The sequence below is a fragment of the Staurois parvus genome, unplaced genomic scaffold, assembly GCF_062004578.1.
Source record: "Staurois parvus isolate SC_StPar_1 unplaced genomic scaffold, SC_StPar_1.0 ptg000019l, whole genome shotgun sequence".
Lineage (NCBI taxonomy): Eukaryota > Metazoa > Chordata > Amphibia > Anura > Ranidae > Staurois > Staurois parvus.
Window position 1 is genome coordinate 31,083,415 of NW_028317815.1, and position 288,358 is coordinate 31,371,772.

Sequence of the window (288,358 nt, forward strand, 5' to 3'; positions counted from 1 at the left end):
GGTGCAAAAAAGACTCAGTGCAGCAGCCCCCCCAATACTCACCTAAGCACCCTCTCAATCCAGTGATGTGTCCCGGAGTCTCGGCTATCCTGAGGCTCCCTCTTCTCATTGGCTGAGACAGAAGTTGGAGCCATTGGCTCCCACTGCTGTCAATCACAGCCAGTGAGCCAATGAGAAGAGAGAGGGGGCGGGGCCGAGCCGTGGCTCTATGTGGGAATGGATACATGGAGCAGCTAGTGCCCCCATAGCAAGCTGCTTGCTGTGGAGGCACCCCACAGGAGGGAGGAGCGTAGGCAGGGGGACCTGAGAAGAGTAGGTTCCAGGCTGCACTGTGAAAAACCACTGCACACAGCAGGTAAATATAGACATGTTTATTATTTTTTCTATACAAAAATAAGCCTTTAGAATCACTTTAACCCCTTCCCACCACCACTGGGCTTGATACACAGAATATAACTGGATACTAACATTTATAGGTAAAATTGATCCAGGGAATATCCAATTGCCTCTCCGGGGATCAGGAAGGATTTTTTTTCCCTGCAGGAGCAAATTGGATCATGCTTTGCTGGGTTTTTGTTGCCTTCCTCTGGATCAACTGTGGGTGTAGGATTATAACTTCTTTTTTTTTAAGGGTTGAACTGGATGGAATTTTGTCTTTTTCAGCCCAACCAGCTATGTAACTATGTATTTAATTACGTAACCTCCAAGCCCTTTAAGAGGTTCTAAATTCCAGGAGCTGGAGATGGGCATTACAATCATGTGGCCGCTATGATTGGCTCTCAGTGGTCACATGATCAGAAAGCTCCTGATCATAAGTATGCATCGGGAGCTTTCCGGCACCTGCAGGTAACTGTGCTGGGAGAATGCGGGGCGCACACTCAGCACACTCTCAGCACAGAAAATGTTTACATAGGGATGCATATGTATGTATGAACAGGTTAAACTCCCCTGCATATGATTGGTTGTTTGAAGTGTTTACAGGTTCGCTTGATCTCTCTTTACTCCTTAAAATATCCCTAAAACCCCCCAAATTTTTGTTTCTTTGTTTTTATACCTCATGAAATAATCCTCTTTGTGTGTGTGGGGGGCTGTGTTCATTGAGTAGGTTAACTTTACTTCCTGTCTCAAGACACAACAGGAAATGAGAGGAGATCTCTCCGAAGTAGGTGAAATCTTCACCAGAACATTGGAAGGTTTCCCCTATTTCTGTTCCAGTGACAAGTCAGAATTTTAGATTTTCCAGTTTCCTTCATTTCCATTGACAGTGGTCACCAGGACAAATGCAAAGAGTGAACCACCCCAACAAGGATACAGACAGCCATGAAAACCTGAAAAGGGGTCTCTCAGCTGACTTCATGTGAAAGTACCAGTTGCCTGGCTGTTGTTTTCTGGCCCACTGGCTTTTGGTCTTTTGTTAGGTAATGAACTGGAACAAGCTAGCAGATCAGCAAAGTCAGAAGTCATTATCTGCAGACCTGTTTCCAGTTGCTGATAAAAGGTAAAAGGGTCCGCATGATAGAAAGGTCGCAGATACTGCACTTCAGTACCGCAGACATTGCACCCTACTGCCAGCCAGCACCCCGGACTCTGAACCTCCCTGCCTCCCAGCACTCTTGACAATGCACCCCAACATCTAAACCTTTTCCATTGCACCCCTGGCTCCCAGCACCCCTGATAGTAACCCCCAAATCCCTAGATGCTGCACCTTTCATGCAGAGTGGAGAAGAGTCCAATCCCAAAATTTCTGGGCTCTCCACCCACCCCCTCCTTCTAGAGACATTGTAGCTGAGTACCCGTTTACACCCCATGCTCAGATGCAGCTGCAGGCTCCTTTACCTGGTTTCCCACAACACTGCACGTTCCTGGTTATGTGCATGGAAGCTACATTTCTCTGCTTCCCTCCTTACCCACTTGCCCTCCTGAGGATTTACCCCCCTTTCTGATCAGGCCATTTGTTGCGTTACAGCGCTGCATTATTTTAACTGAGAATTGCGTGGTCATGCAATGCTGCACCAAAATGAAATTTACGTCCCTTTTTTCCCATGAATTGAGCTTTCTTTTGGTGGTATTTGATCGCCTGTGTGTTTTTTTATTTTTTGCACTATAAGAAAAAAAGACCAAACATTTTGAGAAAAAAAACAATATTTTTGACTTTTTGCTATTAAACATGTCCAGTAAAAAAATTTAAAAAAATCAAATTTTATCATAAATTTAGGCCAAAATGTATTCTGCTACATGTCTTTGCTAAAAAAAAAATCCCAATATGTGTAAATTAATTGGTTTACGTGAAAGTTATACCGTTTACAAATGGCAGTATATATACTGGAATTTTTTATTTTTTTTACTTTTACTAGTAATGGCGGTGATCAGTGACTTATAGCGGGACTGCAATAAGTTCCACTGGGGAGAACTGACTTGGTGTCACTGAGATCCCCAGTGACACCAATACAGTGATCAGTGCTAAAAAAAAAAAGCACTGATACCGTACTAATTGGCACTGGGCAGGAAGGCGTTAACATTAGGGGCAATCAAAGGGTGAACTGTGTGCTGGGAGTGTTTTACTAGGGGGCAGTGTGTGTGTGTGTGTGATTCACTGTAATCACACTGCTGTGGATGGCTGTGCTGAGCACAGCCACCCAGAGCAGTGTGCCCGAGCTGACAGGGAGGAGGACTGTTGACTGTTAGTAAACAAAACAGTCCTCCTCCCCTTCAGAGATCATTGAAAATCACTGGGCGCCTGCGAGTAATTACCATCCGGGGCCCGGTGATTGATAGCAGTGACCCTGAATGGTGGTGCGGGAAGGGCGCGCATGGGGCTCCTGCGTGCTCCCTGCCCGTAAATGCAAAATCACACCCCGTAGCAATATTTCTGCTATAGGGCGGTCGGCAAGTAGTTAAAGAATATGTAAACCCAACATTTCATATTCCTGATATGTGCCTGCTGTACCATGTACTTGTATGAAAAAGTATCCTGTTCTATTTGTATTGCTTCCTTTGTGTGAAATCCCTGGTATCCCTGATAGTCCCTCTGCTTTTCTATTAAAAACTGACCACACTAGACACTAGACAGGAGAACACACTGTGGTCAGTCCTCTAGCTGTGCTGCAAACTCAGCCTGTTCTCCTCCAATGACCGGACTTGTTCTGACACCCCCTCCCCTTCCCTGCACAGCATTTCACTGGGAAGATCTGTGTGCTGCTGTTTCTCGTCCCCTAACTCCTATGCAGTTGAGAATGTGATCACTTATAAAAAAGGGAAAAAAGGTATTTAAAATGTGTTTTGTACATCTATACACAAATGTTTTGGCTTTCAGTTTTTGTTTTTTAAACTGAATGGGTTGTTTTACACGGTAGGGGTTTACAATCACTTTAACTAGTCTATAGAGAGAATACACATCACCCCAGTGTTCTTGCTGTGTCTTCACATATAGACCGCCATTTTTCTATATCTCCCTATCACATTCCACCCTGGCTCTGCCTCTCCAAGGTGGACAACACGCATGTTGACTGATAAAGTCATCTGATTGAGTGTACCCCTGGGTACTGGGGATCTTATGCTTGGCCATACTTCAATATTCTGAGTGTTTGGTGCTGTGTCAGAAAAAAATGACTGTGTCTTTTTTTGTCTGTTCTTGTGCTTTGGCTACAAAGTCAAAATGAGTAGACTGCCTTAACAAAACACATATTAATTTACAAAACAACACGTTAGCACACAAACGGTCTGGTCTGAAGAAGCCCTTGAAGTATATCTAAATGCATATCTTGTTTTCTATGTTTTGACTATGGTTTTGACTATATAAATGCACCTTTACTTACCTTTCTCAATCTTTTTATCCCTGAGGAACCATTTAAACAATAATGTTCAGTTCTAGGGGAATCTCTGCTAAAATTAATTTAATCAGGGGTCTATGGAAAGAATGCCTCTCTCATTGTTGATCAGGGAATAAGGCCCCTCCAAACACTGTTGGTGAGAATATCAGCCCTACAGGTACTAAAAAAAATTAAGAGGTGTCATTCCACTGGTTGTGTCAAGTGGTGTTGGCCCTGGAACCTTCAGATGGCATGTCAATTAGTCACAGCTCAAGGAGCCACTAGTGACCTCTGGAGCAGGGGGGGACTGACAACTCATGGGGCCCCCGGGTAATAGGGGATCATGTGGCCCCTGTATCCTTGTCCAAATTCAAAAAAGCCTATGAAAAAGGTATCAGGGGCATCTCATGGGACCCCCTACTGACCCCGGGCCCTTGGGCAGTGCCCGAGTTTCCAAATGGTCAGTCCGCCCCTGCTCTGGAGCAGCCTTTTTCATCCTTTTTTAGCACGAAGGAACCCTTGAAATAACATTCTTGTCTCAGGGAACCCTTTTTCTACAGCTTAGGGTATATTGCTGTGATGGTCGATGGAAAAAACGATTTTTACAGTAATGGGAATCCACCTTTACAAATGCAGCAGCTAATAAAATCATTGGTGTCAGTGGTTACTCATCTGAAATGCAGAAATTGCTCATAGTTCATGGAACCCCTAACGGGCGTTCCTAGGGTTGGTGTCACCCGGTGCGGTAACACTTGGTGTTACCCCTCCGACGATCCGACAATCGGATCTGCGGATAGAGCACAATGTATCGGAGTCCAATCCATTATGCTCCCCAATCAGATCCGATCCATCGTGCAGGGATTGTCGGCTTGCAACCTATTAACTGGTCTTTCAACACTGGTCTGGTCTGCACATGATGGAGAAGTGGTCAGATGGAGGAGGTTCCTGCTATCACAGCCGCATTTCCTGGTTACAGACAAGTCCAGGATCTTGCAGAGCCTTACCTAGATCAGTTAACCCCTTATAGGTTGCAAGCTGACGATCCCCGCAAGATGGATTGCATCTGCAGATTGGGGAGCATAATGGATAGGACTCCGATCCATTATGCTCAATCCACAGATCCGATCCATCTTGTGGGGATCGTTGGCTTGCTTTAAAACTTACCTTTTCGTGGAGAGGGTCCGGTATCACCCCGTGCAATAGGTGTCACCCTGTGTGATGCGCACCCCCTGCAACCCGCCTAGGGACGTCACTGACCCCTAGTAACCTGTGGTGGAACCCAACAGTTCCATAGAACCCTGATTGAGAAGGGCTGATCTGGAGGAATCCTGGTTGAGAAGGCTGCTCTGTATTTTATACACCAAACCTTTGTCCTGTTCCCACTTTTGCAATGTGGGAACACGTGTGATATCATGTATCCCCTCAGTACATCAAAACATGCTATGTTCTGGCAGATGTGCTGTGGTGCCATACATTCTTAAGGGGTTAGTTCACCTGCACCAAAAAACTGCTTCTGCAGGCAAGGGATATCAGTAGATGAAAAAATAAAAATAAAAAAATAAAAAAAATTTATATATATATATTTTTTTTTTTAAATGTGTATATTTTTCAGTTTTTTTCTATGAGATATCCAGAAAACACAAAAGCCCATAGGGACAATGAGGCCTGTCAAACACCGAGGGAAATATACCCATCAAGAACATGAAAACGAGAAGGTGACATCTACAACGTGGTAACATAAGATGCATGTACAATGGCACACCTGGGTACAAGAAAAGGAAGATAAGATACAAACAAGAAAAACTAAATCATCCATACGACATATAACACACTCACACTTGATAACTGTGCAGCCTTGACCAAAGCTGAATAATGCCCTTGCTATAGGTGTAGGCCATTTATGTACCTCCTGAAGCCTGACTGGAAAACACCTGAGACGTTGCTAAGGACATTGCTAAGAGATGACTAGCTGTTTCTATGCACCTTCACATGAGCTTGCTTGCTCCTGGGATGATGAAGGTGAACAGTAACAGCTAGACACCTCTTAGCAATGTCCTTAGCAATGTCCCAGGAGTTTTCCAGTCAGGCTTCAGGAGGTACATAATTGGCTTACACCTATAGCATTCTTACACTTTGATCAAAGCTGCACAGTTTGTTTTAGCTACAGATGCTCCTGACTGCACAGTAATGGCACCCCAACTGCACAAGGCAACGCACATGTTCTGAACTGTACCACAACACATGGTAACCTATTGCCATGCATTATACTGAGATGTCATTTCAAGTAGCAGTAAACTCCACTTTGTCACTTTTACCTACAGGTATACTTATAATAAAGCTTACCTGTAGGTAAAATTAATATCTCCTAAATTTGCATCGTTTAGGGGATGTTCACGTTTTGCAGCTGGTGAGGTCACCGGCACATGCGCACTGAATGGACGGCATACTCATGTATCATCCATTGGGAGCCATGCGCCGCAACTGTGTCTTCTGTGCACATGCACAGGAGTGACATCACCATGGCTCAGCCATTCAGACAGATGAAGATGGAAGCCCTGGCAGCGGTATCTTCCACTATGTGTTGTATGTGACGTATACTAGCATATTATCACATTAGCCTCCCTAGCGGTCTGATTATGTCAGTATTTCTGTGCTCACAGCAGTACATTTTTTTCCATGGAAATATGTATTTTTTTTATTGTAGGCCTGTAATTTTTAGGAATAACTTACTGAAATCTGTCCGAACAAGAGTCTAGGAAACATCCCGGGTATGTTAAAATTTGAAACACGAAATCATAAATAATATAATAAATAATCATAAAAATAATAATATAATAATAATAAATTTAATTCAATAATATAATCAAACCAAAAACACTGAAATTTGAAATATAGCGCCAAGTTCACACATCACTGAGCAAAGTCGCAAAATCGTTTTCAGTGACTGATGACGAATTTCCCCACAAATCATTATCACTCAATTCTGCAAGTAGTTCTGATTTACTATCGCTGTTCTCTAACTGGTCTAAAACCGCTTTTGACCTATAGGGACGCTTTTTGGACGCCATGGACGTTTCTCAGTTTCCAGGCAGAAAGAACAGTAAAAATGCAGGCAGGGCACAGGACAAAGCACTAGGGACAAAATGTATGTGAAATGCTTTGATACAGTAATGTTTTACTATGTGATTTTAGTGTATTTAGTGAATGTCACTTTTTGTCATTTTCAAATTTCCCGCCGTTCCGTCCCCTGTACGTCCCGACGTCGCAGGGGATGGAACCCAGATGACAGATGCTGGCATCTGCTGGATTACATTGCAGGGGACACTGCAGGAGGGACATTGCAGGAGCGCAGGACAAGGTAGAGAAGAACAGGTCCCAGAGCAGCGCCGTATGGTAAGCCTGAGTGTAGCTCGGGGTTACCACTTGTGGTACTGAAACTTTACCCCGAGCTACACTCGGTAATACCGCAGGGAGGTTAACTTGCAGGGCACCAGATTTTCTTTTTTTTTTTTATTAGAGTTTATCACCGCTTTAAGCCCTGGTTCACACCAATGCGGCTTTGACATCATGCTACTTCAGCGCAATTTCAAAACTGCAGATCAGTGCATTTTGGATGTTCAATTATATATGAGGCTTGCAACTTCATTTAACAGAAGTCAATGCAAGCCGCAGTGAAATCGCAAAAAAGTAGTGCAGAAACCTTTTTCAAAGTCACTGCAACTTGAGTCGTGACAATTTGAACGGTTCCATTGTCGCAAATGGGATGCAACTTGCCGTGTGGTTTTGAACTGTCAAATTGCATTACAAATTGCAATTCTTGTTAAAGAAAAAGGTACCCACCCTTTTGTACAAATGTCAATCGTAGGGCATTCCATTGATATGAATCAGTTGCCCCGAACGCAGTGCAAAAAAGCGCAAGGGCACTACTGCACCTGCTTTAGGCTAGGTTCACACCTATGCAGGTTGTGTTTGAGCTGTTTCTGCATTGCATTTTGCATTGCGTTTTTGCACCTTTTTTATGCGTTTTGCGGGGGGGTGTCATTTTTTTTCTTGTTGCTAGGCAGATTTAAAATGCAAAACGCATCAAAAATGCAGCATAAATGCAGCAAAAACGCAGTACATGCTTTTCTGCAGCGTTTCCATATAGAAACAAAAACGCAACTTTTTGCGTTAAAAAAAGTCCCTGACCTTTTCCAAAAAACACACCGCTTGAAAACGTGGAGATGTGAACCTGTCCCATAGGAAATCATGTTAAATGGACTGTACTGCGTTTCTGCAAAACGCTGCAGAGAACGCTTAGGTGTGAACCTAGGGTAATACGGATCACAAACCAAAAAAAATGGGATCTAATTCGTGCATAGCAGTCAGTTATTGCACTTTATTTTGCAATGATCACATGGAATGCTCCCTGTGGTCATCATTTCTGAGTAATGGATTGTGACATTGAGAGCAGTGCTGTCTTATTATGGTGACATCCAGGAAGATCATTAAGTGGCTCCATCCACTGCATGTAGTGTAAGATCGTAGGATGACACACACACACACTTGTCACCTGCAGGAGCACTCACTGCGCATGCGTGTCTGCCAGCTGTCTGCCGGCCGCCTGTAGGCTGAGCCATCCCTCCCTCCTTCTGCTGAACACCCGGCTGTGACGACTCACCATACATCACCCTGAACACTCCTGCAATACCACTCTTCACCAGCAGGTGTCGCCCTCCCCTCCATCACTAAGTCATTCTCTCCCTTGTTTATCATTGACCCTAAAAGAAAAAAAAGGAGAAAGCAAAACACAGAGAGAGGGAGAGAGAGAGAGAGAGAGAGGGCCCTGTGTGTGGCTCTCAGTCCTCGGGGGACCTCGGATGTCTAATTGCCGGGAGCTCAGGGTGCTGTGGGGAAATGATGAGAACCTCCAGGGAGCTCCCAGGGATTGTGATCTGACAGCTCTTCATTATTCCTCCAAACATTCCCATTGGAAGCCAGGAAAAACTTTCCCATCTGGCAGCAGTTGGAAGTGAGAGCTCCCAGTGCCTGGCAGCCCCTGGTCCTGTGCACTGTGCCACTCTGGGGCTTCTATTACAAGTCTTTCCCATTTCTTCCCCCCTCCTCCTCCCCTTCCTCCTCTTCACTGTCTTCTTAATCTCCCTGATCTTCCTTCTCCCCCTCTGCTCCTTCTGATTGCCTCCAGCAACAATAGCCAGGACCACCAAACTGCTCCACAATGGAGTTCTCTGAAAGGAAGAGGAGCAGGAAATCCCAGAGCTACAAACTGGTGAAGCAAGGTAAGCTGTGGGCATTGTGCTGCTGTGTTTGGGTGACACCTGTCAGGAAAGTGACAGCTGGGGGATCAGTGACAGCAGGCAGGCAGCCTATACAATGATCAGGACAACATACCAGATTAAGGATCATAGGACACTGACTGATTGTATGAGTGTGTCTGTCTGCTGATTCCAAGAGGTTCTGCAGCAGCTGCAGCACTGATCCCCCCTGTCCTTTTATCTGTGTGATCTGGTCTGCAATGGGGTACAGTCTGCCTGCTGTATGGGCCTGTCATCGAACCCCCCCCCCCCCTCCTTCCCCAGTGACAGTTTGTTTTGCTGTCCGCAGGGAGACACAATGACAGACAAGCTGATGAATTAATAGGGCTGCAGAGGACAAAAGCTGGAAGGAGCCCACACAGAGCCAGGCGCAGGCTTCACGCCAGACCATTGCACGGCACATTTACTCATACTGTCATGTTCTAGCACATTTTATAGTCACTATTTACAAAGCAAACCTGCCCTTTCCCCTCTGGGATGGAGCTATATACTGCCTTTTTCTTGGATTATATTTATAATAATAATATAAAAGCCGGTTTGATCGCTGTATTCATCAACAAAACACAGGCACAATTATTGATGATGATGAGCCTATGTCATCCATGGCTGTAATGTGTACAGGAAAGGCCAGGAGCATGCAGGGAGGACTGTACAGTGTGTGTGCTGGATCCCTTTGGCAGCTCCTGAGACCTTGTTAAGTGGCAAAGTGTTCAGTCTGCAGAGTTCAAGGCAGGTGACACTGTCTGTCTCAGCAGTCCCCAGCTAGCTCTACATATAGCAAGCAGTGTTTAACTTATAGTAGGTGTCTGATAAGAGAAACACAATTTAAATGTTCTGATTGTAGGCAACAGGACATTTTTATAGTCTGAATTCAGAAAAATTATCCAACTTAATGAACTTTGTAACCTGCGTAAATTTACAAAACATACATTTTTAACATGGCTTAGCACTGCCTTCCTCAACTTTTCTCAACTTTTTTTCCCCAGGGGAACCCTTGAAAGCAGGAACGCCTGCTAAAATTAGTTATCTGAGGTCAGCGGGAGAAGTGACCCTTACATTGGTGGCCATTGAGAGGACCCTTACATTGGTGGTCAGCAGGAAGTCCTTTACATTGGTGGTTAGCGGGAAGACCCTTATATTGGTGGTCAGTGAGAGCAATGCCTCTTATATTGGTGGTCAGTGGGAAGACCCTTATATTGGTGGCCAGTGAAAGGACCTTTACATTGTTGGTTAGCAGGAAGACCCTTACATTGGTGGTCAGCGGGAAGACCCTTACATTGGTTGCAAGAGCAATGCTTCTTATATTGGTGGTCAATGGGAAGACCCTTATATTGGTGGCCAGTGAAAGGACCTTTACATTGGTGGTTAGCAGGAAGACCCTTACATTGGTGGTTAGTGGAAAGACCCTTACATTGGTGGTCAGCGGGAAGTCCCTTACATTGGGGATTAGAGGGAAGACCTTTACATTGGTTGCCAGTGAGAGCAATGCTTATTATATTGGTGGTCAGTGGGAAGACCCTTACATTGGTGGCCAGTGAGAGGACCTTTACATTGGTGGTCAGTGGAAAGTCCCTTACACTGGAGGTTAGCAGGAAGACCCTTACATTGGTGGTCAGTGAGAGCAATGCCTCTTATATTGGTGGTCAGTGGGAACACCCTTATATTGGTGGCCAGTGAGAGGACCGTTACATTGGTGGTTAGAGGGAAGTCCCGTATATTGGTGGTTAGCAGGAAGACCCTTACTTTGGTTGTTAGCGGGAAGACCCTTACATTGGTGGTCAGCGGGAAGTCCCTTACATTGGTGGTTAGAGGGAATACCTTTACATTGGTGGTGAGCGAGAGAAACACCTCTTATATTGGTGGTCAGTGGGAAGACCCTTACATTGGTGGTCAGTGGGAAGACCCTTACATTGGTGGCCAGTGAGAGAACCCTTACATTGGTGGCCAGTGAGAGAACCCTTACATTGGTGGCCAGTGGGAAGACCCTTACATTGGTGGTCAGTGATTGCAATTGTTATTAATATACAGAATTTGTATAACACCAACAATTTGCACAGTGCTTTACAAAATGAAGGTAGATATTACAGTTACAATACGATTTGGTACAAGAGGAAACAGAGGGCCCTGCTAGTTAGAGCTTACAATCTAGGAGATGCCGCTTATATTCTTGGTCAGTCGGAAGACCCTTACATTGGTGGCTAGTGAGAGGACCCTTACAATGCTGGTTGTTGAAGAGACCCTTACATTGATGGTTAGTGGGAAGACACTTACAATTGTGGTCGGTGGAAAAAATGGCCTTTACATTGGTGGTCAGTGAGTAGATCCTTACATTGGTAGTTAGTGGGAAGACCCTTACATTGGTGGTTGCTGGGAAGAATGTGCTTTACACTGGTGATCATTGAGAAGATCCTTACATTGGCGATCAGTGGAAATATTGCTTCTTATAGTGATGGTCAGTGGGAAAACCCTTACATTGGTCAGTGGGAAAAACATTCCCTTTGCAATGATGGTTAGAATGTCACTCTTACAGACAGCTAAACAGATCCCTGGTGTCATGCCATTGGCTCTGCCAAGTGGCATTGGACCTGAAACTATGCAGGCACCATCAGATGGGAGGTCAATCAGCCACAGCTCTAGAGGAACCCTAAGCTCCCAGAGTACCTTGGCTGAGAATGGAGGCTTTAATGTGTGTGTTAGCCTGTTGAGTTAATACTCATCAGCAGGTATTTTTCACCAATGAAGGTATATATCATATTAGCTTGATGACACCCTTGCAAATGTACTGTATAATACATGACAGCCCAACACGTTTCACAAAATTCTGCTTACATGTATTTGCCCTTACTTTATCTACACTTATGATTTCTTGGCAGCAATGATGTTCTCATCTACTTAGCTTGATATGGATTTTTTAACATTTAAAATAGAACTATAGGCAAAGCTTGTTTTCATTTTGGATTGAGTATGGGAGGGTTATTACCACTGTCAGATTTTCTTTGCCATCTGTGTCCTAATAAGAGATTTCCCTTCAATTCCTGTCCCATAGCCACACAGGAAGTGAGAGGAAATCCCTTTAAATGAAGAGAAATCCTTGGGGACCCCCAGGTCACCAGATCTAGAGTCCACATTGGAAGATTTCCCCTCTTTTACCCTCTGGGGACAACCCAAAATTTGGGATATTCTTTTACTTTCACTTTCAATGATAATAGTAAACAGGACAAATAGAGGGTGAATCTCCCTAATGGGGGCACAGGCAGCAATAAATACCTGGCAGGTGTTCTAATCCCTCTCCACTCTATCCAAAACAAAATGAATTGCCCTTAGTTATACTAAGAGTGACTTTGGTTTATGATGGAAAAGAGAAGTTAAAGGTGGCAGGAAAAGCCAGTCGGGAGGGAGCTAGGCTTACTCATTATTAATGACTTACTTGTAGGTTTGTCATTGACTTGTCAGGAATGTGTAACCATTGGTGTGAGAGCTCAGTCACATGTATGAGTCTGCTGAAGTCTGGGCTTTCCTTGTATAGTCTGTTTTAGATGCAGATTTTAAACTTATATAGTACACTGATCAGTGGTTGCAGCTCATTGGCTGCAGACGCTAAGGCCGGCCATACATGGGTCGAAAATCGCCCAATTTTTCATCCGAAAACTGGACCTAAGAATAATCGGACGATTTTCGCTCTTTTAGTGGGTTAATGGCACCGGCTGATTTTCGTGGTTCCTCCCCTTTTCGGCGATCGGGCATGTTGGAAAATTAGTGAAAAGCAACCGATTTTCGACTCAATGATGGTCAAATCATACGATCGTTTTTCCGAAAAGAATATGCGCATGAGCCGTGACCTGGAAGGAACAGAAGTTTTGCATGTTGTATGGGTTGAACTTTATGACTTGGTCGGACGATTTTCGAAATCAATGATGGCACCATCGGATTACCAAGCAAACGACGTTTCCAATTTTCGGACGAAAAATCATTCGGAATTCGAACCATGTATGGGCTGCATAAGTCCTCATGCACACTTGACGTTTTTACAGCAGCTGTTTTTGGCTTTTGACAGTTTTTTCTATAGCCAGTAAACCCCCCAACATGTTATCCTATGTGTCCATGCACACAGACTGTAATCAACGTTTTTTGGCTGGAAAAAAACCCAGGACTAGTGGGTTTCTAGAGGAGTTTTTTAGCTGTAAAAATGCTCTAACGCTGTAAAACGCGGCAAACTCCTTAAAAAGCGGTAAAACTGCAAACCAGCATCTTTGGACTTTTGTTGACCAAAAAAATATTTGTTTTGGTAAAAAAGAATGCTAAAAAAAACACAAATGCGGAAAAATGTGGGAAAACGCCGCTAATCGTGACAAAACGGTGCTAAACGCTAATGCAAAAACGCTAAAAAAAAGCTGAAAAACTCTTGTTTTTAATGTGACTTTTACACAGCTAATGTTACCAGTGTTATGAAAACGTCAAGTGTGCATGGAGCCTTATTGTCAGAAGATTTTCCAACAAGACTCTTTGACAGAAGTCAATTAAAGATTTGACTTCTATTGAATGATGGAGTCCACACACTGATTGAAATTTGGTCAGTCTCCTCTGGACCAGCCAAATTTTAACCAGCAATTAAACCCCAAAGCAAGCATTTATTATATTGTAACTTAACAATTCTTAGATGTGGGGGCTGCATTAGTTCATTAATTTTTAGCCTTTCATTTCTTTATTTTAACCTGGTGATCCAGCCAGCAAGTCTGCTTTTCAACTGAAAAAAACTGTCTTGCAGATGTAGCAGTTAAAGGGTTGAGACAAACCATTAACACTGACATGGGAGTTTGGCTTCAATTTGTTTGGTGTATCTAAATCTGCCAGTGCATCTTATGCTAGGTTCACACCTATGCATGTGTTTTTGATGTTTTTCGTGGGGTTTTTTTTCATTCTATTTCTTACTTCTTGCTGGGCAGTCTAAAATGCGAAACGCATAAAAAACGCAACATTTTTCATTTTAAAAAGTTCCTGACGCTTGATGTGAACCTGTCTCATAGGAAATCATGACAAATGGACTGCTGTGCGTTTTTGCAAATCACAGCAGAAAATGCATAGGTGTGAACCTAGTGTAACACTCCCTTCCTCCCAGACTGACAATGCTGCTGTCCAAAGATGTCTCTGCACCCTTAGGGCTCGTTCACACTTGACTGTTTTCCAGCTCTTGTCAAACGCCTCTATAGCGTTTGACAAGCGTTGGTCTGGGGTTTGCGGAGCATTTTTTAATGCTCCGCAAATGCCGCATGCGTGGTTTAGCGGTGGTTGCTAGGCATTTGCCAAGCATTACAAACGCCCCACAAACACCTATAATGAAGTTTGAATGGTGTTAACGCTCCGCAAACGCCCCGCAAACGCATTGCAGCGGCACCATAGACTTGATTAGGAGGCTTAAGCTCCTCCTGACTCGACCAGAGGCGTTCGTTTTGCCGCGACGCTAACGCTCCCATGTGAACAGCAAAATGTGCTGCAATGTGCAGAATTTTCACACGCGTTTGGGAAACGATAAAAACGCTCCCAAACGCCTGTCTGCCGCTTGCAAACAAGGCTAGTGTGAACTTAGCCTTAGACCTCATGCACATTTGACACTTTTGCAGCTGCTTCTGGGGGCATCAGGCTGTCTACGCACACACAGGCTTTTAGCAGCGTTTAGCGGCAAAGGCTTTTAGAGGCAGGAAAAAAAACACTGCCAGTGCATCCAGGAGCAGCAGAGTTTTGCCAGAAAAAATGCTTGATGCTGCCAAACACTGCTAAGCACATCTAAACACACCTAAATGCTAGGTGCAGTTAGCGCTTCAGCTTTAATTAATTTCAATGGCCAGAATAAAATTATTATTCTGGTCAATGAAATTAATTACCGTTCAAGCTCTTGACGCCTGTAATTGCCCCTAAAGCTTGTAAAAGCATCACTTTTACAAGTATCAGGCTTTGTTCTGCCAAAACGCTGCTGCCCGGAGGAAAGACTTCTAGGAGAGTTTGCATAGAGAGAGGCCATATGCAATATATTACATTTTGGTTTGGAAGTTAGTAGCTTTAATTTAAGATTGCAAACAGTCTAATTAAAATGTAATGGATCCGCCTTCCCTGGTAAACTTCCACTGTGGAGACTGAAGTATTTATTTTTTGTGTATGCCTTATTTATTGCTCTGTCTTTAGTTGTTTCCAATTAGGTTTATTATTGATCCCAGCTGAAATGTGAATGTTACAGGGGTGTTTTACTAAAGGTAGTAAATGTTATGGTAGTGTCAAAAGGAAGGTTTTTTTTAAATTTCTATTTAATAATAAAAAGTATATTTACAAAAACAGATCAGGTTGTTCACTATTTATTCTAGTTTTGTATCACTTTCCTTATAGTAAGTAATAGTATGTAGTTTGAAATCTTGTAAATAGTATTCACTCAAGCAAAAGCAACATAGATTATTTGTTGATGATAGGAACACAGTAGAAACACAGAAACAGAAAAGTGACGGCAGAAAAAGATCGAGTGCTCCATTGAGTCTGCCTGTTTTTTTTTTTGTATTGTTTGTGGGGTTTTTGTTTTTGCTTTTGTTTTTTTGTTTTTTTGGGGGGGTTGGTTTTTTTTGTTAACTTTTTTTATCTGAGTATAGATCTATGTTTGTCCTAAGCATATTTGAAGCTATTTACTGTTGACTGGCTCACTACCACTGCTGGAAGTTTATTCCAAGCATCAATTACTCTTTCAGTAAAATAGTACTTTCTGAGATTAGTTTTGGACATTCCTCCAGTTAGTTTAAGGTCATGTCCCCGTGTTCTTGATTAGTAGTAAGTAGTAAGCGCTTGTCCCATGGATATGTAAAAGTCTGGTGGGTAGTCATTGGAAGTAAGCTCCTGTTTTCTAAAATGTTATTGCTATTACTTTTGTGGGGTATTTTTACCTTAAGGTGGAATTACACTGCATCTGAGCACCACAAACCAAAAATGCTATTTAAAGGATATGTTCACCTTTGGGAACATGTTACATTTTGCACCCGTTTTTAGGGTGGAACGTGTAACAAGTTTCCATAGCAGCAGCTGAGCCCGCTGCCCCCCTCCCTCTGACAGACAGTACTGGGAGAAGTCTCCTTGTACTATCTGTGAAATTTGAAAACAGCACAGCCGTGCAGGGCTTTGCCCACACGGCCACGTCATTTATCCACGGACCTCTGTGAATGAATGAACTGCAAGTCCCGACAGCCTTAGCAGATGTGGTCTTGTAGTTTTCAATGAACCACCATGGTGCTTAGGAGCGCCTGTCAGAATATCCGCTTGCTCGTATATCCTGCACAGCAAGCAGATATTCTGACAGGTCTGCAGGAGACCTGCATGGCATCAGCAATCTACAGATCGCTGGTGCAATGCTTTCCAGGCTCCTTTGGACAAAAATGATAAATGCACATTTTTTTACCTGAAAAAAAAGTGCATTTATTATTTTTGTCCAAAAGGTGAACTTATACTTTAATTCATTGTTAATATTCAAAGCAAACTCAGCCATCCATGCATCCTTGATAGGTTGATACCTGTGCAATAAGTTCATCCGTGAAATTTCCTTGCTACTAAATATTCCACAGTCAACTGTTCGTGGTATTATAACAAAGTGGCAGCAGCTGGGAACAACAGCAACTCAGCCACGAAGTGGTAGGCCACGTAAAATGACAGAACGGGGTCAGTGCATGCTGAAGGGCACAGTGCACAGAAGTCGCCAACTGTCTGCAAAGTCAATAGCTAAAGACCTCCAAACTTTGTGTGGCCTTCAGATTAGCACAACAACAATGCGTAGAGAGCTTCATGGAATGAGTTTCCATGGCTGAGCAGCTGCATCCAAGCCTTAGATTACCAAGTGCAATGCAAAGCATCGGGTGCCGTGGTGTACAGCACACCACCACTGAACTCTAGAGCAGTGGAGATGTGTTTTCTGGAGTGACGAATCATGCTTCACTGTCTGGCAATCCGATGGAAGTGTCTGGGTTTGGCAATTTCTAGGAGAATGGTACTTGCCTGACTGAATTGTGCCAAGTAAAAAATTGGTGGAGGGGGAATTATGGTGTGGGGTTGTTTTTCAGGGGTTGGGCTTGGTCCCTTAGTTCCAGTGAAGGGAACTCTTAAGGTGTCATTATATCAAGTCATTTTGGACAATTTCATGGTCCCAACTTTGTGGGAACAGTTCGGGGATGGCTTCTTCCTGTTCCAACATGACTGCCCCAGTGCACAAAGCAAGGTCCATAAAGAAATGGATCAGTGAGTTTCGGGTGGAGGAACTTGACTGGCCTGACCTCAACCCAATAGAACACCTTTGGGATGAATTAGAGCAGAGACAGCGAGCCAGGCCTTCTTGTGCAACATCAGTGCCTGATCTCACAAATGCACTTCTGGAAGAATGGCCAAACATTCCCATAGACACACTCCTAAACCTTTTGGACAGCCTTCCCAGAAGAGTTGAAGCTGTTTTAGCTGCAAAAGTTGGGCCAACTCAATATTGAACCCTACGGACTAAGACTGGGATGCCATTAAAGTTCATGTGCGTGTATAGGAAGGTGTCCCAATACTTTTGACAATATAGTGATTTACAGTATGTACATGCTCCACATAGAAAAGTACCAAACCTTTTACATGTATCACCTCCAATTTCCTGAAACACAATATGTACCAGCCTGTCACATACAGTGAAGGAAATAAGTATTTGATCCCCTGCTGATTTTGAATGTTTGCCCACTCACAAAGAAGTGATCAGTCTAAAAATCGAATGGTAGGTGTATTGTAACATTGAGAGACAGAATAGCAACACAAAATTCAAAAGAAATGCATATCTAACAAATTATGCACTGGTTTGCATGTTCATGAGGGAAATACGTATTTGATCCCCTATCATTCAGTAGGATTTCTGGCTACCAGGTGTCTTTCATACAGGTAACAAGCTGAGATTAGAAGCAGTCTCTTAAAGGGAGTGCTAATAATCTCATTTTGTTACCTGTATAAAAGACACCTGTCCACAGGAGCAATCAAACAATCAGATTCCAAACTCTCCACCATGGCAAAGACCAAAGAGCTGTCCAAGGATGTCAGGGACAAGATTGTAGACCTACACAAGGCTGGATTGGGCTACCAAACAATCTCCAAGCAGCTTGGTGAGAAGGTGACAACAGTTGGTGCAATCATTCGCAAATGGAAGAAACACAAAACAACTGTCAGTCTCCCTAGGTCTGGTACACCATGCAAGATCTCACCTTGTGGAGTGTCAATGATCATGAAAACAGTGGGGAATCATCTCAGAACTACACGTGAGGATCTTGTCAATGATCTCCAGGCAGCTAGGACCACAGTCACCAAGAAAACAATTGGTAACACACTACGCCGACAAGGATTGAAATCCTGCAGTGCCCGCAAGGTCCCTCTGCTCAAGGAAGCACATGTCCAGGCCCGTCTGAAGTTTGCCACTGAACATCTGAATGATGCAGAGTAGGACTGGTTGAAAGTGTTCTGGTCAGATGAGACCAAATTCAAGCTCTTTGGCATCAACTCAACTTGCCATGTTTGGAGGAGGAGGAATTCTGCCTATGACCCCAAGAACACCACTCCAACTGTCAAACATGGTGATGGAAACATTCTGCTTTGGGGTGTCTTTCTGCTAAGGGGACAAGACAACTGCACCACATCAAAGGGACGATGGACAGGGCAATGTACCATCAAATCTTGGGTGAGAACCTTCTTCCCTCCGCCAAGGCATTGAAAATGGGTCGTGAATGGGTGTTCCAGCATGACAATGACCCAAAACACATGGCCAAGGCAACAAAGGAGTGGCTCAGGAAGAAGCACATTAAGGTCCTAGAGTGGTCTAGCCAGTCTCCAGACCTTAATCCGATTGAAAAGCTGTGGAGGGAGCTGAAAGTTTGAGTTGCCAAATGTCAGCCACCAATCCTTAATGACTTGGAGAGGATCTGCCAAGAGGAGTGGGCCAAAATCCCTCCTGAGATGTGTGCAAACCTAGTGGCCAACTACTGGAAACGTCTGGCCTCTGCGATTGCCAACAAGGGATTTGCCACCAAGTACTAAGTCATGTTTTGTGAAAGGGATCAAATACTTATTTCCCTCATGAACATGCAAATCAGTGCATAATTTGTTAGACATGCTTTTCTTTTGAATTTTTGTGTTGCTATTCTGTCTCTCAGTGTTACAATACACCTACCATTCGATTTTTAGGCTGATCATTTCTTTGTGAGTGGGCAAACATTCAAAATCAGCAGGGGATCAAATACTTATTTCCTTCACTGTACATGGCCCACCAAAGGATCCATGGTCAACAGGTGCCAGTACTTTTTCTATAATACACTTCACTTGCTTGTGCTGTGTAGAATATTTAGAAATAGCCCAGGTGGTGTCATCCTTTTTAACCTGACAATGGGTGAACAGAAGAACATCCGCCTCTGTTTGGAAAAGTGCACCACTGGAGCAATTTCATCTGGCCCCCAAACATTGGCTATAGGGAATAGAGGCCAAAAGGGGCTTAGGATGGAAGCTAGAGGCTTACAAAATAGAATTGCCTGCTGTTGGTTTGCAAAAAAGTTTGCTGGATAGTTTTCCATCCACACATTTTTGGATTTTGAGATCCAAGAAAATACTATCAGATTTGCTGAAGGAGATTGAAATCATTTATATTCATGGATGCTAAGTATTTCCTCACTATATCTTCTGACACATCCCACAATACAAAAACGTCATCGATATAGCGTTGCCATGCCAAAATGTGATCTGCAAATATCCAGAAGTCATCATCCATGAGCAATATACGCCCCCATTCCCCCAGGTACAGGTTGGCATAAGAGGGGGTGCAACAGGTTCCAGAGGAAATGGGAGCCATTGAATGTAAAGACATTATGCCTCAAAATGAAATCCAAGGAAAGAAGAATAAATTAATTGAACTGCTGTTCAAGTTGACAGCTCTGTGACAAAACATGACATATCACCAACAGGCCCTTGTCATGCGGTATAGGGCTTCCATGTCAGTTGTGACAAGAAGTGTGTCACCAGTGACGTTGATCCCATCTAAAATTTGCAAAAGGTGAATGGTGTCACAAACGTAGCGTAAACTGGTCAAAGGATCTAAGATGGATGTCCACAACCCAACTGAGGTTTTCAGTAAGGGTTCCTCTACCCGATATTATAGGTCTACATGGGGGATTCAGAGTATTTTTGTGTACTTTGAGAAGATCATATAAGGTAGCAACCTGTGGAAAGCTGGTTCTGATAAAGTCCCATCTGTTTTTTTAAATCATGTTTTTATAATATGTTCGATCCTCCAAGAGGTAAAATTCCTGTTGATGGTATTCACTAATGATTTTGGTATTGCGCGATATCAGTCACCATTGGCCAATTCCTGTTGCACATTTGGATATATTTGTTGTAGTCCATGTTGACAACATTGCCCTCTTTGCGGAGGTTGAGTGTAATAAAATAATTCTTGGCCAAAGATTCTAATGCTGGTGTTCGAGATCCTAAGATTCCAAATTTCCCTACAGGTCAATTTGAGGAAAGTTGCCACAGTGTGATTAGAACAAGGGGGGGAATAAATTGGACTTCTTTTTAAGCAAACCAGTTTGCATATCAAATGCATTGACTCCCAAATGCCAGTCTGGTGTTTCCAATAGTTTTTCAATATCGATTGTGTCAATCAGATCAATCATTTTGTTTTCCTCAAGCAATGAGATCAAATGATCCAGCGCTTGAAGATCATTATTAGTACGTAAAAAAAATGAGAGGATTGCTTTTTAGCATACATACGTTTGAGAAGCTGCGGGCAAACAAGTGCAGATCTTTGGTGACCTCAAACTTGTCCAGATGGTGGTCTGGACAAAATGTGAGGCCCTTAGATAATACACTTATTTCATCCTGAGACAATATGTGGGAAGAAAGATTGATTATATTAACTGCTTCCCGAGCACCCTATAGCAGAAAAACTGCTACGGGGCAGCACAGGTGCGCAAAATCATGTATATATACCTGATTTTGCATTTCCGGGTAGGGGGCGCATGCAAGCACTACCCACATTGCCATTCGGGGCCGTGGCTGTCAATCACCAAGTCCCGGCTGGTGATTACTCGCCGTCGCCCGGTGATTTCCGAGGATCTCTGACGTGGAGTAGAACTGTTTTGTTTACTAACATTTCTCCTCCCTGTCAGCTCTGGCACACTGCCTTGGATGGCTGTGCGCAGCACAGCCATCCAAAGCAGTGTGTTCACAGTGAAGCACACTGACACAGCCCCCTATTAAAACACTCCTAGCACACAGTTAATCCTTAGATCGCTCCTCATGTTAACCCCTTCCTGCCCAGTGCCATTAATACAGTGTCATTGTTTTTTTTAGCACTGATCACTGTATTGGTGTCATTGGGGATGTCAGTGACACCAAGTCTGTTCTCCCCAGTGTCAGAATGTCCGTCGCGGTCCCGCAGTCGCTGATCTCCGCCATTATTAAACATTTAAAAAAAAAATCCCAGTATATATACCGCCATTTGTAAAAGGTATAACTTTCACGTAAACCAATTAATTTACAAGTATTGGGATTTTTTTTAGCAAAGACGTAGCAGAATACATTTTGGTGTAAATTTATGATGAAATTTGATTTTTAAAAATTTTTTAGTGGACACGTTTAATAGCAAAAAGTTAAAAATATAGGTTTTTTTCTCAAAATTTTCAGTCTTTTATTTTTTTTTTATAGCGCAAAAAATTAAAAATGCACAGGCAATCAAATATCACCAAAAGAAAGCTTAATTTGTGGGGGAAAAAGGACGTAAATTTAATTTGAGTGCAGCGTTGCATTTCCGCACAATTGAAAGTTAAAGTAATGCAGTGCCATAACGCAAAAAATTGCCTGGTCAGGAAGGGGGTTAAATCCTCAGGAAGGCAAGTGGTTAAGTGAGGCATGTTTGTTTTGGATTTTGTAATCTTTTTGACAAACATTTACTTATTCATTTAATGTATTGCTGTATTGCAGAGCATCTGTCCTAAAAAAGTGGCTCCTTGAATGTGAGAGGAAGGGTGCATAACCACAGATTTAGTGTTAGATATACAGTGGATATAAAAAGTCTACACACCTCTATTAAAATGTCAGGTTTCTGTGATGTAATAAGATGAGACAAAGATAAATAATTTCAGAACTTTTTCCACCTTTATTGTGACCTATAAACTGTACAACGCAACTGAAAAACAAACTGAAATCTTTTAGGGGGGGTAAGTAAAGATAAAAAACTAAAATAATGTGTTTGCATAAGTGTGCACACCCTCTTATAACTGGGGATGTAGCTGTGCTCAGAATTAAGCAATTACATTCAAAATCATGTTAAATAGGAGTCAGTACACACCTGCCATCATTTAGTGCCTCTGATTAACTCCAAATAAAGTTCATCTGTTCTAGTAGGTCTTTCCTGACATTTTTTTAGTCATATCCTACAGCAAAAGCCATGGTCCGCAGAGAGCTTCCAAAGCATCAGAGGGATCTCATTGTTAAAAGGTATCAGTCAGGAGAAAAAACATTTCAAAGGCATTAGATATAACACAGTGAAGACACTCATCAAGTGGGGAAAATATGGTGTACCAGTGACATTACCAAGAACTGGTCGTCCCTCCAAAATTGATGAAAAGATGAGAAGAAAACTGGTCTGGGAGGCTGCCAAGAGGCCTAACACAACATTAAAGGAGCTGCAGGAATATCTGGCAAGTACTGGCTGTGTGGTACATGTGACAACAATCTCCTGTATTCTTCATATGTCTGGATTGTGGGATAGAGTGGCAAGACGGAAGCCTTTTCTTACGAAGAAAAGCATCAGAGCTCGGCTAAATTTTGCAAGAACACATCTGAAGTCTCCCAAAAGCATGTGGGAAAATGTGTTCTGGTCTGAAGAAACCAAGGTTGAACATTTTGGTCCTCAGAGGCACACTCAATGGAAGGGGCGAGATGCATCAGGCACGGACGTGGTGATACTAAGCTTAGGAGCTTTGTGGAATACTAGCGACCTACTATTGTACACTTGGAGATTCATACCTATTATATCTGGAAACATGTGAATGCAATACCAGTGTGTCTGCTTTTAATAAATGGAATTACACTATTTTGGATGCCTCTCTCCTTTCCTTACATGTATATATCTATCGGCTCTACATTTGAATCACTGAGAATGACAAGCAACATTTAATCAGGAGGGCTACAAGCTCCAGCATGACTTCCTATGCCCCAACGAAAGCGTGAAAGACTCTTATTTCCCCATAAGAGTCCATTAAAAACTGTAGCTGCTGGCTTTCAAAAAAACAGCCACTCACCTGTCCCACGATCCCGCGTTGCCCCAACCGCAGCCCGTTTCACCGGCTGTTCTGTATGCCAGGCACCGGCATCTTCAGTGTGGGCACCAGGCTGTGACAGCTTGCGGCTTCACAGCCGGGTGCACACTGCACATGCGTGAGTAGCGCTGCGCTTCCTGAATGGCCTCATTGTCTTCTGGGATCTGTCACGTTTCCCACAAGACTTTGGGGAGGGAGGGTAGGAGGACAACTTTCATTTCTGATCACCTAGGCGATCACAGCGGAAGTAGGAGCGGGTACCTGTCAAATTCGGGTATCCGTTCCCCCCCTGCTCAATAAAGGTGCCAATCCTTAATGGGGAGCGGGGGACCAATCTTTAAAGCAGAACTTCTCCTTTTGGGTGGAACTCCGCTTTAATGAACACCACTTACATTGCCTATGCTGATATTTTGTTTTCACAATGTAATTACAATCTTAGAAACTGTAGTCTTCTGTTAGAACAGAAACCGGTACCAGTAGTTATACTGTAATGTGTAAGGGCCAACATGACTGTAATCAAATGAAACTGACTTTTTGGTAGGTCCTTGCACCTCATTATTATTGGCACATTTTGCTGATCTAATACAGTAGATCTGATCTTGGAAGATCTAGGAAGAACTGATGTGTGGTCAGCTTTTGGCTATACTGTTATCAACAGCTATAATTAGAGATGAGCGAATCGAACATGACGAAGTGGAATTCGTTCCGAAGATTTGGAAAAATTCTATTCGCGACGAATCCGAAGATTAGCAAACTTCGGATGCACGAATCGAATTTTCCCAAAAATGGCGGCGACATGTGTGGCGACGGAGAAAATGGACAGAGAAGATGGGGCGGGGATCTCTGGGAAGGCGCGCAGACAAGGCGCGCTGACCCATAATGCATTCATGACATGTGATCGCATTAGCCAATCAGCAGCCAGCCAGCACTGTGTAATGGTGGAGCTATAAATCGCGGCCATCTTAGAATTCTCCATTAGCCTCCGGTCATTCAAGAGAGACAGACCTGTGTGTATTAAGGGACAGAGTTAGGGCCACAGAGACTTTAGGGCCACAGAATCGTTACTCAGGGACACAGAATCGTTACTCAGGGACACAGAATCGTTACTTAGGGCCACAGCTATCAAAGAATCGAAAATTTAAAGTGACATACACCCTTTTTTTTTTGGTGGCTGTCGTGCACAGTTGGTGCTGCAGTTTGCCGATTATGCAAAATACACTGACTTTCTGCTTCACAACCACTATTGTACGTTCAAAGAGTTAAATCCATTTACACGCCGGCTGGCGGTAATATTTTTTGGGTGATTAGTGCATTCCAGTGACACAAACGTACAGTTTCCAGCCAACGGCAAGCTGCAATTGACCGATTGTGTACAATAAACTGACTTTCTACTTCACAACCACTATTGTACGTTCAAAGAGTTAGATCCATTTACACGCCGGGTGGCGGTAATATTTTTTGGGTGATTAGTGCATTCCAGTGACATAAACGTACAGTTTCCAGCCAACGGCAAGCTGCAATTGACCAATTGTGCTAAATAAACTGACTTTCTGCTTCACAACCACTATTGTACGTTCAAAGAGTTAAATCCATTTACACGCCGGCTGGCGGTAATATTTTTTGGGTGATTAGTGCATTCCAGTGACAGAAACGTACAGTTTCCAGCCAACGGCAAGCTGCAATTGACCGATTGTGTACAATAAACTGACTTTCTGCTTCACAACCACTATTGTACGTTCAAAGAGTTAGATCCATTTACACGCCGGGTGGCGGTAATATTTTTTGGGTGATTAGTGCATTCCAGTGACATAAACGTACAGTTTCCAGCCAACGGCAAGCTGCAATTGACCGATTGTGCTAAATAAACTGACTTTCTGCTTCACAACCACTATTGTACGTTCAAAGAGTTAAATCCATATACACGCCGGGTGGCGGTAATATTTTTTGGGTGATTAGTGCATTCCAGTGACATAAACGTACAGTTTCCAGCCAACGGCAAGCTGCAATTGACCGATTGTGCTAAATAAACTGACTTTCTGCTTCACAACCACTATTGTACGTTCAAAGAGTTAGATCCATTTACACGCCGGGTGGCGGTAATATTTTTTGGGTGATTAGTGCATTCCAGTGACATAAACGTACAGTTTCCAGCCAATGGCAAGCTGCAATTGACCGATTGTGCTAAATAAACTGACTTTCTGCTTCACAACCACTATTGTACGTTCAAAGAGTTAGATCCATTTACACGCCGGGTGGCGGTAATATTTTTTGGGTGATTAGTGCATTCCAGTGACATAAACGTACAGTTTCCAGCCAACGGCAAGCTGCAATTGACCGATTGTGCTAAATAAACTGACTTTCTGCTTCACAACCACTATTGTACGTTCAAAGAGTTAGATCCATTTACACGCCGGGTGGCGGTAATATTTTTTGGGTGATTAGTGCATTCCAGTGACATAAACGTACAGTTTCCAGCCAACGGCAAGCTGCAATTGACCGATTGTGCTAAATAAACTGACTTTCTGCTTCACAACCACTATTGTACGTTCAAAGAGTTAAATCCATTTACACGCCGGCTGGCGGTAATATTTTTTGGGTGATTAGTGCATTCCAGTGACATAAATGTACAGTTTCCAGCCAACGGCAAGTTGCAATTGACCGATTGTGCTAAATAAACTGACTTTCTGCTTCACAACCACTATTGTATGTTCAAAGAGTTAAATCCATTTACACGCCGGCTGGCGGTAATATTTTTTGGGTGATTAGTGCATTCCAGTGACAGAAACGTACAGTTTCCAGCCAACGGCAAGCTGCAATTGACCGATTGTGTACAATAAACTGACTTTCTGCTTCACAACCACTATTGTACGTTCAAAGAGTTAAATCCATTTACACGCCGGCTGGCGGTAATATTTTTTGGGTGATTAGTGCATTCCAGTGACATAAACGTACAGTTTACAGCCAACGGCAAGCTGCAATTGACCGATTGTGTACAATAAACTGACTTTCTGCTTCACAACCACTATTGTACGTTCAAAGAGTTAAATCCATTTACACGCCGGCTGGCGGTAATATTTTTTGGGTGATTAGTGCATTCCAGTGACCTAAACGTACAGTTTCCAGCCAACGGCAAGCTGCAATTGACCGATTGTGTACAATAAACTGACTTTCTGCTTCACAACCACTATTGTACGTTCAAAGAGTTAAATCCATATACACGCCGGGTGGCGGTAATATTTTTTGGGTGATTAGTGCATTCCAGTGACATAAACGTACAGTTTACAGCCAACGGCAAGCTGCAATTGACCGATTGTGCTAAATAAACTGACTTTCTGCTTCACAACCACTATTGTACGTTCAAAGAGTTAAATCCGGTTTTATTTTTGGGGTGCTTATTGAATTAAAGAGTATGTCAGACAACACGCAGAGGAGTGGCAGAGGAGGCAATGTTTCAGGAGCAAGCAGACGTGGCAGCAGAGGAAGGGGTCGAGGCAGCACTAGTCGCAGCCAGAGGCCAGTGCTCCCGGTGTCATCCAGCGGTCGTGTCTCCACCGACAACCCTGCCGTCATCGATTGGTTGACTCGGTCGTCTTCCTCTTCCCAGGTCACCTCTGACACCTACAGCCAACGGTCGGTGGGTACGTCAGACACAACCGTTAGTTGGCATGGCCCGGGAGCAAGCCCACTGAAATCACGTGTCCTCGACCTGCCCCTGTCCTTTGGTGTTCCCTCACCAAGCGAAGTATCGCATGCTGTGGGCTCAGCCCCACTGTACAGTGAGGAAGAGCTAACAGAGGGCGGTCAGGAACGGGGGGAGACATCCGCCTCTTCAGCAGCCAGGCGAAGAAGTACTGGCGAGGAGAGTGGCTCGGTAGCCGGTCTAGAGACAGGTCTGTCTCCTGACCCACACGCAGCCGAGGGGGCTAGTAGTGACGCGGAGACCCTAATTGATGATGATGAGGCTGATCGCACTTGGCAGCCTCGTCGTCATCAGGCTATTGCTTCCGCATCATCAGGAGAAGAGGGTGCCAGCTTGCCAGCGAGCAAAACAGTCGGTGGGTTGCCCAGGAGGCAGCAGGGTCGCAGCAGTGTCAGTGGAGCCAAACGGCCACGGAGTAGAGCACCAGCTCCACTGCAGCCTACCACCACGGCCAGTAGTGGTGCCGGTGTGCACGTAGGAAGTAGCAGTCAGCCAGTGAGGAGTAGCGGGGGCAAAGTTTCCTACTCGGCGGTGTGGCAATTTTTCGTCAAGCCGCCCGAGGAAGTAAACGTAGCCGTATGTCGACTATGTGGCCAGAAAGTCAAGCGTGGCCAGGGGGCCAATGTTGGGACTACAGCGTTGCGTCAGCATATGCAGCGTCACCATTCGGTGGCCTGGGAAAACCGTGATAAAGATACGGCGGTTCTGCCTGCTCCAGCCCCCGCTCCATCACCCGCTCCGTTACTTGCTCCGTCACCCGACGTCAATCGCCCTCTATCAGCCAGTCAAGGCTCCAACACCTCTGCTGAGGGGAGTTGTCGCTCGTTGGCATCTTCCGCTCGTTCAGATGCTCCTTCTCCTGCTACTCCTCTTCACGGATTCCGTCAGCAGTCTTTCTTGGAATCCGTTTCCAAGAGACAACAGTTTGCGAGCACGCACCCGACGGTGCAGAAGCTGAACGTCCTCCTGTCCAAGTTGCTGGTGCTGCAGTCCCTCCCTTTCCAAGTGGTGGACTCAGCACCTTTCCGAGAAATGATGGCTTGTGCCGAGCCGCGGTGGAGAGTGCCAAGCCGGCATTTCTTCGCCAAAAAGGCAGTGCCAGCCCTGCATTCACATGTAGAAGAGATGGTGGGCCAGTCTTTGAGCATGTCGGTCTCTGCCAAAGTGCACGGCAGCGCCGACGTGTGGAGCTGTAACTACGGTCAGGGACAGTACATGTCATTTGCGGCCCACTGGGTGAACGTGGTGCCGGCACAGCCGCACCAGCAACTTGGACAGGTCACGCCGCTTTTGCCTTCACGTTTGCACGTCCTTGGTCCAGCAAAGATGTCCGCCTCTACCACCTCTTCTTCCGCCGTGTCCTCAGCCGCCACCCCCGTGCCAAGTCCCATTACCCGACCGGCATATCACATGTGCAGGGTGCAACGGTGTCACGCTGTGCTGCACCTGGTATGCCTTGGCGAACGTAGTCACACAGGGGAGGAACTTCTGAGTGTAATGAACAGAGAAATCGACAGATGGCTGTCTCCGCGCAAACTGAAAATCGGAACCATGTTGACCGACAACGGAAAGAACATGGTGTCTGCTCTGCGTCAAGGAAGGTTGTGCCATGCGCCATGCATGGCTCACGTGTTCAATCTGGTTGTCAAGCGGTTCCTAAAATCCACCATCCCACTGCAAGACATCCTTAAAATGTCACGTAAACTTTGCATGCATTTCAGCCATTCCTACACCGCAAAGCACACCCTCCTTGAGCTGCAGCGGCAGAACGGAATTCCACAGCATCGCCTGATCTGCGACGTTGCAACAAGGTGGAATTCAACCCTACATATGTTAGACCGCCTTTACGAACAGCGAAAGGCCATCACCGATTTCCTGATGTTACAAGCGGATAAAGGTACTCCCCTGTGTAACTTAGATGTCAGCCATTGGCAGCTCATGCGTGACACCTGCCGCTTGCTCAGGCCCTTTGAGGAGGCCACGCTATTCGTGAGTCGGCAGGACTATGGGATGAACGACGTCATTCCTCTGTTGCACGTCCTGGAACAAATGCTGTTAACAATGGCTGGTCAGGGTGCGGTAGACGTGGCGCACAGATCTCAACGCCACATGACCCCTGTGGGGGCAGGACAGGAAGAAGAGGAGGAGGTAGAGGAGGACATTGGTGCTCAGGAATTATTGAGTGAAATGGGTGGTTTTTCCACTCAGCGGACAGGAGTGGAGGAGCAGGAGCATCTGGTAGAGGAGGAGGAGGAGACAGAGGACCCAGACGCACCGTGGCAGTATGCTGTGGAGATGGAGGCAGGGAGTCCCTCGCATTCCTTGGCACAAATGGCCCATAGCATGCTCGGTTGCTTGCGTAGCGACAGCCGAATAATAACCATCAGACAGAGGGATGACTTTTGGCTGTCCACCTTGTTGGACCCTCGCTACCGTTCAAAAATGGTGGCCTTTTTCACACCTGCTGAGAGGGAGGCCAAAATAAAGTACTATAAAAACCACCTATGTAGTCAGTTGGTCTCTGCCTTTCTGCGCCAACGTCCATCCTCAGACACTGTGGGCCCTGTGCGCTCGCGTTCCGCTGCCATGGCAGCAGGGGAGGGGTGGGGTGGTAGGAGCAGTGGTAGCTCCACCAGCAGCGGCTGCCTCAGTCTGCAGTCGATGATGAGTAGCTTTCTTCACCAGCGCAGTGAGGAAACTACTAACCAGCCGCAGCAGCAGCAGCATCAGGTGGACCTGGAGCAGGACCTCAAACAACAGGCTTGGGCCTACTTGGACAGCACCCTGCCAACCGAGGTAGACAATCCCCTTGACTACTGGGCAACGAAACTTGACCTTTGGCCCCAACTAGCTGAATTTGCCCTTGAAAGGCTGTCATGCCCGGCCAGTAGCGTGGCATCGGAGCGCGTGTTTAGTGCGGCAGGAGGTATTGTAACTCCGCGGAGGACACGACTGTCCACCCAAAGTGTGGAGAGACTCACGTTTGTGAAAATGAATCAGGCGTGGATTAGTCTGGATTTCAAACCACCAGTTCCTGACACAACTGACTAAATCCGCCATGAATCATGCCCCAAACATGTTATTAGGGACAAATGGAAGACCTCCACCTGATCCGTACATTTGTATATATATTTTATTGAGAGGCTGCTGGTCGGCCGACTCATGTTTTGCACATTTTTAATGACTTATACTCTGCAGGTCGGGCCCCTCATGAATTGGGGTTTTTAAATTATTTATACTTCGCTGGACGACCGTCACATGAATTGAACCTTTTTAATTATTTATAGTCGACCAGTTCCAGACCGATGGAATAGCAATTTTTTTAAATATTTATTTGACACGTGTTGTCCATCTCATCAATGAGGTGGACTGTTTATTTATTGGCCACGGTTTGGCCCCCTCCTGTTTCTTACATTGTTAACTTGTTGTATCGGTCACGGTTTGGCCACATGTTTGGTTGTCTTGTTAAGATTTTCTGTAATGTACACAGTTACGCTTGACTTGTCGACTTTCCACAATCTACTAAGGTATAGCATCGCATCAAAGTTTTTTTTTTTTTTTTTGGTCTAAACCATTTCTTATAATGTCAATTTGTAGGATACGCCGCTGTAAGGCGACCTACTTTTTTGTCACTGTGTAGACATCTATTTATAGGCCGATGTTTGGCCAGAAAGATATATTTAGTAATAACCTAGCCGTTCAAGCCGCTCACTGAACACCTCGGGAATTGCTTTGTATATCTGTCGCCTTAGGGGCCGCTGTCTGGCGACATAATTTTTTGTCACTGTGTAGACATCTATTTATAGGCCGATGTTTGGCCATAAAAATATATTTAGTAATAACCTAGCCGTTCAGGCCGCTCCCTGAACACCTCGGGAATTGCTTTGTATATCTGTCGCCTTAGAGGCCGCTGTCTGAACAGCTCATGAATTGCTTTCTATATGTGTCGCCTTTGAGGCCGCTGGCTGGACAGCTGATGAATTGATTTGTATATATGTAGTTATTGTCCGCTGTCCGGACAGCTCATGAATTACTTTTTGTATATAGCCTTCCAAACCACTCTCAGAATAAGTCATGATATTCATGCTGTGTATAGCCTTATAGGCCAATGGTCAATCAAGTCATGATTGTTATAGTGTGTATAGCCTTATAGGCCGCTGTCTTTACAACTTTATAATTCCATGCAGTATATAGCCCTATCGGCCACTTTCTGGCATCCAGTTGCTGTAGCCCCCATCACCACACTGCGCCACGGGCCCCTGTACCGCCTTCTCATACTGCTGCCAGATCCATCCTCTGCCATGTGCGTCTTTGTCGTCTGCTCACGCTGCTGGGTTCCAGTTTTAAACCTAGGCCTGTGTATGGCTTCCGAATACTGCTGCCTCCACCGCCACCCTGCGCCATGTGCCACTTTCGGGTCTCCTCACACTGCTGCCAGGTCCATACTGATTCATGGCCCCCTGTACCGGCTCCTCATGAACGTGGTTCAGCGGGTTTGCATCACTTAACGGCAAATCGTTGACAAATGCTGGGACGTTCAGTGTTGTGCGCATTAAGCCAGACACCAAAGGGCAGCACAGACCTGTTATTACTCGCTCAAGCATGGCTGAACAAAACCAGTCTCTACCACAAATTGGACCCAGACCTGCCCAGGGTCTCGTAACTAGATTGCACGGAGGAGTAGAGTCCGTTATCGGAATTAAATAGACAAAACGCCACACCAAAAAGAGTGGCCATTTCCAACACTTATTCCAGAAAGAGGAACAACCCGTTTCATATACGGCCCGTAGACGTTTCTCGTCTGCCACATTCAGTCGATTTAAGACGCAAGCTCCACTTCCTGTGGTCTCTGACCGTCGATATACCTTTAAGTGTCAGCTTTGAAGCTATATTCCCTCCGGAGCACTGACACTGGTGCCCTTCCGTCAACATGCCTTTAAGTTTCAGTTTTCAACCATATTCCCCACAGAAGCCAAACTCTTGGGTATCCCAGAAGCTGCTCAGCGGGTCAGGGCAACAAAGCTCCCGGTTCGCAGGTTGTTCCGTCTTATGGATGGAAGTACGACGGTATATGATCTTCTTCGCACCCACGGCATTACCTCATAAAATTTCTGCATTGCATCTGCAATCACAACGCTGACTTCCCGGATCGCCACTCAGCCATTGGACTCTTGATAGTCGTCTCCCCACACTGCTGCTGGGGGGACTTTTTAACCTAGGCCTGTGTATGGCCTTCAATTGAAGCTGCTTCCGCTCCGCCACTCTGCCATTGGACTCTTGATAGTCGTCTCCCCACGCTGCTGCTGGGGGGACTTTTTAACATAGGCCTCTGTATGGCCTTTAATTGAAGCTGCTTACGCTCCGCCACTCTGCCATGGGCCTCTTGGGTATCCCAGAAGCTGCTCAGCGAGTCAGGGCAATAAAGCTCCCGGTTCGCAGGTTGTTCCGTCTTATGGATGGAAGTACGACGGTATATGATCTTCTTCGCACCCACGGCATTACTTCGTAGAATTTCTGCATTGCATCTGCAATCACAACGCTGACTTCCCGGATCGCCACTCAGCCATTGGACTCTTGATAGTCGTCTCCCCACACTGCTGCTGGGGGGACTTTTTAACCTAGGCTTGTGTATGGCCTTCAATTGAAGCTGCTTCCGCTCCGCCACTCTGCCATTGGACTCTTGATAGTCGTCTCCCCACGCTGCTGCTGGGGGGACTTTTTAACCTAGGCCTGTGTATGGCCTTCAATTGAAGCTGCTTCTGCTCCGCCACTCTGCCATTGGACTCTTGATTGTCGTCTCCCCACACTGCTGCTGGGGAGACTTTTTAACATAGGCCTCTGTATGGCCTTCAATTTAAGCTGCTTACGCTTCGCCACTCTGCCATGGGCCCCTGTACCGCCTCCTCTTGCTGCTGCCAGGTCCAGAGTGTGTCATGGGTCCCTGTACGGCCTCCCATTGCTGCTGACTTCATCGCCAGACTCTGCCATGTGCCACTTTCAGGTCTCCTTACACTGTTGGTGGGTTCCATTTTGTGATAGGGTGCTGTATGGCCTTCCATTGCTGCTGCCTCCACCGCCACCCTGCGCCATGTGCCTCTGTCGTCTGCTCACGCTGCTGACGGCTTCCGCTTTTTAACCGAGGCCTGTGTTTGGCTTCCGAATACTGCTGCATCCACCGCCACCCTGCGCCATGTGTCTCTGTCGTCTGCTCACGCTGCTGACGGCTTCCGCTTTTTAACCTAGGCCTGTGTATGGCTTCAGAATAATGCTGCCTACACAGCCACCATGCGCCATGTGCCTCTGTCGTCTGCTCACGCTGCTGCCAGGTCCATACTGATTCATGGCCCCCTGTACCGGCTCCTCATGAACGTGGTTCAGCGGGTTTGCATCACTTAACGGCAAATCGTTGACAAACGCTGGGACGTTCAGTGTTGTGCGCATTAAGCCAGACACCAAAGGGCAGCACAGACCTGTTATTACTCGCTCAAGCATGGCTGAACAAAACCAGTCTCTACCACAAATTGGACCCAGACCTGCCCAGGGTCTCGTAAGTAGATTGCACGGAGGAGTAGAGTTCGTTATTGGAATTAACTGTGAGGGACTTTTAAACCTAGGCCTGTGTATGGCCTTCAATTGAAGCTGCTTCTGCTCCGCCACTCTGCCATTGGACTCTTGATAGTCGTCTCCCCACGCTGCTGCTGGGGGGACTTTTTAACATAGGCCTCTGTATGGCCTTCAATTTTAGCTGCTTACGCTCCGCCACTCTGCCATGGGCCCCTGTACCGCCTCCTCATGCTGCTGCCAGGCCCGTAATCTGCCATGGGCCCCCGTACCGACTCCTCATGCTGCTGCCAGGCCCGTAATCTGTCATGGGCCCCTGTACCGCCTCCTCATGCTGCTGCCAGGTCCAGAGTGTGTCATGGGTCCCTGTAAGGCCTCCCATTGCTGCTGTCTCCATCGCCACACTCTGCCATGTGCCACTTTCAGGTCTCCTCACACTGCTGGTGGGTTCCATTTTGTCATAGGGTGCTGTATGGCCTCCCATTGCTGCTGCCTCCACCGCCACACTGTGGCTCCACACTCTGGTTTTGGCCCCGTGACTGCCCAAATGAGTGAAGTGTGCGGTGATTCTAAGATCGACAGCACTCATCTGCATGTCATACTGACTGACAGTATTATTTCTCTTCCCCAGCAGACTCCAAGGGCATTTAAATTAAAGGTACAGTGTTGTGCACTAATATAAAGGCTCTCTGAAGCCTAGAAACACCCTTTTTATAAGTTAAATTCGCAGCGAATATATTCGGCTCGAAGCGAATTTATTCGGCGAATTCGGCGAATCAGCCGAACCGAATTTTTGAATAATTCGCTCATCTCTAGCTATAATATACTGAATATATGTATGCACACATAGGGGTTGAGTTACTAAAGGCAAATAGCGTTTGCATGTTCTCCCTGTGCCTGTGTGGGTTTCCTCCGGGTACTCTGGTTTCCTCCCACACTCCAAAGACATGCTGGTAGGTGAATTGGATCCTGTCTAAATTGGCCCTAGTATGTGTCTGTATGAATGTGAGTTAGGGACCCTAGACTGTAAGCCCCTTGAGGGTTAGGGACTGATGTGAATGTATAATATATATGTAGAGCGCTGCGTAAATTGACAGCGTTATATAAGTACCTGAAATAAATAAATGGGCTGTGCACTGCAAGTGTAGTTTCTTTAGATCCAATTGGTAGCTCTGAAATTAGGTGACTCTCTGCTGATTTATTTCATTCAATCATGTGCAAGCTTATTATTTTTTTTATTTTCCTTGCATGTTCCCCTCTGATCTAGAGTAACTGTACTTTCAGTTCACTTGCAGTTCACAGCATATTTGCCTTTAGTAAATCAACCCCAATGTTTACCTACAACAAATACCTGCTCTTTGCACCAAGCTACTCCATCCATAGATGCAATTACTACAACATCCATGAATGAAACAGGACCTGTGAATGGAAGATGGGTGGATGATTGAAAGCTCTGCCCCCTCCATTCAGAGATCATGTTTAATTCATAGAAGATGTAGTACAGCTTTTATGACTGGAGGAGCTGGGTGTAAAGAGCTGGTATAGTGGGACACTTGTGATGAGTGCCTGTCACAGCCTCTTAGTTCTATTAATCCCCTCTGCAACAAAAGATGACAGGGGTGGGTGGTCATTGGAGGAGGAAGATTTCGGCAAAATGAGGACACAGCAGCACAAGGGACACATCTCACTGAAGGTAAGTACTGTGTCAGGAATGGACTCCCCAATGGTGGTAGGACTCACCTGCCTTGTGGGCTGCAGTACCAAGGCTAGCCAGCGGGTGCTCTCAGCAACCAGAAGCTCACTCCTGCAATCAGCCATCACCTGAGGCTGATTGCAGGAGGTGTATTTAAGGAATGGCCAGACCTGCAGTCAGTGCCTTGTTGTACTGTTTTGCTTGGCCCCGGTACCCTGATCCTGCTTGCTTCTATCCTGATTCTGCAAGAACTCTGCCTGTACTGACCTCTGCTAGTCCTGACCACTCTCCCGCCTGCTCCTGGTACCTTGTTTGCCCGTTTGCTACCGACCCGGCCTGCCCGACTATGTTTTGTGTTGTATGTATGGTTGTTTGTTGGAGGTTTGGTTTGTTGCACTGTTATGTTTTGCACTGCGTTTATGTATTGTTAGTCTTTAATAAATTGTAATACTGAAGCCTGCGTTTCCCTGTGTCAGTCCACACATTTCTGGTCATACCCAGATTCCTGACATAATGTCCCTTGTGCTGATTTTTTACTTTTATGTTTTCGGTAAACCTAGGCTTTGATTAAATATTTCTACACTTCCGCAACAGTGTATATATGTACAATATTTGCTCATTTTCTATACTTTGGTTTGGTTACTTGTGTGTGCATTATGTCTGCCTCCACCTAATAATGATAATACTAAATATAATTTGATAATGTTTGCGTGATGTACACAATGGGGTTGGTTTACTTAAAATGTATGTAAATCCAAAACATTTTTTTTTTAGTTTGGGATAGAGTAAGGGAGGATTAGTCTTTATTTTTTTACAAGCATTGGACACCTGGATCCTGGGGCTTGTTAACACCTGTCATATTGAATTAATAGGCTGTGTATGTCTTTTGTCTATAAAAGAGCTATGTCAGCTCTACTTTAATATGTAGGATGGTAATAAATATTATTACTCATAAAATGAATTCAGTGTGTAGCATTGTAATGTGTGTTCTTATCATCCTTAGAACCATCCACAATACTAAACATTACCTTTGGTTGTGATTAATGGGTTCTATATTGTGAGGATCAGGCATGGATTGTCAGACAAAATGAGTTGAGTTTATCATTGTATATTGCATCCAGGGGTAGGCAGGAGGGGCTGCTGCCCTGGGCACTGTGGTATCATGTGAGGTAGAGGGGCACCATGAGGAGATTGGGGGGAGGAGATTTGTGTTGGGAGGGGGAATTTGGGGGGCGGCAGGGCGTAAGAATTGTTCTACAAGGGGAAATTTTCGGAGTGGTGATGTGGGGGGATTTGTGTTGGGAGGGGGGATGGGGTAAGAAGATCTGTGCTAGGTGGGAGGATTTGGGGGATTCGTCGTGGAAAAGGAAATAGGGTAGAGGGGGGAGGGGATTTGTGCTGGGAGGGGAAATGTTTTTTGGAAGGGGGGGGGGGATTGTGCTAGGATTGGGGATTGGGGAGGGCAATTTGTGCTGGGTGGGAATTTAAAGTAGGTGGAAGAGAATTTGTGTTTGGAGGGGGAAATTTGAGGGGTAGAGGATTTGTGCTAGGAGGGGGAAATGTTTTTTTGGGAAGGATTTGTGATGGGGATATATGGGGGGAGAGGGGATATGAGCCGGGGGGAAGGGGGGGCAAAGATTTCATCAGGGGAGTAGATTTGAACTGGCAGGAAGGAGAATTTATGCTTAGTAGGTAAGATTAGTGCTCGATTTCTTTTTTGGGGGAGGGGATTTTTGCTGACACATAATGCTCATACATCCTGGAGGGGGGCAATTTGGCATGTTCGTCCTGTGCTCTAGATGACCTTGTCCCAGCACTGATTGTATCTGTGCTCCAATGCAGTTCTGGACAGGTGGAGACAAGTATGCTGCAACTGAATTGGCAAATTGATGTATGGTTCGTATTTGTTCATCTCACTATAGCCTTACTAGTTGGGCTCCCTCCATTATCTCAGCATGACTATATGCTCTTCAGAAATGCTCTCTTGCCACCTCAATCATCACCATTGTTAAATACAGTAGAGGTAACTATGAGCAGCAATACCAGCACAAGCTTTATGACGTTTGGAAATCCACATACAAAGAAAAAAATATTTTCTTTTTTAAATCCTTTTTCTATTAAATTTTAGACATGTAAAAGGGAACAGCTGCATGTATATTGTCTTAATGCGTTTTAAGAGACTGTTATTGGGGGATAGGGAGGCAAAATGCTGCAGGTAAGAGGTACACATATGAAAAATGGCCACTGCCCCAGTCTATAACTGGCTTTTACAGCAAGGAACACATGGACGGGCAACGCTGCCATTGTGGGTGGCACTGGGTGTCCAGTGTGCTCCTGTACCATTAGGAAGGGGTAGTGTCCCTCAGGATCACCTGCCCTTTGTCTATCCATTAAATACATGTGCCTCTATTATTTCTTTCCCTCTTGTATTGATTTGTATTGTTGCTGTATTGTCTCTCATATTGTAAAGTGCTGAGCAAACTGTTGGCGCTATATGAATCCTGTATAATAATAATATAATAATAATTATGGAGGCTCTCAAAATTTGTAGAGTTAGGACCACAGAATATCGGGGTGCCATGACGTGGCTCTGTGGCTTACGTATGTATTTGCAAATGTGTGCTAACTAAACCCCTGTTATTAATGCATACTGTTAGACAGGTTAATTCGGTTGATAGCAAGCTGGCTGGCAAGTTGAGCTGGGAACTTTCTTTTTTTGACAAGAGGTACACATAGCTGTAGCCTCCAATACCTGCCTACCTATCATGGCCAAAGCCCTCACCTACTGTGCAATTCTATTACCTGCCTCCTGTGTAATCCTTTTAGCCAGTGATGGGCCAGTAGGAATTTATGAAAGAACTTTACCTTCCAGAAAGGCTTAGCAGATTTTAGTAAATTGGGTACAGAAATTTACATTTTGACTTATCAAATAGAAAATCTTTGCTTTTTTATTTGTTTTTTGCTAGTCTATTGATACTCAAGATGCTACATTTGTTAGCATGGATATCACCAAGGCTGGTATAGAACACATGGGACTCAGGTTGGTTTGGAAGCTCTGGTCTTTGTTCTTTATCTTTTGAATGCTATAGTCTAATATTGCTCGTAAATTTGTTTTGCAGACTACCACCCTGAAATCTTTAAAGCTGCGGACTACAGTGATATCAATGGAGAATCTATTGACTCTCAGCATTTTTCAGGTAATTTCTTCAGTGTTTAACTTTTATCTTGAAATGGGAATTTCACGCAATTTCATGAAAAACAATGGTTTATTACTTTTGCAAGACTGTGAAATTATGGAAATAAGATTCCTAAAGTTAGAGGCAAAAGTGCCTACAATCCCTCAGGACAAAAAAAAATTGTCTATACAATTAATTAGAAACAAAGGCTTTTGTTCCATGAAGGACCAAAAGTCATATGAAGGTCTGTTTTTTCATTATTTATATTGTGGGTGTTATAGAAGCAGGGGCGGACTGACCATTCGAGAATTCGGGCACTGCCCGAGGGCCCGGGGTCAGTAGGGGGATCCATGAAATGCCCCTGGTACCTTTTATAGACTTTTTCAGTGTGGACAAGGATATAGGGGCCCCATGATCCCCTATTGCCCGGGGGCCCCATGAGTTGTCAGTCCGCCCCTGTATAGAAGTAATCAACAAGTGACGTCCTCCTAACAAATATATGTGTTTATTAATATATATAGTGTGATATGTTTGGGGGGCATTGCTCAAGTGTAGTGCTTCCTAGTGAATTCAGTCCATGCTAGAAAAATTGGAAAAACCTCACATGCTGCCAAAGGATCAGAATGGAAGAAAAGTGAACACACCAAAATGTCCTTCCACACAAAAGTGAACCAAATATTAACTAAATACAGGTGTACCTCGGTTAACGTAATTTTCGGTTTACAAATTAAAATCCATTGAAAATAATGCCTCGGTTTACAAATTGTTTACAAATTTTTTTCACAATATGAAGTGTATGCCGGTGCCGATTTTTAAATGCAATTGGCAACTTTTTTTTTTCTTCACTATAGCTCACAGAATTAGCTGTCACTTTCCCTGGAGCTAAAGGATGCTTTGTTTCTTTTAACTCAGGAAATAAACTAAAAGGAAACTTTCTTTCCTTTAGCTGGGGGGAAAGTGACAGCTGCTTCTCTGAGCTATAGTGAAGAAAAAAAAAGCCGATAACTACATTTAAAAACCGGCACTGGCCTATAGTGACAGCGACTTTTTTTTAACCTTTTTCTGACCTCCGGAACTGATTAATTGGTTTTCAATGCATTCCTATGGGAAACCGTGTTTCGCTTTACGAATTTTTCGCAGTACGAAACATCCTGGAGAACGCATTAAATTCATAAACCGAGGTACACCTGTAGATCTGTGCTGCTGTGACCAAAACAAAAAATAATCTAGAAATAATTAAGTTAGGTAAACACCTCCCAGACCTTCAAACCCAAATGAAGGAGGGGCTAGAGCAGCCAATTGGATTGAAGGCAATGTTTTTTTTTTCCATTTTGCATTAGAGTCTACTGAGCCAAGGAATTATTCAAGGGGACACATATCCTTGACCTTAGAAATGCTGAAGGACCTGGATCTTGTTAGTCAAAAGCACATTTTACCTGTAGTTCTTGGGTCATATGCATGCTAGAAGGTGGTGGACCATGGTGGTGTTTGCATTGAAGACAAACAAGGGTGTGTGGATCAGAAGGTTGGATCACCTGATTCAGGGGAACCTATTGACACTTCACCTGTTGTGCGCTATTTATTTATCATTACGGACACTGGCCACATTTAAAGTGTTACTAAACCCAGGACCCTGCATTCACTATATCTGGTCTCCCACAGTACACAGAACATGGAAGTGCAATTATTTTAGTAAATATAAACTGCTAAATACCTTTTATCATCAGCAGTTAGAGCAGTCTTGTGACTACTATCAGTGTCCAGCAAAGCACTGGTTACAGCTTGCAGGAGGAGTTTTCTTTCTGCTCTAGGAGGATGCAGAACACCGGACCTCTGTCTGGACAGTGCTGATTGGCCCTGTGCTGCTCATATGCACTCTCCCAAGAGGAAAAAAAAACTCTCTAGCAATACACACCAAACTGAGCATGTGCAAAGTGACCACACAATATGTCTTATCAGGAGCTAAAAGGGGGGCACCGGAAGAAGGGGAGGATCAGAGAAGTCAGGATCAAACAGCCTTTTTACACAATGCAGATGATTAACCCTTTAGGTTCCACAGTGTGTATAATGAGCATTTCTTTACTGCATATACAGACTGATTTTTTGTTGTGGGTTTAGTAACACTTTACCCTATACTCATTTATTGTGTGTTAACAGGGCGATAGATCATTTTATTTTAGAGTATATTTGTGTCACTTTCACATCTTTATCATCATTCATAACACTATCCCCTATTGATTGTTTACTACATAACCCCTGCTCTAGAGCACTTGTGTTAGCAGGTCAGCGGGTGTTTATTTATTTATATTCTTATACATTTTTATTCACTGCATTCAATTAGTCTGCCTATCATATATTGTGAATAATGTATTTTTTATATTGATATATTTGTGTTTGAAAGTCTGGAGGGTGTTTATTAGCATTTCTTTTTCACCTGTTTGAAGGTCTCACAATATGTGTTGTTTTACTCGTGTACATTTGGGTTTGAAGGTCTGGGAGTTGTTAACGTAATTATTTTTAGATTATTTTTTGTTTTGGTCTTAGGGGCTATTTATTTAATATGTAGTCCATGCTAGAAGTACTGTTTTAGGGCTTTTTGGCCCACGTTTATCGAAAAGAAAGAGAGTTAAAAAACAAACTGTTGCTCTCACCATAATTTCACATTATGAAAGAAAACATCCTTTGGGCTTCCTGGTTTTGTTTCGCAGCATCACTGCTCCAGCCTGAACCTTAAAGCTGGCCATACACATATAGCATTTTCGTTTCAAGAATATTCGTTTGATTTTCTAATCGTTAGTGGGGTCAAATTGATGTTTGTTTTTTACAGCATTGACAGAAAAATTCGATGGGACAGGAAGGAAAACTTTTCTCAATCAAATTATTTTTTTTGGCCAGCGTTTGTGGTTATCGTTCAGAAATTACATTCATTTTATTATTGAATGTCAAAAGCAAAAGACAATTTTCTAACAGCATTCATCGAATGTTCAAACAATTTTCATATGACTTTTCTTCTAAATATTCTCATCTGAAAACCTACATGTGTATGCCCAGCTTTAGTTATTGGTAAGGACCTGCAGACTGCCTCACACAGCACCGTTCTCTGTTCTCGTACAGCTCCTGCACCCAGAGACGTCCCTAGGGTTGGTGTCACCCGGTGCGGTAACACTTGGTGACACCCCCTCCGATGATCCACGCAGAATGGATCGGATCTGCGGATTGAGCATAATGGATCGGACTCCGATCCATTATGCTCAATCTGCAGATCCAATCCATCCTGCGGGGATCATCGGCTTGCTTTACAATTTACCTTTTTGTGGAGCGGGTCCGTTGTCACCCCATGCTGTCAGTGTAACCCGGTGCGGACCGCACCCCCCACACCTGCCTCGGGACGCCACTGCCTGCACCTTACAGTCAGCTGTCCCACTGCTTTCACTTCTTGCAGCTCCCTGCTGCTCTAGTCCTCAAGCTTAGTGCCTCTGTCTGTGCCATCACAGACTACACCTGCACCTTGCAGACATACACACTCACAGACTCCTGGGGAGGTACTACTTTCAGGTCCTACATTATAAGGGCTGTGAACACCTGCACCCACACCCTGCTGGTCTCCAGCAAGACCTGGACACAGGACTCGAGGCTTCTTCCCTCTCAAAGCTTTTTGAACCCTCAAGACTCTATGCCCTGATCCGGGAATGACAAAACCTGGAGAAAACTTTTATTGAAGCTTTTATTGAGCAGCACAGTGGCTAAATGGTTAATACTTTTGCCTGGCAGTACTAGGGTCATTGGTTTGAATCCCAACCACGGCACCATCTGCCTGGAGTTTGCATGTTCTCCCTGTGCTTGTGTGGGTTTCCTCCGGGTACTCCGGTTTCCTCCCACACTCCAAAGACATGCTGGTAGGTTAATTGGCTCCTGTCTAATTGGCCCTAGTATGTATATAAACTGACAACGCTATATAAGTACCTGTAGTGGGTAAAACCAAAAGCCCAATTTTCTCCTTTCTGGAGCCCCTCACTATGTTAGAACCCTGTGTTGTCCTCAATCCCTCTATTACAATGACAGGGCCTTGCGCTGTCACAACAGTTTTATTCAATGACAAGTCTATATTCTTATGTGCAAACACTCAACAACCAATAAGAATCCATCTTGTAATATTCTAACTCATGCAGTAAATTCCAATTGGTCAATATCATAGGCTACTGCACTTAAGAATTTAGTAGTTATGTCTTCAAGAAATAAGACCAATAAGATAATATTTGTGTACATACAAGTGAAAGTTATGTTCAATGTAGCGCAGTATGATGCTAATATTTATTTTTGGGACAGTCCATAGTTTGGTTTAAACCTTTGCAAGTAAAGCACTATTAAACCCAAAAACAAATATTTATTATATTGCAGCTTACCAATTCTTAGATGTGAGGGCAGCATTAGGTTTGTTTTTTAGGCTTTCTTTCTTCTATTTTCATCTGGTGATTCGGCCAATAAGTCTGTTGTTTTTCAAAAACAACTCCTGCAGATGTATCAGTTACAGGGATGAGACAAACCATTTACCACTGACAGGGGTACTTACAATGGTCAGCTTTTAGTTATGTAAAACCTTTATCCCAAAAGGAAAAAAAATGTTTGCTGTTACTGCTTATGAAATGTTAGCTGGAGTTTGGCTTCAATTTGCTAGTGTATCTAATTCTGCTCCTTCATCTAACACTCCCCTACCCCTAGACCAGTGTTTCCCAACCTTTTTTCAGTCAAGGCACCCTTTAAAAATTTTGGGTAATCCCGAAGTACCCTTTAAAATTATGGACAGTCTTGAGGCACCCCATTCTAAAGTATGAGAAACTATCCTAATAGTTTTTATAATGCAGCCACATCCACACTTGTAGGACACCCAGCATTAGAGGTGATTTATTAACTAAAAGGCAGGCCTGTCCACAATTTGTATACAATTTTTTGGTAATTTGTAGACATTTTGCCAAGGCACCCCTGAAGAAAACTCAAGGCACCCCGGTTGAGAAAGGCTGATCTAGACTGACAATGCTGCTGCCCAAAGGTGCCCCCTGTGCTTCTTCAACTAGGGTGGAGGCACTCTAAGTTCACACCATAAAAAACTAATGGAAAAATCATGCAGATTTCTCTTGCAAAGACATCAGTTTAAATCAGTTAACATCAGTTTTCATGCACATTTCAGTGAGTTTTATACACGTTGCAGATTCCTGCGCAGGAAAACAATCTGCATGTGATACTAATGTTATGGTGTAAATAGGGCACATGGAGAACAATTATCTTTTCTGTGCCCTTGCAGAACATGTGCATAAAAACTGCTGTCATTGCACCATGGTATGAATGAGGCCTGATACAGGATATGTTTTACTAGCCAGATCACCAGCTGAAAGCAAAGGAAAAAAAATCCCAAAAAAAGGATTACTAATGCAGTCAGCATGCCTAAAGATTTGTAAGCTGCAGTATATTACATTTCAGGTTTTGGGTTAACTACCGCTTTAAGTATGAAAGGGTAGAAAAGAAATCGAATACTTTATCCCCAATACATCTTTGACTGAGATGTGAGATGTTGTGTATTTAGTTATTTAGGCGCTTGATGGAAACCTTCTAAAGATTGTGCTGCCTAATTGTGAGTCACATCAGGTCAGATGCCTCAGTCTTATCATACATATCTGTGCAGACTATTAATTGAGAACTGTGGCAGAATTTCTGTAGATAGTGACTTTCTGTCTTATTCAGTAGGGCTGGGCAAAGGTCAGTGAGAATTGAAAATGTAAATTGATGTCTGGTTGGTTTCTATGGGATATTGTACTTTACAAATCCTCATTGCTGTTTGCACTCCTTTATAGATTAAGCCTGATTTTGTCTTCCATTGTATGCTGTGTAATTATGTAATGCTTTTGTGAAATGCTAATGATGCAGATGTAATGCTGTATTCTACCCACGACATGAACCTTCCCAATCACCAGATTATGATACTTTTTTTGGAATTTAGTTATGACTTTTCTGGAATGCCAATTTATACTGGACGAATGAAACATTTCTGATGAAGAGCTTTTGAGTTTGAGATATATGGATAGACCCACCCTGATAGTTTTTTTAGACCTTGGGTGTTAATTTCATTGGCCTGAATAATAATTTATTCTGTCCATTAAAATGAATTAACACTCAAGCAGTAGAGGCTTGGAAAGGCGTCTAAATGCTCTTAAAAGCGTAAGACACTTTGACAAGCGTCAGGCATTTTTCCTGCCAAAACACTGCTGCCAAGCATTTTTAAAACGTGTGTACATGAGGTCTAAAAAACTATCGGGGTGGATCTATCCATATACCTCAGCGGAATCTATGGGTAAAGGTGTTGAGACAACACAAACTCAAAAACTCTTCATCGGAAATGTTTCATTCACCCAGTATAAATTGGCATTCCAGAAAAGTCATAACTAAATTCCAAAAAAAAAGTTACATAGTTTGGTGATTGGGAAGGTTTATGTCGTGGGTAGAATCAGGGGTGGACTAACAACTCATGGGGCGCCCGGGCAATAGGGGATCATGGGGCCCCTGTGTCCTTGCCCAAACTCAAAAAAGCCTATGAAAAAGGTACCAGGGGCATCTCATGGGGCCCCCTACTGACCCCGGGCCCTCGGGCAGTGCCCGAGTTTCCAAATGGTCAGTCCCCCCCTGGGTAGAATACAGCATTACATCTGCATCATTAGCATTTCACAAAAGCATTACATAATTACACAGCATACAATGGAAGACGATAAAAAAATCAGGCTTAATCTATAAAGTAACGAGAATTTGTAAAGTACAGTAACCCATAGAAACCAACCAGACATGCATTTAGGCGCAATTAGACGCGTTTAAATGCATCAAGCGTTTTTTCTGCCAAAATGCTGCTGCTCGTGGACTCACTGACCCTGGGGGTTTTTTTTCCTGCTGGTAAACACTACTACTACTACTTCTAAAAGCTTCTAAAAATCTATGTGTGCATGGACACATAGGATATCATGGAGAGCCGTTTGGAAGCAGTAAAAAAAAAGGCCTGACGCCCCTAAGTCCTCATGCACACTGGACGTTTTTACAGCTGCTGTTTTTGACTTTTGACGTTTTTTGTTTTACAGACAGTAAACTCCCCAGCATGTTATCCTATGTGTCCATGCACACATAGACTGTAATCAACGTTTTTTGGCAGGGACGTTTTTGTGGCTGGAAAAAAAAACAAGACTAGTGGGTTTCTAGAGGACTTTTTTTAGCTGTAAAAACGCGGTAAGTCTTCATGCACACTGGGTGTTTTTATAACACTGGTAAGGTTAGCTATGTAAAGTCATGTTAAAAACGTGAGTTTTTCAGCTTTTTTAGCATTTTTGCATTAGTGTTTAACAGCATTTTTCCGCATTTGCGTTTTTTAGCATTTTTTCTTTACAAGAAAATTTTTTTTGTCAAAAAATGTCCAAAAACGCTGGTTTGCGGCCTTTTACCGCGGTTTGCCGCATTTTTCAGCATTAGAGTGTTTTTACAGCTAAAAAACTCTAGTTCTGGGTTTTTGTACAGCCAAAAAAATGTCCCTGCCAAAAAACTTTGATTACAGTTTATGTGTGCATGGACACATAGGATAACATGCTGGGGGGTTTACTAGCTGTAGAAAAAAATGTCAAAAGCCAAAAACAGCCGCTGTAAAAACTTAGTGTGCATAAGGACTAAATCGCAGCACTACTGCACACAAGTTTCCTCTTTTGGCTATGGGACAAGAAGTGAAGGTAAATCTCGATGAGACACAGAAGGCAAAAAACAAAAAGGCAGAGGTTATAACCCTCCCTTACTCTATCCGAAGTGAAAAAGAAAGTTTTGCCTATAGTTCTACTTTAAGAAAACAAAGTTTGTTTTACAGCTAGTTGAGTTGAGCTAGATGATAAAACGGATATTTCACTTTCGGTTTAATACTATAAATTGTATTTTTGTTCACATTTGTAGATTCACTTTGTCTGTAAACAATGTTCAGCACAGAGGGATTTGCTCTGTAGAAAATATGTTTGTGAGATTCCAGTTTCTTGGTTTATTTTAGTAGCCATTACCTGCGTTATCAGCACAGGAATATGTCAAGCATGCATTACAGCAAATGCTAGTTGTCTGACTTGCTAATTTAATATTCATAACCTGTAGCATTATGTGCTCTGCTTAATACATTTGTCCTCAGCTGGCTGAAATGAAATGTTTGTCATCCTTGTTAAAAATGAATTGTCATCAGATAATAGGCATTCGGCATGTATGAGAGAGCGAGCTAATTAAATGCCCAGAGTTAATGTGGCTGAATAGAAAATGGAAAACAAAATGCTTGCCCAACTGTTGCAAAATGTAGCTATATTGTGATTATTCAGATGCTGCGCACACACTTAATGTGGTTACAAGGCAAGGCTTTTCTGAATAAGAAATCCTTAGATGTCACTTTGGCAGCCAGTCTTGCACAGCACCCATGCCATTTTAATTGGCTTACAAACCTTTTGGGTTATATCAGTGAATATGGTTTTGCTTCTTGACTGTTATTCAATCCTATACACAAAACAGCTAGATAACTGTGCAGTGGTATATAAGGCTAGATATACTGTATTATATATATATATATATATATACACACACATACACACACACATATATATATATATATATATATATATATATGTATACAGACACAGTATGTATGTCATTATAAGGCACATAGATCAGTAAATGGAGGCACAGAGCTCAAGAATTTATTTTCTCCTATTTCAAAACACTGGTCATTCTGACCCTTATTTTATATACCCATATCCGCCTTAAAGTGGTTGTAATCCTCAGACATGCAATATGAACAAGGCATATCTTCCTACACTGTGTAATTGTCTCTATCCAAAGCACTGAGTGTGATTTCTCTATGCTGCCTTGTTCCTCTGTTATCTGCATGAGTCACTTCTGACAGCTTTTTCCAACTCCAAGAGGAGACGGTGGTGGGGAGTAGAGCTATAGCACATAGCTTGCAATTGACTGCCACAGCTGAGGAGGGGGATGTGTCCCTTCCATCCAATCAGGGCTCAGAGCTCTTCTCACTGAGCTCTGCAGTGTGGGACTTCAGATATCCACCCCCTACTTTTCATTGCTGAGAGTTACTCTGTGAAATGTATGTTTTGGAAGGCTGTAGAGAAGAGATGGCTGCAGATGAACAGGTCCAACTTATGTAGGAGGATTTGTTTCATCTCTGTTAGTCATGTCACTGGGAATATGTAAGTCCTCATACACACTGGACATTTTTACATCTGCTGTTTTTGGCTCTTGATGTATTTTTCGACAGCCTGTAAACTCCCCAGCATGTTATCCTATGTGTCCATTCTCACATAGACTGTAATCAACATTTTTTGGCAGGAAAAAAAAAACAGGACTAGTGGGTTTCTAGAGGAGTTTTTTTAGCTGTAAAAATGCTCTAATGCTGTAAAACATGGCAAAATGTGGTGAATTGCAGCAAACCAGCATTGTGGATGCTTTTTTGACTAAAAACGCTAAACCGCAAACGCGAAAACACACGTCAAAACACCGCTAAATGCTAATACAAAAAAGCTGAAAAACTCACATTTTTAACGTGACTTTACACCGCTAACATTACCAGCATTATTAAAATGCCCCGTGTGCATGGAGACTAAGGGTTTTCAACCAGTTTCATCTTATGTACCCATTTTTAGTAAATTCTACAAATATATTTGATAATTGTGGTGATAGAAAAACATTTATTATTTAGTACACTTTCAAATAAATACTGTGTAATGACCTGCATAAAACTGAATGGGCCCCATTTTTAAAACATTAAGATCTGTCTTTACTGAATCATCAGCTACATTTCATGGAACCTTTCCATTCCCTAGCCAGGTATATATAGTGGCACCTTCATATTCTGCTCAGTTGTTTACACAAGCCCCTTTTCCCCAAAATGTACGGTCTGTGTAGACTAAATTGCCCTATTAAAGATATGCAGATTTTCTCAAACCACTCCTCCTGGTAGTTGACTTTGCATAATTAAGTGACATGATTGGTTAAGGAAACGGTTGCTTTAGGTTTCCATATAGTCTGCGGGTTTTCAGATTGAGGGCCACCATAAGTATCCTGTTTTCATTTGTACAGTTTTCTTCTGGCTTTCTCATTTGTGTTGCCGGGTATTACACATTTTTTAGATTTTTTTTAAGTATATGTAAATCTAAAACATTACTTTTTTTAAAATCAGTTTTTTAAATGGAAATTTTGAAGAATTTTTATAAACCTAAAGTGACACTAAAGCTTAATTTTTGTATGTTTTTTTTTATTAAACATGTCTATACTTACCTGATCTGTGTAATGGTTTTGCACAGAGCAGCCCAGATCCTCTTCTTTTTGGGTCCCCAACAGAGCTCCTGGCTCCTCCCCCTCGAACAGTGCCTCCAGGGAAAGCCATTTGCCCAGGGGGCACTGCTGCCTGCTTGTACCCAAGCTGCTGCTCTATGCATCCATAAGACACATAGATCTGCAGCTCGGCCCTGCCCTGCTCTCTCCCCATTGGCTCCTGCTGCTGTCTCAGCCAATGAGGAGGAAGTGTCATCAGACAGCAGAGGCCGTCAAGAATGTTGCTGGATTGGAGGGGGATCAGGTATAGATTGCGGGGGGGGGGGGGGGGTGAGGGCTGGGAGTGCCACTGCACACAGAATGTTTTTTACCTTCATTCATAGAATACATGAAGGTATAAAACATTAGGTCACTTGTATATTCAACAAATGTATTTGGTCCATGTGCTAGTCCACAGTATACAGGTTAAGAAAACAGGAACATCACATCTTCTCCATATCTGCCTCAGAAAGAGGGGATTTAAAGGGTAACTCTACTTTTGTAGGGAAAATATACATTAGCAAATAAAAAAGTCATATTGTAATTAAATATTATTAAAAATGACCTAAAATTAATAATTTTCAATATGCAGCACTGTACATTTCTGTAAAATGTAATATGGCTAACTGGAGGCATTCTGAACAACATGCCCCCCCAGAAATGTGCTTGTGTGGTTAGTTTGCACCAAGATACAAGTCATATCTTGGGCATCCCCTGCAACAGAAATGTCATTTTTGGTGAGCTGCTCCCAAAGGAAAATGACATCTAAAGGGATGCAGACCTTGCAACTTTCATCATTTGAATCCTGCAATTGCAGCAGCTAATTGATAAAACCTCTACCATTAGATTCACTTTCCACATGCACATAGATAAATAAACAGCTATTTCTACAGAATAGCACAAGTGGAATTACTCTTTAAGATAATGGCCATACTTCTGGTCTCATTCAGAATCAAATTAAAGAGCTACCGTAAGTCTGTTATTATCGATGAGTCCTTCAAACATCTTCTCCAGACACCCTTTTCTAAGTTTAGTAAAGATCAGAGCTTTTTTCAGCTGGAACTTGGTGGAACTCAGTTCCAGCACCGCTGGTTCAGGTCCCCTCTGTTCCCTGCTCACCACTTCACTTGTAAACACAGAAGTCTGGCTTCTGTGTTTACAAATGTCAACATGTCTGCCAGTAGCTCTCACAGATCCGATCTCCTGAGTGACTCCCACTGATTACAGGATGGGGAGAAGAGAATTTCAGGTGCCCAGGATGCACTATGGTCATGGGCAGGAGGGGAAGCATTTTGTGGTAGGGGGCAGCCTCTTTGATCTCCATTTTTTCCCTGGTGCCCGGATGCTGATGATGGATGATCTCCCTGCAAGTGAGAGAGGTGGAGCCGCCTACAGTGTGCGGGGAGGTACTGGAGTCAGCTGGGTGCTTTAGCGGTGAACAAAAGTAAGACATGTGAAAGATGGTGGAGCTTTTAGGGAAGGGGGGGAGATGAGAGCAGTGGAGGGGGGTTGTGTGCAGAGGTCAGAGCTGAGGAGGGGTGAAAGTGAAATGGGGATGAGCATGCAGAGGTAAGCAGCTGTGGAAGATGGGTGAACACTGCACTCTGAGTGTATTGCATCCATGAACTCTGCACTCTGTACATAGGTTACTCTTGAACTCAGCCCTCTGTGTGTGGCGCACGTGCACTCCTGAACTCTGTACTCTGTACATAGCACATCCTTGAAATCTGCACTCTGTACATAGGGTACTCTTGAACTCAGCCCTCTGTGTGTGGCGTACACACACTCCTGAACTCTGCACTCTGTACATAGCACATCCTTGAAATCTGCACTCTGTACATAGGGTACTCTTGAACTCAGCCCTCTGTGTGTGGCGTGCGCACACTCCTGAACTCTGCACTCTGTACATAGCACATCCTTGAAATCTGCACTCTGTACATAGGGTACTCTTGAACTCAGCCCTCTGTGTGTGGCGTGCGCACACTCCTGAACTCTGCACTCTGTACATAGCACATCCTTGAAATCTGCACTCTGTACATAGGGTACTCTTGAACTCAGCCCTCTGTGTGTGGCGTACGCACACTTCTGAACTCTGCACTCTGTACATAGCGCATCCTTGAAATCTGCACTCTGTACATAGGGTACTCTTGAACTCAGCACTCTGTATGTGGCGCACACGCGCTCCTGAACTCTGCACTCTGTACGTAATGCACTCCTGATATTTATTGCCCCTTTAAGACCCTTCCACTGTTAAATTTGGCCACATCCATTATTTGATGTAGTTTGGAGGATGTGTGTGTGGAGGGGGTTGTGGGGGAGGCGGGGGCATGACTGAGTTCCTGAGAAAAAAAGCCCTGGTAAAGACCAATAAAGTCTCCTTCCTGCAGCACTACTTCCTCTGCTTCCCTGTCAATGCTAGCTTTCAGCTCAGACCAAAGATAGCTTTGACAGATATGCACACTACCAGCCTGACATGCCCAATGTACAGCCCTACTGGGAATGATTGACAGCTGCTGACATTACAGACAGGCCACCCACATCACAGACACTGGCCAGATGCCACATGTGGGACTAAAATATTAGCATTTGGTCAGCCAAGCCGCGTTTAACCCGAATACCTGATAAGTAAGCACTTGCCTATACTTCTGTATGTATAACAATTTGTATGAATCTTCTGTCTGATGTTTTTAGTACTTCTGAAGTAATTAGACTGCTGTGTATTTAACTCTCAGCTAGCAAACATACACAGCAGATGAAAAACTACTATTTGTCTGTATAATTTCGACTAAAGAGTGAAATAGAAAATGCATGCACATCCATCTTATTAAGACCCCCTCAACTGTTTGCTATTGCTGTCAATCCAACCATCACACAATTAAACTGAATTTATAATCTGTGCCAGTTTGATGCCAGTTATTACAATTAAACTGAATTTATAATCTGTGCCAGCTTGATGCCAGTTATTGCAAAGCTGCAGTAGAAGAACCTTGTTACAGAAGGCTCTGGTTAGTGATGGTTAATGGCCACGTCATATTTCAGTCATAGTATAAACGTAAAGGGGGCATGAAGCAATGGAGAAGACTTAAACAATATGTAAACCCCAACATTTCATATTCCTAATATGTGCCTGCTGTACCATGTACTTGTATGAAAATATATCCTGTTCTCTTTATATTGCTTCCTTTGTGTGAAATCCCTGGTGATCCTGCCAATCCCTCTGCTCTCCTATTAAAATCTGACTACACTAGGCATGAGAGCACAGCGCGGTCAGTTCTATAGCTGTGCTGAGAACTCATTTTGCTCTTCACCAATGATCAGACTTGTTCTAATACCTTCCCCCCCCCGCACAGAATTTTATTGGGAAGACCAATGTCCTGCTGTTTCAGCTCTCCGGAGCTCCTTATGCAGCTGAAAACAGGGAGTTTTTGATCATTTATATATATAAATAAGGGGAAAAAGGTATTTAATTGTTTTTTATACCTATATACAAATGTTTCATATTTCCTTTTTATTTTAAACTGAATGAGTGGGTTGTTTTTCAAGATACTTTAATGAGATTGATGCCGTAGCTAGTGACTCATATTCTCCAAGCAGAATAAGTTGAGGTTATTTGCCCATTGACTATATATCTCGTTGCATATAATGGATGAGCATTCACCTGTTCTTTGTAACCAATAAAGAACAGCAATTTCATTCTTAAAACAAAGTATATTAATATATTTGGTTTTGTAAATTAAAAAAATTACAGTAGCCCTTAAAGTGTTTAAACTTGCTGTGGAGTGCAGACTAACTGGGACAAATCAGACAAATCGGTCTTGTTCCATTGACTGGCTCAACTCTTCCTCCTACTGACCCGACCGCTTTACAATGGGTGTCTTAATTTAAATATTTAGGTGTAGTAATAAGAAATTATCTGTCTTGCTACCTGACTGGTAATTTGTACCCTGTTCTACAATACCTGATACAGAAATGCCAGGCTTGGAATACACTTCCCCTGACTTCTGTTGGCCATGTAAATTTGATTAAAAAGATTTTCCTTCTGAAATTCTTATACATTGTTCAGCACACCCCGGTCCCTATCCCTGCTTAATTTTTTACCAAGTTGGACAGGATCTTTACAGACTTCATCTGGGTTGGCTTGGTCCGTCGGATAGCAAAATCTGTCTTACAACTGCCCTTCTCGTCCCGAAGTTTAGCATTACCCTGTTTTCAGAAATAGTACTGGGTGGGAGTGTTGGTCACTGTCCAATGGAGGCTCTCGCAAACGTGATCAAATCCATCTCTTATCCTGGAGTCTGCTATCCTGGAATCGTACTGAGTAACCTGGTGTATCGTGTTGTGAAGGCTCCACCGAACATGACCCTTCCGATGCATACAACAGTTAGGGTCTGGTGGCAGATGACAGCGGCTATCAGTGAGGTGAACTCTATTTCTTCACACACCCCGCTGTGGGTAATCCTAAATTACCACACTTGGGCTCTGTCCCTGATCCTATTGTATGGACTAGGTTTGGTGTTAAGAAACTCCAAAAGATTATACCAGCTGGGCAACTCCTCCCCTTTCCTACTCTTTAGGGCACCTTTCAGCTTCCCTTGTGGATGCTCTGTCGATATCTGCAATTGAAACATGTACTGCAGGCATAGTTCCTGGTGGCAGTAACAGTAGTGCTTCAAGTGGAAAGATTTCTTATTACTCATAATGCGGATAGAATTCTCTCCTCAATCTATCTTCGCTTTAATTGTGTTGATACAGGTATAAATAATCGCCTATTACGTACCTGGCAGGCTGACATCCCCAATATAACTGAGGATGATTGGAATGAGGGACTTCAACATTGCCCTTGGTTATTTTGGCCAGAGACAGATTCACTCAGTTAAAATGTCTTCATAGGACCTACTATACCCCTCAGTGCCTTTCCCGGATTTATCCTACATGGTCCACACTCTGTCCCATATGCAATCAGGCAGTTGGGACATTTTTTCATGTAGTCTGGGAATGTCCCCCTATCCAGAATTTCTGGTAAGAAGTGGTAATGGATGTCTACGGGGTAGGTGATTTATCCATGGGGATGGACCCTAAGATCCTTCTCTTAGGCATTTGGGACTAGGAAGACTATCCTTAAGAACTGGAAACTACCTGCAACCTCTACAATTGCACAGTGGAGTTCACTGATTGATTCTGTCCTACCTCTATACATGCTCACCTATATGGGACGTAAGTGCCCTAAAAATTTTGGTAAAATTTGGGATTCCTGGGTGGCAGCTTGACCTCTATTTAAACATCTCATTTCAGAATCTGTCTTTAATGTTTTGGCATGGTGACTGATATACTGTATCTCATAAATGTATTGTTACCCCTTGATACTGTGGAACTAGGTATGTTATCCTGGGTATTTCTCCTGTTGGGGATCCTCTCCCTTTTGCCACTACTTGAGTATGTTGAAATTAGTCCTTAAGGGTTTTGATGTTTCTTATCTTCTGAATGGGCTATATTGTAACTGAATCTGATTTTCTGCATTGTGGATTGTATATTGGATATCTTTGTATCCTCAAATGTCTTCTCTTTGGCTAAGAATGTTAGTGTGTTATGTGCTTCACTCTTTACAGTACTGTCAACTACTTGTTTTTATTGATGAATAAAAACTTTTCTGGTAAAAAAAAACCTAAAAGTGGTACAAAAGGCAAAATCAAAAATGACTTGTGCCTTAATGTTAAAAAAAATGACATGTGCATCAAAATGATGCAGTCAGTCAGTAGCATTAAAAAGGCAATCTTTGGGGTTGATTCACTAAAACTGGAGAGTGCAGCTGTGCATGGTAGCCAATCAGCTTCTAATTTCAGCTTGCAGGTAAAAAAAATGTGCATTTATTATTTTTTGCTGCAGGAGCCCGCAAAGCATTGCACCAGCGATCAGTAGATTGCTTGTGCCATGCAGGTCTCCTGCAGATCTGTATATCTGCTTGCCTATATGGGATGCACAAGCAAGCAATTGTACTGGCAAGAAGACTCAGTGAACTACTATGGTGCTGTGGAGCCTTAGTGGATATCGGGACTTGTAGTTTCTCATTCACAGAGGAGTGATGCGGCTTGGCGTGTTTTTTTCGATTTGATAGCTAATGGGAAGGGGTGGGGCGGGTTGAGATCCGCCGCTAGCTGTCAATGGGGAGCGGGAGCCGGTGCTTTCATAACATTTTACACCCTGAATATGGGTGTAACATGTAACATGTTACGAAAGGTGAACCTATCCTTTAAGCTTTGACAAAACAAAACTGTAAGCTGATTGGTTTCTATGCACAGCTGCACCAGATTTTGCACTCTCCAGTTTTAGTAAATCAAACCCTTTGTTTTTCTAAGTTCCTTTATTACATTGATTTTTTTACCTGTTCATCCTGCTGTTATTTTTCAACTTTCTTTAACAGATCAAGCTGCCCAGCAAATGTTGCATATAGAAGGTTGACACAAACCATTTAAAGCGGAGCTCCACCCAAAAAGGGAAGTCCCGACTGTATTTTAAAAGTCAGCAGCTACAGTTTTTGTAGCTACTGACTTTTTTTTCTTTTTTCAGGTGGAACTCCGCTTTTACACTGATGGAGGTGATGACAATGGTCAGCTTTTATTCATTTATCTAAATCCTTTGTCCCAAAAAGAAAAAAACTATTTTTATAATTTTTATAACTGCCTAAAGAGGATTTGAATATTTTAGTCACATATGTAAAGTCCATTTAAATCTACTAGTCCATCTAACACAGCCCTCTCTAGACAGTGCTGATGTACAAGGGTGTCTGCGTTGCTCCTCTATAGATAGGGGATCCACCCTAAGATGGGTAGTCTGTTACTGGCCAGATCACCATGTGAAAATAAAGGGAAAAAAGTGACAATAAAAAACTAATGCGACCACAGCATCTAAGGATTGGTAAGCTGTAATATATTACATTCTTGTTTTTGGGTTTAATACCGCTTTAGTATATTGCAGCTTAGCAGTGTGACAATAATGAGGTCTGATAACCCCAAACTGGGTGAGATGAAGAGGGAAGTCAGGTTGTACATGGTGTCATCCTCATTTCTCTATTTCACCAGTCCATGAACAATCATTTAGATTTGAGCCTCTTGCTTGTGCCCCAGGAAGAAACAGTAATCATTTAGAGACAATTTTCTCTGTCCCTATCAAAACACAGCTATAGATACAAAGTAGATTAGGGAATGGCAAGCAGCTCCACAGCCTGTAATAAACATAAAGTTGAATAAACAAGCCCTCCAACAGTTCCTGCTTAGCCAGAATCTACACAACTCAAAGAGCCAGCCGTAAAAAAAGAAATTGGATGTCAGTAGCAGAACAGTGTTAAATACTGACCTTCAATGGAGTAGTAAATAGTTTAGCATGCCATTAAGTGAATAAACATTTTAGTCTAGCGTTTGTGTCACCGACAGAACAAAAATCTACACATAATTCATAAATCCTAATATGATCAAATTGCATTAATAAATAGCATCCACCCAAATGTATAAGGGAATTACCATAATTTTAAAACCAAATACCCCTGATTTTGGAGGTCAGGAGGCTGATGAGACACATTCCTTCTCAAGGTGATTCTGCACCAAATTCATATCATGTTCATTCAAAATGTTAATTCTGTTGCTATTATTAATAATTATAATAATATGATTGTCATCAGACTCATATGTAAATATGAGTGCATTAGAAATATGGCCTGGTGAATGGCATAAATGATTCAGCTCCAGTATCTCTCAACCCTAAGTACTTTTGATAGCTCAGTGACAACCTCTAGGGGTTCACAAAAAGGTGCTGCAATGTGCATTTGGGGCTCCCACGTTTTCATCAGAACTATGTGCAAATGCTGAGTCATCTCTAAGGGCTAGTGACTTGGTCAGATCCAGACTAATGTTACATTGAATTGGACACTGTCAGAACCACAGATCAGACAAAACTTTGTTAACACCACCTGTCATTTTACTATAGACTGGGCAGGACATTCTCCATTTTGGTGGATGTCATATAACATACTCCCCAGAATTCACCTTGCATGCACCCCCTCAGGCTGCACTGTGGCACGATCTGTCACCCGCTGTGTCCACCGAACACAGTGGGTGACAAATGAGTGTACCGCCCATTGCCGGTATCCTGTGATCGCTGTGACCAATAACCAGATCACATGACAACTGTATACAATGGATGGTGTCCATTCATACTATTCATTGTGTACTATTGTGTTGATCTCTGTGATTGGTAACACTGATCACATGGTACAGACAGGGCCAATCACAGCCCATCTGTACCATGCGATTAGTTGTGGCCAACCACAGCTAATCACAATAGTAAACACTGAATAACTAGATTTAATTCAGAAAAAAATGGTTGCTTATAACAATGAAATGCACTGTTTTAAGCAATCACAGTGTGTAAAAAAAAAATCCTGATCACCTCCACAGAATAGTACAGTATTACTATGGTAACACTGTATTGCCCTGGTCACAGTATAAAAAAAATCATGTTCTGTGAATGAATAAACTACAAGTCCCGACAACTTTAGCGACTGTCGGCTTGCAGTTCTCAATGAGCACCATGGAGTGCCGTGGTAGTTCATTGAACCTTCCTGTCAGTGTATCTCCTTGCCCTTACATCCTGTACAGGCAAGCAGATATTCTGACAGGTCTGCAGGAGACCTGCATGGCACCAGTGATCTGCTGATTTCTGGTGCAATGCTTTAAAGGCTCTTTAACGGTCTTCTTTTGCTTCCTGTCATGTAGACACACCAGGAAGTGAGGGAAAATCTTTCCAGTAAGGTAAATCCACTCTTAGTCTAGCTTCATAACTAAGCATTTTTTGTTTTGCAGAAACACACAGCAGTCCATTTACCATGATTTCCTATGGGACAAGTTCACATCTCCGTGTTTTCACCGGTGCGTATTTTGGAAAGGGTCAGGGACTTTTTTAAACACAAACTGTTGCTTTTTTGGTTCTGTAGACTTCAATGGTGACGCTGCAGAAAAGCATGTAGTGCGTTTTTGATACGTTTTTGCGCAAAACGTGTCAAAAACGCATGTGCAAAAAGCACTGCAGAAACGGATCAAATCAAACTGCATAGGTGTGGCCTTAGACAGCTGTCACCAGGTGCCCTTATTGGAAGATTTACCCTGTATTTCTGTGCTGATGACAATGCAAATTTTGGATTTTTCCTCACTTTCTGTTCTGGTGACAATGGCCACTAGGAGAGACGAAGACAGAAATAAAACATGGTTTTATGTTCACTAGTAACACTAAAGCCCAATTATTTTTCTATTGTGTATTTTGTAAGTAAGGGAGGGTTAGAACCCCTATTTTGTTTATTTGCTATCTGTGTCCCATTGGGGAGATATCAGTTCTCTTCCTGTCCCATAGCCAAAACAGGAAATTACAGGAAATCCCACCAAAATTAGGGAAATGCTGGTTGTCACTAGGGTCACCAGGACCAGTGTTCCCATTGAAAGATTTCCTTTCTATTACTGTTTTGGGGAAAACCCACATTTTGGGTTTTTATTTACTGTTGTTCTTATTCTTCTTCTTATTATAATACAGGATTTATATAGCGCCAACAGTTTGCTCAGCGCTTTACAATATAAAGAGAGATAATACAGCAACAATACAGTTCAATACAAGAGGGTTAGGAGGACCCTGCTCCTTTGAGCTTATGCAGGCCATACATGGGTCGAATTCTGAACTAATTTTCTTTCAAAAATCAGAAATTTTGTGCATTTGGTAACCCAATGGTGTCACCAGTGATTTCAAAATTCAACCAGCCACGCTTTCAATTTCTCCTCATGTTGCAACAGAAAATAATTTTCGTGGCCAAGAATATTCTTTTCTTTCCAGGTCACAGCTTTATATTTCTTGCACGATTCCCCCATCACTGATTCGAAATTCGTCCGTTTTTAAAAAAATTTCCAACATGCCTGATCACTCAAATTCGATGATCACACAAAAATCATCTGTTTCTGTGACCCACTAAAGGTGCGAAATTCGAACAAAATTCTTAGAAAAGATTTTCGAAAGAAAATTCTTTCGGAATTCACCCATGTATGGCCGGCTTTACTGTTCACTTTTCATGATAACGGTAAATAAGACAAATAGATTGAATAAATCTCCCTAATGGGGGCACAGACAGCAATAATAACAGGTGTTTCAATCCCTCTCCAAAACTAAAAAGAAACTTTAGCTATACTTTAACCTCCCTGGAGGTATTCCCGAGTGTAGCTTGGGGTAAAGTCTCAGCACCACAAGCGGTAACCCCGAGCTACACTCGGGAATACCTTGCAGCGTTGCTCCGAGATCTCTTCTTCACTTACCTTGTCCTGCGCTCCCGCGATGTCCCTCCTGCAGTGTCCCCGGCAATGTCTTCTCCGGCCGATGCTGGCATCTATCTTCTGGGTTCCGTTCCCTGCGACGTCAGGACGTACGGGGACAGAACTGGCGGGAAATTTGAAAGTTGTAAAAGTAACATTCACTAAATTCACTAAAATCATACAGTAAAACATTACTGTATCAAGCCATTTCACATACATTTTGTCCCGAGTGCTTTGTCCTGTCCCCTGCCTACATTTTTACTGTTCTTTCTGCCTGGAAACTGAGAAACGTCCATGGCGTCCAAAAAGTGTCCCTTTAGGTCAAAAGTGGTTTTAGACCGGCTAGAGAACAGCGATAGTAAATTAGAACCACTTGCAGAATTGAGAGATAATGATTCGTGGGGAAATTCGTCATCAGACACTGAAAACGATTTTGCGACTTTGCTCAGTGATGTGCGAACTTGGCGCTATATTTCAAATTTCAGTGTTTTTGGTTTGATTATAGTATTGAATTCAATTTATTATGATAATATTTTTATGATTATTTATTAAATTATAATTTATGATTTTGTGTTTCAAATTTTATCATACCCGGGATGTTTATTAGACTCTTGTTCGGACAGATTTCAGTGAGTTATTCCTAAAAATTACAGGTCTACAATAAAAAAAATACATAATTCCATGCAAAAAAATGTACCGCTTTGAGCACAGAAATATGGACATAATCAGACCGCTAGGGAGGCTACGGCTTCATGTACGCAAGCAGCTCCTAAAATCAAGTTTTGGAGCTTTTTGCATTTTTTTGCCAAAGCTCCTAAACTCAACTCCATAAAAGCCATGTACACATAGGCTTTTAGCAGAGTTTAGGAGCTGCCGTGTTTAGGTGAGGTTAAACCTCCCTCTCCTGAAAGTGGAAAAATCGCGTTCAGGATAGGAACGTTTTGATTGCCAACCGCAGGAAAACGCAAAATGCGGCAAAACTGCGGCAACCGACTTGCGTTTTTTCAGCGATCAGGGTAGGCTTGTGTTCTTGAAACCTAAGTAAAATCCTGATCACCTCCCCAGAATAGTACAGTGTTACTATGGTAACACTGTATTGCGCTGGTCACAGTATAAAAAAAATCATGTTCTGTGAATGAATGAACTACAAATCCTGACAACTTTAGCGACTGTCGGCTTGCAATTCTCAATGAGCACCATGGAGTGCCGTGGTAGTTCATTGAACCTTCCTGTCAGTGTATCTCCTTGCCCGTACATCCTGTACAGGCAAGCAGATATTTTGACAGGTCTGCAGGAGACCTGCATGGCACCAGCGATCTGCTGATTTCTGGTGCAATGCTTTACAGGCTCCTGCAACCAAAAAAATAAATGCACATTTTTTTACCTGCAAAACAATTTGCATTTAATATTTTTGGTCAAAAGGTGAACTTATCCTTTAAAGTATATCTACAACCAACCCTTGACCAACCCTGGTCTTTTATTTTGCCAGCTGTGCCGCATTTAAGGGTCTTCCTTTGCTTCCTGTCATGTAGACACACCAGGAAGTGAGGGAAATTCTTTCCAGTAAGGTAAATCCACTCTTAGTCTAGCTTCACAACTAAGCATTTTTCGTTTTGCAGAAACACACAGCAGTCCCTTTAACATGATTTCCTATGGGACAAGTTCACATCTCCGCATTTTCACCGGTGCGTATTTTGGAAAGGGTCAGGGACTATTTTAAACACAAACTGTTGCGTTTTTGGTTCTGTAGACTTCAATGGTGACGCTGCAGAAAAGCATGTAGTGCGTTTTTTATGTGTTTTTGCGCTTTATTCTGCCCAGCAACAAGTTGAAAAAAAAAAAAAACGACTTGCGTTTTTCCAGCGATCAGTATAGGCTCGTGTTCTTGAAGCCTAAGTATGGCAATTGTTCAACATAAAATGTAGAAGCATATTGTTCTGAGTACTGTCCAAATGGTAACATTGGTTGACGTTGTAAGCTCTTAAGTGTGACTGTACATCTTGAGGTGCGGCAGCCATAGCTATGTAGGACAATGAATGTTTAGTGTTCATAGGTTTGTTTGAGTTGGGTGCAAAAAGAGTAATTCCACTTTCATTAGTTGAGCGACAATGTAGATTTCTTTTATCCAAGTAAGGTCGGATGGCCACAAGCCAACTGAAATTAATCCACAACAGAAGACTTGTGAACCATTGCTCTACAAAACACCGTTGACTATTAATCTTATAATATACTGTACTGGAATAAAAATGACAGACTTACCTGCATGCTCTGGCGGTCACACAACTTCATTATAATATTTTATTCTGAATATGTAATGCATACATCATTCATAACTTGCTGTAGTACCACGATCATATAACAGTTTGATAGTCTTTAATTAACCCTACTAAATAAACCTGTATGTCCAAAGGATTAATTGCAGAACTAATTATCTTTTTGGCAAACACACTTTAGTAAATTATTTCCTTGTATTAAAAAAAAAAAAAAACTTCAAAGCTGGTTGACAAAGTGAGACAGCAATAAAAGGCGCTCATTGAAGAGCGAACTTTAAAAGAAATGCTCACTGCTGAAAACACTCCAGGGGCTTTTCATTTCTGGATCAGAATTAGTATGTGAACTGTCGCTGATTAAAAGGAAGGCAAAATTTACACTCTTTCTTATTTTAGGAGAGGTGAAGTTTGTGAAATTCCTTTGTGAATCTGTTTATAGTACTTGCAAATCAATAATGGTTAAATAACAAATAAGACATCAAATGGCAACCAATAGAGTTGGGCTTGATGTTCGAGTCGAAACATAAGTTCAACTCAACCATTGGCCGTTCGTGTGTTTTGGCGAACATCCGAAAGGTACGGGCATTTGGCAGGCTGTTCTCCCGCTGTGCCCCAAAATGCACTGCACACTGACATTTCATTGTGTTTGGCCAAAGCAATGCAACTGACCACTGGTCAGGTGCAATGCTTTGGCCAATCACAGTACATGATGATGTTACAAGGGTTCGGGGTCACCCGGTTGATGTCACCGGGTGGCCCCCACCCCGTAGATATTTAAGAACTGTCAGGCCGATGCAGCTGTTAGACGGTGGGAGCCAGCATTAAGAGCGCAGTGGGTTTTTCTCTTTGTCTTATAGGTTGGTGGTGGCGGTGGGCATCGTGATTGACGTTGGATCTACTTCAGAGAACTTTTTTTTTATTTTTATTTTTAATAAAGGACTTGTCAAAGACTGTCTACTGTCATTTTTTACACTACACCTTTTTTTGTGAATGAGCAGCGATACCATGTACCCCATACTCATTCACGTGGGGGATAGGGGCATGATCTGGGGGCTTCCAGATTCCAATAAGCCCACTGCCCTCAGAACCCCAAGACCACCAACCACAGTTGTGGGAAAGAGGCCCTTGTCCCCATCAATATAGGGACAAGGTGCTTTGGGGGGAGAAGCCCCAAAGCGACCCCCATGTTGAGGGCATGTGACCTGGTATGGTTCAGGAGGGGGGGGGTCACTCGTCCCCCCCTTTCCTGACCTGCCAGGATGCATGCTCAGGTAAGAGACTGGTATGGATTTTGGGGGGGATCCCCCACGCCGTTTTGTTTTTTTTAAATGTTTAATTGCCAGCAATTCTTTTTACATTCAGCTGTCAGCAGGGAATCCTGCTGACAGCTGAAACATTAAAGAATGTTTTCACTACTAAAATACCGCATGACTTAATAATATAACTCATGCAGTATTTTAGTAGCTGTGCAGTATCTTACTGCGTACTCAGGTGTGGTAAGATACCACTTAGTGAATTGTCCTGCCAAGGACTTCCTACGAAATTCACAGTCAAACTTTCATTAGGTTTGAATGTTTGACCATGAACCGAACAGGGGGGTGTTCGCTCATCACTAGCAACCAATTCAATTATTCTATACATGCAAGCGATGGGGTTGTCAGGAACAGCAACACACTGGGGTTGATTTACTAAAGACAAATAGTCTGTGCACTGAAATTGCACCACAAGTGCAGTTGCTTTATTTCCAAGGAGAAGCTCTGAAATGAGATGAAACTGCTGATTTCTTTCATCAAATCATGTGCAAGCAAAAATGCTGTCTTTTTTATTTTCCTTGCATGTTCCCCTCAGATCTAGAGCAACTGCACTTTCAAATGCACTTAAGGTGCGCTTGCAGTGCACAGCTTATTTGCCTTTAGTAAATCAACCCCACTGTATTACAATCAAAGCTCAACTTAAGATTCCTTAAAGTAGAACTAAAGCCCAAACTTTTTTCATTTTGAATAGAGAAAGCAACCCCCTGCCAGTTTTTTGCCATCTCTGTCCCAATGGGAGACTTCCCTTCACTTCCTATCCTATAGCCAGAGGAAGTGAGAAGAAATCCCTCAAAAGTTGAGGAAATTCCAGGTTGATGCCAGGATCATCAGAACTGTTGTCCCCATTGGAACCTTTTCTCTCTGTTCCTGTTCTGGTAACAACTCATAGTTTGTGATTTTACTCTACTTTCCCTCTTGGTGATAACAGTCACCAGAACAGATTAACAGGGTGAATCTCCCTATCAGAACACAGACAGCAATAAAAACTTGACAGGTTCTCTAATCCCTCTCTACTCTATCTAAACTGAAAAAAAAAAGTTTTAGGTATACTTTAGCCACTTCAATACCAGGCACTTTTACCCCCTTCCTGCCTAGGCCAATTTTCAGCCTTCAGCGCGGTCGCACTTTGAATGACAATTGCACGGTCATGCAACATTGTACCTAAACTACATTTTTATCATTTTGTTCACACAACTAGAGCTTTCTTTTGGTGGCAGTTAATCACCACTGGGGATTTTAGTTTTTTGCTAAATAAACAAAAAAAGACCAAACATTTTGGAAAAAAACTTTTTCTTGGTTTCTGTTATACAATTTTGCAAATAAATAAGTGTTCTTCAGAAATTTAGGCCAAAATGTATTCTGCTATATTCTATATTTCTTTGGTGATGATAACCCAAAACAATGCATATTATTTAGTCTGTAGGAAAATTGAGTCCACAAACTATGGTATATACTGTATATATGAATATCAATCATTCTGATGTATTGACGGCCTCATCTCATTTTTTGAGGCCCAAAAATGGCAAGACAGTAAGGATATCCCCCTAATTACCCCCTTTTTTGGAAAGTAGACAGTATAAGTTATTTAGTTAATGGCAGTTTTTTTAAGTTGTTATTTTTTTGTCACATTTTTTAGAAAATGAACAAAATAAAAAAACATTTTCCCAATTTTTTTTACATACTTTCACCAGTGTAGTACAGCGTCATCATATACTGTAGTGTGGAGGTGATCAGGGACACTGACTGGTGACAGTATGGAAAAAAAAATTTAAAGAAAAATCTTTATTACTTTTTTTCCTTTTTTTTATGTTTTTTTTTTACACACTGTGATCAGAGCAAAATAATGTTACCATAGTAACATTGTACTACTCTGGGAAGTAATCAGTATTTTTTTTACACATTATGATTGCTTATAGTAATGAATTTCATTGCTATAAGGAAGCATTTTACTGAATGAAATCAATTCATTCAGTTGTTTTTGTTGTGATTAGCTGTGATTGGCCATGGCTAATCACATGGCACACATGGGCTGTGATTGACTGATTGGCCCAGTCTGTACCATGGGATCACTGTGACCAATCACAGCTAGGAACACAATTGTACACAATGGATGGCATGAAAGGAAGCCATCCATTGTTTACATTTGTCATGTTACCTGTTGTGATTGTTCACGGTCACAACAGCAGGCTGGTACACTGATCAGTCATCCACAGCCAGTGACCGATCTCACCGCACAGCCTCACAGGTGAGCTCGAGGCGCGATCTGGGAGGACATCATAAGACATTCATCTGGATCTATCTAATCTTGCCCGGCTTATAGCACAACAACGGGCAGGTGGGATTTTCATAGATCTGGTTAAATATACAATTAAGCTCTTGACAGAACGAAGCACGTTAGAGGGCAGAAGAGAAGGTGGAACAGCAGTTTATGACTGTGGAGCCGGTAGGGAAACACGTGAAGCTAGCATCTATCAACTGGTGGGACAGGGGGTGGAATGCTATGAGCGGAGCAACATAGTGGGGTTGATTTACTAGAACTGGAGAGTGCAAAAGTTGGTGAAGCTCTGCATAGAAACCAATCAGCTTCCAGGTTTTATTGTCAAAGCATAATTGAACAAGCTGAAATTAGAAGCTGATTGGCTACAATGCACAGCTACACCAAATGTTGCACTCTCCAGTCTTAGGCTGGACATACACTATACAATTTTCTTTAGAAAATTGCTTTACTAAAAACCATATAATGTGAGGTCAAACCTAAACAACACTTTCAATTGTATCCCATTAGGCAGGACCTTACACTACACAGTTGAAGGTAAATCTAAAGAAAATTGGGCAGAGATTGGACAGAAAATTGTATAGTGTATGGCCAGCCTAAGTAAATCAATCCCAGTTTGTCTACTGTATGATGTTGCCATGCATTAGGATTCTCCAGCCCTGGTGCACATACTGGTTATTGAATTATTATTGCATCCAATGGGATGTGTACAGATTTATCATTGCTGCAGGAACATGGAATGCTCCCGTAGGCATTTTTTTAAAAACTGGGGGGGATCTAGCTCCATAGTTTTTCACAGCAGTAAAGAAGGTCAGAGCAGTGAAATAATATGTGTGAGAACAGTATTTAACAACAGCATTGACCCAGTATGCCTATGAAGGCTTATTAGAGATCAAAGGTCAAGCAGCACGATTACATTGAAAGTAAAGCTGCCTTTTAAATCTCCATTTTGCCTACACAAGGATAACACATTTCTTAAAGTCCTCTAACTTATTATCCATAGCTAATATCCCAGAATCTATACACCACTTTATCATGCATCCCTTATACCTTAAATGAGGCATTTCAACATTGTATACTATCCTCAGTAACAATTGCCCCTATTCACAAATTACCACACTAACAAAATGGATAGATGAGCTGAATGAGCGCTTCACACCTGATATGTGGCAGCAGGCATTTAAAGAAATTCACAAAGCCACTCATTGCTCTAATCACTGGGAATCATATAAAAAACTCTCCATCTGTGGTACTTAACTCCCTATCAGCTCTCCAAGATATACCCTGATAATTCTCCCACATGTTGGAGACAATGCGGTAACATAGGCACGATTGCCCACACATTATGGTATTGCAGATCTATTAACTCAGTGGGGGGAGATCACTCTCTAGCTGTCATTAGATGCAGCGGAGGGGGCGGCGGCTCCAGGAGTGGGAACATGTTACATGTTCCACCCTAAAAGTGAGTGGAACATGTAACATGTTCCCAAAGGTGAATATACCCTTTAAGATGAGTTTATGTTTCAACTGCCATACAGCTTTTTTTTTTATTTAGTGCATAACTGTGCTTGTTTATTTGGCCTACCTTAGGCTCAGTCCACAGTAATTTTGTCAGCAGGCGTCAGACGGGCGTTTGGGAAGCATTTTTAATGCTTCTCAAACACCCATGAAAAGTCTGCACATGGCAACACACAGTGCTGTTCACACTGAAGCGTTAGGGCTCGTTCACACTAGGCTGTTTTACCAACGCTTGCCAAACGCCCCTATAGCGTTTGGCAAGCGTTGGTCCGGCGTTTGTGGGGCGTTATTAACGCTCGGCAAACGCTCCGCAAACGCCGCATGCGCGGTTTAGTGGCGGTTGCTAGGCGTTTGCCGAGCGTTAATAACGCCCCACAAATGCCTATAATACAGTTTGAGTGGTGTTACCGCTCCGCAAACGCCCCGCAAACGCGTCGCAACCGCACCGCAAACGCCGGCCAGGCGTTTGCGGAGCGGCACCATAGACGAGAATAGGAGGCTTCAAAGCCTCCTGACTCGACCAGAGTCGTCCGTTTTGCCGCGACGCAACGTGACGCGACGCAAACGCTCCCGTTAGAACAGCACCATGTGCTGTAATGTGCAGAATTGGCAGAGGCGTTTGGGAAGCGGTAAAAACGCTTCCCAAACGCCTCTCTGCCGCCTGCACACAAGGCTAGTGTGAACGTAGCCTTAGTGTTGCGGCAAAATTGACACCTCGTGTCCAGTCAGGAGTTGAAGCCTCCCATTGAAGTCTATGGTGCCGATCCGCAAACGCCTGGCAGGCATTTGCAGGGCTTTTGCGAGACGGTTGCGGAGCCATTTAACTTCATTATAGGCGTTGGTGGTACAGTTTTAATGCTTGGCAAACGCCTATCAGCCGCCTCAAAACCACACGTAGGGCGTTTGGGGAGCATTTGAGGAGCGTTAAAACACTTCCCAAACGCCTGTCAAATGCTATAGGGGCGTTTGGCAAGAGTTAGAAATAAAGTCAAGTGTGAATGAGCCCTAAGGGTGTTCTTGCAGTATGCAAACACCAAATTGTGCTAACATAATTTTTTGCTGAAAAAGTTGCAGCTGATAGGGAATCCTCAACCCACAAATGAATGTTTCTGCTGATAAAGATCAAGTACCCAAAAACACAAGAACTGTTTTCTCGATACAGCCAAAATCCTGCAAAAATTGTATGTCTTGGCTTTATTAGGTTTCTTTTCTTTGTTTTTTTCCCTTTGTTTTCACCTGGTGATCCAGCCAGTAACACACCTCCAGTATTAGTGAGACACCACTCTGGATGAATGAGCACAGCATACAGCAGCGTTGTCAGTCTGGGGGGGAAGGGGGGCAAGTGGAGTGTTAAATGTATTGGCAGATTTAAATACACTAAGTGAAGCCAAACTTCAGTTCACACTTTAGGTTTTAAATGAATAAATAAAAACAGATAATTTTATCCAACCCTGTCAATGGTAAATGCTTTGTCTCATTCATATAAACTGATACATTCTGCTAAAGAGCTTGAGCTTTTGAAAAACAACAGGCTTGCTTGTTGGATCACCAGATGAAAAAAGAAGAAAGAAAGTCTAATAAAGAAAACAAATGCAGCCATCATATCTAAGAACTGGTAACCTGTAGAATAATAAATCCTTCCATTTGGGTTTAATACTGCTTTAAAATGATATCACTATCCAGCACAGTCCATTTACATTGAAGCACATTCGTAAAAAGGGTTATATTTATATTTTGTTCTTCCTACTAACACAGATATAATGTGATAATCTTTTGAAACCTCAGAATTTAAAACTTTTTTATAATATATTTTATAAATAGATTTACATGTTTAATTTTCTGCACTTTAGAGCTGTATGGACCTATTTAAAACTATTACTACAGATAAAGTTGTGTAATATTATAAGCTGACCTTACAAATGAATTTTATGGATTGCATTCATTCACTGGATTCCAGGAAGTGAAGGTGACAAAGCCTAATTGCTTCCAGGAATCTTGTACAGTGAAGCATTTGCCTATTAGCTCAGAATGTGAAGGTCACCCTCACCTATTAATTATGAGTGCAGTTCTTTGTGTTTGAACTGAAGATCTGCAGGTAACACCATGAACACTAAAGTACACCTGAAACAAAGTGAAAAAAATATTGTTTTCTGGTAACTGTCCGCAGTTAATATCTGTAATGATAGTTTTCAGAATATGTAAATTGCCTTTTTAGGTTACCTTTTTAGGTTACCTTTATTCATGCTTTTCTCTGCAATTACATGCAGACCAAGCTGTCCAACAATATTTGCAGGTACAGCAATTGGAAGAAACCTTATAACAGGGCAGGGTGCTTTGCAGTCAGCTTATTTTAATATGGAGAGGAGTACCAACAAAGGATGGGACATTGAAGTAAGTGACATAGAGCTTAGGGGTCAGTACTAGGTGGAGTTCAGTTGTCAATAGTAAGTGACCCTCTGTCTCACAGTACACCAGGGGTTCTCAACCTTTTGAAGAGCGAGGGCCACTTAAGTGATTTGGTAAACTGTCGCGAGCGACAATGAAATGAAATGGTTCAGAATTTCAAATGTTTTTAATTTGAATAGCATAATGAACGTTTTCCCTCTGCTGCCGTGGAATGCCAGCCGGAGGGAGAGGAGAAGAAGCTGCCTTTTAGCAGTTGCAGGAGAAAAATGGAGAGGATTGGTTCCTGCGTATGCTGCCCCTACTGCTACTCCTGTGTAAAACAGAAGAGGCTGCATGGGCCCCCTGAAGCATGGGGCAGGGTCACCATTGCAACCCCTGATGCTACACTAGTGGTTGGGGTGTGTGTGGTAAAAACATGTCTCAAGTATAGGGTTTTACCACCCCCCCCAAACTGCAATTGCGAACAATCCCTTACTATCCCGAGCCCCCTATAAGGCTGCTTTCACACTGAACACTGCGGTTTATCCGCTTCGTGGGTGCAGCACAGTGCGCCTGCGGCTTTCCTATGAGTTAGCTGCTCTTTGTCATTGACTGCTATTATATCTTGCAGGTGTGGTGCACTTTCAGAAAGAGCACCAAACCCACAAGATATATTTTATAAGTGCACTTGAGGTCGAGGGCCACAGGTTGAATACTACTGCAGTACACCCAGACAGCCCTCCCCTGTACAGCTTACCATTTTTCTCTCTGGACTCATGAAGGTTTTTGCTGTCCCCACATGAACTCTTTCCTTCCTTTCCCTAGGTCTGGTAGGGAGGCCAAAGCAGCAGCTAATCACAGTCTTGCTACCCCGGGAAATTGGGACTTGCCCCTAGCATTGCATCAGCATCTGGCTATAGCACAGATACAAAGTCCACACTTTTTTTGGCACTGTGTGAGAGCACAGTGGACCCCACCCCCTTCGGGGCCCATGTGCCCAGCAAGCATTGCGCCCATGGAGAAAACCCTACTGGATCTCACCTAAGTATAGAGTGCAATGAAAACTTTACCAGTACCCCCAACAAAGAGGGTTGGAAATTGTGTGGCAGTCCAAGTCTGCTAATCTTGGAATTACCAAACTGCTGACAACTGACAAGCAGGCAACAGGTGAACAAGGGATCAAATTCTAAGATGTATGTGTAGTCAAAGTCAGGCAATAGGTCATAAGACAGACCAATGTAATAAGAAATCAATGAAAGGCCAGGGAAGGCAGCAGATAGATAAACATATAGAAAAGTTAAATCTGAACAGCAATCAGGATTAATCAGAATGCTGAAATTCATAAGGGACTAGTAAATGCTTCTGCTTATGCACTGATACAATGCACTGAGCTGATTTTAAACAGAGAGCCAAGGAGATGTCATAAGCACACAGGTCAGGTTTCTGCATCTGGTTTCGAACAAAAGAAGAAGGGACAGTGAAAAGCATGCTCATCTCAAGAAAGAAGACCTTAAAATGAAGGGTGGGGTGAGCTCCCAAAAGTGGTGAGTTGTATCTAATGCATCGTTAAACAAATAGCATGGTCATTTTGAGGATCAAAATAACAGAAATACTTAAAGAAAGACACTTAGCCATCTGTAGTGGAAAAAAATCATATCACTAGGCTCTTTTGTCTATTAAATTTTCGTTAAAATTAGTAATTGAATAGTTTGTCATGAAAGGTGGAACTGAAAAAGTACTACACACTGCTATTTATTGTAACACACTGCATTAATACTGGTTGCAGGATGTTATTTAAGCACAAGATTGCAGTATTCTGTGGTTCAGTTATCCAGACTCTAATAAAGCAAAGCCCTGTTGAACTTGTATGGTGGCAGCAGGACTTCTGCACTCAGACAAGGAATGAACAGACTACATTTCCCAGAAGAGCTATATATTGAGAAGCCCAGGAACTTTACAGGAAGGACTCCAGGGATCCAGACTGGATCGGGCTGCTTGGTGAGGAAGGAAAGGACTGCAGACCATTGGAATGGCTGACAAGCAGGGCAGTCAATTGCCGAATCGGGGTGCTGTCATCTGCATTGCTTTTTAACAGAGGAACCAAGAGAACATGGGAGCTCCCAACAGAGAGACTACGTCTTACACTGCAAAGGCTACAAACCAGTTGAGAGGGTTCCATAACCCAGATCATCACAAGCTGCAAGTGACTGTTTATTTCAGTTCATTTCAGTACACCTTACACCACAGGTTGTCACATTGAGACCAGGGGCGGACTGACCATTTGGAAACTCGGGCACTGCCCGAGGGCCCGAGGTCAGTAGGGGGCCCCATGAGATGCCCCTGGTACCTTTTTCATAGGCTTTTTTGAGTTTGGGCAAGGACACAGGGGCCCCATGATCCCCTATTGCCCAGGGGCCCCATGAGTTGTCAGTCCACCCCTGATTGAGACCCAAACTGCCTAGCCCACTCAGTATTACGGCCTACTGCTTTAGTGTCTTACTAAAAGCTTGAAACCGCAGGACTCTGGCAGACAGGATTACACTAGTATTTCATATCAAGTCCCTTCCTGCCCCAAAGGAACTTACTTCACCAGACCAGTTCACCATCCTTAGGGGTTCAGTCTCTGCTGAAGTCTGCTTCTGCCCCTTTATCAGTTTTAACCAATTCTTGCCTTCATCCTTTGTGTTAAAGAGACCTTACCCAGTTTCAACATCACTCAAAGGGGGAATCTTTCTGTGGCTATACCATCTTGAGGAAATCTTGCTTTTACACAAGAAGGGCTCTGAACTTTAATGTGCACAAACTGGACCCCATCAAGTGCACAGAAGATTTGTCACCATTCTTTAATGAAATTCAAATGGGGATATTACTGTTTATAACAAAGTTTTAATCTCAAGAGTTAAACCCAGCTACCAGAAACTGAGAACTCAAATGTGAGTTAGCCTGACTTCTTGATAGTCCACTTCCACACAATTGGGGAGAGATATCTCAGAAGCTAGAATTGATGTTTAAAGTGTTACTAATCCCAGGACTCTTTGGGTTTGCTTAAAGTATAGTAAAAAGTGCATATACGTTGCGTACAGAGGTGAATTCCAATTCACGCATGTAGAGCTCCTAGGTGGGTGGAACGTAGGTGGCCTGGTCAAAGTTTCATGGTGGTGTCAGCAGGGGCTGTACTTCCAAAGCAGGCTCAGAACAAACAGGGAAACCAAAAATACTCTGCGGCTCTTAAGGGAGTAGCGCTACATTATAATCATATTGTGTTAGTATGTGTAGTAGGATTTCACTTTCACAAGGTTTGTAGTAAGGTAACTGGCTTCATAACAGCCATGTTTCCATTCTTTAGAGGCTGTAAAGGACCAGAACCAGACAATAATGCTCTCTAGTAAAAGCTATTCATCAGTTTTTTTTTATTATTTTTAACACTGTACACTTTTAGAGCTTTTTAATATTAGAATTTAATTCATGAATATTCATTACAACAGATACATGGGGAAGGAAATGCAGAATTTATTATGGAAGAAGCTTATCTTAATGGAAATATTATCACATAAAACAATATTTTCTTCTTTTGGATGTCATTTCACAGCTGTTTTTATTAACAAGTTATTTTTGTATGACTTTACCATACCGCATACAACATAATACAGAACCATTACTGATTAAGTATATATTGTATAATCAGTTCACCAGTACTAGCTTTCAGAAACCAAGTGGAAGGGCAGGGAAGGCAGAAGACAGACAAACATATCTGTGGCTCAAACCTAAATAGCAACCAGAATAAATAGAATGCTGAAACTCACAAGAGACTAAGAAAAGCCTCTGTTCATGCAATGATACAGTATATTTAGCAGATTTTAAATATATATTAATATACAGTATAATCAGTTCATCAGTGCTGGTTTTACAGTATGTTATACAATTACTTTATAAACAACCCTGGGAGTTGAGAACTCACCGATGATGTACAGCGACACTGTAGCAACCAGTCATTCAGCATAATCAATTAGGACATGATTTATAATTGAATACGTATTTATGTTTTATAGAATTTCATCTGTTTATTAGGGCCCTTTCACATGGGCAGACCCCATTGGTCCGTTTTTCAGACGGACCTGATCGGACCACCCATTGTTCTCTATGGGTAGGCAGATGTAAACGGGCTTGTATCTGGTTAAACCTGCCTGCATCTGATCCAGTCCACTAAAAACAGACAGATGGGGATCCGATCCTCATCGATCTGTCGGATCTGATGACAGTCAGATGTAAATGGACAGGCAGTCCAATTATCATCCAAACGCCCCATAGAGAAAAGCAGGCTGTGTCTGTGTCCGCCTGCTCAGGGCGGACAGATCCCCGCTGAGCAAGCGTATTCACTTGACGGAGTCTGCCTGTGTGAAAGGGCCCTTAAAAAGCAGAATTGTTTTTTTTTACTCAACTCAACATATATTTCTTTAAGGTCAGCTATCTCAAAAAAAATTATATCAGTAGTTAGTCTAAAATGTGTACAGACACATTCATGTTAAAAAAATTACTGAGCTGGCAATATTAGTATGTATTATTTTTTGTTGTGGTGCTTGATTAGTTACATTTTAGCTGACGTGTATTTTGTATGTACTTCTGTATTGTATGGTCAGTTTACTCTGTAGGTAGGGACTCCCTTGAAGTTAATAGATGAGCACATAGTTAACAATCTGAAAGTTTTAAATATTACCTTTCATTGCCCCTCACTATCCTTGCTTGCCCTTTCTCCTCTTTTCTTCTCTATTTTTTCTTCGATTGCAGAGGGTGCATTGTGGATGCATTCTCGCTTTACCAGTTATTATTATAACTGAAAATAATGGTATAATTGAAAACCTACCAAAGGTAGAAGGCATCAGTATTATCAAAATTTGACTCTCTGTAACTTTGTAATAAAAAGAAACAAAACATTGAGGCTACCCACATGGAAGAAAAATATACTTAAAATATATTTTAAAAATAATCTTTTGAAATATATTGAATATGTCCAAAATTGTAGCATTTCAAATAAGTGGCAATATCTTTGGGAAGAATATTTTTTAAATATATTTCAGATATATTTTTCTTCCATATGTGTAAGTTCATACTGCTGTGATGCTATTTTATTCCAACTTTCAGCCGGGTTCACACTGATGTGATGTGAAATTCCCCTTGTCATGCGATTCTGTGAGACTCAAGTCGCATCTGAAATCATACTAGTGTGAACCAGGCCCAAAAATGAATAGGAATTGAATAACATCTCTATTATTCTTCAAATTAAAAAGTAAAAATGGTAAGTTGATGACTGCTTTAAGACAAGGCAATGTGTTTAAAATAGGTCTACTGTAAAGGTGATGTTTAATTTATAGGCTGAGCCTGATGGGCTGTGTCAGGCCTTTGCTTCTTATGTGTTTGGGTATTCCCTGCTATAATTCCCTACTGTGCTACTGTCCACATAAAATGTTCTGTGAGAAAAAGATGATCCTGACAGAGGATGGTTGGTTTGGGTGCCAAAGCATGTCTAATCTTTCTTGTTATTTGCACAGGGGATGAAGGTATGGAAATCAAGAAACAGATCACTGGAATGAGGAGACTGCTGAATGACAGCACTGTGCGGGTTTACCAGCGTGTCAGCAAAGAAGGGGAGAAACTTAAGGAGGAGCGTCATGACTTGGATATGAGTTGGACTGGTAGTCTGAGCCCTCCATGTGCTGCTGATGATCCCATTCACCCAGCACAGGCTCCATGGAATAACATGCCAATTCAAGCCAGTGAGTTTTCAGGGCAATATGGAACTCGCTCTAAGACTGTACAGAATCATGTGAAAAGTCCTGTATCCAATGGTATGTAATGCTTTAGTGGATCCAAAATGGATGTATGGTCAGACATTGTGAGCATGTTATATTCATTTGTGTTTTTCCTCAGTGCATGCAAACATATATAAATCCACAGTGAAATATAGGATTACTGTCATCACTGCAACCTGGAGAACCTGGTTGGTGCAGTTTAATGTGTGTTATTTATATTGAGCAAATGGGATAATCTCAGATTGCAGTAAACCCTTTGGTGCCATGTATGTTCTAGAAGGCATTATAGAGTTAAGAGGCAGCTACCCATTGCGTACCCTAGATGCAGATACACGTTAGACGATAATTATTTCATACTAGAGTGTTTATTACACATTTGCATAGCAGTGAATGGAATATTAACAAATGACAGTTAAGTGACACCAGAATCAAAGAACATGCCTATAGGATGGTGTAGACTTATCTGCAGTATGCATTATAAACCTTGTACAATTCTATCTATTTTGATTGTTTAGTATAGAATCGTACATATTGTACAAGTGTTCTATTTTCATGGTACTAAAACAGTCATTTTGGCATGTGCTAGGAATCCAAATACATGAAGGTTATAGAGAAACTCTATAAAATGCATTTTATTGGGCAGGTCATTATGTTGTCTATCTTCAGTGCAGCATTTGTTACGCACTATATGGAAATCAAGTTGACATGTTTGCATGATGGAAAAATGCATAGACATAGATTACCTTGAATGAAGGGTACATGTCAAAACTAATCTCTGCATAGGCAGAAAATACCTCAAATGAAATGCACTTGACAAAACTATTAAATGTGGAGATATATGCAGCTGAAACTATAAGTCTTATAAGTTTTACTATACTGTAATAATGTCTTCAATGACCAACAGGTAGATTCAGAAGGTGGGAAAGAATAGGTGTAAGGTACTTACCTCTCTCCTCTCGCTCCTGGCTGTGTGGGGTGACTTATACCCTCACTTCTACCTTAAACATAGGTCCAAGCCTATGGCAGAGAATAGTGCTAGTGCTCACAGCACTGATAGGTCTTTCACTCTATATATGGGGTCTATGTCCTTTAACAAGCATTCATAATCAGGGGCGGACTGACAACTCATGGGGCCCCTGGGCAATAGGGGATCATGGGGCCCCTGTATCCTTGCCCAAACTCAAAAAAGCCTATGAAAAAGGTACCAGGGGCATCTCATGGGGCCCCCTACTGACCCCGGGCCCTCAGGCAGTGCCCGAGTTTCCAAATGGTCAGTCCGCCCCTGTTCATAATTCATCTTTTTTAAATATAAATGTCTTTCTCTCTATAGTTCTTCACTCCTTGTTCCCAACCTTACAAGACACGTGATCATCTTCTGCTCATCCTAACTTCTGCTACATCTGACTATACCTCCTGCTTTTCTTTGGATTCCAACACTCTGTTTCTGACCCTCCAAGACTTTACCTCTGGCCAGTCTCTGCCTATCCTCCTGCTTTATCCTTCTGTACTCCACTGTGGTCACGGCTACTTACTCAGCTGCTGTAATCCTGTTATAGGTCTTGGGCATCAAAGTACCAGGCATGTATGTAAAGCATCCTTGAAATATGGCTGCTTAAGTCAAAGAGCTCTGTAGTGGTTATAGCACCTAAGGTTTTATAAAAAGTCAAGATTTGTAAATAACTTTGGCGTTCTACAGCCTGTTCAGGGGCAGACTGACAACTCATAGGGCCCCCAGGCAATAGGCCCCCTGTGTCCCCTCCCATACTCAAGCCACACCCACACAAAGCCCCGCCAACGTATTGCACTGCCCACTGCATTTGTCACAGAATTTCTCTACACTATGTTCAAAATAAATGTGTAATAAATCCAGAAAATAAAGATAAATAAACTTGCATTAAAGAAAGTGCAATCATATAACAGAATGTACTCTCCAGCGCTCCAGGGATCCAATGCCAAAGGAAAGCCAGGGGAACCAGGACCAAAATTGCTTATGGATAGCCTTTCCGAGATGCTGCCCTCCTCAGATAGGAAAATCAACAATTGGAAAAAGAGCACACAGGAGGCGCAAACTCTTAGTGCATTATCCAAGATATATTAAAAGTAAAGAGGATGAAAACATACTCACAAACATGGCATAAATGTAAAGCTAAGTAGAACGGTAGAGATGGCCATAACAATGATGGGGTGTCCAACTGTCAGCACACAAGTTTCAGGGACGAGTTCCTTTCCTCAGATCTGAGGAAAGGGCCTCGTCCCCGAAACGCGTCAGTAAGCCGACTTTACAGACAGTCGGACACCCCTCCATTGTTATGGCCATCTCTACCATTCTACTTAGCTTTACATTTATGCCATGTTTGTGAGTAGGTTTTCATCCTCTTTACTTTTAATATATCTTGGATAATGCACTAGGGGTTTGCACCTCCTGTTTGCTCTTTTTCCAAAGTGCAACCATAGTACATTCCAAAATGTACCAATAAAAAATTCCCAGAGTGATCCATAAGACACGGTATTAAAAATCTAAACACAATTTAGAACAAATCAGGAAAAAAAATAAATATTTGGGGAAAATTAAATTGCAGATTTTAGGAGCACAAAATAAAACACATCTAGGTCTTTTCAATCTGACGAACTATATTCAAATTTCCGAAGCAATAGCAAAGTAATAAACCAAATTACCCTAATAAAATGAAAGACAGTGAACACAGATGGGGGTCACAAGACACAAAAAGAGTTCTCTTCACTCATTTATCTGTATGAGTTCTCTACCTACAATATTCATCCCACACAAAGCAGGAGAATAAATCCACTGAGAGCTCCATGTGAGGAGGCGACACAGAGGAAACTTTATCAGAAAAACAACACAATTCACTAAATGTCCGAAAAATATCCTCACAGTGCAGCCATGTATAGAAGATTTTGCCTCCACTGTTCCACCATTATCTCCCCTTCCCCAGTGTCCCCCATTATCTCCTCACCCCATCCCCTCATTGTCTCCTCACCACATTCCCCTATCCCCTGGTCTCCCCTTCCCCCTCCTCCCCTACGCCTGGTTTCTCTAACCCCCCCCCAAGTATCCCTTCCTCCCCTGGTAGTGAGGAGGGCAGGGTGGGGTTGAGGAGGCCAAGTGCCCAGAGAGGGGGAGACTTAAAGCTGGCAACCCAGTAAAGGTAAATTCTGAGGAAGAGGCAAGTCCTTGAAACGCGTCAACCTGTCGGAGGTCCTGAGTTCCCATTACGGACAGACACGTAGTGCGGATTGGACAGAGCTGCTCTTTCACGATGTGCCTTTGACTATATTGTCATTTTGTGAGTACAATACCTACTTTTATTGTTTAATAAATACATTTTTTAAGGTAATGCACTAGGCCGGTGCGCCCTCTGTTTTTCTCTATTCAGTTTATTTGAACTTCCCTGGCCTTTTTAGGGCAGCAAGGCGTGCATAGCCCAAGACATCTGTGATGTGGTCTTATCTATACAGAGTCCGTCCCTAAGTGCAGGAGTGTCCGAGTTTGCCATTAACCCAGTTAAGGTAACAGGAGCCTCTCATAGAGCCCTGTACTGACCCCTGGTCATCGGGCAGTGCCGAATGGTCAGTCCACCCCAATACCCTTCTGCTTAAATTACCCAGATTTATGACAAGCCTACTTATTTCTACAGCGGACTAATGTGAGTTGTCACATACATCTACTGAGCACAACCAAATTTACTGAAACGGGTACATGAGAATTTTTTTATTAGTGAGGGACAATGAATGCTATTCACACAGTGAGTTTACTTTATTACAAAAGGCATTACAGTAAGAGGCACATTTATAAAGCAGATAATCTGGCACTCAACAAACATTCTCTGCAGATGACCTTTCCAGATGCTTGTGTTCTAAATAACAGTGAATGATTCTCCACAAGAGAATTTTTGGTGAAAATCACATTCACTGCTTTATAAATAGACCAATATGTGAGGAAGTTCACTCCGTACACTAATGTTGAGAGCACATTAACATAACAGTTAAGACTGTGGAAATGGGCTTTGCTTGAGTACACTTTGCAATCAAGACCCTAACCTCTCCCCTAGAGCACCTCAGCTGCCATTAGAAAGGTGAGGGCCTAAAGCACCATACACATGGGCCAAATATCAGCCGAATTCAGCTGGTACAGTAGATACCAGCCAACATTCAGACAGTGTGTACAGGTCCTTGTTTGACTTAGCCGATCTCTTGGCCAGCTTCTGTCAAACGAGCTTGCTGGAAAACCAGCAGCCGATCGGCATCCGGCACACTGATGTGTTCTGGTGGAGTGGACTGTCCCCCGTCACAACACAATATGTCAACGGGGAGATCCCTAAACTAAAATCGCATAGTTAGTACAGCAACCTCCTGGCGAGCTCCTCAAACTTGCTGTGTGTACCAGGCTTTAATCGTAAAGTTCTGCCTGGCTTAGGAGGTCCCAGATAGCCAGTGGTGTATTTAGTTTTTGTGCTGCCCTAGGCAACACAAAAATCGTCTGTCCCCACGGACACTGACCAACACCCCCCTCCCGTGGACAGAGCCTGACATTGACCAGCAACACCCCTGCCCTCCATCTGGGAGAGCCTTCCACTACCCCCCCCCCCCATCTTCCCAGCAATAGAGAGATAGACACCCATCTTCACAGCTCCTGACATCCCCGGGAAAGAGTGTCAGGCTCTACATACACCATCAAGCAGCCCGCAGCCTCTCTCAGATCCCACCTGGTTCCCATGGTGTGCATGTCCCTTCTTCCATCCCTTCTTCTGGGGAGAGGTACTGCCCCCCCATGAAAAATGCCGCCCTAGGCAAGTGCCTTGTTTGCCTTGTGGTAAATACGCCCCTGCAGACAGCACAGGAGGTCCTAGGGCTTAGGAGGTCCTAGTCAGCACAAGGAACAGTTTGGAGAAAACAGAACATACTATCCTGTTGTGATGCATTTAGAACTAGGTTTGCTTTGCTTTGAAAAATCCATTATTTGCTGTCTTGTATTGAAGAGTGCAAAATGTTTATCCTTAAAAACTAGAATATGCTGTATTTTGTGGAATGAATCAGCTTACCTTCTCATGGGGTAATATGTGGAAACTTGAAATGCTCATTTGTAAAGTAAAAAAATGAAGTACAGTAGGTATATCAGCATGTTTAGCTATTTGATCTAGATTTTTTTAATCCGCTATGATTAAGACCCAGCTGGGTTGAAACATATCAAAGGGACCATGATCTTACCTCTTTTGTACTAAATAAAGATGTCCTTTGTCATAAGAGGAGTTTGCTGCTGGGCTGTCATTTATTTTTTTAAATGTTAGGAAAATGTTATTTTCCATAAATATTTCTAAAATTTTGTTTTTCTTGTTATTAGAACAGAAAACCTGCAGATTATTTTTTAGAATGTGATTTAATTGTGTATCTAAACCATAGTACAAACATTTAATATACTACAGCTTTCTGGTCCATAGATGTGGGCTTCTGAATTAATTTTCTATTTTTTTAAGGGGGGTTTCCTTTATTTTCACCTGGTGATCTGGCCAGTAACACACTTTTTGTCTTAGAATGGCTACACTCACTTCACTGCATTTATGGAGGAGTCAGCATATACACCCTGGCAGGGCAGCATTGTCAGCCTATGGAGAGGGCAGTGTTAGAAGGATGAATAGATTTGAATGGATTTTACATAAGCCTGACTTTATCTAACACTTTTTAAGCAGTAACAGAAACAGGTTTCTTTTTCTTTTTGGCATAAAGGTTTAAACCACATGAATTAAAGCTGACCAGTGTAAACACCCCTGTCCGTGTTTAATGGTTGTGTCAACCCTCTGATTGCCACTTTTGCCGGGCAGCTTGGTCTATTAACCACTTAATGTTTTACTAAACCCAGGACCCTCTATCATTCACTCTATCTGGTCTTCCACAGTACACAGAACATAGAAGTGCATTTATTTTTGTAAATATAAACCGCTAAATACCTTTTCTCATCAGCAGTTAGAGCAGTTTTGTGAATTTTATCAGTGTCCAGCAGAGCACATGTTAAAGCATGTAGGAGGAGTTTTCTTTCTGCTCTAGGAGGATGTAGAACCCCTGACCTCTGTCTGGACAGTGCTGATTGGCCCTGTGCTGATCACATGCACTTTCCTAAGAAAAAAAAACCTCTCTAGCAATACACGCCAAACTGAGCGTGTGCAGAGTGTCTCCACATAATATGTCTTATCAAGAGATAAGAGGGAGACACTGATAGAAGGGGGATCAGAGAAGTCAGGATCAAACAGCATTTTTAAACAATGCAGAGGATTTACCCCATAGGTTACACAGTGAGTATAACAAGCATGCTTTACTGCGTGATTTTACTGTTGTGAGTTTAGCAACACTTTAAGCTCTGGAAGGTTTTACCCCCTTCATGACCAGGCCATTTGTTTGCTATTCGGAACTGCGTTTATTTAACTGGTAATTGTTTGGTCATACATCGCTGTGCCCAAATGAAATTTATATACTTTTTTCACACAAATAGAGCTTTCTTTTGGTGATACTTGATCACCACTGGGTTTTTTATTATATAATCTAAAAAAAGACCACCAGTTTTGAAAAAAACAACATTTTGTCATTTCTGGTATAAAACATATACAATAAAAACATTTTAAAAATCTAATCTCTTCACACATTTAGGCCAAAATGTATTCTACATGTCTTAGCAACCTAAATCTCAATAAGTGTATATTAATTGGTTTGTGTGAAAGTTATAGTGTCCACAAACTATTGAAAATATTTGACTTGAAAATTGATCAATTCTGATGTACTGATGATTTCATTTCTTGAGACCCTTAAAATGACCCTTTTTGGATAGTAGACAGTCCAATGTATGTATTAAGAGGCATGGGGAGTTTTTGTTTTTTTATAAACATTTTTTGGAAAATGAAGAAATTAAATGAAATGTTTTTCACATTTTGTTTTTACATACTGTCAACAGTGCAGTACATCATATGACTGGCATGGTGGTGATCAGGGACACTGACTAATAACAGTATATAAAAAGGAAAAAACTAGAAAAAAAAATCATTTTTTTTTCAATATTTTAATTTTTTTTCTTTTTTAAACATTTCTTTCTTTTTCTTTACTATTTTTTTTTTACCATACTTTCATCAGAGTAGTTCAGTGTTACCATAGTAATTTTAGGGTTTGTTTTAACAACGTGATTGCTGTTACAATGCAGTTCACTGTAACAGCAATGTTTTGCACCGTCATGAATGGCTTACATTCATAACAGCTGTGATTACTAGTGATCTGTTATTGGCTACAGTTAATCACATGATACAGGGTGCTATGATTAGTCATAGCTACCATGTGATAGCTGTGGGCCAATCACAGCTCACTACAGGAAAGATAGCAGTTATTAATTAAATTAATTCATAACAGCTTTGTTGACATTGTGATCATATACCGGTAACCACAATCCTCTGTGTCTTGTGGACACAGTGGTCGCAGTGGTGACGTACTGCATGCCCCCGGGGGCACGCTAGTGTGCATGTACTAAACGATGTACAGGTACGTTGTTTAGCCTCCAGCTGCCGCCCACCCACAGAACATGTACTGTGGGCAGGCGGTAACTGGTTATGTGAAGTTCTAAAAATAACAGACTTACTGGCAGGATCCACAGGTAATGAAACTGTTACAATGAAGGGACTCAGAAAAACAAAGACTAATCCTGGTGATAGACTGCATCTTGCATGTCATTTTTGATTTTGGCCATAGTTCCACTTTAACAAGGGTACTCACAAGTTACACACATATAGTGCAGTCATGCACCTTTCCTATCAAGATAATGATGCACTGCAAGTATTTTATTCCTGCCTGAGAATAATTCTGCTCATTATTAACATAATTTAAATAATGGCAGTTTAGTCATATTGATTTATCCATTCACTTGTCAAACCTTGCACAATGTAATGTAACACAAAGTACTCTTATTGAATTAAACAACTTGTCTACGTGTAAGCGATACCATCGTAAAAGTGCTGAATTTGGAAAAATGAAACTGTTGCATATCTAATAAGAAAATGAAAAATCTGTAGTAAATTCAACATAAAGCGGCAAAGGAGCTAAATAAATTAGACCCAAAAGGCAAGCATTACTACCAAGCAGCTTCTTAGAAGAACATAGCATTTACTAATATACCTACATTTATTTTATACTGGGAATATGCCATATAGCAAGCAATGTAAGCATGGTTATGATCTCCATCTTGGTAATGGTTTTCAGTTTGTTCCAGTTTATACTTTGACCCTGTGTACTTGTATGGAAAGTGTGGTAGGAGCATAAAAAGATGTAATTTTCATTTAGTGAACATGTCACATATTACTCAACTATGGCATACATAGACTGCCAGAGGCTCCTATACAAAAAAAAAACAGTCCTTTGATGCTCATTGTTGCTTCACATACACACTATATTGCCAAAAGTATTGGGACACCCCTCCAAACCATTGGATTCAGGTGTTCCAGTTATCTCTGTGGCCACAGGAGTATAAAGTGAAGCACATAGGTATGCAGACTGCGTCTACAAACATTTGTGAAAGAATGGGTCGCTCTCAGGAGCTCAGTGAATTCAAGTGTGGTACCATGATAGATTTCCGCCTGTCCAATAAGTCCATCCGTGACATTTCCTTGCTACTAAATATTCCACATTCAACTGTTTAGTTGTATTATAACAAACTGGAAGCAGTTGAGAACAAGAGCAACTCAGCAACGAAGTGGTAGGCCATGTAAAATGACAGAGTGGAGTCAGCACATGCTGAAGTGCACAGTGCGCAGAAGTTGCCAACTGTCTGCAGAGTCAATAGCTAAAGCCCTCCAAACTTCTTGTGGCCTTCAGATTAGCACAACAGTGCATAGAGAACTTCATGGAATGGGTTTCCATGGCCAAGCAGCTTCATCCAATCCTTGCATCACCAAGTGCAATGCATTGTGTCGGATGCAGTGGTGTAAAGCAAGCCGCCACTGGACTCTAGAGCAGTGGAGACGTGTTCTCTGGAGTGACAAATCACGCTTCTCTGTCTGCCAATTCGATGGACGTGTCTGGGTTTGGCAGTTGCCAGAAAAACGGTACTTGCCTGACTGCATTTTGCCAAGTGTAAATTTTGGTGGAGGGGGGATTATGGTGTGGGGTTGTGTTTCAGGGGTTGGGCTTGGCCGTTTACTTCCAGTGAAGGGAACTCTTAAGACATCAGCATATCAAAACATTTTGGAGAATTTCATGCTCCCAACTTTGTGGGAACAGTTTGGGGATGGCCCCTTCCTGTGCCAAAATGACTGCGCACCAGTGCACAAAGCAAGGTCCATAACGACATGGATGAGTTAGTTTGGGTTGGATGAACTTGACTGGCCTGCACAGAGTCCTGACCCCAGCCCAATAGAACACCTTTGGGATGAATTAGAGCGGAGACTGCGAGCCAGGACTTCTTGTCCGACATCAGTGCCTGACCTCACAAATGCACTTCTGGAAGAATGGTCAGACATTCCCATAGACATACTCCTAAACCTTGTGGACAGCCTTTCCAGAAGAGTTGAAGCTGTTATAGCTGCAAAGGGTGGGCCAACTCAATATTGAACCCTACGGACTAAGACTGGCGTCCTTATACTTTTTGCAATATAGTGTATATGAATCCTTTGCTGGTATGGGGCCCACTTTGCTAGACCTCTTCTTTAGCAAGAGTTTTAAAGAAACCAGCAGCATTGTGGCCTTGCATACTACATCTTATTATTGACTATAATTTTCTGTGACCAGCACATATTGCTTCAACCAAATCCCATGGCATGTAAAGAGGTTTCCAGATAGCAGCAGAGGAAGGGAGGGTTTTTTTTCCATCTTTATGACTCCCTGAAAAGTAGTATGTGTGAATACGGCCTTCTGTGCAAGAGCAAAAACAGAATATACATCTTTAAGAATCATACTTACTGTACGCACCCTTTAAGAGTAACCCCCCATTTGCTGAGAAAAAAACATTCTCCTCTGGATGATCTATGTACATCGCAGGGATTTTAACAAACTTTGTTGCAGACTCCTTCCTTCCTGAAGAAATAGCTGTTTGTCTGTGTCCATTTGCAAAGTGAATGTCAATGAGAGTAACTTTAACATCATTAATCAACTGCTGCACTTGTAGTGTTCTAATGAGGACCATGGCAGAGTCTGAATCCCTGTAGATTTTATTTCCCTTTGGGAGTATCTCATAATTTTTGTTGCAGAGGATGCCCAAAATATGGCCTGTATCTTAGTGCAGACTTCTGGGAAAATCAGTAAGCCAATCACACAAGCAGATTTAATTTCTGGGGGGGTCGGTACACCATCTATGTACGGAATGCCTCCAGGTTGACATATTTTACTAACATTCATTTACAATATGACTTGTGTAGCAATTGTATATGCTATATTATTTTTTTTTTTTGCTTTTTTTTCCCGTGAAAGAGGAGTTTCCCTTTAAATGAAAGCTCTAGAAATAATATCTGGAAGGGACTGTAGAAGGTAAATGTAAACTGTTAATTATACTTACATCCTTGCTGCCCTTTCTCCTGGTACAGTAGCACCAATACTGGAATCAGAGTGTGGTGGTACCTTTAGCTCAATGATTTCCGCTTGTGCGCTGTCTACTCCCTACTGTTGTGACAATAGAAGTCTATGTGGCAGCTGTTTCCAGGGACCAGACGCAGAAAGCACGCAGACCATAAACACTGACCTGATGGTACTACTGCTCTCCTAAAGCATTTCTGGGAGAGCTGGATCTCAGAAAGGACAGCGCAGAGGTAAGTATAATTAACACATAAATCCTGCTGTCCTTTTCAAATATAATTCCTGGCGCTCTCATTTAAAGATTCAAAAGCATTTATTCAAAGCGAGCAGAATGACTGACGGAATAACTCTTATTTACAGGTGAATTGCCACTGGTGAATTCTATGACAGATACAAAATGTTGCACTTGTAACTGTCAGCCTACTCTGCAGGCCATTCTTCAGGAGCTCAAAGCAATGAGGAAGTTTATGCAAGTACAAGCAGGTATGTTACACTATACTAACACAACAGTGTTGATGTGAAGACATCTTCATTTAAAGGACAATGTGGTTTTTTTTACATATTTGACAATGCAAAGTGATTGAAGACTTGTTAAAAGCAGTAGCAGATGGCAATCAATCCGGTTTTAGATAACTGCACTCAATCTAGAGAAGAAATGATGTTTTGTCATTTGGTTTTTGTACCACTGTATTTATTATGTCTGGCTTAGTACAAAAATTGAATTCCTTAAATTGAACCTGTGCTTTGGCAATGGCCAAGTTCTCTAATTTATCACCTTTCCCATTTTTGCATACTTGCCTTCCTTTTGCACCCCAGCTGCTCTGAATGGCTGTCAAAGGGTAGGTAGCCCTATGGAAGGTCATGCAACCTTAAAGCTTAAGTCTAAGTCCACACTTGTGCAGCTCTGTGAGCCGCATTTTGCGTGGGCGCTGCAGCCAAATCAACTTTTCTGAAATCACGGCCCACAAGTGCAGTGCTGTTCCCAGTGCAGAGAAACCATGCTGTGGTTTCCAGTGCCTGGGGGTGCCATTAGGACTAAAGGCACCCCCTTGCCTCTCCTAAACTCATTTTTTGCCTGCGGGTGGTTGCAGGTGTGGAAACAGGTGGAGCCCCTCAGTGGCAAACACCCTCTCAAATGTGTAAACCTAGCTTTAATGAACTCTACATTCCAGGTGCATCAAAAGAAAAAGTGTTCCATGTCTTACATTTTGACATGTCTAACAGTTTGTTTTCTTTCTTAATCAGCCACAGCTTGGGTAGAAAAGGCTGTCTCTTTCCAGCATTCTACAATGTGGGACCCTTGATATTTGTGGGGAAGCAGTAATCACTTTGCAGAGGTCCTATACACTGTTTTGTTATGTTTTTTGTGTGTGTTGTTATATTTTTGGGGGTTGTATTTGAAATGTGCAAAGAGAGATCACACAAATACTTATAGGTATAACATTTAAAAAAAAGTAACGACAGATAAAGATGACAAATATTAGAAAATATAACAAGAATACTTAACTAAAAATGTTGTTTCCACTCAGGGTTCCTCCATTACAGGTATACCTCGGTTTACGAATGTAATGCGTTCTCCAGGACGTTTTGTAAACCAAAACGCAGTTTCCCATAGGAATGCATTGAAAACCAATTAATCCATTCCAGAGGTCAGAAAAAAGTAAAAAAAAGTCACTGTCACTATAGATCAGTGCTGGTTTTTAAATGTAATTACAGGCTTTTTTTTTTCTTCACTGTAGCTCACAGAATCAGCTGTCACTTTCCCCCCAGCTAAAGGCAAGAAAGTTTCCTTTTAGTTTATTTCGGGTACCCGCTCCCCAAAGGTGATGGGGGGGCTAAGCGATTGGAAGCAGAAGTTGTCCCCCCCCCCCCCGTAGTCTTCTGGAACTCATGACAAGTTCCAGAAGACTACGGGGCCATTCACAAAGTGCAGCGCTTCTTGCGCATGCAGTGGGCACCTGTTTGTGAAGCCAAAAGCTGTCACAGCCGGGTGCCCACACTAACGATGCCGGCGCCAGGGAGAGAAGACGGGCGGTGAAACCAGCTGTGGTGAGGACACTGCTGGACCAAGGGACATGTAAGCGGCTGTATTGTAAAAGTCAGCAGCCACAGTTTTTGTAGCTGCTGACTTTTTTTTTTTTTTTCATCTGGAACTCCGCTTTAACCATCAGTACAGAATCACTGACTTGGAATAAAGATGCAGCAAGTTTAGTCAGAGAAAGCTCAGAATTCCTTATTTGCATACTTTTTAAAGGTTATTGGCACAAAAGTGTAGACATAGAACAACATAACATTCGGGGAACTAGCATTATTACAAGGAGAGGCCATCAATGGCAGTCTACTTGGCCCCTCTGTACAAGTTTCATTTAATTACAGATAGCGATTTTTTATGTGTACTCAATTCATTATCACAAGAAACATCCTGCAGGTTTGAGCAGCAATCGCTATCTCCGGTTTTTGATTATTTTTCAGTCTCTTGTTTAGTAGATATATTTCTCAGCATAAGATCAATATTGCTGAAAACCAGGGAGAAAGCTATTCCAAAAAAAACAACTTGTGGAAAGTATGTACCTTATTAGAGTTACAAGATTTGTAACTCTCATATTCTAATAACCTCAATGCAAGTAAACCAATTTGCAATAAAGTCAGGCATATCTCCGAAAAGGTCCAGGGACTGCATCAAGGCCAAACAATAATAAGGTGTTTGTCAGAAAAAAATATGTCTGGTACCCTGGCAACAAATGCTCCTTGAGCTTGACTGCATATTGCTTGTTATGGTGTCCAGTATTAAATCAAATGAATCAGGAGTGTGCAGTGATTATATTAACTCCATTAGAACTGCTGGTACAGTTCGGATTTAACAGACGGATAACTGCATTTTTGACTTTTGAAATGTAGTTTTCTTCCTTTTTGTGTCTTTTTCATTTCACAGATCATACTAATACTGACACCTGCCTGTCCTTACAAGTGGTGATCTGGCCAGTAACACGCTTCCTGTATAAGGGCTTATTTACATTGCTTTGCCCTCTGAAGGGTAATCCACAGTGGATTGTCTTTCAGAGGGTGTTTGACCAGTGTTGAGGAGGCGTTATGTTGCCTCCTTACTGCTTGTTTTAACTGCTAAAAACTTGTACCACCACACTGCAACTGCATGCATTGCACATGGTAGTGATTGTGGCATTGCCCTATACAGTTGAAACGGGGGATAACTTTTGCTGCAGTACATGTACACTCCGTCTGCTGCCTTTTGTAAGCCTTTTCTTAAAAGGAGTGAAAAAAGTGGCTCAATCATTGCAATATATTATATTTTTGTTTTTTGTTTTAGTACCACTTTAAACCAGGGCTCGACAAATCCCAAGTGCCAGGTCGCCATGGCAACTAGAAATTGCATCCTGGTGCCCGGGTTCACACACTGTCTTATGGGAGCTTGCACCTCATAGACTTCAATGGGAACTCGCACCCTATAGACTTCAATGGGAACTCACGCCCCATAGACTTCAATGGGAACTCGTGCTCCATAGACTTCAATGGGAACTCGAGCCCCATAAATTTCAATGGGAGCTCGCACCCCATAGACTTCAATAGGAACTCGTACCCCATAGACATTAATGGGAAATCGCATCGCATAGACTTCAATGGGAAATCACATCCCTTAGACTTCAATGGGAAATCATGCCCTATAGACTTCAATGGGAAATCACGTCCCATAGACTTCAATGAGAAATCATGCCACATAGTCATTAATGGGAAATCGTGCCCCATAGACTTCAGTGGGAAATGGCCCCCATTTTTTAAAGCGAAAATGCATTCCACAGACTTCAATGTGAAAATGCCTCCCATTGACTTCAATGGGAAAATGCCTCCCATAGACTTTAATGTGAAAACGCCTCCCTTAGACTTCAATGCAAAAATGCCTCCCATTGACTTCAATGCAAAAACTCCTGTTAATAGCAATCTTATCTGAACACTTATCTCCACATGCCTACCAGTCCTTAAAAGTGGTGGTCTGGCCAGTAACACACTGGATACAAAAACATTTCAAAGGCTTTATCAATGCCTAGAAGCAGAGTGAAGTCTATTATTAAGAAGTGGAAGGTATTTGGGACAACACAGACCCTCCCTGAATCAGGACGTCACTCCAAACTGGATGAAAGAGCCAGGAGGAAACTGGTCAGAGAGGCTACCAAGGGGCCTACAGCAACTCTGAAGCAGTTGCAGGAATTTATGACAAAGAGTGGTCATTGTGTGCATATGACAATGATATCACAAATTCTCCACAAATGTGGCTTGTATGTGAGGGTTGCAACAAAAAAGCCACTCCTCAAGAAATGCCACATACAGTCACGACTGAGCCTTACCAAAACGCACCTTGAAGATTCTGAGGCCTCATAGAAAAAAGCTGTTCTGGTCAGATAAGGCTAATATTTCATTATTTGTCCTCAACACCAACTGATATGTCTGGTAGAAATCCAATACAGCTCACCATCCAAATAGCACAATTCCTACAGTAAAGCATGGAGGTGGGAATATCCTGTAATGGGGGTGTTTCTCTGCAGCAGGGACTGGAGCACTTGTCAGGAAAGAAGGAAATGAATGGGGCAAAATACCTTCAAATTCTTGAGGAGAATCTGCTGCCCTCTGACAGAAAGTTGTCAATGGGAAGAAGGTTTACCTTCCAACATGATAATGACCCAAAGCACACAACAAAAATGACTGCACGGTGGCTGAAGAAGAAAAGGGTGAATGTCATTGCATTGCCTAGTCAGAGCCCAGACTTAAACCCCATTGAAAATCTGTGGAATGACCTGAAGACAGCAGTCCACAAACATCACCATCAAACTGAACTGAACTTGAGTAGAGAAGAGCAGGCAAACATTGCAAAGTCTAGATGTGCAAAGTTAGTAGAGACATATACCAACAGACTAAAGGCTGAAATTAAAGCAAAAGGTGGTTCAGGAAAATACTGACACAAGGGGGTGATCCTTTTTCCAACTTAGTGAATCTGTTTTTGAATTTTTTTTCTCTGACATGTTGGTGTTATATCTTTCACTTGGATGTTGTAAGTTGCACTGAGTAAATACGGCTGGATAAAACAAAAACTGTATATAAGAGTGTTGCTGGTCAGATCACCAGGGGAAAATAAATGAAAAACAGCCATAAAAATGAATGCAGTCACCACATTTAAGGACTAGTATATGCAATATATAACATTTCTTTTTGGATTTAGATATGCTTTGAGGTTAGAAAACCTTGTCCGATCGCTATTAATTTCCCTGAGATAAGCTGACACATTTCAGATTCAAGTGTTCTATGATAAAACGAGAGTTGCAGAAATTGGTTGCAGTGTAACAGGAGCTAATTAATAAATGGGCATTATATGTCAGTATGCCTTATAACCAGGAAGCAGACAATACATTTCAAACGCTCATTCTCCAGCTTCCTTGAAAGCTTTTGACAGTTGCTGTGTAAAAATAAAATACCTTTAATGATTGCTGTCCTATATTTGGCTGCTGCTGCATTTGGTAAAACTTTACCATCATGAAAATAATAAAAAAATAAAGATATTTTTTGAACGGCTGTGGTGGAGAGTGAGCATTACCACTGCCTCCTGAATACCTGTTTTTTGGGGGTTTTTTACAGCCAAACTGGATTTTTACAGTGTCTGTGGGATGGGGTCCTCAGGGTTGTGTGTCAGAAGGAAAAAGCTCTGAGGTATACTACAGAAAAAATAAATGAGAGGAGCGGTGGGAGAGCCCTTATGGTGCAGTAATTCCACAGCAATGATATGCAATAATAATAGATAATTAGAACAATAAGGCTCCATGCATACTGGGCATTTTAATAATAACCAAATCCTATTCTGTAATTACAAAATATATGTGCAGCGCTCTGTAAATAATAAAGCGATAATCAAAAAAAGTCCATAAATCAAAAGTCCTTTTGTAATAAACATGTAAATTGAATTATAACTGCCAAAGAAACATCACCACGTGACTGTTAAAATATCTTCAAAGTGCCGTGCTCCCCCTTCAGGTGTGCACTCACCAAATTTAATTGCCTCCCACTCTCACGGTCAAATGCGCTTTTGTGTAAATTTATATTCTTCCAGAAAAAGGTGTTCTCTCATATCATAAATCGATTCTTCCCAAGAATGGTTCAACTGCGCCAATGTAATTGCCTCTGATAATGACTCTCCACAGACATCACATAAAAGAAAAAAGATAGAGACCCGACATGGTGCAGTACCATTTAAAACCATTTAATCTCTACCCAGAGAATCTCACTTGCAAGAACATAGTATAAAATAAGCCCAAAGATGTGTAAATCTCCATATATCGGTAGTATCAGAGAGGGAAAACCATATAACGCTTTCTCCACTGGCGGTCCTCGCTCTCGGACAGTCCCGCATCACTTCCGGTTCCAAAGTACGTCACTTCCGGTTATCACTTAGTCAATCCTTGACGCGTTTCATCACTTCCGGACTTGTTCATAGGGATAACGCTGGTAACATTAGCTGTGTAAAGTCACGTTAAAAAACTTGAGTTTTTCAGCGTTTTTTAGCACTGTTGCATTAGCGTTTAGCATTTTTGCCATGTTTTTTCGCATTTGCGTATTTAGCATTTTTATAACAAAAAAAATTGGGGGGGGTCAAAAAAAGTCCAAAAACCGCGGTTTGCCGTGATTAACCATAGTTTACCACTTTTTGCCATGTTTTTCAGTATTAGAGCATTTCCAGCCAAAAAACACCCCTGCTAGAAAACGTTGATTACAGTGTGCATGAACACATAGGATAACATGCTGGGGGGTTTACTAGCTGTAGAAAAAAACGTCAAAAGCCAAAAACAGCCGCTGTAACAATGTCCAGTATGCATGAAGACTAAAAGAGATGTAATTCAATATGTACATTTGGTTAGGTTGTGAATAACAAGTGTGAAGGTAAATGCACGCTTCCAAGGAGTGTGGAAATGCAGGAATTGGTTGCTCTCAATGCCTCAGGAAACATGGCCTTTGGTCCTCATTGGGGAAAACAGGTTGATGTTTATTAGAAATGCAAGGAAAAAAAAGTCAACTACTGATATGGCAGAGGTGCCCATGGTGGTATATAGTGATGCTTGTGAAGGTGATCAAAGTCATTGTAAGTTAAGAGGTGAACAAGAAGATTTTTAAAATACACCCAAAAAGATGCATTTCATGGCTGATCCAACACTTTATCAGTTTTATGGTGTCAACATAAAAAGCTACTCGCTTCCTAAAATCTCACAAACTTAAGCCAGCCATACATGGATCGAAATTCAGTTGGTTCAGCAGGGACCAGCCAAATTTAGATCATGTGTGGGCTAGCTGGTTGTACACAAGTCAATCTATCAACTGATTTGTGTACAACCAGCCTATCATTTTTGTCCTGAACGATCAGTGTCGTCAGCACTGGTGGGGTGGGCAAGGCCCCCATGCCATCACAACACAATAGCACTGAGGGAGTGATTTCCCCATCCACCTTGAATATGTTGGAACATTTTTTTCAACAAATTGGAACATTTTTTTCCATTCAACCTGCTGGTTGAGCAAAAAAAAAAAATGTGTTATGTATGGCATGCCTAACACAGAAATGCGAATGATTGCTGAGCAACTAGGAAGCGTGGAATTTTTTCATCACTAAAATTACGAGGATAAGTTCACCTGTAGTAACATGTTACATGTTACACCCATATTTAAGGTGTAACATTTTACTAAATCACTTGCTGCCACCCTGACCCATTTCCCCATTATGACAATGGACAGGGGACCCTCTCCTTTCCACCCGCTGTCACAATTCAAAAACACCCACATGGCCATGTAATTCATTCACAGAGTTCTGTGAATGAATGAACTACAACTACTGTCAGTCATTGCGGCAGACAGTCTGCAGTTCTCAGTGAGGTACGAGGGTGCTGGTGAGCACTCTCGTAGTTCATTGATCTTCCTGGAGTTCAGTAACTGCCTGCCTGTATCAGAGGTATGGGCAGTCAGCTCTACTGACAGTCTGCAGGAGCCTTTCATTGCACCCGTCATCTTCTGATTGTGGGTGCAATGCTTTACAGGCCCCTAAGAAAAAATGTATAAATGCACAAGGTGAACTTATCCTTTAATATCACTATACACCACCATGAGCACCTTTGCCATATCGGTATTTGACATTTTTGTTTTTCGTTGCACTTCTGAATGGGGTTTTTGAATTAGAATACCCTGCCACAACTGCGAGCCTAGCATTCACTTGGAAATAATTATCAGTTGGCAATAATTTTCAACATGCAGCAAAGCATCATGGCCGCTTTATCTACACAGCCTTGTCTGACTGCCTTTGCAGCTTAAATGGGGGGCAGTTGGATTCAGTTTACCTCCCCCAACTTCAAGTGTAAACTCAACCTATGTTTTAGCTCCAGAAGTTTAGTTTACAGTGGTAAACAGGATTCATGACAGTAAGAGCTAAATCAAATAATGTAGCAGCCAAATATGGGACCACAATCATTGGAGGTATTTTATACTTACAAAGCAACTGTCAAAATACAGTTTTTCCTTAGTTTAGCTTTTTTGGAAACACTAATATAAATAATGTATAAAAAAGTGCAGCGCTAATATACAAATAGATAACAGTACGTATTAAATATGTAAACTCATATAAAAGTTCAAAGTGACATCGTGCATATACATATAAGCCACTACGTTGTGTCTGGTAGAACGTGAGGAAAGGAATGTTACATCCAAAGGAAAGTTCAGTGTGAGGATGTGGATTGATTCTCAAACAATCTACTGCTTTCCAGGCAACACCGACTGTGTGCACGGTGAAAAAATGGGGGTACAAATTACGCACTCACCAGATGCGCAATCTTTATGCGCTTTTCTGTACCATAACATAAACGACATCCATTCCCTCAAACAGGGTCTGGTCAAATCTGGTCAGGTCCCCTTCTTTATCCAGCACCTTGCGATCGGCCTTCTCCTTAAATAACCACCACTCTCCAAGACAACCTGGCTCCCGCAGGAGCTCAGAAGAAAGCAAAGGAGGCCAATAGTGCAGTATGTCTTACGGGTACATTTATTCCCACATACAGACAATGAATACAAGGTATGGAATAAATAACATAGAGATACTGACCCTATATGAAGTTGCCGCCGGGACCCCTCGTGGTGCCGGCGGTGTAAGCGTCAAACAGCTGAAGCCTGACCCAGACGCGTTTCGAGCGATAGCTCTTTGTCAAAGGGTTTTCGGCGATAGCCGTAAGACATACTGCACTATTGGCCTCCTTTGCTTTCTTCTGAGCTCCTGCGGGAGCCAAGTTGTCTTGGAGAGTGGTGGTTATTTAAGGAGAAGGCCGATCGCAAGGTGCTGGATAAAGAAGGGGACTGTGGCAAACTTGCTCATCAGAATTGGAGCGGAGTTCCCCCTCAACCCTCGTTTTCGTGTTCTGTCTGTGTATTTGAGGTCTTCCTGGAATCCTCACATCCCCCCTGCATTCCTGTGAGGCAGACTTTATCTCCTGGCAAATGGTGTGAAACAACCAGGAAGACATGAGAAGTGGAGCCAGCCAGTAGGCAGAGGTGTCATTTTTATCACCCAAAACTACGTAAGCCCACTCATTATCAAACGGACCAGAATAAGTGCCCAGTCCTCAGGTCAACTGTATGGTTCATATCACGGGATATGAAGCTAGTAATTTAGTGTAGAGTTCCCCAATGACCACTCCCAAGTCAGAGCCCCCCCTCCCCTTTTGGCTTTTAAGACTTTTAAGTGAGTTTGTGACACACACACACAGGGATCTCCCAGCAACATCGTAACAAGGGGAGATCAAAGAAGCTTTCTGCTCACAACTTGAATTTGCTAAAACCAGGCAAGGCAAGTAACTTATCCTGTATTTTCCCGCTATTCTATGTTTGCTGTGTCTTTGTATACATATATATATTTTTGTGATATCTCTTTGTACATATTTATTTTGCATCCAACGCTTTTAGTAATAAATCTTTCTTTCTGAAAGTGTTAAACTGTTTCTAAGCGCTTACTTGCAATTCACGAATCCCTGCCTTTGAAGAGACGCTACTGTTTGTATATTTCTGTATAGCAGGTCCGCGGGCCGTGCTATATAGACCAATATTTCAATCATTATAGTGTATATTTAGTAACGGGAGTTTCCCAGTCTCCGACAAAAGTGGTGGTGGCAGTATAGGGTTAGTTGCGTAACTAACCTGACCCAGTAACAAGCGCATCCAGGCTGCAGGCACCGATTGTAGTCCATTAGCTGGGCAATCGCTGTGTAGGGTGCAGCTGGGTGGGGCCTTGTTACGCGCGTCACACCGCGGTTTTGGATCGGCCGGCTTTTCGGTCACGAGTTTGGTGAGAAGGTCTGGGGTCTGACGCCGTGGGCGTGACGTATTACTGTTAGTCGCGGCTGTGCGATTGTCGCCTGTTGGTGGCGGCGACCGCGGGTCGTGACATATTGTTGGCAGCGTACGTGGGATAATTGCAGTAAGAGCTTCAGTGCAGTGTTAAAAGTTGGCTCTGCACTGAAGGATTGTAACCTTTGTGGAAACAGTCCTTAGAAAACAAGCGGTGCATATTTTATTTTATATATATGTGTGTATAGAGAGACACATAGCAACAGCTCCTTCTTTTCCTACGTTTTTCTTCTATCTTTGCTTGCAATTATGCCTGGTGAAGCAGATTACGAGAAAATGAGCAAAGCTGATTTGAAAGTTGAATGTGCCTCACGAGGATTGGACGTCGGTCGCAAAACTCGTGAAGATTTGATTAGTGATCTAGTGGAGTATGATATCCGAGCAAATCAGAACTCGGGGGAACTTGAACATGGAGAGGTTCCCATTACCCACATTGCCAGTGGTTCAGAGACAGCCTCACAGGATGGGCATACAGAGACTGACACTGGAGGATCACCAAAGGTTAACGTCACACCACCGCCTGAGTGCGCTAGCAACGTGGTGCCGGTAACCAGCAGAGACTCTTCTCAGATGCAGGAGGCCCTAAAACGCCTCCTGGAGACAGATTTGGAGGCATACCTGCGGTTCATGGAACGCCAAGCAGCGGCTGACAGAGAAACTGCAGAGCGCCAAGCAGCGGCTGACAGAGAAGCTGCGGAACGCCGGGCTGACAGAGAAACTGCGGAACGCCAAGCTGAGAGAGAGGCGGTGCAGAGGGAAGCTGATCGTCGGCACGAGATGGAGATGGCAAGGCTCCAGCAGCGACCGGGTCAGAACCTCGGGTCCCTAGATCACAGGGACGGCACTCTTTCCGTGGGCGCAGCCAAGTTTCCCGCAATGGAAAAGGACAGTGACATTGACACGTACTTACTGTCCTTTGAAAAAACGTGCCGTCAGTACCATGTGCCCCAAGCTCAATGGGTTCGGTACCTGACACCAGGGCTACAAGGCAAGGCCCTGGAAGCGTTTGTTGAATTGCCAGAGGGGCAAGATGATGACTATGAACGTTTAAAAAATGCCATTATCCGGAAGTACCAGATGACCCCGGAAGTGTACCGCAAGCGGTTCAGGTCCATGCAGAAAGGACCTGGGGACTCTTACACGGATGTGGCAAGTCGCTTACGCACCACATTCCGACAGTGGACTAAGGGACTGAAAGTTGATTCTTATGAATCTTTGGAGGATCTCATGATCCGAGATCAACTCCTGCACATTTGCCCAGCAGACGTCAGACAGTTCGTCTTGGAGAGGGGGCCAGCATCTACTACAGCTGCAGCAGATCTGGCCGATACCTTCGTCCACACGCGAGTGCCTGAACCTCGCAAGGCTCCTCCAAACAGCTGGAAAGGGGGGAAATCGTCCCTAGCAACCTCTCCCACTTCGGTGAGTCAAGCTTCACCTCCGCCCAACCCTGCAGCGCTTGGAGCCAAGCCATTCCTGACTGACACCCGCAGATGTTTCGCCTGTGGGAAAGCCGGACATCTCAGGACCCAGTGTCCTGAGCAGAAGAAGATGACATCATCGGGCCAGCCAGCCCGCAACTCTTCCTCCGTGCTGCTGGTCAGTAGAAAACCTCGGGGACCCAGCATCAACCTACAGCCGGTCATCGTCGGCAACCGGACCGTAACAGGCTTACGTGACACTGGAGCTGAAGTCACCTTAGTCCGACCCGAGGTGATAGAGGACACAGACATCATCCCCGAGAAGTTCCTGACCCTCACCGGAGTGGGGGGAACCCGTTCCCGCATACCCCAGGCATATGTGTTCATCGACTGGGGTGCAGGGAGGGGGATGAGGCAGGTAGGAGTCTCTGATGATATTCCCACAGCTGTCCTATTGGGGGCCGATCTGGGCACCCTTATCGCCTATTATGCCCCTGCTAAGGACTCTCCGGATGCCCCCCTGGAACTCTCGGGACCTACCAAGGTACAGTGTGCAGATATTGAACTAATGTCTGGGCAGCCTGTGGATGGACAGAGGGAGGGGGCTGGGAAGGGAGCGGGGTGGCAAGATTCTCCATTAGCTGGAGAGGGAGAAGAAATCCCCTTGTTGGGGAAGGTAACAAACTCAGGTGACATGGACAGTAGACAAGTAACTGTTGATAATGATGAGGACAATGATGTTGCAAATGCCTGTAATGTTGATGTTAATGTCGGTAATATCATTAGTAATGTCATTAATAAGGTCAGTAATGTTGATGGTTCTGATGATACTAATGAGGCATCCCTCACCTTAGTGGTCACCCGCAGTGCAGCTCGGGTAGCTGAGGCACAGACTCTGGTCTCAGAACAGCAGGAGGATGTCCCTGACCCCTCCCCTTGTTCTGACCCAGTGGACTCTGCCTCCAGGGAGTCTCAGCAGCTGTCATTGTTTGCTACAGGACCGCTGGCTGGGACCTGTAGTTCCACATTTGAGGCTGCCTTACTGACAGACCAGACCCTGGAGCAGCTCAGGAATCTGGCTAATGGCCCCCCTGCGGAGAATGCTAAACAAAAGGTCTACTGGGAGCAAGGCAGACTATATAGGGAGGGGCTGCCCACTGAGGGAAGGGGGACTGACATTGGTAGACGACAGCTTGTCGTGCCTCATCCCTGTCGGGGACAGCTGCTGAAGGTGGCTCATGAGATTCCTCTGGCCGGGCACCTGGGCATCACGAGGACGCGAGCCCGATTGATCCATAAATTCTTTTGGCCCACTATGTTCGCGGACATAGCGGATTACTGTCGGTCCTGTGGTACCTGTCAGCGAGTTGGCAAGGCAGGAGAGGTGCACAGGGCCCCATTACAACCTTTGCCTGTGATTGACGAACCTTTTAAGAGGGTGGCAGTAGACATCGTGGGGCCTCTAGCCATTCCTAGCAGCTCAGGCAAACGTTATATCTTGACAGTGGTCGATTATGCCACCCGGTATCCGGAAGCTGTGGCTCTCTCCTCCCTCCGGTCGGACAAGGTTGCGGATGCTCTGCTGGGAATCTTCACCAGAGTGGGGTTTCCGGCCGAGCTTATTAGTGATCAGGGGCCCCAGTTTGTGTCCGACCTGATGCAAGCTCTCTGTCAGAAGATACAGATGACGCATATCATGGCCAGTCCTTACCATCCACAAACGAATGGCTTGTGCGAACGTTTCAATGGCACATTGAAACAAATGTTGCGCACCTTTGTGGAGTCCCAGGGCAAGGACTGGGAACGATATTTGCCTCATCTGTTATTCGCTTACAGAGAGGTGCCTCAGGAGTCCACCGGGTTTTCGCCCTTTGAACTTCTGTACGGGCGGAGGGTGAGAGGGCCTCTGGACCTAATCCGGGAGACCTGGGAGGGCAAGATTGCGGACCCAGAGGTCTCCGTGGTGGATTACGTGCTCAGGTTCCGGGATAAAATGGAGATGCTGGTGGGGTTGGTACAAGAAAACATGGCCCAGGCCCAGACCAGGCAGAAACGTTGGTATGACCGTAATGCCAGGGAGCGGACATACAACGTTGGGCAGCAGGTGTATGTTCTGCTACCCTTGCGGCAGAACAAACTGCAGGCTGCCTGGGAAGGCCCGTACCCTATCACCCAGCGCCTGAACAATGTGACCTATCTGGTTAGGTTAGGCGAAGGAAGCAGACGGCAGAAGGCCTTCCATGTTAATATGATCAAGGCTCACCACGAACGTACGGCCTACGTCATGCCAGTCTGCAGCCAACAGGAGATCGAGGAGTCTGACCCCCTCCTGGACCTACTCGCAGACACTAGGGAAGGGGAGTCAGCCCTCCCGATCAACCCGCTCCTTACCCCCACTCAGGTACCTGGGCTGGAGAGAGTGCTGGCAGTACATGGGGGTAGGTTTACTGGGAAGCCTGGGAGAACCCATCTTGCTACCCACAAAGTAGACACAGGGGCCCATCCTCCTATTAGACAATCCGCCTATCGCGTCTCGTTAGAGGTGCTGGCAGATATTAAGAGGGAGGTGGAGGAAATGCTGCAGTTGGGGGTGATTCAAAAGTCTCACAGCGCCTGGGCGTCCCCTGTAGTCCTGGTCCCCAAAAAGGACCGGACGACCAGGTTCTGTGTGGACTATCGGAAGCTGAACGCCATCACCGCTGCAGATGCCTACCCCATGCCCCGGATCGATGAATTGTTGGATAGGCTGGCGGCGGCCCGCTATCTCACGATCATGGATCTGAGCAGGGGGTACTGGCAAATTCCTCTAGCGCCCGAGGCCCGGGAAAAGTCGGCCTTCATCACCCCATTCGGCTTGTTCGAATTCACGGTCATGCCCTTTGGGATGAAGAATGCCCCAGCCACCTTCCAGAGGGTCATGAACGACCTATTGGAGGGGCTGGAACAGTGCGCAGTAGCCTACCTGGACGACATCGCCGTGTTCAGTCCCACCTGGGAAGAACATCTGGGGCATCTGTCACAAGTTCTGGACAGACTGACAGCCGCCAATCTGACAGTCAAACCCAGCAAGTGTCAGATAGGCATGACAGATGTCCAGTATTTGGGACACCAGGTAGGAGGAGGCACCCTGAGGCCTGAAACAGGGAAGGTGGAGGCCATCCTGGCCTGGCCTACCCCACAAACCAAGAAGCAGGTCATGTCATTCCTGGGGACAGCTGGCTACTATCGGAAGTTTGTAGGTAACTATAGTAGCCTGGCGAAACCCTTGACTGACCTGACCAAGAAGAAACTGCCCAAGGAGGTGTCGTGGACACCCGAGTGTGAGAAGGCCTTCCAGGCCTTGAAGGAGGCGCTGGCCAGCGCCCCTGTGCTACAGGCTCCAGACTTCACCCGTCGTTTCCTAGTGCAGACGGATGCCTCTGCATATGGATTGGGTGCCGTCCTGAGCCAGGTTGATGGTTCAGGAGAGGAACATCCCATCCTCTACCTGAGCCGGAAGCTGCTCCCGAGGGAGGTAGCATACGCCACGATCGAGAAAGAGTGCCTGGCGATCGTGTGGGCTCTCCAGAAACTACAAATGTACCTGTATGGGCGGCACTTCACCGTGATCACTGATCACAATCCCCTGAGCTGGCTAAATCGTGTGGCTGGGGAGAATGGCAAACTACTCCGGTGGAGCCTAACTCTCCAGCAATACGATTTCACCATACAGCATAAGAAGGGCAGCACCCATGGCAACGCGGATGGGTTATCTCGGCAGGTCGAGCCAGCAGAAGTCGGTTGCGTCAGGAGGGAACTTGTAGCTCACTCCTTGGCAACCACTTAAGGGGGAGGTGTGGCAAACTTGCTCATCAGAATTGGAGCGGAGTTCCCCCTCAACCCTCGTTTTCGTGTTCTGTCTGTGTATTTGAGGTCTTCCTGGAATCCTCACATCCCCCCTGCATTCCTGTGAGGCAGACTTTATCTCCTGGCAAATGGTGTGAAACAACCAGGAAGACATGAGAAGTGGAGCCAGCCAGTCGGCAGAGGTGTCATTTTTATCACCCAAAACTATGTAAGCCCACTCATTATCAAACGGACCAGAATAAGTGCCCAGTCCTCAGGTCAACTGTATGGTTCATATCACGGGATATGAAGCTAGTAATTTAGTGTAGTGTTCCCCAATGACCACTCCCAAGTCAGAGCCCCCCCTCCCCTTTTGGCTTTTAAGACTTTTAAGTGAGTTTGTGACACACACACACAGGGATCTCCCAGCAACATCGTAACAAGGGGAGATCAAAGAAGCTTTCTGCTCACAACTTGAATTTGCTAAAACCAGGCAAGGCAAGTAACTTATCCTGTATTTTCCCGCTATTCTATGTTTGCTGTGTCTTTGTATACATATATATATTTTTGTGATATCTCTTTGTACATATTTATTTTGCATCCAACGCTTTTAGTAATAAATCTTTCTTTCTGAAAGTGTTAAACTGTTTCTAAGCGCTTACTTGCAATTCACGAATCCCTGCCTTTGAAGAGACGCTACTGTTTGTATATCTCTGTATAGCAGGTCCGCGGGCCGTGCTATATAGACCAATATTTCAATCATTATAGTGTATATTTAGTAACGGGAGTTTCCCAGTCTCCGACAAAAGTGGTGGTGGCAGTATAGGGTTAGTTGCGTAACTAACCTGACCCAGTAACAAGCGCATCCAGGCTGCAGGCACCGATTGTAGTCCATTAGCTGGGCAATCGCTGTGTAGGGTGCAGCTGGGTGGGGCCTTGTTACGCGCGTCACACCGCGGTTTTGGATCGGCCGGCCCTTCGGTCACGAGTTTGGTGAGAAGGTCTGGGGTCTGACGCCGTGGGCGTGACGTATTACTGTTAGTCGCGGCTGTGCGATTGTCGCCTGTTGGTGGCGGCGACCGCGGGTCGTGACAGGGACCTGACCAGATTTGACCAGACCCTGTTTGAGGGAATGGATGTCGTTTATGTTATGGTACAGAAAAGCGCATAAAGATTGCGCATCTGGTGAGTGCATAATTTGTACCCCCATTTTTTCACCGTGCACACAGTCGGTGTTGCCTGGAAAGCAGTAGATTGTTTGAGAATCAATCCACATCCTCACACTGAACTTTCCTTTGGATGTAACATTCCTTTCCTCACGTTCTACCAGACACAACGTAGTGGCTTATATGTATATGCACGATGTCACTTTGAACTTTTATATGAGTTTACATATTTAATACGTACTGTTATCTATTTGTATATTAGCGCTGCACCTTTTTTATACATTGTCTATTGGGAGGTCTTATATGGTGCCTTTGATGTACAGCTGCTGTTGTTTTGGAAGGCGCTCGCTTATTTATATGTTTTAAAACTAATATAAATAAGGTCCAATTTGCAAAGGCAGTAGTCTCTAAATGACTGCATTTATAGATAACTTTGCTCAAAAATGATCAAGTGCACAGTATGATTTTCCAACAAGTCAGTTGTCAACAATCATTCTTGTACCTAGAATACTACAATCATTGTTTAGTTACTAGAATGTTTGCTGAATCTTCTAATAAAAACCATCCCATGTGTGTGACCAGCTTTATGCTGTTTTACTGCTGTTTGTACTAAAACATCCAATTTATTCCTCCTTCAGTCTAGTCGTCTATTATATTAGTCTATAGCCATCTTGCTATGCCATTAATTGCTCTTTGTACTACATCACCACCCTCATGTAATGTGTGGGTGTTTCTTTAAATCATACTTCTCTGTTTACATACAGTTTGCAGAATGGATTAGTCATCCAGATATAGCACATTTATGACTTTAATAAAAATTGTTATTTACTCTTACTAAAGTTAAGTTATAGCTGATAAAGAAGTGATTGTATGTCTTTGATCAATCCCTGATCTCTCCAGGCATCCCCTCTCCAATCCTTCTCACAGTAAGAATTAACTGGCTGAGTTGATTGTTCCCAGCCAATCTCTTTTGTTTTCTCCAAGGATAAACATCACCTTGAACTTTCCAGCAATCGACCGGCAAGGCCAACATTTCGTTCATGTTGCCGAGTCATTGCCAAATTTGTAAAAATCTCCAGGTCAGCCTGCCTGTCGGGGAATGATTGTAAACATGCCTGTGTAATCCCGGTCTACTGAGTCGCGCATGCTGTGCTGCTTACCGGGCACTGGTTAGAGGCCCATGCAGTGTGATGTGAGCAGGAAGAGAGGGGGGCTGAATTTGGAGCACAGGAGGAGATTGCTTTCTAGGAGGAGTGCAGCATGGGGACTGCTGGATGGGGTTGAACTTCAGTCTTCAGGAGATGCCTAGAATCACTAGCACAGGTAGCCTAGATGTCAGCAATGGGCTCACAGGAGGCAGTGATCAAGACACACTTCAGTCCTACCTGTAGAGTATGTATAGGATTCCAGTAAACGCCACCCCATTCCCCATCCATATGCACAAAACAAGACAGTGATCTCTATCGTACTTCCCATCCACAGACATACAGGAGGCCAGTGATCAGTATACACTTCATTCCCCCTGGAAGGGTTTATATAGGAGGGCCACTGATCTACCACCCTACTATAGTGGGGCAAAAAAGTATTTAGTCAGCCACCAATTGTGCAAGTTCTCCCACTTAAAAAGATGAGAGAGGCCTGTAATTGGCATCATAGGTAGACCTCAACTATGAAAGACAAAATGAGAAAAAATCCAGACAATCACATTGGCTGATTTGGAAAGAATTTATTTGCAAATTATGGTGGAAAATAAGGATTTGGTCAATATCAAAAGTTCATCTCAATACTTTGTTATATATCCTTTGTTGGCAATGACAGAGGTCAAACGTTTCCTGTAAGTCTTCACAAGGTTGGCACACACTGTTGCTGGTATGTTGACCCATTCCTCCATGCAGATCTCCTCTAGAGCAGTGATGTTTTGGGGCTGTTGCTGGGCAACACGGACTTTCAACTCCCTCCAAAGGTTTTCTATGGGGTTGAGATCTGGAGACTGGCTAGGCCACTCCAGGACCTTGAAATGCTTCTTACGAAGCCACTCCTTCATTGCCCGGGCGGTATGTTTGGGATCATTGTTATATTGGAAGACCCAGCCTCGTTGCATCATCAATGCCCTTGCTGATGGAAGGAGGTTTGCACTCAAAATCTCACAATACATGGCCCCATTCATTCTGTCCTGTACATGGATCAGTTGTCCTGGTTCCTTTGCGGAGAAACAGCCCCAAAGCATGATGTTGCCACCCCCATGCTTCACAGTAGGTATGGTGTTCTTTGGATGCAACTTAGCATTCTCTTTCCTCCAAACACGACGAGTTGTGTTTCTACCAAACAGTTCTATTTTGGTTTCATCTGACCATATGACATTCTCCCAATCCTCTTCTGGATCATCCAAATGCTCTCTAGCAAACTTCAGACGAGTCCGGACATGTACTGGCTTAAGCAGGGGGACACGTCTGGCACTGCAGGATCCGAGTCCCTGGCAGCGTAGTGTGTTACTGATGGTAGACTTTGTTATGTTGGTCCCAGCTCTCTGCAGGTCATTCACTAGGTCCCCCGTGTGGTCCTGGGATTTTTGCTCACTGTTCTTGTGATCATTTTAACCCCACGGGGTGAGATCTTGCGTGGAGCCCCAGATCGAGGGAGATTATCAGTGGTCTTGTATGTCTTCCATTTTCTAATTATTGCTCCCACAGTTGATTTGTTCACACCAAGCTGCTTGCCTATTGCAGATTCAGTCTTCCCAGCCTGGTGCAGGTCTACAATTTTGTTTCTGGTGTCCTTCGACAGCTCTTTGGTCTTCACCATAGTGGAGTTTGGTGTGTGACTGTTTGAGGTTGTGGACAGGTGTCTTTTATACTGATAACAAGTTCAAACAGGTGCCATTGATACAGGTAATGAGTGCAGGACAGAGGAGCCTCTTAAAGAAGAAGGTACAGGTCTGTGAGAGCCAGAAATCTTGCTTGTTTGTAGGTGACCAAATACTTATTTTCCACCATAATTTGCAAATAAATTCTTTCCAAATCAGCCAATGTGATTGTCTGGATTTGTTTTCTCATTTTGTCTCTCTTAGTTGAGGTCTACCTATGATGCCAATTACAGGCCTCTCTCATCTTTTTAAGTAGGAGAACTTGCACAATTGGTGGCTGACTAAATACTTTTTGCCCCACTGTATTTTCCCATGGGCAAACACTTTTAGCACATATGGCCACACCTATCACTTAGCACAGCCTATGTGGACACACTTTTTCCTCCCTACAGGGTATGTATAGAGTGTGAGTAATCTTCCAACCTACTCCCCATCCATGGATACACAATGCCACCACTCCATCCCCATTTTTAGGAATACTGGTTTTCAAAGTATGAAGGTAAACTGCCTCTGGGAATTTTTTTTCTGCTCTTCCTATTGATCCTCCATAGACATAAACACATACACTCAATCACACCACACATGTATGATTATTGAAATATAATTTATCCAGAAAATTATGCAGCTATCAGATCACACTTGTAGATCTGCCTATAATCTGATGTTGGGTTATAGCTGTAAAGTGAACCTGAGCTCTCCTAAAAACATGTAACAACTGTATTTATAAGCCTACACTTGGTGGTGTGGGTAACTGCAAATACCTGTAATTGTCTTCATATCAATCCCTGGGTCCTTGCAGAGCCCTGTTGGACCTAAACCCAGTCTGTGCCTGGAGCCTGAATTTCTGCCCAGGTAAAGATTTGGTTCAACCCCTTTCCTGCAGTAAGCCCTACTCCATCATTTGATTACCAAATATCAGAACCTAAGTGGACAATAGATGGTCTCGCATTTGAAAGCTGAATATTAAAGGAAGACTTGGTGCGGGCAGAATCTGAGAATTGTACTGCTGCATGACTGAGAATCACGAATAAGGTGTAATGACCAAATCTTGCATTTTGCAAGTAAGTAAAGTGAGGGATCCTTGGTTAATATTGCAATCATCCCCATTATTTTAGGGCCATTTGGTCCATGTACTAGCTCACATCCACTTCAGTTTAGCTTCAAACCTTGGTTGCACAGAAGCACAATGAAGGCACCAGGCATGTAATGTAGCCACAGAAGCTGACTAGTACAATAAGTATGTTTTGATAACTAAACATTAAGGTTTTAAAGAAAATTCTTTACTTTTAAAAGGGGAAAATAGAATGTGTGTTGTCAATTGTGCGAAATATAATCATGTATCACGTTGCAATGACTGATGTAATTCAAAGATGTTGAAACCCTAGGAGAGAGGTATCTGTACTAATTCACCCAAGTTTTTTTTAAGCCCTCCCTGTTACTATCTGTGGAAACGGTTCCTTGGCTTCCCTAAAATAACCTGCTGTTGCTTTTATTGAACTTGTTGACTCCACATTAATTTTTCCACTTTTGCAAGATAACTGGCAGTATTATATTGATACATTTTTTATTATTACAACATACTTAAGCTAGAAAATTAGCTTTCATCTTTCATTCATGTTTCATCTACTCTCTTGCATCTTTTTATGTAGTGGCACAAAGCCGGCAACAGCTTCCCCAGTCTTGTGTTTGCTCCCAGAAGGCAGCTCTGTCAAGGAAGCGAATAATAAAGAAAAAAGTCCTTCCAAAGAACGCAGTGGTGCCACCAGTTCATAGTGTACACAGCATGAGTGTAAGGGAACATAAAACTGTGGTACTTCCAGAAAGAGCCAGTTTGTTACAAGCAGAGCATGTCAAGAAAGAAGAGAATCATGTACCGGGATTTGGTATTGTTGTCAACTCGTCATCTTCTGATGTAAGTTGCAATTCAAAGGTTAATTAGTTGCTTTGGCCTTCATCAAGGTTTTGCATTTCACACAGCTCCTCATTACACCAAAGCTAAAAACATTAGCATTTGTCCTTTACACACTGTTTTCTCTTTCCCATAAATACTCAAATGATAGATATTCAAATGATGTCTTAAAAAATGTAATAATTTGTGAACTGCCACATCATCTTAATATATGGATGTTATAGGAATATATTTTCTTCAAATTTTATCATTACAAAGCATATTGCCTCTAGTTACATCATGTGATTTCAAAGATAATATATGTATTGTTTTCATGCATTTTTGGTAGAATGAAGCTAGTGTTAATTTGATTGTCCTGGTGCACCAGCCCTGTGTGTGCAACCGGCAGGCTATTGGGCACCATACAGAAAGCAGAGTGCAGCAGGGTGCCGGGTGCTGAAACACTCTTTGTTCTAACACCTGGCATTGAATGAGAGAGACTGTACTGCGGGTTGAGTTATCACCACCCACACTAAAAGCAAAATCCCAGCCTGGGGAGAGAGTAGCACAGGAGCATGTGATGGGTATGGGATCACCAATGGGAGGGGGTTACTTTCACTACCATAACCACCAGTGCTGGGACAAGGTCATCTACTTCCAGGGCAAAGTTGCCAAAAGGCCCCCTTTCTAAAATGTGTGAGCATTTTGTGTCAGCACAAATCTCCCCCCCCCCCCTCAAAAAAATGTGAGCATTAATCTTCACATTTACTCCCTAAGCATAAATTCCCTTTGCAAGCCAAAACTCTCCCCAAACAAAAATTCCCCCTCTTCAAGTATTAATCCCCCCTTCCCAGCTCAAATCCTCTCCTTTCCCAAATCCCCCCTCATAGCACAAATAGTCTAGCCCTCAAATTTAAAATAATCTGAGCATAAATCCCCCCCTTTCCAAATTTCCCTCTCCCAACACAAATCCCCACTCCTAGTACTAATTCTCCCCCCAGATTTCCCCTCCTAGAACAAATCCCCCAAGTGATCCCAACTAGCACAACCTCCCCCCCCTCCCAAATCCCCCTTCCTAACAGAAATACACTCCCTTTGTACAAATCCCCCCTCAAAATCACCTGTTGTAGCACATCCCCCAAACTCCCAGGGCAGCCACCTCTCCTGCCCACCCGTTGTCCCATCCCTGATAATCACCATTGCCCTGGGGGTTGGATGTGGGGGGTTAGCTTTCACTGCCACTGACCACAATGCAGGGGGGTCGAGGGGGTTTCAGTTTCACTACCAGTGACCAGCAAAGCTGGGGGGATTCATTTCACTGCCAGTGACCAGCAGCGTGGTAGGTGGGTTACCTCTCACTGCCACTAACCAAAAAATTTAAGGAGGTGGTTAACTCTCACTTCCACTGACTAACACATGGAGGGGTTATTATTGCACTCACTGACACTGATGTTGGGGGTTATTGTTGAACTCACTGAAACCAATGATGGGGGTTATTGTACTCCAACTTCAGTGTGCATTGTGATATACTGGAAAAAATGCAGCAGGACCAACATTTTTCGATGTCCGAAAATGTACTGCTATTGTGCAGCCCTCTGGAGGTATTGGAAGCCGCACTTGAAACCCTCTATAATTTTAAAGTTGACCACCACTCGTATAGACTTTGCTTATTATATTTTTCATATAATATTTCTTTGAAAGGAGTAGCTAACTCACCAGACCAAATCTTTGGAAGTATAATGAGATTATTATGTTTACACAATGCTGTCATCTTGTAGCGTGAAAAGAGGTTATACTTGCCTGTAAACACTAGGAAAATATAGAGAAAGTAAAACTGATAAGCTGTCTCATGTAATCACGTAGTATGTTTAAAAGAAGGCATTACTTCAATTGTTTTGCATAATACTTTTGGATTGTAGACATACTGATATCTATATTCATTGCATTATTTTACTTTGATAGCCAGATGTGCAGCTGGCTGAAGGGTTTGATGTCTTCATGCCGAAATCCCAGCTTGACTCCATACTATCCAATTACAAGAGGTCAGGGAGCCTTCTCTTTAGAAAACTTGTCTGTGCTTTTTTCGATGATAAAACTTTGGCATCATCACTACCAAATGGAAAACGGAAGCGTGGACTCAATGACAACAGACAAGGATTGGATCAAAATATTGTGGGAGCAATAAAAGGTACACATAGATCATAATCCATGATTTCCTTTCCCAAGTCATGTGGTATGTGTTCTGATTGTACAAAAAGTGTTTATATAGTGTCATAACCAAGGAATATTTAATTTGAGAAACATATAGGAACAAAAGTTTGCCTTTTAAAAAGAAGGAGACACGGGTAACCTGCATATTACCTCTAATTTTTATCCTAGCCTTATTTCTGTGCAACAGGCCCAGGTTCCCTAGACTGCCAGCTCACAGGCCAGGCAGTCCCAAGTTTCCTGCTCTTCCTGTATGGAAGTATATGAAACATGTATTTAGTACACATTTAGTAAACATGCCTATTCCAGTTATACACACACAAGAGCTGCCGTTTTATAATTTTTAAATGCCATTGGCAGCTAGGGATGTCAATCTCTTGGTCCCGGCCGGAGATTCCCCGCTGGCCCCAGTGATCACCGTTTAAAACTGACAGGGGAGAGAGCTGTGTGTAAACTACACACAGATCTCTCCCCTGTCAACACACTCCTGCCAGCAAGGACATGCTGCTTTGTATTTCTCTGCACAGCAGAGAAATACAAAGCAACATGTCTCTGTAGTAAAACAGCACACACAGTAAAACACACACAGCACACAGTTATCCCTTTGATCGCCCAAAAGTTAACCCCTTCCTGCCCTGTGCCATCAGTACAGTGTTTTTATTAACACTGATCCCTGTATTACTGTCACTGGAGATGTCAGCGGCAGTTAATCAGTTCTCACCCAGTGTCAGAATGCCTACTGCAGTCTCGCTATAAGTCGCTGATCGCCGCACTTACTAGTATAAAAAAATAAAAATAAATTCCAGTATATACACTGCCATTTGTAGATTAGTATAACTTTCACATAAACCAAGTAATTAACACGCATTGGGATTTTTTTAGCAAAGAAATGTAGCAGAATACATTTTGACCTAAATTTATGACAAAAATTGATTTTTAAAATTTTTTTATTGGATGCTTTATAGCAAAAGTCAAAAATACTGGGGTTTTTTTTTTTTTCAAAAATTGTTGGTCTTTTTTTGTTCTTAGCGCAAAAAATAAAAACTACAGAGGTGATCAAATACCACTGAAAGAAAGCTATATTTGTGGAAAAAAGGACATAAATTTCATTTATATACAGCATTGCCTGACTGCGCAATTTTCAGTTACAGTAATGCAGCGCCATATCGCAGAAAATGGCCTGGTCAGGAAGGGGGGTAAATTCTCTGGAGGGCAAGTAGTTAAAAAAACATTTATACTGTAATCTTCCCCCACTGAAATTTAGCATAAATTGGGTTAAACTGATTTGAAAATGTAACTGTAGCATAGTCATAGTCCTTTATTTATTTCCATAAAGCAAGGCTTGGTAGCTCATAGCAATGGCATTGTATAGTATTTAGAATATATTTGTTTATGCCACTTGCTTTGATTTTACTTTATTTCATGCAAACCAACATGTCCGGTGACAGTGACAGGGGTTGAGACAAACTACACCACAGATATTAGTTTTTTTATAAGATTTAAACCTAGCAGTATTTTAATTTGTCTTAACCCCTGTCAGAGTTGATGAACAGCTTGACTGGCATACAAACATGGAAAAAGAATAGAAATAAAGGCATGTAAAATACTGAATACTATCATTACATGTTTAACCACTTGCCTACAGGGCACTTATACCCCCTTCTTGCCCAGGCCAATTTCCAGCTTTCAGTGCTGTCGCACTTTGAATGACAATTGCGCGGTCATGCAACACTGTACCCATATGAAATTTTTATCATTTTTTTGTGACAGATAGAGCTTTATTTTGGTGGTTTAATCACCTCTGAGTTTTTTATTTTTTCTTAAACAAACCAAAAACCACTGAAAAGTTAAAAAAAAAAGTGTTTTTCTTAGTTTTTGTTATAAACTTTTGTGAATAAGTGATTTTTCTCCTTCACTGATATGCGCTAATGAGGCTGCAGTGATGGGCACTGATAGGGTGCACTGATGGACACTGATAGGTGGCACTGATGGGCAATGATGAGGAGGCACTGGTAGGTGGCACTGATGGGCATTGACAGGCATCACTGATGGGCACTGAAAGGCAGCACTGATACATGGCACTTATACATGGCACTGACTGGCACTGTTAGGTGGCACTGACTGGCACTGTTAGGTGGCACTGGCTGACACTGATAGGCGGCACTGACTGGCAGCACTGATAGGTGGCACTGATTGGCATTGATGGGTGGCACTGAAAGCAGCTCAGATGGGCACTGGTATGTGGCATTGATGTGCACTGGTAGCACTGATATGTGGCATTGATGTGGCACTGATGGGCACTGGCACGAGGCACTGATGAGCATTGACACAAGGCACTGAAGACACTGACAGGTGGTACTGCTGGGGCTACACAGATCATTAGGGCACACTGATCATCAGTGCTCTGATGATCTGTGTGCATGTCCCCTCTGCGGAAAGCCGATTACCGGCTCTCCTCTCGAGCTGTCAGTGTGACAGCTCGAGAGGAGAGAAATGCCGATAACCGGCATTTCCCTGTTTACATGTGATCAGCTCTGATTGGACACAGCTGATCACATGACCGAGCCGACACCTTCAGCTCTTTCCGTGATCGGTGATCCGCTGAGAATGGGAGGACATCATATGACGTCCTCCCAGAATGAGAGAACCACCTTGCGTCCACATATTACTATATGGCGGGCAGGAGGTGGTTAAACCAACATGTTTAAAATGTATCAGAATTCAATATTTTTGTGATAGTGATCTCATTAAAGGATGACTATTACAAATAATATGATCATTAATATAACCACAGAATACTTAATAGAACAGTATTAAAAGTGGACCAGAACTCACAAGGTAAAGATTTACTATGTTATAGGGAACATAGAAATGTAAGTTATGCCTTAGCAGTCTCCCAAAATATCTACCCTTAGTCTTGAATTCCTTCTGAAAAATAGCTGTCACAGACAGGGGCCCATATCCAGAGGTAGAGAGTCTGTCCAGTTAATTACACGAGCCTGCCTGAGGATGTGTGGAGACACAGGTGTCATGGAGATGGTCAGGGTGCACTGGAGTCATTGAATGACATAGGATGCTCCGGAGTGCACTGAAGTAATGGGGTGCATAGGGCACATTGAAGTTAGGTGATGCTCTGGGGTCCCGTTGGCGACACAGTGGTTCCTGGGTGATACAGGATGCCCTGGGGTCAATGGATGAAGCCGGATGCTCTAGAGTAGCAAGGTGCACAGAGATCACTGTAGACCCAGGACTGCACAAGGGTCACAAAATTAACTGAAGATGCAGGGCTGCAGAGGAGTCACTAAAGACACAGGAGCACATAGGGATCACTGGAGACTCAGAAGCACACAGAGGACAGGCAGTCGCTTTAACTAAAGCAAAAATGTAATTAATGTGAACGTATTCTCAAATTATGATGCCCATATAATATGCCAAATGTACTTATTTAAAATTATAGTATATGTGAACCCTCACCTTGGAAAACAAACCCATTTGGTTTCAAATAGAAATGAAGGGCAAAACATTGATGTTTAGATATAAAATACATTATAAATACCCTGTTTTTTAAGTGATCACATACCCTCTGAGTTCCATATGCAGCTGAAAACAGAAACCTGGGAGGTGGGGGATAAACTCTAGTACACTGAACTTCCCAGTGAATGGCTATGCAGGGGAGGCATGTGAACAGACATCTGATCATTGGAGAAGAGCAGGCTGAGTTCCCAGCACAGATAGAGAACTGACCACCTTGTGCTTTCATGCCTAGTGTGGTCATTTTTTAATAGGAAAGCAGGCAGGAACACCAAGGATTTCACACAAAGGAAGCAAGGAAAACAGAATACTTTTTCATACAAGTACATGGTACAGCAGGCACATATCAGGAATAATTATGTTGGATTTACATATTCTATAAAAGGTAACAGCATCAACTTTTCCACAGAGACCGCTGCTAAGTGGCTTCTAGTGCCAATTATATGACCAATGCTTTGGCATCTCTGCAGAGGAGGAATATCAGAGTAGAGCATGTAATTAGTTGGCCCTGCCTGAATATCCTGAATATCAGTCCCTGAATCCCATTCAGCAAAGATCTAGCCAGAACCCAGAACAGAAATGTCTGCAGGAAAGGTTAACATTCTGTTACCTGTTTGTTCAAGACCATTCATAGTGCTGATTCACACACGTGCGGTGCGGATGGAAGCTCAGGTTTCACAGCTAATTGACACAGTGGGCACAATTCACTAAAGCTTATCACATGAGTTAAGTCAGTCGCATGACCACATATCACATGCCACCCAGTGACATCACGTATGTGACCCTGCCCCCGTATGACATCATTGATGCAGCATGCCCTGGTTGAAGATGTCACAAGGGGTGGGGTCACATGCGTGATGTCACCGGGTGACCCCGACCCTTACATATTTAAGAACTGTCAAGCCAACGGAGTAGTGAGATGGCAGGAGCCAGCATCAAGAGTGGAGCCTTTTTTTTCTTTTTTTTGGGTAGCGGCAGTGGCGTGCATCGTGATTGATGTTGGATCTATGTCAGGGGACATTCTTTTATTTTCCTCCTTTTAGTAAAGGACTTGTAAAAGACTGTCTCCTGCCTTTTTTCACAGTACACTGTTTTTTTTGTGAATGGGTAGCGGTACCATGTACCCCATACTCATTCACACGGGGGGGGGGTTGGGGCTAGGATCTGGGGGCCCACTTGTTAAAGGGGGCTTCCAGATTCCGACAAGCCCCCTGCCTGCAAACCCCCACAACCACCAGCAAGGGTTGTGGAGAAGAGGCCCTTGTCCCCCCCTTCCCCAAAGCACCCCCCCCATATTGAGGGCATGTGGCCTGGTATGGTTCAGGAGGGGGCGGTCGCTCATGCGCCGTTTCCTGACCTGCTTGGATAAGGGTCTGGTATGGATTTTGGGGGGGACCCCACGCAATTTTTTTTTACATTTTGGCGGTTTTTTTAAATTATTTTTTTAATTGCTGGCAATTCTTTCTTTTACATTCAGCTGTCAGTGGGGAACCCTGCTGACAGCTGAAACATTAACGCATGGTTTTAACTACTAAAATACCACATGACTTGATAAAATAGCTCATGCGGTGTTTTAGTAGCGTTTTTTAGTGAATTCAAACTTTTTTTAAATGCTATGCGGTATCCTACCATATACTCGGATGCGGTAAGATACCGCTTAGTGAATTGTGCCCAGTAGCTGTTCACTGGTTCAGGCCAGGTTTACATCAGGTTCAGGACAGGATCAGCTTACGATTTTATCCTGTTCACATGTCAGTGCCTGTTCACATATATGTGGATTGGATGCAGTCTGTATGACATGTGAAAAACATTGCTTCCTAGGGTGCCTGTTCACATATGTATGGTGCGCTGCCGGTGCGGATTCAGTGAAGTTTTAAAAAGAGTCATGTCCAATTTCTGAGCAGTACGGTCCAGTTCAGGTGCGGATTACAGGCTATTGACATCTATGGGATCCGTTCCTAAACCGCATATGTGTGAACAAGATAAGATCCTGAGCTAATCCTGTTCTGAACTTGATGTAAACCTGACACCAACTGCTGAAACAACTTTTATGTCAATTACCTGTAAAACCTGAGCGTCAATCCACACCGCTCATATGTGAATCAGCACTTAGAAACGGTTCCCATAGAAGTCAATGGCCTGTAATCCGCACCTGAACCGGACACACTGCTCAGAAATCGTACATGACTCTTTTTCAAACCACACTGAATCTGTACCACCAGTGCACTGGACATATGTGAACAGGCACCATAGGAAGCAATGGTTTTTCACATGTCATGCGGATTGGATACGGTTCAGACCGCATCCAATCCTTAAATATGTGAACGGGCACTAATCATATTCTCAACCAAAAATGTTTTACATTTTTCTACAATAATAGGCAGAAGAACTTGTCTCCTATCTTAAAATCACTGCAGAGCAAATCTTTCCTGATTTTTGCAGCTAGTACTCATGTGCTGCATTGTCTCTGCTCCTTTGTATTAGCAAGTTCAAATGAGGATGCACAAACACATCTCATCTGCAGAGTGATTGAGCCTTCATTACCATTTTGTATATGCAGCAGTTTGAGCCACTTTCCTCCAATATTATTAATGCAGTTTTTATACACATTTAGGCTTATTCCCAGAAACTGTATATTGCTGTCTGCCCACAGAAGAGACAATGTTCCGTCAATCTACTTTTCTTTATGTTATGCCTTTTCTTCAGTTTTCACAGAGAAGTATTGTGCTGCTAACAATGTGGAAAAGGTTCCTGGCCCACGACATTGGGTACAAATCCTCCAGGATCAGATCAAACTTGCCAGGCGCAGATTAAAAAGAGGCTGTGATCTAGGTGAGTAGTGATAGCAAACATTTTGTTTTTGTCTATTCATAGAAGGAACCCTCTTGCACTAACAATGTCACGTTACACAAAAGAAAGACACACTGGAGTTGATCATTTAAAAGCAAATAGACTGTTCACTTTGCAAGTGCAGTTGCACTGTATAAGGGAATTATCCCCAGAGCTTACTGAATGAGGTGAAGCTCTGCTGACTTCCATCATCCAACCATGTGCAAGAAAAAATTATTTTCTTTATTTTCCTGGGCGAATCAATGGTGGAAAAGGATCTGGGAGTTCTGGTAGATCACAAGCTTAATAATGGCATGCAATGCCAAGCTGCGCTTTCTAAAGTGAGCAAAATCCTCTCTTGTATTAAAAGAGGTATAGACTCCAGAGAGAGATATCATATTACCCCTGTACAAATCATTAGTAAGACCTCATCTGGAATATGCAGTTCAATTTTGGGCAGCAATTCACAAAAAGAACATTGGGGAACTGGAGAAAGTACAGAGAAGGGCAACCAAACTGATATGAGGCATGGAGGAGATCAGCTATGAGGAAAGATTAGAGGAACTGAATGTATTCTCTCTTGAGAAGAGGAGATTAAGGGGGGATATGATCAACATGTATAAATACATCAGTGGGTCATATAGTGAACTCGGTGTAGAGCTATTCACCCTGAGGTCATCACAGAGGACAAGGGGGCACACTTTACGTCTGGAGGAAAATAAATGTAATCTCCAAACATGGAAAGGTTTCTTCACAGTGAGAGCTGTGAAAATGTGGAATAGACTCCCTCAAGAGTTGGTTCTGGCCAGCGCAGTGGATTGTTATAAAAAAGGCCTGGATTGTTTCCTAGATACAAAGAATATAACTGGATACTAACATTTATAGGTAGAGTTGATCCAGGGAATATCCGATTGCCTCTCGGGGGATCAGGAAGGAATTGTTTTCCCAGCAGGAGCAAATTGGATCATGCTTTGCTGGGTATTTTTTTTTGCCCTCCTCTGGATCAACTGTGGGTGTACAATTATAACTTTTTTTTTTCTTTTCTATGGTTGAACTGGATGGACTTTTGTCTTTTTTCAGCCAGGCTAACTATGTAACTATGTAATTGGGTTATTCTATACAAAGTGAAACTTCACCACATTTACTAAGCTCTAGAGAAAATTCCCTTGAAGAGTGCAATTTAATTTGCAAAGTGAACAGTGCATTTGCCTTTAGCAAATCAACCCCACTGAGTATGTTTCTTTTTAGTTCCTATAAACTCTATAAGTAACTCTATAAAGCATATTGCATGAGGTATTCTGACACATTTTTTTCATAATTATATCTCATGAGATAATGAAAATGTCAATTCACTATCCCTTTATGAGATATTTACCTCAAAAAGCAAAAATGGTTGAATACTTTATAAAAGGGTGTCAATTCAATAAAGAAATAAATAAATACATGAGTTAAATAAGTAATGGCCCAGGCAGGGCTGCTGTTAGAAACCATGGGGTCCCACACAGCCAAACTGACAGGGCCCTCACCCAAAAAAAAAAAAATCACAGTTTACTATGCTTCAGTTATGAAAGAACACAGTGATTGATACCGAGCACTCATTGTGTTCATTGAGGAAAGGAAGGGGCTGGAAAATATATTTACATTCTCCATCCTGAAGGTTCCTATTGTGCGCTTGCAGCTGCTGGTAGTTAGGAGAGGAGGGAACCCGACAGCACTGTGGGGGTGGGGGTGGTGAGGGGCAATTATTGGAAACGATCCCCTGTATGGCTCCCTCTGCAGCAGCTGAAAGCCAGAGGGAGGGAGTGCAGAAGAAGCCAGCTTTCAGCTGCTGCAGAGAGAGGCATACAAGGGATCAGTTCCATTCCATAATCACCCCCACACTTTGTCGATTACCCTCCCTTCCCACATTCTATTCACCCAGCTGCCTGGGCCCCCCTGCTGACCTGGGCCCCATACAGGAGGACTGGTGGTACCCCCATATCTATGGCCCTGGATCCAGGCATGCTGTATTTAAGAAATTTAAAAATATAATAGCCAGATTGGAGTAGTCTCTACCTTTTTGGATCAGTTCTCTCAACAGTAATGCATAGAAAGCTAAATATGGAAAAACACAGAAACATTGTGGATGATTTACTAAAAGCAAACAGACTGTGCACTTTGCAAGTTGCTCTAGAGCTTGTTAAATTAGGTAAAAATACACTTTACAAAGAATACCCTATCACATGCAAGGAAAATTTAAAAAATCAACACTTTTGCTTGCACATGATTGGATGATGGAAGTCGCAGAACATCACCTCATTTACTAAGCTCTGAAGTAATTGCACCTGCAAAGCGATCAGTCTATTTGCGTTTAGTAAATCAACCCAATTACATGTAGTGAAATATTTTGTATCTATTTTCTCCTGCCATTTTCTAGATTTTCTGATAATTTTTTTGTGTATATACAAGAATATACATCATTTGCTGAAAAAAAAACTCCCAATCACAGTGGTCTAATCTCTTGTTAGACCATCTGTCATATGTACAGTAGTGGGGATACTTTACTTTTTCACAATTATTTTTAAAGATAACTTGATGCAAATATTCACAAGACAGAATGGGATTAGGAATAGGCAAGTAAAGGCATGGGACGGGAGCTGTTAAGAGAAGGGTGTCATCAATTTGAAGGTTGTACAGATGGACACCAGAGTGACAATTTCATGAATATCAGAGAATGACAATGGCTATTCTCTAACCAGACAAAACAGAACCGTCCAAAGACATAGCAATTCATTCCCCAAATATCACAGCAAAACTTACTTTAAGGGTAACTAAAGACAGAAGTCATCTTAAGCATCTCTTTATGGTATCTAACGTCTGTCTACAGGGTCAATAAACCAGGGATTCCTAATACATACAGCCAGGGCTGTATTAACCATTAAACAAAATAAACAGTTGCTTAGAGCACCAATGGAAGGTTTTTTTCTCTAGCTATCATGCCCTTAAAGGATCAGTGCACTTTGAACAGTGCACACTCTCTTTAGCTGTCATGCAGATGCATTGCAACCCCATAAATGTTTATGGGGCTCATCTTCCTTCATCTCCTGTCTGGTATGAACATCAAGGTGAGACTTGATGAACATCAAGGTGAGAACTCAAGAGTGAAAACAAATATACAGTAAATATAACTGTTATTTTTTTATCACTAATCAAAGTAGTGATTTTCTTCATTGTTTCTAAAGAAAAGGCATCATTCAGTTGCTTGATTTTGACCCATGTCCCGTCTGTTAAAAAAAACATTTTCTGGAATATGGTTATGGGGTTTGGTGTGGGGCTGACCTGAAAGGAAACTGAAGGCTTTCTGGATGTATTGGGATGCTTTAATGCAGGTTTTAATGTACATTGGTATTATTAAAGTGTCATTAAACCCACATCATAAAAACTATCACTAAATGATGTGTTACATACTGTTCATACTCACTCAGTCACTATGGGATTCTTTTTCTGTATTCTGCAAAAAAAAACCTGGTTGATCCTGCTGTACTCTATCTTTCCATTCTGTCCATGGGGATTTTGCAGAGCAGTGTTGGCATCTACTGCACATGCTCAGTTTTCAGTGATTTTCTGTGCTGAGTAATTCTTCCCTATTGCATCACAGCAGCCCATGTAACTACAGAGTCACACATGTGGGCGCATACAAAGTGGTAAATGACAGCCCTCTTCCTCCCTCCTTCTCCATGCCAACTAACCAGCTAAACACAATAGGGGTGGGAAATTACTTCACTTCCCTGTTATTCTAAGACACAGGCTGGAGGGGTATTACACAGCATGTGATTGGCAGATATCAGCCCACACCATGTTATTGCCAAAAAATAATAAAGATTTGATTTCAAAATTATATTTGTATGATGATTTAAAACAGTTTATGCATATTATTTATTTATTTTTACTCTGTATCCCAAAGACTGTTTTTTGTATTTTGAACATGTGACCAGCGGCAGAGAACTAGAAGCTTCTCCTGTTATTTTTCCTGCAGACAGGCTGGGAAAGAGCTGGATCATGTGACAGCTGTATATGGATTTGGAAAAGGATACTTGGATGCTTTGTTTTTTATTACTAAAATAATTCCAGTGCCATCATCCACGTACAGAAAGAGAAGGGATAATGTAAATTAAACAGTGTCTGTTTAGTATTACTTTAAAGTGGTTGTAAAGGTGCAAGGTTTTTTTACCTTCATGCATTCTATGTATCACTGTAATGTGTAAAGGGTGACTATGATGTGAAAGGGGGCACTGTGTTAAGGGAGCACTGTAATGTATAAAGGTAGCATGGTGATGTGTAAAGGTAGCATGGTGATGTGTAAAGGGAGCACAGTGATGTGTAAAGGTAGCAAGGTGATGTGTAAAGGTAGCATGGTGATGTGTAAAGGGAGCACAGTGATGTGTAAAGGTAGCATGGTGATGTGTAAAGGGAGCACAGTGATGTGTAAAGGTAGCATGGTGATGTGTAAAGGTAGCATGGTGATGTGTAAAGGGAGCACAGTGATGTGTAAAGGTAGCAAGGTGATGTGTAAAGGTAGCATGGTGATGTGTAAAGGGAGCACAGTGATGTGTAAAGGTAGCATGGTGATGTCTAAAGGGAGCACAGTGATGTGTAAAGGGAGCACAGTGATGTGTAAAGGTAGCATGGTGATGTGTAAAGGGAGCACAGTGATGTGTAAAGGGAGCACAGTGATGTGTAAATGGAGCACAGTGATGTGTATAGGGGGCACAGTGATGTGTAAAGGGAGCACAGTGATGTGTAAAGGGAGCACAGTGATGTGTAAAGGGAGCACAGTGATGTGTAAATGGAGCACAGTGATGTGTAAAGGGAGCACGGTGATGTGGAAAGGGAGCACGGTGATGTGTAAAGGTAGCACGGTGATGTGTAAAGGGAGCACAGTGATGTGTAAAGGGAGCACAGTGATGTGTAAAGGGAGCACAGTGATGTGTAAATGGCCATTGTGATGTGAAGGGAAACTGAGGACACCGTTGGACTGCTTTAAAGGGACTGTGATGTGAAGGGGTACTGTGGACATTGATGTAAACGGGGAGATGTAATGTTAAGGGGGGTTGTGATGTGAAAGAGGGCTGAGGACAGTGATGTGAAGGGGGGACTATGATGTAAAAAGGGGCTGCGATGTGTTAAAGTGCAAACATGAGATTCGGACCTCTGACAGAAAAACATTTTACCAGCTGGACCCTTGTGAATTTTAATTCAAGACCCCTGACATAGATGAACTGCAGATGGCAATGTGAATTGTGAAACATCAAAATGTATTCTGTGGTTGTACTCTATACATATATGTACTCTGTACATGGGCTTAAAGTTATATCCAGAGCTAATCCCAAGACCCTCCAGAATTAAACTTTGCCACTAAGAAGACCAATGCAAGAGCCACAGTGGCAAATATAGTATTGCTAAATGATGGAAACAGATCTTAGTTCAATGTAGGAGGCAGATGTCAATACCTATGTATTGCATGTATGTAGGATTGAGCAGTTCCCTAAATGCACTTAGAATAATTAAATAACCAGAGCATTATTAAACATGCCTGAAAGAACAGACTGCACTTTGGAAGTAATACAATTCAAACATTTTTTATTAACTGTTATTTATGAACTCGTGTTTAAATCGCTAGGAGGTATACTTAATGTAATATTCTATCTGAATTCTTTTACTTCTTCAGGAAATCCTCTGCAAACCACTGATAATGAAATGTGGCTTCATTCTAAGACTGGGTATTAAGTCACAGGTATGAAGTATGTGTCATGAGAAGATGGTCTGGGCATGAATTCCTGATAATTTCAGCAGAGTGCATTTCCTACTATCACGAAGAACGTCACTTTAAATACTTGGACCAGTATAATGAAACGTGGACAGTGTGGACAGATGGGTCTGTGTACCAGAGGAGAACTGCTATTGTTTGGGTGGCTTGTCAGCAGAGCTACAAATGACCTACTTATGGCAAAAAAGCATTTTTGTGGCATTGAACTATCAAAGCACTTAGCTCTTTTTAAGAGCCATTAGGAATACATAATGTGATACAAAATTTCATCCCAGCTGCAACATTTTGTGCTGTCATTTATTTACATTTTATTATAAGAATCTTTACTGAGGAAATGTCTTACAAGTTAACATAGTGAACATTTGTCAGTGATGGAACTTCTTGAAGTGAAGTACAGTAACATTTAATTTACAGCTTGCAGTAATAGAACCTATATGGATAACTCCATTTGTGTAATTTACCAGAAAACAAGATGGATGTGTTACTGTCCAGGTACGCCCATAGTCCTTCAGAAAATGGCAAGTAAAAATAGTAGTCACTCCACTTTATTTTGTTCAGTTATGAGCATTTTAAAACTGAACTCAAAACAAATATAGAGTTTAAATACATTTTAAGGGCTGTATTACCTCCAAAGGATTTTGTATTTCTATCCCTCTATTACTGAGATTAAAGCCAGCCATATATTGTTCAAATCTTGGCTCTTTCAGCAGGGCCAGCCGAGATTCGAACCATGTATGGGCAAGCTGATTGTACCCAAGTTAATCCATCAATCGACCTGGGTACAACCAGCATGTCAGATTTTCAGCATGCGATTATCGCCAGCGGCTCTAGCCACTAGCAATAATCTCTGGCAGGGACAACTCCCTCAACCCCCTCCCCCCCTGCCAGGAGAACTCAATAGCTTCATGGATGAATTCTCCAATCAATGCTAACTGTTCCCCCAACACGCTAACCCATGGTTGCAAGAAAGAAAATTGCATCATGAATAGCTCCATGGAGGAATTCTCCCATCAACGCTAACTGTTCCCCTGAACACGCTAACCCATGGTTGCAGGAAAGAAAATTGCATAATCTGCCTTACACAGTTCTACTACATATTACAACATCTCATCATCTGCCTTACACAGTTCTACTACATATTACAGCCAGCATGATAACCAAACTCTTCTCTGCTGCAGCTAGGTCACCTCCATGCCCTCAGCCTGTGATTGGACATTGAATGAGCAGCAAAAGGCTGATCAGCTTATAACTCTGCCCTCTCTGCCTGTCAGCAAGTTCCTTACCCGCATCTTTAAATGCAGGACACCTTATTGGTCCAAAGTACCTCCCCAACCTCTCAGAGACAGTGCTGCTATAGTGGGAATAAAGGAGGCTAAAATCACATTAAATTTATGTGTTTTTACGAGTTGCATTTAAAATACTTTTATAGTTTTTTTTTATTTAATACATTCATAACTGCGTTCATTGGTGTTTTTAACATCTCCCTGGAGTTCATCTTTAAGATTTTTATGAAGTGTAAAGGCTTCCTTTACTTCTTACATTGCTAGTTTCCTGGCTGTTAAGTTGACCATCTGGCTTCAGTACTTTTTTCACTGACCTTGGACAAGTATGCTGATCAGGAAAGTAAGTGTAAAGTTAGAAATATTATTCCAAATGGGAGGCATGACAGTGAGGCAACTATGGCAATGGCCTCCATCTTTAGAAAAGGCTACCTTTAAGCTGCAGTACCATGCCCCTTTACTAGCTGAGCCACTTATCTGTTTCATTAAGGTACACCCATATAATGTATGCTTTCAATAAAGTGGTTGGGTTGGGAAAGGTTTTGTGTCACTTGAGCCTGTCACACCTAATACTTTCACAGCCAAGCCTTGGTGCATTGCCACGGTAACACTTAATCAGTATAAAGTACACATAACTAAATCAGGTCTTATATACATGATGTTTAAAAAATGAAACTAAAACTTTCATCAACATAACGGTTACTGTGCCTACCTAAACTTTTCTTTTAAATGGACCTTCATCCAAAAAGGAATGTTCAGTTCATCCTCTTCCTCCCCAACCTGTAACACATTTACAGCTTTTTTTTTATAGGTAGTGGGCACCTGTCTTATTAGGTACCCCTTGCACTTCCTCAATCCCCACCTAAGCAGGAAAGCTCTAACCTTGGCCCGTGCCAACTCCCCTGGATATAGCCTCTGGGGATATGTCAGACTCGCTGTAGAACCAGCTTCGCTGCACTGCTGTGCCTTGCACATATGCATTTGGGAGCAGGTTGTGAGATAGATGGAAGTCACAGCTAGCTCCCAAATCCAAGGTAGAGTCACCGGAGAGCTAAACCACTGCAAGGAATGAGCTATAAGGTAACTCTAGACTCCATGGACTGTTAACCATATGTTTTCTATATTAAATTTTTTTTATAACCCGGGTGAAATCCCTCTTTAGGTAACTGTAAGCACACATGTGCTTTAAATAAAGAGTCAATTCACCAAGTACTGTTTTTTCAGTTTTGGATACATGCCAGCTAACTAGTTCCTATACCTCTTAAGGACTCCAGGGAGGCAAGCTCTGCACATAGGTTCATCCACCCTCTGCAGCAAATTAGGAAAGGCTGTTACTCTTGTAGATGGATTTTTCGATGATTTTTATATCGAGGAAAATACTACAGGGATATACGAGTATAAAAAAAACCCCACTGTTTGAAACTCATAAACTGAGCTTTCCTGGCATTTGAGAGAAGAACTGTGCCAAGGGCTTTGGTGGGTTACTTCCCCAAAGTCCACCATAACTGCTGTTTGTTAATATTGGTTGTGCAGTTGACAGGGTATGTGCATTACTGTTGTAAATATAGTGTGCTTGGATAAAACATATTAATCTGCGTGTCTGGTTGATATGGGGATATAGGAACAGTTCTTTCATCAGACATACCAAAGTAATGAAGCCACATACCACTCATCCCTCTTTCAGCAGTGAGAGAGATGCTCCATACACTGACACATTTTGCCTGCTACTGGGACTTAATCATAAAGCTCTACAGTCAAGCCCCAGAGAAAGGACACTGGTGGAGTGTCTAAGTCACGGCTGACACAGTAAATTTTTGTATGTAAGGCATCCACAGGCATGCAGTTTAGCTTCTTTGGTATGTAAACCCAGAGGTTGCCAGGAGCTGCTGCTGGAAGGAAAGCATAGGACACCAAAGTGGTTTTAAGGATATGTGAGTTTCCTCCATCAGACACTTGTATGGCTTAAGCTCAGTACCATTCCCAGGGATTTGATCGTTGGTATGCTTCCAAGACCTTTCTCCCACTACTACAGGTCAGACCTGTCTTTATAGACCTGGCATCTGATCTGTTTATACTAATCTATATGGAGTGCTTATGGGAATTTTTTACAGATATTCACAGTTACATTTTCTGTTTGCTATGGACCTCTATAAATCTATAAAAGAATAAATTACATGTGATAAATATTGGATTGTTAATTGCTTTACATTTTACACCAAGAAGTGATTTTATTACTATAACATTTAGTAACAAGATTTTACTATTGATTGTTTCTGGAGACCACTAGTTTTAAAAGCTGACAAAGCTTGCACCTTATTGTTGCATATGTCCCCTCCTATATGTCAGCTACATATGGACCAATCCTGTAATAAACACCTACAGATAAATATATAAATATTCTAAAGGGCTGTTTGCATCCTAAAAAAAGTATGCCAAATAAGGAAAAAACTCAAGTACCAAATAATTTTGTAGGAAACTTAGCAGTTGCATTTCATATCCAGATAGTAAGGACCACTAACACAAAAAAGTTGCATAATATGAGAACACTACAAATGATTTTGGCAAATATGCATGCAAATATATCCATATTCATTTAGAAATTGAGATATTTGACATTTCCATTTTCTGTGTATAATACATTGTTTAGTGGTTCTTTAAAATCTAAATGTGGCTTTGAATACCCAATCGCTCCAACCTCCACTCCCCTGAACTGCTCATCATAGCTATCTACTCACCTGCAGACTCACCTCTGTGCCTTCTCAGAGGCATACAGGATTTACAGCCTCCAGCTCTGACATTCTATGGAATACACTATCTTGCCAAAAGTATTGGGATGCCTGCCTTCACACGCACATGATCTTTAAAGGCATCCCAGTTTTAGTCTTTTGGGTTCAATATTGAGTTGGCCCACCCTTTGCAGCTATAACAGCTTCAACTCTCCTGAGAAGTCTGTCCACAAGGTTTAGGAGTGTATCTATTGGAATGTTTGGCCATTCTTCCAGAAGTGCATTTGTGAGGTCAGGCACTGATGTTGGATGAGAAGGCCTGGTTCGCAGTCTCCACTCTAATTCATCCCAAAGGTGTTCTGTCGGGTTGAGGTCGGGACTCTGTGCAGGCCAGTCAAGTTCCTCCACCCCAAACTCACTCACCCATGTCATTATGGACCTTGCTTTGTGCACTGGTGCTCAGTCATGTTGGAACAGGAAGGGGCCATTCCTAAACTGTTCCACAAAGTTAGGAGCATGAAAATGTCCAAAATGTCTTGCTATGCTAACGCCTTAAGAGTTCACCTACACTGGAACTAAGGGGCCAAGATCAACCCCTGAAAAACAACCCCACACCATAATCCCCCCTCCACCAAACTTCACACTTGGCACAATGGAGTCAGTCAAGTACTGTTCTCCTGGCAACTGCCAAACCCAGACACATCCATTGCATTGCAACCCAGACACAGAAGCGTGGTTCATCACTCATTTCCACTGCTCTAGAGTCCAGTGGCGGCGTGCTTTACACCACTGCATTGGACGCTTTGCATTGCACTTGGTGATGTAAGGCTTGGATGCAGCTGCTGGGCCATAGAAACCCATTCCATGAAGCTCTCTACGCACTGTTGTTGTGCTCATCTGAAGGCCACATGAAGTTTGGAGGTCTTTAGTTATTGACTCTGCAGATAATTGGTGACTTCTGTGCACTGTGCGCTTTAGAATGCACTGACTCAGCTGTCATTTTACGTGGCTTACCACTTCGTAGCTGAGTTGCTGTTGTTCCCAGTTGCTTCCAAGTTGTTATAATGCCACTAACAGCTGACCGTGAAATATTTATTAGCAAAGAAATTTCACAGATGGACTTATTGCACAGGTGGCAATCTATCACGGTACCATGCTTGAATCCACTGATCTCCTGAGAGCAACCCATTCTTTCACAAATGTTTGTAGAAGCAGTATGCATGCCTAGATGCTTGATTTTATACACCTGTGGTCATGGAGGTGATTGAATCCAGTGATTTGGAGGGGTGTTTCAATACTTTTGGCAATATAGTGTATGTACCCTGCAGCCCATACTATGGCCTTCGCTTTGGTTTGTTCTTACCAACAAAGCAGTTACCATAATGTACTGTCATGTACTCCAGAACTGGAGCCTTTAAACACTGCCTGGCTCTGGAAACACAGGTCAGTGAGACTGCTTCTAAAGTATGCTTTTTATGTCAAACTATAGGAGGCCAAAGAATTTTGGAAACTGGGGAGTGTTTAAATCAATATTTCCATAAGTGGTTTTCTACAATGAGAGCACTCATATTAAATTGTATTCATGTGTGATTTGTTTTGTTAAATAAATTGCTTGTACAAGGTAATAATAGTTTTGTAATGAAGGAAACTGTCTCATACTGTATAGTGTTTCACTACTGTCAAGGTACAGTATCATTAGGAAATGTGATACACAATGAGAATATTGGTCTCTGTATGTCCTCTGTTTTATATGCAGACAGTAACAGTAGTTCATATGTTATGATACACAAGAGACCCTGTAATATTCCTATGGGTTATCATCCATAAATTCTGGTTACAGTCAATCACACTAATTTATTTTGATTTGTAGCGTTGGCTTAGGTATAGACTGAATAGATCAGCTCAGATTTCTGTTGGTCGACTCTTTGCACTTTCTGGTACATTCTAGCTCTTTACAGGGAGATATAAAACCATTTAGTGTATTCTGGGTCTGCTCTGGAGCATCTTCTAGTACCAAATTTGCAGTGTGTGTAAGATGCCTAAATAAAATCAATTCTTACCTCTTCACTTGAAAGAAGAAGCTGGCCACAGATGGTTAGTTTTCTATTTTGTTCAGGTTGAATAAAAAAAACACAGATTCTTCCATCCACAGAAACAAGGTGGATGGAGGAATCCCCCCTACTTGGACATTGCATTCTGACAGAGCAACTGACTGCTGTGAGAATACACATCAGCTACAGCCGCTGATCAACAACTTTTCCAGCTTCTTCATTCAACAGAAGTCAGTCTTGCGATTGAATCCTATCAAACGGGAATGGCCAATCATCGATTAAAATACTTCCTACTTCAAAATACTCCTGAGTTGTCCAGTGTCCCATATTATCATGGAGTATAAGTCTGTCCTGCCTGTATAAGATTTACATTTACACAAATTGCATGTGGTTATTATCTTTAAAGTGTTACTAAACCCACAACAGTAAAATCAGTCTGTATATTCCATCACTTCTGAATAAATTCATGAGGTTCTTAAGGGTTTCCTGCAGTTACGAGTGTCATATTCTGTGTAAAAAATAATGATCAGTGTTTGAAAGATAATAATTGACCTTAATGTCCGTTTAGAATCAGTGGAACAGGAAGAGATGACCCAAAATGGTAATTTTTATCCCTTCATGAAAAAAGTCATCACATTAGCAGTTTATATTTCATTGATATACCAGTACTTGTGCTGTTACTGTTAAAATCATGAAACAGAGGTTGTGATACATGCGTGCAGCAGATTGTGGTACGTCTTAATTTAAATACTAGATTTATAAAACATATATATATATTTATATGGGTATCCCTATAGATTGGTGTTATGTATATGGGTTCAATAGAGCAGTGCTACTTGTTTTAGTAATGTGAATTTGACAAGACAGACTTCAGTTTACAGGCAGGCTATTAGTTCCCTAGAATTACTCAGCTGTTATGATGGGCTAGATACTGACACATTTGTTGGCTGCATCTTGTCAATAAGTGCTGCAGTGCTTTCAGTCCTCTATTGGTGCTGCTTTTTCAATAAGGTACAATTTCATACCTGCCTTAAGTTGCCCTATTTAAAAATTCTAAAGTAAGGCTGGCCATCTAGTTTTTCAACTTTTCAGTTGTTTAATCTTTTATGGAAGGTGATGAAGAATCTGACGTCACTGCTGTGAAAACCTGGGCCACGCACTCATACATTTGATTATTGTCTCATATGAGTATTTGTCAGCTAGTTGGAAGTAATGTTACCCCAGCCCAGTTGCAATGCTACAAAAAACTACAGTATATAGTGTACTTCCAGCCTTGGTAGTGAGTGTCCTTTGGTTCAGCCAACTAATACTATTGAATTGTTGCCAGTGTAAACATCAGGTTGACGAAGCAGCTTTTAATTATTATGAAGTTAGTCAGCCAGTGCCTCTAGCTGTATGCAGAATTGTGAAACTAAAGTAAAGGCAAACAAGAACCAACCAGTCAGCTACACCTAATCTATTGTGTTAGCCTTTACCATTTGTAAGGACAATTTTGTCCATGTATTTCTTGAAATTCTGAGAAAATATTTCAAACGTTTTAGTTATAAGTTTTCAAGCATGTTATTTTGAAGTCATGGACACATGCAGTGGATGCCTAAGCACAACTATCAGTCTCCTGCAAGAGGGTACAACGTATCTCAGTGCCAAGGCTGCTCATTGTCTATTGCAGCAAACGATTGGCTCTAGAGTTTGGCTGGTTATTAAAGGCCACAGTTAAAAATATAGATAAATATGACTTGAAAACCTCTTCAAGAATGGAAACCTCAACAATTTGCTTTTTTGTTTATTTGTCAATCTTGGTTATTGATGAGAACTTTTTTTTTTTGTTTTTAACAATACACATGATGGTTTTATGATATGGTACATACATTCATCAGCCACTTTATTAGGTACACCTTGCTAGTGTCAAGAAAATATCCCCCACACCATTACACTACCACCAGCTTGAACCTTTGATACAAGGCAGGATGGATCCATGCTTTTATGTTGTTTAAGCCAAATTCTGACCCTACCACCTGAATGTCACAGCAACCAGTCTGCTCATTCTTCTCTGACATCAACAAGGGATTTTCATCCACATAACTGCCGCTCACTGGATATTTTCCCTTTTTCTGACCATTTTCTGTAAATACTAGGGATGATTGAGCATGAAAATCCCAGTAGATCAGCAGTTTTTGAAATACTCAGACCAGCCTGTCTAGCACCAACAACCATGTCATGTTCAAAGTCACTTAAATCCCCTTTCTTTCCCATTCCAATGCTCAGTTTGAACTGATTATCACCTATTTCAACCTAAAATAGCTGGATTGGATAATATCATCAACTGTCTATGGGTGGTGGCAGGAACCCATAACATACTATAGAACTTCAGTGAGCTTGGAAAAACACCTCCTGTACACATAAAGGTCACCAAAGTCTTCCAGCAATGTGGTCACCTGAATTAAGCACAGAAGTGGGATACTGTTAGCCTAGCAAAAAGATTATTACTCTCAGAATACACAGATCCAGTATTCTTTTTCCACTGACAAAAGCTTACATGACAAAAACATAAAGAAAAAATGGGGCAGCACAGTGGTTAGATCTTCCGCCTAGCAGTACTAGGGTCATTGGTTTCAATCCCAACTACGGCACTACTTACCTGGAGTTTGCATGTTCTCCCTGTGCCTGCATGGGTTTCCTCTGGGTATTCCGGTTTCCTCCCACACTCCAAAGACACACTGGCAGGTTAATTGTATCCTGCCTATATTTGCCCTAGTATGTGTATGGATGTGAGTTAGGGACCTTAGACTGTGAGCTCCTTGAGGGCAGGGATAGATGGGAATGTACAATATACTGTATGTAATGTGTAAAGCACTGCATAAATTGAAAGCACTATATAAGTACCTATAATATATAAATTAAAGGGTACCTGTGGTTTTGTAGCAACCCTGTGCAAATGAGGTAGTTAAGGAAGACCCTGGCTCTCTTTTTTTCAATTGTAAGGATTTTAGTGTATTTTGGAATATAAATGCTGGATGAATTTGGGCATTTATAAAGAACTAAAGTGTCTTTCATTTATATTCTTTCTTATTTACAGCATTATAATTACTACTAAATTACAGGTGCTCTATGATCTTACCCTGTTGAACATTTCTTAAAACAATTTTCTTCATCATGGCCCTAATAAGCAGAATAGGGAACTAAAAAAAAAAGAATCTACTTTCTGAAAGCAAAGTATTTAAATATACGTTTACAAATCATATGCTTTATTTTTACCCCAATCTATTTAAAACAAAAAATATTCCAGTGCTTTATCTTAAAACATTTAATAAACAAATGCACAGCCTATTTTCTGTAATCATTTCACTCTCATAAATGACAAAGGTTTGAATTCTGTTTTTGACTGTTACTGTAGCCATACACTGCTGGTGTTTCTCGTATGTACTAACACAAATGTTTGTTTTGCACTGTTTATGTTTTTTCTTGTTTTCATCATGTTAATGTGTTTCTGGTAGTTCTGGGACCTGAGATTAAAAATACAAAATATAAAAAATAAATATATACCTATGTGACCAGAACATTTAATTTTTGCTTTGGGCTTCTGTTACCAATGACTACTGTTTAAAGTATTTCTACAAATGCTGCATATTGCTTATAATTTTATAATCATTCCATATATACTGGGAAAGGTTTTAATTTCCTTTGTATATAGAGTTTTATTAATATGTAAATATATAAATATTTTTTAAAATCAGATCTTGTTTTGGGGGTGTTCTTTTTTTTATATATAAATATCTATATATTGAAGAGACAAGGGATGATTGTGAAAGTTGTGTCTAATATTGTGTTGTGTCTTGAGTTTATGCAGAGACCTAAATGTCAAAATAGAAAATGCAAAAAAATAAAAGTACTTTTAACTGAAACTGTGTCTTGCTTACTAAAATGTCCAGCGAGGAAAAACATATCAAGGGTACAATTGTCAGATAAAAAAATATTGTCTTTAAAGTAATGTGGGGACTGTAGCCTACCTGATAAAGGGCTCTAAGTTTATCTTGCAATTCATCTACACTTGGCCATCCTCATTGCTAAGTTACATTAATTATCCTTATCTTCTTAATGGCCATGGAAGTTCAAAAATATAAACCAATGTGGTTGATTTACCAAAGCCAAATAGGCTGTTCACTTTGCAAGGAAAGTTGCACTTTGCAAGGGAATTTCCCCCAAAGCTTGTGAATGTGGTGAAATTTCACTGTGCATAAAATACCCAATCAGGTGCAAGGAAAATGAATAAAACAGCATTTTTGCTTGCACATGACTGGATGATGGAAGTCAACAGAGCTTCACCTTATTCACTAAGCTCTGGGGAAAACTCCCCTTCCCTTGCAATGTTAAGAGTCTCAATGCCTTCAGTATATCAACACCATTGCATTCCTTGGTTCAGGTGAACAATTTTTCAGGTCTTGTTATGTATAAAATATTCTGTGCAGTATACAACTTACTAAACATTTTTTAAATAATGTTTTCTCACACTTTTGGGAGTATGGTGGTGGTGGGGGAAGAAGAAGAATGAAGGGCCACACCAATTATTTAGTTCATCTTGTAATATAAGCTAACCCAATCTAGGGGCCTTCAAATGCCTCAGAGTTTAAAAAAAAAATTAAATTAGCATAAAAGATCAGACAGTGCATTTTGTTGTTCCATAATATGTTTATTAAGAAATTTTCAAAAATACATAAAGCCAAAAATCAAATAAGGGGAGAACCTCCCAAACAATAATGGATTATCCAGCCATTACATTGATAACCAGCCTAAATCAGATAACAAAAGAAAAAGAACAACCCCTTTTTCCCCCCGATAACAGCTAGTGTGGAGAAATTAACAAGATCCTCAGAGACTCAAGCCATTAAAGTGTTAGAAAAGTACCTTGAGTTCTCGTCATAGCACACAACCACCCACAAAGCCCCAGGTTATCAGCAGGAAATGTTGCCAAGCGGATTGCCCTATGGTAGACATTGGATCCACGTACCCTGGCCAGAAGAAAAGAAAAAAGGTGAGGAGGATGGGGAGGGAGGGTAATGATGGAGGAGGGAAGGGGCGCAAAGGAAGGGAGCAAAGAAAGGGGGGGGAGGGGAAGAGACCGACATTAAATTATGATTAATCAATCACATAAAACAACTGGACAAAAATATGAAATTCATTAAAATAGTCATCAGCTAGCTACTCTGGAGATTATGCTACAATTTTGTATACTTTGTTGTATCAAATATAAAGTCTGAATTGAAATCAAAGGTTTTGCATAATTTCCATGGCACATAATGTACACTATAATAATGTAAAAAGGCTCATAATTCGTTTATACTGTATTTCTATCAGTTTATCTAAAATGTAAGAAATAGACACACTTTGAATTTATTAATTATTTTATGAATTTACCTACTTGATGTGATTTTACATAGATACGGGTTCATAATGAATATTCTACATATTAATTGATGTTTTAATTAACTTATTTTGCTAATATAATAAGTAATAATAAGCTTGTTCCAAACAAATTAAAGTGAGGGAGTAAAGGAGTGATTCAGGAGCTCATAGAGGATGTTACAAGAAGGCAGAAAAACACAGCAAGAAACAATTTCATGAAAAATAGATTACAGGATTATTAAGTAGTGGAAGTGTATAGATTATTTTTGGAAAATAAAGATATTGTTTAATGTCAATGTAAGAAAGGATTTCCCCTTATTATTGGAAGTTTTCCTCTCACTTCGTGTAGTGTCGTCAGAATATAGATTTAAGGGAATGTTCCCCACTAAGACAGCAGAAAAAAATCTTGGTACATTTCTTCCTTTGTGCTGTCTGTATTCCCGTTGAGGTATTGTGTTACCACTGGGAAAGCAAGTTGGGAGAAATCTCCCAAACTGAGAAAGACATGGATAAAAACCTCACACTTTTAAGGTTCTCCCAACGTTCCCCTAATCTGTTCATCTAAACTATGGGTGCACCATCATTGGGACATACAGTATATAGTAATGAATACATTGAAATCAAAGCAGAGGTTACCCCCGCCTTCTTAAAAAGCTTCAGCAGAAAACTAGAAGTCCAGACACACCCATGCAGCTGAAGATCTATAGGCGTTGGCCAAAATTATGGAAACACCGGGTAAAAGAACAAAATCGTTACCTAATATGGTGTTGGACCACCTTTTGGCATCCAAGACAGCTTGAATTCTACTGGGAATTGACAAATATAAGTCTTGGATGGTGGATAATGAAATCTGATACTACTCTTCATGCAAAAATTGTTCCAGTTCTCGCAGAGATGCTGGAAGCAGAAAACAAGCCCAAGCCTTGTTCTCCAAAATTGACTATAGTGGCTCTATGATATTGAGGTCTGGTGACTGTGGTGCCCAGGGAAGGTGCAAGAATTCATCTGCATACCTGTCAAAACTATGATTTGACAACACCAGTTGTGTGAATTGGAGTATTCATCATCTTGGTAAATGGCTCTGTCTTTGGGAAACAATGTCTGCACCATGGGGTGCACATGGTGGGCCAAAACATGTACATGTAGTCGCTGGCAGTGACTCTACCTTTCAAGGTGATGACGGGGCCTGCAGAGAACCAAGATATAGCTGTCCAAACCATGATTGCATGAAGATAGTCCTGGTTGCAAGCTTGAGACAGTGTTTGCCACACATAAATACGTCCGGTAGTTTGGAAGGTGGTGTGAAGCTCGATTCATTGGACCACATTCACCATATTACAGTCTTCCAATGATCGATATTCCATGGGTGTTGCACTACTCTCTCCTCTTATGAGCATTAATATTGCTCAGTAGTGGTTTGGCAATTGCAGCTCACCAATGAATGTTTTGCTTATGGAGTTCCCTCTACACAGTTTTTGTGGATATGGGCTTTGGAAGACGAATTGAGCTCTGTAGTCACTTTTGCAGCAGTTGGTTTCTTATTCCGAGTCACAATCCTGCACAATGTCCTTTTGTCCTATATTTTTTGTTCTTTATGCTTATCAGACGACTTTTTCCCGGAAACTGTATATGCTGTCATAACCTTTGATACCGTACCTCGCGACACAGCAAATAACTTGGCAACTTCAGTCACCAGGCACCAGTTAAGCGGAAACCAACAATTTGCCCCTTTGAAGCTCAGTAAGCTCTGACATGACTCCGTATTACTAGCAGCACACACAGTGAATGACAAAAGTGAGGCTTCCCACCTATTAGCTAGGTGTCTCATCACACAGCAGAAGCAAAAGAATGTTACATCACTTCCGATTTTAACGGGAAACAGTTGTTCATTTCACACCTGCAAATCATGTAGTGTTTCTATATTTTTGTCCAACCCCCTGTACATCTGTATATACCAGACACAGCAAAAAGACAAACACACAACAGTTCCACAATCAGTTTATATCAAACTAAGTAAAGTGTTCTCATATTGAGCAATTATCAACAAAATAAGTAATAACAAAAATTCTCAATTCGCAGAGGGTGACTAATTAAACCTTAACATTTCTAACATAAAAGGTGAGTTCGCAGGTGCATCCCTAAATATAGAACCAATTCACAAAGCCATTACTTACCACAATGCTCGTTATTTTCATCAAAGAGAACTGACATGAGCTGTAATACATTGTGAGATGCACTGACCTCTCTGTGGCACAGCGATAGTAGCGTAGTGATGCGCATAAATGAAATTTGCCATTGAGTAGTGACAAGTTAAATTGAAGCAACCAATGTAAAGAGTAATTGAAGGCCATTTGTTGATAGAACTATATGTGCTCCTAGTTTGTTGTATAGATGCAACAAGCCCAAGCCGCAGTTTTGCTTTTTTTGATCCTTCTGTTCCAGACTGTTTGGATATATTCTGTACTGAAATAAAGAGGAAGACACAAAGGAAGAAAACACAGAAACTCATAGCGCTGAATATGAATAGCAGATCTGCAAAGTGAAACACATCTTGTACCCTTAGCCTGCTCTAACTGCCCTCAACCTTAAAGCAGAACTTTACCCATAACAACTTGATAAAAAAGAATGTTCTTTAGCAAGAAACATACATTCCACATGAATAATTATGCTACCAAAATTACTGTGCGCTGTAAATTGCCTCCAAGATTGTTTCTGCTTCTTCTTGCTGGAGGCTGCCATTTTGTTGAAACCCCTGAGTAGCAGTAAATCTTTATGCTGTCAGCAGATCAGCTTCTACAATTTCAGCACAGTCCCAAAAAAAAATGAGAAGCTGGGCATGTGCAGAGCAGGGTGAGACAATATATTAGAAGATTTTATACAGTATAGGCACATATTTTTAATGTTTTACTTAGCTATACCAGCAAAAGGAGCCAGCCTGAAGTGGTCTTGCAGGACCCCATTTTCTGAATTAAGTTCTACTTTAAAGTTTAACTATGGTCATAACTGAAAATTATATATATGATGCAATCTCTCAGTAGCATTACCACAGCAGTCTTTGTTTTTCTGGGTCTCCCTGTAACATAGTTTATCACCTGGTGATCTGACCAGTAAGTCTGTTGTTTTTTCAATTTTCTTTAACAGACTAAGGCTGGCCATACATTATACAATTTTCTTGAGATTTTTGGTTTAGATTTACCACAAACCATATAATAGGAGGTCAAAACTAACAACACTTTCAATTGTATCCAATTAGATAGGCTCTTGCACTACATAGTTGAAGATAAATCTAAAGGAATATTGGCAGAAATTAGATAGAAAATTGTATAGTGTATGGCCAGCCTAAGCTGTCCAGCAAAAGTGGCAGTTAAAGCAGAACTAAACACTTCTATCGTTTTCAGCCAATCAAGCGGCCATCTTAGCCTCTGTTTGATCTTCAACTGTCATGGTGCTGCACACGTGATCAGTTATGACACCAACCATTTGATGGTTTGACAGTTTGGTTGAGAGCACAACCAAATGTGTCCGTTAGCATTCACAACTTGCCAGGAATGTAACTGTTTTTTAAACTGTTTAATCAATAGGTTTAGTTCCGCTTTAAAAGGGTAGATACAAATCATTTAAAGCACAACTAAACCCATCATTTTAAAGTGGTTATAAACCCTTACATATACCCAGTGAAGTGACTGGCCTCAGATGATACATATGAATGAAACAAATCCTCCTACATAAGTTGTACCTGTTTTTCCAAAGCCTTCTTTTCTCTGCATCAGTTCAAAGTTCAGAATTTATACAGCTTGTCATAGCTGTCAGGAAAAAAAGGGTGGAGAGCTGAAGTTACACTCTGCAGAGTTCAGTGAGGATAGCTCTGAGAGCTGATTGGAGGGAAGGAACACACACCCCTTCACGCAGCACACAGGAACAGAACTGAGGCTGTCAATCAGCAGGAGATCTCTCCCCTATTACCTTTTCGCTCTTGGTGTCAGGGAAACTTGTCAGACGGGACTCAAGCTGATAGCAGAGGAACAAAGCAGCTGACAGAAAGGAAGTTAGTGCTCTTAACAAGTACACACCATAGAGGGATATGCTTTGTTCATATTTCATGTCTGAGGTTTACAACCACTTTAACTGTTTCCCAAAACCTTCAAGGCATGCGATGAATGATAACTGTCACAAGTGCTTGTGCTGTCAGCTGAACTGTCAATCCATCAAATGACTGGTGTCATAACTGGTCACATGTGCAGCATCATGGCAACTACAGATTACACAAAGGCTAAGATGGCAGCTTCTTTGGCTGTAAAGGCTTTGGTTTCAACTTTAACACTGACAGGGATACTTACAATGGTCAACCTTTTTTTCGTTTATCCCAAAAGAGAATAAAAGTTTATCTAAATATGTTAGTCCATCTATCACTACCCTCTCCACTGATGGACAATGCTGCTGTCCAAGGGTGGCTAAGTTGCTCCAGTGGAGGAGTGAATGTAGCCCCCCTAAGACGAGAGCTGTTGGCCGATCATCAGGTGAAAATTTGGAAAAAAGGAAAACAAATGCAGCCATCACATCCAATGATTTGTAAGCTACAGTAAATAAAATGTTTGTTTTTGGGTTTAGTTACACTTTAAAATGAACCTGTTCTTTGCCCATGGAGGGCAAAGTCACAGGTTACTTTAATACAGCCCTCCCCAGAAGAATATAGTTGCCTTCCTTTCATTGCCCTGCTACTCTGTTCAACCTCTAGGAGAAAAAAGGAGCTACAAGTCACAAGTCAGGCACAAGTCTATGGACTCTTGTATGAATGCACTGATTGGCCCAGAGCAGGAGAGCAAAGGAAAGGTAGTATTTGATATTAGAAAGGTAGGAACAAAGCAAACCTGTTGCTTCACCCTGAAAGGGTAACACTCAGATTTGCTTTAAATAATGGGTTGTTCTTGGTGGAGGTATTCCAAGTGCTAAGCATCAGACATCATGAATGCACAAAGAGTAAAGTTTCTTCAGATTCTCATTTTAAATAACAAAGACCTTCACAGTTCAACTAAAACAGCAGCTAAGCATGATGGACAGATTAAATGTATGCATTAATTATCACACTTTATAATTATGTATATTGAATTTGGGATGTGAACTAGAAAAAAAAATAGGTGGCCTCCTGTGAAAGCGACAAATGGCATTCCTGTGAAAGTCTGTGACTTGTGAATATCTACAAAATCCAGTAATAACAAATCTGCATTAAGTGCTAATAGGAAAGGCTGATTTTAATTGAATTAGGTACCTTTATAATCTTCACTTAAAAGGTTAAGCTTTGCTTCTATGGAAACATCACACCAGGAAGACATTCACAATGAACAGTAACTGCAGCAAAATGTGCTCTTTTAATTCGTTCTTTCACCCAGTCCCATGTTATTTAACATTTCAGAATAATACCTGTGAAAACATGTTCGCAAACATAATCCTTAATAAATTGCAGTGACCTACTGCAGTGAACCAGCAACTGAACCCGGCCGCGCCTCTCTACTTACAAGCATGGGTTTGTGGTACCGGCAGCTGGTGCCAAAAACCTCTTTTAGTCATGTGTGATCAAATCAGATCTCTTGTATTTAAAACTTTGAGCACATTCCCAGTATCATGTTGACTGTACTGTACTTTTTGTATTGTCATTGGATTATGGATGCATAATATCTTTTGTTAGGAGCTTGCTTTTTTCTAAGGAAGACGGTATTGTTAAAGAACAACGCCAGGAAAAGCACCGTTTGGTTTACTTACGTGTTCCTTCAAAAGTAATCAAATCATTTTTCAATTTAGCTAATATAATTGTGTGGAATGCCAGCAGCAACCAGAAATCGAGCTTGCAGTGTTCTGTAATCAGAAAGATACTGTACGTGGCACATAGGTTGGCTCAAAGAAAGGAAATAGCCGAAGATGGGTGCCTGAACTCTGTCTGAATTCTGTCCCTGACCATACCAAGGTAATCTTGATACAGCAAACTAAATACAGCCAGGATCCATATTTTTCTACAAATAGTTTGTATCTTGGCCAGAATATACAAACCCAACAATTATGCTCTATGGGGTCACTAGAGCATGGTCCAGGCTACATTCAAATAACCCTTCACTTGCTACAGGCAATATACTAAATCCATAGTTGGCAAGTTCAAGAAGAATTCCATGTATAGTGAATTTTACATAGTTACCGTACTTTGGAACAATGTAATAATGATTATATCATACCTATGGGATCCCTCTAGAACAGGGGTGTCAAACTCCATTTCATTGCAGACCGCATCAGCATTATGGTTGCCCTCAAAGAGCCGGTTGCATCTGTAAGACTAGATGTCCAGAGTACCCCACCCTGCCTCACTTCAGATGTCAAGAGCCCCCCCACCATCAGAAGTCAACTGTCCCCCACCATACCGTACTTCACAGTGCCACCCCCCTTACCTTGTGCTGCTGCCAGAAAGAAGTTGGGGGAGGAGCTGAGAAGCAGAAAGTGCAGGGTCTGGAGGAAGACCACAGGGGGAGACAGACACAAGGGGGTGCTGCAGCTGCACAGAGAGGTGCAGTATCCATATACATGCTGCTCATTTGCCTAGTTCCCTCCTGGGTTCTGGAAGGCTCTCATAGCTTCCTAAAGTCACGCAGAACTCAGAAAAACTCAAACAGCACCAGAGCATCATGAGCAGACCTAACTAATCCATTACAGCACTAATTAAAGTTGAGTTCCACTCAACCTATCAAAAAATAAAAGTCAGCCACTTACCTGTCCCTCGGTCCCGTGGTGTGTCCCCCGTAGCCCGTTTCACTGGCAGTCCTGTATTCCAGGAGGCCGGCATTTTCAGTGTGGACACGTGGCTGTGATAGCTTGCGGCTTCACAGCCAGGTACCCAGTGCGCATACGTGAGTAGCGCTGCACTTCATGAATGGTCCTGTAGTCTTCTGGGACCTGTCACATGTCGCAAAAGACTACAGGGAGGGGGGGAGGACACCTTCCACTTCCGATCACCTAGGCGATCGGACCAGAAGTGGGAGCGGGTACCTGTCAAATTCAGGTACCCACTCACCAAAGGTGCCAATCTTTAATGGGGAGCAGGGGAGCAGTCCTTAAAGTGGAACTTCCCCTTTTGGAGAATGGTTCATGATCGGTCCTGTAGTCTTCTGGGACCTGTCACGTGTCCCAAAAGACTACAGGGAGGGCGGGAGGACACCTTCCGCTTCCGATCGCCTAGGTGATCGGACCAGAAGTGGGAGCGGGTACCTGTCAAATTCAGGTACCCGCTCCCCAAAGGTGCCAATCCTTAATGGGGAGCGGGGGAGCAGTCCTTAAAGCGGAACTTCTCCTTTTGGTTGGAGCTCCGCTTTAAGCAGAAAACCCAATTAGATTTTTCCAACAGTCCCTCTGGTAAGCAGAGAAACACAGCTATACATGTCCTAACTATACAAATCCTAGCAGGGTGTTACAATATTTAGTAAAATAATTACATTTCCATGTTCTGTGTATTGTGGGAGACCAGATATAGTGAATTCAGAGTCCTGGGTTTAGTAACACTTTCATTGTATACTTGGTCACATAGATTTATCTTTAACCAATCAGAATCCACAGCTCACTGTTTTGAGAGCATTATTCATTGCCCGTAGATGGATTGTTCTTAGGTGGACCTCTCCTCGGCCCCCTTATCTTTTTGGATGTATAACAGAACTTGATAATATATATTTTCTATGGAACACATACCTACTATTCTAGGAACTCTATGGGGAAGTTTGAAGCAATATGGTCTAAATCAGGGGCAGGCAACCTTTGAGAGGTGGAAATCTACCTTAACAACATGAAAAAGATCAAAGATCACCGGGTTCAGTACCATTTTAAAAACAAAATTAACTAGCAAGGCCTAAATAAATAGTAAGGAAAATGTAGAAAAATATAATAAAACAAATGTCACTGTAAAAAAACAAACTTAGCCTACCTTAAAATTGGACAGTGTCATTCAGTATGGCAGAGGTTGCTGTCAGTCAGTACAGCAGTAGATGGTGTCAGGAGAGCAGTGGATGGTGTCAGTCAGCAGGGCAGTGGAAGGTGTCAGTAGGGCAGAGGATGGTGTCAGTCAGTAGAGCAGTGGATGGTGTCAGTTGAGCAGTGGACAGTGTCAGCAGGGCAGAGGTTGGTATCAGTCAGTAGAGCAGTGGATGGTGTCAGTAGAGCAGTGGACAGTGTCAGTAGGGCAGAAGTTGGTGTCAGTAAGGCAGTGGATGGTGTCAGTAGTTTTTATTTTTACATTTTTATTTGTTAATATTTTTAACATTTTTTTAGGAGCCTTGTTGAAAGGGGAGCACTTGGGGAAAGGGCCAGGCAGCAGAAAAAAGGAGGAAAAGGATGGGAGGGACAGCGAGAGAGGCGTTTACTAGATCCGATCCCCTGGATTTATCTCCTGCAGCAGCTGTACGCTGGTGGGAGGGCGAGGAGGAGATGCTAGCTTGCAGCTGCTCCAGAAGGACAATAAAGTGGATTGTGGGAAGGCAGGTATTTAAGAAAAATGAACTCCTAGCAAGTGGCTGGGGATTGGGATTGTTCTGCCCCCCCCCCCCCCCCAGCTTCTCCAGGAGGACAATAAAGGGGGATTTTTCTGCCCCCCCACCCTGGTGCCCTAAGGTGGTTGGTAATTAAGATATTTAAAGTACCTGTCCATGGGAGGGAAAGGGGGGGGGGAGAGGGAATTGCTGGTGAGGCAGAGGTCACTGCTATGGGGGAAAAGGGGGGGCTGAGGACACTACTGTGTGGGGGTGATATGAAGGGCAGTAGTGGAAGTGGACACTGCTATGGTGCTAGCCCTGCCCATAGCAGTTTCCTCTGTACATCACCCCCCCCCCTTCCCCCCCCCCCAGCAATGTCTTCTCCCCCCCTTTCCCCCAACCTCCTCCACTGCTCTTGTCATCCCCAGTGCACAGTGGAGAGCGGAAGGTAGCACTGCTCAGGTGGGAGGAGAAGCTGGCCAAATGAACTTTTCATATTAACAAGCTGGTAATTGATTGCTAGGATCGACCTAGCAACCAATCACCTGCGAGTTAATATGAAAAGTTTTTTTCTTGCAATAATGTATTATTTTTTTAAAAAGGTTTATCCTGCTGCCTCCACTATTTTTTTGTATAGACTGTCTTGAAGTCTGATTGATCCCTGGATGACTGCAATGCTTTTTTGTGTCATAGTAGTGACTGTATTAGCTGTGCATCGAGTAGATGGTGGAAAACATTTCTTTGTAAAAAAAAAAAAAAATGAACCTAGCCTTTAAAAACTTGAAATTCTAAACCCTTTTCATCTTTAAGTTTATTTTTACTTTATTTATCACTGTCACTGTACACCCTTCCTTCTAAAACTCGCACTGGAAACCACAGAACTCTATTTTTAGTTCATACTGCACAGGTATCATTGTTAGTAAATAGACTTCACATTAGTCATAGAACAATCCTTTCATGAATCGCGAATAACCATCCTATCCGTACTTATTGTGAAAGAAGAATACAGGAAGTAAGATGGAATTGTAGTTTCCACTTTAGTTTCAACTGATTTAGAAATTGCATATTCAAAATAATGATATAGGAAAGAGGAGTGATAAACAGATGTGTTGTATTTCAAATAAAATGCTTACCTGAAAGTGGAACTTCACTCTCTCAATCAACATGCATTATTTTTAATCTTTATGCTGCCAGCAGTAGTAAATACATAGGAAGGTGAATTAGATTTATATTTCTTCAGATACGTCCTGGTTTTCAGTCCTATGCCAATGATGTCATACATTCCTGGATGTATGACATCAGGATGTAGAAATCCTAGGGAATTACTTTTCAAAGCGATTTCTCAGCAATATAAAGCATGCAGACATGGATGGATGGTAGGGTTACCTCCTCATCCCTTTAAAACCAAATACATATTAATGACACAGGTTCAGGGGCTGATTAAGGTGATAATTAAACTCACTTAAAGCAGAGTTCCACCTAAATAAAAGTCAGCAGCTACAAAAACTGTAGCTGCTGACTTTTAAAATACAGCCACTTACCTGTCCCTCGTTCCTCGCTGTCCTCACAACTGCTGGTTTGACCAGCCGTCTTTTCTCCCTGGCACCGGCATCTTTAGTGTGGGCACCTGACTGTGACAGCTTGTGGCTTCACAGCCGGGTGCCCACAGCACATGCGTGAGAAGCGCTGCCCTTTGTGAAAGGCCCTGTAGTCTTCTGGAACCTGTCACATGTCCCAGAAGACTACGGGGAGGGAGAGGGGGAGGACAACTTCCGCTTCCAATCACCTAGGCGATCGAAGTGGAAGTGGGAGTGGGTACCTGTCAAATTTGGGTACCTTTTGGGTGGAGCTCCACTTTAAAGCCTTATCTGCATTAAATTAGTCTCAGAACCTGTGTAGGTTAATGTGTGTTCGGTTTTAAAGGGATGAGGTGGCAACCATAATGGATGGGTGAGTTTGCTTTGAATGTTAAAAATGAATTAAATGGCGTTTTTATTTTTTTGTGCTCAGGTGTAATATAGTTCCGCCTTAACCTCCCTGGATGTATTCGCAAGTGTAGCTCGGGGTAATGTTTCAGCACCACAAGCGGTAACCCCGAGCTACACTCGGGAATAACTTGCAGTGCTGCTCCGGGATCTCTTCTTCACTTACCTTGTCCTTCGCTCCCACGATGTCCCCCCTGCAGTGTCCCTGGCAATGTCCTCCGGCCGATGCTGGCATCTGTCTTCTGGGTTTTGTTCCCTGCAACGTCAGGACGTACAGGAATGGAACTGGCGGGAAATTTAAAAATTTTAAAAGTGACATTCACTAAATTCACTAAAATCATATAGTAAAACATTACTGTATCAAACCATTTCACATACATTTTGTCCCGAGTGCTTTGTCCTGTGCCCTGCCTGCATTTTTACTGTTCTTTCTGCCTGGAAACTGAGAAACGTCCATGGTGTCCAAAAAGTGTCCCTTTAGGTCAAAAGCGGTTTTAGACCAGCTAGAGAACAGCGATAGTAAATCAGAACCACTTGCAGAATTGAGTGATAATGATTCGTGGGGAAATTCGTCATCACACACTGAAAACGATTTTGCGACTTTGCTCAGTGATGTGCGAACTTGGCGCTCTATTTCAAATTTCAGTGTTTTTGGTTTGATTATATTATTGAATTAAATTTATTATTATTATATTATTATTTTTTATGATTATTTATTAAATTGTAATTTTTGATTTCGTGTTTCAAATTTTAACATACCCGGGATGTTTACTAGACTCTTGTTCGGACAGATTTCGGTGAGTTATTCCTAAAAATTACAGGCCTACAATAAAAAAACTACATATTTGCATGCAAAAAAATGTACCGCTTTGAGCACAGAAATATGGACATAATCAGACCGCTAGGGAGGTTAAGTAAAATAAAGAATTAAAAAAATAAAATAAACAAAGTTTGACTTCTACATTATGTCTAGTACATTGGATGGTTCTTCTTCCTTTATCCGTGCACTGGTAGCCCATTCTTGATGAAATGGTTGCCTTAATACAGTACACTTTAACTTGTATGCCGCAGTGCACCTCCATGGAGCCGCATAGTGTAAAGGAGGCCTTAAAGTAACATGAAAGCTTCTTTTTTTTTTTATTAAAATAATAAATGTGTCATATTTACCTGCCCTGTGCAATGGTGTTGCACAAAGCAGCCCCAATCCTCCTTTTATCAGGTCCCCCACTAGCACTTCTGGCTCCTCTTCTGTGGCAGATGCCCCCATAGAAAGCCTCTTTCTATGGTGGCACTCGCTACTGAGCCACCCTGTCTGCGTCCATTGACATGGACTGGGTGACTCGGCCCTGCCCACCTCATCACAGATTTTAATTAACAACAGCAATTAGCACCCACTGCTATCATTGTGCACAGATAAGCATAAAGGGGGGGGGGGGTCTTGGAGGATCCTGCACCACAGAAGGTTTTTTTTTTTACATATAATGCATTAAGGTAAAAAACCTTAAGGCTTTGGGACCTCTTTAATATTTTGATCTTCACTGCTAGAATGCCGGGACAATGAGGACTTAGGTAAGGGGCTTCCCAAAATAGGAATTTCAGATCCTTTAACAAATGTTTAAAATGTTAGCAAATATGTTTTAAAGCAGTTCAGATTTAATCCCTCTCTCTTAGATTGTAAGCTCCAAGGAGCAGGGCCCTCCTATCCCTCTTGTATTGCACTGTATTGTTGTTGTATTGTCTCCCGTTATATTGTAAAGCGCTGAGCAAACTGTTGGTGCTATATAAATCCTGTATAATAATAATAATATATAATTGCATTATATTGAACTTGGAGGACAAGGAAACTGTCAACCAATATTTTCTGAACATTTCCTCACCTATTCTCTTCTCATTGTAATGATCTATTCCACCCTCCACTCTCCTACCTATACTTACACTTTTCTGACACCATTCTGTTACCTACCTGTGGTCTGCACATCTTATTCCCACTACCTGCATATGTGCAGTAAAACCCCACAGACTTATATATGGGGTCATGAGACTGATCTGTCTCCAGCCCACAGACGTCCATAGAGGTAACAGGACAAGGACCCAGCATTTGGTGACAGTACTTCTAATCTCCTCCAATTTCTAGTGATCCCTGTCATCAGCAATCATCTCCCGGTACAGGAAGTCTCCTATTGCAATCAACTTATTGGTGGCTCTCTTCAGTAGATCATATGACACGTAGGAGCCACAAATAAGTTATTAGTTGTGAGAGACTTTCTGTGCTGGGAGCTGGTTGTTGCTACTTGCAAAGATCACGGCAGGCTAAAGGGAAACGGCACGACCGTCACAAAATGCCAAGCCCACTCTGAGGGCAGTGTAGAGTCTTTGGGATAATCCCAAAATGGTGCCAATAGCTGGCACATGCACAATAGCACAGATAGGTGACAACACTGTGTCCCTACAACACATATGGAGTAGCATCGACGGTTAAATGTAGACCATCACCATCCATATGTGGTCCTTGCAGTAAGTGAGTTTGTGTTACAATGGGACATGGCCTTCTAATTTCTGGCCTCTGCTGCAGCTTACACAGGCATTGTAATCTTAGACCTGGCAGCTCACACCACCCCGATTCCCTTTCCCCTCCAGTGTTGGCACAAAGGACTGCATCTTGAGTTACCGCTGACAGCTTCATTAAAGGTGAAGTTGCCCTTAACACAGAATTTTTCACGTGCATGATCAGAGATTTTTTTTAACTGGACGGGACTTAGGGTTTTTTTTAAAAACTGGTTCATAAGTAGGGCCTGTATTTACTTGCCTTGCCAATGCAAATATAGGTTCTCGCCAGTGTTCATTGTAGGAAAGAGGCTAAAGGGCTGGTATATTTTGACAGAAAAGGTGACAACCTTATATGCTAGTTAATAGGAATGCAAACGCAGTTTCAAGAAGCCCCAAAGGGGGTTGCAAGGAGGTCTGAAGTACATGTGAAAGAACTCAGAAGGATATCAAGAGCATCTCAAATTGATCTCAAATGAAATCTGATGGCACCTGAAAGCTTGCTGTATCTACATAAGGCTTTGCTCTGTTTGACGTCCTAATGAAAAAAGGGCAAACCAGGAACATAATCTACACATCTCCACATGGGATATAGAAGATGGAGGCATAGAAAACCAATAAACATATTTTTTGGTATAGAAAATAATACATCTTTTTGCAATATTTATTAGAGTTATATTATACAGCCATTGTAGATATAGATGCAGATATGTCGTTGAGACCTGACAATAATTTCAACATTTCCAAACCTGATTCGGTTTGTGGTTTTTAGGTTTCAGCAGCAGATTTTTCTGCCGCTCCCACTTAAATTATTCACAGTTGAAGTATGTTAGATTTCATTAAGCTATTTGACAAGTGATCACGTACAATACAGAGACAGAACATAGAACACCTTGCAGGGCATTCTATAGAACAGGGTGGGGACACATACTGTATATTCCCACACCTTTACCTTTACATTTCAGAGACACATAACATTTAGCTGTCCAGCACTAGAATGTTGATGATCCTGTCTGCATCTTCTAAAATACAGCAGTAACTGCTTTTTATATTTGAGCTTACAGCACACTCTAGTGGATCTTGCCTGTCAACTGAGATAGAATTTAAAAAAAAAATCAAACTGAATAGTACCAATGGTTATATGATCTGTAACGCATTTAGGGAGATATTACTAAAACTGGAGCACTCAGAATCTGGTGCAACTGTGCATGGTAGCCAATCAGCTTCTAACTTCAGTTTGTTCAATTAAGCTTTGACAATAAAACCTGGAAGCTGATTGGTTTATATGCAGAGCTGCACCAGATTTTGCACTCTCCAGTTTTAGTAAATTTCCCCCTTACTGTTAGTTGTGATTTGCACCTCCATCAAGTATTACTAAACCCAGGACCCTGCATTCACTATATCTGGTCTCCCACAGTACACACAACATGGAAGAGCAATTATTTTAGTAAATATAAACTGCTAAATACCTTTTCTCATCAGCAGTTACAGCAGTCTTGTGACTTCTATCAGTGTCCAGAGCACGGGTTAATGCTTGTAGTAGGAGTTTTCATTCTCCTCTATGAGGCTGCACAACCCCTGACCTCTGTCTGGACAGTGCTGATTGGCACTGTGCTGATCACATGCACTCTCCCAAGAAAAAAAACTCTCTAGCAATGCACACTAAACTGAGTATGTGCAGTTTGCCCCCAAGGCTCTGTTCTTTTAGGAGCTATGTTGGGGACAGTAGAAGAAGGGAAGGATCAGAGAAGAGAGGATCAAACATCCATTTTTCACAATACAGAAGATTAACCCCTTAGGTGCCACAGTGAGTATAACAAGCATGCTTTACTGCATATACAGACTGATTTTACTGTTGTGGGTTTAGTAACAATGTATTATTATTATTACACAGGATTTATATAGCGCCAACAGTTTGCTCAGCGCTTTACAATATAAACATTAATATAGACTTCGGTGGAGCTCCTGCATTTTTAGGATGTAAACACTTCCAAGGCTCATGAGGTTGCTGGACAGACACCTGCTTGTCCCAAAGATGCTTTACAAAGTTGGAACCCAAATCAACGTAGTAGTCATAAGGCTGGGGTAGAAAAAAGGGAAGAAAATAAAGTGCAACCACTTCATTCTGGTTGTCATCATAAAAAAGACAACCGCTTAAAGACTATAAGAGGTAGGGCAGCTCCTGAAGTGTTAAAAGCAGGATCATCATTGGATAATCGTTTAAGAATACCTAAAGGGGGGAATTTACTAACCACCTTATCCTGTAATAAGATTAAAAAAAAAATATTAAAAGCCTAAGCAGGAGGCCGAGACATTTCATGGCCTGTAGCACTGTAAGTACCTATCAAGATAACTGATCAAGTGAAGAGAGTAAAATTAAGGCTAGGTTCACACCTATGCAGTTTGGATTTTAGCCATTTCTGCATTGCGTTTTGTGTTGCGTTTTTTGCACCTGCCTTTTTTATGCTTTTTTGAAGCGTTTTGCTTTTTTTCTGGTTGCTAGGCAGACTTAAAACGCAAAACACAGCAAAAATGCACCAAAAACACACTACATGCTTTTCTGCAGCATTTCCAAAAAAGTCCCTGATCCTTTTCAAAAAACGCAACGGGTGAAAACGCGGAGATGTGAACGTGTCCCATAGGAAATCACACCAAATGGACTGTACTGTGTTTCTGGAAAACACTGCGGAAAACGCTTAGGTGTGAACTTAGAGTGAGCCTCATTTCACATGGGTGTTCTGTCCTATTTTTGACCTGTGATTAGTCAGATCAAAAATCAAAGTATCCCTGTGGGCAGACAAATGTAATCAGATATGCATCTGTGTACATCCACTTGCATCAGGTTTGTTGAACCAAAGGCAAAAGTTTTGCATCCAGGACCACTTACACCAGGTTACATTTAGACACCTGTAGTGATTGCATGGGTCTGTTTTTTCTCCATCACAAGATAGGGGGAAAAATGGAATAGACAAGGATATCATATATGTGATTTCTTTTTCTGTTCTGGTCTGACTCAGCAGGGGATCAGTCTAGGATCACCTGCTAAGACAGAATGGATGGCTCCCATGTAAAAAAAGGCCTTCCGGTACCTTAGGATGTTAGTAAATATAAAGTTTAGTTAAAGCTGAGCTCCACCCAAAAGGGGAAGTTCCGCATTATGTCTTTGTCCTCTGCTCCCCATTAAGGATTGGCACCTTTGGGGAGTGGGGGGGAAGCGGGTACCTGAATTCGACAGGTACCCGCACCCACTTCCCCTGTGATTGCCTAGGTCAGGGGTAGGCAACCTGCGGCTCTCCAGCTGTTGTGGAACTACATTTCCCATGAGGTATTGCAACATTACAAAACTGACAGTTGCAGCTATGACTTGCAGAGGCATGATGGAACTTGTAGTCCTGCAACAGCTGGAGAGCCGCAGGTTGCCTACACCTGGCCTAGGTGATCGGAAGTTGTGTCCCCCCCCTCCCCATAGTCTTCTGGGACACATGACAGGTCCCAGAAAACTACGGGACCATTCACAAAGCGCAACGCTTCTTGCGCATGCACAGTGGGCACCTGGCTGTGAAGCCGCAAGCTGTCACAGCCGGGTGCCCACACTAAAGATGCCGGCGCCAGGGAGAGAAGATGGACAGTGACACCAGCAGTGGTGAGGACACCGCTGGACTGAGGGACAGGTAAGTGTCTGTATCTTAAAAGTCAGCAGCTACAGTTTTTGTAGCTGCTGACTTTTATTTATTTTTTTTCAGGTGGAACTCCACTTTAAGGCCACCTGAATGCAATTGTAATGTATCCTATGGGGAGTATAGGTCACTCCATGGTTATAGGAAAGACTATTGCACATAACAATTCATTTTGTTAAAAGGGAACTCCTCTTCAAGTTTTAGTACTCAAAAAGCAGTTTCCAAAAACCTAGAGAGAAGGATGTGCAAAGTAACCAGAGGGTATCCCACCAGCCGACACTAATACAAAGAGTGAAAAAAACATTAGATAATGCTTTACTTTATTGATTCACACCATAGCAACAGGTGCAAACCCATTAACAAGCCATAAATTTGAAAGATATACAGCGATAATTATGAAAGCTGCCATTGCTGATTGCTCTTAAAAATGCCTGGCCATCATGCTAATTCAAAGCTATCATTACCTTCTGAGTCATTTACCAGAAATAAGTATATAAATATATCTTACTTATTTGTAGGTATTTATATTGCACCATCAATTTAGAGAGCACTTTACATACTGTGCATTCACGTCAGTCCTTGTTCTCAAGGAGCTTACAATCTAAGGTCCATATCTGGCATGCATACATACAAATACTTGGGATAATTAAAACCAGCATGTCTTTGGAGGGTAGGAGGGAACACACATAAGCAAAGGGACTACTTCATGCAGGTAACTGTCCATGCTGACATTCAAACCAAGGACCCCAGTTCTGCAAGGCAGGCTTGCTAACCACTAAGCCACTGTACTTAACACTTGCTCTGCATCATTAAGTATTGGTATAATGCATGACAGCCAGGCGTTGGCATTTTCATAAACAAGCTAACAAAAAGCAGCTTACATATCTTCCTTAGTATATGGTTCCTTTAAGCATAACCAAACTTTAAAGGCTAAGGTAACTTTTTTTTTTCCAAATTCCAGCTTCGCTCTGTACCAATAACATTAATGTACTTCGTTTGCAGAAAAGAAAAAGCTTTCTATTTTTCCTACACCAGCCCTTACCTCAGCCTCCAGTTTGTTGTATGGAAAATCATCAATTACTTACTGGATGGACCTTAGGTAGTGACAACCAGTAAGACATAGGAAGGAGTTAATCAGTGTACCTAATTAAAGTGTTACTAAACCCAGGACCCTGCATTCACTATATCTAGTCTCCCACAGAACACAGAACATGGAAGTGCAATTATTTTAGTAAATATAAACTGCTAAATACCTTTTCTCATCTCCAGTCAGAGCAGTCTTGTGACTTCTATCAGTGTCCAGCAGAGCACTTTTTAAAGCTTCTAGGAGGAGTTTTCTTTCTGCTGTAGGAGGATGCAGAACCCCTGACCTCTGTCTGGACAGTGCTGATTGGTCCTGTGCTGATCACATGCACATGAAAAAAAATACACACTAAGCTGAGCATGTGCAGAGTGTCTCCACACAATATGTCTCATCAGGAGATAAGAGGGGGACACTGGAAGAAGGGGAGGATCAGAGAATACAGGATCAAACAGCATTTTTTCACATGCAAAGAATTAACCGCTTAGGTTCCACAGTGAGTATAACAAGCAAGCTTTACTGCATATATAGACTGATTTTACTGTTGTGGGTTTAGTAACACTTTAACACACACCCTGCATCTGCCCTTCCCCTCCAGGAGATGGATCCCTCCCACCTCTGCAGGTGCATGAAGTTCCAATGCAATCAGTGATCACCGTTCTCTCTCAATACTTAGCCTTTTTTTTTTTCTTGCATAGATAGTTGAGCTGTTGTTGAACAATCAGGTAACAGGCTAAGTGGATAGTCCTGTATGTAAAGCTCTCCATAAATTATACAATCTGATTGTACAACTCCCTTTAGATCAAACATCACCCATGTAGTGAAAGGGTTTGCCTGATTTGATACAAAAGTGTTTGGATAGATGGTGTGTCCTCCTATTATATAGTTTTGGTAAATCTAAAGGAGATTGTACAATCAGATTATATAGCATATGGACACCTTTATACACTTTCGGCCTTTTGGCCATTAATTGTTAATGGTACCCCAAATGCAGAAGCAAACACACAATTTGCCACATGAAAAAAACAAGCAACAAATGCAGCAAATAAAAAAAAAAAAACATGCAACCTCAAAAAACCTGTTGCTTCTTCAGGATACAAATTGAAGGGAAATCTCCCCAAAAATGTCTCAGACAGAAAAAAAACAAAACAAAAAAAATTTACAGTGGATTTTTCTATTCCCTGCTTCATCCAAAACTGAAAAAATGGCTACATATACTCTGTAATACTGGATTATTGTTTTGTATTGTTCATGTAATAATGGCAACTTAATAATAATGATGATTATTAATAATAATAATTTAATAATAAATACATTTGTAGATAAGCACTGTATTTGAGCTCTGTATTTGAGTTAACCTTAGTCAACCTCACCGTTTAAAAGGTGTTGACATAAGATATTAGCCACAAAAAGTGTGCATTGTTTTCAGTAAGTCAACCAACTAGTATATTTGCATTGTGAGAAGGATAGGTAAGGCAGAATCATTCCTGCAAAGCATGAAGCAGAATGTATGTAATGAGCAAATATGGCTACACAGATACATAACTACAAATTACAGGCAGAGACAATGAGTTTAGCTCACATGGCAAAGCATGGGTTCACTTTAGATTTGGAAAGATCCAAGCTTGAATAATACACACATCATATTTTTTTCCCTAGGGTATACAATCATATACCAATGGTTATGACAACCACTTATGCCAAAAACATCAACACCTAGGTAGAACAAGTACTGTATGTACTGGAAGCAGAGAGAATGACTGCACTGGAACCACATTTGTGAATGTCTTTGTGTGTATAATGTGCCGTATGACAGAACCAAGAGCTGGATTCATACACCGAATGCCATTGGCTGGCTATTAAAGTATTGTCCCCTAATTTTGAACAGGATTGGTAGAAGTTATACATAGGAGCTCTGACAATACCAAAAAATGAATCAAAAAAGTTGATGATAGCCAGTGTTTTGTGAAAATGCTAGATTACACAGTATGGTATTTGATACTCTGCTAATTGTTATAGAACTGTACAGTATATTCCTTGTAACTGAATATACTGAATACAGCTTGACATGACAATAGCTGACCATTAGATGCCCATTGAGCAGGGTCCCTATTTAAAACAGTGCATATACACGATCAAAAAATCAGATTAAAAATACCCCTTTTTTGAAGCGATCGTATGATAATCTGATTGTTAGTACTCAGCTTTTGAGAACCGATCACGGCAGTTCATGCAAGGGACAAGCACAAAAAATGTTCTCGCACAGTACCAGATGGAATTATTTTCATTTCATCAGTACAGTATTCATCTGAAAAAAATTGTAAGACCAAGGCCACGTATGCTCGGAAATGAAAGAATATATTACAACACAATACAACACATTACATAACTTCCAAAGATGTATTCTGTTGTACAAGAATTTTTGTAACTATAATAACCTATTGGTTTTCTATATGAGACTAGCATGCACTAAAAAAAAACAGAGATCATTCATCCAATATTCTCATCGTGTGTACTAGGCTTAAAGTTCAGTTACCCACTCCAGGCAAACATACTGACTTTACAGAAGTTAGACCAGTATATGATTATGATAGGTTGCTATGGGTGGATTGGTTTGCCCCTTGTACTTAAAAGCTCATAGAAAGCAGATATGAATTCTTGTCACTGCACCAAGTTAAGACCAGAGACAAGTAGGATAGTCACTATGCAGTGACAGTAACTGTCCCACTGACACCAATGATGTGGGGGACGTTTCCTCCCTGCTGGCTGCTAGCCTACTGACACCAATGATTTGGGTTCATTCTCCCTTAGCGGCCATGATCCCATTGACACCAAAGATTTGGGGGCTATTCTTTGTCATTATGTTTATTTAAATGATAGTAACTCATAATTTCAACTGATTACTCCTCTTTGAATACATGTTAACTACATACTGTCATACTTTTATTGTATGAATATAAATTTTACATTTATTGTGTCATGGAAGGCTTTGGGAGATTTTTCCAGGACCTAGTCTTACTAAGGTGGAGAATCACTGACATACCAACTTTGCTGAGCAGTTCCTTGTATTCCCCTGTTATACTGATAATGTATACTCTTGTATTATGAACCAGACTTGGAAAGCAGTATTATTTTCCCAACAAAAAATATAGATTCACGAGCAACTCGTCCCAGTTTTTCTCCTTAATATAATATCTATGCTTGTCCATTCAGTCTTGTGTAGCTTCTCCACTGGTTAGGTCTCATAAGCTTTACCAATATAGTATACCGTGACCTATCCAGTATTGTAACCCCATGTGTGAGACAAAGAATAACAAGTGTGAGCTTGGGAGCCTGATAAAAGTCAAGGTATCCAAAACTGTTGCTTTTTTCAACCGATTATTTTACAGTAAAAAAAGAAGCATAAATAAAGAATCATTGTCGTGGCATTGCAAGTCTGTGTTCCAAATACAGGAAGTACGGAGGTAACCACACATAACTGAAGGTCACTAGCTTGGGGGAGAAAAGTAATTTTAGATTTCAATTTGTTTACAGTTACATAGTTGGTAGGGTTGAATAAAGACACCAGCCCATCCAGTTCAACCTGTGTGGGTGTGTGTGTACTCATATCAAATATCATATCCCTGTATATTGTATTCACTAAGATGCCCATCTAAGAGGTTTTTTTTTTTTAAAACTATCAATACTTCCCGCTGACACCAGCGATTGAGGAAGTGAGTTCTACATCTTTATCATCATGACAGTGAAAACCCTATGCAGTTTGCTGAAGTCCATCAAGGGCTTGGAATCTTTGCTACAATATGCTTAATGAAAGAAAGAGGATACAGCACTCTTTGTATATATTGATACATAAAAAGTAACAACGTTTCAAAATAGGCAACATATCAGATCCATTGATATGACCCTTCCTGAAGCCTAATGTCTAGCATCCACCACCTTATACCAATGATATTAGGTCAATACAAACTAGAACTGACATTAACTTTAAAGTGTTACTAAATCCAGGACCCTGCATTCACTATATCTGGTCTCCCACAGTACACAGAACATGGAAATGCAATTATTTTAGTACATATAAACTGCTAAATAGCTTTTTCATCAGCAGTTAGAGCAGTCTTGTGACTGCTATCAGTGTCCAGGAGAGCACTGGTTACAGCTTATAGGAATAGTTTTCATTCTCCTGTAAGAAGATGCAGGACCCCTGACCTCTGTTCTCTCCCAAGGAAAAAAAACTCTCTAGCAGTACACACCAAACTGAGCATGTGCTGCTTGCCCCTAGCCTCTGTTCTATCAGGAGATATTTTGGAAACACTGGAAGAAGGGGATGATCAGAAAAGACTAGATAAAATATCCTTTTTACACAATGTGGAGGATTAACCCCTTGGATTACACAGTGAGTATAACAAGCATGCTTTACTGCATATACAGACTGATTTTACTGTTGTGGGTTTAGTAACACTTTACCAGGTTCCTTTTTCACTGCTTATAAATCGCAGATTGGATCCAGAAGACATGTCCCTATACCAGGGGCGGACTGACAACTCATGGGGCCCCTGGGCAGTAGGGGATCATGGGGCCCCTGTGTACTTGCCCACACTCAAAGCACACCCAAAAAGCCTATAAAAAAGGTGCCAGGGGCATTTCATGGGGCCCCCTACTGACCCTGGGCCCTCGGACAGTGCCCGAGTACTCGAATGGTCAGTCCGCCCCTGCCCTATACTGAAACCTATAGATTTAAGTATAACAACAAAAATAACAGAACTCTCATCCACATTAAAAAAAATAAAGTGTTTAAGTCATGTATCCACTTCACTTCTGTCTTCTTAAATATCATTTCCCTATCTGCACCTCTCCTTAATTTGGGAATATGATTAATGGCCATATTTCTAATCTGATAGACAGTGTAACCCTTCTCAATAAAGTGCCTTATTAGTGGTAGTTCCACCTGCTTATGTCTAATGATATACTGTATTTATGTCTTGCAATGTGATCCTTAAATATTTGTGTGGTCTCTCCCATGTAGACCACATAGACACTTAATGATATATAATACATAGGTGGATTAACATGTTAGGTATTGTCTAATTGGAATCTTATGCCTCTTCCTTGGATGATGGAAACTCTCTGCTTTTAGCATAGCTGAACATTGCTTATGATTCAGACAAGCAAATGAGTCAGTATATTTAGTATCTAAATATGTTGTAACTGGTTTAATCGGGGAAATACAATTTGATTTCACTAAATCATTAAATGAATGCAACCCATCCTAAATCTTTGTATAGCTCTCCCCCTTAACTTTTATATATTAGGATCATTTTCTATCAAAATATGCCAATGTCTAGTTATACGAGAAAAAAGTTTGCATGACATATACTTCAACTGTCATGCAAAATGTTTTCATAGCTTGGTTTGAAAACTTTACAGCTATTTGGGATAAATGTGAAGTTTAGCTTTCATTTATTTTTCAGTTTCTAGTAGATCAAAGACTGATGGCATCTGATAACAGAAGCATGGCAATGTAGGCAAAGTGAGAAGCCAGTTTTGTAGGTCTGAAATCATGCTGAGCCACAGAGCCAAGAACATGAAAAGTGCACTTTTGTTAAAATTATATTGCAGATGGAAACTATAACATTTTCATGTAGAATCATTACCCATATACAAGCATGTCTGAGAAGAAGACACACAAACAGATGCAAGTCTCAGAGAGCAGGCCATAGTTGGCACCATTATTATTATTATTATACAGGATTTATATAGCGCCAACAGTTTGCTCAGCGCTTTACAATATAACGGGCACCAGATTAGTAAATGTGACATTTTCAGGTCCAGGTGACCAACACAATTCTTTTTAAACAAATATGGAAGCAGGTGGGAAAGTAAAGATTTTAATATAGATAACTTACAATCAGGCATCAATAACAGGTCAGAATACACAGGATGGCAAGAATAGCTGAAGGAGTATCATAATCATAATATTATAGCGACAGACAGCTGGGTAGCAGAGCAGTCATACTTTAGTTGCATAGTGCACTTGCAATGCTTCAAAAAGAAGAGGCATTCTTAAATATCATTATAAATTGTTGAAGAGAATGAAACAGACAAGAGAAGACCACAGACACAAGGGACATGCGTAGAATTAAATTAAATGCAGTCAGATTTGTGAGTTGTGCCATGCCAAACTGTAGGCTCTAGGCTGGGAATCAGGCTCCAGACTTTCTCTGACACCCATTTCTCAGTAATTTCATGGCAGTTGGTGGCTCTTGCCAGTTGTTGCTACACGGGAAGTGATACGGTGGTCAGCTGACTGTGGAATCACTTTCAGATTTGATTATAGCATCAATCATAATGCTGGCTCTAGGGGGATCCTGGTATTGGGTAATTATTTGACTCCAACTGTTGTATTAGTGACCTATCTCTTGCTGAGACCTCTATGCCTAGCCTGTATAAGCAGATACAATCACAGCGGATAGTCTTTATCAGATAGATGAACCCACCCAACACTGTTTTCTTATCCAAGGAGATCTTTATTGCATGCAGCAGGTACAGCAGTTGTTTGAAAAGACAGTATTTTCAGATTAAAACATAGTAATGTGTTCACAGATGCAAGTAGATTACATGTGGACTAGAGACTAGCAGCCATATTCATGCCAATAAAGACAGAGTGAAAAGGAAAAGGAAATACATCACAAGTGGGAGGGAACACAGGATGGAAGACAGAAAAGGATGGTGCAAAAACCAAAATGACCACAAGATGGCAGTATTTTAACCAGCTATATTGAGGTCAATAAACAATGGCTTAGGAAAATTATCTATATACAGTTAGGTCCACATATAGTTGGACACAGGCACAATTTTAGTTTTTTCAGGTATTTGCCAAAACATATTCAAGCTATAGTTATATAATGTATACGGGCTGAAAGTGCACACTCTCAGGTTTAATTTGAGGGTACGTACATCCAAATTGGAGGAAGAGTTTAAGAATACTCTTAAGAGTAGCCATCCCCCCTTTTTAAAGGAACCAAAAGTAATTGGACAATTGAATCAAAAGCTGTTTCATGGCCAGGTGTGGGCTACGCCTTCATTATTTCTTCATCAATTAAGCAGGTAAAAGGTCTGGAGTTAATTCTAAGTGTGGTATTTGCATTTGGAATCTATTGCTGTGAACCTACATCATGCGTTCAAAGGAGTTGTCCATGCAAGTGAAACAGGCCATTGAAAGGCTTCAAAAATTAAACAAATCCATCAGAGAGATAGCAGCAACATTAGGAGTGACCAAATCAACAGTTTGGTACATTCTGAGGAAAGAAGAACACACTGGTGAGCTCAACAACATAAAAAGGCTTGGACGTCCACAGAAGACAACAGTGGTGGATGATCACAGGATCCTCTCTATGGTAAAGAAAAACCCATTCACAACATCCAGACAAGTGAAGGACACTCTTCAGAAGGTGGGCGTATCATTGTCAAAGTCTACAATCAAGAGAAGAGTTCACAAGACCAAATACAGAGGGTTCACCACAAGGTGCAAACCATTCATAAGTCTGAAGAATAGAAAAGCCAGATTAGACTTTTACAAAAAACATCTAAAAAAACCAGACCAGTTCTGGAAAAGCATTCTTTGGATGGATGAAACTAAGATCTGTACCAGAATGACGGGAAGAAAAAAGAGCGGATAAGGCTTGGAACAGCTTATGGTCCAAATCACATAATGTCATCTGTAAAACATGGTGGCGGCAGAGTGATGGTATGGGCATGCATGGCTTCCATTGGCACTGGGTCATTGGTGTTTATTGATGATGTGACAGAAGACAGAAGCAGCTGGATGAATTCTGCAGTGTTTAGAGATATACTTTCAGCCCAGATTCAGCCAAATGCATCAACGTTGATTGGACGGCACTTCACAGTACAGATGGACAATGACCCAAAACACACTGCAAAAGCAACCAATGAGCTTTTGAAGGAAAAAAAGTGGAATATTCTGCAATGGCCAAGTAAATCACAAGATCTCAACCCAATTGAGCATGCATTTTACTTGCTGAAGGCAAAAATAAAGGCAAAAAGACCCACAAATAAAGAATTGAATACAGCTGCAGTTAGAGCCTGGCAAAGTATCAGAAAGGAAGAAACCCAGTCTTTGGAAATGTCCATGGGTTCCAGACTTTAGGCAGTCATTGCCAGTAAAGAATTCTCAACAAAATATTAAAAATGAATATTTTCTTTATGATTATATTCATTGTCCAATTACATTTGAACCCCTGAAAATGGAGAGACTGTGCATAAAAATGGTTGCAGTTCCTAAAATTTGTACTTGATATTTATGTTCAACCCCTTGAATTAAAGCTGAAAGTCTGCACTTCAAATTCATTTGGATTGTTTCATTTTAATTTATTCTGGTGACATACAGAGCCAAAAGTATGAAAGTTGTGCCTGTGTCCAAATATATATGGACCTAACTGTACAGTACATTCTCAATTTACAATAATATGAACAATAACCATGACTATGTATTTCATTATATTTTCACACAAGTGTAACAGCACACTAATGTTTACTCCACCATGGGCTCTGGGCGCCATATTGGGAGATTCTATGTCTTGTTTTGACACAGTTCTACTGACATACAGTATCTCACAGAAGTGAGTACACCCCTCACATTTTTGTAAATATTTTATTACATCTTTTCATGTGACAACACTGAAGAAATGACACTTTGCTACAATGTAAAGTAATGAGTGTACAGCTTGTATAACAGTGTAAATTTGCTGTCCTCTCAAAATAACTCAACACACAGCCATTAATGTCTAAACCGCTGGCAACAAAAGTGAGTACACACGTAAGTGAAAATGTCCAAATTGGGCAAACAGTGTCAATATTTTGTGTGGCCACCAATATTTTCCAGCACTGCCTTAACCCTCTTGGGCATGGAGTTCACCAGAGCTTCACAGGTTGCCACTGGAGTCCTTTTCCACTCCTCCATGACGACATCACGGAGCTGGTGGATGTTAGAGACCTTGCACTCCTCCACCTTCCGTTTGAGGATGCCCCACAGATGCCCAATAGGATTTAGGTCTGGAGACATGCTTGGCCAGTCCATCACCTTTACCCTCAGCTTCTTTAGCAAGGCAGTGGTCGTCTTGGGGGTGTGTTTGGGGTCGTTATCATGTTGGAATATTGCCCTGTGGCCCAGTCTCTGAAGGGAGGGGATCATGCTCTGCTTCAGTATGTCACAGTACATGTTGGCATTCATGGTTCCCTCAATGAACTGTAGCTCGCCAGTGCCGGCAGCACTCATGCAGCCCCAGACCATGACACTCCCACCACCATGCTTGACTGTGGGCAAGACACACTTGTCTTTGTACTCCTCACCTGGTTGCTGCCACACATGCTTGACACCATCTGAAAGTAAAAAAAATTATCTTGGTCTCATCAGACCACAGGACATGGTTCCAGTAATCCATGTCCTTAGTCTGCTTGTCTTCAGCAAACTGTTTGTGGGCTTTCTTGTGCATCATCTTTAGAAGAGGCTTCCTTCTGGGACATCAGCCATGCAAACCAATTTGATGCAGTGTGTGGTGTATGGTCTGAGCACTGACAGGCTGACCCCCCACCCCTTCAACATTTGCAGCAATGCTCTCAGTACTCTTACTTCTATTTCCCAAAGACAACCTCTAGATATGACGCTGAGCACGTGCACTCAACTTCTTTGGTTGACCATGGCGAGGCCTGTTCTGAGTGGAACCTGTCCTGTTAAACCGCTGTATGGTCTTGGCCACCATGCTGCAGCTCAGTTTCAGGGTCTTGGCAATCTTCTTATAGTCTAGGCCATCTTTATGTAGAGCAACAACTTCCAGTGACCAGTATGAGAGAGTGAGAGCGATAACTCTAAATTTAACACACCTGCTCCTCATTCACACCTGAGACCTTGTAACACAAACAAGTCACATGACACCGGGGAGGGAAAATGGCTAGCTGGGCCCAATTTGGACATTTTCACTTAGGGGTGTACTCACTTTTGTTGCCAGTGGTTTAGACATTAATGACTGTGTGTTGAGTTATTTTGAGGGGACAGCCAATTGACACTGTTATACAAGCTGTACACTCACTACTTTACATTGTAGCAAAGTGTCATTTCTTCAGTGTTGTCACATGAAAAGATAGAATAAAATATCTGCAAAAATGTGAGGGGTGTACTCACTTCTGTGAGATACTGTATATAGCACATCTGTGTCATAAAGGGGCCCCTGGATTGGGAAGTCTTATACGCATCTTCTCTCCATTGCTTCAGTGTCCTGGAGTTCCCTTCCTGATGCTGACATTTTTGGCCAATCAGCTTCTGGGGTGCCACCATCCACCTTGTCCTTAACAACTAAGAATTCCTGACCATCTGAATAAAGGAGCAGGAATAGTCGCTGAGGTTAGCCAGTCTCCCTGTTCCTTTGTTTATATTACAGATGACAGCTCAGAGAGCTATGATTAGCTTGTGATAGTCAGCAGGTGCAAATGGGTTGGACTGTTTTGTTTCGGTGGAGAGGTGGATGCTGTTTATCAAGATTGATGTGGATCTACATCGCTGGATGACATAGTTGATGGTCGATCTACAACAAAAGACCTTTTTTTTTAAAGGCTTGTCAAAAAGTGTGTCTTTATTTACATGTTGTGAATTAGTAGGGGTACACACCCCCTATTCATGTAGGGGTATATCTTATTTTTAAAGTGGGCTTCCAGATTTTGATAAGACCACCCACCCACAGATCCCAACAAACACCAGGCCATTGTTGTGGTGAAGGGGACCTTGTCCTTGTCCAGATATTCACCCTCCCTATGTTGAGAGAATGTGATCTGGTAAGGTTCAGGAGGACCCTGAAGGGAGGTCCTTCTTGACATTGATACCAGAAAAATAAGGGTCTGGTATGTCCTTTTAGGGGGGACCCCACATTGTTTTTTTTGTGTGTGTGGATTCCTTATTAACACCAGACTCATTTATAATAAGGATCTGGTGTAGATTAAAGGAATCCCTGACAGCTTTGTTGACAAACAGGGTGAAGCAGCTGAGAGCTGTCATTTACCAGCATTTTGAAAATGTCAGCTTTGCTGTAGTAGGTTGTATCTACTGTACAGATGCTCCACGTCATGGTTACAGGCATAGTATTTAATGGGATTGTGCATTTTTTGTTATAATATAATGCTGCTTCCTGCCAAACTACATATTCTACAGTGCAATGCCCAGTCAGTCATGGCTTTTGTTTGACAATCCCTTGCCTTTTAGCCTAGAAAATGATCATTATTGATTTCCAAGGTTTGGCTTCCATTGCCTTTAGTGGGGCTGAGATTTGGCACTTGAACTTCAGTAATGTTCGGGAATCCGTCTCAACCAAACCCAGGTACGCTTGGCTTATCAATAGTGCTGAAACTGTTAAGCCTGTATGAGTCAAACTACCTTACTACCCTATAGCTCTGTTTATCACGTCAATTAGATAAAGAGTTGTTTTAGGAAAAGAGACTGCCAGTGTGTTCTTTGGTCACCCAAAGTCTGGAGTTCTCATCCTTTAAAGAATAACAGAAGAACCATTACTACATGACAATACACATCAAATTAAGAGAAGAAAACTGGAGAGGTCTTAAAGTCTAACTGTAGCCAAAACTATTTTGTTTTGGACATATGGTGAACCATTAGAGCCTCTGTCAGCCCTTTCAGCATTACCTGACTGGCCAAGGTGATGAAGAGGGGTGGATGATATCACAAACTTTACCTCAGCTAATCAGAGAATACCTTGTATTCATATAGTGGCTCTCTTCCACCCTCATCCACCCACTTAAACAGGATGATGCCTGTGACGGGAGTGACTTTTGGGGGTGGGGGGACCTCTGTATCATCTCCCCAAATCATTATGTTTAACCCACCCTGTGCCTGTTTAAGGGGTACAGGGTGTGTATGTGAATGTCTGAGTCTTGTGTATAGTGTGTGTTCCTTTGTCTAGGCCACATGGCTGTCCATTGTCTGTTTGCCATGTGCTACCCCCCATTGTGCTGTGTCTTCCTGTCCAGCCAACTATTATGGGATGTACTGTTTGTGTATTGGTGTGGGGGTTGGTCAATGTCCTTTGCCATGTGCTTCATCCCACTGTTCTGTGTCTTGGTGGGATGGGGAGGGCTGATTTTTTTTTTTCTTTTCTTGGTTGTGTTTCCCCGCCCTCTGTATATATCCTGTGTTTTGTGTTAAAATAAAAAGAGTTGGCTTCCTGTATTAAGAAGAGCTGGGTGCTGTCTTTTTCCTGAGGGATTTCAAGGGTGTGGTCCATGGATGGTGTTCGGACAGGGAAAGCTGTGGTATAACGGAAAAACTCAGTGCGGTCTGGGTTCCGGTTCCGTTACAATGCCTAGGCTACAACAGTCCAGTATTTTTGAGAAACTTACACTACAGAATGTAATGTTTTGTGAGTTGAGCCTCATAAATCCCAACAAACATGCATTTACAAATACTGGACTTAATATGTAAGGAGTAGGGCACAGGTTTGAAGCCAACATTTTATATTTCTTAGGTTACAACAGTAAATTACAGCTGCACCATCAGCCTCATAGAGTTGTGCCAAGCTGGCCTAAAGTTTAAACTGATCTCATTCCTGGAGTTCTGGTTTAATTTGACAATACACTATACAGTTTGATTGTACAAACTCATCTAGATCTACACCAGCTATGTGTAGCCCCTATCCTCAATGGTAGCAGAGAAGAGTGGCTGCAGTTTCATTGCTTCTGCTTTTATACCTGCTTGTGTTTACAGAGGGACAGACACAGCTGTAAGCCTCAGTTCACACTTAAATGCAGTGCAGGAAACTTGCAATCCCTGCACGTTTCCCGCGCCGCATTCAAATCACACTGCCCTTTCCGATCTGCAGCGGATGTCAGTGCGATCTTAACAACACCTCAAACACAGGTCGCAAACACAGTGCATTTGCCTGCACCAGATCGCATGGTACAAAATGACGATGCAATCTGTTTGCCTTGCATTTCCAATATTGGTGCGTGCATGTTAATTTTACAGCAATGCAGTGCAGTTTCTGTGCAATTCATAGGTGTGAAGCTAGGATAATTGGAGATTGTGATTATAGAGCTTAATGTAACCCGTTAGGTCCACCCACTACACAGAGGAAGAGGATGTGAACTGCTTAAACTGCTGTGAATGCTTGGAGGAACAGAGGATTGTGGTAGAGGTAGTTCATAGTTACATAGTTAATCTGGCTGAAAAAAGACAAAAGTCCATCCAGTTCAACCATTAAAAAAAAAAAAAGTTATAATCTGTAGCAGGGGAAATTAATCCTATCTGTGACTGCTGTAATCTGCTGACTGGCATCTCCTTTGAAACCGGACACTTGCACTGAACACAGAAAAGGCAGTGAGGGATTTCAGCCCCCCTTCTCCTCTCAGACTGTAATAGAGAGAGAGCCAATCAGAAGAGCCATTAAAGGAGCCAATGACAGGAACTTTCTCAAGCAGGAGGTGCAGCTGCAAAGCATTGTGGAATATGCAGTCTTGAACAGAAACGGCCTGATGGGCTGATAAAGAAATGGAACTTCAGGGGCCACCATGCTTGTTGAGAGCAGAGTGAAGGGATCCATCTTGCTTTTTCCTGAGGGGAGGCAGGCTGCATATTGCGAGGTAGCAGTCTGGACCTGGCGGAGGGGTGCTTGGGGTCAGTTCACAGCATGCTGGGTTGTCTGCATCGGTCAGGGGAACATCCGAACTGGGAGATGTGGACCTACAATACAGAAGTGCTCATCGTGGTGTGACCAGAGGAGCCTGTCATTTCCGGGACGATCGTTTGGGTCTTGGTCACAGGATCTGGTGAGAGGGATCTTGCCCACTGGCAGATGACGGGAGCACTGCACACATGCAGAGACATTGCACTTGCCCGCACTCACCAGGCACATGGGTTGTGTGGATGGCCCTGCGAAACAGACACAGTGTTTGCTTTGCTATACAGATGCTGCCATGGGATTGCAATTGTACTTTGCCATGGGAGTTTGGGTGCACCGGCGAAGGTGGCTAGCTGAAGGTCCCAGGACTCATCCTGTTGCCGGGAGACTGAGGTTGCGGGCACGCACATGCGTATTCAGGCCTCTGTATTGCATGGTGTTTGGGGGAGTGGCTTTGCCTTGGAGGGTGGCTATTGAGCATCGGTTGGGTGCAGTGTTTGCCTGCTGGGCTTGTGGAGTCGGGGGTTGGAGGGGAGAGGTTTGACACAGCAGAGAGTCATTCATCTGCTCTCCTCCTGCTTGGACATCATAGAGCAAAGAGGAGTTAAATCCACTTTGAGGTTGCCATTTAAGTGTTTGCCTCTGCTCTTGGGGTTATTCACGGTTCGAATCCCCTGAAAGCAGCCTGAGTGTAAAAGTGATTCTCTTGATTCACCTAACATATACCTGTTGTTGATGTTTATTGCTTCCCGTAGAGGTCTTACAGGAAAGCTGATCTCTGTGTTTTGTTGTGAAGTGTGTGCTTTTCTTTGCTCCTTGCGCTTGCACTGTTGCTGGGTGTGTCGGTTGGGGCTGAGACAGTTCTTGGGGTTGAGAGGCAGAGTGTCGGAGTGTACAAACTTAAGCAGCCCCTTCAGGGGTATCGCTACAAATCCTACACCCACAGTTCATCCAGAGGAAGGCATAAAAAAACAGAAAAGCGTGATCCAATTTGCTCCTGCAGGGGAAAAAATTCCTTCCTGGCCCCTGAGAGGAAATCGGATATTCCCTGGATCAACTTTACCTATAAATGTTATTATCCAGTTATATTCTGTGTATCCAAGAAATAATCCAGGCCTTTTTTAAAGCAATCCACTATTGTGAAGAAACCTTTCTGTGTTTGGAGATTAAAGTTCTTTTCCTCCAGACGTAAAGAGTGCCCCTTGTCCTCTGTGATGACCTCAGGGTGAATAACTCTACACCGAGTTCACTATATGACCCACTGATGTATTTATACATGTTGATCATATCCCCCCTTAATCTCCTCTTCTCAAGAGAGAATAAATTCAGTTTCTCTAATCTTTCCTTATAGCTGAGCTCCTCCATGCCTTTTATCAGTTTGGTTGCCCTTCTCTGTACTTTCTCCAGTTCCCCAATGTTCTTTTTTGTGAATTGGTGCCCAAAATTGAACTGCATATAATAGATGAGGTATTACTAATGATTTGTACAGGGGTAAAATGATATCTCTCTCTCTCTGGAGTCTATACCTCTTTTAATACAAGAGAGGATTTTTCTCACTTTAGAAAGCGCATCTTGGCATTGCATGCCATTATTAAGCTTGTGATCTACCAGAACTCCCAGATCCTTCTCCACCATTGATTCCCCCAGTTGTACCCCCCCCCCATTATGTATGATGCATACATATTCTTAGCCCCCAAGTGCATAACCTTACATTTCTCAACATTAAACTTCATTTGCCACATAGTTGCCCAATTAAACAGTGCATTGAGGTCGGCTTGTAAGTTGAAGACATCCTGTAAGACATCCTGTAAGGATGTTATTTCCTGTATTAAATTGTATTGTACTTGTACTATCTGCCCTTATGTTGTAAAGCGCTGCATAAGCTTTTGGCGTTATATAAATCCTGCATAATAATAATAATGATAAAAGTTGTGTATAGTTTTAGGCAGATATTTACAACTGATGGGAAGACATTACAAGCAGAATATTTTTTTGGGGAAATGTGCAACATCATCTATTTATTTTATAATGTACATCTATCTTATACCAGGTACAATCCCCTTTTGCCTTTAGAATAGCCTGATTTTTGCTGATTCTTCTGGATTTATCAAGGTTTATTCATTGGAGATTTAAGTTCATTCGGACCCAATCTAATCATACAGTTTCTTCTGGTGTCATTATCAGAATTTATCAACGCATACTCCTTTGAGACTAAGGCTGGCCATACATTATACAATTTTCTGTCCATTTTCTGCCCAATTTCCTTTAGATTTACCTTCAACTATGTAGCGCATGGGCCTGCCTAATTGGATACAATTGAAAGTCTTGTTTAGGTTTGACCTCATATTATATGGTTTTTGGTAAATCTAAAGCAAATTTCTCAAAAAATTTGTATAATGTATGGCCAGCCTTAGCCTTGCCATACATTCTTCTTTTTTAGCAGGTTGAATGAAAAAACTAAGCCCATGTGGATGGGAGGATCAATACCACTGAGCCTTTATATCCTGACAGCAAGGAGCCTTCCCCACCATCAAAATGCAGTGATCAGCTATGCCAGCTATAGCCAGTGGCACTGATCAGGAAAAACCTGACCGGCTGGTTATACACAATTCGATTAATATCCTGCCCATACATGGATTGAAAATCAACCGGTCACTGCTGAACTATGGTCTATGGCCATCCTTTATTATTATTATACAGGATTTATATAGCGCCAACAGTTTGTGCAGCGCTTTACAATATAAGGGAGACAGTATAATTACAATACATTTCAGTACAGAAGGAATAGGAGGGCCCTGCTTGTGGAGCTTACAATCTAAAATAAGGGGGAGGTGATACAAAAGGTGATAGCTGCGGGGGATGATCTGGTGGAGGTGATTCAAGAACAGTTCTTAGGTGGAGGTGGGGTAGGCTTGCCTGAATAAGTGAGTTTTCAAAGGTCGCCTAAAGGAAGACAGGTCATACTGTGGTCGGGAGTTCCAGAGGATGGAAGAGTTTCTGGAGAAATCCTGGAGGAGAGCATGGGAGGAGGTGATGAGGGATCTAGACAGGAAGATGTCTTGGGAGCAGGCGATTTGGGCGATATCTGCAGATGAGGTTAGTGATGTAGCTAGAGGCAGTGTTGTGGATGGCTTTGTAAGCTGTGGTTAGTATTTTGAATTTTATACGTTGGGTTAGTGGAAGCCAGTGAAGGGATTGGCAGAGAGGGGCAGCAGTCGCTGATCGATTGGTAAGGTGTATGAGTCTAGCAGCAGCATTAACAATAGACTGAAGGGGGGATAACCTGTGTAACAGTAGACCAGGAAGGTATTGCAGTAATCAAGGCTGGATAAAACCAAGGCATGGATAAGTTGTTTTGTGGTGTCATTGGTCAGAAAGGGGAGGATTTTGGAAATGTTTCGGAGGTTGAGGCGGCAGGATTTAGCCAGTGATTGGATGTGGGGCTCAAAAACCTTTAGGTTTATTCTGACTCAATTAAATCACACATTTTCTTCTGCTTTGTTGGCCAAACCTTCATGTTGTAACCCCCCTATTCCAGCTCATTTCAAAGCTACTTTGGATTGAAATTTGGTGACAGTGCAGACCATTGGTGTACAGTGAAGCCACCATCATAAATGCAACAATTCATAAGATGATGCATGTTTTGTGACATGGTACGTTACCTGGCTGAATCTAGACAAGTAAAAAACAGATAGGCTGCTGTTAGAGGTGACATTTAAATAAAGTTCTGTTGGTATTAAGTGAACTAATCTGTGCTAAGAAAAAGTTTGCTGAGCATTTATACCACCAACAGCGTTCTTAACCACTGAATGACTAGAATGATTCATATTTTTGTGCCATTCTTTGTAAACCTTATGTGCTGCTCTTGTACATGACAATTCCACAAATCAGCAGCTTTTGAGATGCTTCAACAATGACTAACATAGATAATTATCAACCTATGGTCAATATTCCACAGATTCTGTATCTTCATTGCAATGTTTGGTTGCAAAAGAACTGAATCTCTTGCTCATGTCTCCACATGCTTAAAGCTGAAGTTTAGCAAAAAAAGAAAAAAAAACCCTTCATCTTTAGCCACATCACTTAATGAAGATAATGAAGAACACTGTAATGAATATAATGACATATCTTGCGTTGTGCAAGCCGCTGGATCCTGAAGAAATCTTCACTGCAGGGATACACTTCCAGTACTGCAATGGTTAACAGCTTCAAGTGGAACAGCAGTACAGATCATCCAACATGTCCCCTCCTTCCTTCCCCTCCACTGAGAAAAGTTTTTTCACTGATTATACTGTAAGGGTGCATTCACACTTGCAAGTGGACCCTGTGTGCAATTAGTTGTGAAAATCCCAGTGGAGAGGGGTTCCACAATTAGTTGTGGGTAGGCAGTCCCATTGAAAGCAATGGGAGGCTGCCTGCTTTCCGCTAATTGTGCCCATGTGAATGTAAGAGTGGTCATCCCTGGACACAAGCAATCTGTGGATGGGAGAGAGTGATCAATCACAGGATTCTCCCCCATTCACAAGTGGTATACTGAGTGAAAAAACTGTACTCAGTGGGGGAGGAAGAAGGAGGGGACATGTCCCCTTTGGACCATCTGTACTGATGTTCTGCCCGAAGATACAAAACTGTTAACCTTTGCAGAGCTGGAAGTTCGGAGACAGGAAGAGACGTAGGCATTGGCACATTTTTTTTAATTTGGTCAGTTAGCAGTATCTGCACCACTAGCATCTCGTAGGGAGGCAGCGCGACGACAGATACAATAGTTGACCATTCTCTGAAAATTCTAGTTGTTTGACTGTTCGTTGTTTTCAATACTTTCTTTTCATTGTAGCAAGTAAAATCAGAATGAAGTCATAACACATGATCTTCACACTTGTTACAGGTTTTTGAATAGGACTGAGAGTTTTCAAAAGATGACAGACGTACCTTTTCTCTACCTAATGCCTGATACAATAAAGGAAAGTTGGGAACATTGATAGTGGAAGTGAGTAATAAACCCCAGTATTAAAAGCTGAGCTTTTACAACAATGGGAAAAACAGCAGTTGACTAAACTAGAATCACTCCACCCCTCTTGTTGAATGCAAATAAACATTGGATGAGTAATCATCTAAAACCTTTTTGAAAAATCTTTCTAAAACCATGCTAAACCTCACAATGGGTTCCCATATTGTTCATGTGAATGAACCATTAGATACTCAAAACAATAAATGTCCCATATACTAACATGTACGAAGAAGTCTAAGGTTATTTTTATTTTATACAAACAAGTTCTTTCAAGGGAGAATTTCTCACTTAGGAGCTCATTGACAGGAGAAAAAAATATTCACATAAATTTAGCTGCTGTTCCATTATTCTATAGATTAAAGCATATCCAAAGGCAAAACATTTTTTTAAGTATTGGGCAGAGTGAAGTGGGATTAGAACACCTGTCAGGTTTTTATTGCTGTCTATGCCCCCATTACAGCGACCCCCCCCCTCTATTTGTCCTGTTTACCATTATCACTGAGAGTGAAAATGAAAGAAAATGCCACATTTTGAGTTGACACCAGAACTAAAATAAAGGTGAAATCTTCCAATGAGGACACTAGTTCTGGTGAGCCTAGTGACAACTAGAGATTCCCTCACTTTGAAGGAATTTCCTCTCACTTCTTGTTTTGACTTATATTCTTGGGATAGGAAGTGAAGGGAAATCTCCACAATAAGACACAGTTTGCAAAAAACTTGACAACTCTTACTCTATCTAAATGAAAAAAAGTCTGTTAGTTCTACTCTAAACACTGAAATGTGATTGGGTGCTATTGTGAAAAAAATATTTTGTATTCTTTTTCCTTTCTCTAATGTCAGTGAATCAGACCCTTATTTCCTGTTAGAATTTCTGTATATAGCCCTACAGAACAGACAGTGCACAGTGTTTATGTGCTGCTTCTTTGCTAACAGGAAACAGGAACTTAATTATAGAGAAGAGACATAGGGGGAGATTTACTGAAACTGATGCACACAGAATCTGGTGCAGCCGTGCATGGTAACTAATCAGCTTCCAGGTTTTATTGCCAAAGCTGAAGTTAGAAGCTGATTGGTTACTATGGACAGTTGCATCAGATTCTGAGTGCACCAGATTTAGTAAATCTCTCCCACAGAGTTTAACCATAGATGCAGCTACTGAAGTAGTTGTTGCAAAATACATGAACACTGTATTCCAACACCCCCAACAACTACTCCTTATATTAGTCCCATTGTGGATCTCTGTTCTATAGATGTGTTTCAGTTCACAACAAATGCCATCTCTTCATCAGCAGCTCTGATCCACTTTTTGTTTCTCATGGGTTTGCAATTTTTGCATCTCATCCCCTGAATCTGACTCTGGCTTTATTGCTGCACAAGGAATTTAGGACAGACGTTTGGCTGGGATGCCTTCATTGGTTCTGGTGGATTTCCTGATTGAAGTATCTTGACTTGGTTTTTCTTTTACAGTGTTTGGATTGTCTGTGTTGATTTCTAGTTCTGTGTCACTTTGTTGCTTATCTTACTAGGACACTGATGTGGAATTTCCCTCAGTTTGAAGCATTTCTGTTCATGAGATTTTTTAACACACTGAAGTTTCATTGACAATTACACTTCTACTGTTGGTTACCTTGTTTGTGTCATTGTGTAGAATTCTGTATCCTTTTTGAGTTTCAATGTACCCCACAAGTACACCTTCCTTTGCTCAAGCCTCCCATTTTGTATGTTTTTCTTTTGGGATGCACATAGGCTTTGCACATAGGGTTTGCTTTCAAAATTTTTTAGATGGTTCAAATTCGGGGCTTTTCCATTCCACAGTTTATATTGAGTTTTCTCAGTTGATTTTCCTAGTACCCGATTTTGGAGATAGAATGCAGTTATAATTGCCTCCCCCCAGTATGTGGTTGGAATATCTGCATCAAACAGCATGGTTCTTCCACTCTCACACAGAGTACGGTTCATTCTTTCTTCAACCCCACTTTGTTCTGGGTTGTATGGTACAGCAGTTTGAAATATTATGCCCTAATTTCTGAGAATCACTTGTGTTTTATCACCTTTATATTCAGTTCCATTATCTGTGCTCAATACACTCAGTATTTTGCCAAATATTTTGCTTACTTGAGCTAAATACTGTTCAAGTTTCTCTGGTACTTCACTTTTGTTGTGTAGCAGATATAGTGTAATATACCTGGAGTAATCATCTATAAAAGTCAGAAAATAAATACCTCTTCTACCCTAGAGTCAATTTTTCCATTGAACCACAAAGATCTGAATGAATTGAGTCCAGAGGTTTTTTAGCTATGCTGTTACTCTGCTTTCCTGTCATACAGCTGGTGCATTTCTTTGATCATGTGGACTAATTTTTATTCCATCTGCATAGTTATTCTCAGTTAATTTCTTTATTATGTCAGGACTTCTGTGCCAAAGTCATCTGTGCCATGTGTGAATGCAGTTTGAATTTTTTTCCCTCCTTGGCAATATTAACTACCTTACTGCAGTTAAGCTGATACAGGTCATCTGTAATATAATCATGCAAGTAAGATAACTCCTTTTGTGATGGCACAAATGTCACCTTGGAAGGTCACTACATTGCCTTGTTTTGTGAGCTTCTTTACTGACAGAAGATTAGTTTCAAGAGCAGGGACATACAGGTATCTTTCTGGTGACACTCTGGGAAATAGGACAGTAAATAAAACTATCTCCTATTCCTTCTTATTCCATTATTTGCCTATTAACTATGGTGAACTATTCTGTTTTACTTTGGTCAAGATGAATAAAGTTATTTCTGTCATTTATCACGTATCTCATAGCTCCAGAATCAATACACCATGCCTGAAAAAATGAGGTGCAACTTTTGGATTGAAAAACATATTAATTATCCTCCCAAAAAAATCAGTTTATTCCTTCATACGTTTGGTCTTTTGTAGTTTTGTTTGTTTTTGCATTCTAGCTTTCCATATTATGCAATCTGCTTTTGAATAACATTGTTTCTTGCACACAAAACGTTCATGTGTTTCTTGTTGCATGTTGCTGTTTTTATTCCTATTTTTCGTCTTTAAAGTAGGCTCTGCGACAGATGCACCATCACTATTAATGCTTTTTGGTTAACGCTTATTCATCCATGAGTTTGCCCTTAACATATTCCAATGTCAGTTCATCACCTGGGCATGCATAAAGTGCTGTGACAAGCGTTTCATAACTTTCTGGTAAACCACTAAGTAATAGTGTTGTGACATAAATATCTGTTCGAAATTCTTTTTTTTCTTTTTCTATACCTCTCAAGCATTTAACAATTTTCAAGGTGTGCCTTATTTAATCCTGCATATCTTGGCCTTTTACCAGCTTGGTTTGGTATAGCTTTTTAATCAAATACAGATTATTGCTGAGATTAGTTCTTTCATGCACCTTTTGTAATCCTTCCCACACTTACATACAGTATATGTATGATTTGATAATTTTCTAAGACAGATTGTGCAATGAGCTTTCTGGTCTTTCTCTATCCATTCATCTGAAGGGTGTTCTGGCTTGACTTCATTTTCATGTACTTTCTCTTAGTCGCTGCATTTTCACCTTGAATTTCCAAGGCTGGTGGTTCTGGTTTGTCACGTTTGCAAATGAAAGCTTTTTTGCAGCTGTGTTACTGGCCATTTTCTGTTATTCTGTTGCAGTCTTCTTTCTGTTGCTGTATCTTGCACTCGTCTGCTGTAGCAGGCTACGACTGGGTGTTTGGGTGGGTGTCTGGGCCTATAACCTGTTAGAGATTCTGTATATAGCCCTACAGAGCAGACAGTGCACAGTCCACATATGTTAATCTGCTGCTTCTCTGCTAACAGGAAACAGGAACTTTATTATAGAGAAAAGACATAAAGTTTAATTATAGATGCAGCTACAAACTTTTAAACACTTCCATCAACTGGTTGAAGAATATATCTCTACTGAACACTGAAGTAGTTGTTGTAAAATACATGAACACTGTATTCCAACATTTCTCATTCCAAAATTTAGTTTTTTTAAAAGTAAAATATCTAGAGGCCCAGTTGCACAATTCAAAGAGATCAACCACCCAATACTCACGCTTCATTAAATATTGCTCTGGTGTACTTAGTTATTGATGTACCTCAAGGATAATCTAACAGGCTGTTCTTGCATTTTCACATGATAAAGCTGCTCATTCTAAGTACATGTCATTTTATCTCTCTTAAATTGTATCCAAAGCCCAAACTTGCTTTTAAAACTTGTAAAAGCAGAAGTTTTTTTTACCTTCATGCATTCTATGCATGAAGGTAAAAAACCTTCTCTGTGCAGCAGCCCCCCCCCCCAATACTTACCCAAGACCTATTGTGATCCAATGATGTGCAAGAGAGCCTCGACTCTCCAGGGCCTTTCACTCCCCAGGCAGTAACTGGAGCCATTGGTTCCTCTGCTGTCAATAACAGCCAGTGAGCCAATGAGGAAAGAGGGGGGGCAGGGCTGAGCCATTGGTCTGTGTATGAATGGACACGCAGAGCAGCGTCTCAGGAGCGTGCCTGCTCGGGTGCCCAAAGGGTGCACTAGGCAGGAGGGAAGGACCAGGAACACTGGTGGGAGACCCGAGAAGAGGAGGACCGGGGCTGTTCTGTGGAAAACCACTGCATAAAGCGGATAAGTGTTACATGTTTGTTTGTTTTTTTCAAAGAGAAGCTTTGAATATCACTTTAAACACTTTTAGCAGCTGATTTAATACTTAGTGAGTATGCAACTTCGTTACCTTTTATGCCTTGCCTATTTTTCACTTTAAGCTGATGGCATGACTGCTATCCCAGGTTTCCTCTTTCTGGGTGGCTCTTTTCTCTTACAATGTCCTATGGCACCCTTGCATTCAGGGACTACAGTTGTGACTCCCTACACTTGAAACATGCAGCCCCGTAGCAAGTGGTGGGGTAAAAATAGTTTACTGGGGAAATGTTTATTTTTTTATATTCAGTGTGTAACGTAAAAAATACAGTGAGGATTTAATACTTCTTTAACTTGTTTCCATCTATCTTAAAAATAATTTCGCAACCATCTATGGCCAGCTTTAGCCATTACCTACATTTCTCATATCCAGAACATCTATGATTTGTACTGCATCTTCGTATGCCTCATCTCCAGAATACATCTCTTCCTAGCCCAAGAGATCACCAGGGTCATCATCCTTAAACTATCTCAATGTAACAAATGTACTATGCACCTCTCTGGTATTTAACCAAGACGTCCTCCATGCAATCTATCATGAATTCTACAAGACATATAACTTTGCCTTCATTCTTTATCACAGTGCTGATTAATACGCTACACTGAAAGGATAAAGAAAACTGTTGGTAAAATGGTATAATGATGGGAAATTATTTATCATTAAGAAGACTTTTTTTACAAGGTAGATGAGAATAATATTGCATGCCTTATTTCGGGCACTGAAGCAGTATCTTCTGCTAAGGGCAGCTTGTGTGGCTTAAATGAACAAAGTCCAGGTGTAGAAATGCCAATATTAATGGGCAGCTTTATTCAGCGATGGACTAACTAACTGGGTAAGGAAGGATAGATAGCATGGAGGTATATACATAACTGGAAATTGGGTTAAATAGTGTAGCATTGATGGATTTCAGGGGGACTTCATAGGAAATGCTTATCTGCATCGGCAACATAGATCAAGGCCAAAAACTTAATAACCCCCTCCTGTTTAGAAAAAAAAGGTGCTACAGCACCTGGCAATACTCATATTTTGCCTTCACAGTCAATCACAGCAGTCACATGATCGGAATGCCCACCTCTGCCTCCTGCCATTTAGTCCTGTTAAAGGGCTGGGAGAAGGCAGCACTTCCCAGGGAAGAAGGGACATATGTGGATCTGAAAGAGGCTGCAGGCTGCTTGAAGGTGTATGCAGAGCCCGACTCTCGTTCCCGGGGATGTCCGGAGCTGTGTAGGTGAGCATCTTCCTCTTTGCTGCCAGGGGGAGGGGGTGTTAGTGGAAGACTCTCTCGGGGGGGGGGGCAGGGGTGTTGTTGGTGGCAGGGGCGGACTGACAACTCATGGGGCCCCCGGGCAATAGGGGATCATGGGGCCCTGGGGTCCTTGCCCAAACTCAAAAAAGCCTATGAAAAAGGTACCAGGGGCATCTCATGGGGCCCCCTACTGACCCAGGGCCCTCGGGCAGTGCCCAAGTTTCCAAATGGTCAGTCTGCCCCTGGTTGGTGGTCACTCTCAGGGTCTCTCCAAGGATCACATAATGATCTTGCAAAACCGGTCCGGGGGGTGCGATGGGGACACAGGGAGGGGAAGAGCCAAGCTGTGTGTGCACGACAGGGACCTCCCACCTCTAGAGGGGTGACACCATGTGTTACCGCAGAATCGTTCCATCTTGTGGGGATCGTTGGCTTGCTTTAAAACTTTTTGGTGTCACCCAGTGCAGTGTGCACCCCTTGCACCCACCTAGGGACGCCACTGATTATTTGTGTGCAATGTAATGTAATGTAATATATGTGACTATAAGCTAGACTGCATTCATAATAGTGATGAATGGCTACATGTTTTGCACTGGGTACTGATGCAAGCTTAGGGCTCACTTACATTTGTGGTTGGGGGGGGGTAAACCACGTGGTTGAGCTGCATTTTTAGCTACCACAACTGCTCTCCCTTAAACTACAAAGGCAGTGGATGAGGATGGACACATGCAACAGCAAGAATTAAACCCCATGCTGCATTTGCCTTCAAGTGAATAGAGTCGTGCAGTAAGGCAAAACTTATCTCTCCATCGCATACGGTGGGCAGTACATTCAAGTGACAGCACTGCAACTGCCTGGCTACTGCATGTAGGTCGCAGTGGTGCAGGTTTTTTGCAGGCGGTGTGGAGGTGACATAATGAAAGTTTCCATGTGCCAAATATTTGTTTTTTGACAAAAGGTTATCAGGCCCAATGGTTTATTTGTGCTTCTGTCATTCAGATATTTACATAGGAATGCCACCGTTCTATTTTAGACTTCATTAGCAGTCTTTTTTATTGTTATATCTACTATGTACTGTGAGCTGTAGAACAGAAAATTATTTTGAGGGTTCCCCAAGATCTCAAAACATTTTTAAGGGACCCTCCAAGGTAAAAAGGGTGGCTGATGTAAAGGCTCATAAACAGGTCTGGTTTGGCTCCTACAGAATAAAAATTGGGTGTTTTTGGCACCCAGAAGGCACAGATGCAGAGTACAAGCTGCTGCCAGCAATCCTTCAGAGTCAATGGCAGGATGATATAACCTGCGGCGGATGCTTTTCTGAGCAGTACTCCCATTTAGTTCTGTGTAACATGCAGTCTTAAAAGTGAGTGCTGCTTCCGAACAGCATCCAGCTGTGTACAGCCCCCTCGTATTTCAGGCTCTTGTTGATTTAGACAGGCTGCTGGCAGTGGTCTGTATGCTGCACCTGTGCCTCCCTAGTGCTCTAACACTCTGACATTTCAGAACTCCGACCTTCCGGAACTCCAACATTCCAGAACTCCGACTGTGTTTTTACATTGAACAAGACAAACTGCTTGTCTGTATGAGCCCTTAAAAAATAGATTGTGAAAAATAGCAATTTAAAGTGGTCTAAAACCCCAAAACAAAAATGTAATATATTGCAGTTTACCAATCCTTAAATGTGGTGGCTGCATTAGTGTTCTTTTTTCAGGCTTTTTTTCTCCATTTTCACCTGGTCATCCAGTCAGTAACACACTTCCTGTCTTAGGGTATCTATATTCTGGCCAACAGAGCGGCAAAAGAAACTCAATTGGACAGCAGCATTGTTATTCTGGAGAATTAAAGCAGACACAAACTTGAGTAACAAAGTAAAGTCAAACTCCAGCTATTTTTTTAGACAGTTACAGCAACAGTTGTTTTCCTTTTGGGATAAAGATTTTACATAAATGAATAAAATCTGATCATTGTAAGCAACCCTGTCAGTGATAAATCATTTGTCTCAACCCTCTAACTGCCACTTTTGCTGGACAGCTTGGTCTGTTAAAGGAAGTTGGAAAAATAGTCTTACTGGCTGGATCACCAGCTGAAAATAAAGAAAAAAAGCCTAAAAAATAAAACAAATGCAACCATCACAGCTAAGAATTGGTAAGCTGAAATATATTACATTTTTGTTTAGGGGTTTAATACTACTTTAAAGAGGAACTTCACCCTACCAAAAGCCTCAAACAATAAAAATCTCTAACAATTGTCCCTGACTCAAAAAGAAAAAAAATTCTACACCACGGAGGCCAGCCCTGTCTTGATTGAAGCAGAGGTTCTCCTTTAGCTGCTTTTCTCCATTGTTGTCATCTTTAAAGAGGTTGGAAAAACTCAAGGTTTTTCTTGCCTTCATGCATTCTAAAAGCCCTCTGTATGCAGCAGCCCCCAGCCCCCCTAATACTTACCTGAGCCTCCTCTGCATCCAGTGATCTGCATGAGAGCAGCTATCCCGGGACTCTCCCTCCACATTGGATAAGAGAGCAGCAGGAGCCATTGCAATCACAGGCAGTGAGCCAATGAGGAGAGAGTAGGGACGGGGCCAAGTCACGCTTTGTGCGTGAATGGACATGCAGAGCAGCAGCTCGGGAGTGAGCTGGCATAGGTGCCCCCATAGAAAGCTGCTTGCTCTGGGGGCACTCGGCAGGAGGAAGGGGCCAAGAGCGCCGGCGGGGGACCTGAGAAGAGGAGGATTGGGCTGCTCTGTGCAAAACTATTTCACAGAGCAAGTGAGTATGACATGTTTGTTTTTTTTAAGTTGCCTTTAATATCACTTTAATGGGGATCTGACACATTTGCAGACATGCCATGAGCCCCTTCCAGATCTAGGGGACCTGACATAGATCTGCTGTGTCGGTGCATGCATCAGATCCTCTGCAGATGTGCTGATATGATGCAGGTCTCTGCCAGTCCCTGTGATGTGTTTATGCATGTTGGAGATTTCACAAACTGCACCTTGGGATGTCTACTTCACAAATCCCAAGAGGCAGTTTGTGAGATCTATCAGTAATATTCCCATCGAACAACCTGAAAAATAAACGGGTGCTACAGCAACAGCCAGCTGGAAACTGGTTACATCACAGGTCAATGCACATATTCATCAGTACACCATGGATATTCAAGTAATCACTTTTTATTCAAAGTGATCACATCACAACGGATAAGTGCAACGTTTCAGGAACATGCAGGACCCCTTTGTCATACAAGTGATGTCATGTGATATCGCATGCCTAATAAAGGGGTCCTGCATGACCCTGAAAGATTGCACTGTTTGCTGTGATGTGATCACTTTGAATATAAACTTCTGGATATTACTTGAAGATCCATGCTGTGCTGGTAAATATGTACAGGTGTACCTCGGTTTACGAACGCCTCGGTTAATGGTTAATTTTCGGTTTGCAAATGAAAATCCATTGAAAATAATGCCTTGGTTTATTAATTTTATATGAATTTTTTTCGCAATATGAAGTGCATGAATTTTTTAGTTAAATTTTGAGAAAAAAAACAATTATTTTTGACTTTTTGCTATTAAAGGTGTCCGGTAAAAAAAATTTAAAAAATCAAATTTCGTCATAAATTTAGGCCAAAATGTATTCTGCTACATGTCTTTGCTAAAAGAAAATGCCAATAAGTGTAAATTAATTGGTTTATGTGAGAGCTATAGCATTTACAAATGGTGGTATATATACTTGGATATACTGTATGCTTCACTGTAAGCACACTGCTTTGCATGGCTGTGCACAGCTATCGAAAGCAGTGTGCATGAGCTGACATGGAGGAGAACTCTTTTGCTGCTGCTCTCATGGCTTTGTCCCTCCTAACTGGGCAGATCCTGTCAATCAGCTCCAGTGAAGAGGAAGTGAGAAACAGGGCCGAGTCCCGCAGTCTGTGCCAATGGATGCAGCAGCGGGACTTGGGAGTGAACCAACATGATTGCCCCCATGGGAATCAGCTTCCTACTGGGGGCACCAGCAAGAGCGGAGGAGTGCCAGCAGAGGACCCAAGAAGAGAAGGATCGGGCTGCTATGTGCCATGGTATAGCACAGAGCAGGTAAGTATAGGCATTTTTTTATTTTTATTTTCCCCTTTACAACCACTTTAACTTAAAAATGCATGCAGTATTTATCTCTTAGCGAATTGACCCCTAAGCCTAGGTTCACATACAGTCATAACCAAAAATATTGGCACCCCTGCATTTCTGTCAGATAATGCATCGCTTTACCCAAGAAAATTGCTGCGATTACAAATGTTTAGGCATTCTCATGTTTATTTTGTTTGTTTGTATTGGTATGACATAAGTGTTGAAAGAAAAAGCAAAATCTGGCACATTCCACCCAAAACTCCAAAAATAGACTGGACAAAATTATTGGCATCCTCAATTTACTATTTGATAGCACACCCCTTGAAAAAAAAATTAAATCAATGGCTTCTTGTAACCATCAATGAGTTTTTTCCACCTCTCTACTGGAATTTTGTACCACTCTTCTTTCACCAACTGCCACAGGTCTCTCAGATTGGAAGGGTTCCTTTTCCCAACTGCCGTTTTGAGATCTCTCCAGGGGTGCTCTATAGGATTGAGATCTGGACTCACTGCTGGCCAGTTCAGTACTCTCCATCGCTTTGTCTGAAACCATTTCTGGATGCTTTTTGACATGTGCTTTGGATCATTGTCCTGCTGTAAGACTCGTGACCTCTGATGGAGGCCCAACTTTCTGACACTGGGCCCTACATTGCACCCCAGAATTAATTGGTAATATTCAGATTTCATAATGCCATGAACATGGTAAAGACATCCATTGACTGAAGCAGCAGAGCAACCCCAACACATCGGTGAACCACCACCATGTTTGACTTCAGGGACTGCATTCTTTTCTTTAACCAGCCCCCGCCTGCTGTATAGGGAAATGCCGAACGGGCTGGAACTGTCTTGTTCTAGAAGGACATCATATGATGTCCTTCCACTCTACCTGCACAAACGTGCCCCGGAGATAGGCAGCGATTGGCAGCGTAAACAGGAAATGACAGTTATCAACAGTCTTTTCCTCACACTGACAGCACTTGGGGAGAGGAGAGCCGGTAAATGGCAATCCTCAGAAGAGTCATCTACACTGATAATCAGGGCACTGATCATCAGTGCAGCCCCATCACTGCTGCCTTTCAGTGCCCATCATTGCCGCTGATCAGTGCTCATTAATGCCACATATCAGTGCCCATCAGAGCTGCCTGTCAATGCCCATCAGTGCCGCCTATCAGGGCCTCCTCATCAGTGCAGTCTATCAGTACCCATCAGTTCCAATCAGTGCCACCTATCAGTACCCATCAGTGCTGCCTATCAGTGCCACATATCAGTTCCCATCAGTGTTGCCTTTCAGCGCCCATCAATGAAGCCTGTCAGTACCCATCAGTGCCATCTATCAGTGCTACTTATCAGTGCCCATCAATGCTGCCTATCAGTGCAGCCTCATCAGCACACATCAGTGAAGGAGAAAAATTACTTATTTACAAAATTTTATAACAGAAACTGAGAAAAACTTTTTTTTTCACAATTTTGTCTTTTTTAGTTTGTTTAGCAAAAAAATTAGCCTGGACAGAAAGGAGGTGAAAGTGTCCGGTAGGCAAGTGGTTAAAAGCCTCATTTCCTTTTCTAAAAAAGTAGAATGATGGGCTTTACCAGAAAGCTGTAATTTTGTTTCGTCTGTCCACAGCACATTCTCCAAAGAGAATCATGGCTTCCTCAGGTAAGAAATTGCAAACTCCAATCCAATTTTTTATGTTTCTGTGTCAGCAGTGGGGTCTTCCTGGGTCTCCTACCATAACATCCCTCTTCATTCAGATGACAACGTATAGTGTGAGCTGATACAGTTGTACCCTGTGCCTGAAGGTCAGCTTGAATTTATCTGGAAGTTGACCAAGGTTCTTTATCCTTCATTTGAACAATCGTTGCAATCTTTGATCAATTTTTTTCTTTCGTCCACATCCAAGGGAGGCTAGCTACCATGCCATGGTGCTGTAAACTTCTTGACAATATTGCGCACAGTGGACACAGGAACATTAAGATCTCTGGAGATGGTCTTGTAACCTTGAGATTACACTTTTGTTATCAAAGGCATGTTTCCTCTGGCCTATTGTTGGCAGTCAAAGAGGTACATTTTGACACATTTACATATGATACTGCGTGTGGTGATGTTATGCAAACATGTCTAAAATCTCACTGCTATGGAACGCAGAAAAGTGCAGTGTTCTGATGTGAACATAATACCGTACATAGTACACTATTGCTTTCTGTGTATTTGTAGTTACCTGCGTTTATCCATGTGGCAATACACAGATAACTGCACATTGTGTGAATGGGCACTTAATTGTTCATGGAACCCACAAATATCAGCAAATGTGCTGCGTTTTCATGCATGCAAAATCTTATGGTGATGCAGCATCCAGCGGCTTGGTGTGGTGCATTTCAGAAAAGTGTAAGAGACTTCTTTAGCCCATTACTGCAGGTAGAGCAGCCTGATGAAATTTACAGGCCGCTACATGCAGAATGTGGCACGCAATTGTGTGAACCTAGGCTCGGCAAGTAAAACATTATCATTTTTGAGATATATATATACAGTGGGGCAAAAAAGTATTTAGTCAGCCACCAATTGTGCAAGTTCTCCCACTTAAAAAGATGAGAGAGGCCTGTAATTGGCATCATAGGTAGACCTCAACTATGAGAGACAAAATGAGAAGAAAAATCCAGACAATCACATTGGCTGATTTGGAAAGAATGTATTTGCAAATTATGGTGGAAAATAAGTATTTGGTCAATATCAAAAGTTCATCTCAATACTTTGTTATATATCCTTTGTTGGAAATGACAGAGGTCAAACGTTTCCTGTAAGTCTTCACAAGGTTGGCACACACTGTTGCTGGTATGTTGGCCCATTCCTCCATGCAGATCTCCTCTAGAGCAGTGATGTTTTGGTGCTGTCGCTGGGCAACACGGACTTTCAACTCCCTCCAAAGGTTTTCTATGGGGTTGAGATCTGGAGACAGGCTAGGCCACTCCAGGACCTTGAAATGCTTCTTATGAAGCCACTCCTTCGTTGCCCAGGCGGTATGTTTGGGATCATTGTCATGTTGGAAGACTCAGCCACGTTTCATCTTCAATGCCCTTGCTGATGGAAGGAGGTTTGCACTAAAAATCTCACGATACATGGCCCCATTCATTCTGTCCTGTACATGGATCAGTCGTCCTGGTCCCTTTGCAAAGCATGATGTTGCCACCCCCATGCTTCACAGTAGGTATGGTGTTCTTTGGATGTAACTCAGCATTCTCTCTCCTCCAAACACTGTGAGTTGTGTTTCTACCAGTTTTATTTTGGTTTCATCTGACCATATGACATTCTCCCAATCCTCTTCTGGATCATCCAAATGCTCTCTAGCAAACTTCAGACGGGCCCGGACATGTACTGGCTTAAGCAGGGGGACATGTCTGGCACTGCAGGATCTGAGTCCCTGGCGGCGTAGTGTGTTACTGATGGTAGCTTTTGTTACGTTGTTCCCAGCTCTCTGTAGGTCATTCACTAGGTCCCCCCGTGTGGTCCTGGGATTTTTGCTCACTGTTCTTGTGATCATTTTGACCCCATGGGGTGAGATCTTGCGTGGAGCCCCAGATCGAGGGAGATTATCAGTGGTCTTGTATGTCTTCCATTTTCTAATTATTGCTCTCACAGTTGATTTGTTCACACCAAGCTGCTTGCCTATTGCAGATTCAGTCTTCCCAGCCTGGTGCAGGTCTACAATTTTGTTTCTGGTGTCCTTCGACAGCTCTTTGGTCTTCACCATAGTGGAGTTTGGAGCGTGACTGTTTGAGGTTATGGACAGGTGTCTTTTATACTGATAACAAGTTCAAACAGGTGCCATTGATACAGGTAATGAGTGCAGGACAGAGGAGCCTCTTAAAGAAGAAGGTACAGGTCTGTGAGAGCCAGAAACCTTGCTTGTGTGTAGGTGACCAAATACTTATTTTCCACCATAATTTGCAAATAAATTCTTTCCAAATCAGCCAATGTGATTGTCTGGATTTTTTTTCTCATTTTGTCTCTCATAGTTCAGGTCTACCTATGATGCCAATTACGGGCCTCTCTCATCTTTTTAAGTGGGAGAACTTGCACAATTGGTGGCTGACTAAATACTTTTTTGCCCCACTGTATATATATACACAGTATCTTCCAGAAGTGAGTACACTCCTCACATTTTTGTAAATATTTTATTCTATCTTTTTATGTGACAACACTGAAGAAATGACACTTTGCTACAATGTAAAGTAGTGAGTGTACAGCTTGTATAACAGTGTAAATTTGCCGTCCCCTCAAAGTAACTCAACACACAGCCATTAATGTCTAAACCGCTGGCAACAAAAGTGAGTGCATCCCTAAGTGAAAATGTCCAAATTGGGTCCAAAGTGTCAATATTTTGTGCGGCTACCATTATTTTCCAGCACTGCCTTAACCCTCTTGGGCATGGAGTTCACCAGAGCTTCACAGGTTGCCACTGGAGTCCTCTTCCACTTCTTCATGATGACATCACGGTGCTGGTGGATGTTAGAGACCTTGCACTCCTCCACCTTCTGTTTGAGGATGCCCCACAGATGCTCAATAGGGTTTAGGTCTGGAGACATGCTTGGCCAGTCCATCACCTTTACCCTCAGCTTCTTTAGCAAGGCAGTGGTCGTCTTGGAGGTGTGTTTTGTGTCGTTATCATGTTGGAATGCTGCCCTGCGGCCCAGTCACCGAAGGCAGGGGATCATGCTCTGATTCAGTATGTCACAGTACATGTTGGCATTCATGGTTCCCTCAATGAACTGTAGCTCCCCAGTGCCAGCAGCACTCATGCAGCCCCAGACCAAGACACTCCCACCACCATGCTGGACTATAGGCAAGACACACTTGTCTTTGTACTCCTCACCTGGTTGCCGCCACACACGCTTGACACCATCTGAACCAAATAAGTTTACTTTGGTCTCACCAGACCGCAGGATATGGTTCCAGTAATCCATGTCCTTAGTCTGCTTGTCTTCAGCAAACTGTTTGCGGGCTTTCTTGTGCATCATCTTTAGAAGAAGCTTCCTTCTGGGACATCAGCCATGCAGACCAATTTGATGCAGTGTGCGGCATATGGTCTGAGCACTGACAGGCTGACCCCCCACCCCTTCAACCTCTGCAGCAATGCTGGCAGCACTCATATGTCTATTTCCCAAAGACAACCTCTAGATATGACGCTGAGCACGTGCACTCAACTTCTTTGGTCGACCATGGCGAGGCCTGTTCTGACTGGAACCTGTCCTGTTAAAGCGCTGTATGGTCTTGGCCACCGTGCTGGAGCTCAGTTTCAGGGTCTTGGCAATCTTCTTATAGCCTAGGCCAGTGATGGCGAACCTTTTTGAGCCCGAGTGCCCAAACTGCAACACAAAACCAACTTTTTTATTTCAAAGTGCCAACACTGGAATTAATCACTTGCCTACCGGGCACTTCTACCCCCTTCCTGCCCAGGACAATTTTCAGCTTTCAGTGCTGTTGCACTTAACAAAGACAATTGTGCGGTCATGCAACACTGTAACCATATGCAATTTTTATCATTTTTTCACACAAATAGAGCTTTTTTTGGTGGTATTTAATCACCACTGGGTGTTTTTTTTTTGCACTATAAATGAAAAAAGAGCAAAAAATTAAAAACATAAAAGATTTCCTTTGCTTCTATTCTAAAATTTTGCAAACAGGTAATATTTCTTCTTTGATGTGCGTTGGTGAGGCTGCACTGATGGGCATTGATGAGGCGGCACAGATAGGTAGCACTGATGAGGCGGCACTGGTGAGCATTGATGAGGAGGCTCTGATGATGCACTGATATGCAGGAAATGATGGGCACTGATAAGCGGCACTGACAGCACCAACTGGAGGCACTGACAGACGGCACTGAACGGCGGCACTGCTGGGCATCATTGATGGGTGGCACTGATGGGCAGCACTAATGAGGTGTCACAGATAGGTGGCACTGATAGGCGACACTGATAATGGGTACTGATAGACAGCACTGATAGGTGGCACTGACTGACATCACTGCTGGGCACTGACTGGCACAACCGCTGGGCACTGACTGGCAGCACTGCTGGGCACTGGTGGGCACAGGTGGGCGGCACAGGTGGGCACTGGTGGGTGCATTGCTGGGCACAGGTGGGCGCACTGCTGGGCACACGTGGGTGCATTGCTGGGCACAGGTGGGCGCACTGCTGGGCATAGGTGGGCGCACTGCTGGGCACAGGTGGGCGCATTGCTGGGCACAAGTGGGCGGAACTTGTGTGTGGCACAGGTGGGCACCGATCATCAGGGCACTGATGATCAGTGACCCTGATGATCGGTGCCGATCCCTGTTCTGACAACTGCCGGTGTTCGGCAGTACTTTCCTCACGATCTGACAGCGTGAGGAAAGTGCAGCCGAGAACCGGCATTTGCATTTCCCGGTGATAAGCGTGTCATTGGACACGGCTGATCACGTGGTAAAAGGCCGCTGTGATTGGCCTTTTACCATGTCACATGATCAGCTGTGTCCGCAGGACACAGCGATCACGGAGATCGCCCAGTGCGCGCCCCCGGAGGTGCGCAGGAGAGCGCGTTCTCTTCCTCTTCCTCCTGGCGTGCCCACTGAGATGGCTCTGCGTGCCAGCTCTGGCACGCGTGCCATAGGTTCGCCATCACTGGCCTAGGCCATCTTTATGTAGAGCAACAATTCTTTTTTTCATACCCCCAGAGAGTTCTTTGCCATGAGGTGCCATGTTGAACTTCCAGTGACCAGTATGAGAGAGTGAGAGCGATAACACCAAATTTAACACACCTGCTCCCCATTCACACCTGAGACCTTGTAACAGTAACGAGTCACATGACACCGGGGAGGGAAAATGGCTAATTGGGCCCAATTTGGACATTTTCACTTAGGGGTGTACTCACTTTTGTTACCAGCGGTTTAGACATTAATGGCCGTGTGAGTTCTTTTGAAGGGACAGCAAATTTACACTGTAATACAAGCTGTACACTCACTACTTTACATTGTAGCAAAGTGTCATTTCTTCAGTGTTGTCACATAAAATATTTACAAAAATGTGAGGGGTGTACTCACTTCTGTGAGATACTGTGTATATGTACAGTATATAAATATATATATATATATATATATATATACACACACACAGTATATTGCCAAAAGTATTGGGACACCCCTCCAAATCATTGGATTCAGGTGTTCCAATCACCTTCATGGCCACAGGTGTATAAAATCAAGCATCTAGGCATGCAGACTGCTTCTACAAAAAAAAAGAATGGGTCGCCCTCAGGAACTCAGTGAATTCAAGCGTGGTACCGTGATAGGTTGCCACCTGTGCAATAAGTCCAAATTTTCTTGCTACTAAATATTCCACAGTCAACTGTTAGTGGTTTTATAACAAGATGGAAGCAACGGCAACTCAGCCACAAAGTGGTAGGCCACATAAAATGACAGAGCGGGGTCAGCGCATGCTGAAGCGCACAGTGTGCAGAAGTCGCCAACTGTCTGCAGAGCCAATAGCTAAAGACCTCCAAACTTCGTGTGTCCTTCAGATTAGCACAACAACAGTGCGTAGAGAGCTTCATGGAATGGGTTTCCATGGCCGAGCAGCTGCATCCAAGCCTTACATCACCAAGGGCAATGCAAAGCGTCGGATGCCATGGTGTAAAGCACGCTGCCACTGGACTCTAGAGCAGTGGAGACATGTTCTCTGGCGTGACGATTCGCGCTTCTCTGTCTAGCAAGCTGATGGGCGTGTCTGGGTTTGGTGGTTACCAGGAGAAAGGTACTTGACTGACTAGATTGTGCCACGTGTAAAGTTTGGTGGAGGGGGGATTATGGTGTGGGGTTGTCTTTCAGGGCTTGGCCTCCTAGTTCCAGTGAAGGAAACTCTTAAGGCATCAGCACACCAAGACATTTTAGACAATTTCAGGCTCCCAACTTTATGGGAACAGTTTGGGGATGGCCCCTTCCTGTTCCAACATGACTGCACACCAGTGCACAAAGCAAGGTCCATAAAGACATGGATGAGTGAGTTTGGGGTGGAGGAACTTGACTGGCCTGCACAGAGTCCTGACCTCAACCCGATAGAACATCTTTGGGGTGGATTAGAGCGGAGACTGCGAGCCAGGCCTTCTCATCCGACATCAGTGCCTGACCTCACAAATGCACTTCTGGAAGAATGGTCAAACATTCCCATAGACACACTCCTAAACCTTGTGGACAGCCTTCCCAGAAGAGCTGAAGCTGTTATAGTTGCAAAGGGTGGGCCAACTCAATATTGAACCCTACGGACTAAGACTGGGATGCCATTAAAGTTCATGTGTGTGTAAAGGAAGGCATTCTAATACTTATCGCAATATAGTTCATATATGAGAGGACTGGGACAGGAGAGACGACCATAACGGGTGAAGTTCCACTTTAACTGAGGCAGTTTGCAGTGTTTGTATGGTAACTTGGTACATATAGTCCATAGTTCACGTTTATTATATCTGAAGACATGCAGTAATGGGCTTTTTCATGAACAATAAGTCCCCGTTCCACGGAGGGGGGCTCCTTCCTTATCCCAGCCAGGTGTCCTCTCATGTCCGGGGCCCTCACACACAAAGACCTGCCGGTGGTGTCGGCAGCCCCGGACACTGAGCGGACACACTGCCGCCTCCTATGTGCTCATAAAGTAGAAGTGAGGGTGTGCGTGTGCTGAGCGCGGTGCATTGTGGGTGTGCGGGACCTGCGGAGGGAGGCGGATGGAGAGCCGGTAAGTGAGAGGGAGGGAGGAGGAGCGGAGGAATCACAGGGGAGGGCGTCCGCCACCGCCGCTTAAAGGGGAACCGTTAACTAAGAATATAGATCCGGTGAGTAGAGCCGCGTCACCCCTTCCCCTGATCCGGTGTGTGTCCGGGCTGCGCGCTGCCGGGGCTGGAGGGAGGGAAGAAGGCCGTGCCGCCTTAAGGGCTGGAGGATTGGCAGCGGCGGGGTTAATGTAAGCCGGACTGCCGACATCTTTCTTCATCGCTGGCCTCTACCGAGGGCCTGAGTGACGGGCCGGGCCTGGTCGGGAGCACTGCACGAGCCTCCCTGCGCCTTTAAGGCGGATGGGGAGGAGTGAGCGGCCCGGGGCCTGGGCCCTACACTGCACGGATCAATAGAGACAGCCTGTGGAGAGGAGAGGGGCCCCGGGCGGGACACTCACCCTGGCCTCAGCACAGCCCATCACATGGTTACTGAACCCGGAAACCACCGGGGGCCCCCCCACATAGCACTCTGCATAGAGTCATAGTGCAGGAGGGGCCCCAAATATCAGAGGGACCCTGCATAGAGCCATAGTGCAGGAGGGGCCCCCATATAGGACCTTGCATAGAGCCATAGTGCAGGAGGGGTCCCCAAATATCAGAGGGACCCTGCATAGAGCCTTAGTGCAGGAGGGGCCCCCATATAGGACCTTGCATAGAGCCATAGTGCAGGAGGGGTCCCCAAATATTAGAGGAACCCTGCATAGAGCCATAGTGCAGGAGGGGCCCCCATATAGGACCCTGCATAGAGCCATAGTGCAGGTGGGGTCCCCAAATATTAGAGGGACCCTGCATAGAGCCATAGTGCAGGAGGGGCCCCCATATAGGACCTTGCATAGAGCCATAGTGCAGGTGGGGTCCCCAAATATTAGAGGGACCCTGCATAGAGCCATAGTGCAGGTGGGGTCCCCAAATATTAGAGGGACCCTGCATAGAGCCATAGTGCAGGAGGGGCCCCCCCACATATCAGAAGGACCCTGCTTAGAGCCATATTGCAGGAGGGGACCCACATATCAGAGGGCCCCTGCATAGAGCCATAGTGTAGGAGGGGCCCCTGCATAGAGCCATAGTGTAGGAGGGGCCCCTGCATAGAGCCATAGTGCAGGAGGGGCCCCTACATGTCAGAAGGACCCTGCATAGAGCCATAGTGCAGAAGGGGGCCCACACATCAGAGGGCCTCTGCATAGAGCCATAGTGCAGGAGGGGCCCCCACATATCAGAAGGACCCTGCATAGTGCAGGAAGGGCCCCTCAAATATCAGACCCTGCATAGAGCCATTGTGCAGGAGGGGCCTCCACATATCAGGACCCTGCATAGAGCCATAGTGCAGTAGGGGCCCCTCAAATATCAGACCCTGCATAGAGCCATAGTGCAGGAGGGCCCCCCACATATCAGAGGTACCCTGTATAGAGCCATAGTGCAGGAGGGGCCCCCATATATCAGACCCTGCATAGGGTAGGAGTAGCCCCCAGACATCACATGGACCTCTCATAGAGCCATAGTGCAGGAGGGACCTCCAGACGTCAGTCCCTGCACACCTGAAGCTATAACACTGGAGAGGCCCCCTGACATTTGTACAGGGAGCCAATCTAATGCACCCTTCACCTCTACAGCCATAGTGCAGGAAGGGCCCCAGCATCTGGTGCCAGTCATCAGATGTACTCTGCACACCTAGGAGCAACCAGAGTCCAGGTGCAGAATGTGCCCCTTGACATCTGTGCAGGGTACAGAAGGTGACAGATATACCCTACACTACCCCCCCCCTCCCCCAATCAAATGCTTATGGGCAGAGTACAATGCGTCAGTCAGATGCACCCTGCATACCGAGGAGCACCTACAGCCAAGAAGCCCCCCCCCCCCAATCTTCTGGCTGTCTGAACAGAGTAGGGTATAGAAGGTTCTGATCAGATGCACCCTGCACACCTAGGAGCACACACTGAACACACGTGTAAATGTCCACATGGGATCTTCCACTCCTGTAACCATTGCAGTGTTAGTAATTTTATTACCCCTCATGGCCACATCACATTATTACTTTAGATACACTTTGCAAAGTACCTGTAAACCCTATATGAATGAGAAATTTCAAATGCAAAATAGGTTTTTTTTTTTTACACTTTGTGTCCTTTGTTGCATCTTAATGCTGCTTGATATTCAGCAGTTTTCAACCTTTCTACCCTTTTTTATTTTTATATACCTTTTATTGATTGGTGCATGTGGCTACCCAAGACAGGTTAGCTGATGGTGACAAGGGTGGAATCTGCTTGTGTTCGTAGTCTCCATTGGGACAGCATGTGACAGGGTGACAATGCTAGAGCACAGTAGGGAGGCAGAGACAGGGTGCTGTCACCTGAATACAGGAAGTTGCAGATTAAAAAATATTCAAAGTTACTGTTGGTTAACATGCTTATGGTTGTGTGAGATTTTATTATATTAATGTTATATTTATTAAATACAAATGTGATTTTTGTCACTACATACAGGGGCAATAATTTGTAACTCCTGAATTCTTTAAAAATGTTTATATCTAAAAAATATATTGTAATAATAATACCATATTGTCCTCATATAAACTTTTTCATTGTTTTTATACAATGACAATAAAGTGTATGGTAATTATTTCAAGAAATCTGTACAATAATAATCTGCCCATTAAAGACAGTTTCTTGTGTATTAAAGAGGTCTGGAAACTGGAGGGAAATGGAAGTCATAAATTACAGTAATCAGATTTGTATATAATATATATGGCCGTGTCCCTGGGAATCTTGTCAGTTGGCTTTGCCCCAATGCAACCAATGTGTCTGGTCTATGGGGCCAAAAACAACATGTTGCACCAACAGAAGCTCCTGCACCCTTTTCCATGTCAAGTATAGGTGTGTTGCATAAGTTTAAATGGAACTCATAGACTATAAAGGGATTCCTCTAGTGACTGCTTAGGCATGGCAGGCCATATAGGTGTGAATGGGGACTTCATTTTTCTGCACTGCAGCTCTCCACACTGCAGCGTGGTGCATAGATTGAATGAATTGCCATTTTATGACCGTTCAATAAAGTTGAAAAAAAAAAAGTAAACCACACCTTGTAGAGTAACAACGCAAAGCGTGCTGACTGATATGAGCGAGCCCTCAGCGATCTAACCCCTGGTTTGCACCAGTGCGTTTTTTAGTGCTTTTTGCAGAACTCATTACAGTCCATTTAACATGGTTTCCTATGGGACATGTTCACATCTACGCTTTTTTGTGCTGCTGTGTTTCTGGAAAGGGTCAGGAACTTTTTTAAATGCAAAAGGCAGCATTTTGGTACAATGGAGTTCAATGGAGAAGCTGCTGAAACGCATGTAGTTTTTACTGTGTTTTGCCTTTTTTTTTTTTTCTCTGCCCAGCAACAAAAAAATTTCCACTTTAACAAAAAAGCTGAAAAAAACCACAAAGTGCGTGTATAAAAGCACATTGCAAAAAGCATTCTAAATCGGATCAAAAGCATAGGTGTGAACCCAGCCTAACAATAATGAAGAATTATTTTGCATTAAAAACCAAAGAGTTTGTGCTGTTGGTCAGCTTCCAGAATTGTTTTCGGGTGCCAAACCTGCAGATCTGATTTGTATAAGGATCTTTTTTTTTTTTTTCACATAGAAATGGAGAAATGAAACCAGAGGTGGGATTTTATTATGTGGAGTCTCAGGATAAGGACAGAAAAAAAAGCTTGCTAATCACAAACCTCAGCCATGACCTAGGTGATTGTCAGGGTGATATTCTTCTGGATGGTTGTCTGACCTCACATAACCTGATTATTTGGGGTTACAAAAAGGTCACCAGTGACAGGAGGAAGTTGTTTTATGTTGCTTTGTGTTTAGTTATATTTAACCTCTTAAAATGTGCATTATGTTCAAATGTACTTGTGGTTATAACCTATTTATCTGTTGGTAATAGGTTCTTTGTTCTATTGTGCTAACAAGGCATTTTTCATTTAATATTCTCACCAGGCTAAATTCATATTGTAAACAACTATCATGTGCTGCTTTCTTGCTAAGTGAAAATGTCTACATCTGTGCTAATGATTAAACTTTGGAGTACTTTTACATGTACATATTTCAGTGTGAATCTGTGTGATCAAGGCTGTTGGCCTCTGTTGTGTGCTGTTAAATAGTTGCGTTTGTTGCAGCAGTTCTGGCTGTGCGTTCTGTTTCTGCAGGTAATACAAAGCCCTGCTCTGGCACACAATGAAGGCCTGTCTGTGCTTTGCTGCATTAAAGGCAGCGTCTGAAATTTAAGGTGTTCCTGGTTCCAACAGTTCTGTTCTTTCAGCAGTATCTGCACACACCTCCTTCCTTTTTTTTTTTCTTTTTTTTTTTTCTTCAGCTCTTTGATTGTATTTTCTTGGTTGCTTTTTCCATCAATGTGTTTCTAATTGTAGGACACAATGGGAGAATCTAAGCTAGCATTATGTTTCCTTTTTATTATTTTTAAGTGCTGCATACCTTCATGTCATTCAAACAAAACCTATACTAACATAGAAAATTTTGGCAGAATAAAGACCGAGTGGGCCTTTGAGTCTACCTGTTTTTGTATTTATTTTTTTCATTTGTTTTTCTTTTTTTAACAATTTTGTCTTCATATAGATCTATGTTTGTCCCAAGCATGTTTGAAGCCATTTACTGTTGAGTGCCTCACTACTTCTGCTGGAAGTTTATTCCAAGCATCCACTACTCTTTCAGTAAAACAATACTTTCTAAGATTAGTTTTGAACTTTCCTCCAGTACGTTTAAGGTCATGTCCCTGTGTTCTCGATCTTGGCTTCATATTGAAAATACTACCCTCCTGAACTTTACCCCCTTGATGTATTTAAAAGTTTCAGTCATGTCTCCCCTTTCCTTTCTTTCCTTCATGCTGTATATATTAAAGTATCCAAAACTTAAAAATAAGTCATAAAGTGGAGAGGGGTTAGAACACTTAGTTTTTATTGCTGTCTGTGCTCCTGTTAGGGAGATTCACCTTCTCTATTTGTCATGTTTACTGTGACCAGTGAAAATAAAGGAAAACCCCAAATTTTGGGTTGTCCCCAGAAAAATGTCAGAGAGGAAATCTTCCAATGGGGACACTAGTTCTAGTGACCTGGGGGACCTCAAGGAATTCCCTTTGCAGTGACTTTCTCTCATCTCCTGTTTGGCTATGGGACAATAAGTGAAGGTATATCTCCCCAATGGGACACAGATGGCAAAAAATAAACTGATAGGGGTTATAACCCTCCCTTACTCTATCCAAAATGAGAAAAAAAAGTTTTGCTTATAGTTCTACTTTACGTTTCTGAAGTCTCTCCCAATATGTTTTATCCCCCAGACATTTCACCATTTTTGTTACCTGTCTCTGGATATGTTCTATCTTATCAATATCTTTTTGCAAGGGAGGTCTCCAGAACTGGACACAGTGTTTTTAAGTGAGGTCTCACTAAAGATCTATATAGGGGAATACAGACCTCCTTCCTCCTGCTGGTGACCCTTCCAGTGATGCATCCTAGAATTCTGTTTGTTTTCCCCACTGCCTGGTCACACTGTTTGCTCATTTTGCAATCATCTGAAATAAGTACCCCAAAACCCTTTTCCTCTTTAGCTCTGTCCAACACTGTATCCCCAATGTTGTACTGATACGCAAAGAAATATAGTTTAGATTTTTTTGGCCAAAGTTTACTGCTCTTATGTAAATTTTCTATGGTAATTATAGACCTTCGTATGATTAAAGAAACTCTGACATGAGAGAAATATGGAGGTGTTATTGCTGACCCATATTTCTGAAAATGCTGGTTGCCTGGCATAATTAGAATTAGTTGTTTTTGTTATTGGCTTGAAACAAGCTTTAAAAAAATTAAGACTGTTAATTTTTTCTTTTCCTCTTGTGTGCTACATGATTATTCTTTGTCGGTGCCTTGGTGTGGAAGATAGAGAACTTTTATTCTCAGGATTGAACAGTCAAAATATTTATTTTGTGATGTGTACTTTAAGCACTAGCCTACAGGACACTTATACCCCTTCCTGCCCAGGCCAATTTCCAGCTTTTAGCGCTGTCACACTTTGACAATTGCGCGGTCATGCAACACTGTACTGTGACAGCTTTATTTTGGTGGTATTTAATCACATCTGGGTTTATTTTTTCTTAAGCCAAAAATCACTGAAAATTTAAAAAAAAAAAAAAGTTTTTTTTTCTCAGTTTTTGTTACAAAATTTTGCAAATAAGTGATTTTTCTCCTTCACTGATGAGGCTGCACTGATGGACACTGGTAGGTGGCACTGATGGGCATTAACAGGTATCACTGATGGGCACTGAAAGGCAGTACTGTTAGGTAGCACTGACAGGTGGCACTGATGGGTGACACTGAAAGGCAGCTCAGATGGGCACTAATATGTGGTATTGATGTGCACTGGAAGGCACTAATATGTGGCACTGATGGGCACTGGCAGGTGGCATAGATGGGCACTGACAGCTGACACTGATGGACACTGACAGGTGGCACTGCTAGGGCTACACAGATCATCAGGGCACACTGATCATCAGTGCCCTGATGATCAGTGCACATGTCCCCTCTGAGGGGCGCCGAGTACCGGCTCTGCTCTCCTCTCGAGCTGTCAGCATGACAGCTCGTGAGGTGAGAAATGCCGATAACCGGCATTTCCCTATTTACATGCGATCAGCTGTGATTGGACACAGCTGATCATATGACCGAGCTGACATCTTCAGCTCTTTCCGTTGATCGGTGATCCGCTCTATCCGAGGGACACAGTGCGCCACCGATCGCTGCGCATGCGTGGTTAGAATGGGATGACGTCCTCCCAGAGCGAGAGAACAGCCTTGCGCCCGTCATTACACTCTATGGTGGACGGGAGGCGGTTAATATAACAAAAGTTAAAGCCAAAGTCCAGGTTAGACTAAAGTAAGTATGCATATTCCATACTGTACCTGTGGTACCTTTTTGTGGAAGGAGAGAATCGCTGTAGCAGTCACTGATACCACAGTAATTGTCATGATGTTCCCGGGCTCATCCCGAGCGACCGCCCTGTTGCAAAGTGACCTCGGAGCTGCTCGCTCAGCACAGGTGCCATTTACGCCTTTTTGCATTCTCAAAGAATGCAACGGTTCTCTGACTGGATGAAATGGAGATCATGGAAACACTTTTCTACCTCGTACAGTCAGAGAATGCCTTGATGCACAAAAGTTATTTAAAGCTGAACAGCTAGTCTTGTGATCTAGCCCCTGTACCAGACTTTGGGATTAGACAAGAAGCAGTAGCAAGCCGTTGAGATCATCATTCTCTTTTCAGGAAGCTCCTGATGAATGTTTAATCCAGTTATAAATTCATTAAATTGTGCTCGGCTCTGAAAACCTTAAGGAATTGCTTAGAAAACCTGTGTAAATAAAGAGAATGCTGGAGTACTTGAGAAACAAATCAACAACAGGGTAAGGCTAAGCACTGGTTTTATTAAAAGGATACACTAAAATATCAATGTGTACAGTGGTACATATGTGAATTTTATATGTACATGATGTTGTCCCCTGCAATTATGTGAGCAAAGAAAGTAGAGTGAACCTGTGCAGACAGAATTCTGAAATCCACCATTGAAGATGTGGTTTTCAAAGTATTTATCATGACTTCATTAATTAGGGAGTCAGCAGCTTTGAATTTAACCTGCTTACATTTCCTGGGTCAGTAACTCTGTCAGGGGAATTCAGCAAAGTCCTAATGACAATTTTCTGGCAGTAGTTTCCTTACAGTGACACTGAGGCCGGCCATACATGGGTCGAAAATCGACCGATTTTTTTTTTTTTTTTTTTTTTTTTTTTTTTTTTTTTTTGTCCAAAAATCGTACCTAAGAATAATCTGCCGATTTACGCTCTGGTTTTCGTGGTTCCTCCCCTTTTCGGTGATCGGGCATGTTGGAAAATACGTGAAAACTACCTATTTTCAACTCAGTGATGGTCAAATCGTACGATCATTTTTCCGAAAAGAATACGCGCATGAGCCGTGACCTGGAAGGAACAGAAATGTTGCATGTTATATGGGGTGAACTTTATGACTTGGTCGGTCAATATTCGAAATCAATGATGGCACCATCGGATTACTGAGCGAATGACATTTCTGATTTTCGGACAAAAAATCGTTCGGAATTCGAACCATGTATGGCCTGCATAAAGCTTTTGTGCAGTGTTTTTGCACAGAGCAGCCTCGAACCACTTCTTTTCAGGTCCCTGCCAGCACTCCTGGCTCTTCCACATCGCGCAGCGCCCCCAGGGAAAGCTGCTCACCCTGGGGGCACCCCTGCATGCTAGAACCGGTGCTCTATGCGTCCATAAGACACATAGAGCCGTTGCTCCCCTTTCTCCCGCTGCTGTCTCAGCCAATGAAGAGCAAGAGTCCCCAGTTAGCAGAGGCTGTCAAAAACATCGCTGGATCGAAGGAAGCTCAAGTAGGGATTGGGGGAGCCGCTGCACCAGAAGGTTTTTTTTTAAGGCTACGTTCACACTAGCCTTGTGTGCAGGCGGCAGAGAGGCGTTTGGGAAGCGTTTTTACCGCTTCCCAAACGCCTCTGCCAACTCTGCACATTACAGCACATGGTGCTGTTCTAACAGGAGCGTTTGCGTCGCGTTGCGTCACGGCAAAACGGACGCCTCTGGTCGAGTCAGGAGGCTTTGAAGCCTCCTATTCTCGTCTATGGTGCCGCTCCGCAAACGCCCGGCCGGCGTTTGCAGTGCGGTTGCGACGCGGTTGCGGGGCGTTTGCGGAGCGGTAACACCACTCAAATGCATTATAGGCGTTTGTGGGGCGTTATTAACACTCGGCAAACGCCTAGCAACCGCCGCTAAACCGCGCATGCGGCGTTTGCGGAGCGTTTGCCGAGCGTTAAAAACGCTCCGCAAACACCGGACCAACGCTTGCCAAACGCTATAGGGGCGTTTGGCAAGCGTTGGCAAAACAGCCTAGTATGAACGAGCCCTTACCCTCATGCATAGAATTCATGAAGGTAAAAAACCTTGAGCCTTTAGAACCACTTTAACCACCTCCCACCCACCATAAAGTCCAATGACGGGTGCAAGGTGGTTCTCTCATTCTGGGTGGACGTCGTACGACGTCCTTCCATTCTCACAGCGCATGCGCAGCGGTGCGCTGTGTCCCTTGGACACAGCGGATCACTGATCTATGGAAAGAGCTGAAGATGTCGGCTCGGTCATGTGATCAGCTGTGTCCAATCACAGCTGATCACATGTAAACAGGGAAATGCCGGTTATCGGCATTTCTCTCCTCACGAGCTGTCACGCTGACAGCTCGAGAGGAGAGGAGAGCCGGTAATCGGCATTCCGCGGAGGGGACGTGTACACTGATCATCAGGGCACTGATGATCAGTGTGGCCCCAGAAGTGCCACCTGTCAGTGTCCATCAGTGTCAGCTGCCAGTGCTGAACAGTACCACGTGTCAGTGCCACATCAATGCCACATATCAGTGCCCATCTGAGCTGCCTTTCAGTGCCAGTCAGTGCCACCTATCAATGCCAATCAGTGCCGCCTATCAGTGCCATATATTAGTGTTGCCTTTCAGTGCCCATCAGTGTTTCCTCATCAGTGCAGCCTATCAGTGCCCATCACTGCAGCCTGATTAGCGCACATCAGTGAAGGAGAAAAATCACTTATTTACAAAATTTACAACAAAAAATAAGAAACTTTTTTTTCAAAATTTTCAGCGGTTTTTGGCTTGTTTAAGAAAAAATAAAAAACCCAGAGGTGATTAAATGCCACCAAAATAAAGCTCTATCTGTCACAAAAAAATTATAAACATTTCATGTGGGTACAATGTTGCATGACCGTGCAATTGTCATTCAAAGTGTGACAGCGCTGAGAGCTGGAAATTGGCCTGGGCAGGAAGGGGGTATAAGTGCCCTGTAGCCAAGCGGTTAAAGTGGAGCTCCAGTCTCCTGGGGAAAAAAACTGTAGCTGCTGACTTTTTTAAAAAATGGCCACTTGCCTGTCCCTCGAACCTGTAGTGTGCTCACCGCAGCCAGGTTAACCAGCTGTCCTCTGTCCCCGGTGCCAGCATCTTAAGTGTGGGCAGCACTGTGCATTGTGAGAGGTCCCGCAGTCTTCTGGGACCTGTCACGTGTCCCAGAAGACTGTGGGGTGGGAAGAACGTCCACTTCTGATTGCCTAGGCATTTAGTGCAAGTACTTGTTAAAACTGGGTACCTGTCAAAACCCCATCCTTAACGAGTCCTTAAAGTGGATGTTCCCCTTTTGGGTGGAGCTCCGTTTTAAGAACTTACCTGCACCTAATTCAGGCAAGCATTTGCCACAGTGTCTGTAACCTTACCAGCATGTGACAAATTTGGGTAGTTCTTAATTGCCACCACTTTTAAGAACCTGCCACTATGGCAGCAACAGATTCTTAAGGAATTACCACCAGTTCTCAGATTAGGAAACTTGTAGTTGAATACATCACTGAATTGGTGTACAGAAGCGCCAGTACTCTGGCAGAGTGGGCTTTGTCTGTGATAGAAGGTTATGAATGGGACAGATTGCCACACAGGATCTCAGTAGCCCTATTCACCTGTTGGCAGGATGGGGAATCTCCCAAAAAAATAAGAGTTTTGCATGTGATTTTCGCAGCACACGTGAGGTATCGTCACTAACGTTGGAGCGAGAGCAATAATTCTAGACCTAGACCTCCTCTGTAACTCTAAACAGGTGACCTTTAAAAAAAACCTTTTTTCTCCTGCATGGTTAGCTGGCTGCATGTTTACCTATTTGCTGAACTACTAAGGGTGGCTAAGACCTGGGTGACATGAAACATATCTGGTGGACCTGTCTCAATGAGGATGATATGGACATACTGCATACTATGGTCAACACTGATCTTCTTATTAATTTTTGTAAGAATCCATAGGAAGCCTTTTTGCTTTAACCAATAAAAATGTGTTCACACTCATTCCCATCTTTATGGTTACCAAACATTCGCAAAAGCATGCAAATCTCTGCCACTTAGCTTTGAAGAAGTCAAGAGACTGGTTCAGTGTACCATCTTTAACGGTGATTCTTAATGACACACGATAAAGCCTTACACACTTGGCAGCCTTGGCTTGACCTCTTCCCAATCTCACAGTCGACCCAGCTTTTGGAACTATAAATATGCAGTTACAGAATATAGTCTAACATTTGAGAGTCTCCAACCTCTTTCTCTTTTCCTAACTCGTTTTTTTTTTTTTTTTTTTTCTTCACTTTTTTTAATGTACATTTGCTCTTCCTTTTTTAGTATGTTCTACTTTTTAACAGCCTCTCTTTCTCCCATGAATAGTAGCAAAGTCTTTTTCCTCCCCCCTTTTTGCTGATCTTGATATTCCACCTAACCTTAAATGCTAACTATCTCCAGTTCAGCAAAAGCGTTTGGGGTCTTTTAGTGTCGCTGCTTCTATCACATCATTGGTTCCTCTTCTCTAGTTCATTACAGGAATATGATCCCACTGCAGTCTGTATTCTTACTGCCTGTTCTTATGTTTTGGAGTCTTCTTGTTGGAATTATTATATCTTGCTTGCAAACTGAAGATCGGCCCCTGCATAGGAGCCACTATGTGTGTGTTGTTCATGTGATATATATGCACCACATATTTATTTATTTTTGTTGTCGTGTTCTTTTTCAATAAACACAGTAAAAGAAAAAGGAGAAAAATCAATGTATGGCCATTCTCAGCATGTCCCTGACGTAGAACAAGCATGTACATACCCAGTTTTCTGACAGCTCACATGTACACACACTATATTGCCAAAAGTATTGGGACACCTGTCTTTACACACTCATGAACTTTAATGGCATCCCAGTCTTAGTCCTTAGGGTTCAATATTGAGTTGGCCCACCGTTTGCAGCTATAACAGCTTCAACTCATCTGGGAAAGCTGTCCACAATGTTTAGGAGTGTGTCTATGGGAATGTTTGACCATTTTTCCAGAAGTGCATTGTTGGGTCAGGCACTGATGTCGGACAAGAAGGCCTGGCTCCACTCTCCCAAAAGTGTTCTGTCAGGTTGAGGTCAGGACTCTGTGCAGGCCAGTCAAGTTCCTCCACCCCAAGCTCACTCATCCATGTCTTTATGGATCTTGCTTTGTGCAGTGGTGTGCAGTCATGTTGGGACAGGAAGGGGCCATCCCCAAACTGTTCCCACAAAGTTGGGAGCATGAAAGTGTCCACAATGTCTTGGTATACTGACACCTTAAGAGTTCCCTTCACTGGAACTAAGTGGCCAAGACCAACCCCTGAAAAACAACCCCACACCATAATCCCCCCTCCACCAAACTTTACACTTAGCACAGTGCAGTCAGGCAAGTACTGTTCTCCTGGCAACCGCCAAACCCAGACATGACCATCAGATTTCCAGACAGAAGCATGATTCCTCGCGCCAGAGAATGTCTCCACTGCTCTACAGTCCAGTGGGGGCGTGATTTACACCACTGCATTCAACTCTTTGCATTGCACTTGGTGATGTAAAGCTTGAATGCAGCTACTCGCCCATAAAAACCCATTCCATGAAGCTCTCTACGCACTGTTGTGCTAATCTGAAGGTCACATGAAGTTTGAAGGTCTTTAGCTATTGACTCTGCAGACAGTTGGCGACTTCTGTGCGCTTCAGCATGCGATGACCTCGCTCTGTCATTTTACATGGCTGAGTTGCTGTTGTTCCCAGTTGCTTCCAGTTTTTTATAATGCCACTAACCGTTGACCATGGAATATTTAGTTGCAAGGAAATTTCGTGGATGGACTTATTGTAGAAATGGCAAACTATCACAGTACCACGCTTGAGTTCACTGAGCTCCTGAGAGCGACCCATTCTTTCACAAATGTTTGTAGAATCAGTCTGCGTGCCTAGCTTGATATTATACACCTGTGGTCATGGAGGTGGTTGGAACACCTGAATCCAATGGTTTGGAGGGGTGTCCCAATACTTTTGGTAATATATTGTACTTGGTGCAGTTCAGTAACTAACAGTAAAATGAAGGTCATGATCTTAGCCCTAGAGTGCACACTTTTAAAAACAAGACAGCCGTGGCAACTTTCATGCTTCAGCCCTTGGATAGTCTGTTTAAATATGGTCATCTGCACAAAAGATGTTGATTCTGTTTTTAAAAGGACAAATAATGACTGATAAATGTAGTATGTGTGCCAAACAATTATTCTCAAGCAAAATGTATCTGTTTTGTGATGGATGTGTTATTAGAATACACCTCACACTTGCACACTTGCCATCTGGAATATCCTCATCTATCTTGCAGGTGACGGAAATTGGCCAGGGTGTATACTACCGTATGCATGTGCCCACTGGCCATGTACACCAAGTAAAACAAAAAAATGCTACAGGCAAGAGGAAGCTGTTTTTTTTTTTTTTTTTGTTTTTTGGCAATAGATACATTGCGGGTTTCTCCTGCCAAAACTCCTATCGTGTGTGTATTTGTGGTCGGTTTTTTTGTTTGGTTTTTTTTTTCCCTCAGTTTAGTTGCACTTTAACCACTTGCCATCCTGAGGACCCCCCTTAATGACCAGGCCTCTTTATGCTATTCAGCTCTGCATTATTTCAACTAATTGAGCAGTCACGCAATGCTATACCCAAACATAATTTATATCCTTTTTTTCACACAATTAGAGCTTTCTTTCGGTGGTATTTGATCACCTGTGCGCTTTTTTATTTTTTGCACTATAAACAAAAAAGTTTTGAAAAATTTTTTTGGAAAAAAAAAATATTTTCTCATTTCTATCATAAAATAATATCCAAAAACCTCAAATTTCGTCATAAATTTAGGCCAAAATGTATTCTGCTACATGTTTTTTATTAAAAAATCCCAATAAGTCTATATTGATTGCTTTGTGTGAAAGTTATAGCATCTACAAACTATGGTATAGATCAGCAATGGGCAAACTACGGCCCGGCGGACCTTTTAATCCGGCCCGCGGAGCGTGATACTGTCAGGGTGGCTGTCAGGATGTGTGTAGGCGGGGCAGCGTGACGAACGTGAGGGGAGCTAGGCTCCTCTCACAGTCCGCCCTGAAGACCGGAACGGCGCGGGAACACGGCGAGAGGAACGCGCGGAGCAAAGGTAAGTAAATTGACACAGGGGGGACTTGGGGACTTAATATGGGGGATGAATTACTATATGGGGGATGAATTACTATATGAGGGATTAATTACTATGGGGGAATATTACTATACTTACTATGGATGACACATACACATCATTCATCTACTCTTGGTCCGGCCCCCGGGTCCAATATATGAACCCATTGCGGCCCTCAAGTCAAAAAGTTTGCCCACCCCTGGTATAGATAATGGAATTTATACAGCTTTTACTTTCTGACTGCCCATCGCATTTCTTGAGGTGCTAAAATACCAGGACAGTACAAACACCCCCAAATGACCCCTTTTAGGAAAGTAGACACCCTAAGCTATCTGCTGAGAGGCATTTTGAGCCCATGAAAGATTTTTTTTTTTTTTTTTTTGGAAAATGACAAACATATTCTTTAATTTTTTTTTTTCACAAAGTCATTTTAAATTATATATTTCTCACACAAGCCATGGGTATATGTGGAGTTACACCCCAAAATACATTCTGCTACTTCTACCAAGTATGGGGATACCACATGTGTGAGACTTTTTGGGAGCCTAGCCAAATACAGGAGCCTGAAGGTGCGTAACTTCCTCATTTCACTTCCTCACTACCTATCAGTTTCGGAGGCCCTGAGCTCACCAAACCTCCCCCAAATGACCCCTTTTTGGAAGGTAGACACCCCAAGTGTTTTGAAGATCTAATTTTTTTTCTCACAAGGTTTTGAAATATAAAAAAAATTTGTTTCTTCATTTTCCTAAAATTTGTGGCAACAAACGAGATCTGGAAAATACTCACCATGCTTCTTATAAAATTCCTTGGGGTGTCTACTTTCCAAAAAGGGGTCATTTGGGGGGGTTTGGTGCTATTCTGGCATTTCGGGGCCTCCGAAACTGAAAGGTAGTTAGGAAGTGTAATGAGAATATAAAGCCCTTTTAAAAGCCTGAAGGTGCTTGCTGTAAAAAAAGAAATTCTTCGATTGATTCAGCATGCCTCTCAGCAAATAGTTTGGGGTGTCTACTTTCCAAAAAGGGGTCGTTTTGGGGGGTGGGGGCATTTTATGTCCAGCATTAGAGGTTTATGCCACACATCTTTCACTCTTCTAACCACCTGAAGACCAAGCCTTTTCTGACACTTATTTTGTTCACATGAAAAAAAGCTGTTTTTTTTTCTAGAAAATTACTTTGAACCCCCAAACATATATTTAAAAAAAATAGCAGACACCCTAGTGAATAAAATGGTAGGTGCTGCAATTTTTCATGTCACATAGTACTCGCGCAGAGATTTTTTTTTTTCACACATTTTTAAAAAAAAAAATACACTTTTTTTTATTTCAATGCACAAAAACACAATATACTGGCCAATTATTTGGTACAATATAAAAGGTGATGGTATGCCGAGTAAATAGATACCAAACATGACATGCTTTAAAACTGCGCATGCCCCTTGCAATGGCGACAAACTGCATACATTTTTAATCTCCATAGGCAACGCTTTAAAAGCCTTTACAAGCTACCATTTTAGATTTACAGAGAAGGTCTAGTGTTAGAATTACTGCCCTTGATCTGACGTTCGTGACGATACATCACATGCATGGTGCAACCGCTGTTTACATACTGGCACAGGGTCATCACTCGCGCACGCAGGTGTACTCGCGTGCTTTTTTTTTTTATCACCTTTTAATGCTATAACAGGGAATGCAAATATCCCCTATAACTTCAATGGGCATTGTCATATATTCTTTTTTGAGAAATCTGGGGTCTATCAGACTATAGATATCTCCTCTGCCCTTACATTTTCTAATCTCACCAAGATCGGTGTGATCCAATGCTTTCCCAATTTACATATGGCGCTGTTTATATCCTACGAAACTAAAGTGATGAAATGCTCGTAGCTTCTGAATTCTTAGACTATAGAGATGATTGGCACCATTCCGGTCTCCAATCAGCTCTATCGTCAGCTGGCAGAAACACCGGCTGCATTCTCAGGTTCCCCCGAAGGCACGGGATTGCCCGAGAAGGCCGTGGGGGAGGGGGGCATCATCTCCCACTGCTTGTAAAAGCTAACTGGCCACTAGGATTTCTTTTACATAAAAGCTGATTGCCGGCTGAAAAAAACAATACCTGGATGATGCCTGCAGCTGTAGGCATCATCCTGGTATAACCATTTTAAGCCCAGGAATGTACTAGTACGTCACTGGTCCTTGTTAGGTATATATGCTATGTTGTTGTTCTGCTTCCCCTTTTTTTTTTTTTTTTTTTTTTTTTTTTTTTAATGCAGCCTTTGGGCTAAATGGGGAAAAAAAAGAGAAGAAATCTCTGCCACAAAAAGTGTGTTGTATGCCCACCATTAGAATATACCGCCCTGCATCAACCCACTTCTAATTGGCACACTTGAATAAAAATTGTCCGCGTATAAGTGGTACCCCATATGGAAAAAGGATGATACCAAGTCTCAAACTATCTTGCCACTACTCCCTATGTAGTCTGGGCACCCTTCGTAAATCCGAAAACTTATAAGTACAGCCTGTTGCCCTCTCACATCTCACACCTTCTACATCTTGACCCCATATCTGGCACATTTGCTGGGGATAAATTGTTTAAATGCAAGGGAGCCGTGCAAGGTGATTTGCGAGGGGCTGAATTTTGTGGAGCCGGTCAAATTCAGGGTTACCCCGAGGATGACAGAGTGTATTGTCAGTGAAATGCATAAAACACATTATACTCTCATCTCTATGCCTGGCCATGGCAGCAGAGAACACAGGCATTTGATCAATTGGGCCTGTGGACCAATACAACAGCAATTCATTTTTTTAAGCAATGCCCATGTTGAGGGTTAGGCCCCAAAAAATTTAAATTCGGAAACTGTAATGGGTTTTCATGCAAATGGTCTGGCAAGGTTTGAATTTGGGTTGGCGGTGATAAATTTTTGTGCTTATAAATTGTTTTGATCCACAATCAATGCATACAGATCTTCCGTGAAAAATGACTCCAAAAAAATCAAGGAGAGGAGTTAATTGTTCTGTTTCCACCTGAATTCTGGGTTGGGCAGTGAATGGGGGAAGAATGGGTGCTGCCGAATTTGTGGGCTGCCAATCGGAATTTGCAAGCGCATCCAGAAGGATACTAGGGTCTCTACTGGCCTGTGTGCGAATTCTTGGTGGTTGCGGGACACTACTTGTGCTCGCCACCACATCAGCTTGTACTGCACTTATGGGACTCACCACGTCACCAAGTGATACTGCAGTGCTAGTATGTGAAAGACCAGGATGTACTAGGCTGCTGGTGCTCGCCAGTTCACCAAAAGGTAGAGCGACACTAGTACTGGCACTCTGCTGCATATGAGGGTCATCAAAATTTACCTGTAAGAGCTAGCAGAGATCAGGCCTGATTCTGCGAACACTGTAGTTTTGTGTGCAATGTATCAAGTGAAAGTGACCTACTGATGCTGCACTTGCTGGGGGAGAAGGGGGGGGATAAGCATATGGACTAAACGCAGGTGCCGGGGCTGATCCCGCTAACGCTGTGTTTTTGGGGACACTATACTAATGTGAATGCTGGTATAGTGCTGATCTGATCAAAGATATTGATTCATTCAGACAATATCCTATCAATGGAGGTTTATTGTGTATGAGCGTGCTCCTGGCAATCAAGGGGTTAAATGTGATGACTGGTGTACTGATGGGCAATCTGACGCTATCTGGGAGGGGCATGAAAACCACAGGAGCGCGAATCGTGTGTGTATATGTGTATATATATATGTGTGTGTGTGTGTGTGTATGTATATATATATATGTATATATATATGTATATGTGATGTTGCGCACCTGTAGCAGTATTGCTGCTATAGGGCGGTTAGAAAACAGTTAAACAAGCAGTTTCCGTTATGGCTCTGCATTTACTTTAACTGACAATTGCGTGGTCATGCAATGCTGCACCCAAATGAAATTTACGTCCTTTTATTTTTCCCACAAATTGAGCATTCTTTCGGTGGTATTTGATCGCCTGTGTGTTTTTTATTTTTTGCGCTATTAAAAAAAAAAAAAAAGATTTTGAGAAAAAAGAACAATATTTTGGACTTTTTGCTAATTAATCATGTCCAATAAAAAAATTTAAAAATCAATTTTCGTCATAAATTTAGGACAAAATGTATTCTGCGACATGTCTTTGATAAAAAAAAAATCCCAATACCTGTAAATTAATTGGTTTACGTGAAAGTTATAGCATTTACAAATGGCAGCATAGATACTGGAATCTTTTTTTATACTAATAATGGCGGCGTTCAGTGACTTATTGCGGGACTGCGGCGGGCATTCTGACACTGGGGGAAACTGACTTGGTGTCACTGACCTCTCCAGTGACACCAATACAGTGATCCGTGGTAAAAATAAAAAATGCACTGACACTGTACTAATGGCACTGGGCAGGAATGGGTTAACATGAGGGGTAATCAAAGGGTTAACTGTGTGATGGGAGTGTTTTACTAGGGGGGGTGTGCTTCACTGTAAGCACACTGCTCTGGATGGCTCTGCTCAGATCTCTAGAGCAGTGTGCCCAAACTGACAGGGAGGAGGACTGTTGGTAAACAATGCAGCCCTCCTCCCTGTTGGTGATCGCCGCCTGGGACCCGGTGACTTACACCCGGGGTCGCGACCGGTGGCGCAGGTAGGGCACTTGTGCGTGCACCCTCTACCCGGAAATGGAGAATCTCATATATATATATATATGGCCTCCTCAAATCAGATCCCACAGATGCTCAGTTGGATTGAGATTTAGAAAGTCATGTCAACACCTTAGACCAGTGATGGCGAACCTATGGCACGCGTGCCAGAGCTGGCACGCAGAGCCATCTCAGTGGGCACGCCAGGAGGAAGAGAGGAAGAGAACGCGCTCTCCTGCGCACCTCCGGGGGCGCGCACTGGGCGATCTCCGTGATCGCTGTGTCCTGCGGACACAGCTGATCACGTGACATGGTAAAAGGCCAATCACAGCGGCCTTTTACCACGTGATCAGCCGTGTCCAATGACACGCTGATCACCGGGAAATGCAAATGCCGGTTCTCGGCTGCACTTTCCTCACGCTGTCAGATCGTGAGGAAAGTACTGCCGAAAACCGGCAGTTGTCAGAACAGGGATCGGCACCGATCATCAGTCAGTGCCCAGCGGTTGTGCCAGTCAGTGCCCAGCAGTGATGTCAGTCAGTGCCACCTATCACTGCTGTCTATCAGTACCCATTATCAGTGTCGCCTATCAGTGCCACCTATCTGTGACACCTCATTAGTGCTGCCCATCAGTGCCACCCATCAATGATGCCCAGCAGTGCCGCCGTTCAGTGCCGTCTGTCAGTGCCTCCAGTTGGTGCTGTCAGTGCCGCTTATCAGTGCCCATCATTTCCTGCATATCAGTGCATCATCAGAGCCTCCTCATCAATGCTCACCAGTGCCGCCTCATCAGTGCTACCTATCTGTGCCGCCTCATCAATGCCCATCAGTGCTGCCTATCAGTGCAGCCTCACCAACGCACATCAAAGAAGAAATATTACCTGTTTGCAAAATTTTAGAATAGAAGCAAAGGAAATCTTTTATGTTTTTAATTTTTTGCTCTTTTTTCATTTATAGTGCAAAAAAAAACACCCAGTGGTGATTAAATACCACCAAAAAAAGCTCTATTTGTGTGAAAAAATGATAAAAATTGCATATGGTTACAGTGTTGCATGACCGCACAATTGTCTTTGTTAAGTGCAACAGCACTGAAAGCTGAAAATTGTCCTGGGCAGGAAGGGGGTAGAAGTGCCCGGTAGGCAAGTGATTAATTCCAGTGTTGGCACTTTGAAATAAAAAAGTTGGTTTTGTGTTGCAGTTTGGGCACTCGGGCTCAAAAAGGTTCGCCATCACTGCCTTAGACTCTTTATGTTTCTCAAACCATTCTTGAGCCATTTTTGCAGTGTGGCAGGGCGCATTATCTTGCTGACCAAGTACACCTCTTTATGGAGACTGCATTCCCTGACAGGACTGGCCTCTTTCAGCAACAATGTTTAGGTAGGTGGTTTGCATCAAGTAACATCCACATGAAAGGCAGGACTCAAGGTTTTCCAGCAGAACTAGTCCAGGGCTGAGCACTCACAGGTAATGGCCACATTGCGATTACATGCGAGCTTTCATTTGGGTGGGTTGCCTCCCAAAGCTAATCGAAGGGATTGATTTTCTTGTATCTGCTTGCTGTTGGCCATAAACACAGGTGTGAATGTAGCCTTGATCAATGTTCATGTAACTGGTCAGTGGTCATAAAGTTACGTCTGATCAGTGTATTGTGTGTGTGTGTGTGTATTTATTTCTAGGTGTGTGTGTGTGTGTATATGTATATGTATGTATGTATGTATGTATGTATATATATATATATATATATATATATATATATATATATATATATATATATATAAAATCTCACACACTATATTGCTTAATGTATTGGGACACCCCTCCAAATCATTGGATTTGGGTGCTCAAAAAAATTAAAGGAGCACTTTTTAATTAGAATATAGCATCAAGTCAATTAAACTCTTGGTATATTGATCTGGTCAGTTAAGTAGCAGAGAGGGTTTTTAATCAACTTCAGCTGCTTTTGGTGTTAATGAAATTAACAGGTGCACTAGATGGGCAACAGTGAGATGACCCCTCAAAACAGGAATGGTTTTACAGGTGGAGGCCACTGACATTTTATTTCCCTCGTCTTTTTCACTAGTTTTGCATTTGGATATGGTGAGCGTCACTACTGGTAGCATGAGGTGATACCTGGACCCTACAGAGGTTGCACAGGCAGTTCAACTCCTCCAGGAAGGCACATCAATACGTGTCTTTGCCAGAAGGTTTGCTGTGTCTCCTAAAACAGTCTCAAGAGCATAGATGAGATTCCATGGAGACAGGCAGTTACTCTAGGAGAGCTTGACAGGGCCGTAGAAGGTCCTTAAACTATCAGCAAGACCAGTAACTGCTCCTTTTGTGCAAGGAGGAACAGAATGAACACTACCAGAGCCTTAAATGACCTCCAGCAGGCCACTGGTGTGAATGTCTCTGACCTAACAATCAGAAATGGATTTCATGAGGGTGGCCTGAGGGCCCGACCTCCTCTAGTGGGCCCTGTGCCACACTGCCATGTCACTTAGAACTCAGAGTTATGTGAATGAGTGCCTACATGTCCCGGCAGCCTTAGCAGCTGTCAGCTTGTAGTTTTCAATGAACTACCACGGCGTTGTGGAGCGCCGTGTTAGTTCATTTAAGGCTTCCTGTCAGAATATCTCCTTGTTCGTACATACCGTACGGCAAGCAGATATTCTGACAGGTCTGCAGGAGACCTGCATGGCATCAGCGATCTACTGATCGCTGGTGCAATGCTTTCCATGCTCCTGCAGACAAAAATAATAAATGCACATTTTTATACCTGCAAAAAAATGTGCAGTTATTTTTGTCAAAAAGGTGAACTTATCCTAAGGTGAACATAAGATTTCAGGGACAGAGGATGCCCAGTGAACCTGGCTGCAGTGAGCATACCTCTGAATCGAGGGACAGGTGAGTGGCTTTTTTTTTTTTTTTTTTTTGTAGCTGCTGACTTACCGTATTTTTCGCTCCATAAGACGCACTTTTTTTTCCCCAAAAAAAAGGGAGGAAAATGCTAGTGCGTCTTATGAAGCGAATATAAAGTGGCCGGTCTGGTATTTCTGCTGCCACCATGTCAGAATATCGGGCTGGCTGCTCAGCTCTTCTCTCCTGCAGGACCTTACCTGTTCCTTGCTCCAGCGCTGTACAGTCTTCCCGCGCTGGCTTCTTTGACAGCCGGGTGCCCACTGCGCATGCACGAGAAGCATGCGCAGTGGGCACTGTAGCATGCGCAGTGGGCGCAGTGGGGATGACCAGAGACTGCGGACACGGTACAGGGGATGACCAGAGACTGCGGACACGTTACAGGGGATGACCAGAGACTGCGGAGACGGTACAGGGGATGACCAGAGACTGCGGACACGGTACAGGAGATGACCAGAGACTGCGGACACGGTACAGGAGATGACCAGAGACTGCGGACACGGTACAGGAGATGACCGGAGACTGCGGACACAGTACAGAGTGCTGTCTCTGGTCATCCCCTGTACCGTGTCCGCTGTCTCTGGTCATCCCCTGTACCGTGTCCGCAGTCTCTGGTCAGCCCCTGTACTATGTCTGCAGTCCATTGGTTCAGAATATTTTTTTTCTTGTTGTTCTCCTCTAAAACCTAGGCTCGTCTTATGGTCAGGTGCGTTTGATGGAGCGAAAAATACGGTATATTTTTTTGACAGGAGAACGCTGCTTCGCTTTAAGTGCTTTCTTTTCTCGTTCTTTGACTCTTAGTTGTTTTTTTCTATTTTGCTCAATGGGGGTAGGTTCTACAGATTGAACACCGAAGACCCCTTCTTCCTCTTCTCTCTTTATGTTGGTGTACACACCCTGTATAAAGCACAATCAAGTGTTATGAATCTGATCATTTCTATATTATTTTTTAAGATAAATACAACCTGTCAAAATGTATGGAATCACCACTCATGGAAAATGTTCATTCAATTGTTTGTGTAGGAAAAAAAACAATCACAGACATGTCTCAAAACTATTTTCATTTAACATTCCAACCTTCTGGCTTTAAGAAACATTTTAAAAAAATAAAATTGTAGCCAATTGCAACTGTTTCTGTAGATCAAATAGAGGAATATAAAAAAGAATTGCTCAATTCTGAGGAAAAGATTATGGAATCACCATGTACTTTGCAGTGCAAACAAACATCTGCATCAGATTACATCTGCTAATTAGTCTGCAGTTAAAAAACGAGTGCTTGCACACCTTGGTGAGCTGTTGCACCAAATTGATTGTCATGAATCATGGCTCCAACACGAGTTGAAACAACATAGAGGATTATGAAACTTCAAGAAGGTAAATCATGGAATGTTGCAAAAGATGTTGGTTGTTCCCAGTCAGCTGTGTCTAAAATCTGGACCAAGTACAAATCAAATGGGAAGGTTGTCAAAGGGAAGCGTACTGGTAGACCAAGGAAGACATCAAAGCGTCAAGATAGAAAACTTAAACCAATATGCCTTGAAAACAGAAAATGCACATCAAAACAAATGGACAGAAACTGTAACTGAACTGTAAGACATCACCTAAAGGAAATGGAATTTACATACAGAAAAGCCAAAAGAAAACCATCATTAACACCTAAACAGAAAAATTACAGTGGTCTAAAGATAAGCAATCATGGACTGTGGATGACTGGACAAAAGTGATATTCAGTGATGAATCACAAATCTGCCATGGGTGGGGTGATGATGCTGGAACTTTTGTTTGGTGCTGTTCCAATGAAATGTATAAAGATGACTGAGTGAAGGAAACATGCAAATTTCCACAACCATTGATGATATGAGGTTGCATGTCAGGTAAAGGTACGGGGGAGATGACAGTCATTAAATATTCCATAAATGCACAAGTTTATATTGAGATTTTGGACACTTTTCTTCTTCCATCAGTTGAAGGGATGTTTGGTGTTGACATTTTTCAGGATAATAATGCATCTTGCTAGGGCCAAAGCCATGAAAACTTTCCTACAAGAAAGAAATATGTGGGGAGATTTACTTAAACTGGAGAGTGTAAAATCTAGTGCAGCTCTACATAGAAACCAATCAGCCTCCAGCTTTTATTGTCAAAGCCTCATTGAAGAAGCTGAAGTTAGAAGCTGATTGGCTACCATGCACAGCTGCTCCAGATTCTGCACCCTTCAGGTTTAGTAAATCTCCCCCATAATGTCAATGGCATGGCCTGCAAATAGTCTGGACCTCATTCCAATTGAAAATCTATGGTGGAAATTAAAGAAAACGGTCCATGACAAGGCTCCAACCTGCAAAGCTGTCTGGCAACTGCAGTAAGAGAAAGTTGGAGCCAGATAGATGAAGAATACTGTTTGTTGATAGTTAAAGCAGAGTTCCAGCTGGGAAAAAAAAAATCGGCTATAAAAACTGTAGCTGCTGACCTGTCCCTCGGTCCAGCGGTGTCCTCACCACCCCTGGTTTTAACGGCCGTCTTCTTTCCCTGGAGTTGGCATCTTTAGTGTGGGCACCCGGCTGTGACAGCTTGCGGCTTCACAGCTGGGTGCCCACTGCACATGTGCGAGAAGTGCTGCGCTTTGTGAATGGCCCCATAGTCTTCTTGGACCTGTCACGTGTCCCAGAAGACTACAAGGAGGGAGGGAGGACAATTTCCGATCGCAGCGGCAGTGGGAGCAGGTACCTGTCAAATTCGGTTACCCCCGCTCCCCAAAGGTGCCAATCCTTAATGGGACAAAGCATTAAAGTGGAACTTCCCCTTTTGGGTGGAACTCCGCTTTAAGTCCATGCCTCAGAGAATTCAAGCTGTTATAAAAGTCAGAGGTGGTACAACAAAGTACTAGTGGTGTACTGTAGTGTTATTTCCTTTCCTTCCTTCCTTCCTTCCTTCCTCAGAATTGTGTGATTCCATTTTTTTTTCCTCTGCTTGATCTGCAAAAACAGTTGCAACTGACCTACAGTTTCTTTCTTTATTTTATTTTTTAAGTTTTCTTAAGCCAGAAGGTTGGAATGTTAAATGAAAATAGTTTTGAGGCATGTCTGTGATTAGTTTTTTTATACACAAACAAATGAATGAACATTTTCCAAGAGTGGTGATGCCATACTTTTTGCCAGGGATTGTATAACTGATAATAGGACCTGGGGTGTTAGTCCGTAAGCAAAGTAACCTTCTGTAGAGATGCTATGTGTAGCATGTTTGAGAACATAACATTGCTCTGTATGAGAACTTGTGCTTACCACTTATAATCTTTGTCTTTTCTTGTCACTATAAAAATTTAGAGAGGGGAAGGAGTTCTGTAGTCCTAACACAACTTCCTGTCCTAAGATGACAACACTGCTTTTCAGTAGAGAAGCGTGAGTTAGCGTTGTCACCCTAGGACAGGAAGTGTTACTGGCAGGATCACCAAGTAAAAACATTTTGGAAAAAAGCCTGAAAAAGAAAACTAATGCAGCCACCACATCAAAGGACTGGTAAATGGCAATATTCCATTGTTCTTAGGTTAAGATACACTTTTTATACAGTGATCTACTTATATACTCCATACCACTAATCACTGTGGAATTGACATGACAGACGTTATTTGGGACAGCAGAGAGACTAGTGAATGCACAGTTTTAAAGCTGATCTCTAGTCCTCCTAAAAAAAAAAAAAAACTATGTCCAAAACTATATGGGGAAGTTGAGGAGAAAAGTGTCTGGTCCCCTGGATAGGAAACTTTAGCCTGCCTCTGAAGAGTGACTTTGGGAGAAGATAACTCAACAGTTCAGAAAAAAATATATTTTCTCAAAAGGACACAGGGTGAAAAGTTTAAAAAAAAAAGAAACTACCTCCAATGTTATTGCCCTGGAGATGAGCTTTAACAAACGGGCAAACCTTTGCCAGTTGTTATTTAAAGACTGTGTTCTATGCTGATCTTTTTATTTCTTCATTATATTGTTCTATTTTGCTCTCTAGGTTCATCTACAAAGGAGCGAAAAGGATTGTTGATTAAGTGACACAAACTGAAGAATCAATCTGTCTGACAAACATGTCTGTCCGGGAATCTTTCAATCCTGAGAGTTATGAGCTTGACAAGAGCTTCCGCCTAACTCGTTTTGCAGAGCTTAAAGGCACTGGCTGCAAAGTTCCTCAAGATGTTTTACAAAAATTGCTAGAATCTTTGCAGGAGAATCATTTTCAGGATGATGAGCAATTTCTTGGTGCAGTTATGCCAAGGCTGGGTAAGTTGTTTGGTGTTGTAAGAGTAACTGCTTCAATAAATATGATTTGAAGATGCTCACTAAAGAGATTATAAGCAGTGCATGGCCTTTTTAACAGAGTAGTAGGATTTTCTGCAAGCACAACTGTTCGCAATGCCTTGTAGTACTTGACCTAATGGTGTCTGTGTAAACAAAGGACTGGAAGAACTTGGGTGATCCCCCGACTGATGACCACATGTCATGTACTGTTATTGGCCTGTCATTATGAACATGGCCTGACTGGACCATGGGAACATGAGTAGTGACCTGTTTATTTTGAGAATAGATTCAAAAGGAATGCAGTCCTTTTAATTGCAAAAAAAGAACAGGGCTACCATTTTAAGTGTGTGCATATAGCTGTATTGGTGCTGGCAGCAAAATCCTACATTAAAAAAAATAAATAAGTATGTGGGCATGTAATGTGTGTGCTAGCATTTATATGCATACAGCTTTAATGGAGCCTATTGGTCGAAGCTCAGGGCTAACATGTAAATATAAACAATGTTTTGGCAGCTGCACCGCTGATTACACAGTATTGCTGTTTACATCTCCTGCTGAATGAGTCATTCATGCAGCAGCGGCAGATTCCCAGAATGACCTTGGCTTTGTCATCCTGAAAAGGAAACCATACTCCTGCAAATTATACATCACCTTGTGTGTACGAGCCCTTTAACTGTGCACAACTGTTTTTCAATAACTTTTTTTCCAAGTATGTAATTGAGAGCAGATTTTGTAGCAGCTCCAGAGTTCATAGGCATAGTGGTATTTATAATCTGTATCTTCAGTGTACACTTTTTTTTTTTTTTTGGCTTCAGATGTGAATAAATAAGTAAGGATTTTGTTGTGCTGTTAATTGCATTTTATTATTTATTAGACCCCTTGGTGTAATATTTAGCAATGGTTTTTATGCAAGATTCAGAAAACTTACCCCAGGTTCACACTTCTTCTTTTTTTTTTTTTTTTTTTCTTTTTATTGATTGAAAAGTGTGAATCTTGGGTATTCTGCATGGAATATTTCCCTTCACTTCCTTGTTCTAATGTGTTTTTCTTTGTGTCTTTTAAGGTCACCTTGCGCTAAAGCAAGGAAGCATAAAAAGAAAACCTGTGCAGTATATTAGTGTGCTTTAGTCAGCAAAATAATGCTGTACAAACTATGTAAAATTTTAGGAAAACAACATGCGGAGTATCTCAAAATATGCATACAATATACACATGCTATCCTTTCTAGCAAATGATCATGGAACAGTGTATGCGACAGGGATTGCACGAAGAGTTACTTAACTTGGGTTGTAGATTAAAGGATAAGTTCACCATTGGGAACATGTTACATATGCCACCCAATTTTGTAACATGTTCCCTCTGCTGCAGCCGCTGCCCTCTCCCTGTGGCAGCAGTATGGGGAGAAATTCCCCGTACTAGCTGTCACTGTTTGAAAACCGCGGGGCTCCACCCATAAGGCTGCGTCATTCATTCACAGAGTTCTGTGAATGAATGAACTACAATTACCAATATAATTTGTGAATGTTGGTTTATAGTTCTCAATTAACTACCAAGTGAACTTATCCTTTTAAGTATCATCACCAGGTAAATTTCCTTCCTTCAGTCTTCCTTGTGATATGGAGTCATCTCCCTTCTATTCAGGATCTCTTCCAGACTGCTCCTGGCTTATCAGACTGAGTTCAAGTCATTTGTTCCCTGCCCCTACTTCCTGTTATATGAGCTCGATGAACCCGTCAGATGGGTTATTATTATTATTATAATACAGTATTTATATAGCGCCAACAGTTTGCTCAGCACTATACATTATAATGGGAGACAATACATGAGACAGCAAAGTGACAATACAATACACGAGGGGTTCGAGGGCCCTGCTCTTTGGAGCTTACAATCTAGGAGGGAGGGGATAGTGGTACAGGAGGAAATAGCTCTGGGGGATGGAGTGGTAGGAAGAGTGGAGGAGATCGGCAATTAGGTGAGGGCGGGGTAAGCTTCCCTGAAGAGATGGGTTTTCAGGGTGCGCCTAAAGGTGAGGAGGGTAGGTGACAGTCTGATGGATTGGGGTAGTGAGTTCCAGAGGATGGGGGAAGCCCTGGAGATGGGCATGGGAGGAGGAGACCAGGGAACTAGGAGGAGGTCTTTTGAGGAGCAGAGAGTACGTTTTGGGTGGTAAATGGATATCAGGTCGGTGATGTAGTTTGGAGCAGTATTATGAACAGCTTTGTACGTCAATGTTAGTAATTTGAATTTTATGCGTTGGGCAATCGGAAGCCAGTGGAGGGATTGGCAGAGGGGGGTGGCGGATACGGAGCGGTTGGTAAGGTGGATGAGTCTGGCCATGGAATTCAGGATAGACTGAAGCGGGGATAGCCTGTGATGAGGTAGGCCGGTGAGGAGGGAGTTACAGTAGTCAAGTCGTGATATAATAAGGGAGTGAATGAGTTGCTTTGTAGTTTCTGGGGTTAGGAACGGTCGTATTTTGGAGATACTGTGGAGGTGGAGTTTGTTAGGATTTGAATAGGGGAAGCCTAGCTTCTAAAAACAATACATGGTAACCAAAATGGACCATTCCATATATTTATGCTATTAAATAAAAAAATCACTGAAATAACCATAGCAACGCACTGTGACCGAATCGGATGCAAGAAGATATCTTTCCTAAATTAGGGAAAATTGTCAGTAGATAAAAAAAACAAAACAAAATGAAGGCCACATGTTACACTCCCATGCCACAACGAAACCTAATTAATCTAATGATCACAATTGCCTGCCTGCAATCTAGTAATAGATTCATTTCTGAGCAAAACACGTCACACGGAGGAACCCAGAAGGGCAAAACGTGACCACCGAATTAATTGTTTTTTTGTGTTATGTGGGTTTAACAAATGAGTCTGCAATTGCAGTTGAAATGGATATAAGAGGGGTGGCCTTGAGCAGAGTATTCTCTATACCACTGGCTTTGGTGACTATTGTTCCTACATGTAGTGTATTCAAGAGGTTTTTGAATTTTGGCACGTGATTTCTGCTAGCTTATGTCTGTCACAGATCAGGACAATTGTTTCTCTGTAATTTAGATATAATGTGAACATCTGGAATGAGGAAACCATTCTGGTGTGTCATCTTGTTCTACTTTTTTCTAGTCTTTAACTATATTTTTCATTATGTAAAATCCAAAGTTCCTCTTCAAAATAAAGTACATTCAGCTAATCCTGACCACTAAACTATTCATTACATGAGTTTCAAATTGAAAATGTAACCATTTTAGTCCTTACTTTTTATGTAAATACATTTTTCAGCACAATGCCAAATGTAATGAAGTTCATTAAAAGTAGTCATAGTAGTAAAAATGTGTGTTTTTACATGGGCTTCCTAGCTGCAGCTAATTGCAAACACCCGTTATCTCCACCACAGATTCACACTGCTTGCCACACCACTGCCAACTATAAAGCCCCATTCATTCCTGTGCATCACACAAACGCTTGCTTTTTGCACACCAGCAAAGGGCAGCCCATTCACTTGAATGGCCTGCCTTATGCTTGACAAAGGCACCAAAAGAAGCTCATGCACCCTTTTTTGTTTTGTGTTTTTTTTTTTTTTTTTTTTTCCACGTGTTTTCTAGCTGTGTTTTGGGTGCCATTGACGGTTAATGGCACCGCAAGCATGACTTGTGTATTTTGCACATTCCCAGGAATGCACAGGTGTGAATGGAGGCTAAATGTGATCCGCTACATCTATCAAAAGTCCAGTTGTACCTAGCTGGCACATCATTTCAGCTTTTTACAGCCAAGTGCTCTTGGCCTTGGCTCTCACACTCTGGCTGTCTTAGTGACGTTATCTTACAATCTGTGTGTGTGTGTGTGTGTGTGTGTGTGTCTGTCTGTCTGTCTCTTACACTCCGTGGTTATTTTTCTGGCAGTCTCTCATGCTTTCTCTGGCTTTCATTCTTGGAGTTTCTTGATGCTCTGTCTGGTTCTCACACTCAGGCTTTCTTCCACTCTCTCATGCTATCTATGGCTCTCTTTGTGGCAGTCTCTGATGCTCTCTCTGGATTTCTTTTTGACAGTCTCTCGCATTCTCTAGTGATCTCATGTTCATTCAGACTCACTTTCTGATGGTCTCTTGCTTTCTTTCAGGTGGTCTTTTAGACTCTCCCTCTGGCTCTCTTGATTATTGTCTCTCGCTTTCTCTTACTCTCTCTACAGCTCTTTCTGGTGGTCACTCATGCTGGATGGATTTCTGATGGCCTTTCATGCATTTTTGGCTTTTTTTTGCTGTCATTCCTACTCTCTAGCTTTCTTGCTGGCTCTTTAGCTGTTCTCCCTCATTGGCTCGCTCTCACGCTGCCTTTCCCTTCTTTCTTTTTATTTATCATCTCTATATCTATCTTTCTTTTCATGTATGACTACTAACCTTCCTGCATAAATGTCAGGTAGGATTGAGCTTGTGATATGAGAAGGGTGAACTCCAATATTTGTGTTTTAAAAAATGAACGATCACTAAACATAAGAATTTCCATAAAATTCTTCTTGTGTTTTTTTTTTTTTAAAAAAGTAAAGTTTAAAAAAAAAAAAAAACGAAAGATCTTAACCACAAGCCTACAGGGCACTTATACCCCCTTCCTGCCCAGGCCAATTTCCAGCTTTCAGCGCTGTCACACTTTGAATGACAATTGTGCGGTCATGCAACACTGTACCCATATGAAATTTTTATCATTTTTTTTAGAGCTTTATTTTGGTGGTATTTAATCAACTCCGGGTTTTTTTATTTTTTCTTAAACCAAAAACCACTGAATTTTGAAAAAAAAAATGTTTTTTCTTCGTTTTTGTTATAAAATTTTGTAAATAAGTGATTTTCTCCTTCACTGATGGGCACTGATGAGGAGGCACTGGTAGGTGGCACTGATGGGCATTGACAGGCATCACTGATGGGCACTGAAAGGCAGCGCTGACTGGCACTGTTAGGTGCCACTGACTGGCACTGATAGGTGGCACTGACTGGCGGCACTGATAGGTGGCACTGATGGGTGACACTGAGGCAGCTCAGATGGGCACTGATATGTGACACTGATGGGCACTGGCACGTGGCACTGAAGAGCACTGACAGCTGGCACTGATGGACACTGCCGGGTGGCACTGCTGGGGCTACACTGATCATCAGGGCACACTGATCATCAGTGCTCTGATGATCAGTGTAGATGTCCCCTCCGCGGAATGCCGATTACCGGCTCTCCTCTGCTCTCGAGCTGTCAGCGTGACAGCTCGTGAGGAGAGAAATGCTGATAACTGACATTTCCCTGTTTACGTGTGATCAGCTGTGATTGGATACATGACTGAGCCGACATCTTCGGCTCTTTCCGTGGATCGGTGATCTGCTGTGTCCGAGGGACACAATGCACTGCCGATCGCCGCGCTGTGCACTCCCTGAGCTGCGCATGCGCGGTGATAATGGGAGGACGTCATGTGACGTCCTCCCAGAACGAGAGAACCACCTTGCTCCCGTTATTGGACTATATGGCGGGGCGGGAGGTGGTTGAACAAAGCACCTGAAGTATGTGAGAGAGAAAATGTCCGAACGCAAGGTGATTGTTACTGGGATTGCTCTGGCTCTGTTTTACTGAAACATTTACACCTTTTACTGTGCGTCAATAAAATTACACTGAGTATTAAGGCAGAATTTACCCTTAACAACTTGATAGATAAAGTTCAAGGAGCATGCATTCCACATTAATAATCATGGTACAAAAATGAGTGTGTGCTGTAAATTGCCTCTTGTTTGTTCTTGCTGGAGGCTGCCATTTTGCTGAAGCCCAGAGCCCCTGAGCAGCAGTAAATCTTTAGGCTGTCAGCAGATCAGCCTCTAGAAGTTTCAGCACAGTGCTGAAAAAGAGCAATTGAGCATGTGCAGAGCAGGGTGAACAGTGCACTACTGAATTTTAAACAGTGTGACACATTTTTAGTGTTTTACATAAATATGCCTGCAAAAGGAACCAGCCTGAAGTGATCTAGCAGGATTTTATGACTAAAGTATCACTTTGATGGTCAGCAAGGCTACCAACTGTATTTTGCTGGCTTCTAACTTTTTAAGCTGGTTCCTGGAGAAACTTTGTACATACCCGATTAAGGGCTTTTTTACACTTGCGTTTTGGGGGCATAGCATGTAGTTGAGTACCCCAAAGTGCAAAGGCAGTGGACGGGGGTGTACACATGGTATGGATGCGATGCTTTGCAGCCATGTCCGGTATTAAACTCTGACACGTTTTGGCGGGCAGTACCACTCTCTCTGAATTCAAGTGAGTGGGGCTGCACTGCAATAATGTGCAACGATTTTGGATGTGGCGCGGTGGTGCCTTTTTTTTTTTTTTAGGTGTTAAAACAGGCGGTAATGGGGCTATATAAGATATAATCCACTGTGGATCGCTTCTCAGAGGGCTAATGCAAGTGTAAACGAGCCCTAAAAGTCAGTTACAAACTATACATTTAACTTGCAGTATTCACATTGGAATAGTGATTTTAAACTTTTGTGCCCACGCCACACATTTGAATGTTGTAGTACACATCATGTGCATTCCATTATAGCTACTGACAGTGCACAGAAGAATAACTCCTCTACCTGCACAGAAAACACTGGAATTCTTTGTGCCTATCCTGCTGCCTGTTGTTGTTTTGCATTTGTTTTCTTTCACTTTTGCTGTGTTTCATATCTTATGAGGCAGACATCAGCCTATACAGGAGCTTGGTACAGGATAGACATTTTACTTTATTTGCATCACTGTGCAAATATCTCACAGAAAAGATTACCTGTAAAAGCAATCTGAAACAGAAATACAATATGTGTGGCTTTATGCCAAGAAGTTCAAGCAATTTTATTTGGATTAGAGAACCTGTTCATACTAGAACAGGATTTTTGTACTTGCTGTCAAATCCTTTCCTTGGAGGCCATTGAGTAACTCAGGAAGTCATTTATTTTCAGGTTATGTGGCTGCCCACAGGAGAAATGGATACTGACAACCAAACTGGGCCAGTTCAGGATAATCCCTTCTACTACCAGCATTCCCCAGTTTTGTAGCAGACAGTACTGAGAGCATGATCATAGAGGAGTGGGACGTGTTCTTAATGGCCTCTGAGAAAAGGATTTTATGGGGAGTGCAAAAATCCTATTTTCTTTTCTTGTCCATTTGAGGAACACAGGAAATTATTCATCTTTGGGATTTCCAAAAGCATGCCGACTGAAGGGTGGGCAACCTAAAAGCGAAGAAGCCCAGAAAAGCAGAAAACTGGCGACTTTCTGCAGTTAACAAGTCACCTATTAACCATTTTGCCCTAATTGCCAAACCTGGGTGCAGGCACTGCATTCCATCCCTATGATTTTTGTTCATTATGCTGGCTTTCATTCGCCATGCTTTGAGGAGAAGATATTATTGTCCCCCGGATCTCATTGCCTGCAGCCCTTATTGCTTTTTCAGCATCTTTATCTTCACAGTAACAGGATAAAATATCTCCTCTAACAGACCTTATTGGAGTGCGTGTCCCACTCCTTTACCTTTTATGTATCACAGTGGGAAAGGGATCTTTGTCAGCAACTTGATCCACAAGACTGGGTTAAAATTTGGGACACTATAGCCCAAGTTTGCCCAGGGTACTCTTTTAGGGGTTGCAGTGAACTTGGTATGTTACTGCATATGTGCTGGGATTGCCTCAAATAAGATGGTACTGAAAAAATATCTATCAATTAATTTATACACTATTGGGCAGAAGCATAGAGAAAACTCTTGGAAGGCCCTACTAGATATGAAACCTGAGGTCTGTAACAAATCTCCATTTCAGTTTATAACTCTTATACTAACAATGTCCAAGCAAGCTACCAATTGGCTGAAGCGTGGAAATCTGCCTTACCCACAGTATCACAAGTCAAATGCAAGATGTCTTTGTATCTGATCTAAAAGCTGTCAGCACTCCTACATGAGACTCTGCACAAATGTAAAAAAATTGGATGCCGTGAATCACACGTTACATGCTTCATAATTTTGTCTACACACTCCTGATGACTTTTAGATCTGTGATCCTTGCTTCATCTGCACTGAATCCACCTTGGATACCCTTGCCGCATCTAACTCCCTAATTAACTTTGCACCTCTTTGTCTTTTCCTTTTTATTTACATCAGTTCATGCTTACAAGCTGAAAGTGCATCTGAAAACTCATAGAGCTATAAAAATGGTAATGCCATCTGATGTGTATATGCAGGTTTACCTATACTGCTACTTCAGCAACGATATTATCTATCTTATGCCTTAACAACAAGAAAAACCTATTGACCCAGAAGCATACCTTCTGTGTTCCATAACATATCTTGTGGAAAGTAGACAAATCTGTCCTTGAAACAGAACATCCTGATAATCTTGTAGAGCCCACAGAACGTCTGCCAGATTTCTTACCAGGATGGGGCATCCACTAATTTTACTAAAAGATCCCTGTACCTAGAAACAGACCTGTCCAGTTTGTTGCTGAGCCTGATGGCCAGAAGGTCCACATCTACAGTGGGGATCGAAAGTTTGGGCACCCCAGCTAAAAATTTGTATTAATGTGCATAAAGAAGCCAAGGAAAGATGGAAAAATCTCCAAAAGGCATCAAATTACAGATTAGACATTCTTATAATATGTCAACAAAAGTTAGATTTTATTTCCATCATTTACACTTTCAAAATAACAGAAAACAAAAAACTGGCGTCTGCAAAAGTTTGGGCACCCCGCAGAATTTATAGCATGCACTGCCCCCTTTGCCAAGCTGAGACCTGCCAGTGTCATGGATTGTTCTCAATCATCGTCTGGGAAGACCAGGCGATGTCAATCTCAAAGGTTTTAAATGCCCAGACTCATCTGACCTTGCCCCAACAATCAGCACCATGGGTTCTTCTAAGCAGTTGTCTAGAAAACTGAAACTGAAAATAGTTGACGCTCACAAAGCTGGAGAAGGCTATAAGAAGATAGCAAAGCGTTTTCAGATGTCAATATCCTCTGTTCGGAATGTAATTAAGAAATGGCAGTCATCAGGAACAGTGGAAGTTAAAGCAAGATCTGGAAGACCAAGAAAAATATCAGACAACAGCTCGCAGGATTGTGAGAAAAACAATTCAAAACCCACGTTTGACTGCACGATCCCTCCAGAAAGATCTGGCAGACACTGGAGTTGTGGTACACTATTCTACTATAAAGAGATACTTGTACAAATATGGTCTTCATGGAAGAGTCATCAGAAGAAAACCTCTTCTACGTCCTCACCACAAAAATCATCGTTTGAACTTTGCAAATGAACATATAGACAAGCCTGATGCATTTTGGAAACAAGTTCTGTGGACCGATGAGGTTAAAATTGAACTTTTTGGCCGGAATGAGCAAAGGTACGTTTGGAGAAGAAGGGGCACAGAATTTAATGAAAAGAACCTCTGTCCAACTGTTAAGCATGGGGTTGGATCAATCATGCTTTGGGGTTGTGTTGCAGCCAGTGGCACAGGGAACATCTCACCAGTAGAAGGAAAAATGGATTCAATAAAATTTCATCAAATTTTGGATGGTATCTTGATGCCATCTGTGAAAAAGCTGAAGTTAAAGAGAGGATGGCTTCACAAATGGATAATGATCCTAAACACACCTCAAAATCCACGGGGGATTACATCAAGAGGCGTAAACTGAAGGTTTTGCCATGGCCTTCACAATCTCCTGACCTCAACAGAATTGAAAATCTATGGATAGACCTTAAAAGAGCAGTGCGTGACAGACAGCCCAGAAATCTCAAAGAACTGGAAGACTTTTGTAAGGAAGAATGGGCAAAGATACCTCAAACAAGAATTGAAAGACTCTTGGCTGGCTACAAAAAGCGTTTACAAGCTGTGATACTTGCCAAAGGGGGCAGTACAAGATATTAACTCTGCAGGGTACCCAAACTTTTGCAGACGCCATTTTTTTGTTTTCTGTTATTTTGAAAGTGTAAATGATGGAAATAAAATCTAACTTTTGTTGACATATTATAAGAATGTCTAATCTGTAATTTGATGCCTTTTGGCGATTTTTCCATCTTTCCTTGGCTTCTTTATGCACATTAATACAAATTTTTAGCTGGGGTGCCCAAACTTTCGATCCCCACTGTACATTTGCACAGGTTCTGGAACATCCCTGGGTGTAGGGACCACTTTGCAGGTCTAGTCTGCCTGCTAATTTTCTACACTTTAACTTCCCTGATTCCAGAGCCAAATTCCTCATCTTCCAAACCAGGGACAACCCAGTTCTCAGTGCAAAACAAATCGGTCTGTCCAGAGACTGGACTGACTTATCTCATGAAAACAGAATGTTGTGCTGTAGAGGTCTGCAGTAATACTGAGCAAATGGGACTGCTTCAAAGGAGGCCAGCATCAGACAAAGGACTCACATGCAAAAGCGGAGAGTTGGACAACTTCTGAACCGGATAGCTCAAATCTTAAATCAGAGAGTCTAAAGTTTCTCCTTTTGGGGGGGAAACTCTTGCCTGTGCTGTGTCCAGGATTAGATCCAGTTACTTCAAATGACTCCAGTTACAATTTCTAAAGGTTCAGGATCCATCCAAACTGTTCCTGTGTGTGGACAGTCAACACTATGTTGTCCTACAGAACATGCACCAACTGTTCCTTCAACAGGAGGTTGTCTTAAGTATTCCACAATGGGGATGCCTCAATAGAATACAGCAGCGCTAGAAGCTTCATAAATACATGAGGTGCAAATGAGGAAGGGCAAGGCCATGAACTGGGCATAGGAAATCACTGAGGCACGTGTTCTCAGAACCTATAAGGTCTCCTTGCTGACGGGAGGTGCTGACAGACCTGGTGGATTTAATTTAGAATTTCAGAACTCGAATGAAGACATTAATGCTTTGAGATCCAAGATGGGAATGTATTAACCTTTTGGGTTTGGGAACTGTGAACAAGTTGCAGTAAAGCCCCTGAAGCCGTTCTGCCTGAAACTACAGTTTGTAACCCTTGAAAACCACCAACTGCACCCCTAATGAGGTGCAAGCTGTGCAAGTTGTCCATAAAGGTTAACAAATGTTCCCCACTTAGGAAAGTGGGTGCGCACCTTTATATAGAGGAAGGCTTCTCTGTGGATTTGAGAAAATTTGAACCCCAGACTTTGCGAGCACCCAAGCATGAGGAGGCCTGAACAATGAAGAAAAGAAAACCACTTCAATAAGGGAGCAACCATTTGGCTTCTTCTGCTGAGAAAGATGGAATTATCTTGCCACCAGTAGCATCCTTGATGGGAAATTGTCCCTTTTTAAAGGCAATGTAGATCGGATACTTATTACTGTGGTCCAACACTTAAGTGTACTGCATACGCCTACAAGCAGGAGACCATGAATGAGGTGAGACCGAGAAACCTCCAGCAGCCCATCAAAACCCTATCTTAAAGCGGTATTAAACCCAAAAGCCCAGTTTAATACTGCTATAAGGCTTGGTTCACACTGATGTGATGCGCAAAATGTACAGGACTCACATTTGCCGCATCGCATCATAATCTCACCATGTTCATGCAATCTGTTGCAGGTGTCGATGTTGAAGGGATTTTTCACTTTTACCAAAAAGCTGCCTATGCAGATAAGGGGTGTATGTAGATAAAGACAAACTGTGCAGTTCTGACTAAAGTTGAATAATAACTCTAGATGTAGGCCATTTACTTACTGCCTCAATTCTGACTGGAAAACTCCCAGGGCATTGCTAGGTGAAACCTAGTCGTTACTGTTCACCTCCACCATCACAGGGATGATCCCTCAGATGCTGAGCTCAGAGCTGCTGCATCAGGGGAGAGCGAGAGTGTGTGTGAGGGGCTTCGATTCAGAGAAAGAGCTCACTCCTATGATAGTGTAGGTGAGCAGTAATGACTAGGCCTCACTTAGCAATGTCCTAGCAACGTCCTGGGAGTATTCCAGTCAAGCTTCATGAGGTACATAAATGGCCTACACCTATAGCAAGGGTATTATTCAAATTTAGTCAGACACACAAGGGGTTTATTTACTAAAGCTGCAGAGTGCAAAATCAGGCTCACTTCTGCATAGAAACCTATCAGCTTCCAGGCTTTAGGGTCCGTTCACACCAATGCGTTTTTTTAGTGCTTTTTGCAGAAATGCACTACAGTCCATTTTAACATGGTTTCTTCTGGAACATGTTCACATCTATGCTTTTTTGAGCTGCTGTATTTTTTGAAAGGGTCAGGGACTTTTTTAAATGCCTAAAGCAGAATTTTTGCTATAATAGAGTTCAATAGAGAATCTGATGAATTGCATGGTAGTGTGTTCTTACTGCGATTTTTGTGGGTTTTTTTTTTTTTTGCATTTTTATTCTTAAAAAAAAAAAAGCTGAACGTGGCAAAAACAAGTGTAGAAAAACGCAAAACAAACTTCAAAAAGCGCTGCAAAACAGACAAAAAGCAAACTGCATAGGTGTGAACCAAGCCTTATCCTCCTAAGACACTAGTAAAAAAACCCAAAAAACTACTGTTTGCTGGTAGTTGGAGGGGTTATCCTTGGACTATCTTACAGTTTTGTTTGCCAGTACCATCCCTGTTTATGACATCTTGTGTCAATGGTTGACAGAACTGTATTTTTTTTTTTCCCATAGACAAAATAATACTGTTTTGAGTGTTTACTTTGGCACTTACACAGGGGAAAATGTGAGCTGCGTACACACTGCTTCCTCTGTAACGCCAGCTGCTGTCCCAGGCAGAGTGATGCCAAGTGTGTGACGATCGTGGGGTCCGACCAACTTGTGACAAAAGACTTGTCAACATCACACTGCACTGTCACGCAACAATGGCACACTCAGCCCCACACTGCACAAAGATTTTCCAGCTTGTGGGACCACAATCTAGGTGCCAACATACTAAGAGCGATTGTTACTGGGTTTGGTTAACTAGGCAATTAACTCCTTTAAACTGCCATCATCAACTTTTACTGAAGAGGCAGAAAATTTCACAAGATTAGCAATAACAATTATGATTTTAAAATGTCTGTACACACTTGTCACTAAAGACAGGTATATGCAGAGATTTATCATATACAGTAGCGCTCTTCAAGAGAGGAATTCCTTTGGTTTGCTTTAACATGTTAGAGACAGTTTCAACACTGTTCAAAATAGGGTTTAATAATGAAAAGGTCAAAATGGTACAAATAAAATATTTACAACAAAAACAAAGATATATTACAAAGAGATGACAATGCAACAGAGAAATGAAAAGGAGCTGAGGGTGAGAATACTTTAATGTCCTGGTTTCAGAGTCCAATGAAAAAGCAAAGACAGTACAGTGGCTCTCTCAAGTCCGGTTAGTTGTTTGTTCCTTGCTTTGATGTTAAACAAGAGCTCCCAAAATGTGGTTGCATTCCACTTTTCTTCACATCAAAGGTGGTGTTGACTGAGACCATCTGACCAATTATCCGGTCTAAGGGGTGGTTGCTCGGATGTAATTACATTTATGACCAAGTCCCAAATACAGTATTCTGTAGGTATTAATACATCTGAATACCATGCATATTATTGTCCAGCTTGAAATTTTCTTCAGAATGAATGACCGATTTCAGATGTCTACTTTACCTAGGGAGTATATGGGGTGCCAGTGGTTCTCCATAGTCTCTATTATAGGGGTGTTTGGACTTAAAACGCTACAAGTTAACTGAGGGAGGTAAATATGTCCTTTTTCTGGCTGTGCTGTTATTATTTCACAAGTTATTAAATATACTGTTGTTTTAGGGCAGGGGTCTCCAGACTTTGTAAACAAAGGGCCAGTTTACTGTCTTTCAGACTTTACAAGGGCCGGACTGCAGCCAGTGGGAGTAGAAAAGGTCCCGACATCAATGGGAAAAATATTGCCCCTTTGTTTTGTGCCAGTTGAAGGAATTTTTCCCCATTATTGATGTCATTGGACACTATCATTTGTGTCACTGGGAGTAATTATTCCTCATCATTGGTGTCATTGGAAGGAGTTGTGCCCCCTTCATTGGTGCACGTGGGGGGGAATTATACCCAATTGGTATCAGTGGATGAAATAGTGCCCCAAGGGGCAAATAAAAGCGAGCAAAGGGCCGCATCTGGCCCCCAGGCCACAGTTTGGAGACCATTATTTTAGAGTATTGGCTGCAAACCAGTCTATCAGGAATGCGTATTGCTATTAATATTACGATAGGGGGAAGAGCTGCAGATATCTGTTCAAACTCTAGTCACTCAAGCCAGCAAGTCAAACATTTTTATTAGGGTTTTCCAGACTGAAGTGTGGATTCGTCTAATAAGCATGAGGGCTTGCACTGGTCCAGATCTGATAAGAAGGTTCTGGCATCCGTTAATAGTTGTGTATTGCACCAGAGGCTTCCTGGGGGAATGAATAGAAGGGGACCACTGCTGCTATTCACCAACTTGTGTTACAAACTGTCATGGCTGTATTCTGAACAACATGGCGTCCTTGCCCTTTCACCCAGCTATATGAGGGCTCAGTACGTGTTACACTACAAAATGCACCTCACCAGCCTGGAGAGCGATGCCAGCAGAAGCTGGAAGAGGAAAAGAAGCCTCTATTAAACAACAAATACACTGTGCTTTTGTATTGGGCATATTCGCTCCTATAAAAGGGGTTAACAACTATTAGGCTGCTTTCACACTGATCTGCGGGTGCAGCGCAGTGCACCTATGTTTTAGCTGCATTGAGCCATAGACTTCTAATATTTCCTGAGGGTTTGGTATGCTTTCTGAAAGTGCACCACACCAGCAAGATATAATAGAAGTCTATAGCAAAGCCCAGCTAAACCCGCTGGAAATGAGCCTAAGTTGTAGGTGCTAATATGCCCATTGCAAAAGCAGTGTATGCATTGTTTAAACCAAAACACATCAATGTGAAATTTGTGGTTTGAAGGGAAAGTGCGATAAAACCCTACAGTTGACATGTGTTTTTACCACTGGTGTAGGGTCAAGGGTCACAGTGGCGCCCCTGTGCCATGCTTCAGGGGGCCCGTGCAGCCTACATGTCACATTCTATTTTAAATTTGGACAGGAGGGTTCGCAGGAACAACATATACAGCAACCAATCCTCTCCATTTTCCTCCTGCAACCTCTGAAAGCTGGCTTCTCCTCCTCTCCCTCCCACTAGAATTCAGCAGCTGCAGGAGGAAAATGTTCATTATGCTATTTACAATAAAAAATTTGAAATCCTGAACCTTTTCATTTCATTGTGGCCTGTGACCCGTTACCATATCACTTAAGTGGCCTTCGCTCTTCAAAGGGTAGAACACCTCTGCTGTGAAGTGTGGTCAGAGCTGTGCAGATTTTCATGAGTAATGCAAGTATCCATATTTCATACCTGGCCAAACCTTTGCATTCATTGAAAAAAATGCAAGGTGTTCTCTGGATGGCACCTGTGCTGATCGACTTGGCACGGGACATGGAAAACTGTGAGTATCACTAGTAGCAGCGGTTACTATAATAACTTTCTACATTAACAGGGATTGGCCTGGAATATGTATACTTACATTGGCACAAGCTGGGCCAGTGAAAGTTGTTTTTTTGTTTTTTTTTTTTTGTTTTTTTTTTTAAAAATGGAATTCAACTTTACCTGCTTGCCCGCCACCCCATAGCAGATGTACTGCTACAGGGTGGCTTCGCTGAACAAAATCACGTAAATATACACCATTTTGCAATTCCGGGTAGGGGGCGCTCGCAGCCCTACCCGTGCTGCTATTGGCTCCTAAGGATGTCAATCACCAGGTCCCGGGTGGCGATTTTCAACTGGGACTCTGTGATCGTCAGCAAAGCTGAGAGGGGAGAGATCTGTGTGTAAACAACACAGATCTCTCCGTCAGCATGCGTGTGCTGCTTTCTGTATCTCTGCACAGCAGAGATATAGAAAGCAGCAGGTCTGCTTAGTAAAACACAACACAGTACACAATAAAATCACTCCCTAACACACAGTTAACCCTTTGATCACCCCTAATGTTAACCCTTTCCAGTGTCAGTACAGTTTCGTCACATGCCTGATGAAGGGGTCCTGCGAGACTCCGAAACGTTGCCTTGCTGTAACTATGTAATCGTTCATTGAAACTTTTGGACCCATATTGGTGATCCTCGGTGTGCTGGTGACATCCTCCCTTGCTGATTCTGTGCGGTTCCAGCTGATGGTGGCTGCAGCACTCACTTATACACACAGCCATTTTCAACGCAGGAATGTGTAAGTTTGGATTGTACGCTTGCATTAGTACAGTGGCAGTGCATGTAATTAGCACTGATCACTGTATTCGTGTCACCGGAGATGTCCGTGGCAGTTAGTCAGGTTTTTTTAGAACTACAATATTTGACTATTCTTACTTGGTGTTTTTTTTTTGTATTGGTTTTTTCGCTAATTTTTTATAGGTAATGATTTTATTTTTCTGGTGATTTCTTTTCCTTGCAGGTATTGGTATGGACACATGCGTCATTCCTTTAAGACACGGTGGCCTTTCTTTGGTTCAAACTACAGATTACATTTATCCCATTGTAGATGATCCTTATATGATGGTAAGTTGAAATAATTGCTCATTTTGGCAGAAAAAATATAAAATTTGCAGAAAGTTATAGCTGTAAAATAGAAGTTCTTCATATTTTATTGCTTTTGGTGTAACCTAGATGATGTAGAAAAATCTCATAATTATCCTGTGAATGCTACCTGTGAAACCCCTTCAGTCAATTTCCATATGTCCTTTTAAAGGAAAGCTATCATGAATTTGGGTGTTTTTTGTTTTGTTTTGTTTTTTTGGGGCGAATAAATCATGGTCATGTAAAATATCCGCAGTAGGGAGATTTGGCTGCAGTAAATGTTTTGTTAAGTGTGAGATTCACTGCTTTATAAAGAGACCCCTAAGGGCCTGTTCACACTGCCCTCACACTAAACCACAGCACCTTGGTGAGCAGACCTTTGTCCATTTCAGTTTCAGTGAGTCAACTGTAGGGGGCAGTGTGATGTGTGTATTCCTGCATCTCACAGTTTTTTTGTTTTTTTTTTTCACTATATTTGAAGAGCACAAACTGACATGAGAGCCCGGTAAAGGCAGCTTGTAAAAGTAATTTAACAGCTCTTTAGCTGCTCCGATTACTTTTTCTTTGTACAGAATCATCGGCTGTAAAGAATATTTCAGTCATCGTTGCAGCAATGACCTAGTTGTCAACCTTCCTATCCAAGGATATTCGAGTACTTCCTATGGACGGGATGTGGTTATTATATCCAGATTTTTTTACAGGCGACCAGAGTGAAGTGGTATCTTGAAAACTAGAGCTGATAGAGAAATATTGGTGCCATTTTTGGAATCAGCAGGTCAAATATACCCAGGAACAGGTCTAACATTCAAGGCATCAAAAAGTGTGTTGGCCTGTATAATCTTAGTAAGATTGTTTTTTAACCACTTTAAGTCCAGACACTTTCACCCTCTTCCTGTCCAGGCCAATTTTCAGCTTTCCGTGCTATCATACTTTGAATGACAATTGCGCGGTCATGAACACTGTACCCATATGATTTTTTTTGAGACAGATCAAACTTTTTATTTTGGTGGTATTTATTCACCACTGGGATTTTTATTTATTTATTTTTTCTATATAAATGAAAGTAAAAAAAAAGACTAGAAAAAAAAGTGTTCTCTTATAAAATTTTGCAAATAAATAATCTTTCTTCATAAATCTTGGCCAAAATGTATTCAGTTATCTTTTTAGTAAAAGAAAAAAACCCAAATTGGTTTATAACCAAAAATTATAATTTTTCAAAATGTCACCCTAGCAGTACAGTGTCACCATAGTGACAATGTAGTACCTGTGGGGGGTGATGAAGATTTTTTTTTTTTTTTTTACACTGATTGCTTTTACACCCATAAAGGCTGTAAAAGCAATCATTTTTCCTTCTCTCTGACTGCATTCTTGCAGCCATTAAGAAATATTGTGAGAGTTGTGATTGGTCATATGGTACAAGGCTGTTGTGAAAAGCCTTGTACAATCACAGATTTCACTAGTAGTAAGCAATGATGTCAGCAAGTGACATCTTGCTTGCTACTATTTCATGTAATCACTGATTGGCCAATCAGCAATCACAGGATCAGGACCTCACACAGAGCTCCCAGGGAGCGCACATAGTCTGACCAAAGCAAACTGATAAAAATGCCTACTATTATGTTTTATGAGCCAGATGTTTGACCTAGTTTTACTTAGTTACTGAGGTATTACTTCCCTGATTTCAGACTAAACTTCACCTTTTTCTATTCAGCTGTCAAATGAGAATGCTTTAGTGGCCTGTAAGGGGAGGGGAGGGGAGGGGCTGCACTGCACTGGTTAGCTGCTCGTTTTGTTCTAGGGGATATGAACAGCAGAGATATATTTACCTGACTGGTCCCTTTGGCTCCTAACCCCCCCCTGCAGTCTAGCAGTCTTGTAGATGGACAGTTCCTGATGTCAGCACGCTCCATAGCCAGGAACAGTCCATCACTGGACTGTGGGGGAGCGTGGTTTTCCAGAGGATTAGGGGGTCAGCTGAGTATGAGCTTTGTGCTCACCCCTAGAAAATAAACAGCAGTTGACCCATGCAGTGGTGCCACAGCCCCACTGCATGGTTAAATAACATATTTGCATGTTGTTCGGCTTTAAAAAAAAAAAAAAAAAAAAAAAACAACTGTTTTGCATACGAGTGATCTTGTGCTTTTAGACAATGCTTTTATTTTAAAACCTTTAAAATTCCTGACAGGTTCTCTTTAATGTGTGCCATTAATCTAATTTATTTTCCAAAAATACATTAAACAGGACTTGGGATAGAAATATGGGAGCTGCCACTGCTGACATGGTAACGGTGCATGTTCTGGGACAGTCGTCCACATCCTTGCTACATCATTTGGTAGGTCAGTTGGAATAAGAATGCAGTCACAATGTGCATATCTTCTTGGCCAACGATTCACTAAATAGTAAAGCAAGGATTGGAGTTATGATACAGAATCTGCTCCATTCAAAAGGCAGCATTAGCTCTTCTATGTCTCTTCTGATGGAATCCCCTAAAATCTAATCTTAAACTGTATTGGTGCTCTTCCTGTTATTGAAAAGCTGTCCCTTGTAAATGCAAGATAATGTATATACTTTAAAGGATCATTTACATAATTAATTGATCTGTCTTTTTTCCAGGGACGAATAGCATGTGCAAATGTATTAAGTGACCTTTATGCAATGGGAGTCACTGAATGTGACAACATGCTTATGCTTCTTGGTGTCAGTAATAAACTGACTGATCGGGTAGGTAATATAATGCGTAAGTACACGATCTAAGCAAATACTGTTGAAAACCATAATTGATTCTCATGCATGGAAACTCTCAGAAACAATGCAAATGTTATGCACCACTTTACCATTTGATGTTTCTTGGATATGCAGGGCTCCTAGCAACAATAAGCACCACCCCTTTTCCAATACTGCAGGCACAGAAGGAAGTCCTGCCAAAAAACTAATGTAGAGAAAACAAGAGATACAGCTTTATTCTACCAACAAATGGTAAAATGCCAGGCTATGCATATGAGCCCCACAGTAAAGAAACAAGTTACTGCCCATCATGCTTGTGCTACTTTCTGCAGTACTTCTACAGTATATATGTGGAAGAAATATATATAATTTGTTTTTTTTTTTTTGTATGGGGAGACAGTGCAGGTGAGGATATATTGTTTGCACAACTGTATGCCTTTTCTGCGCACTTGTTTTTAAATGTGTCAACTAAACCCTGTTTTTTTTAAATGTGCCTCATTTTTTTGAATTGTGCACTGTAAGGCAGTCCTAACCTATTAAAGTATATATAGCTGTATACTTTTTTGCTAGATCCACCCCAGCCTGGTGGAGGGAGAAACTTTGCTCTCCCTTGCCTAATGTGTTGCCATACCAGTGTGTAAAGCCAATAGGTGCTGATTGGCTCACAACATTACCTATCCTAATTTTTGTGCTGCTGTTCACGGGATTTATGGAGGCTGATATAAAGTCAACTTGAAGTATTTATGCTTGGGACACACTTAAATTACTTGCAAGTTATGTGTGAATCATTTCCCTTTAGGATTGCATAATTTAATTGGCAGACACACAGCATTTGAACATTATATGTGTGAATTTGAAAACTGCATATTGGGTGTATACTGAATGTTTCTTTGTAATTTTCCCCCAGTTTCCCAACTCTAGGTACCAGAGACCACAGACTAGTTTGGTTTTCTTGCTGTCTGCACAGAATCATAACTGTTATTTATTCCATACATAGCTCTGTGACAAATCTGGAGAATATGTGCTGTTAGTGGTCTCTGGTGACAAGATTTAGGAGAACTTGGAGGGCTGGTTCACACTTCACATTCCAGATGGGGTTTTTGCATGCATGTTTACATGTGTTTTTTTGATGTATTCCGCTGCATTTTTCTTCTCTTTTTTTCTTCCATCTTTAAGTGACATGTACGTTCTGGTGTGTTTTTGCTGCGTTTCAGTACAGTTCCATGCAGAAAAAATGCAGCATTATCTACAGCATTATCTCTTTTTGTTGACTCTACTGAAAAGCAGTGCAATGGTGAGAACTATGCTATTGGAATCCATGCAACCTACCGTCCATGCGGTTTTTGATGCAGAAAAAAAACACACTGGACTCAATGTGGTGTGAACCGGCCCTAGTTAAAAGTTTTCATAGCCTTTGTAACCTTTTATTGTTTTATGTCAACCAGTCTGACAATGAGGCTATCTATATATCATCGCTAGCCACATAGCAATGCATACATAACTATCCACTAATTTCTGCACGTCTTACAATTCCAATAGCCTTTGCCAAATGAAATTTGGATTCTGAAATGTACCCTAATCTTTGAATAAATACCTGACATGTTAATTCACTTAGAAATTTGCTAAATCTTCACTAAAGTAAAAAGTAAAGGAAGAACTTCCCATTCTTTTAAAGGTTGTAGTTACCCTTGAAACGTTCATACACATGTAACCCCATTTTCACAAAAAAGTGATAAACTTTTTTTTCTTTCTTGTCCATTCAGAGACAAAGGAAGTCGTTAATCTTTGGGATAGACTGCCACCTATAGGAGAATTGGACACTGGCAAACTAACAAACTGTAGGCCAGCCCAGGATAACCCCTCCTTACCTGCATGCCTCAATTTTTTGCTAGTGTCCTAGGAGGATGGAGTTTTTTTTTTTTTTCCCCCAGTTCTGCTGTGTGAAAGCCTATTTATCTGGCACAGTCATCCTCATTCTTGCTTTTGGAGTATGTTTCAGGTTTATTCTAGAAATGAATTTTGGACACTGGCTTTTGCATTGGATGCTTTCCAGACTCCTTTCTGGTAATAGCTGCAAAGTGCTTTCCATTGCCAGGCATTGTCTCGGCACTTGACCTAACTCTGAAGACACACTGGTTTTACCTTGGAAGGGTTTATGCAAGTGTTGCTTGTGCTCCACACTGTTTTCTTCCCAAACAGTATTGGTGAAGTATATCTCCACTGCTGATTATGCTTCTAAGAGACATGCGGAATTTCAATCTTCGATCTGTTCCTGCTGCCTGCCAACAGTGACTTTGGTCGCCTATAGCAATCCCACCCTCACCTGCTACCAGCTATCAGGTTTTGTAAGTATTTGAAGTTTTTGCTCTTACCCTGAGTCTATACATTCATTAATAAAGCACTTTGTATTCTGGTAGATTACAAATTTGTCTTTTAAAGTGGTTCTTCACTCTAGAAAAAAAGAATTAAGTCAGCAGCTACAGATCCTTCTGCTTTAAGGACTTAACCAATAAGTGGTTGGAAACCCTTCATGCCCTTCATCCAATTCTGACTGTGATCTTACTTTGTCAAACCATGTCTGACTGGTCAAAATTCCTTAAGAGATCTAACAATTGCTATGATTGATCCCTTTCTTCTAAAACACGTGATGCAGTTTCCTGCAGCTTTAAATTTCAGCTATGACAGTTTGAAGGATTCTTCCCATTTCACTGCATTCACATATGCGTAGGGCACTTTGGCTAAGGCGCTGGACTGTGGAACCCTTGTGTAAAAAAAAAAAAGCATTTGATTTGCTTGGCCTTTGAGGAACAAGGTCTCTTAGGACCAACTGTTCACAGCATCATTAAGGATGTTACTTGTGGTAAAAATGCCCATACTCCTGAACAAAAAAAGGCCAAGGAACATACTGCAAAGTCTTTGTTTTTACCAGAAATTCTTAATGGAATCTACCAAATCTGGCAACACCTCCCTTCGCTTTTTTCCGCTTCTATGGACATAAAAAAAAAAAGATTATCTGCATTTCCCCATCTTTTCAGTGATTCATACGCTTTGTTGTGGGGCCCCTGCACTACCAGTTTGTGGCCCTGTCCTTCAGCCTCTCATCTGCAACTAGAGTATTCACCATAATGCTGAACCCATTACTACCACTGCTGCCAACTTGGGATATCCTAATCGTGGGTTGCTTAGACCAGTGATTCTCAACCAGGGTGCTGTTTAGGTTTCCCTGGGGAGTTGTGAGCACAGAACTCAGTTTGCCCTGGCTCAGCATCATGAGTTGCCATGGTGTAGGCCGACAACAAGCACTAGAATGACCAACGTTGCTCTATGGCAGGACACACAATTTAATTTGTGAAAAGGCTTGCACTCGTGCGCTGCTACACCCTGAATAAAAATAAACAAAGGAAGATTGCTGCACCCACTCACTTCAAATTTATATAAACCAAGAATGTGTAGTGCGCTAACTCCTCATCCAGACATATAAATTAAATAAAATAAAAAAATCCTTCAGTAATCCCATGCAAGATAAATCCACATTCAAATAAAAGTCCAACTCCCAAATCACAATGTCCAAATTAGTGCGTTTTTAACAATCACTTTCCAGAAGACGTGCTTGTGCTCAAGATACTTTCCCTGCTCAAATTTAAGTTTGACCTACAAATTATAATCGGTCAAATGCATTTTTACAGAAGTGAATCCTTTCATGTGGCGATGAATCCAAAATTTCTTCACTCAGTCATGACTCCAAAAACGTGTATATAAAAAAACAAAAATATATATCGTAGTGCAACACCATTTAAATTAAAACTAATGGTTGAGTGCACAAAACCTATATGCTCACATTACAGCAAAACACACCATGCTCCACAAGAGCGTTGTAAAGTGTTCACTTCATCCAACAAATACAGAAGTGCTTCCCTTCACCAATGAGTATACCATGCACTCACCTTCTTCCTTGACCCATATATCATATAGGTCATAAGCACTATAAACGTTGGTAAATCTTTTGCTTGTCATCTGCTATCAGTTAATAGCTATTTCCTTGCTACTGGCCCTACCACCGAGATAAATGCTCAGGGGAAAAGAGGACAAATCATAGTGCAACCCCATAAAAATGTTTCTTCTATTAAGCTATTAAAATCCACTCACAAAAGTGCAAAACAGTGAAGGCATGTAATTCCACTCACAAAAGTGTTTCCTCTCACCACACTTCCTGGTTTGCGAAGTATCTGAACTGATGTCACTAGGCTCCACCCACACATTGTCACTGGTCACCTGACTTCCTCAGGGACACAATGTTTACACTGTTTAATTTGTTTCTTTGGTTTTTGTGTTCTGGCCACTTGCACCATGGCAATGCATGACACTGATCCAGGGCAGATGGCATGCAAGGCCATCCCCATCATTCTGGAGAGGATGGAAGTCTGTTTCCTGTAAACCTTATCCACCTCCTGCCCTCTATTCTACTTCTTGAGGCAAAAGTGATGTGAAGAGAGCACTGTGTGATAAAGGAGGGGAGGGGGTCTCTGATGCATAGAAGGGACCTTTGTCTCTCTCCCTGTATGTTCCTTGCCTTTTCCATGTGACTCTGTGGGACAAAAATCTGGTTCTTTTGGCGCGTCAGAAACTGCTGTTTGAGCCCATTAGAAACCTTGGTCTGTGCTCTCAGCCATAAGGTGGGGTTTCTGGTAATCATCAATTGTGCAAGGTAATTGCCTTATCCTGCAAAGAACGATTTCTGGTTCTGCATGGGATTAAGATGGGGCTGAGGCTCCAGTTCACGCAAACAAAATTTTACTCTATTTTTTTAATTTGGTTTGAGCTCTTAAAGTCTGTGCGAGTCTGTCTCTAAGCAGCTTCTTTTTCAGAGAGACTGATCTACTTTTTGTCATTCTGGATGGTGCCTAAAAAGGGCGTACCAGATTCTTGTACCAACATTTCTAGGTGGCTCAGTTAGACCATCATCCAAATGTATCATGTCAAGGAAAAGGTTCCACCTTTTTCCTGTCAAGGCTTTTTGGCATCAAAGCCATTGTTTTCCCAGACTTGTAAGGCTGTCACCTAGCTTTCTGGTTACACATAACCCTGCATGGATATTTTGACATTATCTGATGTCATCATCCAGCATAATGTCCCTCAAGCATCTCCTTAAGCTACAGACAGTCCCCAGTTGTTTTTTTTTTGTTTTTTTTTTACTGGGCCTGTTAGTGTTTGTTTGCTGTGTTGCGCCCCCCTTCGATATCTGTTGGACTACTTTTGAATAGCCTAGACTTCCTGTGTCTCTCAAAGGACTGTAAGAGGTGGATTTTATGATGGCTTCAGAAGTTATTGACCTGATAACAGCATGCAACAGTTGAAATGAAAACTTGTGATCGGCATATGTATCCTAAAGTACTGAAAGAATGGGTTGAGAATAACAGACAACTAGAATTTTTAGGTGTTGGTAATGGATGCCTCCATAGTTCCTTAGTTCAGGCTTCTCTTAAAATAGTGTGTCATGGTGCAGATACATTAGGAAAACACAATAACACCTGATATCTGCTGTTTCACAAGATGCCATTTATTCTGGTGAGCCAGAAAAATGGTAATAATGAATGCCAGATGCACTGCATGTGATAGCAAAAGTGCAGGGCAATGATGTGAACGAATAAAAATTAATAGTTTCCAGTCGATCTACAGGAAGGATGGGGAAAAATTGGATTTTTATGTGCCAGTAACAATCACATACATAGAATAAAATACAATGTTGTTTTTATTTTGACATTTAATGGGATTAAGTTAAAAAAAAAACCAAAAAACACGTCCAGCACAACAATTGTATCGATTTTTGCACAAGGTATGCTGCAAAGATGTAATAGATAAACGCATTTTGCTTATAAGCTGCTTCCTCAGGATCCACTTGCTTGTAGTGTCTTAGGATGTGGTAACAGAATTTCAAAACGAGCAGTCCCAAGAGCTAGCAATATTGAAACATACCACAAAAGGAAGATGCACCCAAATAGAGGATCCTCTAGGATGCTCTTAAACCTACATCAACACTTAAGGATGGTGGGTACACTTTTATAACTACAAAATAGTGCTGGACAGAGACACTGGGAAATCATGATCACCCGCATTCTATGTACTGATCAGTGTATTGAATGCGGGTAATCATAATTTCCCAGTGTCCCTGTCCAGCATTATTTTGTATTTTATAAAAGTGTACCCACCATCCTTGGGTGTTGATGTAGGCTGTAGAGCAGGGGTCCTCAAACTACGGCCCGTGGGCCACATGTGGCCCGCCGAGGACATTTCTCTGGCCCGCCGGGCAGGGGCGTATCTGCCGCGAGGCAAGGGATTAGGGTTTGGCAGGTTGGGAGAGCTAGGCAGGGCTCGGGCGGGAGGCAGGAGGGCGGGATCAGCAATTCTAGTACAGGGGAAGGTGGGCTCGGCTTATGAACCCGCACCACTCACCTGGCCTCTCTGCAGCCAGCCGGCCATCTTTTCTGATCAGTGCATGCAACCGTCATGGCCGGAGGGCGGAGCCTAGAGCTGACCATGAAGAGGGGGAGCAAGAGAGGAGACTCCATCGCTGCATGTCGGTTATCACGGCCACGGACCCTAGATAAGTGCAATAGATGCTCAATCTCTCTCCTCTCTCCCTTTCCCCTCCTCTCTCCCTTTCCCCTCCTCTCTCTCCCCTTCCTCTCTCTTTCTCTCTCGCCCCTTCCTCTCTCTTCCCCCCCTCTCTCTCCCCCCTCTCTCCCCCCCTCCTCTCTCTCCCCCCCTCCCCTCTCTCCCCCCCTCCCCTCTCTCTCCCCCCTCCCCCTCCCCTCCTCTCCCCCTCTCTCTCCCCCACCCCCCTCTCTCTCTCCCCTCCTCCTCTCCCCCCTCTCTGCCTCTCGTCCCCTCCTCTCTCTCTCTGCCTCTCGTCCCCTCCTCTCTCTCTCTGCCTCTCGTCCCCTCCTCTCTCTCTCTGCCTCTCTTCCCCTCCTCTCTCTCTCTCTGCCTCTCTTCCCCTCCTCTCTCTCTCTCTGCCTCTCTTCCCCTCCTCTCTCTCTCTCTGCCTCTCTCTCTCTCTGCCCCCCCATCTCTTCCCCCCTCTCTCTGCCCCCCCTCTCTCTCCTCCCTCTCCCCCCCTCACCCCCCCCTCCTCTCTCTCCCCCCCTCACCCCCCCCCCCTCCTCTCTCTCCCCCCTCCTCTCTCTTTCTCCCCCCCCTCTCCTCCCCCTCTCTCTTTCTCCCCCTCCTCTCCCCCCCCCTCTCTTCTCCCCCCTCCTCCCTCCTCCCCTCTCCCCCCCCTCTCCCCCCCCTCTCTCTCTCCCCCCCTCCTCTCTCCCCCCCTCCTCTCTCCCCCCCTCCTTTCTCTCTCTCTCTCTCCCCTCTCTCTCCCCTCCTTATCTCCCCCCCCCTCTCTCTTTACATTGTACACTGATCTGACCCAACAAGGTGTCCTGCATTTACCGTATTTTTCGCTCCATAAGACACACTTGGGGGGAAATGTCTGTGCGCCTTATGGAGCGGCCGGCCCAGTATTCCCGCCGCCGTTGTATGTCCGCAGTCTCTGGTCATCTCATGTACTATGTCCGCAGTCTCTGGTCATCTCCTGTACTGTGTCCGCATTTGTTCATAGTTTTTTTTTTTTTTTTTTTTTTTTTTTTAACTATAGTCCGGTCCTCCAATGGTCTGAGGGACAGTGAACTGGCCCCCTATTTAAAAAGTTTGAGGACCCCTGCTTTAGAGCATCCTTGAGGATCCTCTGTTTGGGCGTATCTTCCTTTTTGTGCTATTGTGGTATGTCCTCCCTCCTCCCCCCTCCTCCCTCCTCCTCCCCTCTCCCCCCTCTCCTCCCCTCTGCCCCCTCTCTCTTCCCCCCCCCCCCTCCTCTCTCTCCCCCTCTTTTCTCTCTCTCCCCTCTCTCTCTCCTCCTTATCTCTCTCCCCCCCCCTCTCTTTACATTGTACACAGATCTGACCCAACAAGGTGTCCTGCATTTACCGTATATTTCGCTCCATAAGACACATTTGGGGGAAATGTCTGTACGCCTTATGGAGCGGCCGGCCCAGTATTTCCGCCGTCGTTGTATGTCCGCAGTCTCTGGTCATCTCCTGTACTATGTCCGCAGTCTCTGGTCATCCCCTGTACTGTGTCCGCAGTCTCTGGTCATCTCCTGTACTGTGTCCGCAGTCTCTGGTCATCTCCTGTACTGTGTCCGCATTTGTTCATAGTTTTTTTTTTGTTTTTTTTTAACTATAGTCCGGTCTTCCAATGGTCTGAGGGACAGTGAACTGGCCCCCTATTTAAAAAGTTTGAGGACCCCTGCTTTAGAGCATCCTTGAGGATCCTCTGTTTGGGCGTATCTTCCTTTTTGTGCTATTGTGGTATGTCCCCCCTCCTCCCTCCTCCCCCCTCCTCCCTCCTCCTCCCCACTCCCCCCTCTCCTCCCCTCTCCCCCCCTCTGCCCCCTCTCTCTTTCCCCCCCCCCTCCTCTCTCTCCCCCTCTTTTCTCTCTCTCCCCTCTCTCTCTCCTCCTTATCTCTCTCCCCCCCCCTCTCTTTACATTGTACACAGATCTGACCCAACAAGGTGTCCTGCATTTACCGTATATTTCGCTCCATAAGACACATTTGGGGGAAAATGTCTGTGCGCCTTATGGAGCGGCCGGCCCAGTATTTCCACCGTCGTCGTATGTCCGCAGTCTCTGGTCATCTCCTGTACTATGTCCGCAGTCTCTGGTCATCCCCTGTACTGTGTCCGCAGTCTCTGGTCATCTCCTGTACTGTGTCCGCAGTCTCTGGTCATCTCCTGTACTGTGTCCGCAGTCTCTGGTCATCTCCTGTACTGTGTCTGCATTTGTTCATAGTTTTTTTTTTGTTTTTTTTTAACTATAGTCCGGTCTTCCAATGGTCTGAGGGACAGTGAACTGGCCCCCTATTTAAAAAGTTTGAGGACCCCTGCTTTAGAGCATCCTTGAGGATCCTCTGTTTGGGCATATCTTCCTTTTTGTGCTATTGTGGTATGTTGCAATATTAGTAGCTTTTTGGACTTCTTGTTTGGGTATTCAGTTGGCATATCCTAAGACACTACAAGCAAGTGGATCCTGAGGAAGCAGCTTCCAGGTGAAATGCATTGATCCACTACGTCTTTGTGTACAAGTTATGCTGCAATCGATAAAACTGTGTTTGGCTATGGTTTTGCTGATTTTTAATGTCAAAATTAAACATTTTTATTGGCTCATAAAAATCTCCATTTTCCTGTAGAACGACTGGAAGTTATTTATTCTGTTATATTTGGGGATGGTGTCTTTATTGGTTTATCGAGATCTTCCATCCCTTGTATTATAACACAATGATGTAAACAAACTCCATAGAAATTAATGCATGGCATGTGTGTTCATGATGTTCTGCTTTCAGAAACCGCATATACAGAGAATGGGGCATCAAGCAGATTTTCTGCAGTATGTGGAACTAATGCTTTTAAAAAATTTGCTGATTTTTGCATGCATCATGAAATGATCTGGATACTTTTTGATTGGATCAACAGAATACTTCCTGACAGGGAAATTTTGTATAGCTTTTAAAATAACTGTTTCATGGCACTCTACTTTTCAAAATGCTCTTTGAAAGTCTTTTACTCCCAAGTTTTGTAGGGTTATAAGCTTTTGTCATAACAGTTTTGTCTATGCAAATTAAACTTAAAAGTACAGCTTTCTTAAAGGATAAGTTCACCTTTGGGAACATGCTACGTGTTCCACCCGTTTTTAGGTTTAGGGTGGAATATGTAACTTGTTCCTGCAACCTCCATTAGACTCCCCCCTGCTAATTGTGACAGTGGACCAGGAATCTTCTCCACGCACCCGGTGTCACAATTTAAAAAAGACCGCAGCTGTGCGCTGCTCCACTCACATGGCATCGTTCATTCACAGAGTTCAGTAAATGAATGAATTACAAGTACCGACATCCTTTGTGAGTGACAGCTTGTAGTTCTCCATGAACTATCAGGGTGTTGGTGAGCACTCTAGGTAATTCATTGGGTCTTCCTGTCATTGTGTGACTGCCTGCCTGTAAGAGGTATGAGCAGACAGATACAGGTGCAATGCTTTACAGGTTCAAAAAATAAATAAATAATAAATGCACTTTATTTTTTTATCTGCAAAAAAAAGGTGCATTTAACATTTTTTTAGGAAGGTGAACCTACCCTTTAAATAAAGTAATGGTGTATTTCAAGATACAACATAAAGAAGAATGAGAGACATCTCCCTTCTTGGAGAATAACTAATGACAACATGATACCAACCATTATCAGGTTAGTGCCAAAAAAGGTAGGTGACCTACAGCAACGAAAATGTATGACATCAGGAAGCATTCCAAAAAAAAGGGACTAATAGGAATTTGAATCCGATCAACTTAAATTGGCAGATAAAGTATAGACAGCCACACTGTAACAAAGTAATGACACTGGATCCAGTCCTTAATTGCAGTACTAGAAGGTAAAAGGAAAGTGAAGAGAACAAAGACTCCGCTATTAAGGGAAAGAAAGTGATACAAAAAAGGTCATCTCCAAGGTCTCGCTGTTCCATTGTCAAATGTATCCAAGGGTGCTATTTTGTCAAAATTAGTTTGAGTGTTGTTTAGGGTACAGGAGAGTTTGCTTTTAAGGACAGAGGAGGGATTTGGGGTCTTATTGACCCCAGATCTCTCCATAAAGAGTACCTGTCACATGCTGTAACGGACCGACCCAGGCTGCAGATGAGTACTTCTGTTAGACTACCGCTTACCCGTCCGAACACCGACAACAGACACCACAGCTGACCATACAAGACTAGACACCAATCTTGAAGTATTCCAGAAAGTAGACTAGTTTATTTTAACACAGATACAAGATCTATACACTCAAGAGAACAATCCCCCCTCCCTGCATAATGACACAGGGCAGGGCAATCTACATTTAGTAACAAGAGACACACCAACAGACAGTCCTATCAGGAGGGAGGGCTACTGGAGACACCCACCAAGCCAATACACATAAGCACATACATCCCATAATAGTTTGCTCCCAAGAAAGACACACAATAGAACAATGGGATGCAACCACATGGCATTAAACAATCTACAACCCCACCCCACTTATACATGTCTACACAATATTAGGAAGATCACCCTGTACCCCTAACTGGCACAGGGGGACTTATACATAATAGGGATATGGGGACCTGAGACAGGGGTCTCCCCACCTCTCCAAAGTGAGCTGGGTTCCATGGGCCCCCTCACCCAAAGTGACTCCCGTCACACATGCGTATTGCTGTTGCAAGGGTTGTTTACATTCCTTGTGAGAGCAATTCAAGTGATGAAAAAAATTTTTTTATCAACTTTGTAAAAATATAAACATAAATAAAAAATTAAGATGTTCCCGTGTCCCTGTGCTTTCACGCAAAGGCAAACTCATGTGTCCATCCCGCACTTGCACAAACAGCAATTTTTCCACATATGTGAGGTATCACCGCGAACATCAGATTATGGGCAGTGTCGCCTATGGATAGTAAAATTTATGTCATTTGTCACCGCTGCACGGGTGTGCGCGATTTTAAAGCATGACATGTTTTGGTATCTATTTACTCAGCGTAACATCTTTTATATTCTACCAAAAACATTGGGTTATGTATTGTTTGTTTTTGTTTTTTGCATTAAAATTCAAAAAGTTTATTTTTCTCAAAAGAAATGGCATTTGAAGAAACCGCTACGCAAATACCATGTGACATAAAAAAGATTGCAAAACCAATTTATTCTCTAGGGCATTTGCTTTAGAAATATTTAATGTTTGGGGGTTCTAAGAAATTTTCTAGCAAAAATACCAATTGAATACATGTACACAAAAAGTGCCAGAAAAGGCTTGGTCTTCAAGTGGTAAATACCACAGAAAGAAAGCTCTATTTGTCTCAAAGAAATTATAAAAATTTCATTTGGGTACGATGTTGCAGAACTGAGTAATTCATTCAAAATCTGAGAGCACTGAAAGCTAAAAATTGTCCTGGGCAGGAAGGGGGTGAACATGTCCAGTATTGAGGTGGTGGAAAATTGCTTTGTTGTCTAGTATTTACGGACAAAAAAACAAGATTATCAATAAGCATCCACTTGTTTTTAGTTTGTTTTGCATTAAAAAACTGTAAACCCTTATTATGCTTGTTCATATGTTTATTTTGGTTTGAACTTTTCGGTTTTCTTAATCTGTTCTGTTTTTTTAGGAAAGAGACAAGGTGATGCCTCTCATTATCCAGGGCTTTAAGGATGCTGCAGAAGAAGCAGGAACGTCTGTTACTGGAGGTCAGACTGTGCTGAATCCTTGGGTAGTTCTGGGAGGAGTGGCTACAACGGTTTGCCAGCCTAATGAATTCATTATGTAAGTTGATATCTGAATTTATTACAGAATACAATCTACACCCAATATCTGTCATTCCACTGATCAAGTAAATAGATTCTTCCTTTGTGTGTAAAATGCAGTAACCCGAAGGTTCGGTTCACACTGCCAACTTGGGATCCAACTTGTGAGACCCCAAGTCGCATGACATGTGAAATCCCATGTTAGCCAATGAGAGCTGTCTTAATTCGCACTACTGAAGTTGCTCCGACTTTAGAAAAGGTTCCTGTGCTACTTCAAGACGACTTCTGTCTGACTTGTGCCCATAGACTTTAATGGAAGTCGCCTCCAAGTGGGATCCTCCTCTATATTGATGGATTTGGATTCGACTTGACAGCAAGATTACCCAGGCAATCCCTGAAAGTTGCATTAGAGTAGTACTCAACTTGCCTGGCAAAATCACACTGTAAGTCACTCGACTCTCAGGTTGTAGTAGTGTGAACCGAGACTTGACAAACAATAATACATGGTCTTTAAGATGATGAGAAAAAAAAAGATTTTTTTTTTTTTTCCCCCCCCCTAGGCTTGCTTCGGCAGCCCATTAACAAACAAATGGACTTCCATATTGCAATGCATGATAACACATGTAGTACTGCATTGTAGTTGTCCAGCCAGGTGTGAAGAGGCTGTAAAGTGACCTGACATTTGTGTCTGTGGGAACACAAGAGTATGCTTTCTCCTACTGCTGTCTAGTAATAACACTAGCACCTTTTTACACAATTGTCTACATTGTTAGGGGGCTGAATTGTGTCCAGGAATAATGACACTGAATGTTGTAGTGTCCGCTCTCCCCCTGTCCACACACACAATAACATACAAGCATATCACTGCACTAAAGTAAGAAGGTATGTTGTACTTCACAAGTGGCAGCACTCTGTAAATTTAAAGAACAGGCCAACATACAAAATATTTTAGGAAGTGTGCAGGGAATTTGGGACAGCACATAGCGCTGTACTTTGTAACTGGCTGTGTTAAACTTTAACATACAGTAAAGGAAATAAGTATTTGATCCCCTGCTGATTTTGAATATTTGCCCACTCACAAAGAAATGATCAGTCTAAAAATCGAATGGTAGATGTATTGTAACACTGAGAGACAGAATAGCAACAAGAAATTCAAAAGAAATGTATTTATTACAAATGATGCACTGATTTGCATGTTCATGAGGGAAATAAGTATTTGATCCCCTTCACAAAACATGACTTAGTACTTGGTGGCAAATCCCTTGTTGGCAATCACAGAGGTCAGATGTTTCCTGTAGTTTGCCACCAGGTTTGCACACATCTCAGGAGGGATTTTGTCCCACTCCTCTTGGCAGATCCTCTCCGAGTCATAAAGGTTTGGTGGCTGACGTTTGGCAACTCAAACTTTCAGCTCCCTCTACAGATTTCAATCTGATTAAGGTCTGGAGACTGGCTAGGCCACTCCAGGACCTTAATGTGCTTCTTCTTGAGCAACTCCTTTGTTGCCTTGGCCGTGTGTTTTGGGTCATTGTCATGCTGGAACACCCATCCACGATCCATTTTCAGTGCCCTGGCTGAGGGAAGAAGGTTCTCACCCAAGATTTAATGGTACATTGCCCCGTCCATCGTCCCTCTGATGCGGTGCAGTTGTCCTGTTTCCTTAGCAGAAAACCCCCCCCAAAGCAGAATGTTTCCACCACCATGTTTGACAGTTGGGATGGTGTTCTTGGAGTCATAGGCAGCATTCTTCCTCCTCCTCCAAACACTGCGAGTTGAGTTGATGCCAAGGAGCTCGCTTTTGATTTCATCTGACCACAACACTTTCAACCAGTCGTCCTCTGCATCATTCAGATGTTCAGTGGCAAACCTCAGACGGGCCTGGACATGTGCTTTCTTGAGCAGAGGGACCTTGCGGGCACTGCAGGATTTCAATCCTTGTCGGCGTAGTGTGTTATCAATTGTTTTCTTGGTGACTGTGGTTCCAGCTGCCTGGAGATCATTGACAAGATCCTCACGTGTAGTTCTGGGATGATTCCTCACAGTTCTCATGATCGTTGACACTCCACGAGGTGAGATCTTGCATGGTGCACCAGACCTAGGGAGACTGACAGTTGTTTTGTGTTTCTTCCATTTGTGAATGATTGCACCAACTGTTGTCATCTCACCAAGCTGCTTGGCGATAATTTGGTAGCCCAGTCCAGCCTTGTTTAGGTCTGCAATCTTGTCCCTGACATCCTTGGATAGCTCTTTGGTCTTTGCCATGGTGGAAAGTTTGGAATCTGATAGTTTGATTGCTCCTGTGGACAAGTGTCTTTTATACAGGTAACTAAATGAGATTAGCAGAATTCCCTTTAAGAGACTGCTTCTAATCTCACCTTGTTACCTGTATGAAAGACACCTGGTAGCCAGAAATCCTGCTGAATGATAGGGGATCAAATACTTATTTCCCTCATGAACATTCAAATCAGTGCATAATTTGTTAGACATGCATTTCTTTTGAGTTTTTTGTTCCTATTCTGTCTTGCAGTGTTACAATACACCTACCATTCGATTGTTAGACTGATCATTTCTTTGTGAGTGGGCAAACATTCAAAATCAGCAGGGGATGAAATACTTATTTCCTTCACTGTATTTCATGTTCTAAATCAATTAGACCTTTGTTTTTACTTTATAGTAATCTTGCAATTCCTGGCTATACTATTATTATTATTATGTTTGTACTGCATGTTCTTATAAGATTTTATTAACAAGCTTATGTAGTAGGTGAACTGAAAATGATTGACTGTCTAGCCCAGCAATGGGCAAACTACGGCCCGCGGGCCGTATACGGCCCGGCGGACCTTTTAATCCGGCCCGCGGAGCTAGGCTCCCGCAAGGCCAGTGGTCGGCAAGCCGCGGCTCTTTACAAATTTAGATGCGGCTCTCCTGTGTGCCGGGCGCCCGCTCCCCTCCCTCCTCTCCCCTCCTCTCCTCTCGGATGGCCGCCCCCCCTCTCGGATGGCCGCCCCCCTCCCTCCTCTCGGACGTCAGGACTCTGCAGCTGTCAGGATGTAGGCGGGGCAGCCAGGATGTAGGCGGGGCAGCGTGACGAACTCCTCTCACAGTCCTCCCTGAAGACCAGAACGGCGCGGGAATACGAGAGGAACGCGCGGACCAAAGGTAAGTGAATTGACACAGGGGGGGGACTTACTATATGGGGGACTTACTATATGGGGGACTTACTATATGGGGGATGAATTACTATAGGGGGGACTTACTATATGGGGAATGAATTACTATATGGGGGACTTACTATATGGGGAATTAATTACTATATGGAGGACTTACTATATGGGGAATGAATTACTATATGGGGGACTTACTATATGGGGAATGAATTACTATATGGAGGACTTACTATATGGGGAATGAATTACTATATGGAGGACTTACTATATGGGGGATGAATTACTATATGGGGGACTTACTATATGGGGAATTAATTACTATATGGAGGACTTACTATATGGGGAATGAATTACTATATGGGGGACTTACTATATGGGGAATGAATTACTATATGGAGGACTTACTATATGGGGAATGAATTACTATATGGGGGACTTACTATATGGGGAATGAATTACTATATGGAGGACTTACTATATGGGGAATGAATTACTATATGGAGGACTTACTATATGGGGGATGAATTACTATATGGGGGATGAATTAATATGGGGGATGAATTAATATGGGGGATGAATTAATATGGGGGATGAATTACTATGTGGGGGATGAATTACTATGTGGGGGATGAATTACTATGGGGGATGAATTACTATATGGGGGATGAATTACTATAGGGGGGATGAATTACTATGGGGGACGAATTACTATATGGGGGACGAATTACTATATGGGGGACGAATTACTATATGGGGGATGAATTACTATATGGGGGATGAATTACTATATGGGGGATGAATTACTATATGGGGGATTAATTACTATGGGGGATTAATTACTATGCTTACTATGGGGGAATATTACTATACTTACTATGGATGACACATACACATCATTCATCTACTCTTGGTCCGGCCCCCGGGTCCAATATATGAACCCATTGCGGCCCTCAAGTCAAAAAGTTTGCCCACCCCTGGTCTAGCCACTTTATCATGCAGAGTGTCTGCCAGCAGATGGCATGCTAACACATCATAACCGAAGTCCTAGTAATGCTGCATCGTGCACTATTTGAGATTTTGTTCTCAGACAAATCAGTATTTCCAATTGTCACAAATAACTTTGGTTTGTATTGCTGTTACAATGCTGATGTTATAGAATAAAGGTGTATTTTTTTGATGAATTTGGTTTTGCAACAGTCCTTCAGGACATATTTACCTAGAGCAAAAGAAAAAAAATTCAAGTGTTAACCAGTTTGTAATCCTCAATCATCTGACTGCTCTGAAAAAATGAAAGATAAAAACTAAGCTTGGGATTTTATCAGTCTGCAGTTTTGGGAAACCATCAGCCCTTTCTTTAAAACAAAAAAAATGTACATAGTTTGAGATCTCCATGGCTCCAGCACACATCTACAGTATGTTTTTCTTTTAACCAGTAGGAGCTTTCCTTCTGTGCTTCATGCGTTCTGTAATGCCTTGCTTTTAACTCTTGTCTGATTTAGGAGATCAGCCTATTTACATAATTATTGGGTTATATTTAAAGTGATTCTAAAGGCTCAGTTCTTATTTGTTTTAAAATAACAAGCATGTTTTACTTACCTGCTTCTGGGGTCCCTTGCTGACACCCCTGGCTACTCCCCCATGCCAAGTGCCACCATAGCAAGCCGCTTGCTCTGGTGGCACTCGTTCATGCTCACTCCCAATCCAGCTGTGTGTGTGTTAAATAAGAAAACAACAGCAGTGAGCGCTAATCCTGATAGCGGCTGAGCACTCTAAGCAACCAATGAAACTTAAAAGCAATAACATAAAAATAGTGCAGCGCTGAAATAGTGACAATATGACAAAAAATTGTCCACTAAAAGTCTTGTTCATATGAACGTATCCAGTGTCAGATGTGAATTCAGAATTGGTGATCCGTGTGGAAATGGCTGGAAAACGCACTCACCAGAAGTAAGACACATAAACGCAGTGTGCATTTAAAGCTCATGGGTCATCAATCCAGAGGGAAGTAAAGCTGGTCCGGTTACAGGAATGGTGGGTCCCTCCTCCGTAAATGCAGCAACAGATCTTCCTTCTCACGATTAGATGTAGAATTCCAAGATCCAGGTTCTGCAAGCAAAAGCTCCTCAAGGGAAGGACACCCATAGTGAAGTAGGTCATAAAAAGGCAGCTTTATTCAAAATAGTGGTATCCAATTCAAAGCAGGCAGGTATCATACAGATGTGTCAGCAAGACAACTAACCCTGGCACTTCGAATAGTGGCCGCCGGGCCTCCACGTGGCTCCGGCGGCGTAGCGTCTCGACGTCCAGGCTCCTCCTTACGCGTTACGTGCGCACGCACATCTTCAGAGGTATGGATACGTTCATATGAACAAGACTTTTAGTGGACAATTTTTTGTCATATTGTCACTATTTCAGCTGTGTGTGTGTGTCCATTACACCTATAAAACACAGCTTGGCCTCACCACCCCCCCCCCCCCACCGCTCCCTGCTCCCTTGCTGTTATTGACAGCCACAGGAGCTAATCGCTTAACAAAAGCTAAACTCCAGCTACCACTTTTTAAGCAGTTAAAACAATCCTTTTTTTTTTTTTTTTTTTCCTTTTGGAGTAAATGAATAAATGTACTCATTTATAAATAAATTTATGAATTTTATAAATTAATTTTATAAATAAATTTATGAATACATTTATTCATTTATAAATTTATAATTTATAAATGAATAAAATCTGACCATTGTAATCACCCCCGTTAGTGGTAAGTGGTGTGTCTCAATTCTCTAACTGCTACTTTGTCAGGAGAGCTTGATATGTTAAAGGGAATTTGAAAAATAACAGACTGGCTGGATAACCAGGTGAGAATAAAGCCTAAAAAAGGAAAGCAATGCAGTCATCACATCTAAGAATTGGTGAGCTGTCATTTTAATACATTTAATTCTAATAAAGAGAGAACATTCATTCCTTCATTCTATTACTTTCTCTAGAGTGAGTACCAGAGCTGGCATAGCACATTTGCAAAGCACTTCCATCCTGAAAATTTTCCATAACTCTTTGCTTTGACATTCTTTTGACTGTAAATAGATATTCAGTACGATTGATAGAAAATGTTTACTTTTAATATGATCAACATCTTGAATATTTGATGTACATAGACATTTTGTGTATGCACAGGCCAGACAATGCTGTACCAGGAGATGTACTTGTGCTGACAAAACCTTTGGGAACCCAAGTTGCAGTAGCAGTTCATCAGTGGCTGGATATTGTAAGTATACTGCTGCATTATATAGAATGACCAATTTTCTGTTTCTTTAGTTTGATGTGCTATTCTTTTAATATTATGAATTGTCCAATGTAAAATTTGTATGTAGATTTACAATAAATGGTGCCCTATCCTAATCTCATCACACACACACACACACACCGTTTTTATTTTATTTTTGTATTTTTTTTTTCTATATTTTCACATCGTAATCTCTTCAAAAGAGGCAGCCATGGCACTGTTATTTTTAACAAGATAACAAGTGTGCTATATATCAGGATGCGAATAGTTCCTGCTAATGAAGCATTAATAAACTGCTTTTGTCACTTTCATACAAATATTTAATAGAAAAGCGTGTTGCTGCTTAGGTGTTTTTAGCTACTTTACAAAATTGGATTGGATTTAGCACAAGCTAGAAAAGGTAAAAGTCTGTTTGCTTGTTAAAACCAGAATCTCAGAACTTTTTTTAATATTATTTATTAAATTCCTTTTAATAAAAATAAAATGTTATTATTTTGCTCTTGATATAAAGACCATACATTTCTGTACGTCACTCAGTGAGGCTTGTACCAATGGGAAATACAGAGATTGTTAAACTGACTGAGGAAAAAAAGAGATTGCAAGCATCCTCTAAAAGGGGTAACAGACATCTGCAATCGAAAATGAAAAATTTACAGTGCATGTTCTTCTATTAGATAAGCTGTATCTTTCACAAGCACCTAAAACTGGTAATAATCTGTGTAAAGGTTAATGGCTTGTTTAGGTTTGTCCTCGTTTAACCTCAGAGCTAGAAAAACGGGAAAGAGCATAGGAATGCTTGCTGTGATTTGTGTTAACAGCAGTGGAGCCAGCTGGGGCATGTAATTCTGTAAATACTGGAGAGCGGATATGATTTGAGAGAAGGTTCATGCTCCAGTCATTCAGCATTTTGACATGAGTACTGTAGTTGCTATTACAGACTCTAGTATTGGACTGTTGAATGTCAGGGGGTGTTGGTTTAGTGTTGAAGTAGGTAGGACTTCTCTCTGAGTCAGAGCAGAAGTTATGGTCTCTGTATAAACTTAAATGTGTAAGATGAGACCCTTGAGCAAAAAAAAAGTTGGCAACCACAGCTCCCATTAAAGTAGAATTCCAGGATAAACGAACTAAAAAATGTTTAAACTTAAAACTGAACTCCCCCCCCCCCCCCCCCCTTCCAAACACTCCTAACTAACCTATGTAAGAAAGATCTGTTCACTTTGGTCCAGTCATCTGATCCTTCATCCCCATGTCAGCCAGCGGTGGATGCATGGGGCTTAAGTCTATAGGCGACATCACTGCTCCCAGGCATTGTCAGCTATTGTCGAGCGATCTCTCCTTTTCCCATCACCCGGTGCTAGCTAGCACAGAGAGGATCATGTGACTGGACCAGAGTGGCCTAAAAAAAATGGGTATATATACAGATCTTTCTTACACAGGTTAGCCAAAACAGATGTTTGGGGGGGTGGGCATTTATAAGATTAGTTTGGTTTATTCTGTAATTCAACTTCAAGTAACAGAAAAGGACAATTATCCTTTGTTTCAATTTTGTGCAAAGAAAATCATGCATTTACACATTAATGCCATGCCCAATAAAAAAAGAAAAATGTGTGTGGCTTAATTTGTAATATTTGACTTTGTTCTTTAACACCACCAGCCAGAAAAATGGAATAAAATAAAATTGGTGGTGACCCAGGAAGATGTGGAGTTGGCATACCAGGAGGCAATGATGAACATGGCTCGACTAAACCGAACTGGTACTGAAAATTGTTCTTCAGTCTGTTTCAGTAACTAATAGTACATGTCAGTTTTTGCTGCTGTTTTATGTATGAAGCTTTGTATTTCTTGCTATTAAATTTCATTATTACTCTTCCTTTTCTCTTTATATATCCAACCTGAACGGTTTCATCAAGGGCTTTTCCAGTTGAGTATTGGTTTTGGGGAAATGCAAGACCCTCATCTGCTGCTCTTTTTCATCAAACTTCTCAGGATAGAAATCTAGAAAGCCACCATTCTTGGCCTGTTTTATTTTTTTTGGTTTCTTGCTCTCTGTTTCTTTCACAACTTGGTCAGTGAATTACGCAAATCAAGCATGCGCATAATGGGTGATCTGACGCTTGATATGCACATTGTTTATGCAGGTCAATGACTTTCCAAGTAGTGACTAAAGGATGAGGATGACAGCCCTCCAGTAGTACTTTCAAAAAAAAAAAACTAGCAGTGGCAGCTTCCAACATTTCTATCCTGACCTCTTCCCTTTTAAAGCAAATAATATACATAATGAAGAGAAAATAGTGTTGTAAAGCAAATTCAAATGTAGGAATACAGTTTCTACAGTTTAATGCTGTATTTGCGAAGTTGTTGGAAATGTTGGCACTGTAATTACGACTGTGGATAATCAAAATCCTCAACATATACAGTGTTAATGTTCAATAGGAAAATTTGCATGCATTCAAATAAATATAATATAATGACATAAACTGCACACTAAAATGTGAAACTAAATCCACCAATATTTGTGTACAAAGTGTAAAAAGTGACAGTCATGAGTAAATGTATAATATTCAAGCAAGTCTAATGAAATATAGTGAATTATCAAAAATAGTGTGAAACTAAAAATCAATACCAAGGAATAATGGGATGTGGAATTGGATAAAAAAAAAAACACCCCCAATTTAACCCTCACCTTCCACATGATCATTCAAACAAAATTATATGTTCTACACACAATAAATTACTCTCTTTGCTGGTTGGGTGGTTACCTTTAGTGGACCAAATGGTGCACTAAATGAAATCTTAATTTGCACAGTATCGGTGAATAGTTCTATTAAAACACAACCCTTGCAGATGAAGCATAATTAATAATAAAAATAAGATAATAAGCGATTCCTCATAAAATAGGCATAAAAACAAAGTAAACACAAAAAATTTATATAGAGTAAAATTACATACAAATCAATGTCTGCCAAAAATACAAGCAAATCTTTATCCTATGAATGAGCATAAGAAAATACAGCACAAGTATAGCATAAGAAAATAAATTAATTTTAGTATCACCCAAAAAATAAATCACAATACATTTATATCCATAAAAAATTTTTATGTATGTATGTAAACATACATAAAAAAGTGTGTGTATATGTGTGTGTGTGTGTGTGTGTGTGTGTGTGTGTGTTTTTATATATATATATATATATATATATATATATATATATATATACATATACATATATACACACAGTGACGGAAATAAGTATTTGATCCCCTGCTGATTTCGAATGTTTGCCCACTCACAAAGAAATGATCAGTCTAAAAATCGAATGGTAGGTGTATTGTAGGGGATCAAATACTTATTTCCTTCACTGTATAATATATAAAAACAAACTTGTATACACCTTCCCCTTCCTGAACTCAACCTCAATTCATCCAAAAAACGAAGGGAAGCAAACAGAGTGCTAAATCGCCAGCATTAAATGCAAAGCCCATTTTAAGGAGACAAGAGGGAAAAAAGATAAATGCAGTATCATTATGGTGATGCCAAACTAACACAAATTATCAAACACAGAAAAATAAAATCCCCAGATTTCAAAACTGCCAGTACTTTGATAGCAAAATGTTCCTTCAATAAACAGGGGGGAGCATTAAATACTAATGTTAAACATCACTAATTAAAATGCTTAATCTGATGCTCAACATTAAGGCCCTTGGGTCATAGCGTCTGCATATTATCCATCTTCTTTCCTTTTGTGATATACACCTTTTGTGTATTATTACCTCTCCAATGGGAAAACTGTAAGGAAGCAGGGTCCCTATTATGCATCTCCCTGTAATGTAATTACAGACTGGTTTTTTTCTTATACCCAATCTCTATATTATGTATGTGTTCAGAGATTCTCTTATGTAATGTAATGGTCTTTTTGTACAACAAATATACTGTAATCCACATGGACATTCTAGGATATAAACCACGTGTTGTATCACCCGAAACAAAATTGTGAATGTCAATAGCGTTTACCATACCAGTTTGTGTAGAACAGGAAGATATTCTCCTTCTGAGATTCAATTTATTATTCCTGCAGCCCCTACGCCTCTGACAAGCATAAAAACCTTTAAAAATTACATTTCAAAATTAATTGTATTATAAAAGAGAGTAGTATAGAGTTGGATGCACTCCGGACCACAGCAGATTACATTAAATGGCTCTGTCTGGAGTGTATCTTTGTACACTATTTTTGCAAGTAAGCCAATATTACAGGATCTGTATAATATTTTTTTTCCTGTTTATGTAACGGTTTAAAAATTAATTTTTGTTGTGACATTCTTGCCTGCAATAACATCTGAATAATATGTGACCTTTAAGCTTATTACATGGCATAATAAAAATATACCTTAATCTTATCAATGGACTAGGTTGAAATAAGAACTGTAGACAACAATGTTGTTTTACAGCTTGTTTGATATCCATGTCAGGATTTTACCCAGGAAAACTCTGCTTCGAAAAACATGTAGGCTGCCAATTCCAGCCTTCCCTTCTGAAAATGCTAGTTTCTAGCTCTCATGCTGACCTTCTTTATTTAGTGATTGAAGAAAGAACTGATGCCAATAAAAGGCATATCTGAAGTTCATTTTTCTCTGATTTGATTTGTTGCATGCGTGTTCCATGTAAGTTACTTAGCATACAGAGCATGGCAGTCAGACAAACAGCAAATAGAAAAGGGGCTCAGAAAAGGAAACATTTTCAGCTTGTTCCTTTACCCTTCTGCCAGATGGTCTTAAATTCTAACTCAAATATTAATTAGAGCTTGTTTTAGCTCATTGATAATCATATATTGGAAATGAAAAGTTGTTCATTTATAAGAATTACCTAAATTTGCCTTAAAACCCAATTTCCATCTCTAGATCATGTCCCAATATTTTTTTCTCCCTGTGACAATGTCCCCAAACTTGTAAAATTTGTTTTCAGGGGCAGCTACAGGGAAGACAGTTCATACTGATGTAGACATGCCCTGAGAACTACAGATATGTAACTAATGCCCATTGTCACCAGGTTACTGACAAACATGCTGTAGTTCTGCTCGCACATACAGATACACACTAGGGCTGTTGGCACACACCTGGTACACACAAATAATTTTTTACATGGACACACAAATACAGCAGCCAGTTGCTGTGTTGATTGTTGGTCGTTTTTCTCAAAGACACAACCTAATGGTGACTGATGAAATTTCAATCAAAGGATCCGCAAATACCTCTCATTCACACCAGCGGGCCGCACTAAACACATGGCCTGTGGTTTGCATTGAGACAGTGCCTGTATGCCAATTCTGGCACATTTGCACCGTGTACTTGTTTTTTTTACAAAATGTTTGTTTTTTGAAATGTCACAAGGGACATTTCAATGCAGTCCTGCTTACCTCAGCATCGTTACACAAGGTGTGATGGCTGTCGATTTGCCTAATATTGAAGATCTGTGCTTATTTTCTATATTTGCCACCAAACATTGCATGCTATTTTTCTTAGTCTTTTTAATATTTTCATCTAACTCTTGTACACTGTGGCAAGCCATAAACCTGAAATGGTGGGCAATTACTTGCACAGTTTTTCTGTTGATCATTCATGACACATACTGTACAGCCAAGATTGTTTATTAATTGCGTGTACACTAAATATACTGAGCAGACATCTTTGCTCAGTATATTTACTGTACACACCAAGCCTTACCTTGGGAAGATGGAGACTGGAAAAATCCCTTTCAGATTACTGATTCAGAGCTCTTGCATACCCGTAGCCACACAATAGTTAGTATTGCTTCACATCTGTTCACTGTATGCAATTTTAATTGAGATTATAAAAATAAACATTCATTGGTCACTGTATACAGTATGCAACGTGGCTTATCTCTCAAAATCAGAGGTATAGCTATATAGATGTGTATATATAAGAGGTATAGCTATATAGATGTTTCCAATAAGTGACATCTGTAAAAGTAAGGCAGAGGTTAGTCTTTCATTATGTTAACATTGCATGATCTTTAAGGCAGACTTTTCACCTAGATTCTCTGCAAAAACAAATGTGCATTTCTAAGTTTTTATCTCCTCGTATTGTGTTATTTATATTCAGCTTCCTTCTTGTATATTTGGGAATATTCTGTGGTTTGTGCTGTCAGGAAAATATCCTGAAAGCACAAAACAATGCATATGGCTGTAACATTTTATTAATTGGCTAATGTGGGGTCGATTTACTAAAGGTAAATACACGGTGTACTCTGCAAGTGTAGTTGCTCCAGATATTGATAAATGCAGGGAAGCTCTGCTGACTTCCATCATCTAGTCATCTGCAAGCCAACATACTATTTTCTTTTGTTTTTTTTCCTTGCATGTGATTGTGTATTCTTTCTGAAGTGAGGGTCTACCTCATTTACTAAGCTCTGGAGAAACTGCACTTGCAAAGTGCACAGTCTACATGCCTGTAGTAAATCAACCTGTGTGTGTGGCAGAAAAAGAAAATACATTGCCTCTACCCCATCAGCTGTTTTAAGCTAAACAACTTAAAGTGGTTCTAAAGGCTTGATATTTTTTCCCTCCTACTTTAAAATAATGAACACCTCATACTTATCAGTTCTGTGCAATGGGTTTGCACAAAACAGCCCCAATCCTCCTCTTCTTGGGTCTCACGCTGGCACTTTTGGCCACTTCTCCCTGCTGAGTGCCCACAGAGCAAGCTGCTTGCCCTATGTGTTTGTTTATAGGACACACAGAGCGTGGCTGAGTCCCGCCACCCACTCTGTCCTCACTGGTCTTTGCCATTGGCTCCTGCTGTTGTGTCTCAGCCAATGAGTAGGGAGAACTGCTGTTCTCATGCACATTGCTGTAAGTCACCACTTGCCCTCCCTCCCACTGATTTTTAAAGGCTTTTTTATGCATGAAGTTGCACTGCTTTTTCAGCAATGGTTTGTTTAACTAGTTCCCACCTAGCCTGTAGTAAAATGACGGCCAGCCGTGGCGTCCTCCCGGATCACTGCCTCGCACATGCACGGGGCGGAGTGCTGTGGTGAGATTTGTAACCAGCTGTGTCCATTGGACAAAGCCGATGACTGATCTGTGTACCGGCCCGTTGCCACTACCTTGTGACCGCTGTGACCAATCACAGCAGGTTACATGACAATTGTATACAATGGATGGCATGAAAGGAAGCCATCCATTGTTTACAATTGTGTCGCTAGCTGTGATTGGTCACATGGTACAGACTGGGCCAATCACAGCGCATCTGTGTCATGGTTATCTGTGGCCAATCACAACAAAACAAACTGGGTTTCATTCAGTAAAATTCTTGCCTATAGCAATGAAATTCATTGCTATAAGCAATAATAATAAGTTAAAAAATACAAAAAAAAAATACTGATCACTTCCCCAGAGTAGTACAATGTTACTATGGTAACATATTTTGGTCACAATGTATTATAAAAAACAAACTGTAAAAAAAGAAAAAAAGTAATGCAAAAAAAAATTTTTTTCATACTGTCACCAGTCAGTGACCATCACTCTAGGTATGATGACGCTGTACTGCACTGGTGACCGTACATTAACCAGTTGGCGACCGCAGATAGCCGAATGACGGCTGCACTGCAGCCGGCCAGTTCTGGGCGGGTGTCATATGACGTCCTCCCAGAACACGCTATCCTGTGCGCCCCCGGCAATCTCCGTGTCCTACGGACACAGCTGATCACGTGATGTGGTAAAAGGCCAATCACAGCGGCCTTTTACCACGTAATCAGCCATGTCCAATGACACACTGATCACAGGGAAATGCAACTGCCGGTTCTCCGTGTACTGCCGAGAACCGGCAGTTGTCAGAGCACGGATCAGAATTGATCAGGGCACTGATAAGTGCCCTGATGATCGGTGCCCAGCAGTGCCACCCACCAATGCCCATCAGTGCAGCCCAGCAGTTGCGCCAGTCATGGCCGCCTATCAGTGCCCATCACTGCTGCCTCATCAACGCACATCAGTGAAGGAGAAAAATTACCTGTTTGCAAAATTTTATAATAGAAACAAAAACTTTTTTTTTTTTTTGCATTTTTTTTTTGTTTATAGCACAAAAAGTAAAACACCCAGCGATGATTAAATACCACCAAAAGAAAGCTCTATTTATGAGAAAAAAAAGATAAAAATTTCATATGGGTACAATCTTGCATGACTGCGCAATTGTCATTCAAAGTGCGACAGCGCTGAAAGCTGAAAATTGGCCTGGTAAGGAAGGGGGTATAAGTGCCCGGTAGGCAAGTGGTTAATAAAAAATAAATAAATACTTTTTTGGAAATTGAATTAAAAAAAAAAAATCTGACAAAAAATTACAACTTAAAAAAACTCGCCATGCCTCTTACTAAATACCTCAGACTGAGTTCCAAAAAAGGGTAATTTGGGTGATATCTGTCCTGACATTTTTGGGCCTTAGAACCTCAAGAAATTCGATCTGCCATCGGTTTATCAGGATTGATTAAGTTTCAGATATATACCATAGTTTGTGTTCTCTATAACTTTCCTACAAACTAAATAATATACACTGATTTGGTTTATTTTCACCAAAGAAATGTAGGAGAATACAAATTGGCCTAAATTTTATGAAGAACAATTATTTTATTTGCAAAATTTTGTAACTGAAATTAAGAAAAACGTCTTTTCGTTTTGCAAAAAAATAAAAATCCGTGGTGATTCAATACCAGCAAAAGAAAGCTCTATTTGTGTGAATATAATTTTAAAAATTGAGTTTGGATACAGTGTTGCATGACCGCACGATTGTCATTCCAAAATGTGACAGCACTGAAAGCTGAAAATTGGCCTGGATAGGAAGGGGGGTAAAAGTGCCTGGTGGTTAAAGTATATTTCCACTTTTGCAATCATGTTTGAGAAAACCCCACTATATGTTTGTTTAGTATTCCTATTTACACATCATAAAAAATAAAAAAATTTTTTATTTTCAGCATTTCTGAGAAGGTGTGGCTAAACCTTTAACCTCTTTCTTTTCTTTTCTTTCTTTTCTTTTTTTTTAAGACAGTGTTTCAGTGTTTAAATCTAGCACAGCCAATAAAATATCACCTACCTGCACAGTACACACTGGGTTAATTATTGCAAACACAGCTCCTCATCCCCCTCATAACAACTAACTTGAAATTTTCCTTTGCTAAAAATTCCAGAAATGAGCATCTAACAAGTGTAAGCTACAACTTTAAGTATTTTATGCTATGTGAAGGTAACCAATATAGAATTTGGCATCAAAAATGGAAATACCCTTTAAGTTGGTCAGTGTGAATTGGGGAAAAGGCCATGCAACTCTGAGCTCAGTGGTGCTTATCAAACAGCTGATTGGCGGTGATAAGATAGGCGCAGCATTAGACATGCTATCAATGGTTTTTGTTTGTTTTTTTGTTATTATTATGTCTAGATGAAAGTTAAAAACCTCTTTATTTTACTTTAAAATAGACTTCTACTTATCTAATGCATATGATAAATTACACATATCTAAATAGGACCAAAGCTCGGTCTACTGCTGATGTGAAATAATCTATACAGGAGACTTGAACTATATTTAAGCCTCGTGCACATGGTAAGAATATTGGGCGAAAAGTACCACTTTCAGAGCAATCGTCCAATAATCTGATTGTTGGTACACAGCTTTCGAGAGCCAATAACAACAGTTCATGTGACAATATCTGAATGGACAAGCACAAAAATGTTTCTCTTTTCAATAACAGAACAAACAATTTTCGTTTAACTAGTACAATATTTGTCCATAAAAAAATCGAGAGACCAAGACCACGCATATTTAGAAATGAAACAATACAATATAATACATTACATCACTTCCAACGTTGTATTCTGCCGTATGAGAATTTTTTCGTAATTTTAGTAACCTCTTCATTTTTTTGTATGCGTAGCATGCAAAAAAATGGGCAATCATTTGTCCAATATTTTCATTGTGTGTACTAGGCTTTAGAGACTGTATACTATGTGCACAATTATTAGGTATGAGTATCATGCCCAAATCATTTTTATGCATGTTGTCCAGCTCCAAGCTGTATAAACTTGAATTCTTATTGTATTTAAGCATATCAGGTGATGCGTATTTGTGTAATGAAGGAGGGTATGGCCTAAGGAGATCAACATCCTATATCAAGGTGTGCATAATTATTAGGCAGCTTCTTTTCCTCAGGCAAAATGGGCCAAAAAACAAATTTAACTCGGAAAGTCAAAAAATGTAAAAAGTCTTTCAGAGAGATGCAGCACTCTTGAAATTGCAAAGTTTGATGGTTCTGTGATCATGCCCCAATATCTTAGCAAACAGTCAACAGGGTCGCAACCACGCAAACGTGTTGAGAAAAAGATGCAACTTAACTGCCAGAGATTTAAGAAGAATCAAACGTGAAGCTACCAGGAACCCATTTTCCTCCAGTGTTATATTCCAGGACTGCTACCTACCTGGAGTTCCCAGAAGTACAAGGTGTTCAGTGCTTAGAGACACGGCCAAGGTAACGAAGGCTGAAATCTGACCACCACTGAACAAAACACATAAGTTGAAATGTCAAGATTGGACCAAGAAATATCTGAAGACAGATTTTTTTCAAAGGTTTTATGGACTGAGATGAGAGTGATTCTTAACAGACCAGATGGATGGGCCCTTGCTGGATCAGTAAAGGGCAAAAAGCTCCTCCACTTCGACTCAGATGCCAGCAAGGTGGAGGTGGGGTACTAGTATGATCTGGTATTATTATCTCCCTGGAGGTATTCCCGAGTGTAGCTCAGGGTAAAGTTTCAGCACCACAAGCGGTAACCCCAAGCTACACTCGGGAATACCTTGCAGCGCTGCTCCGGTATCCCTTCTTCACTTACTTTGTCTTTCGCTCCCGCGATGTCCCTCCTGCAGTGTCCCCTGCAATGTCCTCCAGCCAATGCCGGCATCTTTCTTCTGGGTTCCGTTCCCTGCAACGTCAGGACGTACGAAGACAGAACGGCGGGAAATTAAAAAATGTGAAAAAGTGACATTCATTAAATACACTGAAATCACATAGTAAACATTACTGTATCAAACCATTCCACATACATTTTGTCCCTAGTGCTTTGTCCTGTGCCCTGCCTGCATTTTTACTGTTCTTTCTGCCTGGAAACTGAGAAATGTCCATGGCGTCCAAAAAGCATCCCTTTAGGTCAAAAGCGGTTTTAGACCAGCTAGAGAACAGCAATAGTAAATTAGAACTACTTGCAGAATTGAGTGATAATTCGTGGGGAAATTCATCATCAGACACTGACAACGATTTTGCGACTTTGCTCAGCGATGTGCGAACTTGGCACTATATTTCAAATTTCAGTGTTTTTGGTTTGATTATATTATTGAATTAAGTTTATTATTTTTTATGATTTTTAATAAATTATAATTTATGATTTCGTGTTTCAAATATTAACATACCAGGATGATTACTAGACTCTTGTTCGGACAGATTTCAGTGAGTTATTCCTAAAAATTACAGGCCTACAATAAAAAAAACTACATATTTCCATGCAAAAAAATGTACCGCTTTGAGCACAGAAATACTGACATAATCAGACCGCTAGGGAGGTTAAAGATGAGCTAATTAGACCTTTTCAGGTTGAAGATGAACTCAAAATCAACTCCCAAGCCTACTGCCAGTTTTTAGAAGAAACGGTCTTCAAGCAGCGGTACAGGAAAAAGTCTGCATCTTTCAAGAAGACTATGATATTTATGAGAACAATGTTCCATTGCATGCATCGAAGTACTCCACTGCGTGGCTAGCCAGTAAAGGCCTTAAAGATGAAAGAATAATTACATGGCCCCCTTCCTCACCAGACCTAAACCCTACTGAGAACTTGTGCACCCTTCTCAAAAGGGAGATTTACCGTGAAGGAAAACAGTACACCTATCTGAATAGTGTCTGGGAGGCTGTGGTTGCTGCTGCACAAAAAGAAACTGATAGACTTCATGAATGGAAGGTTTATGACTGTTTATGAAAAGGATGGCTATATTGGTCATTTTAATGTCAGAAATGTTTGTTTGTAAATTTTGATCTGTTCGTTTATTATTCTCACTTTAACACATGGAAAACTAGTGAGAAAATATTTGTTTTTCATTTACATTGCCTTGAAAGGATTCATACCCCTTGAAATTTTCCACATTTTGTCATGTTAGAACCAAAAACGTAAATGTATTTTACTGGGATTCTGTGTGATTGACTAACACAAACTGGCACATAATTGTGAAGTGAAAGGAAGATGTAAATGGTCTTCAATATTTTTTACAAATAAATATCTGAAAAGTGTGGCATGCATTTGTATTCATCCCCCCTGAGTCAATACTTTGTAGAACCACCTTTTACTTCAATTACAGCTGCAAGTCTTTTTGGACATGTCTCTACCAGCTTTGCACATCTAGAGTGACATTTATGCCCATTCTTCTTTGCAAAATAGTTTAAGCTCTGTCAGATTGGATGGAGAGCGTCTGTGAACAGTAATTGGATTTAGGTCTGGACTTTGACTAGGCCATTCTAACACATGAATATCATTTTGATCTGAAGAAAAGCATCCCCACAACATGATGCTGCCACCACCATGTTTCACAGTGGGGATGGTGTGTTCAGGGTAATGTGCAGTGTTAGTTTTCCATCACACATAGCATTTTGCTTTTAGGCCAAAAAGTTTAATTTTGGTCTCATCTGACCAGAGCACCTTCTTCCACATATTTGCACTGTCCCCCACATGGCTTCATGCAAACTGCAGACAGTACTTCTTATGACTTTCCTCCTTTTTGCCACTTTTCCTTAAAGGCCAGATTTGTGGAGTGCACGACTAATCATTTTCCTGTGGACAGATTCTCCCACCTGAGCTGTGGATCTGTGCAGCTCCTCTAGAGTTACCTTGGGCCTCTTGGCTGCTTCTCTATTAATGCTCTCTTTCCTTGCCTGGCCTGTCAGTTTAGGTGGACAGACATGTCTTGGTAGGTTTGCAGTTGTACCATACTCTTCATTTTCGAATGATGGATTGAACAGAGCTCCATGAGATGTTCAAAGCTTGGGATTTTTTTTAATAACCTAACCCTGCTTTAAACTTCTCCACAACTTTATCCCTGACCTGTCTGGTGTGTTCCTTGGCCTTCAAGATGCTGTTTTTTCACTAATGTTCTCTAACAAACCTCTGAGGGCTTCACAGAACAGCTGTATTTATACGGAGATTAAATTACACACAGATGGACTCTATTTACAAATTAGGTGACTTCTTAAGGCAATTGGTTCCACTAGATTTCAGTTAGGGGTATCAGAGTAAAGGGGGCTGAATACAAATGCACGCCACACTTTTCAGATATTTATTTGTAAAAAAAAGTTTGAAAACTGTAATTTTCCTTCCACTTCACAATCATGTGCCACTTTGTGTTGATCTATCACATAAAATCACTAATAGTTCCCCAATAATTATGCACACAGTTATTTTCCTAAGAGCCAAAACCTCACTTTTACTTTCTTAAATATTCAGGTTTGAGGTTTGGATTGACCAAGAGCACTGTAGTTGTTCAATAGTGAAATGAATCCTAAAAAAATACTCGCTTATCTAATAATTGTGCACACAGTGTACATATTCTTCAATGTGATAGATGAGATAATTAGGTGCAACATTAATCGGTACGATTCTGGAGGCAAACATGACCAATATTTTTAGTTTTGTGGTGCTAGGCTCTTTACCAACCTGTTATCCATATCTAAAGGAAGAGCAAATCAGTAAAGTTACATTTGTTGGTTTGACCCCCTTTTAATACTATTGCACTTATAGGACTTACAATCTTTTCTGTGTTGAAAATCCTACGTTAGTTAGTTTGCCTAAATGTACTGGTCTCTATTTAGTAATTATGAACTGTAGCAGTATCTTATTCAATCTAATTCTTGTTCAGAAAACAATGGACAGCGAGATATAATAAAACAAGACTCTGGATATAATGTATCACTATAGTTTAGTTTATATTTTAGAACAGCTCACTTAGTAATGAAGGTGTAATAAAAACACCAGCAGTGGTCCAGTTTTTGTTTTCATAGCTTTGTACTTGTCTAGATAGATCCCAAGAGCAGGGTAACTGATGCACAATTTGCTATATTGTGCCTCATGGCTTGACTGTCACTTTACTGTATGTATATCTAGCCATATATGAGACTTCTATATTTCAAGACACTTAAGTAATTTGGTTATGTTTGTACTCTCTTTTTCCAGCTGCTGGTCTTATGCACACATTTAATGCTCACGCCGCTACAGACATAACAGGGTTTGGAATTTTAGGACATGCGCAAAATTTGGCTAAACAGCAACGAAATGAAGTTTCCTTTGTAATTCATAATCTGCCTGTATTAGCAAAGATGGCTGCTGTCAGCAAGGCATGTGGAAATATGTTTGGTCTTATGCATGGCTCTTGTCCTGAAACCTCGGGTAAGTTTTACTGTAAGTGTTATATAATTACTATACTACTGGCTTAACTGCAATCTTAAGTTTCATTTAACACCGTGGTATGGTAATATGTTGTTCCTCCATGAGCTTTATTTTCACGTGAACAAGTGGCCAGCTATTGGCATTCGGATATTTACATATTCCTAACAAGCCATAAATGAGCTTTAACTACTTGACAACCAGCAACGTATCACTAAGTCACTAGACTTCAAGAGGTTATACCAGGATGATGCTTGCAGCTGCAGACATCATCCTGGTATGGTGGGTTTTTTTTTTTTTCAGCCAACAATTAGCTATTTTGTAAAAAAATAAGTGGCTATTTAGCCGCTGGATTGCTTTTACAAGCAGTGGGAGGAGACATCGCCTTCCGTGGCTCTCTCTGGCTCCCCCGTCCCACCGGACGCCCCAAGTTTCAAACCGGCATTTCTGCAGACTGACCATAGAGGTAATCGGAGACTAGAATGGATCCGATCATCTCTATGGTATAGGAAACAAGAAGCAATGGGGCATTTCATCACTTCCAGTTTCGTGGTTGTGTACAAACACTTATTGGTTTTTAAAAAAGCATTGGCTCATGCAGATCTTGGTAGGATCTGAAATTTTTAAGGGCAGGGGAGAGATCCGGGGTCTAATAGACCCTGGATCTCTCAGTAAAGAGTACCTGTCACTGCCTATTACTATAATGGGATGTTACAAAATTTAAAGTGATAGTGTAAAAAAAAATATTTTTAAGCACCCCCAATCCCCCTGTGCTTGTGTGCAAAGGTGACCACATACATCTGTCCCATACACAAATGGTAATTGTATCACCGTGAACACCAGATCAAGGGCAGTTATATTAGCACCAGACCTTCTGTTTAAATCTAAAGTGGTAACCTGTAAATGCTTTTAAAGCATTGCCTATGGATAATAATATTTACGTTTTGTCGCCATTGCACGGGCATGTCCGTTTTAAAACATAACATGTTTGGTATCTATTTACACGTTGTAATATCCTTTTCTATTTTACCAAATAATTGGGTATTATATTGTGTTTTTGTGCATTAAAATTCAAATAGTGTATTTTTGCTCAAACAAATTGCATCTGAAAGACCACTGTGCAAATACCGTGTGGCATTAGAAAAAAAAAATCCAACACCCATAATTTTATTTTCTAGGGCCTCTGCTTTAAAGTAAGTCATTCTCTAGCAAAAAAACAAACAAACGTCTTTATACATGTAGACAAAAGGTGTCAGAAAAGGCTTTGTCTTCAAGAGCACCTACTGACTTTTGTAGCTACAGGCATTTTGAAGCAATTCATTTTTAAAACCCAAAGGTACGGTTTCTTGAATATGGAAATACTTTATCGTTTGTAGCCTGGAAACAGGTTCACGTTAATGCCGAACCTATATGGATTAAAGAGCAATGAAGTGTTGTATAGAAATTTTAAAAGTTTACACTGGATGCCACTGATGACCAGATTTTTTGCAGGTATGTTTCTCAGTGCTTGAAATTGAATGTGAACCTCCATAATGTACATATTTACTTTTGTTTTCATGTTTTTAAAAAAGCTACAGGCACACAGCTATATAAGGTTGAAAATAATGTATGTATATTGCTTTATGTGGTAAGAAAGTTATGTTATCCAGGAATCCTGTGCCAGGCAGCAAGGCCAAGTTGATGACCTCCCCTGCAATTAGCTTGTATAGCTTGGTCGCAGATTTTTCTCCTAATCTGTTACCTAGACAGTGAAGGAGCAGCACCACACTAAAAAATAGTCATGCTGCACTTTCCTCAGCAGGGGACAAGCACCCAGGGTTATATAGGCAGCATCCGTTGATGCAATAGAGTCTGATTGAAACCTAGAAACAGAAAAGTGACAGCAGAAAAAGACCGGTGAGCATTGCCTTAGTTGTTTTCCACATTTTTATTTAAATCCCCAAGTCGAACACAATTGGTGTTCTGCCTACATGTTTCTGGGCTGTGGCCAATTTAGTGTTTTTCGCATTTTTAATTTCAGACTGTGTGTAACCAACATTTTATAACACAAAGAATAAGGTCTGCTGATTTTTTTTTTTTTTTAACATGTCAGAATTTGACTTTTTAAGTGGATTACAGCAATTTGTTATTAGTGACAAAAAGAGCAATAATGTCCTATTTTAAATAATACACTCCCCTGTGCTTAGCTTACTATAATTAATTTGCTTTGCAATATTCTCATCACAATTTAATACATCACTCTTAAATCTTTAGTTTTTTTTCTTTTATCATAATTTAGAAAATATAAACTAAGGTTTCCACATGGAAATATCAATTTATCACCAACAGCAGCTATATAAAATGGTTTCTGTGGATGTGAGAGTGTAGTTATTACTAATAGGCTTGTGTGGCAATTTCCCAGAGAGCTTTGCATCTGCTTCACATAGAGAGTCAAGAGTTAAAGACCAGGTTAAAGCATTGTCTACACAATGAGCAAATCAGACGAAAAATACAGCTTTCGGCGTGATTGTCCAATAATCTGGTAGTTAGTACACAGCTTTCTAGAGCCGATTACAACAGTTCATGCAAAATTATCTGAAGGGAAAAGCACAAATATTTTTCTCGTACGATAACAGAACAAATTATTTTCGTTTAATCATTGCAGTATGCATCCGTAAGGCTAACATGAAAAAAAAAAAAAAGACGATGATGTCACTGATAGGCTTACTATGGGGCATGTGTTATCAGTTGTCCCTCCACTACACTGAAGCTGGCACTGGGAACAGTTCCAGGACTGGAATTCCACTTTTCCACTTTATTCTGTTTTATACATTCCCGTTGACTTGTATGGGGATATAAACCATTCTGATGCTAGCAAAAGACCATCGAAGTAGGCTTAAGAATTATCCACAGCACTTAAAGTGTAAACTATTCAGGCGTTGGACTCTCTAGCCATTATTTCATTGGTATTCAGTGGTCAATTGCTTTACCAAGTGATGTAAAGTAATTTTCTAATTATAGTACATTAAAGAGGGATCATGTTTTTAATGCACTAAATGTATCCTAAAGCTGACTGACCATATAAAAAGGAAAATATACGCCTGTGTGTTCATTGCTTTTAAATGCCGCGTTCTTTTTTTTTTTTTCCCCTTCACGTGGAACAAAATAAAGCTTTTTCAAATATAACCATGTTTTCATGTTTTTTTTTATGCGTTCTTTTACAGGAGGTCTTCTGATCTGTTTGCCACGAGAACAGGCTGCACGCTTCTGTGCTGAGATTAAATCCCCCAAGTATGGAGAAGGTCACCAAGCATGGATTATTGGCATTGTAGAAAAGGGCAACCGTACTGCCAGAATCATAGACAAGCCACGAATCATTGAAGTTGCTCCTCAAGTGGCTACTCAAAATGTTAATCCAACTCCTGGTGCCACTTCTTAATTAAGGCTTACCTAGCTTTTTTGTTTTGTTTTTAAATAGACCCTATTCTTTACCATCATACAATTTAAATAATTGTAAAAAAGTATATATATATAAATATATATCATTGTGTCTACCCATTTCTTGGCCTTGGGTCCAGTACTGGAATGGGTATGACTTAAGAAGTAAAAATTCATTGCCTTTCTTTTTTTTTTTTTTTTTTTTTTGCCTTTCTTTTTTTTTTTTCTTTTTTTTCTCGTTTGGTTTTTTTGTTTGTTTTTTTTTTGGGCTTTTTACTTTTTTTTTAATTTTTTTTTTTTTTATGTCAGTTTTTCCCTATTTCCTGTTACATTAACTGAAGATGCACCTAATCTTAAGGCAGCTTCTAAGTTGACGAATTGTTATCCGATACAGTTGATTCATTTTGAATCTATAGACACTTATCTCTTGCCGCATAGGCTCTTTTTTTAAAGGTGCTTTCACCCAGCACAGACATTGCCATTAGTAGTGTCAAACAAGAAGTTAGTGTCTTCATTTATATATGTGTATTTATCATTATTGGTCTGACAATGTTGGATGCCTTTCAAGTAATTATGGAGAGGCAATAAATAAATAGGTTGTGGATCATGGCCGGAGGGTGCATGTTTGATTGCTTTTTTTTCCTCGCAGTTTAGGCTTGTTAAGGCTAGAGCCCTTATAGCCCTGTGCCCTCCTTGACTTCTATATACATTGTTTAGTGAACTCCTCCACCTTGTCAATGCTAATTATGTTTCTATTACATTGATGGGTGCAGGGTGTACACGTTATGCTTAAAGCACTTCTGTTTAAGAAGATTTGTTTTCTCTAAATCAAATATTTACCATTATTAACAAATCTACTTTCATATTAGTAGCACATGCAAATCTCTTGCAGTGTGGTTAGATGTGTTAAAGTACAATATAATTGCAGACCACCTGCAAACAAAGTTAAAAGTTGCCTACGTCACTACAGTTCAGTAATTATGTGCGCACACGTAAATACAAAACCGTTTTTAAGTATAATCAATAACTTTTCTGTTCTGTGGTTGGTAGTGTTTCATACATTTTTATATTTTGTATAGTGATTACATGCCTTTATATTTTTTCCTTTATAAATCAGCAGCTGTTAAGTAGTTGGTAGCTCTTTCCTTTCCAATTTTGGTGCATGAGTTTGTGATCTAATAAAACAAGAATTGACATTGCCAACATTGCAGCTTCAACTCCAAACTTGTTATTCAAATAAATATTTAATTTTTTTTATTGCTCTTGTACATCCTGAGTGTTTTTTCTTTTCTTGCTGCTTCTATGACCTGGAGTTTTTCTATTTCTGCATCTGATACTATGCTCACTAGAGGATAAATACATTAATTTAGTTCACAATGTAGTGAAAGTGCTGACTTAAAATGTATGCATTATTTCTGTGTCCAAATATATTTTTGTGCACATATGTAACGTGGTATTTACTTTTTAGGGGGGATCATTCTTTATTCACATGGCAATATTTACATTAGGATCCTCCAGTATAAACAAAAATTGGTGCCGTATTTTTTCCACAGCCATGTTGTTTATCATTTTCTCCCAGCTCTCTAAATGTTAAAATTGCTGCAGTATTATATACTTGTGTTTTCATCATAATCTGAAAAAGTCCTGCAACTGAGGAAGGAGTAAGGGTACAAGTAACACATTGAATAGTTTTATATGTTTTAAGACAGTTTCTCATTCAGTTGCATACATTTCCATTATATAAGGTACAGTGAAGGAAATAAGTATTTCATCCCCTGCTGATTTTGTTACAATACACTTACCATCCGATTTTTAAACTAATCATTTCTTTGTGAGTGGGCAAACATTCAAAATCAGCAGGGGATAAAATACTTATTTCCTTCACTGCCTAACATGTATACTGCCAATCTACCTGGCGCACAAAACAATAGACAACCTCAAAAAATGGCAGCGCAAGTGTATGTTCCATAAACAATAATAACATAACATAAAAGTGCTTAAACAATAATTCAAATGAGAATATTGTGTTAATAAAAATCGTGATAAATCGGTTCACAAAACTGCGTATCAGAAGTTCGTCTCCTCAATTCGATCACCAAGTGAATCCATAAACACTCTCAAGTCAGTCTAATGAGCATGCATACTCTCCTCCAAGACACCTTGTGCTCAAAACCACACCCGGGGACGTGGCTCAACTATGATGGTGTGAGAAAGCTCCAGCGCTGAGCTCTGCGCCAAAGCGGGGGATATTCCAGCAGCCCACTCATTCTGCTAGCCCTATTCCTCCATGTCGAAGCGGGAAAAACCTACAGGCACACCCGGCACCCCTCATCAATGTATCACCCACAAGTTCCAACATGGCACCTTCCTGCCAGACACCATCTACGGCCGCGTCTTCTCTAGGAGCTTCAACGAACCACACACTCAAGGTGGATGACCCGCAATTGCCTATTCCTGCCCCCGTGCTGCTGCTGATGGACTCCCTAGACGACTCCAGCACCTCCATGAAGCTCTCTCCTGCAGATGAACAGGACATCCGCTGGTTCCTACAAGCCCTCCCTACTAAGGCAGACATCCAGAAGATGCTCGACCAGCTTACGGGGGCTCTGCAGGGAGAAATTACGGACCTCTGTTCCACTTCTTCAGCAGTGGACCAAGGCTGATGGCTCCAGAAACCTAACAGGAGGGAACTACCTATCGCATTTCAGCTGTGGAGGAACTACTGCACCGCCAACACTTGCTTGCCATGTAGCTACGGCAGGAAGATGCGGAAAACAGGAGCAGAAGGAATAATATACGGCTCCGGGGCTGATCTGCAAGCATTGATATTGAGCATGTTTAATATACTGTTGATAAACCCCACAGACACTCACCTCAAGTTAGATCGGGTGCACAGAGTTCCAGCAACCATTCACCCTTCTCAGTCGGAGCCGAGAGAAGTGTTACGCAGAGTACATTTCTATACTATTATAGAGGAGATTCTGTGAGCAGCTTGGCGAAAAGGCTCTCTAGATGTTGATGGGGCCACAGAGCAGCTCTTTCTGGACTTCTGTCCTCAAACACTTTACCACCAGCACCAAATGAGGCCCTTCCTGGACTATTTGCGAACTCAGGGTGCCACCTACAGATGGGGCTTCCCTTTATCCCTCATGGTCAAAAAGGATAATCAAGACTTCCAGCTCCAACATCCAGCTCAATTGCAGCAGTTCCGTTCCTGGATTGTGAAGCCATGGCATTCCCCGATTGGTTGGACCTTACGGAGCCACGAGTAACATATTCCAGACCTCGCCTGAGGCCTCAACAAAAGAGACGCCCGCGCTCTAGATGCCAGAGCGCCGTTCCGGCTCACCTGGATCCAGAAGTTGGAGATGACTGACTGCCGTTACTACTCATGAGCTACGAGCCAGACCCAGGCCTTGTGAGCAGACTCGCCTCTTCTTCACTCATTATGACTGACTTACCTCCCATTTTTTTGTTCTAGTGTGTTCCACTCAGGTGACTATCCTCCACACACTCACTGGATTATGAGGAGTTCACCCCCTCTTTCGGAGTAAGCTAGCGGCAACCTGCTGCATTGTACCTTTTGTGTGAGATGTTTTAGCAGACCCGATGGAGGGGGATACTTCAGGAATCGTTTGTGTTGTATATGGGTTTATCTAACTGTTCATGGTGTATTGGTTAGGCAGTCGAGGAGGATGCAGGTCTCTGTCGTCATGCACATTCTCCTGGAGGGTCAGTTTGGGAGTAACCGGGGACAGCGTCCGCTCATAATCTAGGATCCTCTACCATCCCCTTCCTTCCTCCTTACCTTCTTCCTTGCCCTCTTCCCCTCCATCCCCTCCGCCCCACCTTCCTGCACTTTCCCCTCCCTCATATCCCCCTTTATCCCACCCCCCACCCCCCCCCCCCAGCGGAGGAGTGGTTTGATGTCTATCAGGGTTCTTATGTGTCTGAATTTATGGGATCTCTGTAAGGATCCTACCCAGTCACACTTGGATCTGGCAATAACGTTATGTATAGTGCTAGCAGATTTTTTTCTATTTCATCAGCATTTTGCTCATTACTTTCCTCCAGGAGACCCACTGCCGTAGGGACAGGATTCCTAAACTGTGAAATTTCGGATTCCCTATGGCATATCAAAGTCTAGTTCTCTAAGTCTAGGGGTGTGACATTTCTCCTTCCGAAACCAGTTCAGTGGGTTGAAAACCAAATTGTTACTGATAATGAGGGTCATATTCTTCTGATCAGGAAAGGCTTCTGTGGGCAGAGAGTCACTTTTGTTAACATGTACCTGCCGAATGAGGATCCGGTAGCCTCATTAGCAACTTGTCTCTCACTGGTGAGCCAGCACTGCGAGGGGACACTGCTATTGGGGGGGAGATTGTAAGTTGGCCCTGGACCCATTACAAAACGTGTTGAGGGGAGCTTTACGCTTTCCATATTCTAAGCTGCACAAAGCTAGAATGCTGCTCCACAGCCACCAGCTAGAGACAGTTTGATGTTACTCTACCGTCATGATAAAGATGTTATCTTCTATTCACTTAATCATAAAACACATACCAGGAACGACTATATCTTTGTTGCACAAGGTACCCTCCCGCATCTCTCCGCTGCCTCCACTGGATCCTTTACACTATCGGATCGTGCCCCCACTCATTGTTCTCTGGAGTGGGGCGAGCAAGTCCATCAGACTTGGCACTGGAAGTTGAATGAGTTTCTCCTGCATGACCCGACATATAAAGGGCGGATCGCGTAGGAATTAGACTCCTTTGTGACCAATACCACTGAGGAGGTTTCCCCATTTTGACTCTGGGGAACCCACAAATGCGTTCTTAAAGGATTCCTCATCAGCCTGGGAACTCTTAGAAAGAAAACCCTTGCCTCTCAGATGGAAGCTCTTTTGACCAAAATACTAGCACTACACCCTGTTCCAAATTATTATGCAAGTGATATTTTTCTCATTTACCTAAATAATTGATGTAAATAACAGTCAGCATAATTCTCATGTTATCAACTATTAAGAGTACAATTCAAATTTTATTGAACAAACCTCCTAATAACAGTATTTTTTTTTTTACATACAAAACGTACAATGCACTCTTCCATGGACTGAAAATTGTCATTTGTTGTGTTTGCAGCATATTTACTGAAATCAAAAGCTATTTCAATCAAACTTTTAACAACATTTTAACAGGTCATGTTACATTTTAACATAGGACCCCTTATTTGATAGCAGCTTCACAAGTCTTGCATCCATTGAACTTGTGAGTTTTTGGACAGTTTCTGCTTGAATTTGTTTACAAGATCTCAGAATAGCCTCCCAGAGCTGCTGTTAGGATGTAAACTGCCTCCCACCCTCATAGATCATTTGCTTGAGGATGATCCAAAGGTTCTCAACAGGATTGAGGTCAGGGGAGGATGGAGGCCACACAATGACTTTCTCTCCTTTTATCCCCATAGCAGCCATTGATGCAGAGGTATTCTTTGCAGCATGAGATGGTGCATTGGCATGCATGAAGAAGATTTTATTACAGAAAGCATAGTTCTTCCTTCTGTACCAGGGAAGAAAGTGTTCAGTCATAAACTCCACATACTTTGCAGAGGTCATCTTTACACCTTCGGGGACCCTAAACGGGGCGACCATCTCTGTTCCCATGATTCTGGCCCAAAACATGATTCCACCACCGCCTTGCTGACATCGCAGCCTTGTTGGAACAGGGTGGCTGTCCACCAACAATCCACTACTCCATCCATCTGAACCATCCAGGGTTGCACGGCACTCATCAGTGAACAGGACTGTTTGAAAATTAGTCTTCATGTATTTTTCTGCCCAATGCAGCCGTTTCTGCTTGTGAGCATTGGTTAGTGGTGGCCGAATAGAAGGTTTATACACAGTTGCAAGACTCTGGAGGACTCTACACCTTGATGTCTGTGGGACTCCAGAGGCACCAGCAGCTTCAAATATCTGTTTGCTGCTATGTAATGGTATTTTAGCAGCTGCTTTCTTTATCCGATGCATGGATCTGGCAGAAATCTTCCTCAATGTGCCTTTATCTGCACAAAACTGTCTGTGCTCTGAATCAGCCACAAATCTCTTAATAGTGCAATGATCACGCTTAAGTTTTCGTGAAATGTCTAATGTTTTCATACTTCGTCCAAGGCATTGAACTATTTCACTCTTTTTGGCAGCAGAGAGATCCTTTTTCTTCCCCTTATTGCTTGAAAATGGTGCTCTGCTTAATAATGTGGAACACCCTCCTTTAGTAGTTTTTCCTTAAATTTGGCTCACATGCCAATCTAATTATCACAGGTGTCCGAGATTGTTTTCAGTGATCAAAAGAGCCCTGAGACAATGCCATCCATGAGTTAAACTGAAAAACAAAATATTTAATCTTTGTGACACTAAATTGGAATTTGCATAATAATTTGGAACAGGGTGTAGAGCAAGTACATAAGAAATCTCAAGCCCAGCAGGTAGAAGAGAAGCTCCAGACCCTGAGAGATAACTTGAACTCACTGCTTACTAATCAGGCTAAGGCAAACCTCACTCGAGTCAGAAGGGCCTTCTATTAATACAGGAACAAACCCAGTAGACTCCTAGCCAATGCCCTTACTGTAGATCTGCCAGAGCAAAAACGTACATTTCAAAGATGAAATCTACAGGGCATACCATGCTTTCCTTCTCTTCGGAGTTTGCTCAAGTATTCAAGTAATACTATACCTCCCGTTACAACTAAGTAGGTGACTCCTCAGCGCTCTTCCAACAGGAGAGAGTCACGGCAGCTCAAGAATATATCCAAGCCTTGAGGATGCGCACCCTGTCCGCGGAAGCAGTCTCAAACTTGGAAGCCCCATTGTCCATTGACAAGTTTCTGGGAGCGATAGTGTCCATGAAACCTGGCAAGGCCCCCAGACCTGATGGTTACACGCTGACTTATAAGTAATATTCAGAGAAATTGGCCCCTAAATTTACGGCAGCATTCAACTCCCTCAGGAAGGGCCATGCGATTCCAGAAGCTTCTCTACAGGCCCATATTACGGTGATACATAAGGAAAGGAAGGACCTGTCTCTTTGCCCAAGTTATCGCCCCATTTCCTTAATCAACATGGACCTTAAAATATTCACAGAAATTTTGTTTCTAGGCCGTTACACCTCCCTTTGTTGATATACCCTGCCCAATTGGGCTTTACCCCGGACAGAGGATGCTGAGATAACAAACAACGAGTCGTACTGGCCATACACTATTCCCTCTCTATGCAAGTCTCCTTAGTGCTTTTCTCCACTGATGCGGAGAAGGCATTTGATAGGGCCTTTTCTGAGGAACATATCGGAATGGGGGAGGGAATGTTACGTTGGATTTCCGCACTCCTATTCCACCCTATCAGCACAGGTCAGGATCAATGAGGTGCTCTCTGATGCATTCCCTATTCATAACGGGACCCGACAGGGATGCCCTTTATCACCCTTGATTTTTTTTTTTCTTAAGATGAAACCCTTTTTGAGGACCATCAGGGACCATCCAGATATTAAAGGCATCCCTATCAAGGGTATGGAACACAAACTGGCCGCCTATGTGGATGACTTAATTTTCTTTGTGAGTTCACCAGTCATCTCTCTGCCGTCCATGTTACAAGAACATCAACGCTACGAAACTCTCTCAAACTTCAAGATAAACTATTCCAAATCGGAGGCCATCCAAGCCTTATGATGACGCATTTCACATCACTTTCCAAGGGAGGCCTTTTTTGCATATTACAATTCTCCAGGAATTCTCATCTCATGACAACCCAGGAGATAGAACAAGCCTTCTCCTTGAATTTGCAATTTCTCAGGAGGGCACAATTAGGGGCATACTTACACTCTTTACCCACCGAGTTCATCACTTTGTGAGAACTGTCCTTGTTCGAGAGTATATGTTTGGCTGGTTAACCCCTGTGGGACTCGCTTTCTCATTTGTATGCCTCATTGATAGCTTCCGAGGCTCTGCATGAGCTCCCATTCTTACAGCACTGGGAAAGGGACCTAAATGTTACTTTTTCTTGGAGGGAGGATACAAACTTCTCGCTAGATGGTACAGGATAGCAGAGGCACTTCATCGTATGTTTCCCCAGGTCTCGAATTCTTGTTGGCAGTGCAAGAATTCTGTGGGGTCTCTACGCCATTTTTTGGGAGTGTTCCAAGCTGCAAGACGTCTGGACCACAGTGGAACAGACGGTACAAACATTAACGGGAGTATCGCTGGCAGAAATTCTGCAGCTTTTCTCCTTCATGACACACCCCTTACAAACAAACATTACTCTGTCTTAAAACATCTCAGTGCGGCAAAAGCCTGCATCCCGCACTGTGGAAATATCCTCTGCCCCCTACCAAAACACACTGGCTCGCCCGAATCAATGGCAGTCAAGAAATAGAAAACATGACCATGATGCTCAAGGAGCAAGGAGAAAAATACTGGAAAATCTGGACCCCCTATTTCTTTTACAAAGATCAAACTGCTGGCCTCCCAATCATGAGCTGAAAGGAGCAGGTGCAAAATTCCTCACATTGTCCAGTAACCTAATGTGATTACTAGAGCATATAGCCAGGAGGATAGGATAGATCTCTCTCGCTTTCTCCTCCCCCTCTCTCTCTCTCCCTCCCTCCCCCTTTCTCTCTCCCTCCTCTGACTGCTGCTACCTCTATTCACTCATCTGTTACTCCTTTCACCCTCCTTACAGCTTTCATTTTTTTAAACCTTGTGTTGTTGTCTATTCACCCCCAGCCCCCCCCCCTTTGATCTATCCCCACTGGCGTTTAATGATGTTTCCCCTTTTCAATGGTAAACATACAAAATGAAGGAAATGGTATGTTTACGGGGATGTAGCTAAAATGGATCCGTTTAAAGTGTAATGATTGTATTGCTTACTTCAGGGCTTTATACTTTTGTATGGAAACACAACTTTGTATAAGCTCACCTCTGTCCATTACTTTTTTTTGTCTCCTACTCCCTTAACCCCTTCGCGCTGACGTCACACGGATCACATGATCGCTGTCATAGCCTCTGATTCGCTATCACAGTGATCAGTCACTGTGCAGCCCGGCCCCCTTGAGTTTTTTTTTTCCTCTCTCTGAATGGAGGAGAGAGATACATTGTAACTCTCTAACTCCTGGCATAGACGGGGGAAAAAATGTTTGTTAAAAAAAAAAGAAAAGAAAAATACCTAGATCAAGGTTTGATCTAGTTCAGTGCCAGGGTAACTGTTTGGGTCAAGGTCAGGGTCAAAAGGTTAGGATTTATACGAAAGAAAAATGGTGAGAATGTGTCTTGGGTAAAAAATAAAACAAAATGCGCACTATTGTTTCTGGGCTGTACTATGGGTACAAACAACAAATAACATACACATATATGGTATCGCTGCGATCGTCAAGAGCTGGAAAATTTATTTTGGGTTGTTCTTTGGTGGTAGGTTATGGTAGTAACAAGAAACATGCAGCTAAATTAAAAGATAAAAATAAATGTTTTACTATTTTGGCCCAGTTTTCCTTTGATAATAAAAACAAAAAAATCAGGAGGTATCCATTATAATTTACCGCCAAATGAAAGCCCAATTTGTCCTGAGAAAAAACAAGGTATAATTCACCTGGATGTACAAAGTAGTTGTGATGATATGTACAGTTTTACTATCACATGTCAATGTTGCAAAATTGTGCTTAAGCATTACGATTTGTTTTACCCTTAGGTGTGAAGGGTTTAACCTACTAGCAATTACAGAAACCTGGCTTAAAGCATTAAATTGTGCTTCTCCCACAGTACTTTCCTGTGGAGGCCTCCACTGGACTCACCCAGACCCAGTGGTCGGAAAGGAAGTGGACTTTGTTTGCTTCTATCCCCACTGAGCACCTTTCAAATCATCTCTACCCCTGCCTCTCTATCGTTCTCCTCTTTCGAGATTCACTGCATTCGCCTGTTTTCTCCCATTTCTCCTCGTGGACCGGTGTCGCACTTTCTTGATGACTTCTATGCCTGGCTAAGCCTACTTTGTCACCCTTATTAATACCTTGTCATCCAGTCCTCGTCTCTTCTCAACTCTATACTTTACCCACCCAGTAACTCAGTGCTTACAAGATTGCCAATCATTTCAAAAATAAGATTGATGTAATTCGTAGGGGCATCTCCACTGCACAGACATCTATCCTACTTAGCATACCTTATACTAAACCTCCCTTGACACTTTCCGTTTTTGACCTTGCTACTACTGAAGAGGTCACTAAAGTTTTCTCAGAAGCCCATCTCACAACCTGCCCTCTGGCTCCAGTTCCCTCACAACTACTATGGTCACCCTCTTCTTCTATCCTATGCTCCCTCACTCACGTCTTCCATCTCTCCCTCTCTACTGGTGCCTTCTCCTGCCCTTTAAAGCATGCACAGATCACTCCCATACTTAAAAAACCCTCACTGGACCCCACCAATCTGAACAACTTAAGACCCATCTCCCTGCTCCCGTTTACCTCTAAACTCTTAGAACGCTTAGTCTACAATCACCTGAGCTCCTACCTCACTGACAACAACCTTCTTGACACTTTACAGTTTGGCTTTTCACTCACTACACTCCACTGAAACTGCCCTACTAAAACTCACTAATGATTTACTAACTGCTATAACCAATGGCTACTACTCCATACTCTTACTACTTGACCTCTCTGTGGCTTTTGATACTGTTGACTATTCCCTCCCCCTCATAAAACCTCCACTCTCTTGGCCTCCGAGACTCTGCTCTCTCCTGGTTCTCCTCCTACGTACCGCAGCTTTTCTCTTCACTTCCTCTTTCTGTAGGGACGCCTTAAGGTTCTGTCCTTGGACCTCTTCTCTTCTCCATCTACACCTCCTCCCTTGGTCATTTGATGAACTTCCATGGCTTTACGTACCATACATATGCTGATGACACACAAATCTATCTTTTTACTCCTCACCCCTTCAGTCTCCTCTCGCATTACTAATCTACTAAGTGACATATCAGCATGGATGTCACTCCACTTCCTCAAACTAAATCTTTCTAAAATGGAGCTCATACTATTCCCTCCAGCCCGTATCACCTCCCCTGACTTCTCCATCAAGATCAATAATACAACCATCAGTCCCTCCCCTCATGCCAGGGAACCAGTTTTAATCCTGGACTCCCATCTGTCCTTTCAGCCCCAAATCCAGTCACTGTCCAAATCTTGTAAACTTCACCTCCGCAACATCTCCAAGATACACCTGTTTTTAACCACTAAGCAGCTTATTCACTCTCTCGCCCCGACTATTGTAACTCCCTCCACATTGGCCTACCTAATCACAGGCTATCCCCTCTTTAGTCTATCATGAATGCTGCTGCCATACTCCTCCACCTTGCCAACTGTTCCACATCGGCTGTCCCTCTCTTCCAATCCCTCCACAGGCTTCCCATTGCCCAACAAATAAAATTCAAAACATTAACAATAACATATGAAGCCATTTATAACTGCCCCAAATTACATCACCAATCTTGACTCCAAATATCACCCAAACTGTCCTCTCCGCTCTAGCTCCCTTGTCTCCACCTCCCATTCTAGTCTACATGGACCTCTGCCACTCTGTACCCCAATCAATCTGACTATTGCCTATTCTGCCCACTTTTAGGTGATCTCTGAAAACCTATCTCTTCAGGGAAGCCTATCCTGCCTTCAGCTAACAACGGAATCTTCTATTCCTCCTACCAGTCCATCCCCCACAGTTATTACCTTTTGTACCACCAGCCACTCCCTCTTAGATTGTAAGCTCAAAGGAGCAGGGCCCTCCTAACCCTCTTGTATTGAAGTGTATCATTGCTGTATTGTCTCCCTTTATATTGTAAAGTGCTGAGCAAACGGTTGGTGCTATATAAATCCTGTATAATAATAATCTTTCTTCAAAATAAAGAGTTAAAAAAAAAAACAAACACACTCCCCCAATTCACAATTATGGAATAAATAATGTGAATGAGCCTAAACTCAGGCCTATTACACAGAGGTGTCTTTTTGTAGAGTTGAGCTGCCTGTGGACTGTGCTGAATCAGCAAGTGAAGGTACTGTCTGGACAGATCAAGATCTATGGAGAAATGTCCTCCTCTGATCGTCTGTTATAGATGGAGTTAATATTGTGAATTATCCTACACTCTGGCCTACTACCCAGAGAGTATGCATTAGAGCTCACCACGGAGTGTGCATTACTTGTACCTGCTGTCAGCAAGTGATATGGAGGAGTACCTTAATACAAGTGTTGCTTATCATTTCATAGATGAGCCATTCCACCTGGCGAGTGTCAGTGAATTGGGGGAGTGAAGTTTTGAGCACGAGGTGTCTTGGAGGAGAGTCTGCATGCTCATTACACTGAATTGAGAGTGTTCATGGATGCACTTAGTGATCGTATTAGGGAGACAGACTTATGATACACGTATCGTAAGACGTATTATAGAGACAGACTTATGATACACCATTTTGTAGACTAATTTATCACTAATTTTACTAACCTTGTTTTCATTAAAATTGATTGAATGCTCTATATATGTTGTTAAGCACATATGTTGTCTAAGCACTTTTATACACTTGTGCTGTCATTTTTAAGGTTGTTTATTTCAAGATGATGTCTGTCAGTCATTCATTTTAAGGTAGCAGCAGTATTTGTGTTGTTTGGGTATTATTTGCAGGTACAAAATACACTTACATATAGACATATTTTTGTTTACATTTTGGAAGAATTTTTTGAAGCGTTTGGCCACTCCACTGCGATTTGGTGTTTGAATTGTTGATACACAAAACAATAGGGTTACCTTTTTAAATGCTTCAGAACCAACTTCTTAGGGCTCGTTCACACTTGGCTGTTTTACCAACGCTTGCCAAACGCCCCTATAGCGTTTGGCAAGCGTTGGTCCGGCGTTTGCGGAGCATTTTTTAACGCTTGGCAAACGCTCCGCAAACGCCGCATGTGCGGTTTAGTGGCGGTTGCTAGGCGTTTGCCGAGCGTTAATAACGCCCCACAAACGCCTATAATACAGTTTGAGTGGTGTTACCGCTCCGCAAGCGCCCCGCAACCGCGTCGCAAACGCCGGCCGGGCGTTTGCGGAGCGGCACCATAGACGAGAATAGGAGGCTTCAAAGCCTCCTGACTCGACCAGAGGCATCCGTTTTGCCGCGACGCAAACGCTCCTGTTAGAACAGCACCATGTGCTGTAATGTGCAGAATTGGCAGAAGCGTTTGGGAAGCGGTAAAAACCCTTCCCAAACGCCTCTCTGCCGCCTGCACACAAGGCTAGTGTGAACGTAGCCTTAAAGTGGTAGTAAGGCCACCCTTGTGGTCTTTTATATCGTAAATGTACCCATGCCTGTCAGTGGGTAATGTGATCTGAGCCGCATATGTGCAGTTCAGATCACATTTACAGGCCACAGTGATGTGATTCTCGTGCACACGCGCAGGACTGATGTCACCGCAGCCCGGCCATTCAAGCGGCTGAAGCTGCGAAACCCAAAGAGAACACTGCGAGAAGATGGAAGAGCCAGGGGAGCCATGACAGCACTGCTCTGGAGGGCTCAGTTTGCAGGCAAGCCTGTCCTAATGTGCAGTGCATACTAGTACATTAAGATGTAAACCTGTAGGCGGACCGGCTTTTTTTTTTTTTTTACTTTTAAGACATGACTTCACTACATCGTCAAGGAATGTTACCCAACATTTCATATTCCTGGTATGTGCTATGTGCCTGTTCTACCATATAGTTGTTTTAAAAAGTATTTTGTTCTTTTTGTATTGCTTCCTTTGTGTGAAATAGCTGGTGTTCCTGCTGTCCTATTTCAAACTGACCATGCTAGCCATGACAGCTCATCCATCCCAGCATTGTAAGTTTTCTGGCTGTGCTGGTAGGACAGCCTGCCTGTTCTCCAATGATCAGATTTCTGCTGACACACTCCCTGCAAAGCCATTTATTGGAAAGATTAGTGTACTGCTGTCTTACCATCCTTCGCTCTCTAGGACCCTTATGCAACTGAAACAGAGATAATGTGATTTTAAAAAAAATGTATTTATAGTGTGTCTGTGCTTTAACCACTTCATGATATATAAGTGGCCAGGTGGCAACTTCACCAATGTGGGTGCACATACCCATATGTCCCACACATCTGCCGCTCCTGTACCATCTGATCACTGGGTGTAATCACATGTTAACAAAGTAAGTAATGTATCTCTCTCCTCTCACCTGTGAGCCGGGAAAGAAACATTTTGCAGTATGATGTAATTCCTTGTCTATCACAGTGGGGGGGGGTTTTCCCCCAAACAAAAACACCATTAACCTCCCTGGCGGTATTCCTGAGTGTAGCTCAGGGTAAAGTTTCAGTACCACAAACGGATGGCCCGGGGTCAGTAGGGGGCCCCATGAAAAGTCCCTGGTACCTTTTATAGGCTTTTTTTGGGTGGGGGCAAGGACACAGGGGCCCCATGATCCCCTATTACCCGGGGGCCCCATAAGTTGTCAGTCTGCCCCTGGTATGTCGGTGCTGAGGAGGTCAGTGACACCAAGTCAGTTCCCCCAGTGTCAGAATGCCCGCTGCAGTCCCACTATGTTGCTGATCATCGCCATTACTAGTAAAAAAAAAAAAAAAAATCCAGTATATATATATACCGCCATTTGTAAATGCTATAACTTTCACGTAAACCATTTAATTTACACGTATTGGGATTTTTATTAACAAAGACGTAGCAGTAGCAGAATCCATTTTGGCCTAAATTTATGACGAAATTTGATTTTTTACATTTGTTTAGTAGACGTTTTATAGCAAAAAGTCAAAAATAGTTATTTTTCTCAAAGTTGTCAGTCTTCTTTTGTTTATAGCACAAAAAATAAAAACTGCAGAGGTGATCAAATACCACCGAAAGAAAGCTCTATTTGTGGGAAAAAAAGGATGTATATTTCATTTGGATGCAGCGTTGCATGACCGCACAATTGTCAGTTACAGTAAAGTAGCGCCGTAACGCAAACAATGGCCTAGTCAGGAAGGGGGGTAAATCCTCTGGAGGGTAAGTGGTTGAATGCACACTGATCTACATTTAGTACACAACAGAAATCTGGAACGGAGAAGGAGGTGCAATGAACAGTCAGCACTGCCTGCTCTCCGTAGACGGTGATTGTGTGGAGGGAGGAGAGGGGAGGTGGCGGCGCTGTAGTCAGTTCTCAGTCACGTAGGCTGTATAGGACTTCGCACTGAGGAGGAGGCAATACATATCGGGCTATACAAGCAGAGCTCGGGCTCTGTCTGCGTCACAAAGCTCCTCCAGCACCGTCAGTGACATGCAGGCCCGGAGCCTCAACATCCCGGCAGGGAGCGGCCGCCTCTCCGTCCTCCAGCGACACCTCGTATCCTTTCTGTCATGGCAGTGCGGGCTGTTTCCGAGGGGAATATTCTATAGAGCTCGGGGTGTTCTCTTCTACATGACCGGGGCCGGCTCCCCTTAGAGTGACATGGGAAGGAGTGCAGTGTCCCCGCACAGGAAGTCCTATAGATGTGTGTACAGTACACTTCCAGTCAGAGGAGTCCGGATATACATGGTGCTCAGAGGGGGCTCATCCACAGCACACAGAACTCTGCAGACCTGAGCAGTCAGGGTCACCTGTGCGTACACCAGACTCAGCGTACAGCCATTGGTTTGTGTGGACAGCCGTACGCAGCACCTGCGTCTTCCTGGCGAAGAGGGGCAGACTGACCATTTGGAAACTCGGGCACTGCCCGAGGGCCCGGGGTCAGTAGGGGGCCCCATGAGATGCCCCTGGTACCTTTTTCATAGGCTTTTTTGAGTTTGGGCAAGGATGCAGGGGTCCCATGATCCCCTGTTGCCCGGGGGCCCCATGAGTTGTCAGTCCGCCCCTGCTGGCACCAGATTTTATGTCATGCCTTGTGCACATGGCTTTAGTTCACACTTGTGCTACCTGCGTGTCGCCCAGTCATTTCAGTGGACTGCCCCACAAGCAGGAATGCAGGGAACAAAGTCCCTGGCTCTTTTTTCTTCATATCATACCACACCACATCGCATGATGCCGCAGTACACCATGCCACTTGGTGCGTTCAGAGACATGCCACATTTTCCGAAGGCACGGGGCTGCCATTAAGAAACAATAGCACCCCCGAATGACTGCTAAAGATCAATGCATTTTGCCTGCGGGTTTTAGATGTGCGTGATTTTGCGAGCATTCGCAATTAAAGGCAGCACAGTGGTTAAATGGTTAGCACTTCTGCCTGGCAGTACTAGGGTCGTTGGTTTGAATCCCAACCACGGCACCACCTGCCTGGAGTTTGCATGTTCTCCCTGTGCCTGGGTGGGTTTCCTCCGGGTATTCCAGTTTCCTCCCACACTCCAAAGACATGCTGCTAGGTGAATTGGATCCTATCTAAATTGGCCCTAGTATGTGTATGTATGAATGTAAGTTAGGGACCTAAGATTGTACGCCCCTTGGGGGTTAGGGACTGATGTGAATGTACAATATATATGTGTAAAGCGCTGCGTAAATTGGCGGCGCTATAAGCCTGAAATAATAAAAATAATAATTTGTACAAGTGTAAACAACTTAACGCGGAGTTCCACTCAAAAACAGAAGATCTGCTTGTTTGCCTCCTCCCCCCTCCACTGCTATATTTGGCACCGTTTGGGGGGGAGCGGGTACCTGGTTTTGACAGATATGCAATTCCAACTCAGTTCAGTGCGGCAAAGTGAGCCAGAAGTTCGGCCCCCTCCTGCAGTCTCCTGGGAACTTTCACTGGTCCCAGAAGACTGTCGGACCAATTAGGAGGCACAGTGCGATTTGCGCAGTGGGCATTAGTCTGTGACGCCGCAAGCTGTCACAGCCGGGAATTTCCAATAGTGACAGTGGTGAGTAATTCCAAACAAATAATTGTAGTGATAAATGTATGAATATTGATGAATAAATATGAATGAAATATAAAGATGAATAAAATAAGTCCAAGGTGTTCTGTAAAATCTCCGTGCACATGACTTCCGTGATAAGGGTTTGTAGTAGGATTGCACTCACCAGAATCGCAATGATAATGCGCATATAATTATATCCAATTTATCCCTGGCGAACTTCTGGGCTCAGGAAAGGAAAGGAACTCCACTGGCACACTGACGTCATACAGGGAGGTTTTACGGAACACCTTGGACTTATTTTATTCATCTTTATATTTCATTCATATTTATTCATCAATATTCACAAGTTTGTCACTACAATTATTTGTTTGGAATTACTCACCACTGTCACTATTGGAAATTCCAGTCATTATTTTTTTCGTCAACTTTTGACAATACACTATATATGTTGTGGTCACTAAAATTTTGCGCTTCACCTTATGCATTTGTTACTTTCTGAATTTAGCGCTGCATTATTTATTTATTTTTGTCATTTTGAGGATACAGGGGTTCATCCTTAATGCTAGCTGCTTGAAATAATCGTGCGCTCGTTTATTAAATATTTTATTATTGTGGAGAGTAGAAGGGATGGCGCCGGTGAGCACATTGCTGGACTCTGGGACAGGTAAGTGTGTTTGTTAAAAGTCAGCAGCTTTAAAAAAAAAAAAATTCTCAATATGGTATTTTTTTTTTACATTTGTTTATTTCTTTGTTTTTTAATACTTTTATCAGAATAGTACAATGTTACCATAGTAACATTGTACTACTGTGGGGGTGATTTTTTTTTTTTTTAATAATACAGATCATTTCTCCTGCAATGCAAAGCTTGCTGTCATGAGTCTAACTCATTCGTGAACTGTCATGAATGAGGTAAGTTTTGACAACTCAGGATAGTGATCTGTGATTGGCTGGAATTGGTCATATGGTACAGGGTGCTGTGATTGGCCCCATGTATCATTTGACAGCTGTGGGCGAATCACAGCTCACTAGGAAGAGAAGCAGAGCTATTATGAATGAGATTGATTAATAACAGCTTTGCTTACATTGTGATCATGTGATCGCATAGCAATCACATGATCACCGGGTCCCTTTCTCCGGGATCTTCATTCCGCTGTGTCTGCTCGGGAGGGGGGAGCGCTGTGCGCCCACCTTTGTTAGTACGTTGCTTTGCCTGTAGCTGCCGCCCTGCCACAGTACATTGCGGGCAGGTGGTTGGGAAGCGGTTAAAAAATATATGTTTGGGTGTTCTAAGAAATTTTCTAGCAAAAAATACTGATTGTCACATGTAAGCAAAAAGTGCTAGAAAAGG

At 42.2% G+C, this 288,358-nt stretch overlaps 3 protein-coding genes across 6 annotated transcripts in view; all 3 read left to right on the forward strand.

Annotated features, from left to right (window-relative positions):
- The first annotated feature begins 8,591 nt into the window (after positions 1 to 8,591).
- On the forward strand, positions 8,592 to 131,350 carry BEND7 (BEN domain containing 7). The gene is made up of 8 exons (XM_089686142.1): positions 8,592 to 9,088; positions 38,543 to 38,620; positions 74,615 to 74,911; positions 85,787 to 85,909; positions 106,779 to 107,041; positions 108,980 to 109,205; positions 115,463 to 115,588; positions 121,293 to 131,350. The coding sequence occupies exons 1-8, from the start codon at positions 9,028 to 9,030 to the stop codon at positions 121,349 to 121,351; spliced, it is 1,233 nt and encodes a 410-aa protein (XP_089542268.1). The 5' UTR covers positions 8,592 to 9,027; the 3' UTR covers positions 121,352 to 131,350.
- A 56,677-nt stretch (positions 131,351 to 188,027) lies between these two features.
- On the forward strand, positions 188,028 to 271,384 carry SEPHS1 (selenophosphate synthetase 1). Of its 4 annotated transcripts, none has more exons than XM_089686165.1 (9): positions 188,028 to 188,157; positions 213,875 to 214,140; positions 230,602 to 230,705; positions 233,337 to 233,444; positions 245,665 to 245,819; positions 252,134 to 252,224; positions 253,897 to 253,996; positions 266,501 to 266,713; positions 269,914 to 271,384. In XM_089686165.1, the coding sequence occupies exons 2-9, from the start codon at positions 213,948 to 213,950 to the stop codon at positions 270,126 to 270,128; spliced, it is 1,179 nt and encodes a 392-aa protein (XP_089542291.1). In that variant the 5' UTR covers positions 188,028 to 188,157; positions 213,875 to 213,947; the 3' UTR covers positions 270,129 to 271,384. The 4 variants fall into 4 exon arrangements, with proteins under 4 accessions (XP_089542291.1, XP_089542282.1, XP_089542301.1 ...); XM_089686156.1 differs by having other exon boundaries at positions 188,152 to 188,254; XM_089686175.1 differs by lacking the exon at positions 188,028 to 188,157 and adding an exon at positions 188,258 to 188,382.
- Positions 271,385 to 285,277: 13,893 nt separating this feature from the next.
- Positions 285,278 to 288,358, forward strand: part of PHYH (phytanoyl-CoA 2-hydroxylase) — a 64,224-nt gene continuing 61,143 nt past the window's right edge. Inside the window, exon 1 of the mRNA XM_089686189.1 lies at positions 285,278 to 285,505. Coding sequence (XP_089542315.1) covers positions 285,440 to 285,505 — 66 coding nt within the window. The 5' untranslated portion in view covers positions 285,278 to 285,439. The remainder of the gene's footprint in view (positions 285,506 to 288,358) is intronic.

Coding starts and splice junctions, on each gene's coding strand:
- BEND7 (XM_089686142.1), top strand. CDS start 9,028: ATGGAGTTCTCTGAAAGGAAGAGGAGCAGGAAATCCCAGAGCTACAAA. Junction 74,912..85,786: donor GAAAAGTCCTGTATCCAATG/GTATGTAATGCT, acceptor TCTTATTTACAG/GTGAATTGCCACTGGTGAAT. Junction 109,206..115,462: donor TATTGTGGGAGCAATAAAAG/GTACACATAGAT, acceptor CCTTTTCTTCAG/TTTTCACAGAGAAGTATTGT.
- SEPHS1 (XM_089686165.1), top strand. CDS start 213,948: ATGTCTGTCCGGGAATCTTTCAATCCTGAGAGTTATGAGCTTGACAAG. Junction 230,706..233,336: donor TAGATGATCCTTATATGATG/GTAAGTTGAAAT, acceptor TCTTTTTTCCAG/GGACGAATAGCATGTGCAAA. Junction 245,820..252,133: donor CAGCCTAATGAATTCATTAT/GTAAGTTGATAT, acceptor GTGTATGCACAG/GCCAGACAATGCTGTACCAG.